The 288,358-nt window shown below is 38.3% G+C and overlaps 1 protein-coding gene and 1 long non-coding RNA gene across 6 annotated transcripts; both read left to right on the top strand.

Moving 5' to 3' along the window:
- The first annotated feature begins 105,209 nt into the window (after positions 1–105,209).
- Positions 105,210–119,127, top strand: LOC116738167. The gene is made up of 3 exons (XR_004343822.1): positions 105,210–105,260; positions 114,432–114,555; positions 118,703–119,127. It is a non-coding gene; the product is annotated as an uncharacterized LOC116738167 (long non-coding RNA).
- A 31,481-nt stretch (positions 119,128–150,608) lies between these two features.
- Positions 150,609–280,561, top strand: ATP2B1 (ATPase plasma membrane Ca2+ transporting 1). 5 transcript variants are annotated; one of them, XM_030323361.1, is made up of 22 exons: positions 150,609–150,717; positions 208,845–209,270; positions 227,249–227,446; positions 233,657–233,911; positions 234,002–234,127; positions 237,980–238,120; positions 240,648–240,686; positions 241,468–241,629; positions 243,436–243,650; positions 245,842–246,084; positions 247,427–247,668; positions 250,235–250,472; positions 255,039–255,218; positions 255,890–255,977; positions 256,587–256,693; positions 263,820–264,011; positions 264,251–264,464; positions 264,905–265,116; positions 269,676–269,783; positions 271,697–271,879; positions 272,265–272,418; positions 277,316–277,395. In XM_030323361.1, exons 2-22 carry the CDS (start codon positions 209,063–209,065, stop codon positions 277,339–277,341), a joined length of 3,531 nt encoding a protein of 1,176 aa, XP_030179221.1. In that variant the 5' UTR covers positions 150,609–150,717; positions 208,845–209,062; the 3' UTR covers positions 277,342–277,395. The 5 variants fall into 5 exon arrangements, with proteins under 5 accessions (XP_030179221.1, XP_030179222.1, XP_030179218.1 ...); XM_030323358.2 differs by having other exon boundaries at positions 150,610–150,717; positions 272,265–272,351; positions 277,316–280,561; XM_030323359.2 differs by lacking the exon at positions 150,609–150,717 and adding an exon at positions 151,060–151,340 and having other exon boundaries at positions 272,265–272,351; positions 277,316–280,561.
- The last annotated feature ends 7,797 nt before the right edge of the window (positions 280,562–288,358 follow it).

The following is a 288,358-nucleotide window of genomic DNA, read 5'->3' as shown; positions in this document are numbered from 1 at the left end:
GCGGGGCATCCAGCTGACCCCATCAGTGAAGCATGCATCTCTTCACTTTCAGGTTGAGTTCAAGCCCCACGTTGGGTGTAGAGATTACTTAATAATAAAATCTTAAAAAAAAAAAAGAGTAATCTGGTAGCTATATATAGTTTAAGTGGGCAAAAGAGTGGTAGCAGGAAGGTCAGTTAGAATTCAACTAGAATAACCCAGGTAAAGGCAATGAAGGTAATAAATAAAGGTAAAGCAAAAAGCACATGTCCTGTATTTCCTATATGAACTGTACTACTGGTAACCAAACAATAAGTGAGGACAGTGGTGATTTTAAAAATTAGAAGATGTACAAGAATAACTATGGAGATTAAAATTAGCAGCAACCACTTCGATTGAAGGGCTGAAGGAGAGACCATGGTCAAAGATGACTGGGAAAGATAGGGACTGTTATAGCATGACAATGTTGAATTTGTAAGGAAATAATGAATTTTAAATATAGGTGGATATAAACATAAGGATATGTTCCAGCAGGCAGTGGAAATATGTGCCTGGAACTTTTAAAAGGGTTAGATATATAAACTTGAGCCATTACCAGTGGGTGATAGTGGAAGCTACAGCAGTAGAGAGAGAAAGAACAGGGAATAGAGAGCTGCCTGGGTGGCTCAGTTGGTTAAGCATTCGATGCTTGATTTCAGCTCAGGTCGTGATCTCATGGTTTGTGAGTTCAAGTCCCACATCAGGCTCCTCACTGACAGTACAGAGCCTGCTTGGGACTCTTTCTCTCTCACTCTCTCTGCCCTTCACCTGCCCATGCTCTCTCTTTCTCAAAATAAATAAACTAAAAAACAAACAAACAAGGAATGGAATGAAGGGTAATGACCATATCTGGAGAGGAGTAGGATCCTGAAAGAGAGTGGGAGAAGAGAGAGTGGGGGATTAAGAAAGAAGTATCACAAAAAAAAAGAAAGGAGGCCAACCCTGGGAAATGTCAGGGAAGATGAAGGCAGAATATATTTGTTGATTTTCACTGTTAGAAAACGGAAAATTATAAAATAACCTTGTTTTCCATCAATTTTCACAGCTGAGGAATCAGAGTCCTAGATGAAATCAAAAGCATTGTTCATTCTATATAATCAAGAACTAAAATAACTCAAAAAATATTATATTTTATCTGGCTAAATTTTCCATGGAGAATATAACTCTGTTCTTATTCCATAATACTCATTCAAATCACCCCTTTACCCTTAATGGCAAAATAAAATATTCTTAAGTCTTTGAACCAGCCAGGGAAGGAATTAGACCTGTCCTCTTGAGTCACTAAAGATTTCATGGGCTTAAAGTATAAATCAGAATAAGCCCACCATATAAAGTAAGCAATCGCGATTTGGGTCAGGCAACCAGACTAGAATTGAACACACAACTGGGGTAAGCAAATACAAGAAGCTAGGTGAGGATTCAGGAGATGTGCACCAATTCACAAGCCATGGTTAGGTACAGGAGGTGATACAGGCTTGAGAAAGAAGCCTGTATCGCAGATGGGAGCATACTAAGTCTAGCACCTGAATGACAGTCATGGCCTTGAGAATATGGCACCCCGGTGCTCTCACTTGATCTACTTCTAGCTGAAAGGCTTATTTACTTCCCTGCAGACTCTTGACCTGAATTGTCCTACATCTCCAGCCACTACAGCTTCCAGGAGCCTTTAAATTTAAGTGCTCAATTTATGAATCATCTTCAAATTACTAATTTTTGTTCCTATTTCATGCTTTTTCAGAGCATCTCATACTGTCATCCAAAACTCATATTATATATACAGTAAAACCTTGGTTTGCGAGCATAATTCATTCCAGAAACATGCTTGTCATCCAAAGCACTTGTATATCAAAAGTGAGTTTCAGGAACCATTGGCTCAGTTGTGATCATGTGCCAGTCAGCAACAGGTACTAGTCGTATTGCAAGACATTACTCATTTATCAAGTTAAAATTTATTAAACATGTTTGCCCATCTCGCAGAACATTCATGGAACAAGTTGCAATCCAAAGTTTTACTGTATATATATATATTTTTTTTTCTTTTCGCACTTTAAAGATTGTGCTATTAACTATTTTCAGAAATCCGATTAAACCTTAAACCCCATATTTGAAGTTTATTTTTTTTTTACTGTCACCATTAAATGGTTTCTTGATATTAAAGTGACCCAGATTTTGAACATAAAATATATTTGTTATCCTGGCTATTTGCAGTTTGGGAAACCATTTTCACTGCTCAGCAACTTATATCATACGGGTGACATTTGTGTTATTTTAAGCACCTACACACATGCCTGTTATGATTACAGTGATTAGAATAAATACACTTTCTAAATGTCTTAAGTAACTTAATAACATTTTTTTTCAGAAAGAACGGTCCAAGCTGCTAGGCCCTGTGTTTACACTCCGTGAAGTGAGCCACACTATACTTAAGAGTTGAATCATGCCATCCATTTAGCTGCATTTTGTACTTGTGGAGTAATCATTACAGATGATCAGTTACTTCATTCTAGTCTCTTCATGCTGAGGTCACTACATTCTCCTTGTCATTCAACATCTTCAAGGAATCAGCACCAGTCGCTTTACACAATTTGTTCCCTCCTTTTAAGGAGGAGTAGGAGGAAAAATTAGATTTTTCCCATGGTATTGTTCTAAAATGAATAGAAAAGTAATTCTGTGTAGATCTGAGAATATGTATCAGAATACTAATCATAAGATTATTCAAATTATTAGGGTGCGTGGGTGACTCAGTCGGTTAAGCAACTAACTTCAGCTCAGGTCATGATCTCACAGTTCGTGGGTTCAAGCCCCACGTCGGGCTCTGTACTGACAGCTCAGAGCCTGGAGCCTGCCTCAGATTCTGTGTCTCCCTCTCTCTCTGTTCCTCCCCTGCTCGTTCTCTGTCTCTCTCTGTCTGTCAAAAATAAATAAACATTAAAAAAAAAATTTAAAACATTATTCACATTTTTGACTGCTTTGGTGATGACCATTTATTGTTTCACTGAACATATTGCTATATTACTGACTTATGTGCCAAACCTTTGTAATTTGAGGCCATCAAGAAAGTTCTTTGGAAAGTTCAAGGAAAGGAATGGAGGAGAGTATGGTATCAGAGTCTGCTCAATGAGTTAAAACTTTAGTTGATCAATTTCCAGGAGTAAAGTCATTCAGAGCAAACAGCAAATCTCTGCTAATTTTCTTCCCTTGCTCACAGATACCTTACACTCTCATCAACACATATTCTACCTTTGAATTTGTGACAAATTCAAGATAGTTCAACTTAATTTTGCAAACATGTATTGAGCTCTTTTTTTAATGTTTATTTATTTGGAGAGACAGCATGAATGGGGGGAGAGGCAGAGATAGAGGGAGAGAGAAAAGAGAGAGAGAGAGAGAGAGAGAGAGAGAGAGAGAGAGAGAGAGAGAATCCAAAGCAGGCTCCACACTGTCAGCGCAAAAACCAAAAAGGGGCTTGACTCCAGGAACTGTGAGATCATGACCTTAGCCTAAACCAATAATTGTACACTTAACTGACTGAGCCATCCAGGCACCCCTGTATTGAATTCTTTCTATCTATTAATTATGCTTTGCACCATGGAAAGGCAGAGACAATTGGTATAACCTCTGCCTTTAAGAAACTTATAATATTACAAAAGCAGGTGGATAGCCAACTGTAAAACCAACTAGAATAAGATAAATTTTAACACAGATCTAGAAATAATTGAGGGAAAAGTGGGTGATGGGCATTGAGGAGGGCACCTGTTGGGATGAGCACTGGGTGTTGTGTGGAATCCAATTTGACAATAAATTTCATATTAAAAAAAAAAGAAACAATATGCTGCCATGAAAGAAAGAAAGAAAGAGAAAAAGAAAGAAAGAAATGGAGACTTTAATTCTTAATGAGAGAAGGAATCAAAGGAAGGCTGTTTAATCTTTGAGGATTACTTACTTTCCTAGTAAGAATCAATAAGAACATTGATTTTTTTCTGTAAGTCACTGGAGATAATCAGAACAACTGAGATTTTACGTATTTCACCTAACATTTCACTGATCTCTGTATTCATTCATTCAGTGAATAAATATTGAGCATCTATTATGGGCCATGTCCCTTGGAAAGGACATGAAAATAAATATGATAAATATTAGAAGTTTTGGGACAGTACAAACCGAGGTAGAAAGGGAACAAAAGAATATAAGAGCCAATATGTTTTCCCAGAGATGCGTGGTTAGGTTAGGTCAGGGCCAATGAGCTGAAGGATATTGGAGACTCAGTTTAAGTCTGAGTTGGCTACCAAACCTTCAAACTAGCAGGACCATGATATGCACAAAACCAAGGGTACAATGAGCAGTGGCTGCTTCTAGTGTATTGCTTGTTCCTTAAGAAGTCCCTAAAAGTCACTGTGTTTGGTAAGAAGAAACTGTAGGGTGAGAGGAGACAGAACCCTAGGTTCTCAGATGTTCAGACTTTTAGGCTGCAGAAGGGACTGTGTCATCACGCATGAGTTCATCCATTTACCATCCAAGAAATGCTTTCTGGACCACAGCTACATACCTCCTAACTGTATCACCAAACGTACATCCGACTTGACTATGACCTACAACAGAGGTCAAAAAGGGGCTGATGGAACATCATAAATTGAGTATATGTATTTATCACCACCCCCACCTAAACTCATCTACAATTACAGTAAAAAAATTGTTTTAAGTTTTTTTATTTTTGACAGAGAGAGATAGAGTGAGCGGGGTGGGGGTGGACAGAGGGAGGTGGGACAAAGAGAGAAGTGGGCTCTATGCTGACAGTAGACAGCCCAATACGGGGCTCAAACCCAAGAACCATGAGATCATAACCTGAGCCAAAGTCAGATGCTGCATCAAGTGAGCCACCCAGGTGCCCCCATAGTAAGGAAATTTTTTAATTAAAAAACAAAAACAAAAACCACACAGATAAAGAAAAAGGGAACAAAGGCTGTAGTTGATGAGGCTTATCAGCAAATTTTGGAAAATGGAAAGAGAATAGATAGGAGTAGCTGACAATGCAGGTCAAAGAAAAGTGGAAATAGAAGCGCATATGGAGGATAATAGCAATGAAGAGGCCAAACCCCAGAAAAGCACAGGAAAAGAAGTGTCAGTTACCGCTCAGGAATCACTGAGCTGAGAGTGAAGATGAGACATTGTACTGAAAACAGGAGAATTCAGGGGATTTCCACATTGGGGATGATATTCCCTAACCCCCTTCCCTTGATCACCTCTCACTTTGCTGGCAGCCAGAATTATACCACCAGAATATCTCCTTTTGTGTTCCAAATATAAAAATGGAGTATTCCTCTCTAGGAAAAATAACTAGACCAAGGGGAAAAAAAACATAAGGACACTGATATCAGGCAGGTCCAATCACCCTACAGAGAAGCTCCTCATTCAACAGACCCAGTCCCCCAACATACACCCACAAACACACAATCACAGAATCTCGAATCAACTTTTTATAGTGTCTCATTCTAAGGAGTATACATTCAAGACACAACAGATACTGGAAAAGCTCCAACATGGAACGGAAAAACCAAAATAGATAGAAAAAAAATGTATCTAAACGAAACACAGTTCATGTTGGAAACATGAGGTAAAACTAAAGTAAACAGAAATAAAACTGTCCTTAATGTTTCCAGTGATATTCCATACATAAATTACAAACAAATGGATTTTTTTAATGAAGCATTAAGAGAATTATATATAGCTCTTGGAAATTAAAAATACAATTTTTAAAATGTTTTATACTCAATAGATATTTAGAAGTTACATTGAAGAAATCTAGAAAATAAATAACAAAGAGCAGGGAAATGGAACAACCTAGAAAAATAAATAGTAAAGAATGGGGAAATGGGAAAATACTAACAAAGATTAGGGTAGCAATTCAGGAGGTCTGGCATCCAAACAGAAGGAGTTTAAGAAAGTATGACTAGAGGGGACATCTGGATGGTGCAGTCAGTTAAGCCTCTGACTGGATCTCAGGTCATGATCTCGAGATTCATGGGTTCAAGCCCCACAACTGGCTCTGCACTGATGGTGTGGAGCCTGCGTGGGATTCAGTCTCTCCCTCTCTCTGTCCCTCCCCTGCTTGTGGCCTAAATAAATAAACAAATAAATAAATAAAGTTAAAATTTAAAAAGAAAAATAAAAATTTTTAAAAAGAAAGCATAACTAGGGAAAATGGAAGGGAAGGAATGATGAAAGAAATCATAAAAGAAAATTCCTTACATCTAAAGGAAATGAGTTTCTTAACTGAAAGAACCCATCATATCTCCAGCAAAGTGAAGGAAAAAAGACCCACACCAGGATATATCACAATGATATTTTGGATCACCAGGGATCCAGAGATAAAGGCCTTAAAAGCTGAGAGAGAGAGAGGGAGAGAGAGAGAGAGAGAGAGCGAGAGCGAGAGCAACAGAGAGAGAGAATGGGAAGGAGAGAGGGTGGGAGAAGAAATCCATTTATATACAAAGAATCAGAAGTCAAAACATCATCAAGCTTCTCAACTGTATCTCTAAAAGAGAGAAGACTTTAGAGCAATGACTTCAAAGTATTGAGGGGAAAAGATGTCCAACTTGGAATCCTATAGCCAGACAGATTATTAATGAAGTGTGATGGGGAATAAAGATATGTAAGAAGACAGGGACTATATTCCAGGCAGAAGAAGCAGTGAGAGCAAATCCCTGCAGCATGACTCATCATCATGGCTTGTTATAGATTTAATACCTGCAGAGGGAAGGCAAAGTCCTATCAGATGAGGCTTTGAGTCATGCCTAAGAGTTGTTCATCTTCCTGCCCAGCCCAGGGGTGTCGCTGAGGACTTCAAGAATAAAAGTGACATAATCTAATTTCTATTTGGAAAGCCTAGTCTTGGTACCGTTGAGGAGACTGGATAAGATTTGGGAAGTGTAGGGAAAAAATATAACTAAATGAGAGTTGGTATGGACCTAACATTAAGGCAATATCAGTGAGGAAGGAGACAAAAGGACTGACTTCCAGGCAGTTATGGAGTTAGAATCACCATGAGGTGTCTGATTGGATGTGGATGTTCATGAAAATGTCTGGGATGATTCCCAGGTTTATACCTTAAGTATATGAATAATAGTGCCTTTCCCTGGAAAGAGGGAAGGATTTAGAGAAAATAAAAGCTCACTTTGGGACATGCTGAGTTTGTATTATCCTATATGCAACTTTCTCTTTCACCCTTCTGCTCTACACTTGTTCTATATTCTACTTAGAATTCCACCTAACCCCTGCCTAAATTATAACAATAAGAAGGGAAAATCATTCACAGCCTCAACCAAATTCACTCTTTACATATTTTGTGTTCTCTTCCAATTCCAGTCTACCTACATAATTTTGCATGGTTATCGCCATAATAGAGATGCAATTTTACACTCTGCTTCTTTCGCTTAAAATATTTTTAAGTATGCTTCTCTGTTTTTCCACAGTCTTTATAATTATCAGTTTTATGGCTGCATCACATTAAACCAGGTAGTACTTTCTTATTTTACTTTTCATTTCCACTGTTGTTGAACATTTAGGCAGTTTCCAATTCTCTCACTATTGTGCTGAATAATGCTACAATGATAATCCTTGTGCACACGTCTCTTATTCCCCTGCCATTTGTCCCTGTGGATATGAGGAAACAGTGATTTTTCATTAGCTCCGATGTAGTTCTACAACTCAAAAATAAAAGAAAGTTGTATGGCTGCATTTTGTTTTGCATAGACTTGGGAACAGTTTTTCATGCCAAATTTATGTTCCTCCTGAGTTTTTCTCTGCTCGCTGCTGGTACCACCACATGATGAATGATAGCACTGCCGTCTACTGGCCCAGGGCCTTACTCCAGGCTCCTCTGCCGACCTCTGCCACTATGCCCTGGTATAGACCTGTATCCTTTGCCCCCTTAGCCCTTCAAACCAATGACACAGCTGAACTGCCTGGCTTTGGTTCTGGTGTTTACCGTTGGGGGAGGTGTGGGGGAGATGATCTACAGATTACCTGGACTGTCAGTTGCATGCAATTTGTCAGAAATCCTAATCTGTGCCCATGGCCAAGATATCCTACCCAACTCAAATCTAGCTACCTGGAACTGTGTTTAAAAGGAGGAAGCAGACATAATGAGTAGAGTAAGACTAAAATTTTAGCACAGTTGATCCTTGAACAACACGAGGGTTAGGGGTGCTGACCCTCCACGCAGCCAAAAATCTGCATATAACTTTTGACTCCCCCAAAACGTAACTATTAATAGCCTACTTTTGACCAGAAGCTCTTACCAATAATTATAAATAGTCGATTAACACACATTTCATATATATATTAGGTATTATATACTGGATTCTTACAATAAAGCAAGCTAGAGAAAAAATATTATTCAGAAAATCATAAGGAAGGGAAAATACATGCATGGTACTACACTGTATTTGTTGAAAAAAAAAATCCATATATAAGTGGACCTGAGCAGTTCAAACCCATGTTGCTTGAGGGTCAACTATACTTCTTCTTTAAAACTGCCCTCCCTGCATTTCCCTCTCTGCAGTGCTTAGAAGCAGCCAAATTTGGGGTGCCTGAGTGGCTCAGTTGGTCTGACTTTGGCTTAGGTCATGATCTCATGGTTCATGGGTTCAAACCCCACGTCAGGCTCTGTGCTGACAGCACAGATTCTGTGTCTCCCTCTCTCTCTGCCCCTCCCCTGCTCATTCTGTCTCTCTCTCTCTCTCTCAAAAATAAATAAATGTTAAAAAAAAAAAAAAGAGCAGCCAGTTTGAAGTTGTATCCCCTGGGATGCCTCAGCTTCCTCATCTCTAAGATAGGGGTAGATGTGTAAGTGCTCAGAATAGTGCCTGGCACATGGGAAGTCTTCATAAGGATCCACTATTATTAATCCCCTCACAACCCTGGGGAAATTAATATAATTGACAAGGCCCTCTAAAAAGGCATGAATCTTATTAGAAAATAATGATAGCTAAATATGTAGAGCATTTGTATGACATTGTCCTAACAATTCTGCATATATTGTTTATTAAAACTTCTCAACATTACCTAAGGCAGGTTCTATGAGCCCCATTTAAAGATGAGTACAGTGAGGTACAAATAGTATTAAGCACCTGCCTGTGATCACACAGCAAGGTCCAGATTCAGGGGTTCAAACCTGGAAATGTGGCTCCCAGGATGTACTCCTAGCCACTAGATATACAGGCTCTCTGAATAAAGCAGCAGAAATTTAGTGGTTCGAGAAGAAGGAGAGAGTGGCTAACAAATTACCTAATCTTTGGCAATGTGATTCCTCTGTTACCGCTCCAAAGGAAAAAGTTGAGTTCCAGGGCACTAAAAACTATTTACAGCCTCTACCTCTCATTTTACTTAGTGCTTTGAACCCAAATCCAAATTGAATTCAACCCTTATGGTTTTCTAATGCCATTGTGAGTTAATGGTTCTTTTAATCTACATCTTATCTCCCAGCTGTAGTCTCTGTGGCTGTTCCTAACTCTTAAGTGTCAGAGCAAGGAATGTGGGACTTCAGTAAATCCTTCAGAGGTTAAGATTAATGAAAAGAGAAAAAGTCTGATGTCAGTTAAATGATAATGTCCTGTAGTTCTGTTTTACATTTCAGGATGCAGAAATTTGTTTCTAAATAAAAAGAAAAAAAAATATTTTGTCTTATGCTCATTATGCAGATGAGAAACAGTAATGATGCATCTGTATAGTTAGAAGATGAGTGGCCAGGAAGGAGCTCTTTGAATAAAAGAATTGATAATAATATTCTCTATAGATATGAGTGTATTGCTGCTGGATCACAACTGGCATGGGCTATGTTGTGAAGTGTTTAATTTCTCATTGTGATAATGTGAAAAAGTAGGAAATGATATCCTGGATAGAGGACAAGATGTGTGAGATAAGTTTTGGAGGTCATGGCTCCTCCTGAAGAGAGCATCTCCGGAGTTCAGGAATATACATTAGAGGGGAAGGAAAGAGGAGAGAGCATGAAGTTGGAAGAAGAGTAAGGAGAGGCCAGATTATAAAAGGTTTGGAAAGCAATCCAAAAAGTTTGGAGAGCACTAAATGGTTTTATGCTGGAGTGACCAGCATTTAAAAAAAATTTTTTTTCTGGTGAAAAATGATCTTTCTGGTTTTCTGTATAGGATGCAGAGAGAAGAAAGGAAGGAGTGAGACTGTATGGCAAAAGAGGGTATGGGGATATTTGCAAATAGTACAATAGACCAAGGAAGCGATGCTGCAGAGGGACCCAGTACTCAAGGAACAGCAATGGAAATGGAAGGGAGAGTGATGAATATGAGAAAGATATGGAAGATAGGAAGGATGAGTTTTTGTGGCAGATTACATTTGTTTTTTAAGGGGTAGCAAAGTGTTTCTCCATTTTTAAGATTTATATATTTATTTTGAGAGAGGAAGAGAGAGAGAGACAGAGAATCCCAAGCAGGCTCCATGCTGTCTGCACAGGGCTCAATCTCATGAACCATAAGATCATGACCTGAGACAAAATCAAGAGTTGGACGCTTAACCAACTAAGCCACCCAGGCGTACCATGTTTCTCCATTTTTCAATCCATGGTCTCTCTTGAATAAATGTAAAAACCTCACATTGCCCCTCCAGTGAAATGTTTAGGTACCCTTGTAAGTGGAACATGTCCTACCACAGCACTCTTAAAATTCATTTCTCTTTAGTTTATCCCTAATGACAGGGAAATATTTTGTGAAACTTTATTTATATAGTTTGCATTACAAAAAAAATAAGGGTTTTTAAACTATGAAATTGCATTTATTTTATTTCTTAATTATATTTTATTGTAAAATATAAATATTCAATCTACAGAAAAATTTAGAGAGACTGAACACCCACTACCTCCACTAGAACCCAGGTACTAGACTGGCTCCTGGGTTTCCACCTTGGGCAGAAAGGTCAATTATGGTCCTTAAATAAAATAGTGAACATGAGAAAAGAGGTTTAGGAAAGCAAACATTGAATTTAAAGTGAATCAAATGATTCACTAAACCAAAGACCACTGGAAATCAGGGACCATTTCTTAGCCCTGAATGACCTAAACAGTGAAAAACAGTGAGTGACTGGCTCATACCTAAAAGAAATAAAACAAACAAACAAAAAAATCAAAATTAAAAATGCATGCTGATCTGATCTGAACTAAAATGCCTGCGGGACATCAGAAAGGAGACAGTAGGAAAGGTGAAGTTAGGGCTGTGGAAAGAGATCTGAAGGGAGATAGTACTTTGTGGTGATAATGGCAAAAGTAATGAAGGGTGTTGAAGGATTTTTAAGGTCATGAAGGATTTTGAAAAACTAATGAAAGCTGTCAATTTTTTCCTGCATACATATATATATAATATGTGCATACAGTTTTGGGGAGGCTCATTAACTTCCTGAAGTCTTACTTGAATTGTTGAAGAGCTCGCTAGAACCCAGATCAGGAATCTCTGTACCAGTAATAGTTGAATCTGGGCTTGGGTCTACTGACTCAAGGACAGGGCAGGGCAGGACGAGAACAAGGCTAAGAACAGAGCCTGGGGGGATGCCAGCATTTAAGAGGCAGAGGGAAGGAGATGGTCTTCCAAAGAAGAATGAATACAGTAATCACAGAGGTAGCAAGGAATGGGCACGAGTGGTGTAATTAAATAAAGATTCTTCCAAAGAGGAGCTGAGGTCACACAAGGTTAGACGATGATTAAAAGACATTATTTGGATTAAGTGGATATTTGCTGTTTGTTTGTACAGTTTTTATTCTTCTGCTTTCTGGGGTGAGAATCCCAAATTTCCTCTGAGAAATCAATCCCCTGTTCAGCCATTCTCAGCCATACGAATTATGTGGGATCGACCCCAGCCCTTAGTTCCCAAGGACAGCACCTTGCTGCCACAGGGCTGGGCACATAGAGGTGGTCTAGGCAAACCATAGGATTTTATTGGAAATTCTGGGACATGGAGGCTCTGGATGTGAACAAGAAAGCAAACGGGCTCAGGAGCTACTGGTGGTCATCCGGAGACAGCCAAAAAGAAGCCAGGTCATTGGTCACTGTGATAGGCCACTCAATCAAGCCTTTGCTAAAACTCATCTAGCTCTGAACGTTTTAATTTCAGGTGCCCATGTAAATCACATCTGCTGATTTCAATATGAAGCATCCAAATTGATACAGCTCTTTGCAGAGGCTGTTTCAGTGCAATGATGGTGACAGACATAAAACTGCTATGGGCTAATAAGTGGCTGGGAGGAGATGTAATGCTTCAGCAACCTGAACTACATGCTTTATTTAGTTCTGCAACAGATTTATTGTGGTCGTTTAAAATACAATGTAAGTGTTTCTGGTTATGTTTTCTTTTAAATTCTTTTCCTTATACGGGCTTTAGGAAACATCAAAGAATAGTGTGACTCCTTTTTTAGGACATAGATGATAGCTACAAATCTTGGAAGAAGAGTTTAAGTGATGCTTCCCCTAATATATTAATATACCTCCGTCAGCCAACATTGCATTTTACCCACCACTTTTCCTCCCCCTTAACATTAAGCTATGCAGTATAACTGTTGCTGTCAGATGTCCTCCTCAAAAAAGCAAACCTAGACATTCTGCTGGAAGCTCCTATCCAAATCTCATCATCTGTTGCCTAGACCATTGAAACTGCTCACTAACATGCCTCTTTGTTTTCATTCTTTAGTACTTTCCATCTAGTCTCTACACAGCAACCAGGAGATCAGACGCACCTGGGTGACACAGTCAGTTGAGTGTAGGACTCTTGATTTTGGCTCAGGTCATGATCTCAGGGTCGTGGGATCAAACCCTGAGTCAGACTCTGTGCTGAGTGTGGAACCTGCTTAAGATTCTCTCTGTCTCTCTGTCTCTGTCTCTGTGTGTGTGTGTGTGTGTGTGTGTGTGTGTGTGTGTCTCTCTCTCTGCCTCTCTCCCCTGCTCATCTCTCTCTCTTTCAAAAAGAAGAGAAAAGATGGGGCGCCTGGGTGGCTCAGTCAGATGAAGTGTCCAACTTTGGCTCCGGTCATGATCTTGCATGAGTTCAAGCCCTGCGTCAGGCTCTGTGCTGACAGCTCAGAACCTGGAGCCTGCTTCAGATTCTGTTTCCCTCTCCTTCTGCCCCTCCCCTGCTCACATTCTGTCTCTCTCTCAAAAATAAACATTTTTTCAAAATTTTTTTAAAAAGATAAGAAAATGTTAAAGTACATATGTGGGTCACATTGTACCTCTATTTCTACTGATCTAGAAAAGGTTTCCCAACTTCTTATGCATCTAACAACATGTTGCCATGGGCTGTGGTGCCAAGAATACCTTAAAAAGAGCTCTTTAGATGGCTTTTCCAACTCTTGTAATAAAGTGGGTAGAGGATTTGTGCTATTACACACTTGTGGGTACCAAGGTTACATTTTCAAGAAGGCTTGTGAAAAATACAGGGGTGGCACTGTGATAGTCAGCTAAGCTTGTCAGCTCACCCCAGGACTATACCCTAACATTGAGTTCATTTGCTCATTAATCAAATGTCTTTATTCCCTTTATCACCCTCCAAAGAATTAACTAGTTTCTCAATTAACCCTGAAGTGGAAATCAAGTCGCTTCTCCATTTTTCTGTTGGACATAGAAGTGAAAATAAGCTTCCTATGAAAGCAATGGAACAATGAGCTACAAGGGAGAAAATCAGTGACTCAGTGGTTTGAGCGGTGGAGGGCAAAATATAAGAACATACTGATGAAAGGTAGGGCCTCATCAGCTGTCCCTGAAATTCCACTGTAGAGGAATTATAATTTTTAATTAAAATGTAAGCAGAGAAGCTTGCCTGCAGAGAAACTAAAGGCATCTCAATGACCAAAGAATGCATGCTGTTAATCACCACTGTCATCTTATTATACCATCATCTGAGTAATCGAGGGAAAGAGAAAAATAAATGTAGTGGAAGACGAAGGTATGTGTTGGGTGTGTTTTGTGTTCATTTAGGTATGTATGTATGACTATCCTCATACCTGGGCCATTTCTTTCATTCACTCACTCAACAAATATTTATTAACATCCCCTACATGCCAAGGGAATATAGCAGAGAACAAAGTCGGTACTCCCAGAGACCTTACATTTTCTGGTAGAAATTCCCTGGAGACAGCTATGTAGCCCATGTGTGTGACCATTTCTCCTATATCATTGCTCCAGCAGCCTGCATTCCCCACCTTCCTATCAGCTCGATATCCACATGAGAGCCATATGAATTAACATATTATACACAGACAATCCATTTTTAGAATGTGGGGAGGGGGGAAAGAGGATGAGGGAGACTCAATTCTGGAATCCCCTTCAAACTGGCAAAGCCATAACTCCTCCTGAATGAAACCCTTGTTCTTTTTTTTATGGCTGATAAGAAAAGGTAGCCCCTTGTTACAGTTGGGTACACCGCAAGCCATCTTGCTCCTTATCTTGGTCCCTCCCCTCTGGTGTTGCCTCTCTGGCAGGGGGTGACAGGTGAACACAGTACTAAAAGATGCAGAATTGGGCTGCAGCAATGTTCAGGGTGGAGAGGGCTTTTACATGTGACTCCATTTCAAGGAGTCAGGTTTTGACCCTTCCATGAAGTAACTGTGTGACGTTGGACAAGTCACTGAACATCCATGGACCTGGGCTAGTTTTCTCTTCTGTAAAGTGCAGGTATTGGAGTAGAGGCTCTCTAAGACTCCTCTCAGTCTTGAGGTATTATGCCTTTAAATAATTTAGGTAGTACAAGAATAGGACCAAGAAATTAGAAATTAGAATAAAGGCTAGGAAGGAATTTATAAATATTTAATATTTACCAATATGGAAGATCAGTAACAAGAGAGAAAACTAGTGTGTCCTCTAAAAAGTGACTTGAATAAGGTCACTAGTGAACAGAGGGACAGAAAAATTTTTCCTACAGTGTCTTGTGACCTTATTTTTCAACAAGTTTCTACTTATTACCCTTGGCAGTTTCTCAAATGGACTTGTCATATCTATATAAATTAGTCTACAGCTGTAGCCAGCTGTTTTGTCAGAAGTAACAGAATGTCTAAACATATTTCCTATCAACAGTAAAAGCTCAATCTGGTATTTTCTAAAAACAGCTTTTTGCCTTTAGACCACAGACCTAAGCTAACATTCCTGCCCTTAAACGTAAAATACACACACACTAAGGGCGTTTACCTTGGAAATTTTGGGGGGTGTTACTACTACATGATGTGCCTTGTGATTAGTGATCCAAAGAGTGGGTAAAAATATAGCAGGAAAAATTTTTTCTACATTTTTTCCTTTTCCTCCATCCCAAAGTTGGAAAATATTCACATGGGGAATCCTTAGAAACCAGAAAAAAAAAAAAAAAAGCCTAATTTTTCCAGTCCTTTACACTTCTAATAATGGTGGGCCTGGCAGTTTCCACTAATGTTTTCCAAACACTACATTGACCACATACCTGATATAAATAGAATTAAGTCTAAACAACTTAGGAAAATAGCACTCCAGGCTCCTGCAGAGGCCATCTGGGAGATAGTCCCTTCCTAATGAGCCTGTGACTTCAGACAGTCCCATATTTACCCATTTTGGTCCATACACTTTTGGAAGACTTGAATAACACTTTTTTTTTTTTTTTTCTGGGGGAGAGGAGCTGAGGAGCTAGCAGAATTAGAGGCAGGGAAAGGGATGAGGACAAGAGAGCGGCCATGGCCAAGAGGAGGCATATGAAATTCCGAAGACTAAACCATGGTCAGCAACAAAGACAGTTTTGTGGTTGAATCCCTCTACTGCTGAAAACATTCAATTCAGTGGTCCCTTCTCCCTGGATTCTCAGTAAATATTTGACATTAAACACGTAGCATTTATTAAAACGTCTCATATTTACTTAACCATCAACTCTGTTTATTAGGTGCATTCCTGACAGAATTTGAGTGGCATTTTCCTTGCCATCACTGTTTATCATATCCAGCCACTAGCTGATCAGAGAATAAATCTAGGAGCCACAGGAAGGTGAGAGAAAAGGGGGAGGGGGGAGTTGCAAGCCCAGGGGTGGTTAGGGTGGAAGAGAAGCCAGGCGAAAGCTGCTTAAATTGGAGGTGTTCTCTTACAGTAGATTTAAATGGCCAAATCAATGGAGTTATTCAAAACTAAAAAGGAAAGCTTGAAACATCTTCACAACGGGATCACTGATTTAACTATCTCATACTTTTTCACCCATTTTGTTACTTTGCAAACCCTGAGAATTTATCATGAACAATCCCATATCAGATTAAGTGTACCTATATTAATTCTCCTGAGAGTGCTTAGCACTTAAGGAATCCTTAAGCAAATGTGTTTAATATCATCTTGTTAAATGTTTATTAAAATTACGTATTTGACTTTAAATGTACTAAGATGGAGAATGCCCATGGACATTTTCATAGGATTTTGAAACTATACACACAGAGACCCATTTATGGTAATACACATTTTAAAAAATCTAAAAATTATAAAACTCTACTAAAACATAGCAAATGGCTAAAGAATCAATGAGATGTACACAATAAACAAGTACTTTGTATTTCTCACTACCTTGAAAAATAGAAAAGAGAGCCACAGAGTTCCTCAGTAAAACCACATCCATAAATGTTAACCATTTAAAACCTGAAGAAAACTATGAATTCTCGGGGGGGGGGGGGGGAGAGGAGGGAACTACGAACAGCACTTCAATATTTTTAAATATTTCCATTTTAATTTTTTTTCAAAATTATAATTATAGGAGAACCTGGGTGGCTCAGTCGATTAAACATCTGAGTCTTAATTTCAGCTCATGTCATGATCTCACAGTTGTGAGATCGAGCCCCAAATTGGGTGCCACGCTGAGGGTGGAGCCTGCTTAGGATTCTCTCTGTCTCCCCTCTGCCCCTGTCCCCCACTCACATGTTCTCTCTCTCTCTCTAAAATAAAATGTAAAATTTTTTTTAATTATAATTATAAAAGTATAATTATATACTTTTTAAAACTGATTATATGGTAATCAGTGGATGTTTATAATTAGGACACCTAGGAGAAACAAAGAGATGAGAATTGCCTGCCCTAACCTCTGTACTAGCAGAGATATGGAAGGGGCCAAGACAAGCCCTGCCATGCTTTCTCAAGGGGTTTTGATAATGTAGTCTCAGTCGAGCATAATTATACTGACTTTTAATAGATGAAGAAGTTCTCAGGGCAAATAAGTTTGAGAAATGCTCAATCCAATGTTCTCTTTGATTCTCATCATACACATTACCAGCATGGGATGCATTCTAGGGAATCCTGCTTCGATAAAATTCTTTAATTTTGATAGATTTGTACATTGCTCTATAAAGTTCAAATATATCTGTCAGTGAACCCTCAAAGCACAGTGCAGAACACTGAGTTATAGAAAAATTAAGTGATTGCCTAAGATCTCTGGTAGTAAATGGCAGAATGATCTGGGACACGATTCTTTTTTTGTTTTTTTAACTGTTTATTTTTGAGAGAAAGAGAAAGAGACAGGGGGAGTGGGGGGAGAGGCAGTAAGAGAGGGAGACACAGAATCTGAAACAGGCTCCAGGATCCTAGCTGTCAGCACAAAGCCTGATGCGGGGCTCAAACTCACAGAACATGAAATCATGACCTGAGCCAAAGTCAGGTTCCTAACCAACTGAGCCATCCAGGCGCCCCTGGAACACAATTCTTTTGACTCTCCCTTGTCTAGAAGAACCCATTGGTCTTACCACCCCACAGCTGTGACTTAGGATGTACCAAAAGAACAATATAAAAAGACAATTATGAATTCCATTGTTCCTAAATTTCTTTTGTAGTTGTTTTTTTTGTTACTTTTTTCTTTTGGAGTATTTCCTTTGAACTGATTTATCTACCACTATGAAGAGAAGGGGAAAGGATAACCGTCTAGAAAAGGTGTTTGTTATAATGGCAGGCAGCTTCCTACCACCAGATGACCCATATTATCTCCCATCTGTCACAAACCTAAATCATAGAGATCAAGAAATAACATGTTTTAGAAGAAAATGATTCTTTATATATGACATTATGTTCTGTTGCATTATTTTATTGATACTGTAATCTATATTTTTCATATCTTAATAATCTAGATAATGTCATATAATAAATATTAATCTCAAAACAATTTTAACGGGTGCCAAATACACAAGTACACAACCCAACACATGCAATACTCCAACTAAATGATAAAGCCTAGTGAAATGAGTACCTTAACATATTTCCTCTTATAGCCAACACTGTGACGGTTATTCAGGCTGGGTATAATTTATTAAATCCACTTGGAAGTGGTAGGAAAGTAACACAAATGGTTACTTTTAAAGGAACCAACTAGTAGCAGCTCTGGTTACCAGGTAGCTAATCAAGTGACTTCAACCAGTTGTTTCTAAACATGTATAATAAATATAGTCTTTTCCGGGTGGGGGGGGGGGGCGGCAAACAAAAAACAATGAAACAACAAAAAACAACTTTCCATTCACATGTATATAATCTCACAACAACTCTGTGGGAATTAAGTATGAGACTCAATGAAATTAAGTGCCTAGAAATAAGTGGCACACCAATATTTAATCCAAGTCCACTGACTTCTGTCTCTACACTCTTTTCTTTCTATAGAAACACAAGATACTGGATTATTTCAACGCAGATCACTTCAGCAAGTTAGTAGAGGAGAAAACATTTGTCCTTTGAAAAGATTTTTTTATTACGTTTCTAACACTTTGCTTCCTGGTAAAATATTTTTGAGCTGTATCTCAATATTCATACATTTAAAAGACGTTAAGCATGGGGCACATAGCTGGCTCAGTCAGAAGAACCTGGGACTCTTGTTATTGGGGTCGTGAGTTCAAGCCCCACGTTGGGTGTAGAGATTACTAAAAAAGTAAATAAATAAACTTTAAAAAATAAAATAAAAGACATTAAGCTTATTTTGCTTTATCCATTACTTTGGAGTTTAAATGACCTGGTATTAAAGAAATCTCCTGTATTATTGCATTCTGTTTTCATCAGATATAATATTCTAAGTATGTTCATGAAAAGGTGTGGTCCTGAAAATTTTGGGAATTTTTGGAAAGTTGGAACATATTACAAAGTGCTCGCAAGTTGTTTGGTGTGAAAAGGAGACTGGAAATGACTCATTTTATAAAGCAACATATCTTGTTGTTGTTGTTGTTGTTGTTGTTGTTGTTAGGAGTTCTGTAAGACTGGCCCAGAAAGACTGACAGCCATGTGGAGATTACCAAGGGTACTACAGAAAGGGATGAAACACAGGGGATCGCATTAAGTTAGGAAGAGAAAAGAAGTCAGATAAGCCAGTGCTCACTCGTTCACTGTGAAACCTAGAACATGGAACTCACAGAGGAGAAAGGAAAAGAAAGAGTGCATCAATAAGATGAAAGATTTAGCGTCTTGTGTTCACCAGGTAATTACTGAGAACATACTATGTGCTGGCCTATAGCTGTGGAACAAACTACCCCTTGTGGAGAAATTGCTGTGCACAAGAGAAACACAGTCCTGCCTTTATGGAAATTACTGACTTCTCCAGCGTTTCTCGTACTTGGGGAACATAAAGGCCTCCTTTTTATGGGCAAAAGCCAAATTCTCCCAGACCCCTAGCATTGACTTACATTAAATGTATTACAGTGTCTCATAAAAATACCTAAACATAAATGAGATATGAATACATTGTGTATCAGTTATAAAAGCATATCAAAATTATGAAATAAATGGAAGCAGACCTCCAACACCAGTGCAATTCAAATTAGCCTCATTAATTGAGTATCCCGAAAGATGTTTTGTTGAAACCAGCAGTGACTCACATGTGATCCAGTTCCATAACAGTGTGTGATTTCTTACATGTGTTCTCTATAGAAGTGCCTATAAACCTTTGTTTATGTGGCACACTGGGACACTATCTGATTTTCACTTAGCATGAATCTCAAATTTACATGTTGAATTCACCTCTAGTCTATTCTCATTTACCCAATTAAAACATTACTCAGCACTAACATAATTTAAAGCAAATAGGTATATTTCTTTAGATTATACTCATATTGAAAATACAAAATTTAATCTTGATTATAACCCGTAGACATCCCCCTCCCCACCCCCCCACCCCTCACACACACACACCCAGGGATACATCAGTTCGGTTCATCCCTCTTACAAGGAGAGGTGGATGAGGAACTTGGTTAGAACACTGGTCTGGTGAGGATGACAGATGGGAAGGGAGCTATTGTAGATGTGAAAAGCTTTACTCAGAAGGACAGTATTATGAGGGCTTTGCAGAGGGAGCACTAGCCCTAGGCCCTTAGGGGTTAGATGCCTCTTGGGAAAAGTAATAGTTAAACTGAGACTTGAGGAAAGACTTGATCTTACCCAGGAAAAGAGTAAGGGGAAAGACAAGAGCTAATTTTCAACCTGTTAACTCTAGGATATCTGTGCGTGACTTCAGATCTATCACCTTATGGGACTGGTTGTTAAGTATTTTTACATTTACCTACTGTCCTAAAGAATCTTCAAATATGAGATGGGGCTGTAATAACAAGCTCACAGCATTCTTGGGAGGATTCAGTGAGTCGCAGTGATGTTGGCACTTGGCACAGTGCCTGGAATGAAGCAGGTACCTTTAATTGGAGTTGCAATAATGGTGGTGATGATTATGAGGATTCTTAGTAATTCAGTCAGAAGTAATGTTGATAAGAGTGATGGTGTATTTGTTGACTATAAAAGCAAAGTTTAATCCACGTCCAGGGCCTATTTTTCTTTCTTCTCCATGGATGAGAAGAGGAAAGTGGGACTGTATTATTTCATTATAACATGCATCCCAGAATACTCCATGCAGCATTTGGGAGGGAAAAGCAAAATACTTCTGGGTTCTCAGAGGACAAGTAACTGTCAAGGTTTATGTGATGTCTTCTGTAGGACGGTATATTTCCTAGTCCGTGTAAAACAATTGCCCTCTGTGTTCCCTGTCTGTCGGGGGGCAACTGTTAGCCAACTCTGACGCATCAGAGTCTCTGTTCTGCAGACATGTGTGCTATGTAGCAAAAGGTGAACAGTTCTTCACCCTCAAACAAATCCCTTAACCCTAAGGGCCAAGAGAAAGAGTTGAGGTCCACACACTCAGTCTGATCCCTCAGTCTTGGTAGACCCCTACCTGTGGCCCACACTCATAGTAGCCCTCCTTTTGGTTCCCCACACCTAATAATCCAGGTCCAGAGTGAAAACAGGAGTTGCTCCCACATTGTTAATGTCAATTACCACAGATAGCTGGCTTTCCAATAGTTTCTTATAGACTGAAGGTTGACAGGCAGCCCAACCATGAAAATAAACTCTGACTCATGAGTTCAAGACTGAAGTAAAAGAAGCACAGCGAGTCACAGCTAAATGTGATCTTAGATATAGGAAAATTCCAATGACAACAAAGGTGAGACTCGGTTTAAATTTTGAATACATAATCTAGAGTCTAGTCATCTCAGAAGCTCATCCATGTGGAACACAGCACATATTCCGGTAGTAAGTGGACACTCAAAGTCAACTGTGGGCACCATACAGCCACTTGATTGTACCATCTGTCATTTTGTCATTTATTTCTTGGTATGAAATGACTTAGCTTCTAAACCAGGTCTGTGTTTCAGGCTTCTTGATTTTTTTATTTTTAATTTTTTTTTAACGTTTATTTATTTTCGAGACAGGGAGAGACAGAGCATGAACAGGGGAGGGTCAGAGAGAGGGAGACACAGAATATGAAGCAGACTCCAGGCTCTGAGCTGTCAGCACAGAGCCCAACGCAGGGCTCGAACTCACGGACTGCAAGATCATGACCTGAGCCGAAGTCGGCCGCCTAACCGACTGAGCCACCCAGGCGCCCCCAGGCTTCTTGATTTTTAATGCAGGATCCTCCTGATGTTTATTATTGCTCTCTCCTTTCCCACACGTTTAACTGCAGACAACATTTTAAAATCTCCCACCATTTGTACCGGTTTGCATCCAGGAATCTTTCTAAGCTCTGCTTCCCAAACCTGAACTCTCTGTTGCCATCCCATTGTGATTGGTTGCATTCTTGCTCTCTGCCTGCTTCCATGGGCTTGCTGCTCCACACCTCCCTTTATTACCTGTCCTTCAGTCACCTAGTACTTTAGCGGCAGTACCTTTGGCTCAGTGGCCTCCACCAAAGACCAGCCCCCATAGCTGAGATCTGGCCTTTCACTCTTACTCCTAAGTGGGCACAGAAATAACCACTTTCTAGAAGAAAGCCAGTTCCTTCTCCAAGAATCTAGCTGCTTTACCATGGGATAAGTAGAGAAGTGACAGCCCTAAAATTCAACACCAGCCTGAATGGTTCTGGTCAAATTCTTGGCTTTGTCCCTGATTCCTGCATCCTACAGTGAACTCTGCTAATTTCCACAAGGGTTTATGCCATGGCTATTGTCTTCTGACCTTGACTCATTTCTGACTCCTGCTACTTCCTTGGCAACTTGTTCTCTCCAGAAGGGACATGGCAATCAAAGGAGCCCAAAAGCAGCTGGCACCTGACCCAGGCTGTTGGCAAATGCATTTTCTACTGGCCCATCAAACTGGTGAGAAACAGAATCATCTCAGGAGGAGAGTGAGGTGGCAATCACAAATGTGAATGTGAGTAATGTGAGCTTGTCAGGCCTTATGTCTAAAAAGCAGATTTTTGTGACAGAATTAGATAAAGTTTTATTTCAAACTTGCATAACTCAGCAGTATGCCATGCAAGCCTTCATGCTTTTAATTTCCTCCTAAATTTCATGGTCCAAAAAAATCAACAGATGCTGGAAAATTATATTTATGTAAAAGAGCTTCTAATTCAATATGAAAATAATAAAAGAATGAAGATTTACTCATGCAGTTCAAAAAAATCTAGGCAGAACTTTGAAGTCCAAGAGCTTCCCCTGGGAGGCACTGGCATGTTACAGTGGCCACATGATACTAATGCAGCCTTCTCCCAACACAGGTATCTCTTCCCCAGCACTAGCCATTGTCTTTACCTTTGGCTTCATGCCTTTTCCAGTGATTTAATGGTTTTGCCACCATAGCCCCAGTCTTGATTTTTTATCCACTCAAAACAGCTACCTTTGAGAAAAAATATTTCAAAAGCATAGATATTCCTCCAGCTAGCTTAACTTTTTTTTTTTAATTTGAGCATATTTGGCTCAATGTTGCCTTAGTTTCAAGTATCCAACATAATGATTCAACTTCTCTATAAGTTATACTATCCCCAGCTAGACATCTTACTACAAATATGTGTCATTAGGCTCAAAACAAACTTGGAGAAAGTATTAATGTCTGTACGGGTTTTGATAGATAACAAACCATCCTAAAACTTAGTGGTTTAGAACAACTACAATCAGGGGTGCCTGGGTGGCTCAGTCGGTTAAGCATCTGACTTCAGCTCAGGTCATGATCTCTTGGTTTATGAGTTCGAACCCTGAGTCAGGCTCTGTGCTGACAGCTCAGGCAGAGCCTGGAGCCTGCTTTGGATTCTGTGTCTCCCTCTCTCTCTGCCCCTCCCCTGTTCATGCTCTGTCTCTCTCTATCTCAAAAATAAATGAAAAACATTTTTTAAAAATTAAAAAAAAAAGGACAACTACAATCACTCTTTTATCCCTGAAGATACTGTGAGTTAATAGGGCCCAGCTAGGCAGTTCTTCTGCTCCCTGTGCTGTCCGCTGGTGCTGCATCCCTCCAGAGGACAGACTGGGCTAGAGCTCAAGATGCTCACTCATACAGTGTTGGACGCTCAGCCAGGGCTGTTGGCTGAAGCACATAGATTCTCCTCCACATCCTTTCTATGCCCCTTGGACTTGTCACAGCGTCCCAAGAGGTATCAATGCACAGCATCATTTGTACCATATTATAACTGCCAAACACATCAAGATCAGCTCAGTTCAAGGGGAAAGGGGAAAGACTCATCCATTACACTCTCCAAATCCATCGTATCTATGGGGGAAAAAAAGGTTTTATTATTGGGCCACTAATCAATCCCATTGTTATTTATAAGGAAACTTCCCTTATTAGACTCAATCCCAACAGGGTCCAGAGCAACTGATTTACTGCCTTTAGATCTTCAGAACAGAGTGAGACTTTCTCAAATTACTTGGAGTCTGAGTTCACAGGGGCCTAGGACCCTTTGGGGCTATTGAAAAGATCAGGGGCTATGTAGGCTTGAAAATTCCCGTGGTTTATAATACTGTTGGGATTTACCTTGAACTATATAAATGGAAAAACAACACAAATAACTTTCCAACAGATTCTGCCAGATGAAAGCATAGTAGGCTATTCAGGTATTATTGATAGGTGGGAGAGGACCACACTAATTTGTCCGTCAAAGGATTAAATTTAAAGATGATTTCTAAAATCACCATTCATTTGCATTGTTCTTCATTTCTATTAGAATCTAAGACTAGAAAGGATAGGATTGTGGATTCAGTTCCCATGAGAGAAGTCACGTTTTGCTTTCTCCACACCAAATTGGCCATGTTGTAAATCTGCACCTTGACTCATCAATGGATCTGAAAGAGAAGGGACAGATCAGTGTTACCCCATCCTTGACACTGAGAACCACCTAGCATTTTCTTGAATACCATTTAACTTTTTCCTATTCTCTTCATCCTAACCTCCCCCGACCCATTAAGAGTCAGGAAAGAAACTGTTATTGAACTCTTAGTAGGTATCACCCACCGTATTCAATTTTTTTTCCTGTTTTTGTTAAACTAATTTTGTGTCATTTAATCATTAACCATAAAGGGTTTTGTGTGCTGTGGGCACTTAATAGTGCTCATGTGACTTGCTGAGATAAACTTTGAGGCAGGTGATCAACCATGGCATTAGCAATGTTTTATTGGATGAAGAAACCTCACATATTTTTGAGGACAGCTTCCTTTGGTTCTGAAGTACAGAAGCTAGATATCCTTGCCAGACAGAGAAATGTATTGCTTTTTGGCTCATATCAGCTCAGTATATGATATTAAACTTGCAAAACATGGTAATAAAACCCTGAAGAAATAGAAGATATTTTGATAGCTGTACTTTAGCCTATATAAGATATTTTGTCGTGGAATATCTGTAGAAAATGCCATTTGACCATGATTTGGAGATGTTGCTTATTGCAAGCATTTTACAAGCTAATTTTGGACGAATCTACCACTTTAGCAAATTTGCAGTTCTCAAAAATAGGAATTCCATCCAGAAGGGAATGGCAGTTTTCCCTCAGGGCATGAATGATCATTCTCATTTCATTGAAATATTTCAATAGGCTGAATTTAATCAGAGTGGTTTTAATTATCCCATTCCTCTGACCCCCGTGTCCACTTCTGCCTTTACCCCTAAATTCCAAATTATCTTTAGCAGAAGTTTAATATCTACACATTTTTCTTTCTACCACATTGTTAATGTAGTCAACACTTGAGCTCCCAAGAAGTTGAGAAAGATTTTCAAAATGAAATAATCATCTCTAGAAATCAAAAGGCATTTTAATGATAGGACAACTTACCTGGCCTTTGGAAAATGAGATCACTCTAAAGAAATCTACTGATCAAGAAGACAGAATGAAAGTGTCCAGAGGGTCTTAATCACCAGTATCAGGGATATAAGTGAAGATAGAATGTGAAGAGAGGAAAGTAAAGGATGAAGCAAGTATCAGAGTATTTAAAGACTTATTAGAGGTTTCCACAAAAACAAGACATATGAATCTAATCTTATCTTGTATAAAATATCAACATTGTTTTCTTGTTTAAATCAAGAATTTCTTCCAAAAGGGTTCCATTGTCTCATTTACTTTTATGGGTAATAGTATCTAGTCGTCTGAATTAAAGCATATATTTCCTATTAATATAGATTTTATTTGATTGGTTTATTGTGTACTATTCCTAGACAATGCTATGCATATGGAGATATTTAATGTATTTCAAGTACACAGATATTTTCTAAACAAAAATGTATATTATGTGTGTATATGTGTGTGTGTGTGTGTGTGTGTGTGTATAAACAGATGGGTACATAGGTAGATAGATGGGTAGTTAGAGAGGAAGATAGATATATGATAGATAGATGATAAATAGATAGATAGATAGATAGATAGATAGATAGATAGATAGAATCTCCTGTTAAAGAGTATGATTGAGTATTGTGTCTCCTTTAAGGAGTTGTAAGCTTTTGATTTGGTATTCTAACTATCCCAGAAAAAGTTATCCAAATACCTTCTATTTCTATCCTGCGTCTACAGAAGGTACTAAATGTCATTGTCTGCAACAAGTTGGAGTCATCAAATATTGTGCTTGGATCTCTGTTCTAAGTTGTTTTGCCTCCCAGAATCTGACTTCTCCTATCATATGCCGACACTGATGCATGACTGTCACCTGACTATTGGTGTTCAGAGTTGATAAAGTTTCCTAGTCCCTTTTAAGAATGGTGCACTTTGTACCCAGCCTATACAAACCATCTATGTAAGCATAGTAAATTCACAATAGTGTATTATGATTCAATACTCTGGAATGATGAAACAAGGTTTAGGGTAGTGCTTTCAGACAAAAATGTTTCCTTTAAGTTGAATCTTGTTTCTGAGAGTTTGCATTCATAATGGAAATCCATCATCTATGAATTACTCGGAGCCTCATAAATGTCTCCAAAATGACCACAGCTCACTCCTTTGGGTCTCCTAAAAATAGGCATTCAGGTGCCAGGAGTTGATTACGTAGGCAGTCTGTGATGACTCTAACCATGCCAAAGAATGCTTACATTTGTCCTAAATCTATTTTTAGAAACCAATTGTTAAAACAGCCCACAATGTGTGGACCTGCTGGTGAATTCCATAAACAGATGTCACTTTATTTTTCTATCTTGAAAAAATACATCAAGTACCGTTTGCTGGCTGCCAAAGAGAAGATTATAAAGGAGCAATAAGTGATAGGTTAACTCACCCTTGGCTTTCGTGTTTAAAATGAATCAGCTTTTCAGGGTGTCCCATTTCCATTCTTCATATCACAATGCCTATACTTCTTTGTGGCACATTTCTTGTCAAGATTTCCAAGTGGCCCTTGAGATGGGATCTATCTGTGAAATATCCAATCTGTGAAAATGAGCCCATTACCATGTTTATGGACAAGTGTTCCCCAATAGCTATCTCTGTAATGTTCAATGGAACCCTGCAGACAGATTTTCTACCCTCTTCCCTCTTGCCTTTGTAAATATGCCATGTAAAAACAGTGTTTCATCTGTATAACAGGCTGCTTGGGAAAGGGTGTATGGTGTTATAAATGACTGCCATGGTTCATCTCTGCAGAGTTATATTCTATGTTAGCCAGCAGAGCAATCCTCTTTTACTGATGGAGTCAAAATAGGCACATCAAAGAGTCAAGATACCTGTGGTACATGGTATTAGGGTTAACTTCGTTTTCAGTCAGCTGCTATATTCCAAGGGGAAGATGGTCTCTGATATAAGCTCGTGGCTCCAGAAAGCTACCCACCCGCTCCATAAAAGGCTCCCAGATGAAGATTTGAAGAATCTTTACGAACAGATCCCCAGGTCCCTAGGAAAACAATGTGAGGTCATCTGTACAAGGTACTGGGTTATAACAACAAAACAGAAGATAGTTTTTTAAGTACATTTCTCCCAATGTTTTCTAGCATCCTTTTAGAAATTGTAAATAGAGGAAGTATTTAAATGACCCCTATTTTGACTGTGAACAGACTTGAATTTCCATATCCTAGAAGAAATGAATCTCTTGGTTATGCTTGTGCGGTGGAAGAGTTAATCCAAAAGACAATGTTTTCCTAAAATCTTATATATCAGTACAGCTCAGATCCGTAGGGCTAAGATCAAATACCCTCTCATTCCTTCTCTTCAATTGTATTCAGAATTGCAAAAAAGTTTCAGCTCCAGATGAAAAGGAATAGATAAGTATTTTGCAACATAAAAATAAACTGCCTGTTAAGTATGATCTCTTAAGTAGTATAAAATTTCTATAAGCTGGGATATGTGTTACATGTGGCTAAAAGACTACCCTTCATTTTCCACCAATCTGGTTTTTAACCTGCTGTTCTGAGGCCATAAACTCTCAGAGGGAAGTCCTCTGTAATTTTATATGGAATTTGATGACTTAGAGGCCCATGGCAGGAATTACAGAGAGGGAGTTTTCTCAACTCCACAGCTCCTATAGAGAGACTAAAGCTCATTATCTGAATCTCAAACTAGTTCATCTTACAGAGCTATGAAATAGCATAAGCTTTGTTAACTCCTTTAATTTCATTCTTTGGGTGAAGTATTCTGTACACCTCCTAGAAATGTGTATTCGATGTCACTTGGATAGAGAGAAAGGAAGGCTGAGTGCGCCCAGAATATTGGAGGACATAGAGTGGGAGATCAGAAGTTAGAAGATTAGCCTAGTTTTTCATGGAGACAGTCCTTCAAGCTTTCCCAGGAAATAAAAGGCTTCTAGCAGGGGGAAACAATAGACCTGAACAGCAGGAGTGTTTGGGACGGGAGCCAGGGAGCAAGAGTCACTAACAGAGAGTGGTAATTTGGAATGAATTGCTGTTTGTGTTGTGAAGCACACAGGACACAGCTGGTGTACTGGCTAACCTGAGGATTTGTAGTGACTGCATTGAAATGGTAATGAAGTTTTTATTTTATGATTGCAGATGTTTGTGGATTATTGTTATTAAGCTTATTAGTGTACCACTACAAATATGAGATTTTTATTTACTTGGGCTCTTATTTATGGGAGCTTTGTTAAAGTCTTTTTAACTCAAGACAAGAAAACAAAAGCCGTGCAATAACCAAAATGTGCTGAGCCATCAGGCAATCCTTACGGAGTGGGCGTGTGCGTGCGTGCGTGCGTGTGCACATGTTCACCAGTGCCCTTAATGTAAGACTCTTCTACATTTGAGATAAATCCAAATGTCCCCCTTGTTGTTGTGCCTTAAGTAACGTTTTCAAGTACTCTTCTCACAGGTGAAACAATCAATCATTCTAGTAACAGTGGTCACTATCACTGGTTCTGACGTTGGATTGCCTTGCCAATTCTGCCATTTATAAACTGTGTAGTATTAGGCACTTAACTTCCCTCTACCTCAGCTTCCAACTCTGTAAAATTGAGGTTAAAGAAATGCTACCTTTTTTCTAAAGTCATTGTGAGGTTTAAATGTGATATCTGGGGATGCCTGGGTGGCTCAGTAGGTTAAGTGTCTGATTTCAGCTCAGGTCATGACCTTGCGGTCCGTGAGTTCAAGCGCCACGTCGGGCCCTGTGCTGACAGCTCAGAGCCTGGAGCCTGCTTCAGATTCTGTGTCTCCCTCTCCCTCTGCCCTTCCCCCACTCACACTCTATCTCTCTCTGCCTCTCAAAAATGAATAAATGTTAAAAAAAATTTTTTTATGTGATATCTGTATAGAGCACTTATCAATTAATGTTAGCTGTTACCTAAAAGGATCTTCATGTAGAAGGACACTTATGCATTTTATTCAAAAGGTTGGGACTAAGAATTCTGTTAGAAACTTTATTATCTTGCAGAGTGATCTCATATCAAACAATTGAAAGAAGGTGCACATATGTCTGTGGACAACTAGTTTTCAAGCAATAAAATAAATAATAACCAGTTATTTTATTGTTAGGCATAGTATGATCTCTTTTAATGATTCAAGACTGCTGAAGAATCTTGAAATCTTTCAAGATATTATCATTAGTGAGTATTAGGTAGCATCATAGAATGGATTGACAAGTGTTTAGGATATCAGTTATAAAAATTCCAAATGATTTTGCTTTCATTATAGTTCACTTCCTAGCTGGCCATAAAGACACAGTAAATATACAGGAAGTGAAATGAGCATCTCCAAGGAATTCAGTTTCTAACATGCTAAAATAATTTCCTTAGGTTAGAAAAATCAAAATCCCCAAAATATGCCATATGTAAAAATAAACTCATTACCATTAAGCATTTCAAAATGAAAATGATTACTAGTTGACCAATTAAAGAGAAGCCTCTTTCATATTGACTATACAGCAATTCCTGCCAGTATCATGATGTGATGTTGATGATTTAAAACCAATTGGGGACGCTAATGAAGAATCCCATGATTCACAGTCAAATATATCTTGGAGTCTAGTCATAAATTTACAATAAAGTTGACATCTGGGGTGCCTGGGTGGCTCAGTTGGTTAAGTATTCAACTCTTGATTTCTGCTCATGTCATGATCTCAGTCATAAGATAGAGCTGCATCTCGGGCTCCATGCTGAGTGTGGAGCCTGCTTAAGATTCTCTTCCTCCCTGTCCCTTTGCCCCTCCCCCGCTGGCACACTCATGCACTCTCTCTCTCAAAAAATAAAAAAAAAAATTAAAAAGTTGACATCTAGTGAGAGTTTCTAAGTGAGTATATCTTCTGCAATTTTCTAACAGAGTTCATCTAAAATAGGTTCATGGTCAGAAATTAAATATGTTCACCTTAATTTGTTGATAGATACGTATTTCCTTAACCAAAGGTGACCCCTCATGACTCTGGAAGCAATAAGAAAACACTGTGTAAATTATAAAGCATTAATTTGGGGTGGGAGAATGTCAGGAAATTGGGAAGCAAACCAAGTTCTCAAATATATTATTACATCTGAGGGATAGCTTTAATTAGGTAGTTTCATGATATCTTAACCCAGTATGCACCCATACCATGGGTTGTGATTAAAAAGACCTTTATATAAAAACAAGGTCTTCAGGAATTACATTTTATATCTCATTATTGTAACTTAATTGCTTATGATTTAAATACTTCTAAATTAAAAAAAAAACCAATTCACTTGTAATAAGTTCTATTCTGTAGTGGAGATTTTTCCAAAGTGAAATTTGTAACTATAAGTATAATGTAAGCCTGGAGATGCCAGAGACCACCACATAGAGAATGAGTTCATGAGAATGAAGCCAACCCAGAGGAAGGTTGAGCCAACAGATGGAGAAAGACAGACACTGGTGACATCATTTGAGGCCTCCAGATTCAGCCATGCCTGGGCTTCATAATTCTGTAAGCCAATAAATTCCTTTTATGGCTTATGCCTGTTGGAGCTCAGTTTCTGTCACTTAAAAACCAGGAGAATCCTTACTAATACAGTAATGAGGGTCACAAGTTTTGGGGAAATGCTTCAAATTATATTTGTCTCTTACAAATTCACAACGTGTACTAACTTGTTAAAAGATCTGAGAAAACCTGCTGTAAAGGAACTTTCTTTCTCTGTGTTAACCCGCTGTTTCCCCAAACTTGGTTGATAGTAGAGTCTCCTTTTATGCAACACCTACGAGCACCCGTTTCACTAAGCACATTTTGGGATGTGATGCTCTTCTAAGGCATGGAGGGAAGAGAGTTGTCAAAAATGACCCCAGCAGGACTTCAAAGACTCACTGAAAAGAAATTCATAAAGTGAAGTAACCTCTGCTAGATGAGTAAGTCTAAGTGGGGAGGGAGCCAAAAGCAGGGTCTTCTCTACACAGTCCCCTCATTTCTCTGTAGCACCATGATGGGAATAGTGGAGACCTCCATCATCTCTTTAAATGACAAATTACTAGGGGCTCACTATCACATGCTGTTCCTTCCTCTGCCATGATCCAATATATTGGTGGTTTTTCCTCCTAACTTTATCACTCTCCATAGAATCTCTACCACCTATAAGATGAAGATATGCCAGGCTATTTGAAGCTTCTTCATTTAAGGTAGCAGGGAACCTCATCTTCTAGGCTCCCATCATATTTCCCGATCCTACACTTACAAGCTTCAGCTTCTGAGATGGGTCTCAGTTCTCTTAAATTCTACCAGTTAATGTCCATCTTTTCTACAACCATTCAAGCCCCAAGGCTTGAGACTCAGGAGAGCCACTGGTGTAAGTTCCAATCTGAGTGCAGACCAGTGTCTCAGTTGAAAACAGAGGAAGCAAATTTTCCCTAACCCTTCTTTTCAGGCCTCCATGGGATTGAATGATGCCCACCCACACTGGGGAGAACAATCCACTTTGCTCATCTATTGATTCAATTGTTAATCTCATCCAGAGACACCCTCACAGACATACCTAGAATAATGTTAAACAAATATCTGGGCACATCTGTGTCCCAGCCAAGTTGACATATAAAATTAATTATCACAGTAACAAAAATCACATATGCTTCTGTTTCATTTATTCCTGAGGATTTGTTCCAGAAGCATGAGCTCTTTAGGAGTTGTGCAGTCCTTTCTTGTCAACATGGTCTTTGACATCACCTTAGTTCAGCAGTTACCAGCCTTGCTTGACATCAAAATGTAGAATATTATGAAAACATGGATTTCTAGGCTTCCATTAATTACAACCTTCTGAATGAGAATCCGAGTTTGAGGCCCATCTTAGATCTGAATATAAGATAGAGGCCCGGGCCCATTTCCAAAGGATTTTTTTGTTGTAGTTTATTTATTTGAGAGAGAGAGAGAGAGAGAGAGAGAGAGAGAGAGAGAGAGAGAGAGGAAGAGAGAGAGAGTCGGGGAGGGGCAGAGAGCAAGAGGGAGAACACAAAATCTGAAACAGGCTCCAGGCTCTGAGCTGTCAGTACAGAGCAGACACGGGGCTCCAGCTCATGAACTGTGAGATCATGACCTCAGCCGAAGTCGGACCCTTAACCAACTGAGCCACCCAGACCCCCCTCCAAAGGATTTTAATAATCAACCTCACTAAGGAATAACTGCTTTTTTTTCATTTTATTATTTTTTTAATTTTAAAAATTTTAATTCCAGTATAGTTAACATACAGTGTTATATCAGTTTCAGGTGTACAATATAGTGATTCAACAATTCTATGCATTACTCAGTGCTCATCAAGATAAGTGTACTCTTAATCCCCTTCACCTATTTCACACACATCCCCCAGCCATCTCCCTTCTGGTAACCATCAGTTGGTTTTCTACAGTTAAGAGTCTGTTTTTTGGTTTGTCTCTTTTTTTTTCTTTGTTTTGTTTCTTAAATTCCACATATGAGTGAAATCATATGGTATTTGTCTTTCTTTGACTCACTTATTTCAGGTAGCATTATACCCTCTAGATCCATCCATGTTGTTGCAAATGGCAAGATTTCATTCTCTCTTTATGGCTGAGTAACATTCCATTGAGTATATGTACCACATCTTCTTTATCCATTCATCTATTGATGGACACTTGGGCTGCTTCCATAATTTGGCTCTTGTAAATAAAGATGCAGAGGGATAACTGCTCAAAGTGCAGAGTCACTGGAGACAGTGACTCCAAACCCACAGCAGGGATTTTAGTAGTGTCCTCCTTCTCACTCCTGTGTTTTCCTCTCCTCCAGACCCCCTTGGCTCATTTAGGGAGGAGCCAGGAGGATAAAGCCATTTGCTAAGTTAGTAGTTTATGGCAGGAATTGGACTATGTATTTTATATGCTTTATTTCATTGTAATCCTCTAGTCAAACTTGTGAGAGAAAAACAGGAGAGGTTCTATTTTATAGATGAGAAAAATAAAGTTTAAAGGAGTTAAGTAATTTTACCAAGAGTTTAATTAGTGAAAGAGCTGGAATTTAAACTACAACCCATTTGTTTTTCTCTACACATCAAACTTTGTGGTTGGTTTAGGAATAATCAGATGACCCCAGACTGGAATGGATTAAAGATTCAGAAAAGAAAATGTTTAAAGCATCTTGTACTTGGTAAGCAATCAGTAACAGGCTCAAGTAGTTGGCTAGGCATGGAAAGAAATAGGGGATTGATGGTCTTCCACTGTATTAGGAAAACCCATAGCACCCTTTGGACAGAAATGTTAAAATGCCACACCTCAGAGAGGCATCAGACACTTTTATGAAATCTTCAATGTCCCGGTCCTACATCTTCATTCAACATAATAGGTACTCAATAAATGACTCTTGAATAAACAAATGATATAAAATTTACATAGTACTTGTATTTTTTTCTAATTTTTTTTTAACGTTTATTTATTTTTGAGACAGAGCATGAATGGGGGAGGGTCAGAGAGAGGGAGACACAGAATCCGAAACAGGCTCCAGGCTCTGAGCTGTCAGCACAGAGCCCGACGCGGGGCTCGAACTCAGGGACCGCGAGATCGTGACCTGAGCTGAAGTCGGCCACTTAACCGACTGAGCCACCCAGGCGCCCCAGTACTTGCATTTTTTTAAGGAGGGGATTCTTCAATAATTTCTTGATTTGTTTGTTTTCACCCTGAGGCCAAGAATAAGAATACAATAAATTTGCATAATTTGCCCTTGAGAAGAGCTCTTTAGTAGTTCCCCATTCAATTTATTTTATCTTTAGATAAAAGGTGAATAGGTGTTAAGTATTCTAATTAGCTGTTTGGAAAGGCATCATAAGCCTCTTTTTCTGAATGACATAAAAAAAATAAGTATTTGGCTGGAATACTATAGTTCTGAAGATTATTCTTATTTAAGAATAAGAATTCTTATTGGGTGTTCAATAAATGCTTCCTGAGTGATTGACTTTGAGGAGTAGAAGGATTCTCTAACTAGTAGGCAATTTTAGAACTGGTTGTCATAGATCCTGTGTTCTGGTCTTATTCCATCTTCAAAACAAAACAAAAAAACTTTCTAGTTGCTAGTATCAGCATTATAAGAAACAGTTCAGGTTTGGAAAGCTATGACTACTTAACATGCACATGAACAAAGTATTACTAAATTGCATATAGTATGAGTAATATATGATAATGAGTCAAAATTAATGTAAATAGGACATAGTAAAAAATTACTATCTCCCCTAGAACCTGGAGAATCTGGAGGATATTGCTACTAATTAATAAATGTATTCTTGTGCTATCAGTCACCTGAATGATTTGGTTCATCCTGCAATTAATGGGTTGTAGTGAAATGTCAAACACTCCCTAGGCTCAAAAATCCTATATGAAGTATCAGTAAGGATACAATTCTTAGTCAGAAGTAGCAATTATCAATGGGCTATCCATATACTCTGGGAAGTTGTTTAACATGTAAACATCTTGGTAGATGTCGCAGTAGTTCTCTGTTTCTAAGCAAGGATTCAGCATTATTGATCCTTGACTTTATTTCTCCTAATCCAAGAACAAATTTACTATTTTCTTTCTTTCTCTCTTCACTCTCTTTTTCTTTCTCTCCTTCCATCCTTCCCTCCCCCTTTTCCTCCACCTTCCCACTACATCTCTCATTCCTTTCTTCTCTTTCCACAGGAATTTCTTGAATCTGTATAATAGGCCCGATCCACACTAAACCCTAAAGATACAATGATGAACAGTATTCCTGAATTTAAGATGCTTACAGAAAAATGAAGGTGGCATAGCATAAAAATAGATGGGATTCTAAGTAAAAGTCAGTGATTACCTAGAGAGATTAAAGGAGGTTATAAAATATTACCAGAGTAGAAAAATTCAGCAAGTTTCAATGTTAGCAAAGCATGAAGAAATTTGTTCTGAATTTGAAGTTACATGTGTTCAATAAACTGAAACTGATGAAAACTTACTGAAATTGCTCAATTTATAAGGCTTAACTACTTTATAATGGGAGAAATCAACAAAGCAGATATTTATGATATCTAGATTCTTGATGTATATTATATTTGATTATGAGAAATACTTTATTGCTTAGAGTATGGCAAAGAATTTTACTGATACTTTGTGTAACCATATTTGAGTATTATTCATTGTATTAAAAACTTTTTCTTGAACCTAAAATGTACACTAAATTATTTTCTGGATTCTGAACTATGCTTTTATTAGATCTGCAAGAAAAAAATTTTCCATAGTGAATTCATTTAGCAAATAGTTATTGAATACCTCCTGTCTCCTAGATACCATGCATTAGAAAACAAAAACAAAACAAAACAAAACAAAAAAACACCAGACATGGTCCCAGCCCTCATAAAACTTATATACTGGTAAACAGTTTCAAATTGTGTAATATAAATCTCTGGCAAAGTAGAGTTTCCTTCAGAAAAAAATGCCCTTTATAACAAACTTGGCTAAAAAAACAATGTCCCAGTAAATAGGGCATGACCGTCTCTCCTATTTTCGAGGCACAGTTCTGAAACCACAAAGCATAGGCTTTAAATGAAATGGAACTCCGTTCAAATTCAGCTCTTCTTGGATCTCTGACTCCATCCATTGAATGAGATTTGTAATTCCAGCTTCACAGGCATATTTGAAAATCAGATGGCCTGTGTACAGAGAATAATTCTGGACCCTAAATTGAAAGGTGCTGTATTCGGAAATATTTGAGCCTTTGATTTTTAGGATGTGTGTATGTCGGTGTATGCATTTGTATGTGTGTAAGTATATGAGTGAGAACATTTCAGTACCTCACTGCCAGGATTATTAACATGAATTAACTGATCAGTAACAAGATGTTGATATAGCAAGTCATATAGTCAAGTTGAAAATGGACTGACTCCCAGGGACATATTCTGATATCCATAATTGCTTTTTGAATGCATAGGAAGTATTCCATGTGTCAACTGATGATGATAAAATCCCTAATTTGACTTTTTCATTAAAAAAATTATACCCAATTACTAATTATGGATCACTGTATTCCAGTTGGGATTTCACACCACTTCTAAATGACACTTGTAACAAATTACTTCTCCCCTTCCCAAATCATTTGACTTGCTTCACCAAATATTTTGATAGTGATAGAAGGATCACTTAAAATAAGTGTTGGAGAGTGAATCATTTACTTGCAAAGAATTATAGTCTTAGAGCATTTAGATTGTGAAATTTATTTGGTAAAATCTAGGAAAGACTAATATGTGGTGGTATTTTCACTATTTTTATGTTACAGAATTTACTGCTTTTTGTGTATATGCTCACACGTTCCTTTCTTTTTATTTAAATAGAATATCTGTTAACTGTAACAAATGTTAACAAATTATAAAATTGATCAAAATAAGATTTCTAAGACGAATCCAGCATTTTCTTCCTATGAACAAGTACTTATAAATCTTTAAAATCACATAGAAGATCCTATTTCCAAACAATAGGATTTCTTTTTCCATTACATATGATGATAACTCCTAGCCAGAGCAGCCACAGGCCAGTGTTGATTCATTTACACAAGATTCACATTTCATAGATGTTCATGGGCCCTTTTATTCTTAAATAAACAGCTTTCTTGATAGGTGTTTTACTTGTAAATGTGTATTATAAAAGATATATTTTCCTCTTTTGACCTGACCTTCTCCTACCCTCACCTCATTAGAAAAAAAAAGTAATTTTTGTCTAATAATCTTTTTCCTTTTATTATTATTATTATTGTTACTTTATTTCAGGACTAGAATTTAGTGACTCATCACTTACATATAACACCCAGTGCTCATCCCAATGAGTGCCCTCCTTAATACCCATCACCCATTTAGTCCATTCCCTGCCCACTTCCCCTTCAGCAACCCTCAGTTTGTTCTCTATATTAAGAGTCTCTTAAGGTTTGCCTCCCTCTTTCTTTTTATCTGATTTTTCTTTCCCTTCCCCTATATTCATTTGTTTCTTAAATTCGACATGCAAGTGAAAAAAATATATTTATCTTTCTCTGACTGACTTATTTCGCTTAGCATAACACACTCTAGTTCCTCCACATTGTTGCCAATGGCGAGATTTCATTCTTTTTGATCACCAAGTAATATTCCACTATATATACATATATGGACATATATATATATATATATATATATATATATATACATATATACACATATATGTATATATGTATATAGACATTTGGGCTGTTTCCATAATTTGGCTATTATTGATAGTGCTGTATTTTTTTTATTTTTTTAATGTTTATTTCTTTATTTTTAATATGAAATTTATTGTCAAATTGGTTTCCATACAACACCCAGTGCTCATCCCAACAGGTGCCCTCCTCAATGCCCATCACTCACTTTCCCCTCCCTCCCACCCCCCAATCAACCCTCAGTTTATTCTCAGTTTTTTAGAGTCTCTTATGGTTTGCCTCCCTCCCTCTCTAACTTTTTTTCCCCCTTCCCCTCCCCTGTGGTCTTCTGTTAAGTTTCTCAGGATCCCCATAAGAGTGAAACCATATGGTATCTGTCTTTCTCTGTATGACTTATTTCACTTAGCATAACACTCTTCAGTTCCATCCACGTTGCTACGAAAGGCCATATTTCATTCTTTCTCATTGCCAAGTAGTATTCCATTGTATATATAAACCACAACTTTTTTATCCATTCATCAGTTGATGGACATTTAGGCTCTTTCCATAATTTGGCTATTGTTGAAAGTGCTGCTATAAACATTGGGAGCAAACATTGGGAGCAAGGATCACAGGAAATAGGAGAGGTGGGAGTGCTGGGGGGGGGGTGGTTGTAATCTTAAAAGAATAAAAGAGCAGTTCATCTGGCAGCTGCCAGCTACTAACCTGGCATATAAGTGACTGATATTCTCTCTTACTGCTATCTAAAATTTATAAAAATTGTAAGTAAGCACTTTCTATGGGGAAGGTGGGTGATTACTATCTCTGAGGAGCTCATAGTGTTTGACAGCGTCTTTATTTTTTACATAGATAATTTTCAAAATATTCCTGCAAAGAAACTACAAGTGAAATATCTCTTTTTTAAAGGCTGGATTAAAAAAGAACGTGAAGAGGCCATGTCAGTGAATACATTCACAGATTAAGCCCTGGAACTAGAATGCTGGTGTGTGTGTGTGTGTGTGTGTGTGTGTGTGTGTGTGTGTGTGTTTGAATGTCTCTTGATTTCTGTCTTTACATCTCTCAATTTTAAGATTTTACTGTTTCTCTGCTTCTCTAACTGGTTTCTCACCTTCAATGACTTCATCAACCAACTGGTGATTGGCAAAGCTAATTTTCCCTTCTCTTGCTGTATACTTCTGAATCGTTCTTTACCAGTGTATCTTATATAAGCCATAGATTTCATTTCCTTCCCTGAATCTTAGGGTTGACTCCGCTAAAATACGGCAGATTTGGGTGAATGCATTTGATCTGATTGTTCAGAATGCTCTGACAAGTATGGCAGTTTGACAGTGACTTCAAAGAGGGTAGTTGCAGGAGAGATGAAGAAGAAAAGTTTGTATATGGGGTAGTGGTTTTTATAAAGAGACTCTTATAAGAAATGTCTAACTTCTGCCATGTCCCAGGCAAAGGGCAAAGGGATGGTAGTGCCCCCTCAACACCTGCACAGTCGACAGACCCTTACTGAACATCATTAAAGCTCCAGATATTGTACTGAACCATACATGGGATGCAGACATAAATGAAGGCATGTTCTACTGTCTTGAATTTTGAAATCTGGTCCAGTAGAAAAGATAGGCAAGTATACATGCCTAACTATAAAGTGGAATGAGTTATAGTAAACTATAAGCTTTTTAAAAAAGCTATGGGGATATGCAGAATAGAATAATCCTATCCATTCATATATGTGATTTATGCCCCCCCATTTGAAAGGCACTTTGGCCCACTGTGTGATGGCTAGTGTTTCTCAAACCTGGAAACTCTCCCTAGCATTTGTTGTGGGTAGACTGGGCCAGCAGTGTTACAGGTACATTCTTCTCTACAAACACTATGATGAAGTTTTCTTGGCCTCTGAACAACAGTGACAGAGATGAAGCACTACCTCTGTGGGTAGCTCTACCTCATGGGCTGGTAGCTCCCATCATTGAGTAGTCATTTAATTGAAAAGATTTTTTTTTATTTATTAGAGGAAAAAGTGACAGGCAAATTGTATCAGAAACATATTAGCATAAAATGTCTATGTGCAAGTGATCACATGAAAAATGGCAGATGATTAATTTCTGACTTGGTCAGTAACACTAGAGTAATTGAGAGTTGGGAGACATTCTGAAATACCCACTGGTGGATGTTACACAATTTAAACATCTCCCAGTGTTCTTGCAGTACTTTCACTGAGATTTGTGCATATGTCAAACCAGTTGGCAATATGCCAAAATCAGAATGGATTTATACCAATAAAGTACAAAGAATGGAGATAGGGTTTCTTAGAGAGCAAAGATACTAATACTGTAATGTTCAACTAGTAAGAGATGAGTTTCAGCCAAAGGAAGGAGAATTTTATCAGCTCTTACAATTATGGTACCAAGATGGATGCTGTATAACTTTGATTTCATTCTTTTTCCAAAGAAGCTACTTTTTCAGATGCAAGTTTTAAGCTTTTTGGATGAGTTTCTAATTCGGAATGTTCAAGAAGGATTAAAAATGTGAAGTATATACAGAAGGACAAAAAAAAAAACTTAAAAGAAGTTTTTCTAGTAAAAGTTTCATAAGTGGTCACTTTGATATCATAAGATGCAATAAAATACCATGGCCTTAAGTTTTCAAACGCTAGATAATTTTCCCCTAATCAATACAAAAATTATTATCATATTACCATATGATCCAGCAATTCCAAACACTACTGGGTGTTTACCCAAAGAAAATGAAAACACTAACCCAAAAGGATATATGCACCTCTGTGTTGATTGCAACATTATTTACAATAGCCAAAATATGGATGCAACCCATGTGCCCATTTGATAGATGAGTGGATAAAGGAGATATATGTATTATGAAATATTATTCAGGCATAAAAAATAATGAAATATTGCCATTTGCAACAGCATGGATGGACCTCAAGGGTATAATGCTAAGTAAAATAAGTCAACCAGAGAAAGACAAATACCATATGATTTCATTCACATGTGGAATTTAAGAAACAAAACAAATGAACAAGTGAAGAATAAAAAGAGACAAACAAAAAAACAGGGGCACCTTGCTGGCTTAGTTAGTAGAACATGAGACCCTTGATCTAGGAACCGTGAGTTCAAACCCCACATCGAGGGTAGAGTCTACTTAAAAAAAATAAAAAACAAACCAGACTCTTAAATACAGAGAACAAATTGGTGGATGCCAGAGGGGAGGTGGGTGAAAGGGATAGGGAAAATAGATAAAGGGGATTAAAGGTATACTTATCTTGATGAGCACTGAGAAATGTATAGAATTGTTGAATCATTACATTGTACACCTGAAACTATTATAACACTGTATGTTAATTATGCTTGAATTTTTAAAATCTAATGAATAATTATTCTATAAATTCCTCCTGAATTCCAGCAGTGTTCATTATGGCAATAGTGAGAAGGCACTCCTTATTTTGACATTAAAATCATCCTAAGAACTATAATCATGTGACACCCTTACCCTATTCTACACGTGGCTGAGAATCACACACTTACATGAAGCTTGTCTCTTCTTTAAGTCATTAGTCCAAATCAGCTGCAAGAAAAAAATTCACAGTATGAATAAAGCAAAACCCACACACACACACACACACACACACACACACACACCTGGTTTGTTGAATTGAAGTTGGTCCTAACAAAAGAAATAACTTTCATACCTTTGAGTCTTTCACTAAAAATTACTTTGAACACCAATCAAAGCCTTGCTAAAATCCATTTGCTGCGTTATAAATGCATGTATGAAGGGCATTATATACTCATTTGATGTAGTTGGATTTTTTTCTTTTTAAAGTTTATCTAATGATCAAAATTCCATAATTCTAATAACTAGATAGCCTGTGCTGTCTTGGTGGTTAGCAATCTATATAAGAGGGTGAAAATTCAGCATAGTGGTGGTTCATTAGGATTCTCCAGAGAAATGGAACCAATAGGATATATATATATATATATATGTATATATTCATATATGTAGCTGAAAATGGATATGGATAGATATAGATACAGATATAGATATCTTGGGACTTCTCAGCCTCCAAAATTCATATATATTGGCTCACATGATTTTGGAGGCTGAGAAGTCCCACAATCTGCCATCTGTAAGCTAGAGAACCAAGAAAGCCTGTGGTGTAATTTGGTCCGAATCCACAGGCCCGAGAACCAGAAGCACAGATGTCTGAGGAGAGGAGAAGATGGATGTCCCAGCTCAAGCAGAGAGCAAATTCTTGCTTCCTTTACCTTTGTGTTCTGTTCAGGCCCTCGACACATGGGAAGACGCCCACTCACACTGGTAAAGGCAACCTTCTTTACCCAGTCCACTGATTCAAATGCTACTCTCTTCTGGAAACATCCTCACAGACATGCCCAGAAATGTTTTGCCAGCTATCCTGGTATTCTTTGGACCAGTCAAGTTGACACAAATCAAAATGACACTCATCATAGCTGGTGTTGTGAGCTTCATTAACAACATCACCTCTGACATTCACTTACAGCCTTTTATGTGCCTGACACTGGGCCAAGCATTTTATTTACATGATCTCAGTTAGTCCTCTCAACATAATGTGACAGGTGATGTATAATAATGATCTCCATTCTCCAGATTAGGAAATTGAAGCTTAGAGAAATTCGGTAACTTGCCCAAGATCATAGACTAAGAGGTAGAGCAGGCATGAAACACACAGTTCTGTATGATACCAAAAGACCAGGCCCAAAGGCCTAATCCTCTAATTACCCATTTCCAACTTGAAAACGGATCCTTGGGTATTTCAAAGCATTCTATGTAAAACAAATATGAAAGTCAAATGATATTAATGTAATTGGTTAAGTAAACAATGTGATTTGTAGACTTCCTTGAACTGAGAGTTTCCATTTATTTACTTTTTATGCATACCCTATTTTGTTTTAGAGATGAAACTGGGATTTAATATGAAAAATAGCTTCATAAAAAGCAGTTGGTCAGAAAAGCAATCTGTCGAAAATAGAAAACGTTTGAACCAGAGTTATACTGGCTGCCGTGAAGGCATGTCACTTTACACCTTCTTTCTTCCTAGGGCCTAATGGGAAAGCATGAAATTGACCTAAACTCCAAGTTTCCCAGGGTTTGGCAGGCCGTCACTTACCGAGGTGTGGTATGACCACACAGCCGTCCAAACAGCTGCTCTGGGACCAGGCCACTCAGGGTGTGGCCATGTGGACTGGTGTGGATGGTAGCAGTGAGCAGACCAGAAGCCTACGTTCCTACAGTAGACTTCTCGGCATCCAGGCCTCAGTACTCCCTTTCACCCCTCTCGTCCACCCCACTTTCTCCAGAAAGGTTGGCTGGATAAAGGGAGGCTTCCACTCCAACTAGGAGAACGGTTGAGAAGGCAGAATCCCACCCAGCCTGGGGGACTGCCCGGCTTCCAAGCAGCCATGTGCTGATTTGCAGGGGCACTTGAGTATGAAACAGGCTTGTCAATACACGTGTCAGCGTTCGTCCCACTGATGTGACTCAGCTGGGAGCTCACTCTGCTGTGGGGGTGGGCCTGTCCTTTTTATTCCTCTAAGGATTTCCTGCGAGTTGAAGGATCACGAGGAGCTGCCAGAGTGAGCATGTGCAGATGGCAGGTGAAGTTGTGCGTCAGCAAAGAACGATCCCTTTTGTTTTTTTCAGGAGTGGCAAGTCAAAATCCAGCTATTAACACAGGAGGTTCACTGGGGAAGTCGGAAAGAAAAGCACATTGGCATTCACATTAGGCAGAAAAGGACCCACGGAGCTGTTAGAGAACCCAGAGGGAAATAGAAGCTAAAGAACTTTTCCTACTTACACACTAATGATGTTTATCTGCACACAGCCTGCTTTTGTGCTAGTACTTTATATACAATTTAGGGGCCATTAAACTTTAATTTAAGATAATTCATTAGAAACGTATTTTGTATTGGAAGTTTCAGAATAGCAACTCAAACATTTCAGAAACCTCTGTTTTTACTTACACTGTGTTTTGCCTCCACCACGGAGCAAACAGCTCAGATATATAACCCGCCCAAAATAATTGACTCCTGCCTCCAACCTTGCTTCTGAATATTCAAACACACAGCTGTGGGAGTGAAGTGAGAGGCAGGGAACCTGACAGCGAAGAATATCTCTCTGTTTTACATAAACTCAGGCACTTTGGAGGTTGGGAGATGTGTTTTCCAGAGTGTTAGACACACTTCTTCGGTCCTAATTGAGAACGTTGTTATCAGCATCCTGTAACTGCAAATGCCAAATTGAAATATCAATTTAAATCAAATAGGGATGAACAAAGAAAAAAATTCAAAACACTCTCATAGAAAAAAATCTTCAATTTCCTAGATTATCAATATCAATTTATATGGCTAGCTATCGAGGTCCCTACCTAGATATTGCATTTTCAATGTGAAATAAAGGAATCAATAGGTACATTAAAGTCATAAAGATTACAGTAAAATCTAGACCGTATCCATTCATATGACATTGGACAAATCACGTATGCACCCTAAGCCTTGAGTCTTCATCTGAAAACAGGATAAATAATATCTACGTAATATATGTGATAGAGAACGTAAATCTCCACCAGTTTGTAAACTTCATGAGAGTAAAGAATCTGAGATTTTGGTGTTTTCCCCTCAATTACATTGTATCTTCAGTACCTAAGACTTGGCACTCCAATACTTGCTGAATGAATGAACATTATACACATTAAAAAAAGATGCCATATGTGAAATGTCTATCACACGATTAATAAAAGTTTGTTCCTTTAATAACCTCTACCTTACTCCATCTTCATTCCTACCATATTAGCTCAAATGTTTAAGGCTGAATTCTTTCAACTCAATTCATACAATAGGTTCATTTTCAGATACCCTCATGTCTATACTAAGAATTATCTTTGAGCCCTTTATTTCTCTTTCCTTATCAAGACTGTTAGCCAGTACCATTAATTCAGCCTCCACAGTATCTTTCAGATCCATTCACTTCTGTCCGCCTCTGCTGTCATCATCTACTCTAAGCCACAGTCCCCTAAATGGACCCTAGCAATAACCTCTTAACTGATATCTCCATCTCACTGTGGTTTCACAATCCATAGCTGGATCTCCTGTCTCATCTGGTACCAGTTTCCTCTCTTGCCCGTGTTCCACCCATCCAGACTCCCTTTCTGTTCCTCACATATCGATCTTTTTCTGTTCTTAAATCTTCATGCTTGTTATTCACTCTGCCTAGTAATGTTTTTACCCTGGCTCTTCTATAGATGGTTCTTGTATGTCTACCAGGTTTCTGCTCAACTACCCTTCTTCAGAGAGGCTTTCCCTCTTTATCATATTTTCTCTACAAATAATCACTTGGAATAAAACTACAAATATAACACTTGGAATAAAATCCAAACACCTTGCCAATAGCCCAAGGCATGATCTAACGACTGCCTGGCTGATGCTTTAAACTCATCTTCTACCGTTCTGTTGCCTGGTGCCTCTACATGCCCAACCCCCTCTGCACCCACCTCACTCTTGCTGTTCCAGTTAGGAGAGAAGAGTTTAGAAATCAATATAAAATTGGAATGATCAAGGGAAACAGACACAGCAAAAATACAGTAAAAGGCATAGAGGTAAGAAAGCAAACAAGATGAAGGAAAATAAAGGATAAAAAAATAGGAGAGAGAAAACAGGAGAAATGGAAGACTGTCAGAGAAGACACAATATTTGCATAGAGGGAGTGCCCAAAAAGAAAAATTAAAAAAATTAACAAAACAAATATTTAAAGTTATAATTTAGGGAAATTTTCTTTATTTTTTTTATTTGTTTAACGTTTATTTATTTTTTGGAGACAGAGATAGAGCATGACTGGGGGAAGGGCAGAGAGAGAGGGAGACATGGAATCTGAAGCAGGCTCCAGGCTCTGAGCTGTCAGTACAGAGCCCCACATGGGGCTCGAACTCACAAACCGCGAGATCGTGACCTGAGCCGAAGTCGGACGCTTAACTGATTGAGGCACCCCCCAAATTTTCTTTAAATATAGATTTGAATCTCTATGTTGCAAGGGCACAGTGTGCTATCACAGAAGAAAATTGATCCACCATAGTTAATGCTCAGTCTTATGTTAGCAAAATTATTAAATACTTCAAATATAGAAAGAATTGGACAGCCAGGCAGAAATATATCAAGTTACTTGCAAAGGAAGGAAATTATGTTGGCTTCAGAAATCTTCACAGCAATTATAAATTCCAGAAACAGTGGAGCAATGCCTGCAAAACACTCCACCAAGAAAGGGTACATCAAGAATTCTATATTCAGCCAGGCTGTCCCTAGAGAATCAAAGTTTCAGACATTTTACATATACAAGACTTCATGGAATAGTGTTCTTATGGACATTTCTCAGGGACGCTCCTAAAGGAAAAACTTCAGTCAACCAAGATATAATGAGGGAAGCTACCAAAAAAAAGACTGGTAGTGACCCCTGAATATATTTAACTGTACAACTGAAATGATTACACAAATTGCAGTTTATGATGAAGGAACATAATGTAAGTTGTATATGCTTCACAATAAAAACTCAACATTTTTTTAAAAAATGAGAGGTCAAAGGGAAAATATGAGTGGAATAGTAAGCTTGTCCATCTACAACAGCCAAGAGGCAAACACTATAATTTAAAATGGACTTACAAACATATATAACTCACAAAAGAGAACACTAGGAAAGAGATTTCAATAAAGTTGGGGAGTAAAAGAGAAAATAACGAAGATAGAATAGTAGACAAGCTACCTTTATCATTGTTTGTAAAGGAAAACTAATAAATTCTATATAATAGTTCTAATAAATAAAGAAGATTAGGACTGATGGCATTATATAAATATATAATTATGAAAATAAAAATGTAAACCTCCCTAAATCCCAGCCAAATTTCACAGAAAAAAAAAATAAGGTCTTGTGGTAACAGATTTTTTTTAAAAAAAGTTATAAAAGAGGGAGCGCCTGGGTGGCGCAGTCGGTTAAGCGTCCGACTTCAGCCAGGTCACGATCTCACGGTCCGTGGGTTCGAGCCCCGCGTCGGGCTCTGGGCTGATGGCCCAGAGCCTGGAGCCTGTTTCCGATTCTGTGTCTCCCTCTCTCTCTGCCCCTCCCCCGTTCATGCTCTGTCTCGCTCTGTCCCAAAAATAAATAAAAAACGTTGAAAAAAGTTATAAAAGAGAAACATGATAGGGGGCTCCTGAGTGGCTCAGTCAGTTAAGGCTCTGAGTCTAGATTTTGGCTCAGGTCATGATTTCCTGGTTAGTGACTTAGAGCCCCACATTAGGCTCCACGCTGACTGTGGAGCCTGCTTGGAATTTTCTCCCTCTCTCTCGCTCTCTCTTTCTGTCTCCCTCTCTATACCCCTCCTTCTCATTTTCTCTCTCTCTTCTGTGTCTCAAACAACTAAACTTTTAAAAAGAGGGACAGAGAAAAACATGATATAAGAGAATAACAAAATTAAGACCAAACATTTTTGCCTTTCAATAAATGTAACTTGTCTTGATTCATCTATTGAAAGGTAAATTTTTACAGATTGAATCACCAAATAAAACCTACTTCATGCCAAATACAAGAAAAAAAAAAAAAAAAGATAAAGGCTTACAAAAAAAGAGTGGTCAAAGACCTACCAAACAAAAATAATATAAAGCAGAAGTCATCATCTTTATATCGAACAAGGTGGAAGTCAGAACAAATGGCTAAATATGACAAAGAAGAAAACCTAATAGTGCCAAAGTGTGCAGTTCCCTATAAAGGTATAACAATTATGTATATACCTGTGCACCAAAATATATCAACACGTGAAGAACAGAAATTACAGGAGTTATAAAAAGGAACAAGAACAAACACGCTAATATTGGGGGACTTCAGTTTGTCTCTCCTTTACGTGACCAATCCGAAGGACAAACCACCTGCAAAACCTAGCCTTGGGAATGGCATCCAGGGACTAAGCAATCCGCGGCCATGTTGAGCACCGTTTGCAAAGGGAGTGGTAACATATACAGTCACTTTTGGTCCAGTTGAAATTCAATCTGAACTTGAGCAGCATCATGCTGACACAACACATTCATAGCAAGAGGGGAGTTTCCTGTTCTTTTTATGAAGCTTTGTAACCTTGGTTTCTGGGACTCCTTGTTTTGGAAAAAAAAAAAAAAAAACAACAAAAACCCACTTCCTGATGATTTCTCTGCTAAAGAAAAATCTGATGAAAAACATAATTAGGCAATGAACATGCTTTAAATAAAGTTAAGCAAGTGATCATTTTTTTTTTTGTTTTTAATTCAACTTAAAATTCGAACACACATTATCTTTCTCTACAAGTATGCATAAGAGAAAAAGTAAAGTCTTACTGCTTGCTGGGTGCTTCTGATAGGTGTTCAGTACCACAAAGACCACACAAACCACATGATTGTGACAATTACTATGGCAACTAACAAAATTTTCACACTGAAGTACCCACTGTCAGCTGCCCACACAGAGCTCTTAGATCTGGCATCCACTTCCACTTTGATGTACAGTGTGCAAATCTGGAAGCCCCCGCCATCTTGTAACCACAGTGAAGAAAACTGCCTACATTAACTCCGCTCCTTTATTTTCAGTTGACTGCTTCATATGTCAGTATTCCATTCAAAACTGGAGGCCAAAGACTTGGATGCCCAGTCTAGAAAACTGCATATAGAGCCTGAAGCAAACATGGTATTAAATTAGCAATCCCATCCATATGTTTTCTCCTCTGTGCACTCAGAGCCATGAAAATAAGTTCATTAAAAATAACTCTTCTATCGCATAGTGGATTTTTTTTTCTTCTCCTGAATCAGATCGTCATTTCAATCTGTGTGATTTAATTTTCTAAAATCAAGTCCCTCATATCCAGAGGGCCTTTCCTCAAACAAATGCCACACAGGAAAGCTGATACATAATAAAATTGTAAATGGTTCTGCTTAAATCTGGTCGGAATGTCCTGTTTTGTTTTCAGAGACAACAGAACTTCAAGAATCTTTCAGCTCATCATTATTCGCTGAGAAGCAAAGGCTCAGTGTCGGGATTTGGCCATTTGGGAAAAGCTGAAAAGATGCGGAAAGTGAAAAAGAACAATCCTCGCCCTAGCAGCACACCGTTCTAATTGGGGGAAAAAGAAGTCACTGGCCAGAATCCTGATGTGTTCAGCAAACGTTCCTCTGTGATTTTCTCTTCCTGCTTCTGCCTCAGAAGAAACAGGAACTTAGGGGGCAAGAAAACCAGAGGAAGTGACCTGCATCTTCTTAGCAGGACAGGCACATGAAAAAGGGAGACTGAGGTCCCTTCTGCTAGGACATATGAAGTTAGGACATACAGATTCACTACTGAGATAGAAATTTTCCTATCTGGCAGCAAAGATACCATCATAACAGTACCAATTAACAACCCAACACTCACTGAATGGTTAGTTAGATGCACCAGGCATTGTTTTTCATAGATAGACTCATTTAATCCTTACTTTCAGTGTACCCCTAATGTCCCCGTTTTACAGATGGAAAAACTGAAGAAGAAACAAGAAGTCTGTTTTCAGTTTTAGATCCTGAAGAGATACTAGGTATCTGGGAAAGTATACAATATTTTCCCTTAGAGTCAGTTGACTTTCAAAGTCTGTACAAAAGGGAAAAAACAAAACATGATTTATCATAGGGATGTTTGATGGGACTAGCATTTAATGAAGGGCTAACTCTACAGTTGGTGGAAAATGTCACCTGTGTATGGTGAGACTGGGGGATCAGCAGAGTTGGGCTCCCGCACCCAGCCTGAGGCAGCACACCTGAATGCCCAGAGCTGCATTTTGAAAGGTGAGTAACCCTAAAGTTGGTAACATGGAAGCACCTGGCAAATGGAGGCAAAACGCAATCAGCTCATGACTATTTGTGATTTATGACTGTGAAACACAGGCCCTTCAAACAGCTAATTTAGCCAGGAAGTTCAGTTTTCTGTCCATGAAAACCTTATGTATTAATTTTCTATTACTGCTGTAACAAATTACCACAAACTTAGTAGCATAAAACAACACAAATTAAGTATGTTTTGGTTCAGTAGGTCGGCGTCTCGTATGGGTCTCACCAGACAGAAGAAAGCAAGTTGTCTACAGGCTGCATTTTTTCCAGAGATTCTAAGGGAGACTTTATCTCTTGCTCATTTGGGTTATAGCAAAGTTTAGTTGTTTATGATGGTAGGACTGAAGTCCTTGTCTTTTTGCTTCTTGTAATGGAGGCCCATTCCCAGCTTCTAGAAGCTACCACATTCCTTGTCTCCTGGCCCCCTTCTTCCATCTTCAAAGCCAGAAACGGCAGTTGAGTCCTTTGAATCTCCCCCCACTTCTGTCTCATCTCTTTGACCCAAGTGGGAAAGCTTCTTTCCTTTAGAGGACTCATGTGAATACATTGGGACAATGTAATTGACTCAAGATAATCTCCTGAACTCAAGACCCATGCATTTGATTACACCTGCAACGTTCCCTCACCATGTAAGGTAAAATATTCACATTCCTGCACAGTTTCACATATCTGTATTTCCAGGTCCATGAGGTAAAGACCTGAACATCTTTGGGGGAGGGGGGGCATTATTCTGCTACCACACTTATGAACTGCACATCTTTAAAATGTATAATTTTATGAGTTTTGGCTTATGCATATCATATAGACCTATAAATCCATCACCACAATCAAGATAATGAGTATATCCATTACCCCTAAAAGTTTCTCCGTGTCCCTTGGTAATCCATCCCTCCCTCCTTCATCTCATCCCCAGGCAATCAATGATCTGCTTTCTGTCATTGTAGATGGTTATTCATTTTCTAGAATTTTATATAAATGAAATTACACAGTAAGTACTTTCTTATTTATTTATTTATTTAGGTCTGGCTTCTTCCATTGAGCATAGTTATTTCAAGATTCATCTGTATTGTGGTGTGAATCAATAATACTCTGTGACTTAGCTATTTCACTCCTAAATGCTGCTTGTAGTGTTTCTGCCTGGGACAATATGTTAGGAAGAGAAAAGAGACTAAGAAAACACAAAGCCCTTCTGACTTCCAGTCCAGCTCAGAGACAAGTACAAATCCCAAGATAACTTAAACATTTGAAATCTTTGACACTGAAACAATATCCTATTTTATCAGTGAGTTTTTGCTGTGTAAGAAACAAACTCCCCCCAAAATTGAGTGGCTTAAAATGATAGTCATTTTTCTGTGGATCGGTGATTTAGGCTGGTCTCTGGAGGGCAGTTTTTCCGCTAGAATTGGCTAGGTTCACTCTGTGGCTAACGTCAGCAGAGGAATTGGCTAGGGGCTGATTCAATGTCTCACTGAATGTCTGGTGGTTGCTGCTGGCTGTCAGTTGCCGCTGGCTGAAGGCGGGGTGACAAAGATGAGTGATCCCAGGTCTCCAGCAAATTTGTCCCAGTTTATATTCAGCTGGTGGCAGACACAGGGTTCCCAAGAGCAGCAAGAGAGACAAGCCCCAGTGTGCAAGAGTTTTTCAGGCTTCTGTTTGCACCGCGTTTGCTAATGTCCCATTGGTCATAGCAAGTCACATAACCAAGCCCAGATTAAAAGGGTGGATACATACACTCAGCTTCTGGATAGGAGTAACTACTGAGAAACACTGCAAAGAGACATACATGCAGGTACAGGAAGATTTTGTAACCACATCTACAGTCGACCACATCTTCCTTCATTACCTCCGCTTCCTCACTCCCCATTCCTGCCTCGAGCCATATTTCAAATTCAGTTTCCTTACCCATCACTCAGCAGGATCTATTCTCTCCGAAGTTACCAATGACCTCCTTGTTTCTTGCTAAACCCAGGGAACCCATTTCACTCATCATCTCACTTGGCATCTTGGCGTCATTTGATATCATCTCCCCTGGCTTCAATGACACTACTCTTTTCCTTACAGTCCTCTTAGCCATTTCTTCCCAGGCTCCTTTATGTAATAAGTGTGTAACATAATGCCTGGCACAAAACATACATTTAAAAATTTGTTTGTTGAATGAATGATTAAATGCATAAATAAGCCAACAAATAAAATGGGATCATGTTCCTCTACCCACCAATTAAATGTTGCAGTTTGCCAAGCTGCAGTTACTACCTATATGCTGATGACTTCCAATTTTACGACTCCAGCCCAAATCTCTTTCCTGTACTGCCGGTACATATATGTAAACTCTGACTGGACTTTTTCCCGCTGGCTCCCCAAACTCAGCCTATCCAAATCTGATCTTCCTGACTTCATTGCCGGACCTGCTTTTTATCCAAATTCTTTCACAATCTGCCCAATCACCCATGCCCAAAATCTCAGTGTCATCCTTGACTCTATCCTACTGGTCACCAAGTCCTGTTACTTCTTCCTTTTGAAATCTGCCCCCTTATCTCCAACCAGGTTGTTTCTAGAACTTGTTTAGGTCTTTATTAGTCCTCACCCAGATGCCTACAACCACCACCTAACTCAGGGTTTACAGAATCTCTCTGAAGACAGGAAGCATATGTTTCACCAGACCTGCCCCAAATCTTCTGAATCAGAATCTCTCAGGAAGGGGCTTGAGAATCTGTATGTTTAAAAAGCATCCCAGATAATTCTTGTTATTGGAAAATTTGGGGAAACGCTGTTTTAATTTGCCTCCTTGACTCCAGAATTGCCTCCCACCCTACAATCCATGTTCCACAGCATTGCCAGGATGATCTGTTTGAAATATGAATCTAATCATGTCTTTGCTTAAAATATTTCCATGTTTCTTCATGGCGTATAGGATAATATTCACATTCTTCAGCAGCGCCTTCATGTCTCTCCGGCCTTATCTTTCAGTCCTCCTCAGTTACAGAGCCTATACCTTGTTCTTCATTGTTTCCTAAGTGCAGTATGCATGCCTTTTCAGGCCACTGTACCAGCTGCACCTGCTACCCAGGCCACGCATCTCCTGACCCCTTTATTCATCACACACTTATCTAAGGCTTAAGTGAGAAAGGCACTCTTCCAAGTTCTTTGGAAATAATCAACTCACATATTCATCCTTACAACCCTGGGATGGGTAAGTGGTGGGTACCATTATTATCACCACTCATGGAGGAAAGTGAAGGACATTTGTCTGGAGTCATGCATAGTTTCTGGTAAAATCAAGACTTGAGCTGAGACAGCCTGACTGTAGATAGAATCTATGCATTTAGCAAGCATGCTGTAGTGCCTCTCCTTCATCTGGTTAAACCCATTCTTAGTCAAAGCTCAGTTCATGCATTAATGCCTTCTGGAAGCCTTCTTAGATCCCCCAGTCTAAATTAGCCTTCTGCGCTTATTTTTGTCGCAGCATTTATAGCGCCATACAGTTAAAGACTCTTTTTTTTTTTTTGTCTTACAAACCAGACTGTAAGTTCCTTAACAGAGGGAGACACACTTTTTTGTATTCCTAAGCCCCAGAACAATGCCCAGCATGAAGTAAGTACTATTAGGATGAATTTTAAAAGAAGAAGAAGAAGAAGAAGAAGAAGAAGAAGAAGAAGAAGAAGAAAAGAAGAAGAAGAAATGAAAGAGTGAATAAATGCATATATTAACTGATAAAGAAGAAGCAAGGAATATCAACAACAGACAATCTGAAAATTCTGCCCCTGAATCATCAAGTCATCTGTACATAATTTCATGGGGCTTTTCAATTTTTGGCATATGAGATGGCCTACCTTGTATCAAAAATAAACTCTGGAGTTTTCTTACAAATTCTACAAATTTTCGTGGGAATTCAAATTAAATGCATGATTGGACACTTATTTGTTTAATCTACTCAGTAGATTTCTTTTATTTCTCTGTGTCAAGCATGAAAGCTAAAACTATTTCTAGACCTTTCATCCTAGCTCAGCTTTCCCCTTAATTTCTTCACTCCAAAATGTTGAACAAAACAGGTCCCTTTTTGTGGTTGGAAAGTTTGGCTTTACATAGAACCTTTCAACACACAACTGTCAGCACCTGATTATGGGTCATTTTTTAGCCTCTGACTTTCACTTCCTTCCTTAAATAGGTCTCTCAGATGAATCATCTTCAGCTACTCTGTGATTATGCAGGGAACGGTATATAAATGAACAGGATGCACTCAGCTCCTAACTACCTTTATATCCTTCTGTGCTCTGATTTTAGGGGCTCATTTTCATTCAGTAAAAGTTGAGTGACTACCGTGTGCTGGGTTTTGTGTGAGGCCATCAGTTCATTAGCACTTCCAACAAGAGTGCGAGGAAGCAGAGCTGAGAAAGCTCACATTCACTGGTTTTCAGCCTTGTAGCGTTTCTAGTTTCAAGAGGAATTTGGTGGGAAAGAACTTAGGCGAGCTGTTATAATATTTGTGCAATTCTTTTTCTATACTGCATGTCATTATTAAAACAATTTTGCGTGTGTGTGCGTGTGTGTGTGTGTGTGTGTGTGATCACTCAAGCAGCAAAGTAGCAGAGCCCCTTGGCTATTCAAAAATGTATCTCTCAGCCTATACTCATGAATACTTCATCAAAGCCATCCCTATAATACACATGCGCATAGTCATAGCTATCTACTTATTGGATCAGTTTTGGTAAATAATCTCTTTAAGGGTGGTTTATGGCTTGATACAACATGTGTACATGTCCGTGAATATTAATGTGAAAGAATCCACCTCTTTTCTGTATGAGAACAAGAAAAGTCAAAGTACCAAGACCTGCAATACTGGAAAATACCGGAATGGATTAAGGAAAGAGGAAATTTACAATAGGAATTCTTGTCTTTTATCTTCCATATGAATGACATCCTAAATATGTATGATCCTGACCTACATTTCTACAGTGGAAGGCTGTTTCCTGAGTGAAACACAGCTGCAGTGTCATGTGCGGCAACAGACATAAGAAGTGCCCAGGCAACGGCGCTCTGGCTGAAGAATTCAATAGGCAACAGATTAAAGCAATCACGTGCAGGACCTCAGATTCCATAGGTTTTAAGGGAGATCTTGTACCTCTGTGAAGGTGCAGGAACTACTCATGTAAGTCTTTCCATCCTGCTAAAGAAGATTCTGGCTTTGTTCAGCTTCTTCCCTCTCCTCTGTGCTGTGAGAAGAGAAGACAAATGTCAAAAGAAAGTAATGCCTTGGGCGTTAGTGTTGGAGAACCATCAGAGAATGGACAGAGGGAGCATCGCCTCTGAGGCAGCAGGAAGAAGGAAGGACTTCACAGAGTCAAATATGATAAAGAGCAGGAGAGGGAGGGCAGAGGAAATGAAGACAGCCCCAACTGGGGGAGAGGAAACGGTTCAGAAGAGAAGCTAGGAGTGAGAATAGCTGTAGGGTGCGAAGGCAGCTTATGGGAAAGAGGAGAGGGGAATTTTGAGGAAATTTTCTGAGAGCTCTTTGCACCCTTCATGGTTTTTGAGAAATACAAGTAAAGTGTGCAGGTATTCATTTCATATTATTGGCAACTGATTTCCTTTGCACACAGTAATGCCCTGATTCATGGCTCACGGCTTTCTATCTTTCAGTGAAATGTTATGAAAATCACTTCACTAGCATCTGGCCAGCAGGGTTGGCTGCACCCAGATGACTTGATAAGAACTCCTTGCAGTCTTGAGACGGACTGTTTCTAACTCAGAACACACTGCCCCTTCTTCCCCCTTCTTCATTTACTGTTACTTCTGCCCTTCTTCATATGCAAATGACGTACCAGATTGTAATGTCCTTGATGCCAGGAAGTGCATCTTTGTTATCTTTGCATTTTGTGTTCTATCAGGCAGGACACCTGGGACATGATTAGATATTCAGTTAGCTAATCAATCAATGCATTCTAGGATACATCTAAAGTTTGGCTACATAAAACGAGTTAAAATGTGTGGAGAGAAAGCCAAGGAGCTATGGTTTTGTTGGGGGTATTTCAATTATTACCGCTTTCTTATTTATATTATCAAATATTCTGATACTGCAATATATGTGGATTCTAAGAACTATCATGTACATGTGTCACTGATGATTTAATTATGACAGCTTTCCTTACTGACCTTACTGAAATGAAAGTATTCTCATTTCAGCACTGTATTTGGAATTCAGTGGTTATTACTACATTTTAATAGCTCAGAAAATATCACTAGCTTAAAACACTCTTCTTCCAGGAAGTAGTTATATAAGTAGCATTAATAACACATGCGTTTCCACCATTCTTGTCTAAAACTTAACTATAAAATAGGCCAATTTTAATTCTCTCAATTTTATGAAGGAACACATGAGATAATAGCTATAGTTCCCACACTACTTGTTTTGGTTTCTGGAAATCTTTGTTGTCTTATTAGTTATTATCCATCTACATAAAACCCTAACATAATGAGATGCGGCAAGCCGTCTCCGGGTTCAAAATAATAGTGTTCTGTGAGCACTATATGCTACTAAGATCTGATGGCTAGGTGGGAGCACCTATTGAAAATTTACATTGAAAGTACTATGTTCCGGGGGTGCCTGTGTGGCTCAGTTGGCTAAGCGTTCAGCTTTTGATTTCAGCTCAGGTCATGATCTCACAGTTCATGCGTTCAAGCCCATCAGGCTCTACGCTGACAGCAAGTAGCCTGCTTGGGATTCTCTGTGTCCTCTCTCTCTGCCCCTCCCCTGCTTGCGCTCTCCCTCTCTGTCTCTCAAAATAAGTAAATAAACATTTTAAAAAATTTTTAGAAAGTACTGTGTTCTGGTAACTGTGGGAAGTTAATAAGGAGTGAAAACCTCTGTCCTCTAACAACAATGAAACTGCATACAACATACACATAATAAGTTGCTGTGATATGAAATGACAAGCATTTTTTTTTAAATGAATGTACACACACATTTCTGTCAGGCATTCCCAAACTTGCATTTCCAATGGCTCGTAAAGAGAAAAATGGGGTAACATGTGGAAGTGCCTAGTAGAGAGTACTGCATAACCACTCATTCTCCTTCCATATTGCACTCTACTTTAACTTCGGACTGATAGTTGACAGTGAAGCCTGCACCTTTTTTGACAGTTCTGCTTCTCAGGCACCAAGATTAAAAAAAAAAAAAAAAAGCAAAGGCATCTTTCACATTACTATATACCAAGCTCTATATATTGTTTACTACAAAAACACGAAGCTATCCACACAAGTAATAAGAAAGGAGCATTAAATGCATTACTGCCCATGGCTGTTCAGATGGACATATAAATGCTTAGCTATTTAAAAGATACAAAGAGCAATGAATCCAGAAGAGAGGAAATTTCTGTAGCATTAGAACATGTAATCTGAAAAGATATTCTAAGTAAGGTCTGATTAAGCAAAAATGTTATAACGTTAATTTTGTATTATGATATAATACACAATTAGAAAATCTGGGAAGCATAGGTATACAGAAAGAAAAATACATAAAACCGCCCATAAACTCATACCAGATATAAACTCTGTAAAACATTTGAGTTTCCTTTCCAATGTTTTTCTTCATATATAATCTGTTTTTACCTATTTGAACTATACTCTCTATATAGCTGTTCATCTTGCTCTTTTCTCTTAGGTTAGGTTGTAAGCATTTTCCATGCTGTTAAACATTTTCTGAAATCATGATTTTTAATGGCTGCCTGTTGTCCATAAGGTACATGTACCATTACTCTGAATGTCACCGCTTACCTATTGTTAATCATTTATACTGATCCAAATTTTTTGCTGATAGCAGAATTTTACTGATGAGAATGATGTATTTTAGTTAAAAATAACATTGTGGCCAACATGACATAAACCTCACAGAATGGACACTGAGGAGAAAGAGACGAAGGGGGAACAGCTCAGAATAGAAAGCCAACATGGAATTCTGTTATCCTTGATATGCTGTCAGAAAATACGACAATTGTACTTGTAAGTAAGTTACAAACATCTGAAGGAAGTCAGAGAGCACTTACGTACACCAAGGAATAGGTAGGAATTAAACAGTGAAAAGGCTATGCTCTTTCCCAAACACTGATGAATGTGAGACTTGAATTGACTTCTGCTGTCACACTTGGTCTCTGAAAAGTGTCCTCTGTAATAACAAGATGCCATATTTAACAAACATCAAATGGCAGAATGACAGCTGGGCAATAAAACAGATAAGGAGCCCATCTCGCGTACAGGTAGAGCTCGAGTGAACTCTGGCATACCCATCAAAGAGTGTAAGGAGGGTAAGCAGGGGGAGAAGGGCAGAAGGGAGGATTTCTTCCATTCAAAACCACAAGATTCCACCTAAGTGAGTCTCTCCTGGTGGTCTTCTTCTCCAGCGTCTCCCTTCACCACAAACTCTACACACCGTAAGCGTGCATACACTGTCAGTTCATGACTCAACTAAGTTATAACAGGACAAGCACACTTCAAAGGACAAATTCAGTATTCAGGATTGTCAACACCTCCATTCCTCTTGTGTGAAACACTGGACAGTCCCTTCTGATATTCCATAGACCCACTTCTTATGCTGCCCAGGAACTTTAGCAACAATGGGCTGTGAAATGAAGGATTATAAACCAAGAAAACCAAGAGAACTAGAGCAAAAAAATGAACTAAGGAAGAAGATGGACCCGGATTATTAGAACCCACTGAACAGATAGCCTGGAGACAAGTAAATAAAAGTCAAAAGAGAAAAGGAAATGTGGAGGCAAAGTCAGACAAAGAATCAGAAAACAGATCATTTTGAACAAAAACAGATGCCCTTGCCATTCTTTCCCAGGGTTAGGAGTGGTGGGAGAGTCTGAGCTGCTCAAACCCTTTTTGCCATTTTCCTGTAGTCGAGGGAGAAGAGGGACAGGAAATTATATGGAGAAGCCAGTGCCCCGGGACATCCAAAAGCACAGAGAAATACCTCTTTCCCCATCAGCCCCAGCAGTGCATTAGCCGTCCCACTCTCCATAGCACTTCTCAGGGGCTCCGAAGCGAAGCTGCTTATTTTCAACTAGCCTTTTCGTTATAACAAAACAGACTTTTGAGCTCTTTCTATTCTCCAGGCATAACTGAAGATTTCCTCCTCATACCATATCTTTGTATTTAAAAGAATTCTCACTTTGTGGATTCACAAAACATGCTTAAATGTGAAAGATCAAGGCAATTGTGGTACATTTACAACTCTTAAGGAGAAGTATTTATGTTTTAGCTTGAATAATAATGGAGTGCATGTTTAATGAGTCCTTAACTAGATGCCAGAAATTCGAAGTGCTTTATATTATAAATCATGTACTTATTACACATTAGATAATGATTTATCCCAATATTTCTGACATATCATAATTCCTTGTAACACCTTACTCCCATTTCACAGAAGAGAAAATTGAGTATCACACATAGCACATAATGGAGTCAGGACACAAGCCCAAACCCATGTGACCCCAACATCCATGCTCTGGCCCAAAGTCTATATGGTTTATTGCTCTGGATAACTCTGGCATTGCTGACTTTGGCATTTACTTATCAGGGAGGGTGACATTTTCTAACATCCTGCCATGAGGACATAGCCACTGCATGGTATGAAAGTCTAGTCACAATAATTTAGCAGCTCTGAAAAGGTTGTTTATCAGCCTGGCTAGGCTGAATTTTCTTGCCAGTCCCCTTTTTAAGTGGGAGTGGAAAGGAGAAACTGTAAAATCATCCCTTGACTGCCATCCTGGGACGTACAATGCCAGTAGTCTTTCGATTGCCTTCAAAGCCTTTGTCTTGGAAGGAAAGGTGCAGGTTCCACCACAAACCTCCATGCAAGGCCAGCTAACATGTAAAATTAAAGCCACGCCCCTTGGCTGGACCTCAGGATGCCCACAAGCTCCCCTTCTGGCGTCCACTGCCTTTCTCCCCAGTTGTGAGTTCTCACTGCTCCTGGGCGCCTGCTGTCCCTCACGCTCGGCCTGTCCGCCTCTGCCCTGGCTGTGTCTCCCAGCTCAAGGACCACTTGGCTCCTCTCCATCACCTCCTCCCCGCCACCCTTCTCTGCCTTCACTCATCACTCTCTTCAGTCATCCTCACTTCCCCAGCGGGCCATTTTGTAAATCCGAAGACCATTTGATTGATTGATTTATCTTTTCTGGTCCGATAGAGGGGTACCATTCCATTATTCCATGACTGAGCAAAACGTCTCTTTTTTTTTTTTTTTTATTTACATTCTAGTTACTTATCAGGGCACCTGGGTGGCTTGGTAGGATGTGCAACCGACTCTTGATGTCGGCTGCGGTGACGATCCCAGGGTGTGAGATCAGGTCCCACCTCAGCTCTGTGCTGAACATGCAGCCTGCTTAAAATGCTCGTTCTCTCTCTCTCTCTCCCTCTCTCTAAAATAAAATAATTAAACATAAAAAAATAAACAATAAATTTTAGTTAGTGATGAAGCCTATTTTAAATTCATGGATTGCAGGTCTCCTCAGCTGGAAAGTCAGATCAATGGGGATAAACATTATAGTCCTTACATAATGCAGGTGTTAACTATATGGAAGCTAGATTCAGGTGAGCAGCTATATTTTATGACTTCCATGCTAATATTGACAGTTCTTATTTTTGGTGCTTTTGTTTCATAAAAATATATACACGTGTAAAATGTATAGAAATAGGACAACTTTGGTACATTGGGCACAGATGAAGACAGGAAGCCAGAGAAGACTAGTTCACTTTAGAACAGTGATTCGCAGCTGGGGACAAATATCTGGGGACATTTTTGGTTCTCACAACTTGGGGGCTGAAGGATCTAGTGGGTAGACACCAGAAGGCTATTAAACATCCTAAAATCCACAAGAGACACCCCCCCCCAAAAGGACATATCCAACTCAAAATGTCAAGAATGCCAAGATTGAGAAACCCCAGTTCAGAAAGAAGACAGTTATCTTAAGTACAGGTTTTTAGCATTGCCTGATTTTCAGGGCAGCTCACTGTCCAATGCAGAGAACATAGATTTTATTTTTAACATTGAGAATGCCACCATTTGCGTATCAGTCATTTTAGCTAAATATGTTGTGATGCAACTTGTTTTTATCTTTATGCCCCAAATTACTATCTCAACTTTTTAAATTATTTTTTATTAGCTTTTCTATTTTTGTACGCAGTATAAATCAGTTTTCCAAATCTTAAATATAATCTTTGTAATAGAAGAGTCCTTAGAAATTATCTGGTTCACTCACCCCTTGTACTTTACACATGGAGAAAATGAAACCCAGGCTGCCCAGGGGACTTTCTCATGGAAGAGGCAGGACTGGATGCTAAGTCCCCTGACCCATATTCCAGTGCTCTTTGCCATATCACAGGATGCAACCGTCATGTAAATGAGGAGTAAATTCTTCTTTGGGAGATTATTTCTTTCTGAGCACAGATTTTAGCCTTTCTGTATCCAACAACTCTGTTCTACTAACTCGATTCACTAATCTTAAGTCAGAAAATAATTGCTAGGGTAATATATGATGAAACATTTGTCCTCAGAAGAAACAAGAGCAAACACTAAAATTCCTTTTTGGAAATGAAAGTTCTAAAACCATCTGGCATTTTTGACTTTTAAACTCATTTAGGTAATACATTTCAGAATATTATCATGTTTGCTTCAAATAATTATGTTTTAAGCCTTGATCTTTGTTAGATATTAGCGAACATTTTCTCGGTAAATAGATTATTATTAAAAACATTTAGATGAGGAAATCTTAATGAAAATATTTCAAGAATAATCTGAAAAATTGTTTGTGTTCTGGGGTAATTAACTCTGGTTTTCACTTCATCGCTAAGGGAATTACTAGAATGGAGAGGTTAATTCACTTATTTATAAGCATGCAGTCTATTAATGGTAAAGAAAGGAATTAAAGTACGCATTTTTTTGTTTTGGCTTGATTTGTTTTGTTTTTGTTTTATTTAGCAAAATAAACGTCCCTTAAATTATGCATTAGCTGGAACTCCCAGTTTGTTGTTCAGCCTTGTCTGAGGGGGTGTGAGCTTCTGAGCTCTGAAAAAAAAATAAAAGACGAATAAAAATTGACCACACTATTTCTTAATATTTATCGAGCTAAGTTAGTTGAAATATGTATGATGTGAAGGTTACAGATCAAGGTATATACCTTTACCCCCTCACCATTCAAATTTCACCTTGAGCCATTTGTCCCAAAGAAGGTTCAGTGGAAATGCACAGAGTGATTACTTTCAGTCAAACACAAAACAAGCCTCCACTAATCAAGGAAAATGTCACTGGTTCCTATTTTGATGCAAAATAAGGAACAGAAAGGAGAGTGAGCAGACTGGAACTTCTTGCAATGACTCGGTTGGGATTTATAACAGAAGGAGGAAGTTACTTTCCAGAAGTTATGTTTGAAGTATAAAGAAATGTGTTGCTGCCATGTGAATATCAGACACACTGACAGCACTATCAGAGGTAGAAATGATATACAGAATAAATAGCCACTAAATGTAGTGACAACTTTGAGTGACAGATGAAGAATAAAAATGAACGATGTTGCCTATAATATGTCAGGAAACAAATGCCTCTTTCTTTCAGAAGAAAAAGATATGCATGGTTGGGAGTTCAGACGGCCTCCCATCTGGTGAACTTTTTTGCCCTTAGAGAGTTATAATTTGGGCCCAAAATGGAGCAATTCCTTTGTAGAAATTGTTACCTCTTCACTTCACTGAAGGTTTACAACAGTTTATTCTGACTGCTTCTGCTCAGTTTTAACAATGTGTTTTATACTAACATTGTCCTGTCTACTGCGTATTAAGAAATTCAAGAACAGGTTAGGCATTTTATTTTCCGGAGACCAAAGGCCATCGTAAGTTCAGATGTACTACTCAGAGCAAATTCGTAGGAGTTTTTGGTACCAAAAATATGTAATTTCTTAGAAGTCAACTGCTTATAAAATAATAAGAGAATAAACCTTTGTATCAATTTAACTTTGTCAAAAATAAGTCAAGGAAATTATATGGAAAAAAATTAGAAATTATATAGTACATGTCTGTATCAGACAATTAATAAAGTCTTGCCTTTGTCAACAAAATGAACTTGAATAAATATTATTTAAACTTCCCCAAGAAATTTCTGGTGTGGATCAAAGAGCAGAAAAGAAAATAATGGGCCTCTACCTCAGGCTACTATATACGTAGGTTCCCTAGGAAACCTGTGGTGACAGCCTCTCATCATGACAGCTGATGTTTTCAGAGATACATTTCTAGAAAGGTCCCTCTGAGCTTAGGAAAGAAAATTTTAATTAGATAGCATGATGTACTGTGATCACTTTTAATTATCCTATGCTGTCTGAGAAAACTTGAGTCTAATACTAGACCAATATTTGGTTTCAGCTAAGGAGAAATGGAATCTATTTGTGTATTGCAAGGATCTGTGAGTCCAAACAGTAAAAGAAAGCTAAGGCCTATTAGGGAGTTATCAGTCCAGTGATGGGAATTCTCTAGCTATACAGAAGACAGTTTTGATAAATATCTCTCAGGGGACCTTTTATATTTTTTTGAAATAATTGATTATGGCCATGTTAACACATACTGTTACTGAGGGGATTCTCACTTCTGCCAAGAAATTCCAAGAAATAAGTTGAAATGTTGCTTTCATATGCTATTAAAGTCCACTATTTCTGCATTGAGGTTTCATATTATGCATCATGGCAATCAATTACTGTTACACTTACTGAAACGATCAGAAATGCACTTTGCCCAAATTTCAGTTTTGATATTGGCACAAGGTCAAAACTTCTCTTTGAGGGAAAAAAAACAAAAAACGTCAATTGATGGTTGTTCTTCTATGTTTAATGTTCGAGTTCAGAGCATGCACTTGACAAGGCAGAGCCCTTGCCAAAAACTCATCTCTTTGTCCTCAGAGATTCCCCTTCCCTTCTCATCTCCTCAACTAGAGTGATTTCTCTTTGATCCTTCCCCAGCTTCCATCTACTCTTGTCTGCTTAGCATTTGGAAGGACAGATTTGTTGCATGACAGTTCGTCCCCTCCCTGACCTTTGGGGCTCATTCACAGAACCTACACTATGATGTCTTCAAGTCTAAAAATCATTGCAGATGTAATTTATTGAGCATTTCCCACATGTGGGCACCATGCCCTCCGTAGCCATCATTTTATTCAAATGTCATCACAACCCTCTGAGACATTGCTCTTCCTTTTGACCTATGAAGAAACTGAAGTTTAGAAAGGAAGGGAACATGCAGGCAGAAATTCAAAGCCCGGATTCAAACCCAGGTCTCATTTTTGAAAGAGAAAGAATGAACTACTGTCTCCCTTCCACAAGGTAGAATCGAAGAAGAACAAAGGACACTGGTTCACAATTGGGTTGAATGTGTGCCAACTATGGGTCTCTCAGGTTTCATTTGTGTGGTGAAGGGAAAATGAGTCAGCAAAATGACCCTTCTCTCAATCTCAGGCAGCATAAAGGGAAAAGAGGGTGGGAAATGAAGAAAGGGGACTAGACTTCACAAAATGTTGAGGATTACTGATCCTGCAGAGGGAGAAACCATTTGAAATTTTAAAAATTGACTCAATAAATACTAATACAGCACAAACTATATAAGACACTGTTCTATGTACTTCATGAATATTTGCTCATTTGCTTATAATAACCTGGAAATGGGCATTATTATTATGCTCACTTCACAGGTGAGAAAACTGAAATGTAAAAATGTTAAATTACTTGCCCCACACATGTGGTTAGTAAGGACAAAATTAAGACTTAAACTCAGGCCGTTTGGCTCTAGGCCAAGTACTTAAGCACTATGGTATACCACCCCTGACAGGAAAATATTTTCTTCGTTTTTATGGGCTTAGACCAGTGTTTCTCAACCTAGGGTCCAAGATTCCCTGGGAAAAGAGGCTCTCAGGTTCTCATCAAAAACTTTAAAATTCTATGTTTAATTCTCTGCTTAAGTGAAGCTTATGCTATAACTGACATGGTTTTTCCATCCCTTGGAAAGGTGGGTTGTTAAGAGCGACCTCATAGTAAGAAGGGCCTCAAATTCAGAATCTGCCAGTCAGAAAGAAAGGAGCAGACAGGATTGGGGTAGGCAACATGGTCTGCTACACTACCCACCTCCAGGTCTCCCTCAGTTGTTGTCCTGTTCAGGAAGACATTCTCCAGTACTTTCGACTGATTTGCTCTCTGACCACCCATTGTCCCGTGTGTATACCTTTTTTGTGGCCCTTCACTCATATGACCAGTGTTATAAATCTCTTCATACTGATCGACCAACTTCTCTACTAGAACTGCTTTCAGAATGCTATACTGACTGCTGGTTGCCCTCAGTATCCACTCTTCCCTTTTATCGTAATAGAACCTTGAATTTTAGCTGGGTATATTGCCCAGAAGCTAAAAGACCACATTCCTTGGTCTTCTACACATATATGAGTGACCTATCTGACCAAGCTCTGGCCAAATGAGAGATAAGCGGAAATGTTGAATGAGGTTTCCAGAAAATTTCCTTTAAAATGAGGGGTCCGTGCTTTTCAACTACGTGGCTGGAACTAGAGTGTATTATGCTAAGCGAAATTAGTCAGTCAGAGAAAGACAAATATCATATGACTTCACTTATATGAGGACTTTAAGATACAAAACAGATGAACATAAGGGAAGGGAAGCAAAAATAACATAAAAACAGGGAGGGGGACAAAACATAAGAGACTCTTAAATATGGAGAACAAACAGAGGGTTACTGGAGGGGTGGTGGGAGGGGGTGATGGGCTAAATGGGGAAGGGGCACTAAGGATTCTATTCCTGCAATCATTGTTGCACTCTATGCTAACTAACTTGGATGTAAATTAAAAAATAAGTAAATTTAAAAAAATGAGGGGCCCGTGGGACATGTTGATAAAGGGGAGTAATGCATGTATAGGGGCAGAATGTATGTGAGGAGTCTCTGTGTCTCCCACTCAATTTTGCTGTGAACTTAAAACTGCTCTTCAGAAGAAATTCTAATAAAAACAAATGTAAGGAGGTGTGCCCATCTCTTCCTCCTTTCCCCTTCCTGCTGCTGACATGGGCTGGCTATGGGCTGAACCCATCTTGGACCATGAGGTGGCCGTGGGAACAGAAGCCACATGCAGCAGAAAAGCAAAGGAGGAGAAGTTGAATGAAGCCTCTCACCAGGCCTGCACTACCTTGCTCCACTGCTCTACTAATGGGTGGGAAATATACTTCGTTCTCATTTAACTTGAGGCTACTTTGGGTTTTTCCTGCGGTGTGCATCTGGACTTGATCTTCAGTGCTGTGGACGTACAGAGATGACATTTTATTGGTGCTTCATTGAAATGTGCGACACAGTCTCAATGGGACGGGTCCAATTGGAAAACATACTTATTGAATCGAACCTCAGAAACCACTCAATTCTCCACTGAGATATGCACCAAAGTTCCCTCTGGCCTTCTTGCTCACACCTAATTAAACACATTCAAAATAAATTTCATAATTGTTTTCAGTCTTTTCTGATGATAGTTTTCATAATAGGAAAATATTTAATTAAAATGCTTTATGAGTATTCTGTATGCTTAAACATAATTTATTAGCTTTAGAATAAAAGGTGTTACCAAAGTACTGTTTTCTGTCTTTTATTGAAAACATAAAACTTTAGTTTGGATTAAATCAGCTTTGGAAAGAAGAACTAAACTGACTAAACAAGCCAACATTTACAATATATTTTATGTAAGAAAATTCAATCCAAGTCTCACTCTGGTGAGTTATAAGGAAACTTTCAGAAGACAACATATTTGCAAATTGGTGGGTAGGGCTACCCATAGACATGTAAACTCTAAAAATCAGCACTATAGTTTTTGGATTTCTGGAACTGTGAAACCTTAGGATATTCTTCAGTCATAACTCATTAATTGTTCTGTTTTCATAACTTTTAATTAGTAAGATTTCATCTTGAACACTGACCATAGTTTTTTCATTCTTAAATAAAAATTTGATTAAACTCTGAGTGAAATCCTGACCATATTTTAGACTTCCATATTATACAGGTAAAAAAAAAATAAAATAAGTCTTTATAGATGTTTAAATATAATGGAATATTTATAAAACTTCTGCGTTCCAATAGAAAATGTGCATTAGGTATGGAAACCAATTTGACAATAAATTTCATAATATAAATAAATAAATAAATAAATAAATAAATAAATAAATTCAAAAAAACCAAGAAAATGTGCATTAGTTCAGTAATGTTTATTTTGCATCCCTTACAGAATGACCTAAAAACATGGTATTTTCAAGTTTTAACCAGTGTCATCTAGTCTAAGCTTTAATCAATAATGATCATTATTCAGAATAATAGTAGTATTCATTGAATATTTACTATGTAGTAGGAACCATTTGAAGAGCTTCACATATTTCACAAAGAGAATACTGAAAGTCAAAAATGATAGCGATATGCTCCAAATGATACAAATAAAAAATAGAAGAACTGTGATTCAAATCCATGTCAGTCTGACTCGGAATCTGGTGTCTTTCCATAAGCGTATACTGAGCTGTGTTCTGTTAATGACAAGGGGACTATAATTCCATTCTTTCTGTCATTACATTTTTTTTCAAGTAGGAGTTAATCATATTAGTGCCAAAAGATTTGCCAGCCAATTTCCCAGAATCATGAGAAATTTGAAGTCTTACTAGCATATGGGTAGTACAGTCAATATGCCCGTGTAAGTGAGCATAATAGCTTGCATGACCCAAATATTGGGTTCTGCCTGATTTGACTACTTTTATATAAATGGGAAAACAAATTCATTCATTATGTAAAGACTGTACCATCACTGTCATTATTTATCTTTGACCTTTCCGAGAACCAGGGCAACTCAAAGCACCAGTGATGGGCTGTATAATTCTTGTATCAAGACTTTGAGGGAAAAAAATGTCTTATATTAAACTCTAAAATAAATGTATTATATTGGATTTATGGAGAAACATAATCAACCATGTCTTAAATATCATTTTCACAGCAAAAAGAAAAGTGATAATTATCTGCCTGGCTTTTGGGTCATGCCTCTACGAAAGCCATCAAGGCAACAGTAAATATGATTCAGCAAGAGTAATTTTTGCGGAGATAACACAGTTAATACCTACAAATATTCTCTAGGAATCAATTTTTTATTCAGCACACAGTTATAGTATATGTATAAATGTTGAAATACCAAGTTAACTCGGTCAAGCCATAAGATAATGTCATCAGCCAGATGTTTTCCATAATGTCTACTGCCCAATTGACTGAGCATTTCCTTGAGTTGTACAGTATTGTATAAAGTTACCCAGGGGCACCTGGGTGGCTCAGTCGGTTGAGTGTCTGACTTCAGCTCAGGTCATGATCTCCCGGTTTGTGAGTTCGAGCCCTGCGTTGGGCTTTGTGTTGACAGCTCAGAGCCTGGAGCCTGCTTCAGATTCTGTATCTCCCTCTCTGTCTCTGCCCTTCCCCTGCTTGTGCTCTCATTCTCAAAAATAAATAACCATTAAAAAACTAAAAAAGAAAGTTACCCAAAGTCTGTGTATTCAATCTTCCCTTTGATCTCAAAAACCTTACCAACTATTTGCACATCTAAGCAAAGCATTCTTTGGCCACCCAGGAACATATTCCTTTCATATAGCAGATACCCCTGAACATGCAGGTACAAAACCATTATGTCTCCATGTCCATTGGCTCTTGCCTGCTCCCAGCTCCTTCCTGGGCCACAATCCCAGAGACAGGCAGCTGTTAAGAAAGTGCAAGGGCAAAGCCACCTGAATTGACCTATTTGTTGAAAGTTCGCCCTCTCCCCACTTGCAGCCGCAGGGCCCTGAGAACACACAGAAACCATCCTCATGTGTGTTTGTGCTAAGAGCTGCCTTTGCCTGAGCATTTGCTTTGTGAATGCGGTCACTTTAACAAACACAATGGAAGTGAAGTGACGAAGATAAGTGGTCATTTTCCTCATTAACTCATCATATAAAACAGAATTCTGTATGGTCCCTCCTGAGGAGACTGAATTAGACATTTATTTTAAATTCATAGTTATCATTGCATATTCAAAGATAATCAACAGCCCCAGCCTTACCTTGGATATATTGAGGCACAAAGGGAAAGCGGAACATAGAAAATCGCTTACCTATTTCACAAAGGTACTGAGAAGCTTAATGCTTCTAAAGCACTTGGACTGAAGACAGAAAGCGTTATCTTCTTACCACGACACTGTTTACAGACGTCCATATGGTCCCATCTTCCATTAATTAGACTTAGATGTTGTATGCATTTGATGATTATGATAACGGGTGATGTGATTATAAGATCCCCCTCCACAGGGCATTTTGTCCACAAATAAAATTGTCCTTATCCTATAGGAGAAAATGTTTCCCAGCTTGAAACCATTTAATTTTGTCATCAGTGGGTTACAAACTGTGCCTTAGGCTTGTGGTGTGCAAAAATGTCTTTGAGTCTAGTGCCTGTCTTAAGAGGTTTCTTTAAAAAAAGAGAATGAAGCCTCCATTTGTACCACATGACACTATCTTATCTATTGTCTAGACTGTGTTACCAGTTCAGATCCTTTACTGTTGGGTGAATTGAGTTTAAAGGCAGATAAAACAAGGCTATAGTTACACTATGTAAGCTGATCTGGAAAAAAAAAAAATTAACAAGCAGTTTACCTACCATGACATTGTACACAGTACTTGTGTTCATTTTACTTAGTTCTAGAAATCTTATATAATTGATACGCAGCATAAATGTGTGAATTTTTAAATTACTCTCTTATTTTTTGGAGAACAACAAAGAATCAAAATTTTATGAAGCTTATTATGTAAGTCTCAGATTATGGAGTAAATAGAAAGGTCAAGTTTTAGTGTTTTGTTTTGTTTTTAACTTGCCAATAAGCAGGGGCGGGGGGAGGGGAATGTATGATACCTTGTGACTTTGTAGTTTTCCTGTTAAATTTTTGTATTAAAATATGAAAACACTGAAGTAAAAAATCTGCATTGCTTACGAATTAATCTCCCTAGAAGAACTCTATGCCATTCAAGCTTTTCATTGCAGCCTACTATTTTCATTAAAATATTTCCGTTTAAACATTGAGTATGTAGCAGCAGTCGGCAGCCATTCTAATGGGAGGTTAAGAGATGAATTTAGGTCTCCCTTTAAACAGAGCAGCTATTGATGCTGTCCCATATATCTCAATGAATAACTGATGTAAAAACCTCCCTGCCTCCTTTTCTCAGCCACTTTTCTTGAAAAGTGGAAGTCAGCCCCTTCAGAAAAGGTGCTCCATTATCTTTGTACTGTAAGCAAAAGACAGATACAGAAACTAACCTGGCTTTCTTTTCACCCATCAAAAGAGAGATGAAAGATCAAGAAGATTGATATCATCTACAGCCTGTTCTATTTTCCTCAAAATGAAAAACACACAGTAGCTCAAAATGAGAAAAGGGTAAATTCCTATTACTTTCTGACAAAAGTAGCACACTACAAAAGGACTGTGAAAGATATTTTCGGAAAAATATCTGCATAAGTCCAATATGATCTTTCCAAAACACTGGGCAAATTTGAAAAACTCACACAAACACAGTCATTAAAAGAGGTAGGACCCAGTGGTGCATGCGTGGCTCAGTCAGTTAAGCATCTGACTCTTGGTTTTGGCTCCAGTCATGATCTCATGGTGTGTGGGTTCGAGCCCTGCATCGGGCTCTGCACTGACAGCACAGAGCCTGCTTGGGATTTCTCTCTCTCCCTCTCTCTCTCTCAAAAAGTAAATAAAACATTAAAAAAAATTTTTTTAATGTAGACCTTGACATATATATGACCATCTGAGGATAGATACTTAGATTTTCTAGTAACAGAATTCTAACTTTGCCTAAACTCTTTTTTTAAACCTCAATCAGTTAAATATTCAGAAAGGAATCACAGTATTGAATTGGAAAGGAAAGATTCAAATTGTGGAGGGCAAAAACCTCATTTCTTTAGAAAAGAAAAAAACCTTAACCTGTGTATGGTTCCATGTGGAATCTATATACTGGTACTGGTCACCATTTATCTCTCCTTGCTTTTCATAACTGTAATATCATTCTAAAAAAATGTTTTTTATAGCTGTGGAATCTCCATCTGTTTTATACCTCCTAGCTACCTCAGCTTTATTATTTACTATGGGTGGGTCCACACCTCATGAAACACTTCATCCTTTATAGTGTTTTCTTTTTTTACCTTTATCTCCTATACCCGACATTATTAAAACTCCATTCGTCTCACCTTGTACTCACACAGATACCCATGGCCTGGCTCACCAACTGATCCTATTGTATCGCTGTAGAAGTTCTAGGAGGTTTTAGAATTTATTAAGTTTCCAAATCATGCAAATGAAGATTGTTATACTTCTGGAAGGATCAATCAGTGCAGTCGTTGTGTGTCATGTTGAAGGAAAGTGAAAGCTCCAATCATTTAAAAATGAATAAACTGAGCTTGGGATCTTAGATTACTTTCTTATCCATGAAAACAGACCACTGTGATCTGCGAATCTAAGAAAACGATTCAAAACAACCGCCTAATAGCAATTTCAGTTTTCTATAGGAATCCCCCATTCATCATTTATTTTCAGGTTTTTCATCTTATACAGTGTGTTCCATGGGGATGTCACACCATTTGTATAGCAAGCGAATAGAGCTATTGTTTTGTCTAATTACTCAATTAATATTAGTAGCACAGATAAAGAACCAATGGTGAAAACGGAGATAAACTTCAGTACCTACTGGTATACTTCTGTTACCTTCACCATCAATTATTTCAGTCTTCATTAATTAGTTATATGAGACACAAACATGTGTTCTTCAAGGAGTTGGCCTCATTATAATTAGATAAGTATGGCTTCATGGGGACCTACTCAGTATATTATATGACACACATACAAGATAGTTTGTAATAAATCCACTCTTTATTATAATTTCACTATACTGTTAAATCAGAATCTCATTAATAAGGAAATGACAGTGGAATAAAGTTTTCTCAGTATTATATGGATCATTTTTGGAACAAAGAAATAAAAGAATCCTGGGAGAAAGTTCAGAATAAAATATCATCAAATGTGGTCATTTTTCATAGGATCTAATGGCTTAGTTATAAATTTAGCTGGACACTAACAAAGCTTTAAACCTGATGGCAGGTAATTTTTATTCAGCCTTTAGTGATAAGCTGGAGTCATTGCTCTTTTTCACTCTATTAAATATACTCCAGATGTAGGTAAATGAGTTTTTCATTTGTCTAAGCAGCCTTTTAGCTTTCAAACAAACAAACAAAAATTTTAGGTCTTGCTCACATTACTATTTAATATTAGAATCATTACATTGTAAGGCAACCAATATTTTTAACGGGGGGGTGCTATCTAAGAAAATAAGACTTGTGTAGATATTTTTCAAGTCACTCTTTAACATCTAGAGTCTACTCATAACGTGTATTTAGAACCCTGTTGTGGTCAAAATCTCAATGGTCCAGGCTGCATCATGAGACCTAACATCTTCCTGCACCAAAGAGAATGAAACTTTATCTAAGAGGCTGGGCTGTAAATGATCTCAGCCTCCCTGACTTCGGATACAGCTCTACGGAATTGTTTTCTTTGTTGAGTGTGACATACACTGAAGGATAAAATTGATGGGTAGCTTAAAGGAAAGAGATATGAATTTCAGATTGCTTAACCAAAACTTCAGAAATTCTCTCTGGAAGTCAAACCCCTTTCATAGTCTCAGCTACCAATGATTAGCTGGAATATTAAGATGTTAATAAGTTGATCCTAGAATACCGATGAAAATGGTATTTATTTTTCCTTTTTTTTCCCCATTAAGCCGAAAGATAAAATGGCTCCTTTAAAAATTATACACATTTAGACTCACTTCCACAGAAAGATTCATTATAATCATTCTCAGTTTATTTTAAATATTTTATGGTTGTACCCAAAGAAATATATATATCATATTTGTAACACATACATATCTGATAAGCCACATAACCATGTTAAAAACACTGTGTCCTATCCCCAAAGAGCAAATGAGAACAACATCCAAACTCTTTAGCAGAGTTTACAACTCCCTGCATCTTTTGGCTTTTGTCTTTGCAGTTTCGTACTTTATTTCATACTTTATTCCTCTTCATCCTATGAAATCCAGCCCATTGCTCTCTTGTTCTTGCAATCATATGTAACTGTCCCTTTGCCATTCTCTCTTTCTGGAATGCTCACCTTTCTTCTCTTTGAAGATGAGTTGGTCACTCATCTTGTGCAGCCACTTAAGTATCACCTTCCCAGTGAGGCCTTTCCTGGTACTTTATCAAAAGTGGGAACCTTTCTTGGTGGTTTTTATTTCGACCTCTTGTTTGTGTTTTTCTTAACATGTCGCTTTTCCATTTATTTGCCCTTCATCCGGTCACATGCTCCATACGAAAGGAATCAAAATGTCTTGTTCTGGGGCGCCTGGGTGGCGCAGTCGGTTAAGCGTCCGACTTCAGCCAGGTCACGATCTCGCGGTCCGTGAGTTCGAGCCCCGCGTCGGGCTCTGGGCTGATGGCTCGGAGCCTGGAGCCTGTTTCCGATTCTGTGTCTCCCTCTCTCTCTGCCCCTCCCCTGTTCATGCTCTGTCTCTCTCTGTCCCAAAAATAAATAAACGTTGAAAAAAAAAATTAAAAAAAAAAAAAAAAGTCTTGTTCTGTACTGTATCATGGAGTATGTATCACTGCACCATGCCTTGGATAATTTTTTTTTTTTTTTGAGAGAGAGAGAGAGAGAATACAAACAGGTGAGGGGCAGAAAGGAGAGACAGAATCCCAAACAGCCTCCACACCATCAGCAGAGCCCGACGCAGGGCTCGAACTCAGGAACCGTGAGATCATGACCTGAGCCAAGATCAAGAGTTGACACTTAACCAACTGAGCCCCCCAGGAGCCCCGGAAAATTCTTAATAAACATTTATTCAATGATGCCTAAAAAAGAGGTCATAAAAACAAAAACAAAAACAAGTCCTTTATCACCAAGGTGATAAAATGAGGTTTGAGTTCCTTCAACTGACATATAAGGCCTCCAGAACCAGTCTCCGCAGCCCTGCCCAATGCTGTGCCCTCCATCCCCTGCTCCCCTCTTCCTGCTCTGACGATGACGGCCAGCTGTGCCAAGCCCTGTGCCTGCGACAGAGTGGGCACTCTGCAAATGAGTCAACTGTGCACAGTTCCCTGCACACACCTGCCTGTTTTGGTGATGTCAGCTGAACTGGAGAGCCAGTCAGAGACCAGATCTAAAAAGATCTCTGTAGGACCGTATGACATGTTAGGGATTAAAGTCTTTAAAGCAATCAGAAGCTACAGAAGGGCTCCCAGCAAGGCAAGAACATAAGAAAGGACTACTCAGAGAAGAGTGTTGTGTGCATCCTTCCTGTGTGGGCATGACTTAGCATGTCTCTGTGTGATCAACTCTGAGGGTGACTTAGCCCACCACGAGGGTCAGGAGCAGACTCTGGAAAATATTTCTAGTTGGCAGTTTCCACTTGAGTTGCATCTTGTACACTTTCGGTTCTGTCTTTTATGGAGCACATAAGTTTTGAGTAACTTCCAAAGCCACCCAAGTAAAAATAAATCAAGAAGGATTGTGTTTTACACTCCACTTCCCGGCATGTCCTTAGGCAGGAAAAAAAAGCCAGCTTGGGGGTCTATATCGTTCCAAGTCATTTGTCTGTGAAGCACCACTGGACTTTCAGTGCTTTTCATTAAGGTATGTTTTCCAAAGTAAAATAAACATAGGAACAAATAAACAAAGATGTCCCCTTTGGGGTACAAGCAGTTGTGAACTTTATGTCGTTGGTTGAAGTATCGTATACTGATAGAGTATTTGCTAATGTTGGTGTTAGCAATGGTTCCATGTATTTGAATAAGAAATGCCAGGGTAAATTTTATTATCCTCCTCAAAGAACTCATGAAAAGACTTTTCTAAGAGTCTTTTGATAACTTCTTGATAATAGATACTAATAGATATGCACTAAATTAATCCTGAGTTGTTTATTTCCTCTGTGGTTAAGGAGTATTACCTGATGTTTGAGCTGCTTTTTTACTAGCTTAGGTATTAAAACTTCTTTGTGACTGAGTGTCAGCTAGAATCAGTTTTACTTATTTGGTAAAAATAATCTCAAGCTAATTTGACAGCATAAACGCAGCCTATAAAAAGAGGAAGCTACGTTGTTCTTTAGAGATATCAGGCCACTACGCCGTGGAGAGACATCACATGTCTTATTTTTTTCTAAAATTAATTCCTTTAACTTCCATAAAATCTGAGTTAAAAATCAGGACTTTCCAAAACTTTATGAAATAATCTGCAGGTGCTGACATGTTGATAGCCGCTGAGCCAAGAAGAACAAAGTTAACATCAAAACAGGTTACGTTTTGGAATATTCTAACATCTGGGCATTAAGTTGGACAGAGTATCGGTGAATCTCAGCTCCGCATTAGAAGAGCTCAGAAGCCGCCCAGCATGAAAAAGAAATAGAGGCAATCAGAAGTTTGCAGGAGCGGGCCAGGCACCATCTGGGCTATGTAGGAGGGCTGGTGGGGAAAAAGGAACATGATGGCATATGCTAGGAAAGTACAGATTGTAAAGAAGGGTAGCACCCTGGTTTTTCAGACAAGTTACTACATTTTTGTTGCAAAACAGCCCTCTAAGATTTGGGAGAAAGAAAACACTGGTTTCAGGTGAGCTGCATGGCAGGACTCTCAACCCTGAAGGGATGGGGATGGGAGGTGGAACGTGCATCTATTATAGCCCAGGAGGTATACATAAGTGTTCATGGGTGTAAATCTCCTAACAGTTGAGTAAAAATCTTGGGGGAGGAACCATGTCTAAAATGTCTCCTGCATTCCCCGCAGAAATGCAATGCGGGGCATGTGAGAATGGCAGAAACACTGTATTTGGGACTCAACATCTGGGTTTAATTACCATCTGTGTTTTTCTAAGAAAGTCAACCTCTCAGCCTGACTTTTCGTCTGCAGCAGAGAAAGGGGGTGAGGGGGGTGGTTCATGCCAGCCCAGCTTGTTTTTTCAGGGCTTTTGTCAGAATGAGTAGATTAATATATGAGAAGATGCTGCATAAACTGCAAAAAGCTGAGGATATGATACCTGGAACACAAGAGGGGCAAATACTTGTTGATATACTGGTTTTTTGATGAGGATTGATGTGTGACTCATCTGTGGAAGGATTCCTTTCCATTTACTTCAGAGTTTCTCTATCTCTGCACTATTGACATTTTGAACCAGATAATTCCTCACTAAGGGGGAACAAGGATGAGAGGGTTGTCTATGCAATCCCCGAAGCTTACAAACGAAATATCCCACTACCTCTACCCATTGGATGCCAGTAACAGCCTCTCCACCCCTCTCCACCCCCGCTGTGAGTTGGGACAACCAAAAATGTCTCCAGACGTGGCCAAATGTCTTTGTGAATAGGAGTGGGAGGGCAAACATTGCCCCCCAGTTTAGAACCATTGATTTAATTTAGAGACAAGAATCTGAGAAAGCCATAGGAGTTTTGTTTGATCTACCCCTGGGCCATAAATGATAGCCAGTGGTAGTTATCTGTGATTACCCCGTAGAAGGCACTCTGTTAAGCTATTTATACCTCTATTAACTCATTTAATCCTAGAACAATGAGGTGGTTCAACCAACCTTCATTTTACAGATGAAGAAATTGAGGCTTAAAGGGTTGAAGTGACTTGCCCAGGTTCCAAGTTAGGATAAAGGAGAGCTTTGTGTCTGGATCCTGCTCTGCAGGATTCCAAAGTCTTTGCTCTTACCCATTCCTGCTGTGCTTCCTCACATGAGATAAGATGATCAAAACAGCCTCGCTCTCTGCTGGACATTTGCCAACACTTGCAGGGGTGAACCTGATTTGAGCCCTCAGTAGGATTAAGCATGCAGCCAGCTAAGGGCTCTAGCTGCTTGGTAAGTATTATTTACATGAGCCGTGGAACTAGGCAAGGCATAAAAACATCAGGCCTGTCTCCTGAAAGGAGATAGGCCGCAAGTCCTAACGTATTCATGCTTGATCATGTAATTCCATAGAAACTAGTTTTTGTGGGAGAAATTGCATTTCTTTGTAAGCGCAATTGTATTTTTTTTACTGTAGTGATATGGAAAGAGGTGACGCTGTCCAAAAGTAGGAGACACAATTGGTAAGGATATGTTGATTAAAGTACATATGACTTGATAGGTATGAGTGCCAAAACCTTTCCATGGGATCAATAAGCTCAGGGCAAATGCTGTTACTCATTAAGCGTCTACGTGGTTATGTTTTGGCAGGTGCTTAACAAAAAGTTAATGACCAATGACTTCATATCTAGAATCCAAGCCCTTTCAAAATACAGAAGCTGCTAGTATTATGTGTACAAGGTAAGCAATATGTGTCAAGTCACAGAAGTCAAGAGAGGGCAAAAGAAAACTTTAATTACAGAATGATGTACATACAACATGGATCATTCCACAGGTACTGTCAATCATTAATGCCGTCTGAAAGAGTACCCTGGGTAGCCAGGGTATTTAGTTTCTTAAGAGATCCGGCCCTGGTGGATGATTCCTTTTCAGCTTCCCGTGTACAAGACTGTAACTGCTAATTTACCACAGGAAGCCTGATTTCATTTCCCTCCAAAGTCTATTCTGCTCCCCCAAACCAACTAGAATTCCAGCTTCTACAATTTGATCCGCATATCTCTTTCCTTAAATAATAATCTTGACTCTTGATAATGGAAGAGCCATTTCTTTCTCTCGATAAGAACACACTTGTGTTCCCACCAGCGGCAGCAGATCTAGAACTTAACCAGTCAGAGGTTTAATTTGAGCACAACCGGGCAGGGCATCATTACAATTTTGCCTTCAGCTTCCACAGTTGGCCTCCCAGTGTCCAGTCAGTCCACACCGCACTGCCACCCTTGCACCCTGCGAGAGTATTTGGGGAAGTTCCTGGCTCTGTGCTCACTCCCCAGAAGATGTTCTATATGTGTTAGTTTTATTGAGCCATGTTGCCACCTTCATCTGATTCAGACCAAGCCTCAGGTGGTAAGTCAGGACTTTTTCCATTACAAAGGACAGAACCCAACTCCAATCTGTGGAGGCAAAACAGAGAAGTTATTATCTGCCCTACATGAAAAACTTTAGGCATCAGCAGAACTATAGGACGTTAGGATTCTGGGACCCTCCCAAACCAACTACACAGTCCTTTTAAGTTATAAAGAGCCCTCTCATGCGTTGGATTGTTTAAAGAAAAACATTTTTTTTTCTTTAAACCCTAAGAGGTAGGCAAGACGGGTGTTATCTTCATTTTCTGGATGCTAATTAAATGATGTCCTCAAGGTCTCTCAGCTGGTAAGTTACACGGCTGATTACTAATTGACCCCAGGTATTCTGAGTCCTAAATACTGTGCATTTCCCAATATAGCATATCTTGAAAGTAAAGTACCAGACAAGATCCTTATCCTCAAGACACTCAATTAACAGTGAAAAAGGACAAAAAGAAACTGACGTCCTTAAAAGCACTTTCTTGTGAAGAATTGTTTTGTGTTTTAATAGTACTACTTCATTTGCATATGAACAATTCTACAGGACTATTTCCTAGAACTTCTAATAAAAGAACACGCAAAAGAGAATTTGACACTTTATTTTGCCACAATCATACTAAACAGACAAATGGACTAAGGACCACATCATTATCACCAGCATGTTACCATCACGTTGCTATCACCAGCAGTAATCACAAGTACCTAGGTAGGTACCCAGATCCAACTAGAAGCCCTGTGTGTCTCAAAAGCAGGTACTGCATTTCACTCACCATCATATCCCTGACGCTACGCATAATTTTGGTTGAATTAATGGAGAACAAATCCTAGTGTGTCATAAAATCTGAAGAATGAGTAGAGAAAAAAATGGAACTCCAAAGACTTTTATGAGGGCCATGACGATAGATATTATTCTTTTTGAAAGTATAATGAAAATTAATCATTTCTTGAAATTCCCATCGGCTATAAATGAAGATTATTAATTGATGAAGGACACATGTAAGTTACCCTATTATTGTGGAGCTATATAACGTTTCAACAGAATTAAAATGGAAAGGTACTGGTCTGGACCCGGTTCCCTGTCCCACATCAGGGACTTTCTGCCACCAAATATCCACTCTTCACTTGTGGGTTTACTCAACAGAAAGTTGTAGTCCCCAGTTCCAGTAATAAAACAATTCTGCCTCCTCCCTGTGTCCCCCCACAACTAACCACAGCTCTCCTTTCTCCCTCTCAGAACCCAAAGTCTAAACTCGTGGTCTCCCAGTTGTTCATCCCTCATTCATTTTTCATACCGACTCTGTTTTCACCACCTCTGTTTTGCTCAACTTGTTCTGATACCATATTCTAATTTCAGATTCCAAAGTATTCTTTCTATTTATCTTACTTGACCTCTCTCTAGCATTTGACATTATAAACTACTCCTTCCTTAAAATTCTCCCCTCCAAAGGCCACATTCTCTGGATTTTCCCTGTTGACTCATTCACATGTTAGATTAGCTCCCTCCCTTCCATTCTCCCTCCTAAATGCTATTAATCCTCAAGGTCCCATTGTCAACAACCTTTTCTGTGGGTATACTCTCTTAGCAAATCTTATCTATACCTATGCCCTCAATTACTGTCAATGATTTAATATCTCCCAAATCTCTGTCTCCATTCCTGATCACTAAATCCACAAACAACTCAGCTGTCCTACAGGCATTACAGTTTCAACAGGTCCCAAACCAGCTGTATTGTATCAAATCCCACCAGCCTTCGCATCACTCACTCCTTGTCCCCATGAATACCAGTATTATCCGCTCCATTGCCCAAGTTGGAAGCTTTAGTCATTCCAGACAATTCTGCCAAATTCTCTCTCAATTCTTTCTAAATGTTTCTTGTTTGTGGCCCCTGTTTCCTGTGCTCACTGACACTCTCAAAATGTTTCTCCTAGTTCTTACAAAAAAACTCCTTATTTGGTCTATGTGCAATCCTACCCGCTCACCTGCCCCTGTTTCCCCATCCCCACCATGCATTCATCTCTTAAATAGCTGTCAAAGTCCATTCTACAAACCAAATCTGATCATGTCATTTCTGTGCCTAAAATGTCTCAGTGGTTTCCCATTGTCTTCAGGATGAAATTTTTTTTTTTTTTTTTTTTTTTATTTTTGGGACAGAGAGAGACAGAGCATGAACGGGGGAGGGGCAGAGAGAGAGGGAGACACAGAATCGGAAACAGGCTCCAGGCTCCGAGCCATCAGCCCAGAGCCCGACGCGGGGCTCGAACTCACGGACCGCGAGATCGTGACCTGGCTGAAGTCGGACGCTTAACCGACTGCGCCACCCAGGCGCCCCCAGGATGAAATTTTAACTCCATGCCACGCTTCTCTTACAAAGCCCTCCATTAGCTGACTCCAGAAAACTCCTGCCTCATCTCACAGACACTTCAGTTTATCTCTGTATTTGGAGCTCTAACACCAAATAGGCCTTTAACAGGCACCTACTGACTGAATGAATGAATGAATGAATGAATTCTGAGAAAGGTGCCCTTAGATTTAAAAAAAAATGTCATATGGCTTCTTTTTATCTCAACAAATAATGTTTTTATATAAAAATTAATTCCAAAGTTCCTTTGTTTTGAAGCTTAACATGTATCATCCAATCAATAAGGTCTTAAATCTGTTCCTCTTTTTAGGAAACACATCATCTAAAGAGAGCATTTAGTAAGATATTTTAGAATACCCCCCACCCCAAATATATGAGGAATTCCTGAACTTCTAAAAGGCTATGTTCCAAAAATTCTTTTATGACTCGGTTCTGTGAAGCTTGGAAATGTATTTTCTCATAGAACCAATGCTTTATGTATTTTATTTAATTTATGCTTAAACTATTTTTAAAATGATTTAAGTACTATATAATAAAATACTCACGTCATAACCTTTTAAAATAATGAAAGAAGGCCTGTAACAATACATATGGCCTATGAAAGTAATTATATTATAAATCCCATAAACTTACACTAACCCAAAACCAAGTAGAAATTTAACTGAGAGTCCTATCAGCTAATACAATTTAAAAGAAAGATAATAATGAGGGCTTTTTCTTCTTTTTTTTTTTTACCTCTTTTTTACATTTTTAGGCCTCTTTTTTGCTTCTCTTCTAATAAAATGGTATATACTAATCCAGCAGGAGACTTTTTTTTTTTGTACTGAACTCTCAGAAGAAATTTGTGACACGGAATCTTCTATAAGGAATGTTTAGTAACCTGGCGGGCAGAGATAGTTTAATAGAAAAGCAAAGATATCATGCATTTGACCCATTCTCAGAGCAACCATTGATGAAACTGATAGCACATTTAATTGTATTCCAAAAAGGGCATTTCTGTAAGTTATTCAAGTAATATATACCTCTCTAATGATCTAACTTGATATGGAATCGACACTAGTCGTAGCCAACACAAATCACTTGAATGTGTGCATATGCATGATCTCATTTAATCTTTACAAAAACTCTATGAGGTCAGTACAATTATTGCCACTCCATTTTACAGATAGGAAAACTGAGGCAAAGAAGCGAATGGCTTATGGAGTTCACACAGCTACATTAGTAACAGTGCCCTTTTCTGGCTCAAATATTAATGATCTAATTTGAGAGCTCAAAGGAAGTTGAATAGGACAAATTTTGAGTTTGAGCTTTCTGTTGACCTTAAAATGGGTTGGTTTACTCTTAACTTTCCAATGTTCTCCTACTCTGTTTTCCTCCGTGCTCACTGGATTTCTTTGGTCTGACCAAATTTGTTCCCCACACTAGGGTTTTACACTTGAAAAAAACCTTTCAACCAAGAAAATATTTTTTCTCTTAACTCTACCTTGAACAAGTTTCCAAAAATCTTTATGTAACTAATGCTTTAATATAAATCAGGTCCCAGCTCAAAAGTCACGTGAGTCCCTCCTTGAGCACCCAATCTAGAGAAGCCTACTAGTATATTCTCTGTCACTAGATTTTATTTTTAAACATTATTAATACTTCATTTATTCTATTTTCCCGACTTCTAGAACTGTGTTGTCTAATAGAAATATGATGTAAATCAAGCCACATATGTAATTTTAAACTTTCCAGTTGCCTCATTACAAAATGTGAAAAGAGGGGTGCCTAGATGGCTCAGTCAGTTAAGTGTCCGACTTCGGCTCAGGTCATGATCTAACAGTTCGTGGGTTCAAGCCCCACATCGGGCTCTGTGCTGATAGCTCGGAGCCTGGAGCCTCTTTCAGATTCTGTGTCTCCCTCTCTCTCTCTCTCTGGCCCTCCCCTGCTCATGCTCTCTCTCTGTCTCAAAACTAAATAAACATGAAAAAAAGTTTTTTTAATGTGAAAAGAAACCCAGCTAACTTTATAAATTGTATTTAACTTGATTGATATATCTAAAATACCACCATATCAGTATGAAAACAATATAAAAACTGAGATATTTTATATTCCTTTTATCCTGTTGAGTATTCAAAATCTTGTGTATATTTATTTTTTATTTGTTTAAGTTTATTTATTCATTTTGAGAGAGAGAGGCAGAGAGAGAAGGAGAGAGAGAATCCCAAGTAGGCTCCACACTGTCAGCATGGAACCTAATGTGGGGCTCAGTCTCACAAACTGAACCGTGAGATCATGACCTGAGCTGAAATTAAGAGTCAGATGTTTAAGCAACTGAGCCACCCAGGCTCCCCTATCTTGCATATATTTTACACTGGCAACATATTGCGTATCAAATGAACACATTTCAGGTATTCAGTAGCTTCATGTGGCTAGTGGCTACCATATTGGACAAGGCAATTTAAAATGTAAACTCTTGTTCACCGGTGGATTTCCAGAACCTAGCATAACAGTGTCTGGCTCTTCATGTATTCCATAAAGTTGTAGAATAGAGGAATATTGAATGTGTGGACTGTAAGTATTCTCTGCCTTAGATTGAAAGAAGATCCATATCCTATTGGTGCCTAATTTGCAGTGACAAAGATAATGTTTTCTTGTATAATTTTAGGTGAATCAGGTCAGATTTACTTGCCACTTGGGTTTATTTTTGACCAAGGAAAAAAATATGTGATACTAGATAACTGGACACTATTTCACAGGTGCATCCCTTACTGTGGTTCTCCAAAAGATATCCATTCCTGAACTGTGAAATTTATAAATGTTACCTTATATGGTAGGGGGAAAAAGGACTTTGCAGATGTAATTAAGTTGTCTTAAGATTTAAATGAAGTCTTATCTTGAGATGGAGAAATTATCCTGAATTACCCAGATGAACTAAACATAATCACATGTATCCTTAAAAGAGGGAGGCAAAGGGAGATCTAACCATAAAAAAAGGAGAAGGTAATGTAACCATGGAAGCAGAGATTGGAGCCACAAACCAAGGAACACCAGTAGCCACCACAAAATGAAAGAGGCAAAAGACTGACTCCCCTGGAGCCTCTAGAAAGAATACAGCTCTGCTGACATGTTGATTCAAACAGGGAAACCGACTTCAAATATCTGACATTCAGAACTGTAAAAAAGTGAGTGTGTGTTGTATTTAAGTTTGTGTAATTTGTTACAGCAGTCATAGGACACAAACATACTTACTGATTTTCAAGCTGCCTCCATATTAGATGTAATTCTCTGATAGCTTGCAAACTAGCCCCAGTCTCCACTCCTCTCTGTACACCTGTCTTTTTGCAACGGGAATTAGCCGCTGCTCTCATTAAGAGGTTATGGTTAGTTTCTCCACCCTATCTGTTGCTTTGACCAAAACAGGATGCCACAGAAGCAACATTCTGCCAGCTCCTAGTCCAGGCCTCAGGACGTCTTGATGCTTTCTCCTCCTTACCTGGAACTCTTTGCCCTTCCATGTGAAGAAGCCTGTTCTAGCCTGCTGGATGCACCCAGGTGCCTCCCATTGCCCAACCTTACAGTGAACCATCTGTTGGACATGTGAATGAGTCATTTCAGGCCAGCCAACTCCCAGGTGACCTGACTGCAGACAAATGAACGATCTTTCTATAAACCAGAGGAACTGCCTAACTGAGCCTAGCCCAAATTGCCAACCTGTGGAATTGTGAGCTTGTTAAATCCTTGTTGTTTAAAGCTACTAACTGTTGAGGTAGCTTGTTATGTGGCAATAATTAACAAATATATTCCCATAAAGCATATTCCTTCTACACGTGTTCAAGTCTGCCATACAAATTCAGAGGAGTTTGTCAAAAAGAGAACTGTTCGTAGTCTCACTGGGGGACAGCAGACTGGGGGACTGTTCGTAGTCTGGGGGACAGCACTGACTACTCCATTTCCTACTGGAACTCTACAGAGCTAAAATTTTCTTACAGAAGTAACATTTCATCCTACTGAATATCTCAGTGAATACTTGTCTAAAGTCAACTGCTCATCATCTATCACAGTAGAAGTAATACAGGCCTAGAATTTCAAGTTAGGTAGAAGCTGATAGCTGACCTAAACATTTATTAAATACCTTGTCTCGGGCGCCTGGGTGGCGCAGTCGGTTAAGCGTCCGACTTCAGCCAGGTCACGATCTCGCGGTCCGGGAGTTCGAGCCCCGCGTCAGGCTCTGGGCTGATGGCTCAGAGCCTGGAGCCTGTTTCCGATTCTGTGTCTCCCTCTCTCTCTGCCCCTCCCCCGTTCATGCTCTGTCTCTCTCTGTCCCAAAAATAAATAAACGTTGAAAAAATAAATAAATAAATAAATACCTTGTCTCCTGCCAAATACAATTTTGAATGACACTAAACCCTTTTTGCCCAGGAAAAGTGAATTCGTTGTAAAATATACCTCTGATAATTTTAAGAACTGACCTGTTGAATAGGTGATTAGTCTCGTCGACCTGAATCCTGGAGAATAGCTATCAAAATCATGATTCTAATTTTGGCATAGTTGATATGAAATTGCATTTTCTGACAATAGTTAACATCATTTCAGTTAGTTCTTATTCTTATTGCTGAATAAGAATAAAACTATGTCACCAGAATAGAGGAGGATGCTAGTATCCCTGTTTGCTAAGGCGGGAAGATATATACTCAGTTTATCGGGATGATATTCAAATTGGAAATTAAGGGATACCAGGACACAACTTGTCTACCAATGTTTAAAATCGAAATCCAGTGAAAAACTGACACTTGACTAGCAGTCCAGGCTGCAGACTGTCCCAATGGCTTGCTAAAATACCTGTGAAAGCAAAAGAAAGACAAAAATTGATGACAACAAAAACTATAACTGACAGTCATCCTACCACAAGAAACAGAAAATTCCATTAACTGAAGGAACTAAGGAGATGAATTGTAAATCATAATCAGCAACCACTTTAAATAGAGAAAGTTGACAACATAAAGAATACAGGATGAGCTTCCTTTCACTGTGTATCATGCAGATCAAAGACTGAGGATCAGTACTTGCCAGAATGCCAGGCAATAGATGCTATTCAGGACTCAGATAACCTTTGGAAGGAGTGAGTGTGCTATACCCCACCCGGCCCTCATCGTTACCTTCCTCTCTTTGCAGAATGAGACACGTGTGTGTGTGTGTGTGTGTGTGTGTGTGTGTGTAGCAGGAGGAGCTCGTGGTGACAATAGATATACTGCATGCTTGGAAACAGCTTCAACAAGTAATGTACTACGGACGGAAGTGAAAATAAGAACAATCTTGTTAGTCAAATATGGGGTTTCTAGTTTTGCTTTTACTCCCTGGATCCAAATAACACGTATCAAACAATAGATACTTTGAGTGGCATAGAATCCATCTCAATCCAGTCAACCTGCAGCACTTAAATCGTCTAGGACTTGTGAACGTTAATTTGCCCCCAAATGGAAATCTAAAAAGTCAGCTATACTGACAACCAATAAGCCATAATCAGATAAGAAGCCACCCAAAGGCCCTATCTATTGGCAAACACCTTGTAACAGGATGAGTAAGCAGGAAACAAACAAACAAACATGAGGGCATATGACATTCTTTAGCACAAGGGAAATTCTCGTCACAATGAAAGAAAAAAAAACTTCTGGGTGTTTTTGATAGGATAACAGAAGATTAAAAAACTTTGAATTAGGATTAAAATTCAAAAGGGGTGATAAAAACAGAATTGGAATAAGGTAATATTTAAATAATACTAGAAATGAAAAGACTGAACTAAAATAAAAGGCTGTAATAAAACTTAATCATTAGCAAAACTGAGACAAAAAAGATACTGAATTAATGACTTGAAAGTCAAAATTTAGAAGGCTTTTTGGAAAATGAAAAGAAAAAAATTTAAAGGTGATAGGAATAAAGTCCAGAGAATAGAAATTCAATAAATGACTACATCAGTATTATTGAAGAACCCTGAATCAAAAGAGCAAAATCAAAGTTGAATATATAATAGAAAAAATTTTTACTGACTGAAATGAAGAGCTGAGTCTTCAAATTTAAAAGATTTGTATTATAAAAATAATGAAAAGGGAGCCATAACAAGATACATTGTAGCCCATTTGTATTACAAAGATGAATAAATCCCTATCATTGTTCACATTGTTGAGTTGCTGAGTTGTGTAAATTCTTTATATATTATATATATGTATATATATATATATACTTATATATATATATTTACATACAAATTTTATATATTTTATATAAATTCTTTATATATTTTGGATATTAACCCTTTATTAGATATGTCATTTGCAAATATCTTCTTCCATTCTTTAGGTTACCTTTTAGTTTTGTTGATTGTTTCCTTCACTGGGCAGAAGCTTTTTATTTCGATGTAGTGCTAATAGTTTATTTTTGCTTTTGTTTCCCTGGCCTCAAGAGACAATTTTTTTTTTCAATACAAATTTTCAAGTTTCTGAGCATGTTAGTCGACTCAGACTACCATAACAAAATACCACAGATGGTGGTTTACACATCAGAAATGTATTTTCTCCCAGTTCTGCAGGCTAGAGATCTAACATCAAGGTGTGACAGGGCTCATTTCTGGTGAGACCACCTTTCCCAGTTTGCCAATGGCCACCCATTCCCTGGCTGTGTCCCCACACGTCCCTTCCTTTGTGTAGGCATGAAGAGAGAGGGACTAGCTGGCGACTCTTCCTCCTCTTACAGGACCACCAATCCTATCAGAGTAGGCCCCACCCTTATGACCTCATATAACCTTAAATACCCCAGCTCCAAATCTAGTCAAAGTCAGTGTCAGGGTTTTAACATATGAATTTGGCAGCGAGGAGAAACACAATTCAGTCCGAAACACTGGGTTTTACTCAAAGTATGATTTTACATAATACTCTTTTCTGCCTTTTCAGTGTGCTTTACCAAACTAAGAGAAGGTTTCGGTAAACCCTGAGCAGCTAGGAATCCTGGCTATGACTTCACAGTACTTACTTAGCAGAGAGTACTCTACCCAGAATTACTGAGTAACATATTACTCCTTTTTGCAGAGAGTGACTCCTTACGAGCTCCTCCTGCCGTCTCAGCTTTCTCAGTCCCAAGATCTCACAATGCCAGTTATGGGTATATTCACATTCAGCAATAGTTCTGTTAAGGAAAGAAAAGTAAACAGAAATGGGACTAATTTTGGAAAAGTTTTCTATACCCCCCAAATGAAGATAATTATAAAGTTCTTTATTAAATAATAATATTGAGCCTGTCAATATGTACCATGGGCCTTAAAATTCATTGATTTTATAATTCTCCTTTTCAGAATTTGTCCTAAGGACGTCGTCAGAAATTTGGCCATAGATGTATGTAAAGCTGTCCATTGGCATTATGTGTTAACAACAAAAATATCAGCAGCTTGCATAAGGGAATGGTTAAGTAAATTGTGATATAGTCTGACCCTTAAGTACTATATATACATTAAATGCAATGATTGCGTGAAAATGTGACATGAGACAAGAATATATTCACGAAACAGTATAAACTAATGTAACATTGTGTGTCAACTACACTTCAATTTTTAAAAAAGTAATTATTACCTTAGAGGAAAAACATTTTTAAATGTGCTAGAAAGGAAACGTGAGCCTTATTTGGTACTTGGTTCGGTTGTAAATAATGTTGACATAGTCATAACAATGTAAACAGAAAAGACTTTTCCTACTAAAAAAAATGATATCTGTAAAAGCAAAGGAGAAAGGAAATGTGTGAAGGTGTTCATTGGTAAGGGACAAATGGAGAAGAGGTAAGCTTTCATCTTTCATAGAAGGAAGTCAGAAGAGAATAAATAAAATGGAAAAACTCAAGAAATAACAACATAGAGATGCTATTTAAAGATGAAAAGTAGACACCAGAAGACATTGCTAAAACATCTGTGAGAAGGGAATATGGGGCTCAGAGAAGTAGACACAGGTAACTGCTGTTTGTGTTATAAGTCTGGTAAAAACAAAAATTTTGACTTTTAAAATTCTATTTATGTATGTAGCATTGGTAAAAATAAACAACTAACATTAAAATTTTAAAATAACGTGAACCAACCCCATGAGCAAATTTAGCAGGCCAGAATCTTTCAATCTACGTGACTCCTCTTAGGATAGAATTTTTTGTAAGTGTGAAGTCTGTTTCTGAACTCAGGGTCAATACTGCCATTTGTACTACTTAGCGTTTTGTAGCATTTTAAGGTCTAGTGAAGATACAGAACCACGTCAGCTCATCTGTCAGAAAAGTGGCGGATACAGAGGAACAGGTACACACAGAGCTGGAAGAGCAAGATCTAGTCTTCGAGTCCAGAGTGATTCCCAGATATAACGATGAGCTGATATGGGAGCTGCTGTTTCTGCCATCAGATCAGAAAATAGGGGAAATGCGATCGTTCATTCCGGAGCACACCCCCCTAGCTGCAATCCACATCAGCAAAAGGGATGCTCTGTGTCCCACCTCTCAACACCCAAGAAGTTAGAAACAGCCTTGCTGCAAAGAACTGAATTCTCTGTGTCGAAGTCTGCCCAAAGCAACAAGAGAAGCACAGCCACCTGACTTCTGACTTCCAAATTTCAAGCGGAGATCTGGGAAAATCTCAGCTGTGAGGGAAGCTGAGAAATGCAGGCTTTGACTTTCCAGGCCCTTTTCTTCAATAAGGCATGACCCAAAGGTCAGAATGGAGTTGAGTGAGCCAAAGAACAGTATTTTTACAAGGCATATATAATCTATACCTGCTAATTAACTAACAGGCCCCAGATGAGATGGGTCACCTGCTCTTGGTCTGGACTAAAGCTAATAAAGTTATTAATTCCTTAATGTGGAACAGTTAGGAGAGGTCCTAAAACTGATCCTCTCAGAAGGGCTAGAATTTGATGAAGAGTCAATGCTTAATGATAGTTAATAACATTATATATTTATATATATTGTCTATCATATTATAACATTATGGCTGATATTCTGGACACTGAAAAACATGATGGGCATTCATGGAGAAAACAGTTTCAGACAAATAACCAATCTGGACAGAAAGATCTGCTGATGAGTTTATGGAGAGAGTGCAGAAAGGCAGATTAACTGGAAAATTTAACCCTGTATACCATTCAGATGATAGATTCAAGCCAACTCAGAATGGCTTTTTGTTTGCGGTAGAATTCAAGAAATCTTCTTTAACTGGATTTTAGTACACTCAACACTCTTTCTTATGTAAAGCGGGGGTTTAGTGCATCAAAAACTGAAGTAAGGGTCCTGTTCATGGGAAGTTTGAGAGTTTAACCCTAATAGTCAAGGAAGCATATGGGGTCATTCTGTGGTTTAGAAAACAAAAAAAAGTCAAAGGAAATACCAGTATCTTAGACCCCGTGGTAGGGATCATCCCAGTCCTAGTCAACTCCTTACTTTCTATGAAAAAGGGAGAGTTTAGAAAAGCCACCATTCCAGACACTAGGAGAATCTTTTTGTGTTTACTTTAAAAGGCGGCTATAGTGTTTAGAATAGTTTGCCCTTTGGCTAAAGGAGACTGTACACACATACAACAAATACACATATCACATACATAAACACACATTTTTAAGGCTGGATTAAAATTCCAATATAAGTAGCGAAAGATTCCAAATGTTATTAGAAATAAAGTGACGTGTATGGATGTTCCTTCAACGAATTTTATCAATAAGAGACTGAATTGTCCCAGAAATAAGAGCAGTGTTGGTCCTTGGCACCTTTGCCCTCACGTTCATTCCTAAGCTTCCCCCTCTTCTGCTCTGCTCTGTATGCAGAAGGTCTGACCAACAGGCTGTTTTTTCCCAGACCCCTTTGTCAACCGCCATCCTATTATATGTAAGCAATGAGAAAGGCTTATCAGAGATGCAGAAAGAAGAGAGAAGGGGCGGTATTTCCCCTTCTCTGCCTTGGGGATCATTTCTAGTGGGAATTCTGTCTCCTCCTTAACTGCAGCGGCAAGTGAAAGACGCCACCCTGGTTCCAGCTTCCCTCTGGGATCCCAGGCCACCCAGCTCTGATAAATACCACCTCCTCCTTCTGTGCCTCCAGCAGTTACTAATCTCATACGTGACAACTTTTGTTTTCTCGGTTGGACTCTGCTAAAATCATTGCAGAAATTCTTTTGTGTTGATCTATAGTTCTCCTTGGAGCAAGATGGTTGATACGTGGCCTGTGAGTCTTCTGAGTAGTTAACTTCAGTAATTTTTTTTTATTTAAGTTTATTAATTTTTCCTAGGGAGATGGGGGGCAAAGAGTTCATTTGAGGTATTTCAAAGAATTTTTTATTGGGATAGTAAAAGGGCCTCTGTAAGTACCTAATCGGGAGATAAAAGCCAGCCACCTTCCTCTGTTGAGAACACTGGTCCTCAACCTGGTTCTCCATCAGCATCATCTGGTGAGTGTCAGAAATCACCCCACCATGGAGATTCTGACGTAAATAGTATAGGATGAACGTGTTTTAGAGCGGTGGTTCCCAGACGAGCAGCATCGGTATTACCTGGGAACTAGTTAGAAATGCAAACTTTGTGGCCTCACCCTAGAACTACTGAATCAGAAACTTGAGATGGGCCCACGACATCTGTGTTTTTAACAAGCCTACTAGATAATCTCGTGTACGCTGAACTTTTAAGAACCGCTATTTCAAAACTACCCAGGTGATTCTAATGTGTGGCCAAGTTTGAGAACCACTAGTTTTGGCACAGGCCATTGATAAAATCATAACTTTAATTAAACGTGTATTTATCAAATACCTAATATGTCTTCAAATTTCCTGTTTCTCAACAAAAGACAAAAGTTGAGATTATTAATAAAATTTGAAACTGTGCAGAAGATGATATATTAAAAGAGAACTACAGTTTAAGAGCCACAAATATTCAACCACACAGAACACAAAAAGAAAAATCAAGAAAGTTCCTCTTTCTGAATTAAAAATATCTAATTAGATAGTAAATGTACTTCAGCAACAAGGCTGAGATCCACTGCAGAATGCCTAGGTCATTTCACACTTCTACAGCTTGCCTTCAGTAACACTACCTATTACCAGTAATAGGACAAAATTTTTATTATTGGAGATGACCTTAGATATCATGTAATCCAGCATTTTGCAATCAACAGTTCATAGACTCTGGGGCTCTCAGAGGTTTTCTGACAATGTAGCAATTAAGATTATTTCATATGTAGCAACAGTAACTCCAACTCAAACTAGCATAAATAATCAAATAGATTTTGTGTTCATGTAAGCCCACAGGTAGTGACAGCTTCAGGTGCAGCTTGAACCTGTGGGCTCCAAATCTGTTTCTCTGTGATTTTTTTTTTTTATTTACTCTCCTGCTTGTATCAACCTTGACTTCAGACTTAATATCTCTCATTAAGAGATGTAGCCAAATGGCTACAGCAATATCAAGCCTCGCATCAGCATTGTGTGCCATTCAGAGAAAATGTCTCTCCAGGTAAATTCTGAGGAAAAAGAGAAAACAAAACACAACAATCTTTTCTTTTTAGAAATCTCAAAAAAGTGTGTCCTCATTTGTGTTTAGGCCAGGCTGGTTTGTGGAACCTGATCCTGGAAGTCAGGAGAATTCACTGGGTTTCAGTCAATCAGGGCCCATCCCTAGAGCTAGGGATAAAGTTGTTTTTTCTTGAATCAAATGAAAAGCTGGGATGCTGTTGCCATGGAGGAGCTCATTGGATGCCAAGAAGCCTAAAATGGCAAATGTCTGCTATGTGTGGGAGAAGAGGAGTGTTTTTAAATTGATAAGTAAAATAATTGTCCAGATGTTTTGCTTTAATTGGAAGCATCTTAGAGCCTCCAAGAGTTTCCTAAATGAACATTCATGGCAGCCAGTGGAGATCAGATGGATATTCTCATGACTCATTCTGTCGGTTTACTATCCAGATCGATACTACTAGTTGAATGTTTTACTTGTTCTTCAGCTTCAAATAATTTGTATTCTTAATCATTTGTTATATAACTTAATACCTGTAGAGGACCACTGATTAGAGACAGAAAGACATACATGTTAACATATGTGGTTCATGTTCACACAGCACCTTCTGAGGATAGCACCATAAGTTATCATGGGAGAGCATCAGTACCTTTATCCTAGTGGGTACAATTTAACTGGGACTGTCAATCAAGGTGCCTCACTCTCCTAGAGCCAAGCAGTGAGCATGTGATCCAGAACAGGCCAATCCAATTCCCTTTTCCTTGGACTTTGAATCTTACCTGAGTGACCAAGGACAGGAGAGAATGGCAGAAGGTAATTCATCTCTGTCATGACACTTTGATAGGACTATTAAGTAGCTACAGCTCACAAAATTGAAGAGATTTACACATTTTTGCTCTTTCCCACACCTGCACCTTGAGCCTCCTTTGATGTTTGAGTCACCCCAGAACACTCCAGTCAATTCTCTTTCTGCTTGAGTTTTTGTGAATAGGTTTCTACTATTTGCAAGGTATAATTGATACTGATACATACTAAGAAGAAGTATTAAAATGATAATTCTGAAGTTTTTCTTCAAGACGGCCAACAATGAATAAATCGCTAGTCTGATCGAACTTTTTAGAGGTACATCAATATACCTCTAGTACTTTAAAAACCATTGTTGAAAGGGAAAATATAATACCATCTTATCCAATGTGAGTTATAATTTGTTAGTTAGTATAAAGACCTTCTAAACTCTCAGCGTGTTGTTTGTGGGTAAGTGCTTGTAAATAGCAGCCTGAAGTATTTTCTTTTATCCCATCATTTAGAAACAAAGACAAAAATCACAAAAATAAACGCTCTTTTTTAAAGCAAAATGTAAGAATTCTCAGCATAGATACAAAAGCAATTTTTGGTTAAGATGTGATGCATAATGAGTAGTTGAATTTTACTATATGTTTCAGTGTCTACTCACTCCCAAATAAAACACAATATAACATTATTTTTAGTTGGTTCATCAATAAACTATGCTTTTTCTCATACAATAGAATTCAGGAAGTTAAAAACTAAGCATTTTCTAACGTCAAAACATATACTTAAATATATAGTGACTAATCCACAATGTTTATAAAAGCAATATTAAAAGAAAAGGAATAGGAATTTATACAGTAATCTTTCAAGACAAATTGATCTGAAAATTTTACATGCTTTTAAAATCATTTATCATATATGACACAAATAATATATATTTTTTAATTCCTAAGGAATTTCGATAGATTATATTTTTAACTGAAGGGTGCTTGAGTAAAAAAAAAAAAAAAAAAAAAAAAAAATGGCTGAGGAACACTGATACACCTCCTTACTTGGTAGAAACCAGAGAGGTCACACAGATAACCGTGACCGACGAGACACAAGCACAGTTCCTTAGACTCTCAATGCCCATCAGATGTGCTTGCTTCCTGCTGCCACAAACGCACTTCGGTATTGCATACAAGTGAATTCTCATCAGCTTCTACCCCATCAGATCCCCAAACCATACATTTCTTGTAATTATTTATATGTACTATTGCTTATGTGCCTCCAGATGAATCTTGTACTGGACACATTTTGTGGCTGAAATTTAGAGCAGTAAACCAGGACCCCCTGCCCTTTGGACATTCTCAATGTTAGATGCTGTTGCTAAATTAGGGTTTCATAGGGCTGAGTTTACAGAGATTGAATTTCTAATATTCAAAAGAGGTGGAGTACTGACTCCCCTCCTCCAACTCTCTGTGAGGAGTTTGCCGTTGCACCAAGGTAGAGAGAATGGCCAGATATGAACTCTCATTGTGCTCCTTTGGTTGTTTTTGTTGCCCCGACTAAAGGCGTTGTAACAATTAATTCTGCTATCTCCAGCTGTCTCTGATGCAACTGATGTGTAAACTTCCAAGAGCTCAGGATCCTATGACACCGAAAGTCTGTAACTAACAAAGAATAATTCAGAGTCCCTGAACAAAATTATCCCCTTTGTTAAATCGACTGCCTGGATACCCAGGGGAGGAATAGCATTAGAAGGTTGGAGAAACTGTACTATCATGCCTTTAAAATACTTTGTAAAAGTTTTATGTTAGTTTGAACTGGGGCCTTATCTGACTCCCATAATATGATAAATGTCATGTGATTAAGAAAATCTCATTCTAGACAAAGAGTTTCCACGTTCCTTTAACCCAAGAAACCTAAGATCTATTCAGCTACAAAAATTAATTAAACAAGCAAGCAAATAAATGGGAAAGAGTTTTAATCACTGTAATACCTGCCGATGTGCTCCATCCAGTTGGTTGGAATACCTGATGTGTGTTATTTCTGAAATTACAGCCAAAGACTCACTTCTCTTGAACAGTCTGAAGCTGGGCCTAGCATTCAAGTGAGCTCCTCCACGCCTGTGTCCTGTCCTGCAATTCAGGATTCAGGCCTAGTGTTCCTCTCTGTCGCCTCCTGTTCTGATCAATATTGACTTTCATTTAAATCCCAGAGCCCTGCAGCAGACGGTTTTTCACCCCTTCAACAATTCTGTCTTTGTTCTTCTGTCAGCACGTAGTTCACAAGAAGCTGCCAACACCCCCCTTTTGTGATTTATCAGTGTCTTACCTGACAGTTCGGTCCTTATGGCATCTCACAAAAATCTGCTTACTGCATAATATCCCTGAACTGTGGTATTAATACCAGCCTACCTCTACCTGGAAACCTCCAGGTAGAAGTGCCAGTCTTATATCTTCTTTGACTACCGTGGAAGCATAAAATTCAAGATCTTTATGAAAGTATGCCTTAGAATCAGGTGTACTCTTGGTTAGAGTCTCACCATTGTGTAAATAAGTAAATCTCCTCTCCTGCTCAATGGTCTGTTTCTTTAAATTCCCTAAGACCACCAAAGAGCCATGACCACGAAAAAGAAGTAGGGAAGGGTATGGTCACCATGATATTTGCCATGATATTTGTTCATTCTTCGGTATTCCCGTCTTGGTGACATAGGCATAAAAGTTGTATATTAATTGAATCCACCTTAATCCGGGGATGCCTCTGCTTACTTTTTCAACTCTAAAGCTCAGCTCTCTGATCTTTGAAATTGCAGTTTTTGTCAGAGAAAGCAACGGGACAGGCTAAGATTACTCATAAATATCGTGGAATGTCTGGAAGGCTGAGTGGAGCATAGGTAATGCAAACGCCATTCTAGAAGTGAAACCACATTTGTGGAAAAGGGAAGCCTGCAGGGAGCAAAATATCACCAGAATCAGACTACAGAAGCTACAGAAAACAGAACTAGAATGTGCTTCAGATGTCTGTGAACAGCAAAGTTGATGTCTGTGTATTGGCAGACATTTACAATTACAGAATAAATACTTGATTCCAGGCTTCTCCTCTGTGTCTAGTTTTTCTTTCTTCCTTTCTTTTTCCTCCTTTTTTATAGTGCAGGATGAGATCATATTTTTTTGACTTTCATCTTTTTAGGGCTGTTTATGTTTCCCTTTCCTTGACTGTATGGGTATCAAATATGGATTGCCTTTCTGATCTCTAAATGGAAACTGCTTTTTACAAATGCAGAAACCTGAACCATATGATTTTGAATACATATATATATATATATACATATTTTCATAGTCACTCATGAAGTCCAAAGTAAATGAGTTGTTTTATTCACCTAAAACCAATTAAAATAATAATCCCATTGAAAAATCTTAACAGATATTTAAAAATTATAATATACCTCTGTACAATGGAATGTAATTTTTTTTTAATGTTCTATTTATTTTTGAGAGAGAGGAGAGAGAGAGAGAGAGAGAGAGCTAGGGAGGGGCACAGAGAGAGGGAGACACAGAATCTGAAGCAGGCTCCAGGCTCTGAGCTGTCGGCACAGAGCCCTACGCGGGACTCGAACTCACGAACAGTGAGATCATGACCTGAGCCGAAGTCGGATGCTGAAATGACTGAGCCACCCAGGCGCCCCTAGATTTACAAAGAGAAAAACAAGATATACCTTGGATACAATTGCTAGCACATTGTTCTGGATACCCTATGTACTCAATCCATTTAGCTGATCGGCAGGCTGGCTGATGGAAGGTCTCTCTCTCTCAGGCAGCCTGAGAGGCACAATGGAAAGGCACCGGACTAGGAGCCAGAAGATCAAATATCAGCTCTGCTGTGTCCCCGGGAAAATCTCTCAGCCTTTATAACTCTCAGTGTTTTCATCTGTAAAATAGGATAAAAATATCTTCTGGCCTGCCCTGCTGGATTATTAGGAGAGTCAGAGAAGACAATGCATGTGCAAGCATTTTATGAATGCAAGGCATTAGTGATATAATTTTACTTAACTAGTAATTGATATTCTCCTGCGTTAAACCCACTTTTTCAGAAACTAAGGCAATTAGTTATGGCAGTTCACATATATCCCAAAGCTAAATTTGACATAAAAGCCTCAAGTTCAAAGGCCTGAACCATGTGTCCTGTCCTTAGGCCTGAAAATCATTCAATGTTTCCTAATGCTGTGGTCAGTCAGTTGGTGCCTCAGGATGGCATCAGCAGCATGCCAGTGATACTCGGCTCTATCTGGGGACAAGTTTTCCCCTGACCTCAGTATAATGGTGTTTCAACTGTCATGTGTTAAAAGCTGGTTGATAAGAAAAATGAGGCAGGGTACAAAGACCCGGGGCTCGATTACTCTAGTCAGGTTAAGTCACTGTTGGGAGCTGGAGAACATTTTCTGCTATGGTTCTCATGTTTATTTAAATGGATTTTTGCCTTAAGGTGAACCATTAACCTACTTTAGGAGCAACCAAGTTAGAGTAGCAATGTAGTTTCTCAATTCAGTTATCAACTTAGCCCACTGTGTACCTAGCGCGTGAGTGAATATGTTGTCACTTTGTCCACTAGGTGTTCAATCTGAGCAGAAGTTATTTTGCAGAAGGTCATAGCATCATCTTATGTTTGTCTCATCTTTGATGGATAAAGGGGCACAGCTCTATGAGAACCTGACTGATAGAATGGAACCTGCTTGAACATTAGCATGGTTAAAATTTCAGCTTTCGGTTTTCAGATAGCAAAACATCAAGAGAGTGTTCTATAAATGAACTGATACTTTTCCCTCCCCTGCCACTTCACAGCCACATTATATCTAGAAGCGAAGATATGGGCACAGGACTTTCAGTGTTTCCATTAGCAGGTTGGTTTGCACCTCTAGATAAAGATGTCTGGGGGAGTCCAAATCTCATTTACCATGAGGCTCCTTTTTATTTTTCCACTTGCCTTCCATATTGTATAACACAACAAAGTTAAATAGCGTAGATTCCCAGGCCGAGGGCTAGCAATAAACTAGACCAAGTCTAAAAGAAGTCAAACAGTGGAGAAGCAGAAATTTTAATAAGACTCAAGAGCAGGGATATGTTTAATTAGTTCTACATCTTTCAGCCTCCTAATATTTGGACAGTTATCCTCTACTTTATTACCAAGAGCTTGTTCAAGTAAAACAATAAAATATTAGACTGCACACCCAACAATTTAAAACATATATCTGCAAGCAGAATTATTACATCTATTTGTTCATCCATTTTTTTTTTAAATAGGATAATATTATTAGCAAATTTAGGCCTAGTGAAGCTGTGACTTGTCCAAGCACTTTCCTAGTTTATAAATCAGAGTTGCATCACTTCTAGGGTCTCTTGAAGCACTAATATTCTATGCTTCTACTTCAAATGCCACATGGAGGCATGCAGCTCTCGAATTAACTGGGGCAAAATTAGTATACCTATTATAACATAACTGATAATACTAAAACCTAATTTTAGCAGTTTATTTCAGGCTCTTCTCCTAAATGTTTTCTCTTGTTCCTACTTAATCTTTGTAACTGGCCACATAGAGAAAAACCCAATAGATGGAATCGACAAAAAGAGATATAGGTCAAAGAGGACAAACTTTCAGTTACAAGAAGAATAAGGTCCGAGGATCTATTGTACAACATGGTGATTATAATTAACAATGCAGTATTATGTACTTGAAAGTTGCTGAGAGTTGATCTTAACCATTCTCATCATCCATAAAAAAAAAGAGTTAACTGTGTGAGGTGAGGGATGTATAAATTATCTTGATGTTGATAATCATTCCTCAATATATATGTACATCAAATCATCACATTATACACTTTAAATATATACAGTTACATTTGTCCATTATTCATCAGTAAAATGGTGAGGGTGGAGGGACAGGCAATACAGCTAACCTCTCAATATTAGAGCAGTGGTCATAATCACAACTCCACACAACTGCTTATGAAATCTACTGAAAATTCAACCTATATTATCTTGACCTTAAGCACATTGGGCCTTAAACCATTCTAAGTGAGATCCTAGATGTTGCTTGCCTTCGAACTAATGAACTTATTTATCTTTTATGAGTGTTGATGGTTTTTTCAATTCACAAAATAGGGGAAACACATCAGACACCGTTTTGGTCCAGTACAATGCGCTGCTGGTTGGCCTCAATCCTGACCTAGACAGAACATCTTCAAAGCAGAAAATTAATTTAGAGTCTATTCCAGGTCAGTCCTTCGCATCTTTGCTGAGAAGACCTATTAATGCCAACCTCAACAGAAATAAACACAAGCCCATTAAGAATTGGACTAAGACCATCAGTCATTTAACATAAGACAAATAGCAAAGCCTATCAAATCATGAACCTACCAAACCAAAACTGAGTACAAATAGCAAATCCAAAATGTCATGGTGGGTCATAATCCATTAAAAGGTATACAGTTTACACATTGCCAACAAACAAGTTAATATACTATTAAAGTAACAGACTAGAAAACTAAAAGCAGTGATTTTATGATCCAATTTGAACCAAAAAATGCTTCAAGGTAACGTATTATAATCTAGGACATTTTACTACAAACTATCCTTTGTACTTGGCACAATTTAAGATACTCATAAAGATACATTTCTGGGTTATGTGAAAATGTTATTATCCTAAAAAACAACAATAGGCTAAAATGTTAAAACATGACTAGTAATCCACTAGCTTAATTTTTTAAACACTTTCAAATATCTTCATAGATGGAGAAATTTATAAGGTTATCAAGTAAGTACAGGATTTTCTTGACAGTAAATCCTAGCAGAATGAAACTCATTTATACTCGTTTTTCCATTTTGAAAACAACCAATTTAAATTAGCAAACTATATTATGGAATCAATGAAAGCATGTCCTTGGTGGATTATAAATAAATATTTTAGCTACATCTTTGCATCCACAGGAGAACTGGACCCCTTTTCTGGGGTCTGTCCTACCATCAGAAGGGACAGGTCCAGACGAAAAGTCTGTCTCATGCTCTTTACAGATAGGGAGATTAGTGTTTTCACTTGGGCAAGTGTTGCTTCTGCTACAAGGCATACTGATATTCAACGTGTGAGCAAATGATAAGGGGAATGAATGAGGCCGGGACTGGGCAGGGGCAAAGCTGGGAGAAACTGACCCAGCTATAGGACGGGTGCCCGAGGAGGTAGTCTGCAGTCAAATGACTAGTCCAAAGGGCACAATGATCCTCGTACTTGGCTGCAGCAGTCTTCAGTATCTGAGATCCACCGAGCAGGTAAAGTCTGGCAAAATGAGGTTTTAGGCACTAGGCGATCTGCTGAGGACAGATGGGCCTGTCACCATAGAGTCTGAATCAGTGAGGGTCCCAGAGGAAAAATCTGTCACACTCAGGTTAGGATGATTAAAGAAGGTTTGATAAAGGGACTATTCTAAAGGTGTAAGACTAAGCCACAAGGGAAAATGCAATACCCCAATACCCAGCTAGGCTGTAACTATCCTAGGCCAGAGGGGTGAGGTGTGGGAGCAGTTCCTGGAATCTGGAAGCAGAGGACCACCTGGAGAAGGTCTCTGACCCTCAGTGGAAGGAGATAAACAGCTAGAGGTAACCCCAGAGGGAAGGAGCTGGTAATATAAATGCCCTGATCTCATCCAGTCACTCCCTGGAATCTCCTACCACAGCTCCCCCATTGGCCAAACCCAGCTAGAAGTTGGAAGACAAGAACTGGTAGGTCTATGTAGGTCAGTATGGAAGTAGGGTGAAGAGGGGTCTGGCAGGGCAAACACAAGAATGAAGGTACACCTGGGAAAGCATTCTATTTCAACAGCATCCCAAAACATATGTGGGAGTCTGAGTATGAGGGTCCAGAATTCTGGAGAAAGGGGCCAACAGAGTGAAACAGGATATTGGAGCCTTATTCAAAAAAAAAAAAAAAAAAAGGAGAGAGAGAGAGAGAGAGAGGTCAGAGGAGGACTCCACCCCCATAGGCAGTCAGGAAGTCAGGATGCTAAGCAGAAAATCAAGGCAGAAGTCTGCAGGCACAAGTTATGCCAGGGATGTGGGAGTAAGAAAAAGTCTCCAGGCATGCTGAAGCACTGGCTACAGAGCAGAAAAGAAAAGCTCTTTCTAGATCGAATTCACTGGTGTCTTTGGTATCAAATGTACATCTGGCCTAGGTCAGGATGGACATAAGGAGAAGTGAAGACTGAGGCTATTGAAGCCCAGCAGAACCTGCACCTGACAGAACACAGGAAAGAAAGGAGGTGACAGTGTAACTGAAGACGTATCATAGGGGTCCTTGTATCATAAGGCACTTTCAAATTGGAAACGGTGAGGAGAGTAAACAAAGATGTGGGAAGAACATAGGAAATATAGAGAAATTGCAAGGGAGGTTTGCTCGACCCCTAGGCTGAGACAAGGGCACAGTTACAGAACCCAGAGTCGCAGCCTGAGAGATGCCTGAGGAACTTCAACTGAGGAACATCACCTGTCCTAAGGGAGGAAACCTATGGGGAGGAAGACAAGGGGATGTGTCCCTAGACCTCAGCGTCCAACCTCTTCAGATTCCCTGCAGGATTCCCCGGTGACCAACCCAGCCAGAAGCCAGAGGACCAGGTTGACACAGTTCACGCAGGTCAATGTTGGAGGCCATAATGCAGGATGGAGAAGGGCAGGACAAGGATATGGCAGCACTAACAGAAGATGTCCAGCACAGACTTCTAATGCAGTCCTGGTGAAAAATGATGAGGGCTTCCCCATGAGATACTTCATCATCACAAAGAGAAGCTAGCAGACTCCACCTTGACAAGGTAATCAGATTGATGATATTAGTGGTAATGGGGCAAAGCGACATCAGGTGCCTTCCTACGCGATTCACCGAAAAGAACACACATCACATTCCTGCATGCCTGCGAGAAGTGCATACCTGAATCTGATCATGAAGAATCATCAGACAAACCCAAAATGAGGGATAATCTACAAAATAATTGGCCTGTCTACTTCAAAAATCTGAATGTCATGAGAGAGAAAGAAAGACTGAGGCATTGTCCTAGGGAAGGTTGACTAGAGAGACATGACGACTGTGTGCCAGACATGATACAGGGTTTTCTTCTGCTATGAGCACATCATAAGACAAACTGGCGAAATCTGAATGAGGTCTGTAAATCAGATAACAGTATTATGTTAATGTTAATGTCCTGATTTTGATTTGTCTACTGTGGGTCTGTAATAAAAAGCCCTTGTTTTTAAAAAATATATCCCATGAGGTATTTGGGGGTAGAGTTGCCTCATGTCTGGTTTCAAACAGTTCAGAAAAAAATACATAGGAAAGAAAAAAATATCATAAAATGTTAACATTTGGGGAATGTGGGTGAAGGGTATGTGGGAGTTCTTTTACTATTTTTGCAATTTTTCTTTAAGTCTGAAGTTATGTCAAAATAAAAGAAGAAAATAAAAATGATGAGAGCTCCAATTGGACCAATAGCAGTGGGGCTAAAGAGAGAGGGCCATACACAAGGGATACGTGGGAGGTAAACTGGATAAGATTTAAGTGGTGAATTATGGGCACTTGGCTGGCTCAGTCGGTTAAGTATCAAACTCTTGATTTCGACTCAGATCATGATCTCACGGTTTGTGAGATCAAGCCCTACATGGGGTTCTGTGGTGACAGCGCAAAGCCTGCTTGGGATTCTCTCCCTCCCTGTCTCTCTACACCCTCCCTTGCTCGTGCTCAGTTTCTCTCTCTCTCTCTCTCTCTCTCTCTCTCTCTCTCTCTCTTTCTCTCTCTCTTTCAAAGATAAATAAATAAACTTTAAAAAATATTTAAAAAAAATAAGTGATGAATTACACGTGCAGGGTCCACAGTGACCATGAGACATATGGCTTTGACGACCAAATAGTACAAATGACACCATCTTGATACTCTTAATGTACCCTGGCCAAAGAATCCAAATATCTATTTCTATAACTCATTTGTTATATTTCTATTGCATTGACATTGGATTGGCACAGTTAATATTAGTAGATCCAAAACAAGATCCTAAATTTCTACCTCATTGATAGTAATAACAGATTAGTCTCTTCCCCAAGAGAAGCAAGCAATTGTAGCTTCACCCAGCACAGAAAGAAAGAATGCCCCTGGCAAACCAGTCTCTCTTCTCCAGTCTTCCCTGGGGTACAGAGTCAGAGATCTTTCAAAATAGCATATGAGCATTTAGAATCCAAATGTAACCCAGACCTATGAGAGAGTGGTTAACTGGAACTGATGGGAGAAGCAGGTTGTGAGAGAGAACATTCCAGAGTTGAAAATCACATCACATGTCTTATAGGCTTCCACCAATCATAACACTCATCAATATAAGAAATTAGCACCATTTCTCCCATCCTCCCACGTGTCCTCTTCCAGCATACAAAGCCCAGTTGTTCAAGGCATGGTCCATTCAACAAACGTGTCCTGAACACTACCATTAGCATCAGGCTTATAATCAGTGTCAGATAACCTGGACTAAAATAACCTCCACAGATAACCTCCATTAAAATGCAAATACGGTTAGGTATGTCGATAATGCAGGGGGAAATCAGTTTATTAAATACTGTTAAGGATGAGGGTAACGTAAGAGTATTCTGGGGTCTGGGAGTGGAAGATTTGGAGATGGAGGAAAGAGCCAAGAATAGGGAAGTGCAAAGTCTTAGAAAAAAGAAAATCTGCCTACTTCACAACTTTCGCTAGGACCAGCCCTGAAACTAAGGTCATGAGTACATGAGTGTGTTTTCTTTAACTTTGTCCGGCCGAGAAATTGTTTTCCAAGGCCACAATCTACATCCCCAAACTTAAAACAAGCACATTGTATCCGAAAGAGAATTGAGGAACAAGAATATAGAGGTTCAAATAATTACTAAAAGATTCAGAGCGCGTGCCCCACGGACATCCTTTAAATGTGGAAAATAGCACCAAAATCATTAAGTAACCCAGGATATTTGCGTGCCTTCCCTATTTGCTTACCTACCGATGACCTGCCGTTTCCAGCGCTCTCTCTACCAAAAACAAAGTTCTTTTCTGACTGCATAAAAGAACATCACTGAAGCCTGCGGCAGTTTGTAAGAATGTCTCCAAGCGTCGGGCTGAATATCTTCAATTAATTTTCAAAGGACGCTCTCTTCCATGGGAATATGTTTGGGATTTCAGAACTCAAAGCACCATACCTTAATCCTCATTTTCAAACTGAGCATTCTTCTCTAATTTCTCTCATCACACAGAGTGTGCATATGACAGCCAGCTCCCTGGGACCTGTGTCTGATCACAGCCCACAGTTCAGCAGGAGGGATCTTTCAAGCCAAGATTCAAAGGTAAACTGCACATTCTCATGAACACCCCTCTGGAAAGTCACTTATATTTAATCACTTCAAGTGCTACATCTCCTTCTCTCGGATAACTTCCATTTTAATTCTCTTCTTCAGTGATCAAAAAATGGCAAAGAAAAACTTGTGATGATTTCTCCTAGTACGTCACCGCTGGAACTACATTTCTAAACTTTTCCCACCTTGACTGTTTCCTGAAAGCAGACAAACCCTCAGAAATATAAATCTTACCCGAAACTAATATGTTATATGCCAGTTATACCTTAATGAAAACCTTTCGAACTATGAAAAATAAAAAAGAGAAATTTAAGTCTTACAAAATTCAACAGGGTCAGTTTCTGGTCAGGTCCCACATGTATAAAATGGAGTAATGCATTCTATCTCATAGGCTCATGGTAATGCATTCTATCTCACAGGTTCATGGTACAGATGAAATTACATCACACACGTGATTGTCTTGTGATTATCTTGCATATTGTAGGTCCTCAGTAAATAGTAGCTATTATTTTCTAAGGCTGGCATTTTTAAAGTTGGCAGTTTGAAATCGGGATAGAGCCTGATGATGCTGAAAACACCAATGATTATCAGCCTGGGAATGCTGCTTTACAATGTACAATGCATTTTTATACACGTGATCACACAACAACCCTGTAGGGTATCTGGAATTGTATTATTGTTGTATTACTTTTCTAATGCTAAATAACAAATTGCCACAAATTTAGTGAATTAACTCAAGTTTACTATCTCACTGTTCTGTAAGGAGGAAATCCTACAAGAGTTTCATCAGGCTAAATCAAGGTGTCAGCAGGGCTGTGTTTCTTTCTGGGGGCTCTCAGGTAGACTCGGTTTCCCTCCTCATTTGGGTTGTTGGCAGAATTTAGTTCTTGCAGCTGCAGGACTCGGGCCCCCATTTCCTTGCTGGCTGCCCTCTGAGAGCCATTTCAGCTTCTACAGGCTTCCCCGGTCCTTGGCTCATGCCTCTTCCCTCCATCAAAGCCAGCAACATTAAGGGGAGTCCTTCTCACATTTACTCCTGCCTTATCTGTCATTTTTCTGATTTCAGACAGGAAAAGTTTTCTGCTTTAAGGGCTTATGTGATTCGATTGGGCCCATTTGAATAACCCAGGATAATCTCCCCCATCTCAAGGAGCATATGTTTAATCACATCTGCAAAGCCCTTTTTATCATATAACGTAACTTATATACAGGTTCCAGGGATTAGGATATGGACATCTTTGGGAGCGGGAGGTGGGGGAGGGGGTTGGTTATTAATTTTCTCTCCACAATGATTACTACTCACATTTTACAGATGAGAAGAATGAGGATGCGGGCGCAAAGCTGGCTCAGTTGGTGGAGCATCTGACTCTTGATCTCGGGTCATGAGTTCAAGCCCCTGCTGGGTGTAGAAATTACTTTGAAACTTTTTTTTAAAAAGGAGAAGAATGAAGGTCAAAGAATTGGACAAGAGATTTGCAAGGACACATAGTAAGTAACAAAGAATGGACTCAAATAGCAAAAGTGTACTCCAAACCCAAGTCAGCGTTCCTCCAGTAGACTATCTTGTTTCTGAAAGGTAGCTCAGCATTTACCATCTTCCATTTTCTCTCCCTTCCTCACCGACATGGAAATCCACACTTCCATTAATTGTACTTAAAGCTGGCATTCTTGAGGAATTAATGCACTTTTCCAAAGCTTCATGGAGAAGCCAAAGTTTAGATGCATTCCTACTCATTTTGTTGTAATTCCTTCCAAGGTTTATACCACATTGAAAGTATTATTTGCCAGCAATTGGACACTTCCATCTACAACTGTAAAGAAAACGTTTCCTGATTGGTTGAATGCTAAAGAAAGTTTACATCATGGTACATGTAGGTTATCTCATAACAATTTTCTCAGAAGATGTACTTAGAAATTTGAAACCAAAATTGGGGCGCCTGGGTGGCGCAGTCGGTTAAGCGTCCGACTTCAGCCAGGTCACGATCTCGCGGTCCGTGAGTTCGAGCCCCGCATCAGGCTCTGGGCTGATAGCTCAGAGCCTGGAGCCTGTTTCCGATTCTGTGTCTCCCTCTCTCTCTGCCCCTCCCCCGTTCATGCTCTGTCTCTCTCTGTCCCAAAAATAAATAAACGTTGAAAAAAAAAAAATTAAAAAAAAAAAAGAAATTTGAAACCAAAATGTTTAATATTCATTTAAGACGGTATTGGTCACTTTGTATTTCCTAGAAAATACTATCTCTAGCCATTTTTTTTTTGTTTGTGGAATTTAAAAGCATGATTTAGATTTATTTTAGTGTGATTTCAGTCAACGAGTGTTTATTAAGCCCATTAAAAAATACAAAATGTAAGTCAGTAAGCAATTCACGGGAATATGTAATTAAATGACAAATTGTGGGGCTCACACTGTACTTTGAGAATAATCATACTCCTGAAATATAAGGAGACTCTTCTGATTAGAAGCAGAGATGCTCATTAAAGAAACATGGACAATAAGTTCAGGTCAGTTGTATGTAGAAATCATAAAGGGCTCTTAAAAGCCTGGCCACAATCACATGTATACAAGAGTAATAATAAAATGAATGTTTGGGGCACCTTGGGTGGCTCAATCGGTTGAGTGTCCAACTTTGGTTCAGGTCATGATCTCACGGTTTGTGGTTCGAACCCCACATCAGGCTCTGTGTTGACAGCTCAGAGCCTGGAGCTTCTTCCAATTCTGTGTTTCCCTCTCTCCCTGCCCCTCCCTTGCTCACACTCTGTCTCTCTGTCTCTCAAAAATAAATAAATGTTAAAAAAAAATTTTGTAAAATAATAATAAAATGTTTTTATCAAAAAAATCCTGAGAAGCAAAAGTCATCAGCTTAATGCGTTTTGAGATAAATTATACATACACATTTATAAATTACAAAATAAAATCAGTAAAATTCATTTTTTAAAAGGACAAGACAGAGGAGTAGATGCAGAAAAAGAGACTTCAAGATTTTGAGGTTTTGAGGAGAAAAGTGAGATTTAAGAAAAATTAGTCTGGGGGCGCCAGGGTGGCTCAGTTGGTTAAGCTGTGCCGACAGCTCAGAGCCTGGAGCCTGCTTCAGATTCTGTGTCTCCCTCTTTCTGTGCCCCTCCCTCGCACTCTGCCTCTATCCAAAATAAATAAACTTTTTTTTTTTTAATTTTAAAAGAAAAAAAGAAAAATTAGTCTGACAATAGTACCTAGTCTGAGCTATAAGGACAGGTAAATAGCCAGGTGCTTCCCATCTAAGTCTGTGATAATGTGATAATGAAGGCATGTAATCTTACAGTTGATGAACTCTGAGAGCAGACAAATGTTGGTTTAAATCCTGGCTCTGCCACTTACCAAATGTTTGCCTTTGGGCAAGACACTAGAGTACTCTAAGACTCCATTTTCTCATCTGTAAAATGGGGATGATAATCCACACCATGGAATTGTCATGAGAATTAAGTGATGTGGTATATAGGAATCACGTAGCATCTGGCACATAGGAAACACTCAGTAACTTTTAACTGGTGTGATCATCATGACGATTAAGAATGGTAGCAGTGTGACACGCCTGGGCGGCTCAGTTGGTTAAATGTCCGACGCTTGATTTCGTCTTGTCATGATCTCACGATTCATGAGTTCGAGCCCCCGCATTGGGCTCTGCACTCTCAGGGCAGAGCCTGCTTTAGATCCTGTGTCTTCCTCTCTCTCTGCACCTCCCTTGCTCGTGCTCTCTCTCTCTCTCTCAAAAATAAATCATAAAACATTAAAAAATAATAATAAAAAGAAAGGTAGCAGTGGAAATGGAAAGAAAAGGGACAAAGGTCATTTTGAGGGCAGTAAAAGACTCCGGACTTTCTAACTGATCATGGAAGCCGAATTATTTAGGAAGTTGGTATAGCCTAAAACCTGGCTTGATCTTGACCTTCATTCCAGATGCATCACTCTGAATCAGTTCTGTCCACATAGGGAAAAATATAGCCAGGACCAGACTCCAAAGACCAGATTTAACAGCATTATCCTATAGAAACTTCCTACAGTGAAAGAAATGGTCTTTATCTGAACTGGAAAGTCTGGCCGGTGCAACTGAGAAAGTGATTTTTTTCATTTTAATTTCATCTTACAACTTAATTCACAAATCTAATTGGAATTCAATTTAAGTAGCCACACGTGACTAGTGGCTACCTTCCTAGACACTAGCACGGCTGCTATCATATCCCAGACAGTCAGTGTTTGGGATGTAAAGGAATCCTGAAGTTCAGGTGCACTGGGTATTGCTGGCTGGTGACTATGAGTACAGAGGATATGTTCGAAGGATCTTTGCAAAAGTAGGAGTAAATCAGAACAAAAGCTGAGTTCATCACCATATTAGGGCCAGAAAGTTCAACTCCTCACTTTGCAATTCGAAGGTAACTATCAAAGACGCTCACATTACCCAATAGTCTACATAAATTGGAAGGAGGGATAGAGAAAAAGAGTCCTCCTTTTTTTTGAGAATTTTTTTTACTTCTTCAAATTTTTATTTAAATTCTAGTGAGTTAACATACAGTGCAATATTAGTTTCAGGAGTATAATTCAGTGATTCCTCACTTACATACAACACTTAGTGCTCATCACAAGTGCCCTACTTAATGCCCATCGCCCATGTAGCCCATCTCCCACTCACCTCCCTCCATCAACCCTCAGTTTGTTCTCTGTCTTTAAAAATCCCTCATGGTTTGTTTCCCCTCTCTCTTTTTCCCCCCTCACATATGTTCATTTGTTTTGTTTCTTAAATTCCACATATGAGTGAAATCATATGGTATTTGTCTTTCTCTGACTTATTTTGCTTAGCGTAATACACTCTAGCTCCATCCGTGTTGTTGCAAATGGCAAGACTTCATTCTTTTTGATGACTTCGTGATATTTCATTGTAGATATGTTCCACATCTTCTTTGTCCATTCATCAGTCGATGGACGTTTGGGCTGGCTCCACTGCTATAAACATTGGGTTGCATGTACCCCCTTCAAATCTGTATTTTTGTATCCTTTGTGTAAATACCTAGTAGTGCAATTGCTGGGTCATAGGATAGTTCTATTTTTAACTTTTTGAGGAACCTCCACACTGTTCTTCAGAGTGGCTGTACCAGATTGCATTCCCACCAACAGTGCAAGAGTTTCCCTTTTTCTGCATCCTCACCAACACCTGTTGTTTCTTGTGTTGTTAATTTTAGCCGTCCTGACAGATGTGAGGTGGTATCTCACTGTAGCTTTGATTTGCGTTTCCCTGATGTTGAGTGATGTTGAGCATCTTTTCATGTGTCTGTTAGCCATCTGGATGTCTCCTTTGGAAAAGCGAAAAGACCACCTTCCAATCAGAAGTTTAGGTCCACCTGCTCTTAGTCTGTGTGTAAATAGAGATTATGGTGAAGGAGGAAAAGGGAAGTAGTTTGATTTCACTTCCTCTTTTTGCCTTCCCTACATATCCCTCTACTTCACTTCCAAATTTAACCCCTTGGCTAATTACTTCCCTCTCCTATCTTCTTCCACAGTAGCGATAGCACAGAAAGGAACAGAGGCATTCTGGGAAGTTTCTTTGTCTTTCATAAGTAAGGTAGAGGAACCAGAAATGGACAAATAGAGAAACTGAACTGAGATTGGCAGTTGTAACAAAAGCTTCAGCTGATCCCTGGGGCAGGGGCGGGGCACTGGAGTTAGAATGTCCCTGAAGAGTTGTCCTGAATTGAGGCAGAGAGGCTGGTCTTTTGAATTCCCCCGGGCCCCAACATCAGTCAGTCACTGAATGCAAGCTGTCCCTAGGGAGGAGTCACAGACTTAGGCAAGGCAGCTCCCTTTGGCAGGGGACGATGCCCGAGAAAGAAGGAATTCCTGGAGAAGACACTGGCTGTTTGTCTCAGCAACCAATATTCCCACCATAGAGAGACAGATTGAGACCCTAAGAGTGGGGTGGTGGGGTCCATCCAGGCTGTGTGCCACAGTAGTCACCGAGGCTCTTTCCCTGGCTTTGCCACCAGCAAGTGAGCATGAATAATCCACTCAGCTTTCTTAAGCTCTCATTTCCTTATCTGGATACAAGGGAAATGGAAGAGCTGAGTTCTAACTGATATATTTGGCACTCTGGCTTTTTATTTTAAGAATTATTATTCTAATTTTCTATTTACAAATTTGCAGTTTTTTAAATAAAATTTTCAAGGAAGAACACAAAGGGGAGATTTATATGGAACTTTTTTTCTGATTTTCATAAAAACAGATGGTTCCTATCAATACCCCGCTTCATTTAAAAAAAAACCTCTAAGTTAAGGGACACCTGGGTGGCTCAGTCGGTTAAACATCCCACTCTTGGTTTCAGTTCAGGTCATGATCTCATGGTTCATGGGCTCAAGCCCTGAGTGGGGCTCCATGCTGACAGTGCAGAGCCTGCTTGGGATTCTCTCTCTCCCTCTCTCTCTGCCCCTCCCCCACCTCAAAATCAATAAATAAACATTAAAAAAAAAAACCCTCAAAGTCAGTACTTAATTTCCATAAACGGAGGATTTCTGACTTTTGTTCATCACGCTACATCTTCACAAGGTATCTAAGTTTTTCTGTGCCACCTAGCTTTGTCACTAGACTATGGAATCTATTGCTTTATGTTGTGATCATGAGTTCATCTATTCACTTTTAAACACAAGTACCTGCATGCATTGCATTTACGCACTCACACACACATACACAAAGACCAACTTTCACTGATGAATCTAAAAAGGATTTAAGAATACAGTCTTATCAACGTCAGTATGATTGAGTGGGACTGCCTTTAAGCCATCCCTTGGGAAAAAGTTTACATCCCATTCTTAAAGGTCTCCAAGAAGCTCTTTAAGATTGTGATATATCCTTTATTCAGTGATCAGCAATCCTCACAGTGAGGAAGTTCTTTTTTGTATCTAACCCAAATCTCTTCCACTGCAATTTCAAACCACTTCCTTTTCCATTCTTACTGAATTAGGAAAGGAGGTGGAATCATTGTCACCTGCTTCTTATAATTTTCGTATGTTTAACTTTTTAGAATTTATTTATACCTAAACATTCTTCCCATATGACATTTTATCCCACTTAACGTCTGTTTTTTAACTCATGAGAAATATCATTCAATCTTTTTAGTATATTTTCTAGCTTCCTTATATATTCCCTAAACTATGGAGACCAAATTTAAAACACCGTGAGTGATGAAGTCTTTGTTATTTGGGGGGTTTGGCATTGTTACAATCTAACATGGGTTAGCTTTCACATTGCCTTACACTATCCCTACATTAAAAATGTATGTCAGATTGTTTAACCTCAAGGAAGAAGCAATTTTCCCACAAGACCTATTTATAAAGTAGGATAGTATCTTCCCTTATATGGGAAGCTAATGTAAACTATTAATGACATGTATCAGGTGCAAAATGTTCTCAGTGCTAACTCTTTCCAAATAACCTTTAAAATAACAAGACTCGTTTTGTCTATTAGAGTTTGGTTTTGAAAGACAAACATTTTAACTATTATTAGTTCAACAATCAATAGTCGGGAAGTAACTGTTTTCTCTAAATGTAAATGCAGTCTTCCGGGCTCCTGGGTGGCTCAGGCTTTTGAGCGTCCAACTCTTTACTCTTGATTTCAGCTCAGGTCATGATCCCAGGGCCATGGAATCCAGCCCCGTGCTCAACATGGAGCCTACTTAAAATTCTCTCTCCTTCTGCCCTTCTCCCCAGCTGGTGTGTGCCTTCTCTCTCTCTAAAAAAAAAAAAAAAAAAAAAAAAAATTTAATGAAGTCTTCATGACCTCATTGGCTACTGTGGATTTCTCAACATTGTTCCTTGCATGTGACAGTGTGTTACATGTAACATCTTTCCTGATGTTTACAGAATTCGAAGGAAAAATGAATGGAGTATATATAAATATAGTAAATATAAAATTAAGATAATTATTAAATTAACATCAAAATATAGTAAATATAAAATTAAAAAAGAATTACCCACACAAAGATGAAACAAATCTCAAATTTTGTATTTTGAAGAACATATGGAGAAAGTATAAAAAATTATCATTAACTTTCTACCTGATATGTCAAAGGTAAAGACATCGTAAAACACTTGCAGTGGTTTCCATATTTTATATAAAGTATAAATGGTATAGTTACACAGAAAATAAGTATATCATATATGCTTGGGTTTTAGGACAGAGCCTCCTTTTATACACCTCTGCTTGGTAACTTTATCATCTCCTTCTGAAAGCTGGCTACCAGCAAATGCATGTCAATATCAGGGTCTTGTGACATTATAATTAGGGTAACCTCTGGTCAGTAGGTTGACAATCACCTTTACCTCTTGGATTCATATCGCCTGACCCTCTCCCAGTTCTGACTGATGAGCACTGGGCTGACCCAGCTGATGCTGCTGTTGTAAGTACCGCACATGTGCCTACACTATATACTGACTGAGAAGGGCAGCTGAGTGGTTGTGTAAAATCCCTTTGCACAAAAACGTAGCTCCCATTTCCAACCAGCTGTACATTCAAACATGTGAAGAAGGCTTAATAGTTTGGTAGTAGGTGTTTATATGCATTAATTTATTTAATTCTATTATAAACTTTTGATGTAAGAATTATTGTCACTCCCCTACAGCTTAGAAAATTAATTTTGGAGAGCCACATATCCAGTAAGGGGCAGACACAGAATTAAAATTTCTGACTCCAGTACACGGGTGTCTCCAATAATTCTCTGAATATGTCCCCACCCCCATGTTTAGGCAGGATAGTTTGGTGGTTCACAGTAAGGACTGTGGAGTTAAACTGTCTGATTTCAAAACCACTTCTCAGTTTATGACCTACTTGACATCTCTAAGCTTCGGTTCATTTATAAAATAAATATAATGATAGTATATAACTCAGAGAGTTGGTGTAAGTATTAAATGCACTGATATGTGTAAAGTGTTTAGAATAATGCTTGCCATGTAGTAAATGCCATTAAGTTAGCTATTATTATTTTCTTTTTATCATGCAGTAAAGAAATTCTACTGAAAAGCAAATGAAATACAGAGAGGAAGAGTGGTAGTAATACACTAATTCAGTAGCCCATCGTAGAGTCTCAAAAACTGGTAACTAATCATTCAGTGGGCCCACCGGGAAATGGAGACAATGAGCAAGTCTGACTGTTGGGCAAGGGAGATGGAGAAGTGCTTCAGGAGAGCATCACTGGGGAACAAAGGGCTCTAAGAATCTAGGGAGGGTTGAATCAACAGGAACAAAGCACACAGATTCTGCTTTAAAATTGTGCTGAAAGTCAGCTCTGATTGTATTTTATATTATGTTGTTCTTGACAGCTTTATAGCATCATTTGGGTCCACCATATTTTAGATATAACAGTTGTTTCATGTTGATTCACTATTCTCCCAGAATGTCTATTTAGTTAGAAAAAAAAAAAAAAGCTCTTTAACTCAGGCACACTAATGGAATTTTGAAACATCACTGTTCATTTGTATTTAACATTAAATAGGTGAGGAGAAATAATTATAAAACTACTTGGAGTTATAAATGGGACCTCTATTAAATCTAGGCCTTAAATATTCACTAGTTCTTAATTTGGGTCAAGATCTGGTGTCTAATAAAGTCCACAGTATGTTCGACAGCATTCCAAATATCCTTTATTCTTCCTGATTCGACTTTCAACTTCTGTATTTAACGTTCTACTTCTTTGTCAGTTAGTGCCTCAGAGGACAGTATTCTGCCTAAGTAACAGATTTCATGGCAGCTTTCAACTCTGTATTGTGCCTAGTACTAAGATCTTAAAACACTCTAATCATCTTGTCACATTTTTAAAATTAAAGTGTTGATGGCATGATCAAAGGCTGAGATTCCATTGAGAACTCTACCCAGGATTTAATCTGCCTCTGACTCTCTGCACATACTAGTGGCAAACATAACAAATTTTGTTAGTTTGCCATTAATCTTTATGCAAAGAATTATATTATGCACAGGAAAGGGTCACGAAAGTCACTAAATCATCGGAGTAAAGAGAAATCCATTTATCCCTTCACTCCTCCACTTGCTGCACAGAGGGATTCAGATTGCCCACTACCAGCCCAAACGACCAACCACGATATTAGAACAGTAGGAAACGAAACGCCTACTTCACAACACAAGACGAGTGAGAGTATACCATATTGTTATAAATGCTTCAGTGAATTTTTAATGGTGTCTAATATTCACTCCTTTGGATCCTTCCAATAAAATAAATCCTATACTGAGGATAGTATACTATAATTGCATGTGTGTTTGTTAGTGTATCAAAGATACAATATTAATTTAATCCAATTTTTTGTTTATAGTAAGCCTCACTCAGTGGTTGCCACTGTGCTGGTACTTTGGTCAATACAAATAAATAAAAACTAAGATATTTCAGGTGTGTATAGTTATCACCGTTTACGAAGCATTTTCAGTGAAAAAGTTTCGTTTGTCCTACATAGTAATCCTGTGTGCTAGTTTGAACACTGTCGATATTATTTGCCTTGTTTTAGAGATTAAAAATCAAAGCCAAAAACCAAGTAAAGAACAATTAAAATAATATGCCTAGGCTCACAGTTAGTAAGTTGCAGAGCTTTGGTCTCTTGACTCAAAAAAATAACATGCTTTCTGCTCTTAACTGGCCTTAGGTTCATGGCTGTGGCAAAAATATTCACAGAAATGCTGCCTTAAAACCTCTTGAAACAAGACAGACAGTAAATACAACACAGTTGCCCAAATGAAGAGAAAAGACAACAGACATTCATCAAGTTGGTAAGTAAGAAAAATCTTGTGGCTTCTTTTGGTGGGAAAGGAAAACTTTCCTTAGACTTGGAATTTCATGGCTTCTAATTCTTCATGTGTTCCTAAAATGTGTAGAGGTAGACAAGGAAAAGCCTGGATTCCATGTGTGGCCAGCACAGATGAAATCACAGCATTATGCATCCCCTCGTGGGTAGGAGATACTGACCAGACTGGCATGCCATGGGGGAGGGAGGTGTGTATTAGAGAGTAACAGGTAGTAGTGGAAGATGAAGCAGAACAGATTAAAAGGTTTTAGAGAGCTTTATGTCAGGCAAGACATTTGATCCAGATCCAGCAAATCACACAAAGTTGGAGTAAAGGAAAAGATAATCCAGCAGCACGATGTCAGATGAATTAGAAGACTCATCAAAATAAGGTAGGCTAAATGGTAAAACTTTACATTAGAGATAACACTGAGTCATTGATAAAGAAACCAAAGACAATTCAGTACATAGTGATCAGTATGTGCTAAATGTAAAAAAAAAAAAAAAGGACAAAGGTTGAACCCAGTGATGACAGTTATCTGTAGGATGATGGTGCCGTTGACTAAATAGGAAAGCTAATTTGTAAAGCTATGTTTCAGTGTATTTGGGAGTAAAGGTGAATGCATTGATAACGTCTGTAAAATGGCTTCCCTTTTACTGAAAACAAGCTATATCCTGTTTTCAAGATAGTTTCTTTAAATTGAAGAGGGAGGAAGGATTGACCATGATTAGTTTGAATCTTTTATAAAACATCATACTATACTATATAGTATAACATACTGCTATATCCTTAAGAGACAACTCTGAGGCACATTTTGAAAGTTTTAACATTTACAAATGACAATGGTTTTAAGAACATAGGGACAAGACCAGGGTGCCTGGGTGGCTCAGTTGGTTAGGCATCCAACTCTTGGTTTCGGCTCAGGTCATGATCTCTAGGTTCATGAGACAGAACCCTGCCCCCGCCTCCATGCTTGTGGCACTGAGACTGCTTGAGATTCTCTCTCTCCCTCTCTCTCTGCCCCTCCCCTGCTTGGGTATGCATGCCTGCGCATGCACTCTTTCTCTTTCTCTCTCTCTCTCGTTAATAAACTTTAAACTTCTTTTTTATTAATTAATTTATTTTTTTAATATGAAATTTATTGTTAAATTGGTTTCCATACAATACCCAGTGCTCATCCCAACAGGTGCCCTCCTCAATGCCCATCACCCACTTTCCCCTCCCTCCCACCCCCCATCAACCCTCAGTTTATTCTCAGTTTTTAAGACTCTCTTATGGTTTGCCTCCCTCCCTCTGTAAAAGAAAGGTACATTCAGTGACATCGCATTGTTTTTAATCTATTATGTGTTGACACAGAATCTAAAAATTATCTCATATTCTGTGATAACATTAGGAGTACTTCCTGCGGTTAAAAAAAAAGATTAGGGGCGCCTGGGTGGCGCAGTCGGTTAAGCGTCCGACTTCAGCCAGGTCACGATCTCGCGGTCCGTGAGTTCGAGCCCCGCGTCGGGCTCTGGGCTGATGGCTCAGAGCCTGGAGCCTGTTTCCGATTCTGTGTCTCCCTCTCTCTCTGCCCCTCCCCCGTTCATGCTCTGTCTCTCTCTGTCCCAAAAATAAATAAACGTTGAAAAAAAAAAAAAAGATTAAAACTTTTTTTCTTTTCCTTCCCCTCCCCCATGGTCTTCTGTTAAGTTTCTCAGGATCCACATAAGAGTGAAAACATATGGTATCTGTCTTTCTCTGTATGACTTATTTCACTTAGCATAACACTCTCCAGTTCCATCCACGTTGCTACAAAAGGCCATATTTTATTCCTTCTCATTGCCACGTAGTATTCCATTGTGTGTATAAACCACAATTTCTTTATGCATTCATCAGTTGATGGACATTTAGGCTCTTTCCATAGTGTTGGCTATTGTTGAAAGTACTGCTATAAACATTGGGGTACGAGTACCCCTATGCATCAGTACTTCTGTATCCCTTGGGTAAATTCCTAGCAGCGCTATTGCTGGGTCATAGGGTAGATCTCTTTTAATTTTTTCAGGAACCACCACACTGTCTTCCAGAGTGGCTGCACCAGTTTGCATTCCCACCAACAGTGCAAGAGGGTTCCCGTTTCTCCACATCCTCTCCAGCATCTATAGTCTCCTGATTTGTTCATTTTAGCCACTCTGACTGGCGTGAGATGATATCTCAGTGTGGTTTTGATTTGTATTTCCCTGATGAGGAGTAAACTTTAAACTTCTAAAAAAAAAAAAAAAAAATGAGAGAAAAAAAAAAAAAAAACAGAAAGAAGACCAAGTACCCAGGTGCTTTGGATGGAACTATATTTCTAAGGGCTTCTCCTTGCAGAAAAAACTCATAGATATTAGGGACCTAATATGCACAGGCATTATGTTTGTGGGGCATCTGCACTTTTCTTCCTTTCCATAGCTCTAGGGAGCTCTTATAATCACCATCAATAAGGATGTTAATGGTGTGGAAAAGGAACATCAAAGAGGCTGAGTAAGGTCACTGTGTGGATGGCAGAGTGTGGATTCAAACCTCAGTCTTCTGCGGGGTTTTTTGTTTTGTTTTGTTTTCTTTTCTTTTTTGTATTTGGAAGAGTATAGTTCTTCCATAAACACATTATGAAAACAGGGAAAGGACCCTGCCATAAAGTGTCCTTATAAAAGAGAAAAGGAGGAAAAGGTATAAGACAGAAAAGGACATCACTGTGTTTAAAGACCAAAAGCATATGTAGAAAATAGGATTAATTTTAAGGTAAAATGATATAAGCTGGATAAATATATGCTAAAAGGATGTAAAAGAAAGGTACATTCAGTGACATCGCATTGTTTTTAATCTATTATGTGTTGACACAGAATCTAAAAATTATCTCATATTCTGTGATAACATTAGGAGTACTTCCTGAGGTTAAAAAATAGATCAAAATAAGTGATAAAACGTTTTAATCTGAAATTTTAATATTTTCCCTATTATTTACAAATTGGGTATGATTTTTTCCATCTATGAGTGTCAGACACTGTATTTTGCCTCTCTACCTCAGTAGACTTGTTGTTCTCCAACATTTACCTCAATACAGGGCCATTATCCACTCACAGCTTAGTCATGAAGTTCAAGAACAGAAACTCAGGCAACTGTCCATATAAATGAACACATTTGACCCGTATAGCACTATAGAAAACAAAATGTTTCTTTCTAATGGATGAATCACAACATAATAGGAACCTTCCCACAAAAGAGCTTGACTCTTTTCTAACTTGCAGTTTCAAAATGATTTCATAAGCACAAAAGATTTTAGTTTGTATTGGATTTAGGAGAAGAAATACCTCATAGTGAAATCTTTTGCTAGAATTTGACTCTATTTCAGTGGCCCTCAACCTTGGCCATGCATCAGAGTCACCTGTGAAGCCTTATAAAAATGCTTGCTGAATCAGAAACTCCAAAGGTATAACCTGGGCTTCTTTGCCTCAAAAAAAAAAAAAAAAAAAAAAAAAAGCTCCACCATTGATTCTAACGCACAGCAAGATTGAGAATTCTGATATAAGTGATACGTAAATAGTTCTTTGGTGAGCTTTCTCTGAAAGGAATTTGTTAGGATATTGCCATATAAACTTAAAAAAAGGAAATGCGCCCCCCCCCCCCCAGAAGGAGAATTTGACCACTAGGAAGAGTTACCTTGGTTTCAGGACTCCACGAAACAGCTGTTGCTCTACAATCTGCAAACCTCCAGGCTATCTTACTTCCAGCAGCTGCAGTAAATTCCAAGCATATTTCCAATGAACACCAACCCAACCTTTGAATCTAAATCCCTCCAAGTCTCTCCTAAAGTTTAACTGTAAATGTTCACTTTGGTTCAACTTTCCATTTGCCTTCTATTAGTCAGCCGTCATGGTTTAAACATTTATAGATAGAAAAGCTCAGATACGATCCATATTTTATTGTAATCAGATGTTAACTGGGTTGCTGATGCTATCAAGTATTTGACAACCATGGACACGTGAATCTTGGCTTTTTTTTTTTTTTTTAAAGTGTCAATGGAACATGTTCAGTATTTATTGGGACTGCACTGTTGCTGTTGTGGCATGTACCGGGCAGACAGTAACGCCCTTTGCTCATATTCTAATAGGAAAGCATTCATTTGACAAATGTTTATCGAGTGGGAACAAAGGACGTAATCTCTGCCTTCTGGGACACCAAAAGTCTACAAGAAGAAGCAGACGTAAACAAAAACTTTCCCTTCAATTTGTTAAGTATCATGATAGAAGTAGTTACAAAGGGCCATGTGATCACAAAGGAAAAGCAATCTGTATGGGGAAAGCTGGTACAGGTCTGCAGGAGAAAGTCACATCTTAACTGGAAGAATGTATGGAATTTTCCAAGAAGGAGAAGAGGAGAAAGAGTATTCCAAACAGAAATAGCACGTGCAAGCCTCAGAAACAACAAAATCATGGCACGTTCAGGGAAGAAAGAGAACTGCAGGGAATATTTAGCACAAGCCTCACTGACTGGTTCTCTGTCACCATCCTTATCATCACTTTTGATAACTTCACCAGACTGGTAAGTAGCTATCTGTCCAACCACCTAGCCTCTAGGTGGTTCACTTCCAATCACCATACAAAAAGGCAGAGTGAGAAAGCACTGCTGATCTTGGGACTTAGGCTCCATAACTGTGTAAGCCAGTTTCTTATAATAAATGTATATGCACATGTATACACATGTGTGTATATCCTATTGATTCTATTTCTCTACAAGAGCCAGAGTAATACAGTAAGTGATCAACAAATAAAATGGGTGACTTAAAAATACTTTGTCTAGCTAAAATACGGCAGGGGAATTAGAATATGAAACTAAAGAGAGATCAGTACTAATAACAAGAGTTAAATATACTACACCTTAATTATATGCAACATGGTCTGTCAGACACTGTAAATGGACCATCTCATTTAATCCTCATAACCCTGTGAGATGAGTACTTTTATTATCTTCATTCTACAGAGAAAGCCACTGAAGCCCAAAAACATTAGATAACTTTCTAAAGTCACATTATAAATGCTTTGTCTCAATTTATTTCCCAAACAGAAGTATCTTTTTTCATTATTTCTGTTCTTTCAAATCAATCAATGAATCAATTAAGCAGCAAGAGTATACTGAGCTGGCTACTATGTGCCATAGGTGATTTCCTCTGAGAAAATGAGGCCCCTCATGGTGAGCCCAGGCATCTTCCTGGCTTCAAGGAACATTAGGTCAAAAACATTCCAAACACATGATGCCTTTGGACAATCCTTCCATTCCTCAGTTCTGTAACTAGTTATTTGCAATAGAAAAAAGTAATTATAAAAGCAACATAACTACTAATTACAAGCAACTGTAAATAAGAAAAACTGAGTTCAATGAAGCATTTAATACCATGTGTTCCAGTTCAGAAATGTGGAGTTCAGGTCCTTAGTAATGTGGGAATTATGTTTTACTCCAAAAACTAAAAATCTGTGCCTGGTAGACTTAATTAAAAAAATATATTTCCCTCCCTCCCACAGGCATCTAGATTAGCAGCTGACAAACTCTTCCTATAAAAAGACAGGTAGCAAATAGGTCAGGTTTTGTGGGTTATATGGTCTCTGTCACAACCATCCAGGCCTGTTGCTGTGGCATGAAAACAGTCATAGATGATAAATAAATGAATGAATGTACTGTGACCCAATAAAACTGTGTTTTCAAAAACAGATGGTAGGCTAGATTTGGCCTGAGGGCTGCAGTTGCCCAATCCCTGATCCAGAATCTTAGATATCATATTCCCAGATTAGAAAACATAAGCACAGAAAGACCATCTACTCACTCTGATGCAAATTACTTTTTGATGAAGTCTAACCTGGTGAATGCTAGTGCTTATAAAGATGAACAGGTTGAGAATGGTAGACAGTAGCGGTAGTTACAAGGTTGTGTCTTTACCGAAATCAATCAGAAATAAACAACTGCAGAAGAACTAATGGCATTATAGAATCAGAGCACTTACCACTTTAAGACAGGAATCCGCCATTTTGCTTATCATCATCCTTCTCCAGCAGGCTCTTAACCATTATAGTTTCCCTCACATAAATTCCATGTTAGGGGTACCTGGGTGGCTCAGTTGGTTAAGTGTCCCACCATGGGTTTCAGTTCAGGCCATGATCTCATGGTTCATGAGTTTGAGCCCCACGTCAGGCTCTGCACTGACAGTCCAGAGCCTACTTGGGATTCTCTCTCTCCCTCTTTCTCTCTGCTCTTCCCCAGCTTGAACTCTCTCCCCCTCTCTCTCTCCCTGTCTCAAAAAACGAAAAAATAAAAAATAAATTTTTAATTCCATTTTGCTACAGATATCTTACAAAGCAGATATGTTACTTCCACGACAATTATGGTGACTTGTACGATGAGGTATAGATACCATTATATAAAACTATTTGCTAATTACTTTTTAGGTTATTTCTAATCATCCACCCAATTCCTAACAAAAATAATTCATTCAATGAAAAAATTTCACAGCCAAAAATTTCAAGTTTATTGATCCAAATTGAGTTCCAAATCATAATAAATTGCTTTGGGGGATCTACAGTACAAATCTATGCGACTGTCTTCCCAGTACCAGTTTCTGAGAATCAACCTCCACCCACCTGCATCATTCCCATGGTGCTGCATAACCCCACCCCAAGCCACCATTGAATGGTTGTGCATTAGCTTGCCAGGGCTGCTGTGACAAAGTTTCACAAAATAGATGGCTTAAACAACAGAAACATATTGTCTCATAGTTCTGGAGGCTACAAGTTTAAGATAAAGGTGTCAGCAGGGTTGGTGCTTCCTGAGGCTGTGAGGGAGAATCTGTTTCATGCCTCTCCCTTTTGGTGGTTTGCTGGCAATCTCTGTCATTCCTTGGTTTATAAATATATCACTCCATCTCTGCTTTCATGTTCATATGGTGCTCTCCCTATATGCTCATTTTTCTCTGTGTCCAAATTTCCCCTTTTTGTAAGGACACTAGTCCTGTTGGATTAGAATCCATCCTGATGACCTCATCTTAACTAGATTATCTGCAAAGACCTTATTTCCAAATAAAGTCACATTCACAGGTGCTGGGGATAAGGACTTCAATATCTTTTATGGGGACACAATTCAACCCATAACAGGTCCTAAGGTTTCCCAAGCTGAGCCAACAAGAATCCTTTCTGGAGATCCTTAGAAATAAAATTTAAACAGTCCAGAGGGCTGAAGGGGTCATTTGTAAAACTCAAGAGCTATTAGCAAGCATGTTTTCTACCACACAGAAAAATCTCAGCAGGAGGAAGAGATAAACTAACATGCACAAGAAATGAAAAACATGGAATTGTGATGGCATTTGAATCTCTAGTGCCAGCTGCATCTATGGCTCAACCTCAAACCCATCTATATGTCTATATCTACATATCTATATGTCTATATATCTATATCTGGTTCTGGGTGTGAAAATTCTTGTTCTCAAATTGGAACTATCATATTTCATGTGACAATATATTTTAATAGAGTTCCAGGCTTGAGTAGAAGGTAGCTTCATCCTAGGATTTAGGTGTATCTGGACGTACCTACAGAACTTGTGGGACATGAATTCTAGAGGATTATTTATTTGAGAAGTGAGAAGCCTTCGGGAAAAGAATTCATCTCAAGGGCAGAGAAAATCCAAGACTAATCAGATAAAAGTGCTCACTAACACTTTTCATCCAGGTCAGCCCCATAGAGTCCTGAATATGGTGAAGGATACAAACTAAAAAAAGGCATTTCATTAACTAAACTCTCCATGGGTCATTGAGAGTACTGATCAACCTCATTATCACTGTTGGTGGCTTTGGGCACCAGCAGGACAATGCAGCCATCAGCTACCCACGTTGAACAACAACAACATTGAGCAGCCAAACTATGATGACAAGATTTGAACACCAGTGTCTTTATGAATAGGTATGACATTTTTGCCACCTGTAGTGTCACCATCACAGTGAGCCCAGGAGAGAGGAAAGGGAATACTCCCCGTGGTAGTCAGGAGAACTAGTTCTAAACATTTCCAAGGGATGCCCAGGACTGTTGGGAGAAATGTATGAGGACTGGAATTCTACCAAGAAGAAAGGAAAAAAAAAAAAAACAAAACAAAAACGGAGAAGTACTGTTTTATGGCTATTACTGTCATCTTACTTTTGTCCCTGGGTTCGTTTAATGCAGGCAACAAGAGTTGATGGGGGAAAATATACATATTTTTCTAAGAAATAGTGAGATAATTTTTTTAACATTTTCAACTAATCTAGAGCACTTATGCCCTTACTAGTTTCTTATATATTCTCATTGTATTGTAAAATAATTTTAGCATCTAATTATACAAAAAAACAAAGTCACAATGGTATTTATTAAGGTTTCATTTGAATGTACCATAGGTTTCAAAGGTAAGATCTAAATCAGAAAATCTGCAATGGCACATTTTGACCTTCTGTTTGTTTTTGTTACAAAAGACTACAAAAGAATTCTTTTAAAAATTATAACCAAAATATAAGTCATAAGCCCAATATTTAGGTTATAATAAAATATTGTCTTTCAATGTAAAACCATACAGTAAAATGTCATATAACTAAAATTCATCATTTTAATTCTCCTCAAAATTGCACTTACATTAGTAAGCAACACATTTATTTTCTTACTTTAAACATTCTTTTTTTTTTGAGAGAGAGAGAGAGTGCAAGCAGGGGAATGGGGAGAGGGAGAGGGAGGGAGGGAGGGAGGGAGAGAGAGAGAGAGAGAGAGAGAGAGAGAGAGAGAGAGAGAATCCTAAGCAGGCCGCATGCCCAGCACAGACCCCATCGTTGGGCTAGATCTCACAGCCGTGAGATCATGACTTGAGCTGAAGTCAAGAGTCAGGCACTTAACTGACTGAGCCACCCAACACTCTCATTTTTTATACATTTATAAAATCTATAGTATTTTAATAACACTTCAGGTTGAATATGAGATCTTGTTGACACATCATACTGGAATTTTATTATTATAAGAATTGAAGGAACCGTCAAAAGTTATCTGGTTTAGGACTTAACCTCCAATATAGAGTCATTAAATTTCAACTCCCCAGTGTATCTGCAGAATACGAGAGCCGCCATTTTTTTTAAAAACACATGTTTTGTGTTGTTTTGATTTATTCAGTAATTTCCAGGGTCAAGAAAATTTGGAAAAGTCTTGGTTAATCTTCAACAGTCTTCAAAGCTGATCTTCAGATAATCTATTCTTCGGAAATATAAATTATTCTATTTGCCCAAATTTCTAGCCACGGAAGGTTCATGTAGGGAATGGACTAACGTTTGGCAGGGAATAGCATTCCTTGTCTGGAAAAACCACATGACAGGTGCAGGGCCAAGGATGTCCTTGTAAGGCAGAGCAGACATCCCCCTCAGCTCGTTCCTTCCAGACTACTGAAAGAGATGGGCAAGTAGGTATTGCCAGTACAGAAGGCCTTCTCCCATTCCTGTGCACAAGCCTCACCTTTAACTTTGTTTCACAGAGTTGAATATAAAATCGTATCAATCAATAAAATTGTGGTTATCAACTTAAAACTACACCATACACTCTAGCAATAGTATTGTTTTGTATTGTAAATTATTCAGAAGAGAATTTCTGGAAACTGTGGATTTAAAAATAATAATAATAAAGTACACTGAGGCAAAAAAAATCGAAATCTTTATTTAAATTACAAAGTGGATCATGACCATACTCTTCAAACAAACAAAGGGCTGTTTGTGGGACAGTTAAGTGCATTAGAGAAAAATCTATTTGTGTTTCTTGCCATAGGAACTTGATGTTTTGAAAGTTGAATAGACATTTTCTCAAATGTTTCACTTATTTCCATACCTCATAAGCATGACTCCTGTACAGAACAACACTTGTCAATTGATTATCAACAACTGATAACATGAAACCACTGTGTAAAAATGTGGTTAGAAGCTATCAAGAAAACATGAAAAATAATCTTCCTATTTTTCAGTTTTATATAAGAAGAAAGCATGTGATTAACAAAATAATGTATTTTAAAATAACCAGAGTATTGGGGCACCTGGGTGGCTCAGTCGGTTAAATGGCTGACTTTGGCTTAGGTCATGATCTCGCAGTCCGTGGGTTCAAGCCCCACATCGGGCTCTGTGCTGACAGCTCAGAGCCTGGAGGCTGCTTCGGATTCTGTGTCTCCCTCTCTTTCTGCCTCTCTCCCACTCATGCTCTGTCTCTCTTACTCTCAAAAATAAATAAACATAAAAAAAGAAAATTAAAAAAAATAACCATAATATTGTTGAGACAACTGAGTCCATCAGTGGTTGTTTAAGAATATAGTATAAGATTTTTTTAAATGAGGATCTTCTAAAATCAGGTATTTTATTATATGAAGAGTTGAACCTACAGAATCTTATGTCATAATTTAAAATCGCCTTCTAATTTCTGAAGCCCTCTCTCTACCTAGAAGAGTAGGAGCGATAGATCAACTAGAAGGATCAATTGGAAGAGGCCCAGTGAGAAAATAGAAAATTCAGAGAGAAATTTTAAGCAGATTTTTAAAAATAAGGAAGGCTTCTAGAGAGAAGAGAATAGAAAACAAAGAGGAAGAAAAAGAAAGAGGATAGAGTACAATAGTAAAGATTAAAAATAGAGTTTTATCCAAATACATGTTGTCTTAATTCTTTTTCCTTCTGAAGAAGGAGGAGGAGGAGGAGGAGAAGAAGAAAGAAAAAGAAACTATTTTGAATAAAAAGTTGGCCACATTATGTAAAACACAAACTATAACCACTCAAGAATTACAGAACTGAAACTTTTCTGTCACCAAAGTAACCCTTCTGCTTCACAGTAATATGCCCTGTGAGGCATTTCTGGAACACAGTGAACACCCTATCTGCTATCTGATCTGCTATGTGATCCCATGGCTCACTTCCTGCTCCTTCCATCGTTTCATGGCCCATGTCTACAGGGGAATATACTAGACGCTCCTGGGTCTAGTACTGGAAGTAAAGCTTCCAGAGTAGACTATTCCTGGTCTACAGGTACCATAGGGAGAAAAGGGGAGTTCTGTACTCATCAGAGTGTAGTGAGTAATGTAGGCAAGTGTCAGTGATGGAGGCTAAAGCCTTGGTCTCAAAGAAATATCCCCAGATAACCTACTAATTAAAAAAGAGGAAGTTTATCCTTACAATGGAGAAATCTGGTAGTCACCGTCTTAATTGAGTAATCAAACTAAGCCTCACTACCAGTGAAGCACCCTGACATTCACCTCTGTACTGTTCCTGCCAAAAATATTTTAGCCTAAATCTAGTTGTGAGGAAACAATTAAACAAATAGGGAATTTGGGACACTGTTCATGACAAGTGACCTGACTTTCAAAAAAGATAGCACCACGAAAAACAAAAACTAGGGAGACTGTTCTGTGACAAGAGATGAAGGACACAATATTCAAGTGTTATGCATGATCCCTAAATTGGTTCCTAGATAGAAAAAAAAATAGAGCTATAAAAATATTGGGGGGCAGATATGGAAATATAAATATAGATGTTATATGATATTATTTCTTAGGTGTGAAAGATTTGTTATGTGAGAGAATGTTCTCATTGTTAAGAAATGGAGGTTAAATACATTCGGAGGTGACAGGATGTCTGCAATTTATGTTTCGAAACAGGTCACCAAAAACTCTGTGTGTGTGTGTGTGTGTGTGTGTGTGTGTGTGTGTGTTTAAGGCATAAATCACATGGGGCAAAAATGACAATTGGATAAAGGAGGTAAAGGGTATACAAGTGTCCATTGCACTATCCTAAAATTTTTGTAGGTTTAAAAATGTTCTAAGTAAAAAGTTGGACAGCAGGGAAATTGTTGGCCTTGAAATCAGAGAACCTAGAATCTCAAACTGTGTTTTCACCTTTGGCAAGCCATTCTGAGCATGAGAAGGATAAACTCACTGATCTACCCTATAAGATAGTTGTGAGGATGAACAATGTTCACAAAGGGTTATTTGTAAACTACAAAGCACTTCAGGGTTCTTACCCTTGCATCTAAGGATAGAAGCAGGGTTCCATGAATTTGGAATGCAGAAAAATAACTACACCTTTACTTTCTATAGACTCTAACTGAACTGTAACATTTCCTCCGATTTATACACATAAGCATGAGTTAACATGTCACGTGTCTACTGCATGGTAAGAACTCGACACACATTAGCTCTGTTATCATTAGGTTAATTCTTTTAAGTTGCACCATTGAAGGTCATGAGAAGTATGAGTCAGTCATGGAGCTCTTACAATCATTTATCCGCTATTTCCTTCCACATCCAAAAAAGACACACCTACTCTGAGCCAATACTATGGGACAGATGCTGTATCACTGACTCATGCTTTCCATGGCTCTCATTTGTGCAACTTAAAAAAAACAAATTGTAGTGATAACAGAGTTAACTCAGTGTATCCAAAACGGAACTCCTGGTCTCCCCACCGGGACTAAAAAAAGATCTGTTCACTCAAAGCCTCTCCCATAATGGTGTTCCGTCTGTCCAGGTGCTCGGGTCAAACACGCTGGGGTCATCCTTGACTCCTCTTTTTTCCACTCCACCTCTGCTTCTGCAGGAAATTCTGTTGACTCTCACTTTATGTTATTTATTTATTTATTTATTTTATTTTTATTTTATTTTTATTTTTATTTTTAGAGACAGAGAGAGTATGTGATGGGGGGACAGGGGCAGAGGGAGTGAAAGAGAGACTCTTAAGCAGGCTCCTCACTCAGCACAGAGCCCGACATGGGGCTCGATGCCATGACCCTGGGTTCATGACCCGTGGCTCTCACTTTAAAACACATCTAAAAGGGGCACCTGGGTGGCTCAGTTGGTTAAGCACGGGACTCTTGGTTTCCGCTCAGGTCATGATCTCTTGGTTCGTGGGATGGAGCCCTGTGTCGGGCTCTGAGCTGACAACACGGAGCCTGCTTACGATTCTGTCTCTCTCCTCTCTCTCTGCCCCTTCCCCACTCATGTGCCCTCATTAATTAATTAACTTTTAAAAATTAAAAAAAAAAATAGATCTAAAAATCTAGCCACGTCCCACCACTTCCACCACTACTGCTCTGGCCAAAGCCATCGTCACCTCTCCCCAAGACACTAATGCAATGGCCTCCTAACAGGTCCCCTCGCACCCTTGCATCTGTTCTCCCTCTGTAGCATTATCCTTTCAAATATGTTACATCATGTCATTCCTCTCCTTAAAATCTTGTCTTGGTTTCAATTTTCCTCAGAGTAAAAACCAAAGTCTTCCAAATGGTCTCCCTCACTTCTGTGACCTTGACTCCTAACACTCTCCCACCACCCCTACTCAGTCACTCACACTGTCCTAGATACACTGGCTTCCTCCTGGTCCCTTCAACCAGGCATGCTCCCACCTTGGGACTTCTGTACTGGCTGTTCCCACTGCCTTGGAATGCTTTATTCCCAGATATTCATGTGGCTAGTTCCATCACCTCCATGTCTCTGTTCAAGTCACCTCCTTAGTAAAGTCTACTCTGATGATCCTACTTAAAATAGCAACCTACCTCATGTTGCCTCATGGCCCTCTTCTGTTGTTTGTGCCTATGGTACTTATCACCTTCTAGCATATGGATAATTTAATTGTATGTGATCCATCTCTCCCTGCTGGATTATAAGCTCCATAGAGACAAAGATTTTTTTTTGTTTGTTTACTCATACATTTCTTAAAGTTATATATGCATTTATTTATTTTTATTGGGTCTTTTCAATTTTTACTGTGGTAAATCCACGTAACACACAATTTATTGTTGTAACCATTTTTAAATGTACAGTTCAGTCCTACTAAACACCTTCATGTTGTTACACAGTCATTGCTAACCTCAAATAAAAGAAGGTCAAAAGGTTTAGAATCCATCCTTGGATACCTGTTAATAGTAGTGAGGAAGAAAACTGTTTAGAAAGACATAGGATTATGTCACTCAAATTTACTTCCTCCCTGCCTCTAGGAAATTGTCCAGATTCTTTGGCAGAAATTCTCATAAGCTAAGCGTCAGGCTATACTGAGGTTCAGCACAGAGCTATGACCAGTAGTGAGGAGGGACCCCTCCACATCTCTGTGAGAACAGAGGCCTCGCAGCGGGGTGAGGGCAGAGGTAGAAGGACCAGGGCCAGCTGGGAATGAGATCTGCCATGGGAGCAAATCCCAAACAGCCACTGTCGAGAAGGCATGAGCCAAGACAGGTGGGAAGATTGAGAGGTCTGAGAGCTTACATAAGTGGACTTATAAGTTAAACCCTGGAAACCCCTTAAGTATCCCTCCTACTCTCCAGCGGCCATTATTCCAAGGAAAGAGGAGGCACAGTTAGATCAATTCGATGAATTGTCTCTATTTTGAATTAAAGTTGCAGTCGCAAAATGTGTCCTGGAAGGTCTACGTGTCCTAACTCACAGATATTCTGTATTCCAAAATTTCACACTGGTTGAATCTTTCATCAAACTGTGGGTTAAGTCTCTCCATATGATTAGATCTGAAAAGTTAAAACTGACTTCCGATGGCTTTTGAACAAAGTGATACAGTCTCCTTCATGTCCCAGACCCTTGTTCCTTGTCCAGTGCCTCTATTTTTAAAAGCTTCTCTTGTGACTCCTAGATGAAAAGCTGTAGGATTTTAGAGGGTAAAGGAGTAGATTACGTGGTGATAGAAAAATGTTTCTGCTCTCATAGGCTCTTTCAACTGGCCACAGCCCAATCTCAAGCAGTGCACAAAGGTTCAGAACCTGAACACCATGGAGCCCAGGAAATTCATCCAGCATCTCCTTCTTTCAACTGCTTCAAACCTTCTGAAAGATCGATGCCTCTTCTTACTTAGAATTTGGTGTATCTTCTAACTGCTTACCGATTATCTCTGGAAGACACTTATCTCTAGAGTTTCTCCTTTATCTTTGAGGACAGCGGCCTATACCCCGCAATTATGTAGCTAAGTAGGTTTTAGGCTTTGCAAAAAATCAGGAAACTTCTCTAAGATTTAACATTTAATTTGTAAAATGAGGAAATTCAACTAGATCAGCGTTTACCGTATTGTATCCTAAGGACACAGCGGTTTTGTGAGATGATTAACACAGATATGTCACAGAACAAGGTTACCACAGTAAACGAAACTCAGTGTATATTTTACACTTACAGCACATCAGTTTGGACCAGGCTCGGCGGTAGCCTAGTGTTCAGTAAATAGCTCCTTCCCATATTGCGTCGTGCAACCCTAAAGCAATCACAGTCTATCCCCCGGCGCACATTGCCACCCCAATCAAACCAGTTTCTGTTAATAAGGGAGAAAGGAGGTTGGAGTGGGTGTAAATAGAGGCAACCAGCAACGACTGATATTGCTGACATTATTATTGATTATCTTGAATTGTCAACTAAAAGTGAAATTAGGTGGTGTCTGTTTAAGAATGCAGGGAAGCCCACAAACTATTTTAAAAGTATGCTGTACAAACTAAAGAGTGTTTTGTGTTCTTCAGAACACCCAGCATAACAGATGGACTCATGTCCCCAGACTGTACTCATTTAATAAATGTTCACTGACAGCCTTACAGTATGTTTTCAATTCCTTCAATGGCCTTTCTCTGTGACCTCTGGGTCTTTGCACATGCTATCTCCTCTGAATGGAATAATGTCCCCTCTAGTCCCACCTTCCCATCCCTAAGTGTGGCCAACTCTAATTCATCTTTCAAGTTTAATATTAAATGTTATTGCCTCAGGAAAACCTTTTTCTAACCCTGTATAATTATATTATATATTTTCATGGCTGCCTGTCATCCACCTATCATTATCCTCATTGTACATTACTATAATTATTTCTTTTATTATCCATCTCCCTCACTATATTGTATGCCCCACAAGGTCTAAGATCATGTCTGTCTTACTCTTCCCGTAAGCGGCCTGAGGTGATCTCTGAAAATGGTTCACTATTCCCTTGACCCAGAAAACCCTACAAAGTCATGCAAATCAAGAGGTCAAATCTTCACGTTCACTTTAAGAACACACATGAAACTGCCCAGGCCATCAAGGGTATGCATATGGGAAAAGCCACCAAGTATCTGAAAGATGTCACTTTGCAGAAGCCACACGTGCCATTCTGTCACTACAATGGTGGAAGTTGGCAGGTGTTCCCCGGCCCAACAGTGGGCCTGGACACAGGGTCGGTGGCCCATAGAGAGTACTGAATTTTTGCTGCACATGCTTAAACATGCAGAGAGTAGAGCTGAACTTAAGGGTTTAAGCATGATTTTCTGGTCATAGAGCACATCCAGGTGAACAAAGCCCCCAGTATGCATCATAGAACTTACAGGCCTTGGGGTGCCTGGGTGACTCAGTTTGTTAAGCATCCAACTTTGGCTCAGGTCATGATCTCACAGTTGATGGGTTCGAGCCCCATGTCACACTCTGTGCTGGAGCCTGCTTCACATTCTGTGTCTCCCTCTCTCTCTGCCCCTCCCCTGCTTTCTCTCTCTCTCTCTCTCTCGCTCTCTCTCTCAAAAATAAATAAACATTAAAAAATGTTTTAAGTAAAAAAAAAGAACTTACAGGGCTCATGGTTAACCCCTACATGAGCCTTCCCTGCCACATTAAGATGATCCTTATTGAAAAAGAGAAGATTGTTCCTAAACCAGAAGAGGAGATTGCACAAAAGAAAAAGATATCCCAGAAGAAACTGAAGAAACAAAAACTTAGGGCCCAGGAGGAAATTCTGCATAAAATAAATGCAAATAAAAGTAAAAAAAAATCATGTCTGTTTTTGTACAGTAGGGTGTAGCAAACTGCATGTCCAATGTTAAATATATGCATTCAAATGGATAAATGAAAATACTGTGTAAACTGTGAAAAAAGAAAGTTGAAGACAGGCCTAACATAACTAATAGTACAATGTGGCTAAGGATACTACAGAAACATGAACAAGATGCCAAAGAATACAAAAAAAAGTGAGTTTAGCCTGAGTTTAAAAAATGTGTTCACCAGGTAGTCAAGATGGGCAAGAGCATTTCAAACAGAAGGGGCAATAATCTCTGGCAAAACAAAACAAAACAAAGCCCTAATAAAATCCTGAATCAAGGCAATTGTAGTAAAGAGAGTGATTGGAAATTCAATATGTACTTTTAAAGTAGAATCAACAAGATTCGTTGAGAGATTGGTTGTGCATGTTGAGGACACAGAAGGTGTTCAAGATGACTTCTACATTTGTACCTTAGGTGACTAGGTTGGTAATAATACCATTTGTTAAGTAGAGGTTAAACTAGAAGTAAATGTTTCCGCAGACTACAAAGTTAGCTAAGCTTAGTAGACACAGTTTTAGGATTGGGAAAACTTTGGGGAATAGGTGATAAGAAACCAGAAGTTTTAAGGAGAAGATATATTTGGCAGAATCTATTAAACATAGAAGATAGTTGAAAACATGGGCACAGATGACATCAGGCTCCACTTAATGAACATCTGCAAAAATGTGGCATGACTATAACGTAATACAATTGCTTCTTTGGAAAAAAAAAAAAAAACAGTATTGCTTAAACATCCAAATGAATGATGCTTCTTTCAAATGAGTCACCTCGGGAGGCCCTGCACTCGTGCTGGCTTTGCTTCTACTATTGCTAAAAATATTTTCAACTTTCCTTTTTTGGGCCATCCTTTAAAAAGTGAACAAGATATTCTTTTGAATATCCTCAGTATTGGCAAGTCTTCATTGTTTCAGGATAAATTGGATGGGGAGGGAGCAACAAAAATTCAGGGCCAAGTCTGATGAATAAGGGGAATGAATGATCATATTATATAAAATCATTTTGGCTCAAAAGAGAGGAGCAGCAAGGTGCAAGGAAGATTCTTCTTTGACTAATAACTGCACCTTAAAACAATTTTAATTCAACAAATATTTCCTGCAGTGTCTGTGGGCCAGGCCCTGTGCTCCTACTTGCACAATAGCAAAAAGGAAGCTCCTGCTGTGTTTTGAGCAAGAACACATTTGAATAAGCATCATTTGAATAAGTATCCAGTTTCCACAGTTGACTCCTTTGAAAAACATACTACTTAAAGAAGTATTCTATCTTCCTGACTTCTATATGGAAGCCTCTTGCTTGTGCCTCCAAAGCTTCAGATGCATATCTTTTTGACAGCGTATTCGTATGATGATGTTATTAGCTCTACATATCTGCGTGCCTCACGAGACATTACAGTTAGCTCATTCAACACTAAGCACAGTGCCTGACACAATGCCTGGCTCATAATTGCCTCTTCGTTGAATGGGTGGATGGATTAATGAGTGAGTGCATAATTTTAAAACTTCAAATTTCTGCTCAAATGAACTGTCCTCAGAGAGTCTCTTCCTAATTAACCTACCTAAATATCTAAACACACCTATCCCTGTCAGTCTCTGTCTTGTTATTCTATGTTTTCTCCAGAGTATTTATATATATCTGAAATTGTATACGCACTTATCTGTTCATGTTTTGTGCGTTGCCCTCAGTAGAATGTGACCTTTGTGAGAATAGTAGCCTCGCCTAGGTTGTTCACAGACACGCCCCACCATGCCCAGAACAGTTGCTGGTATGATAGTTTCTTTTTAAATAAATAAATGCATGCTTCAGGTATACATTACGATGTAATAAATTACCCCAAAACTTAGTGGCTTAAAACAACAATCATTTTATTATGATTTTGTGTGTCGGGAATTAGGGCAGGGCTCAGCTAGGAGATTCTTCTGGCAACTGAGGACCTTTGGTGATAGTTAGCTGGTGGATGGGTTGGCCTGGGGCATCAAAGACCGCTTTACTTACTCTTCTGACTCTTGGCAGCAATGACTGGAAGATTGGGCTCATATGAGGTATGATGACTGGAGTCCCTACACATGACCTCTCCTACGTGGAGGTGCCAAGTCAGTCAGGCTTCTTACTTGGTAGTTGAGAGTTTCCAAAGTGAGCATTCAAAGAGATACAGCAGAAGATGCAAGACTTCCTATCACGTAGCTTTGAAAGTCCCATTCTATCATATTCTATTCATCAATTATACTGCTAAGCCTCACCTCTGTTCAAGAGAAGGAGAACTAGACTCCATCTCTCAAAGAGAGACATAGCAAGGAATTTATGGCCATGTTTTCATCTTCTATATTGCATGAGGGAAAGAAATTGATATGTAAAATTGGGTAGGGATCTAAAACAAAACACTGATTGCTAAATGAACAACACATAAGTAGCCAAGAAGAGATTACAACCCAGAATTCTTTTCTCTACTTATAACAAGACTGATTCTTATAGAAAGATCAAACTCCTGGAAAACAGCATCTGTTAAACTTTGCTATGTATTGACGACTCTGCTGAGGAATTTATATGCATTCTTATTTAGTCCTCACACACCACACTACTGAGTGGATATTATTGTAATCACCTCATTTTTGCAGATGAAAAAACTGAGACATCAAGTAATTGGTCAAGATTATACAGTTAGGGGCGCTGGGTGGTTCAGTTGGTTGAGCATCTGACTCTCGATTTTGGCTCAGGTCACGATCCCAGGGTGGTGGGATTGAGCCCCATGTTGGGCTCTTTGTGAAGGGCAGAGCCTGTATAAAATGCTCTCTCCCTCTCTCTCTGCCCCTCTCCCCTATTCGTGCACCCTCTCTGTCTAAAATAAAAAAATAAAATTTTAATTAAAAAAAAAGAATACACAATTGGTGAGTGACAGGAACCCAAGTAGTTCGACCCCAGAGTCCATATTCTTATCCCTGAAACTATGGGGCTCTTGAAGTAGGAATCATAATGTATTGCAAGACTGATATTTCTCCCTAAGAATGAGCAGGAGGGTACTATTTTAAGAAAGTGAAAAGAATGTGAACTTTAGAATCAGCCATGTCATAACCCTACCTCTTCTCAACAATAACTGTGCAACTCTGGACAAGTTATTTAACCCTAATCACTCATCTATAAAATAGGGCTGATGAGATCTAGCTTGTAGGATACAGTGAAGATGAAAGTGAATATTTTAAAGTACCTAGAATAGAGCCATCACTTAGAAAGACTTTAAAAGTGTTAGTTCCTTTCTCAGCTACATAAGGAGTGCCCTACTTCTAGGGAGAATCAATTCCATCGTGTGTTGCAATTTTTCAGAATTTCTCTTGGCATAATTAAATATTTATACTGAGAGGAAAAAAAAAAAGAGAGACTCCAGCAATTGAGATTTATCTATTTCCCTTAGCCAGTGCAGTTTCTGCCCTATCTAGTGTGGACAGTAGAATCAATTCCAGCAGAAGCAAGGTTACCACTGACAAAGTAGTAGGGAGATGTCAACACAATTTTTCATTGGTAATAGAAATAGTTTTGAAAAGGCTTACTTTTTAGTTAAAATTAGAATTAGAATGGCCTATAAAATAATATTGGAAAGAAAAAATGCTCTAGATTTAGTATCTAGTTCCAGGTTCTACTAAGTCTCACAGGGGGAGAAATGGTGATATTAAAGGCATCAACAATTCCAACTTTTGCAGTCTCACCATGATGGTTAGCACAACTATATTTTATTACTAATGGTAGACAGCCGCAGTTTTGTAAGAAAATTTTCTTCTCTGCAGCTAAAAGCACAAGATTGGCACTCAGCCACTTAACAATTATTATATATAATAATTTACACTGCTATTTTAAGGCTTACCTTAGCTACTTGCTTGATGACAAAGAATATCAATCACATTTACCATGCTCAAATTCTGTAGTCTCTGAAAAACTTTGGGAAGTAAGCTTGAGGGCAAGCACACAGCCCAAGTACACAGAATGTAAGTGCACCATTAGAGTACAGAAGAAAAAGGGCAGCTTGTGGTAACCTATGTAAAAAGCTTGTAACTGTTAGAAAAATCAGGAGGGAAAGTAGCTGGAGGTCAAGTGCAGAATAGTTCATCATAGAAGCCTGGACAAATACATAGCAAATACAAAAGATGAAAACATTCTCAAACTCTAATAATGCTATATTGACAAGTACCTCGTTTGAAGACCAGAGCTGTTTATTAGCGTATGTTTTATAATGGCCTAAATTATAAAAATTGACTTTTGAATCTTGGAGTAGGAAGATTACTCGAAAGCGGTAGGCTATGATAATTGTAGAAGTAAGAGAAATGGGTGGGAAAAGAAGCCTGATTATTCCAATCTTCTTGAAAATTATGAAACTCTTTTTTACAAATGACTAGCAGAAGCATCGAGATCTTAAAAAGAATGGATTTCAGAGATAACCTAAAGAGAAACACAGAAGATCAAGGACGCTGCTTAGACTCTGAGAAAACAGTCTCTGAAGGTGAAACTGTGCCATTGACACAGCAATAGATTGGGTGAGGGCAATTATGAAACAAAGCCTTTTATGGCCAATGACTTCCGAAGGAGGCACAGATATCTGTTAATTATACAATAAGTGCATTTCTAAAAGCCTCCTATAAATTAACCAGTGGAGACCAATTAAAGGGATAATGGTTTACTCTTTGCCCATTAAGTCACTATCTGTAAGTTTGGCAGCCAAACAGGAGAATAAAAAACAAAAGAAAGTGGACTTTTTATCATAGATGGTATTCACATGCTGTAAAACTCTATGACACTTCACAGTCATGGAAAATTTTACAAATCATTGCGCTTAGCATTTTTTGTGATTAGCACACACACTAAATGAGATACAGTGGAAAAGTGACAGGGGGGAAAGTCTGAAAGTCACACACACACACACACACACACGTATCCAGGCCCTGAGTCATCATTGTGGCAAAATGGGAACCAGCGGATTGCTACACATCCTGCTGGGTTTTTTTTTGTTGTTGTTGTTGTTGCTTTTCTTCTTTTTATGGGGCAAGGAGAGTGACACATATTTGCACAAGGGCAAATAATGAATGGCAACTCAGGTGTAGTATTGTACTAGGCAGTTTAGAAAGGAAAGTGTTATTATGCATGTAAATGTAGGCAGCTCCTCTCGTGCTCTATGATTTGTGACCCACCCAAAGGGGTAACTGTTCTCTGACCAAAACTGTCTCCTATTTATTGAGGTGTGTGAGGTTCACACTTACCACGTTGGGTTTCCAGATGGGAAGGAAGACCCTAGGTCTGTTGGTAAATGAAGCCAGGGTGGGGCACCAGGAAGAAGGAGCCTGGACAGCGCATAAGTGCTTTGAATGCAAAAGATGATTCAGAAAGGCACCCAAAATAGTTCTTCCTAATATTGTCCAAGAATTTGGTCCAAAGGGAGTAAGACTTTGATTTTTGTCTTTCTTTCTTTCTTTTTTTTTTTTTGAGGTAGATTTATTTGATTAGATGTGATTTGATTATTTTTTCATATCTCAAGAATTTGGTATTTTCTTTTTATCTTACTCACTGAATTGGCCATTTTGGCCTCAATTATTTTTACTGCTTACTGAACTGGTTTTTTTGTGTATTTATTATGAAGGCTTTGTTTCTTTTTGCAGTCTGGCTCCTTTCCAGATCAATTGTTTCTAATCACCATTAATGACTATTGACTGTGACAACTTTTAGCTTTAGACAGAGTAAATGCCTTAATCTGCAGAGATTTATATCAAATCCACAATATAGTTTTATCTAAATCTTTGGAGTTTGGTTCACATAGAGTGATTACTAGAAACATATGCCTATACTATAGAAACTTACCCATGTAGAACTTTCAAATTATATATATATATATATATATATATATATGTATATGATGTGAGATAGAAAAAAGAGACAAAGACATGCATATGTACATTTAAAAATATAATTTAACATCTTAAGACACTTAACCTGCCTAGGTTACCACTCATGTGTAGATGAGAAATTATATCTACATGACTTGAAAAATCCCCATGGGCCTGTATAATTTACTGAAGAATATGGGAAACCTATAGATTTCATTTTAGAGAAATTATTCATGTAACATGATCCTCTGATAGTTTATCTTTCTAGTAATACAAATGTAAATGGGACTTTTCTTAGAGTTATAAGGGTCCTTAGAGATCATGGAATCCAAGTAGCCATTCAGTGCAAAAGCCTCTGACATAATCACGCAGATTTTGCTTGAACAGTTCTCATTTCCAGAGGTAAAGAACTCACCATTTGTAAGCATAGCGTTGCTAGCCTAGCTAGGAATGAGTTTGAATCCTTCCTGTTTGTTCTTTTCTCCCCCCTCCAATTCAACTGATCTCAGAGTCCTACAGAGTCCAACTCTGTATATTTCCCCTCATCTTCATCCCCATCACTCCTGGTTTATGTCCTCATCGCTTCTGCTTGTGTTCCTGAAATGGCCCAGCCTTCTTGGAGACTTGTCCCCACCCTGCAACCATCAATCATAATGCTGTCAGAGTACCTTGTATTTATTTATTTTTTATTTTTAAAAAAAATTTTTTACATTTATTTATTTTTGAGAGACAGAGCACAAGTGGAGAGGGGCAGAGAGAGAAGGAGACAGAATCCGAAGCAGGCTCCAGGCTCCGAGCTGTCAGCACAGAGCCCAACGTGGGGCTCAAACCCACAGACCATGAGATCATGACCTGAGCCGAAGTTGGACGTTCAACCGACTGAGCCACCCAGGCACCCCTAGAGTAACTTTTTAAAATAAATCGGATCCAGTCACCCGCTGCTTGAAACCAGACTTCTTGGCATCATATTAAAGACTTTGGTCCCAGCCAACCTCATTCTCCCTACCCTCATTACTTATCCAACTTTCAGTTATATTCTATACTCCAGCCATTGTGAATAACCTGTAGTTTTACATTTACTCACACTTCCCTATCTTTGTGTGTGTCATTCTTTCTCCCCCAAAAGCCCTCTCCTCTTGCCTTCTCTGGCCAAGCTAATTTTCCAAAATTCAACCTGGGCATCATTTTTCTGTGAAGCTCCCACAGCATGCATTCATACCTAACACATATCACACTGAATTAGAATTGTTTTTCTTTGTTTTTCCCAATAGACTATGAGACTTATACTCCTGGTACCCACATTACTGGTATAGTGCCTGAAATATAGTTCATTCAAATATGTTGAATGAGGGGCGCCTGGGTGGCTCAGTCGGTTGAGGTGAGCTTCCAATTTCAGCTCAGGTCATGATCTCACAGTTTAAGCCCCACATCGGGCTCTGTGCTGACAACTCAGAGCCTGGAGCCTGCTTTGGATGCTGTGTTTCCCTCTCTCTCTGCCCCTCTCCTGCTTGCGCTCTGTACCTCTCTTTCTCTCTCTCTAAGTAAATACATTTTTAAAAAATACAGGTTTCCTTTTTAAAAATATGCTGAATGAACATGAGAGCTGCTTCTATTAAGCAAAAACAACTAAAACAAAAACAAAAAAGCACACGTAGGTGTGGGTCTCCTACCATTTACAGATAATAGCCCTAATATTTGAAGATACTTATTATATGTATCTTCTTATTCTCAACCACTCTAGTAATCCACATCCTGATCATGTTTGCCTTGGTGACCACACACTCTTTTTTGAACAGATTTCCTATCTAACCTCATCTTGCTTTCTGACCTTCCACTTGCAAAAATTCTTAACATACCATCGAAAATCTATCGAATTCATTTCTTCAGAGTAAAACTAGACATCTTCTGAACAACTCCCTCCCTCAGTCATGTCTTACTCCTAAAGCTACACCCTCCAAGAAAAAAATGCTGGTATCCCATGTTATCAAGTCATTGAATCTTTGCCTCAGAGCCTTCTTCCAAGCTACATCCTCAATGTGGCAAGACATTTAGGCTAACCGGCTCCAGCAGTGGTAGAGGGACAAGGGGAAGAGCTGACCATGGTCTTCTCTAGGGAGCGTCTGGCTTGGATGAGCTACAGAAGGTATTTGTAAAATTCTGGGTCTTAACTCAAAAAGTTAAGATTGCTGGAAAATCTCCCAGGCTAATACACTCTTTCTTTGTTTTCATTTAATTAGCTTTTCTTGCAAATTACTAGTTCTTGCGGAGGTCTTTCATTCCTACTTAGAATTATTTAGGAAGGTGTTGAGAGGATCTAGAGAGGAAATCAACTATTTGACCAAAGGATGGCCCTCCTATACGAGAGATGAACTTGTTCTTCCAGCTAGGAAGTCACCTTCTGGTAAAACCTGTATGGAACAATAAGATCATATACATATGCCTGCCTTTTTAAAAAGTCAGATGAGTCGACCCTGTTAACAAGGTTGCCTGCCGTCAGATTTTCTTCGCCTCCGCAGGTTAAAAGTAGATATGGCACCTAGGTATCCGTGATACTATTTTCTATACTTATCTCTACATTTAAAACTTTCATAATTCAACATGAACACCAAAAATAACTTGGAAAAGATATGTACAAAATTTCCCTGACATTGCCCCAAGGCTTTACTTAATTCATTATGCACCTATTAAATTTATAAATAGGAGCACATATCGTAGAGAGGTTTATTTGTTCGTTGGGATGAAGTGTCTACCCAAGCTCCTGTTGGTTGTTTTAGAATGCGTTTTGCCTGTTACGTCATAAATACCCAAACTGTTCAGCTTCTCCAAAGCTGTCATTTGCTACAGCACTGAAAGGAATGTAAGGTAAGTGTCACTGTCTCCTTTTTAGACGTGAGTGCAAGTGCATAGGGTTGTAATGAATTCGCTGACTTGCTCCATGTCTTGAGTCACGACAATAAGGTGCCTGAAATGATGTAATGTGTTTTGTGGCCTCCAAGAAGTTTCCAGTCATTAAATGTCTCCATACCTTACTTTTGCTCTTACAGCCCACATGTAATCACTTAAATAATGACAGCTTTCAGAACTCACTGATAAAGTAGTACTTTTGTTTAGTATTTAGGTTTCCAGATAGAAATTTTAAAGCCCAGTTATTAAGATTAATTAGAAGGAAAGTATTAGACTTTAGAGGAAATATTTAAATAAAATGTTCTTTCCTTACAAATTCCAATTATTACTGATTTATTTCTGTGTTAATGCAGTACAGGATTGCTGCGTATTTTAGATATATATCTAGCTATCATCTTCTAGTGTGTTAGTGATCTTCAATATGTCGTTTAGGATCTTAGAAATCATTGTATGGAATATAAATTTATTTTTGAAATTGCTCTCAGGATATCTACAGTGCTATTTTGGATTTAATGTCAAGTGCAATAGCCTCATTATTTTGCTTAGAAATCTGTGGCTTAGTTTTTGCGTCTATATGAAGGATCTCATAGGCTCCATCTACAATAAAGCGGCTTATCCGGTATGTTAATTTTTTAAATGCTGCTCAAAAAAAAAGAGGCTGCCTTCTTCTGATAAACCCCAGACTTTAATAACATGTCCTCTGAATTAATTCTGTAAATGCAGTACTAAAGTTCAGCACAGCGGCCTGGGCTTTTTAATTAGCTCGCAGCTGCATTGCTGGGATAACATTTCTTGTTGAGGAGGTAGCTTGGTATTCATTATTTGGGCTCTGGTTCAGAGTTCAGTGGTCACTTTAAGCTTTCTTAAAGAATTGCTTGTCTTTGTTTTCAGGGAAAGACCGTATGTCTTTGCTTAATCATTACCCAGAAACATCTACCAGTGTTCTTGCCATGACTGTACAGCCATTGATTTGGCCTTAACTTAACAAATGGTGGCAATCTTCTAGACATAGAGGGATTCTGTATAATCCAAAAAATCATCTGAGTTATTTGTTTAACTGGTATATAAGTCAAACAAGTAAAACTTAAATCACAACTTCTTTACCACTTCAAACTTCTTTACATTTCTAAAAGCTCCTTTTTAATGATGAATATGGATTATAAAATTTACAAATTCCTTTTGAAGCTATATTAATTTTAACTATATTTTCTACATTTTCCATAAATTGTCTTATTTTTGTATACACTAGAGAATATGGAGACTTAATAGAAGGCGTAGCAGATCATATGAGAAAATGAAGAATATTAAACACCTATTCATGAGTGAATTCTATGAAAATCCGCATTATCTAAGTTCATCCTCATAGCAACACTAAAAGATTGTCCCCATTTTACCTAGGGGAAAACTAAAGAATCAGAGAACAGTTAAAGAACTTGCCCAAGATCACAAAGCTGGTAAAATTCAGAAACAGGATTGAATCCAGGCCTGCGTACATCCAAGCTTGGGCATTTTCTAAATATTACATTACCTCCTCCTCAAATCCAAGTTTAAGATTCATCTTTCCTATAATAATCTTTCCAATGAATTTTAATTCCCTTGGCATGAATTTATGCAGTGTGTACTATACCGTCACATGTTTATATATTTCCTTTGGAATTAGTTTTCTTGCTATTTCATGACTTGTCAAGGCTACTAAATGTCTATATTCCCTAAGTCCAGACACTATATTCTCTACTTCCTGTTATGCCCCCACAGCAAGAACTACTCTGGGCAGATGATACACATTTTTACACTGGTTATGTCAGGAGTGATTACACAGATCTTTCGCTTTTTATACCATACTTGTCCATATCGTTTGAATTAGAAAGAAACACACACACATACATACAGGTAGATAATTATCTATAACTAGTATTAGAAAAATCCAATGGTAGGGCACCTGGGTGTCTCAGTCGTCAAGCATCTAACTTCTGCTCAGATCATTATCTCACGAGTTCGTGAGTTCATGTCCCACATCAGGTGAATCCGTGCCCTGCTTCAGGTGAGCTCCCTTCTCTCTCACGCACACTCTCTCTCTCTCTCCATCTTTCTCTCTCTGCTATTCGTGGGATTCTCTCTCTTTGCCCCTTGCTCACTTGTGCCCTCTCTCTCTAAAAAAAAAAAAAAAAAAAAAAAAAAAAAAAAAAAAAAAAAAACAGAAAGGAAAGAAAAGAAAAGAAAAATCTAACGGTAAATGTCCAATGTGGAAGATATTAGGCAAAAAAAATATATAGAATATGACACTGTATCTGGTTTTCTGTCTGAATTCTTGCAGATTAGAAAGAGTTAAATAGGAGAGGTAGCTTAATTATGTTTGTTTATAATAGTAGTGGATAAAGTTCCAAAAATCTGGGAAAAGATGACTAAGGCACAGAAACAGGAAGAATATGAAGGTATTAAGTATCTAGCATTTTATTATTTAAGACGAAGAGGAATTATAAAGGACAGTGACAATATGTATCACTAAAAGGGATAGCAAAAGAACAAAATGTATGGAAAACAGGCATTAACATGACGATAGGAAACAAAGACATACCATGTTTAAGAAAGGCGAGGAAGTAAAAATGTTAACAATCTTTAGTCAGACTAGAACTACCCCCAAAAATATTATCATGAATATAAGTAATATATGCATGCTATTTGATCGATATAATGGTAGCTCAAAGAGAATTTGACATTACTAAATCAAAATGATTAAATCTTCATCCTTTTTTGGCAGATTATTTAGCATAGACATGTGCTTGTAGTCCTATAAACAAGGTACTATTACTTGGGAAAAACAACTTTGCTCTGATAAACTCTTTGTTCAATGGTCAAGTGAATTGATACAGCTTACACTGAAACAAGGCATTTGAGAAATGTAAAAGAAAAATAAGTGAATAAGAAACAAAATGATAGGAGACAAACACAGTGACTCTAAATGCCGGGATTGTGTGTGATAGAAGCCGAGTGATAAAGGGGTTAGCATTTGGAACCGGGAAAGCCAAAAATGCAGAGGAGTTGAGAATCTTGACAAGGAAGGAATCAGCCATCAGGACTTTTTTCTTTTCTCTCAGAAACAGGCATAGTTCAAGTTTAAGATGAGCCAGTGAGGTCAGAAACTAGCAACAAGCAAGCAGAAGTGAGTATAAATAGATGTGAGAAGTAAGTCTAACCTTCGGGTCAGAAATTGGATAGGCAGCAGATTAAGAGGACACAGTTACTAGAGATCAGGGCAAAGAGTGAGACCCTAGAGAACCTACGTTCCAAAAGAGAAAGGCAAAGCAAATAATCTGCACATGGCTGGTAGTCCAGAACCGCACAACTCACAATAACCAAGCAAGCAGAGTAGGAAGAACGGTTTGATTCTGTGACAAGTTGTCTCCAGAAGTTTCTCCATCATGACCATGAGATTTCATAGAGACTGACGTATTTCTAGGTCTCAATAGTAGAAATAGGAAGCCGCATCTGACCAGAAGTAGCTTATTGCCAGGTTTTCATGGAGATAATGATTTAGCAGATTTAGGCACAAAATTTCCAACTTGGTACTCCCTCCCTGTCTCTACCCCAAGGGAACTCCTCACCTGTCACCTCAGCCCTATATACTGAAGACTACCTAAGCTGTTTTTCATGTAACTGTGATTTACAATTGCTTTACCTCTTTCACCTCCCTCACTTGATTATTTCCATTCTAATGACATTTGCCCACCTACTAAATTATGGCCTCAACTCCTCTCAATGAGGTATTTTTCTTGGAACTAATTTCAACCGTGATCTAATGAATCCCTCATACCTATTCTTTAATAAGATCTAAAGTAGATGTTAAAAACTTTTGGGGGCCTTTCAACTATAAAAACTTAGTCCCCATGACCATTACAGACTTGAATCTCTTTCTGACTCAAAGATATTTTCCCCTCCCCTGACTCTATGCATTTTTACTCCCCTCTTGCCTCCCTTCTCCAAGCATCAGTTCTTTTGGTGTTGAGGTCAAGGAGGATGGAGAAGGAAAGGGCAAAATCTATTTTCTTGGCTAGACTCCACCGTAAGTCTCTTTGGCAGTTGATGCCTTTGGCATGGCAGGTATGCAAATACTGATTCTCTTATAGGTACATGTGGGAGTTCTGGGGAAAGCCCAGCAAAGCCAATAGTAGGAACTGGTACTAGCATACCACTGGCTAGAAGGAAAGATTTTGGCTTCATACAGGATTCAATTCCAGTTTCTGGCCTCACTCAAGTGTAGCCGCATCTCCTATCTTAAAACTCCACACTAACATTTATGACTTATTTCCAGGTTGAGTAATCCCCATGGGCTGGTATCTGCTTATTGCATACTGGCTGTTCTACCTTTTAGTTCTCTGTTCCCAGCACTACAGATTTCTTCTTTTTTTTTTTTTTTTTGTACTTTTTGGTATTCCTTTATTTTTCTTTACTCTTTTTTTGTACTGCATATTAACATTGTTAGCTATATTTCCCCCAGCATTTGTTGGCTATATCCACTCCCCACCACACACACACACACACACACACACACACACACAAATGCACATACACACAAATGCACACACAATATTTGAGAAGTGGAGTTGTATAACACAGGAAATCTGATCCAGTAGATCTGAGGAAGGACTCTGATATGTAAATTCTGAAAAATGCTCACCAGATGAGTTTATGTTGTGAATTGTATCGTCTCCTAATTCACTCACTGAATACCTATCCCGTAATGTGATTGGAATTGGAAAGGGCATTTAGGGAGGTAATTAAGGCTAAAGGCTAAAGGTATTATGGGTAGGGCCCAAATCCCATAGGGCTAGAATCACTATTAGGAAAGGATTAAAACACCAAAGATCTTTTTCTCCACATATACACATAGAGGAAAGGCTATGTAAAAAACATAGCAAGAAGGTGGCTCTCTCCAAGTCAGCAAGAGAGGCCTCACCAGAAACCAATCCTTAGAGCACCTTGATCTTGGACTTTTAGCCTTTAGAACTGTGAGAAAATAAATTTTGTTATTTAAGTCACCCAGTCTGTGTTATTTGTTATGGTAGCACTGGTAGGCTGATCCAGTGTGGTTTTCAGTGCCCATGACTATCCTACTGAGAAGCTCTGTGCCAGACTCCTTCACAACGGTAACTGCAATGGGAAACTCCAACTCTGAGTCACCAGCAAATATCATGAAAACCTATATTGGTCTAAATTTGCTTGGGCCTTGGAAAGCATTTTCTTTATTTTTTAGTTTCTTTAATCTGTTGCATCCAGTCTTTAGCCTTACTCAATTCTGGCTGATCATCATAAGCACCTGTTATATAAGGAATATTAAGATGCCACGTATATGCCTATGTCATCCTTACTCTAAGCTTCAAATTTTATCTTTCCTTCACACTTCTTTTGTGTGTCTTCTTCTACATCAGAGAAAGAGAGGTTCTTTTTATTTTCAAGGTGAATCCTCTTTATTTGCTTTAGATCCTGCCTACTCCCCAGCATTTTTCTCTGACTCCCCAGCATTTTTCTCTGACTTCCCTTGCCCTCCTTCTTCTCTGCCATGAAAAATACATAGTCAAAAAATTGACTTTCAGTGACTTGTTTTTTGATGACTGGTAAATTGGCTTCTTTCCAATATTTCTATTGGTAAGAAAGAAAAATTGACATGGAAAGAAGTTCCCTTGGGTCATCAGAAAAAAAGAGCAAGGCAATGGGTATAAATTTAGAATTCCTCTTTGGAGAGGTGATAGTTCACTTGTTCATTCATTCATGTCAATCTATTTTTGTTTTAAGCACTTATTAAGTGCCAGAACTGTCACCTTGATGCTAATGCCTTCTAAATAGACGTCTTTGTTTTCCTACCTTAGTCAGTGGAGAGGACATTTGTCAGGATCAACAATTGGTTAATGTTAAATGAATGAGTGACATTATTCTTGTCCTCAAGGTGCTGAATCATGAAAGTAGGTGAACTTTATAGACGTTAACACACAGAAAAATGCTCAGGTATAGGAATTTAGTATTGGAACTAGCCAGGGAAAGAGAAAGAAGAACCAATGAAAGAGCACGAAAGACACACGAAAGAACATTATAACAATGGAGGGAAAGAGATAGTAAGGTGCTTCAAAAATCACCTAAAGGAACTGTCCAAAATGTGTATTCACTGGCTCCACTCTGAACAAATTCAATCAAAGCTCCGTGAGTATGGCCCCAGGAATCTGCATTGGTAAGTGCACACAGGTGACTCAGCTGCACCTTCTAATGGCATAAAAAACAAGAGATTCAAAGAAAAGGTGTGCGACAATAAAAATTATAGAAATATAAGCACTAAAAAATCCAAAAAATGTGAGATTCTCCAAATGTGGAAAAAAAAATTCAGCTGATTTTCCTTGTCTTAGCATAAAGAGATCGTGAAGTAAGCATTCACCAGAGATGGTGGAGCAGAAAGCTACGAGCCTGGATACTTGACGGCTGTGTTCAGCAGCTGAATCAATCATACCATCACCTATCTTTGGACTTGTCAAGTGAGAATAATAAACCCCCATTCGCTAAAATGAAGTAAGTAAAGTAAAAATACACGTTTTAATTTGTAGTACATTTATTTGGTAGTAAGGGATAAAGAATGGTGCTGATGAATAATAGTAACATTTATTGAGCATTGACTACACCTAAACATTGTTAAGAGCTTTCTATAAATATCTGACCAAACCCTCACAACAACTCTATGATACACCATAACTCAGCACTGTTTATGGAAAAATAAATGAGTTCCTTGTATGGAGGCAAAGAATATCAAAGGTAGTAAACATATGTTTCATGGCTAATGAAAAGATAGGAAAATGGATGTGGTGAACTTGTTAATACCCTGGTACTTTTCCAAGCATTTCTCCTGCCCATCTTCTTTTGCATTAATTTAAATCCTATATATCTTTTGTGGCACCAGTCAAATCTAAATCCTCTTTTAGGAAAACTTCCTCAATAACATTTGAGTATGAGCTTTTCCTCTTTTGATTTTCTGGAATTTAAATTTAGGACCATACTCCATGACCTAGATTATATAATATTTGGGTTAGAAAAAAGTGCCTTATACCTAGAAGAGTACAGGGTGTTAAATAATTCCTGTCAAAAGATGACAACTAACCGTTTTGCATTTTTCACCTATAAAAATTTTCCATTATGTGACTTGAAAATTCCTGTTTTAGACTTACGCAAAACCATACTTCATTGAATTCAGCAAATGTAATTAATGTGTTACTAATAGACAACAGTTCCCTGTGATTTTCAGTTAAGTAATGTTTCTCTTGACATCTCTCTCCGGTGATCCAGGTTAATGGAATTTGAGAATACATACAACTATTTTTTATGAAGCATTGAATATTTCTCCTCTCATGCTTCTCTCCACGTGTCAATTCTCTTTAGCACTCTGTAAAAATCAGAACTTGTATATTCGCATATCTAATTTGGGAAATGATATGGTTTAAATATATGCTGCTGTTGATATGTCTTATTTTGTCCTATTGCTAGATGCATGTGACAGAATCCTTGGGGGTAAAGATCTTAATGTTTCCCTTTATACTTAATTACATCGAAGATTTTAGAAAACTGTCTATGAGTTATACATGATTAGTTCATGTTGAATTGATCAACTTATTAGAAAATAATCAATAGTTTTGATTTGCCTCACCAAATGTCATGTACTTTAATAGTTTTGCAGAGTATTGTTATTTTGAACACATGGCCTATCTTCAAATAATGTTAATACACCAAATAGTAACTTGCCATAGGATTTAAATACCTTTATAAATTTTGCGTTGTAACTAAAAAAAGATAGTCATATATTCAAACTGCATTAAAAGAACTTTGTAAAATAGGTATTTCAACAAAAAAACCCACATTATTTTATTATTCTTCATATGCACTGATAGATCTCTAGGTCAGTTAAATCCATGGGATACATGAGGTCTTAAATGGGAGAATATGGTTTTATCTTACACAGTGGCATCTTTGAATTCAAGGAGTTCCATTTTTAGGAAGTGCTAATTAAGCAATGAAATATTTTCTTGATTTTTACATTGGGAATTGTCATTAAGGTGGCTTCAGTAATAAACCTGTTAGAGAAAAAAATGAATTTCCTTATGTAATGTGTACAGTTATTTCTATATTGCTTTCAGCCTGTATTTGCTATTTGAAGAATCAAAATATAAAAACCAAACTACACAGTACAATCATCTTGACTATGACAGTGAAAGTATATCAGTGTGTGTGACTCATATTTCATTAAAATGCATACAAATATGTTCTAGGATATATATGTATATAATCTCCATAAATGAAAACTCTATTGAAATCATGTCTTAAAATGAAGATGCTGAGTAATTTTTCATGACCACAATAACTTAAGAGTATACATTTTATTATTTGGAATTGTAACAAACACAAAGTGCACAGATTCTAATTTAATCTATTATCCATTTTTGCTAGTGTAGTGTAGCAATGATTCCTATATTACTTTAATGTTAAATTCTTGATTAAAGTAGAATACATAATTCAATTTTCTATTGCGACTTACTTGGAGGAAAAGCTGGACCAAAGCCAATGATTCTTAAATTTCTCTAAGTCGTTTTGAAAAGATAATCTGTTTCTTCTGTAAAGCAGTCTTGAAATAGTGTCAGGAAGGGCTATTGTACCACACCAACCAATTCCTTAACAGTGATTAAAGAGAGGAAGAGAGGGGTAAGAGGAAGAGAGGAAAACTATCATTTTGCCCAAGTGGTAATTTTTCACGTCAAGGGCACACAGCTCAAAAGGTAATGTCTACCTGGTAAGATACATAAATTGATAAAAAAAAAAATATTAGCAGGGTCAACTGGACGTTTTTTGCTTTTTAAACTTTTTACGTATTTTGTTTCTAAGCCTTTAAAATATTTTAAAGAAATGCTACCAGAGAGTGAACATACATAATAAAGTCTTGCATCGCTTGTATGCTTTTAAGAAGACGTTACAAATATTCATTTTTCCAGTCCTGGAGTTAAGAGAAGGGAGGAGACTCCGCAGAACTTATCTTTTTGTTCTGATTAAGTGGTATTGAAAACAACACTGCTAAGGTCTCTGGACGAGCGGCGACGGTTAGTTCAAATAGAAGCAATTGGAGGAAGATGGAACACGGTGTCTTAGGTAAGACAAATCTTTACATACAAGTGTGCATGTGTTGGAGGAAGGAAAAACAGTTTTATTTTTAAAGTAGATGTCTCTACGAGTGGTTTCTTTTTTTTTTATTAACTTGCAAAATCTCTTGAAATTTGGATCAAAGCAGGTTACTTCTTAGCCTCTAAATCCCGCAGGTTACCCGATGTTTGTTTGTGTGGGGTTTTTTTTCCATTTTTTTTTTTTCACCCACACGAAAGAAGGGTGTTGGGTCGAGATGCTACAAAGTGAACTAAAAGAGCCAATGGCTGGGTATAGGTAGGAAAAGCAAACCCAAAACGAAAACATGGGGATTTTAAGCGCGGATCCCGAGACATGCCTGGGTTAACCCTTTGGGCGCTGCAGCGGGGATCCCCGGTGTCTGGGGCCCGACCGACTGGAACGGAGACGAGGCGCCCCGCCCCCGTCGCGGGACTGGGCTCTCCTCAAGGAGCGAGCGAGCTGAGAGGCACTTTTGGTGTCCGGCGCGTGCGTCACGGCCCGGGACGGGCAGCGAGTCCGGTACGAAGTGGAGCAGAGACGCGGCGAGGAGCCGCTCAAATGTCCGCTGGCGCGGGGTCAGCCTTAACCTGTCCTCGCCAGGAGCGCTCGCCCTCGCCCACCCGCCGGCCCAGCTCCCGGCTTCTAGAGGGGCGCAGGCCTGAGGGTGGTTCGGGCGGGGCCCGGGGCCCCAGGTGAAGACTGCCCGCGCCCGCCTGCGGCAGTCCTCGCCGTCCTGCCTCCACACTCGCGGCAGCCTACCGGCCCCGCGCCCAAACGGCAGCTGTGAGTGACTGACGGAGTCACCGCCCCTTGCGCTCCAGCCACCCCCTCCTCCCCCGCCGCCCCTCCCCCGCCTCGATACGTCATGGAAACACGGACGTCAGAGCTTCTCAGCCAATCGCAGGCAGCAGCAAGAGGAAAGGCGAGAGCGGGAGGGGGCGGGGGCAGCGGCCGACCGAGGTTCTCGGGGAAGGAAGAGAGGGAGGGGCGTGTGGAGGCGCTTGTCCCCCGCCCCTCACTCCGGACACCCTTTCCCGACCGCGCGGCAAGTTCTAATCGTCGGGCGCGCGCTCGCCTGTCGGGGACGCGCTCGCTGGGTCCTCCCCTTAAACGCCCTCTCCACGCCGCTCGGCTCCTAGTCCCCGTTCGAGCCGCGCTACTTCGGCGCGCGCGCGCTTGCCCGCCCCCAGGCTCCCCGCGGGCTGCGTCACGTGACCGCGCCCAGCCGAGGCGGCAGCAGCGGCGGCGCGAGCTTCGGCGGCGGCGGCGGCGGCAGTGGCAGCGGGAGCAGCTGCGCCGCCAGCGTGGAGCGGGAGGCGTGTGGGTGTGGAAAGAAGGGAGCGCCAGACCGGAACGGGTGAGCGTTCACCTCCCCCTGCCTACCCCGGCAATCTTGCGGGCCACCCGGTGCAAACGGGGCCCCTGCCCGAAGCTTTGCGCATCCCCCTCGTGCTTGGCCGTCCGCTCTCCGGTGGCCACGACCCCGCCTGGAGCGGACTGGGCTGCGGTGCTCACGAAGGGGGCTGCACCCCGCCCGCCCCTACTGTTGCGGACGGCGGCGTGAGGCTGGCGGAGCTGCCCGTGCTGAGCGCGGCGCGCCCTGTGTGCGGCTCTGCGGAGCCGAGGAGGCGGGTCCTGCAGGGACGCGGGCGGCCACTCGGCGGCTGCCGGGCTCTGGGCGGGGGCCGGGCTGGGCGCCGCCTCCTCCTCCGCCGCCGCCTCCTCGCAGTGCAGCGTGAGTAGGGAGCCCCGGCTGGTGGACGCCGAGCCTCTGGGCTCCGCGGCCGCCTCATCCTCGAGGTGCAGCCGCACCTCCGCGTGGCGCCCCAAGCCCTGCGAGTCGGCTGCGGACGAGCGGAGGACCGAGCCTCACTCTCCGTGCTTCCCGCTGCCCCTCACCGCTCTCACCCCCACCCCCCGACCCTCCTGCAGCCTCCCCTTCCTTCCCCCCTCGGAAAATGGTTCCTGTTGCCGGGCGAGGTGAGTGGCGGCTGCCGCCCGCCCGCGGCGGTGGCGGCGGGTCAGGTCACCTGCGGGGGAGGCCGGGCGGAACGTCGAGGTCGGGGCGTCGCGGCTGGGGTCTTGACAGCTGGGTGTTCAGTGGACTGCGGCGCAATCGGGACAAGTTGGCGGGGGCGTTCGGGACGCCCCTCGCAGGTTGTCTCCTGCCGCGCTCGCCCCGGGAGATCATAAAGGTGAGCGGGTTCCTCGGCGTGCGCCTCAGCGCCGGGACCGGCCGGGAGTCCCCGCCCAGAGCTCGAGGGACGGGGCTCGGTGGGGCTTCGTGTCTACACCCGCAGCTCTTTGGCTTTTCTCAGCCGCCTCGGCCGCGCCATAGCCCATCTTGCTGCCGGCCGCCCCCGCCCCGGCGTGTGGTGACCTTGAGGGCAGCGGTGCCCTGCACTCTTTCCCCGAGCACCAGGAGGGTCACCCTCTAATCCCCAGCTTCGGCCCCACTGGCGCTCCGCGAGCTGAGAGCGGGGTCCCCTACTCGTCCCCCGGCCGGGGCTGGTTGATTGATGCGTTGTCACACCGGACGGTGATTCCGCGGGGAGCTAAGGAGCAGCCTCGCTTTTCTCCCGGCGTCTTCTGGCCCCCCCAGGATGTTGACGGTTGCTTCCGATTCGGTTTTTTGGACTTAGTTTAAAAGGAAAAACAAACACCAACCCACAAGCCCTGCGTCCTCCACTCCCCCTTTGGAAAGGGTCAGTAAGAAAGAACCGCATTCCAGTTGCGGGGGTGGGGGTGTGCTCCCTTTATCCCATCCTGCAGGAGAATCTTTGGCTAAGCTAGTTAGCGACCCCTGGTTCTGCGCCGCGGTCACTGGCCAGGTTGGTGTCCGTGCGGATTTCATTCACCAGTTTTCTGCGGGACTCGCAGCGCTGGGAGAGCTCGCATCCTGTGCGGTGCAACGGTGCTTGGTGCCGAGCTGGGGGTGGGAGGGCCGTGCTAAGGGAAGTCAAAGAGGGTCTCTAAATCTGGGGAGGGCTGGACCCTATACCACACGCAAATTTTTACCTTTCCCTGGGGTTAGAGCACAGCAGTCACCTTTGGCTGTTATGCATGCTACTTTTCTGGGTTTATTAATAATCTAATGGCTCCTGTTAGTATCGATTGCTGTTCACGATGAATTAGTTATATGGATTTTTTCCCCATATGTGTGTAAGTATATGCATATATCTGGATTGTCTTTCAACATGGAAGCCTTTGTTGTGTTTAACCTCCCCCACCTGAGGACAGTCTTATTTTAAAATAAAGCTCTTGCTCAACGTGGGTGTATTTTATAATAAGAAGTACTTTTAAGGATCTGCTTTGTATGAGGCTGTCCTCAAGCAGAGGGTGTGTAACCCTTTGGATGGTGGCCCACGTGAGTCAATAAAGGGCCTTCACCGCTTGCCCTGCCGCTAGCCTTCCTCCGACTCCCTGTCCTTGCGTGTGGCGGAGGCGGATTGGGGGTATTAGAGGGATTGGAGGAGAATCTGCTTTTTACTGGTGCGTTTCATTTGGGTCCCCCGCCCCCACCTTTTTCTTTTCCACCCTGGTGAGTTCAAATTTGAAGTAGATAGAAACGTTTTTCTTAAAGGGAATCTTTGAAAACTAGTACATGAAATGGGCTCACTTAGCTATGATTTCAGGGGGACGTTTTAGTTTCTACCTTGCTTTGGACGAGACAGTTAAATTGCTGTAATTAAGGGTGGATCTCTGTCCTGATTTTGGTTTGGGTGTAACTGCAAAGATCTTTGAAAAGTAACTGTTATTTCCTACCATATAGTCTGCAAAAGTGAGTCACAATGGGTGAGTTGAGGACAGAGCGCCACCTTTAATTTAAAATTTCGTGCTTTTTTTTTTTATTAAAATGGTGAAAATTCAGAGTACGCCTTCTTGGTTTTTGTTGCGGCTATCATTATGACATCTCCATTTAGATGTTAAGGTGAAATTGTCTTTAATTTTTTGTGTGTTAATGGGGGTTCCTGCCATTCTATGGGAAATACTGCTTTTTAATTGACGCTTGTGACTTAATATAGGATTCTGAGATAGAGGTGAGAAACTAGTTTTGATTTGTGCTTGTGATAATAGGAGTAATGATAGTCTGGACCTACTTAGGAAAAGAAATAAGGAAATAGCTGCATTGTAAATAGATCTTTAAAATGAGCTATTGCCACCAAATAAAGGTACCTACCGTTATGATAGTGGTTTTGCAAGTGTTTTGTTTTTTTTTTTAATACGGCGTATATTCTATTAACAGATTTTACAGTAAAGATGCAAAAAATCTGTAAATTTATTAACCTTGAGTAAAGTTAGTAATTCTTCTTTGTTTTTCATCTTGCAACAGCTTGCCTTTTATGGTTTTACTGCAAGTTTTACAGTTACTTGTTTTTAAATGATATAAATGAGGACTTCCAGCAGGAGTTCTTACATTCAAAGTTATTAAAGACCATGTTGGGAAAAGTGGTTTCTATATATGGCTCCTTTCAAATGCATCTCATACAAAAATAAATGGAGTTTTTAATGCTCAGAAAATAAATGATGTAGTGACAGTTGAATTGGTGAGATTCCCTTCCCTGCCCACTTGCTCCCCCCTGTCCCCCCCCTCCCCCCCGCCGGATCAAAAATTGAAGGTACACTGTCTCTTTAGGCACAGGATACTTTTTGATAATTATTACTACAGATGTAATATGAAGAAATAAAGATTTAGCTCATGTAATGAATGACTGAGTGTGTGGATATTACCAAATGGTTTTCATCATCAACCACAAGATATTATTGCCCTTCTATCTGTATTTAAGGTTTAATTTGAACACTTGCAGTTTCTTCATAGACTACTGTAAACCATAAGCTGTTCAGCTACAGATGTTTCATTAAGTTAAAATTGAACACAAAATTTGAGATGAAGAGTGGCTTATGCTTTTTCAGTCTGTGGAACATGGCCTCATGTTAAGGACATTAGTTGAGCAATTAGGTTGATATATGTAATTATACATTGTTATGCATAATTTGATAGAATCTTCAATTTGGGGGTTAAATTTACCAAATTCCTTGTCTGACAGACATGTTAACTTAATTTGGATGAAACAGTCTCTTACCTTGTGAACTGAGTTGTATAGGTCAACAGGTTTTAAGACGAATGGCGAGTTACAATTGTCACTCTTTTATGTACTAACAACAACAAAAAGAGTATTTGCCCCTTTCTTTCTTACTTTTTTGCATTTACATGCAGCTGAAATTGGTTTGTTTTCATTTTTTAATTCCTGAATTTTGTAACAAATGAGCAAAAACATAAAGGAGTAAAGATCAGGGAGCAAAAACCTAAGAATTAAATTTTTGCAGCTTGGGTAAGATTTTACTTGCCCAGTTGGAGGGGAATGTTATTATCTAGTCGGTGTCATGGTATATAAAAGGGTAATGTGAGTAGCTTGTTTTGGAATATATAGAATCTGTGGTAATGTCAAAAGCAAATGATACAGAGTAGTTATGGGAAAAATATTTGGAAAGAGAACTTTTAAAAGATTTCTTTTTTAGCTTTTACAAGTGTTTTACATAACACGCATGTACGTTGTTGCTTTGTTAAAAAAGTTTTATTATGGAAATTGCCAGTCATGAGAAAGTACAGAGAATGATATACTCAGTGACCAATACTGACAATTATCGATTGGTGGCCCATCTAATTTCATTTCTATCTTTACACATGAAATAGATCTGTTATAAATGGGGACACAGGTAACTGAAGTGAATTTATGTGAATTTTACTGGTAATTTACAGAATACACAATTAATGTCCAATATCTAATTGAACCTGAAAGGTAATTTTTATGTTCTTCATTGTTTTACAGCAAGCTCCTAAAGATAGTATCTCTCAGATTTTGCTCTCAGTAATAATGCTTTTGGTCTGTAAAGTGCTTTACAGTATTTCAGAATATAACATGTACTACCTCATTTGAGTCCACAATAAATAATCCTGTGAGATGAGTAAAATCGGTAGTCCCTCCCCCCCACCCCAGTTAGGTAAACTGATTTGTCTAGGCCCCACAGTCACATAGCTGACAGCTAGATTAGCCAGAACTGGACTCTAGGTGGCTTCTTGGTTTTGCTCCATTGCTCTTTCCATTATACATGTTTTTATGTAAGTTTGTGAAAGTTATGTAAGTTTATGAAAAATCAGTTTCTGATCAGAATAAATTTAATAGTGTAATATAAATAGATTTGTTTGGGTTTAACATTATACATATACTCTATTGCTTATATTTGGTATAATGTAAACAGTTCATACTCTGATTTACTTAACAGCTCAGTAAAATGTATTTGAACATATTTGAAATACTATATTTTTAATAGTGGATTGGATCATTCTTAAGTAAGGAATTTTGTTTTCAAAGACCTGCTGGTCTTTGAAATAATTAAGGGTGTCTTGTATCTTGTGTTAAAATGGCCTATGCTACAAGTTTCTTTTAATTTCTGCTGTAATTTTTTAATGCACTTGTTTTTCTGCCAAACATATATATTACCTGAGTCTTTTTGAAATATTAATTTGTAATGTCATTTAGTTTTACAAAGGTCCCAAACAAGGAGATTTTAGTTCCTCAAATACAAAAGCTTTTTATAAATCTCACAAGGCAAGTAAGTAGTGGTTCTCCAGCATTAGTGTGCATGAAGATTACCTGGGGGAGTTATTCAAAGTGCAGATTCCCTGGCGTTGCCCCTGCAGTTCTGATTCAGCACATTTGGGGTGGGGCCCAGTAGTCTGTATTTTGAGAAACATGTTAAATTTATAACTAGGTTAAAATTATATGATGCAGTAGGAATGCCTTTATAAATTAGAAGGGCATCATTGATTTGTTTGACTTGGAACATAGCAGAGTTGGTGCTTTCAAACAATTTTGACTCTTGTAGCCAAGTTTGATTTGTGGACTTGGTGGGTTTTGTAACAGTTGTAAACCTGGTAAATTGAAAATATTCTTGTTATCTTTGTTCACTGTCTTCTTTCAGAAGATCCATCTGTGATTATTTATTAAGTTACCTATTATTAAATGTAAACTCCTAGACAAAGGACATTCTTTTTGTTTTCATGCCCCAGTGTCTGCCATTTCCAAATGACTTGAACATGGGGACTTATTTTTGTGAAAATAATGCATATTATGTCAGGACAGTACTGTGTATTATGCTAGTCTAGCTCTTATTTTTGGTAGAAAGAAAAATTTTGTATGTTCCTTAAAAGGACGTACATTGGTGGATAAGTAGTGGTCCTTAGAATTTCAGTTAACAAGCAGCTGTTACTTCAAAAGCAGCAGGTTAGTGCCTAATGATTTTTCAAGAATATGAATAAGACTAATTGATAATTTACTATTCTGTGCATTAAAGCAAGTTACTGCTCTTTTTACTTAAATGTTAAATAAAAATTTGTACAGCAGTTTGTTTAGCCCTCTACTATAAGGTCCAGTCGATGTAAACTGATTTGACTTTTTAAACTATTTTATCTAATATTATATACCACATATGGATTACTTTCTATTTAAAACCAGTCTTAAAATACAGTTGTTTTTGCTTTGTTATAACAGGATGGTAAATAGCTTATATATCTGTATTTAAAATACGTTTTATAATAAAATTAATTGAAAAGTAAATCCATTTCAAGACTGTGTTGAGCATTTTGTTGTTGTTCCAAAAAGTTAGACTTACTGGCTGTGCTTTAGGATATATTTAGGAATTATGGGTTATAATTTACAAATGACTGTAGAAATTGAAACTAATGAAGAGTTTTGGCAGAGAGATCCAGATAAACTATGGGTAAACTGTTAACCATATTCTTTTGAAGCTATTTCTTATTAAAATTTTCCTAGGATAGTGTTAACTATTTTAAACAGTATGCAGTGTTTTAGTTAACTCTTTGCTAAAAACATTATTTGGTATTTTAAGGTACAATAACTTACAACAATATGGTATCTCAAAATCTGGGATATCTGCTTTGTATTAATATTACTGTCACCTGGGCCTCTGGGGGAAAGAATAAGGATAGTTTTGAATGGACCGGTGCTTGCTTACATTGTGAAATCTGAGATTATACTGCCTAACTGTAAACTGGTATGACTACTGTAAAAACCTGGTAACTTTAGGAGAAAAGTTGTATTTTCTGAAAAATAGATCTTAAAAAGGATTTGCTTGTTTAAAAGATGCTTTTTAAATAACTTCGTTATTAACTGTGGATTTATTGTTCACTGTACTAATTCAGTGAGTTTGCTCCCAGAAGGATATTAAACAATTTTTTTACTCTCAAAATACTCAGATCTGCTGCTTTAATCTACCCTTCATATTTGTGCCAGAACTTTTTTGTTGTTTTTAAAAAGCTTTCCTGCTGTCATTTCGTCACTAAAACTTTTAACGGTTCCTCATTTTTCTCTTTATCAACACGCACCTTGACTTTGAAGGCCTTTTGTAAAGTAGCTCAGTATTTTCCAAAGTGTCTGTTAGAATGCTGGTTCTAAGAAATATTAATAGGGGTTTTATAAGGGTAGAGGGGCAAAACCAACATCCAAGATTGCTGGTTTATGCAGTTTTCCCTTTGGTTCTTCTCCTGTCCTTTGCTGTGCTCGCATGGACTGAATCTGTGTAAATGTGTTTACTGAATCTCTGTAAATGTGTTTACTGTTTTGCTCCTGTTTCACAGAATCCCTTTTAGTGGATCATCCCACCTGTTACTTTTCTATATTACCTAAAAGGATCCCCACTTTTCTATACTACCTAATGGAATCACCACTTTGTACACCTCCGGTGGGTGCCATTCGCGTAGGTCACACTAGGAATCACGTTTCCTGCAGCTGAGAACAGTGCTGCAGTAACTTAGCGCTGTCCACTGCCCACTCTGTGACAGTCACAGTCTGGCAGTCTTCCATATACACCCTTCTCATTACCTTTGCTGTCATTATGTTTTTTCCTCTCACCTGATAGGAGCCTCGATCTTCTTGTCTAAGTGTTCCATCCTTCAGAACTCAGCATTAGTCTACCTTTCTCAATCATCACTCATTAATTTTCTTGTCTGAATTTCTCTGCATTTGTAGCCTGGGTCATACACTTCCATTTATTATGAATCCTTTTTGTCTTAGTCATTATTTCATTTGGAAATAATATAGAGGAGTTGAGATAAGAACATGGGTTCTTGAGGATATATAAAACTTTAGCAAATGTCCAATCAGTATTTTTTGGCATATTGATTAAGGACTTAGATATTGTGTAGCTTGCATTAAGGGAAGGCAGATAAGGTTAAGGAATTTTTCTTGGTAAATTTCTAAAAAGGCTTTTTACCCCTGTAGTTTTTATTTATTTAAAAAAAATTTTTTTAATGTTTATTATTTTTGAGAGAGAGCTCTAGACAGACTGACAGAGCATGAGCGGGGGAGGGGCAGAGAGAGAGGGAGACACAAAATCCAAAGCAGGCTCCAAACTCTGAGCTGTCAGCACAGAGCCCCACACAGGGCTCGGACCCATGAACCATGAGTTCATGACCTGAGCTGAAGTCAGATGCTTAACCGACTGCACCACCCAGACGACCCTTCCCTTTGTAGTTTTAACTTAGATGGACTTGTAGGACAACCTGTTTTACTTCTGGAAAACAACCATATTCCACAGAATGTTGCTGGGACAATAGAATTTATCTTCTATATTGGAAGTCCTCCATTTCTTAATTTCAGTTTAGTAATTAGTCTTTTAGGTTTTATTCTGATTGTAATGAATCATTACATTAGCAAAAATTTATATTGTAAAATGACCAATTTCACCTTTCCATTATTTCTGTGACTTCTTTCATCACGATGGGTGTTCTTCAGATGTGTTTGTTGGATCTGTAGTCCATTAGCATATTTATTGCATGATGTAAAATGCAATAATTTGAAGCCCATATTATGGTTTAAAGTATAAACCGTGATACCCTTGTTGTTGCTCTTTATTGATAGAAATACTGTTGGAGCTAAGTTTTTAACATTTTTTTTTTTAATGTTTATTTTTGAGAGAGAGAGCATGAGCAGGGGAGGGGCAGAGATAGATGGAGACACAGAATCTGAAACAGTCTCCAGGCTCGGAGCTGTCAGAGCCCAACACAGGGCTCAAACCCACAAACCATGAGATCATTACCTGAGCCAAAGTTGGACTCTTAATCCGCTGAGCCACCCAAGCGCCCCTGTTGGAGCCAAGTTTTTAAATGTATGTTTACTGCAGGTTCTAATTTTTTCAAGAGAGTTCTTTTCCATGAACTGAGAGGGAACTGTTAGCTCATGAGCTGGTGCAGGATCATTGTAGGCATCAGGAAGAAGTATAGGTATAGGTCTGTGTTAAAGTTTAAAGCATAGTGTAATTATACTAACTGCCTTCCTTAGGTCAAGAAAGGAAAGCCTCTAATTGACTTTATCATTTCTGTTAAATGTTCATGGAATACATAAACTTATAATGTCAAACATTTAAGCAATTTAATATAGATTTATATAGAGTTATTATGTAAGCTGTTATATTACAAAAAAACACTTGAGAAAATTTTCTCTCCAGAGCTCATTCATTTTCCAGTGATTGTTCTTCCAGCCCTTTTAAATTGTATAGACCTAATTATTGGTAAGGTATTATTGAAGGAATTCTGAGACTTGCTCCTGCTTTAACATGGCAATAATAATCATACTAAAATTGCTGATCTAAAGAGTGTAGAATGATTTTGATAGTGAAAAAAAAAATAAAAAGAATCTGTGAAGGCAGAAATCAGTGAAGCTAGCAAAAGTGGAATGGGTTAGGGCATGATCTTTTCCTCCTGGGACACACATGGATGACATTTGCACATTACTCCATGCTGCCTGTCTAGAACCTAGAGTTATGTGAGATTTTCAGTTTTTTGCTATAATTCTTTCTCCCTTACTTATGCCTAAAATGAAGTAAAAGATGCTTTAAGTAGTCTTTGTTTAAAAGGTGAATCACAGGCGTGCCTGGGTGGCTCAGTTGGTTAAGCATCTGACTCTTGATTTTGGCTCCGGTCATGATCTCATGGTTCGTGGGTTCAAGCCCTGTGTCAGGCTCCTTGCTGACATTGTGGAGCCTGCTTGGGATTCTCTCTCTGTCTCCTTCACTCTCTGCCCTGCCCCCCCAAAATAAATAAACTTAAAAAAAAAAAAAAAAAGTAAATCACAAGCCAGGGTCTTTGGACAATCCTGACACTAGTACCGTGGTGGAGAACTTTTGAGTTAAAGGGCAATAATGCAAAGAGAGGACTGAAAACAAGGAAGGTCAGTCTGTGACATGGGAAAGAGGTGATGGCAGAGTCTAGGAAAAGGAGATAACCTAGCATCAGATCCTCTGAATGTCTGGTATCAGAAGAACAAACATCTATCAGGCAATCCTTCCCTGAACACAGAGTGGATTTAGAGTAAAGTTTCAATTCACCTGCATTTGAGCTTATTAAACTCAGCTCTTTTTGTATATGTAATTGAATGCTGGAACTTACCTGATCTACTTTTGCCTCTGGACCTCTTGCCACATCATTCCTTTTGCTAGGAATACCCACCTTTCTCAGACTATTCCTGTGTCTTTATGGTATGGGTGACTGGACCTAAAACTTCTGATTTCGGTTTTTACTCTGTGATGTTATGTTAAGATCGCTCCAGATTTAAATTTGAATTTTATCTTCACCAGTAAAAAGCCAAGTGACCTTGGGTAAATCACTGGGTTTCTTTGTTACCTCCAAAAAAGTAAAAAATATAAGGTCAAGGAGTTTTTTGTTTGTTTGTTTTTTTGTTTTTCTTGGAAGTGTTGACTTAAAGTTTTTTTAATGGCCGTTGTAGATCTTCTCTCCCCACTCTGCCCCAGATTTTCAACCATTTAATTCTTTATTCTTTTAGGTTTGCCTTCTAATTTTGTCTTGTAACTAGTTTATCATCATTTGATGTTTCGTCTGTGATAGGCAGTTTCATTCATGAAAATGATCTAGCTTTTTGATAAATGTATTTATCTAAGACTTCCAGTTAAAGAAGTGGAATATAACTGGCATTTAACTCTGCTCCCTACCAAAGATATACTGGAATGTGAGAATGTGTGAGTTTACATATTATGTTAAGATCTGCAGCCTTCTTCCCTCACTTAGCTTTCAGGCTGCTGGCTAGACTTATAGTTGCCTTCTCTGAGGACTCTGACCAGCTCTGGAGAAAGGACCTAAAGATTCTGGCATTGGCTCTGTGCTTGTGTGAGGGTTTGTCAAAAAAAAAAAAAAAAATCTCCACGCACCCTACAGTGAACTCCATAGTCAGAAAGTCCCACGTGTGAATCCAGAACTCGTATTTAGTTTGTGTTCTATTTTGTTCTTTCAGAATTAAAAAAAAAAAAAAAATTGTTACAGCTCCATTAAGGAATGATTGATGTACAGTACACTGCACATATTTAAAATGGCAAACTTGATGGTATATGTATATTGCAGTGGAAATATCACCATGGTCAAGTTAATGAGCACAGCCACTCCCCTAAAATTTTTCTTGTGCTTTTTTTGTAATCTTCCCTCTCTTCCCTTTTCTGTCTCCTTCTTTCCTCAGGCAACCACCTATCTGCTTTCTGTCATTATAGATTAACTTGAATTTTCTAGAATTTTCTTGTACATGGAATCATACAGTATGTGCTCTTTTTTGCTCTGGCTTTCCTTCAGCATAGTTATTTGAAATTCACCCATGCTACATATATTCATAGTTCAATTTTTGGTATTGCTAATAAAGATTTGCTTTTATGAGTATACCACAACGTGCTTGTCCATTTATCTGTTGATGGACATTTTCAGTTCGAGTAACCTGTATTATCCATTCGTATCTTCTGTTCACTTTTTAATTAGGTTGTCTGCCTTTTTTTTAATTGAGTTGTAGTTTCTTTATATACTCCAGATAAAAGTTCTTCAGGAAACATTTATGTTTGTGTTGGGAGTGGGAGGAAGAATTGTGTATAGCCATTAATAACACCTGAATGTGAAAAAGCAAGCTGGAGCACTTCAACATTATTTGTAGAGATGGGCTTACGTACTAAAATGAATGGCACCTATTTCTCATGACCTCTGAGTGGAGAATGGAGTAAGGGGACAAAAGAGATGCTAGTATTTTACGAAAATAAAAAATAAAAATAAAAAATAATCCTTGTAGATCAGTTTCTCTAAATGAATGTTACGCACATATAAGTTTTCAAAAATGAATACATATATGGACTGAGTTGATACGTGTAGATAGCCCAGGTATCCATCTGTAATTCACTTCTTGTGTCTGTACATTCTTGGGCAACTTAGATTCAGAATTCAGTATTACTTTGGGTAAAAGAATAAATTTTTACAAAAATGTAAGTGAGCAGTGTGGACGTGACTAAAAATAAAACAGTCCACCACAACACAAGAGCCTTGATTTCTCTTGAAAGTTTTCTACTTTGCAAGTTCAAATTCATCATTCCTTTGTTAGGTAGAACAGCTGGTTGCCATCTTTGGTTTCTTGAGTTTCTCTGGGATGTTCCACACCACCACCACTCCTTCCCCCACACCCCAAGCAGCTCATAAAAACCTGTAAAGACATTTTTTCCCCCAAATAATTACATATAGTGCTCTTCCCTAATAAGAGTCTGGTATGTGATTTCTCCATTTCTTCATCTGGATAAGTATATGCTCTTAGTCTTAAAAGAGTTTAATCCCATGAAGTGTTGACTTGTGAGAGACTCTTTAATAAATCTGTTAAGGAGTACGCTTTTGTAGGTGTGTCTTAAGAATTAGCCATATTTCAGAATTCTACCCCCTTCATTAATTTCTTATCTTCCCTTTGAGGAACTTGATATTTGACTAAATGTCTTCCTTGTTGCTCTTTTTGTGAAGGAAGTGGAACCTCAGGGGGAGATAGCAGTTGACTCTTAAGAGATGTTAGAATTCAAAAAGGAAAAAAAAACCCAAAAGCTGCTGTTCTTTTACCAAAGTGCCATGAAAAATAGACCAGCTGGCTCTAAAACACAGTACTGACTTTGACTTAGATAAAGGGAATTTAAAATTATTGGAAAAGGGGCGCCTGGGTGGCTCAGTTGGTTAAACATCCAACTTTAGCTCTGGTCACACATGATCTCACGCTTCCTTAGTTTGAGTCCTGCATCAGGCTGTCTGCTATCAGCACAGAGCCCGCTTCAGATCTTCTGTTCCCTCTATCTCTCTGCACCTCCCCCAGCTCATTCCATATGAAAAAATAATTAATTTAAAATTAATTAATTAATTAATTAATTAAAAAAATAATAGAATAATTGAATAAAGTGAACACCACTGTATTGCTTTCTACCTGCCAGGTATTGTTCTATACCTTTATAAACATTAATCTGTTTAAAGCATGGGTTCTGTGGAATTTTGGGGTGAAAGATACTACTGAAAATGGAAAGAGTTATTAATGGATTTAAGGGAAAATCCTAAAATACAGTGACTTACATAACTTTTTTTTTTTTTTTTTTTTTTTTTTTTACCAATTTAAGATGTAACAACACTGGTGGTATAATGTTTGGGGAATATAGACCAATGTAAAAATGAAACACACTCATGATCCTGCTTGTGTTTATTTTTGATCCTTTAAAAAATCTGTACACTTACTAACATGCTTGAGGTAGTGTAGGTATAATTGTGTGCCTTTAAAAGCTATAATATTTTCTCATGTCATTAAATTTTTTTCATTAACATCATTTTAAACACTGTAGTATTCCATCCTATGGCAAATTTCCTTGTTACTGGATATTTGGGTTTTGAGATTTTCTCTTATGTTAAATAATCCTTCAACAAACACCTTTATTTATAGTTTATTTTCATCTCTGATTATTTCCTTTGTAATTACTGGATTTAAAGGGTTTTGGTAGTTATCTCTTCATTAAGATTTTTCTTCTGGTTAGGTATTTGGGATTCTGTCTTTTCTTGCTATGTGTACAGTTTATGCCATTCATTCTGGGTCCTTGCTTTGCTTTATCAAATCCTCACAGCATTTTTAAAGACTCCTATTTTGTTGTTGTTTACATGTTTGTGATACTCAGTTTGATAGCAGGTCTGTTCATCTTACTGTTGCTCACCCCTGGCACAATGCCTTCTACCTGTAAGGTTTTTAATGACTCTTGAATGAGCATCTTGGGTCTTGTCTTGGGCATGAATCCACTGACATTGGACTCCAGTAAAATGCTTGTTCTGTCTCTCCTTAGAAACCATAATATGCTTGTGGTGAGAATTTATCACAAGGCACTATTTCTTTTAAGTTCTGCTAAATAATATGTCAGCTGAATGACACTGTTGAAGATGAGAAATACTTTGTTATAACTATGCTGTATAAAATTAATCCTTTCTGAAACAGTTCCACCATCCCTGCTTTTAGAGGGTAGGATAGATAGACTTTACTAAGTAGAATAGAATACTAAGAAGCCCATAGAAATGTGTGTTACTCTTATTTCAAAATGCCAGTGATACATAAAGTTTTTCTAAAATGTTTCTTTACAGATTAATATATCTTTTCTTTAATAGAGGAGAAGACTACAAAAATCTAACGTTAAACTTTTAAGTGCAAATGTATGTTGAGTTAATCCTCATTAGTAGAGGTTCTGTACTGTTTATAAAATAAAAGTTCAGAGTTTTAGGATAGTGTCCTAGCAGGCTCTAGTTATGACATCGTATCTGGCTTTTCTTTTTTTTAATCCTCAGATTTTGAATGGAAAATTTAAGATTTTGGATAGATACGTTCCTTCAAAAAATATTTATGTGATCACTGTGCTAGACAGTAACAACTGCGACCTGCCAAGAAGAGACACTGTTAAGCAGAGCTTTAAGTTTGCCTCTCGCAGTGTCCAGTGTTCCTTCTCAGTTTCTTTTTTTATGCGGTGATTCATCAGGTGCCGTGTGCTTCCAGGGAACCGATGTTAAGTGTGTGCACATGTCTCCTTCCTGGTCTTTGATCTCTTCCTGTAATGAATGGGGATATATTGTTTCCAACTCTTCTTCTACAAAGAAGAAAGGCATTTTGGACTCTGCTGTCAAGTTTCCAAACCTCAATAGTTTTGCTACCATCGTTTGCTATTTTTAGAACTCTTGATAGTGATCGCTGTCCTTCCGTCACTATTACTTTTGGAGGTTTTTTGAGTTGTGTGGAGCTCTCCTTTATTTGCACATGGAGTCAAGGTACAGAGCCAGGCTATCAGTTCTGAGTTGTGTCATCATCTTGGACTTGCCCTCACGGTCTCCATTCTTGTTATCTGTATCTGTAGATTCAGATATCTGAAGTATCTGTAGATTCAAATTGAATGTTTCACGAAGGGAGGCTGTATTGGTGAAGATCTTGGTCCCAAAGGGATGGAAAACTTTTTTTGAAGAGATTCTTTGGCCATGCCTCTCCACTGTATTCAATACCAGGTAGCTCCATGAGGCAGATGCCCCAAGGAGTTGAAAAGGAAGAAATTTTGAGTGATTGGGGGGGGGGGGGTCTAAACAGATCACTGTTTAGCTGAAAGCTGCAAATGTACACTAAGAATTTTCTCAAAAGTTGCTGGGTTATGGTGGTGTTGAGAACTTTAAGGTGACAGCTACAGAAGTGGGATGTGGTAAAGGAAGGAGAATAGGACAGGTATGTAGTTGACTGTAACTTTTTAACATTTAGTAGCTATACATCAATATGTATGTGTTTAAATACTAAAACCAGGTGTTGTTTTTTTCTCTTAAGTGCTACCTCTTAGTTACTTGGAGAAGTTATAGGTGTAAAAGGATAAAATGTACCAAAATAACTCTATCATGGCATTCTGCGGTGTTGAGGTCAGTGAATAATGGTCTTGTTGTGGAATGCAGATCACTGAACTAATTGCTATCTAGAATGCCTCTGATTGGGAAGGAATGAAGGAGGAAGGAGACTAGAAGAATAGGGAGAAGGAGTAGGGTAATTTCCCTCCTAGCCCAAAGGCTATTATTTATCTGTCTTCCTGAACCATGTAAAACAAGTGGAGAACCAGGAAATTGGCAGGAAAGTCCTCTCAGAAGCCAGAAGTCCATGCATAAGAACTCTCAGTGCCTCACTTCAACTTTAGGTGTTAACTAGGTGTGTTCTCTAGCATCTTGAGAATATTCCTGTAACATTTTGATGACTGATTTCCCGGCATACTGCAGATAAAACCAAAACTGGAGAAACTGCAAAGGTTGTTCAGAGGCAGGTGCAAGTATTACAGGAAAGAATTGAAAATTGACATTTGACAGTGGAAAAGGAGGTTTTTAAAACCAAAAATAAAAATTCACAAAACCTATTAAAAAACAGTCATGGAAAATTTTATTCAAAAACAATAGCTCTGTGCTGCTCTTCCCATCTGGACCAGTCATCTTTTGGGACTCCTTATGGAACTCCTTTGTGAAGATGAAGCCTTCCCAGCTCATCTAGAAAATTAGAAGCTTCCTTCTGGCACTTACTGGATTCATGTGTGTCCAGTTAGACTCTGAGCCACCTGTGCTGCCCCATCTCTGCCATGACAATGATCACCTTCAGTCATACCAGCCTGTTCATTATTCTGTGACACACTTTGCACATCACATTCCCCTTGCCTGAATTCCTCACATTACAAAATACTGCTCTTCCTTCGGGAAGCACTGAGTCAGTTCTTTGATGAAGCATTCTCCCAGCTTCCCTAGGCAAGGTCACTTCCATGTCTGTGTGGCCATTACTTCGTACTGTGTGTTTCCTCTGGGTGTTTGGGTGTCTCCTTTGGTTAAGCGTCCAGCTTTGTCTCAGGTCATGATCTCGCGGTTCGTGGGTTCGAGCCCCGTGTCGGGCTCTGCGCTGACAGCTCAGAGTTTGGAGCCTGCTTCAGATTTTGTGTCTCCCTTTCTCTCTGCCCCTCCCCACTCACACTCTGTCTCTCTCTGTCTCTCTCAAACATAAAAAAAAAATTTCTAAAGCGTGTTTCCTTGATTCTGAAACATCATTTAGAAAATAAACTGATCTAATAGTAGTTGTAGGGAGTAAAATGAAAAATACACATGCAGAAACACTTTTACTAACTAACGGAAGCATATCATAGGCGTATTCCACTGTCTTCAATACAGAAAAATCCGAGTCCAAGCCTTTTCTGAGTTACAGGTCATGTAAATCATTTTAGCAATTGATGAAGAGTAGCATGGTAACATGTTGCTTTTTATAACCTGCGTTCTATGATCTTAGGCTCCTTAATGTCTTTGTAATTGACCCATAACTTTGAAACTTAGTGAAGTATATAGGTTTTGTTTGTATTTCCTATTGATTAAACCCAATGTTACTTTTTTTTTTAACGTTTATTTATTTTGAGAGCACGAGTGGGGGGTGGCAGAGAGAGAGAGAGGGAGAGAGAGAATCCCAAGCAGTCTCCACAGCGTGGAGCCTGACACAGGGCTCGATCTCATTGAATCCTGAGATCATGACCTGAGCTGAAATCGAGTGAGATGTTTGAGCCACCCAGGCACCCCAAACTCAAACTTTTGTTTTTAAAAAAAATTTTTTTTAATGCTTATTTATTTCTTGAGAGAGAGACAGAGACAGTATGAGTGGGGGAGGAGCAGAGAGAGAGGGAGGCACAGAAGCTGAACCTGACTCCAGGCTCTGACCTGTCAGCACAGAGCCTGACACGGGGCTCCAACTCTTGGAGCCCGAGATCATGACCTGAGGAGAAGTTCGATGCTTAACCAGCTGAGCCACCCAGGTGCCCCTCAAGGTTATTTTTAATGGTCTTTATGTTTTTTATGTCTTTTTTGTCCTTAATGTAATCGTAACTTGGAGTGCTAATTCATAAAAGAGAAACACTACCCTTAGTTTGATAATTGTGTGATTATCTGACGGGTGGCAAATTCTGTTCCTTTTAAAAAAAACTGCTTTGCCTGATGTGTGACAAGCAGTCTGTGTAAAAACTAGATTTTGGTTTCAGTGTTACTTTTTAATTGTAGATTTTTGAAAGATATTTTAAAAAAGGAAAAATTAAGGATTCAAATTCCCACCAATTCAACATGGAAAAAAGGGTAAAGGATCTATTTCATGGGCTAAAAATGCTGGGAAGTGGAAAGAATGATTCCTGAAATATATTTGAGCCAGGAAAATATGGTATTTCTAAAATATAATTTATTATCAGTGTCTGTTTGTAAGTCCATAGGTAGAGTTTTCAAGGGAATGAGGTTGGTTTATTCCTCAGGACCAGCAAAGTACCTGGCACATTGTAGGTCTTTAAAAAATGAGTGGTATTCTTCAGTGATTACTTGCCAGTTTAATTATGTTTGACTTTTGAAAGTTGTCCACCATAATTCTGTGGTATGTTGTTGGAAGATTTTATGTAAAATATTAAATTTTTTAAGGCTAAGTTTCAGCTTAGGACAAATATCTCATAACCTGATTCTGCTGAATAAATAAGTGCTTTTGACATGACGAGTGTGAGCCCCTAGTAACAGTCACAGACTTGAGACCCCACTGTGTTCGTTAAAGAAAATGGATTTGGCTTAACTGGCTTTGTATTTGAGGTCATGAGAATAAAGCATTTGATTTTCCTTTATAGTAACGAGGAAGGATTGTGTAAGAAATGTGTTGCATATAGCAGTTGATATCATTTATTCTGTATAGCAGCCCTGTAAGTAAGGTGATGGCTCCTTTCCCTGTAGGTAGAGACCTGGGTCAGTTTACCCTCCCACATATTGATGGCAGAGAAGGCATGTGATGGGCCCACTGTAACTCCCTAGACACCTGCTGCTTTGGCTTTAATACGCTTTTGGGCCGCTGACATGTTACCAGAGGTTTAAATTGATGTCGAAAGGTACATTTTTTCTTCTTGGAATTAAAATGGTCTTGCGTGAATCTTGTTGAAGGAAGTACTTATCTATTCACCTAAGGCTTGATGAAAAATATACAAGAGGCTAGGGATTTGGTTTATTCTTACTCTAAATATTGACTGCGAAAAGCCAAATTTAAATTTAGTTCTGCTTAGGTTGTGGGAAGATTGTGTCACACATTTAAAGTGACAAACAATGAAGACTTGATATTATCCTGATGTGTTTTTCTTTTTTTTAATGTTGCATTCATTTTTTGAGAGAGAGAGAGGGAGAGAGAGGGGGAGACACAGAATCCGAAGTAGGCTCCAGGCTCTGAGCTGTCAGCAGAGAGCCCGACATGGGACTCAAGCTCATGAATGAGGAGATCATGACTTGAGCTGAAGTCAGATGCTTAACCAACTGAGTCACCCAGGTGCCCCTGATATTATACTGATCTTAATGGGAGAACTTATGCTACCAGCAATATTAGGAGGAAATAGTAATTGTCAATGAATTGTGATATTTCTCATGCTATCTAGGCAAAAAAGTTAAGGTCTGTAGTAGAAAAACATTACATGCAAGACCCAAGAAAGCACAGAGGTCAAAAGTAATAAGTGATAATAAATGGTAAAACACGTTTATTAATTTTTTAAAAAGCATGATTCGGTTGAATTTATCTCAAAAATTTGAACAAGTCATTTGGGCTTAGGATGTTGACATTCTGAATCCACAGTGGAAGTTCCATGTTACAAAATTATCTTTCATGGACACTTGCCTTGGATAAACAAGTTTCTGTGATGCAATTATTTAGCCAGTGTCCCTATAACATATAGTGTGAGCCATCCACCTTTCTTTAAAGTTTTTTTTATGTATTTTGAGAGAGAGAGTGCATGAGCAGGGAAGGGGCAGAGAGAGAGAGGGAGAGAGAGAATCCCAAGCAAGCTCCTCACTGTCAGCATGGAGCCTGATGCAGGGCTTGAACTTATGAACTGTGAGATCATGACTAGAGCTGAAACCAAGAGTCAGATGCTTGCCGACTAAGCCACCCAGGCACCTTATTAATGAAACTTATTTACAAAATTATTCTTGACGATAGATCTTTAAAAACATGAAGATTTGCTGCCATTGAGGATATTTTTTAAGTTTATTTATTTTGAGAGAGCGCATGCTCCAGTGGGGGACGGGCAGAAAAAATCTCAAGCAGGCTCTCTGCTGTCAGCACAGAACCTGATGCGGGGCTCAATCCCGTGAACCATGAGATCCTGACATGAGTTGAAACCAAGAGTGTGACACTTAAATGACTGAGACACACAAGTGCCCTAAGGATATTTTCTTGAAGAAGTGACCTTAGTGAAATTTCTAAAGGAAATTTCAAAATAAGTGTGCTTGAAATGTTTTTAGCATTGGCAGCCTTATTAGGATGAAATAAAGCTATTAATTTTTGGTACAAAAATAAATTTAGGCTGTATGTTTTCTGATATGTATTTTGATATGTTGATCATTATAGGTATGTTGAATAGTAAACAGCATCTAGATCAGAGTTTGGATTTATTAGATGCACAGTAAATGCTTACGAGAGTGAATCCAAGTATCCAGAAAGTTCATAGCTGGAATTTCTATCCAATTTATGCTTCAACTATAGAAACTCAAGCAGTCGATAGGAATTTAATTCAAAAAGTGAATTTCAGGTTTGTCATAGGATCAGTGTGGATTCAGTGCAGACTATCACAGCTCCTGTATTTGTACTATTCTACAATGACATTTAATATTAGAAAACACTTGCTTAACTTCTGTATACATAACACTGTGTGCACTGTACATAGAGAAAGGATAGGAGATGAAGGGGATGATCCAAAGAAGTATCTCCTTAACGTGTATGAAAAGCTAGGTGAGGTGGACGAATTGAAGTACTAATATAGCAGAGTAAAGAATAGGTGAGGGTTAAAGTTACGTTGTGCTAAGCATAGTTTCAAGTGCTGCACTGGATGCTTGAGTCAGTATTGGTTAAGGCAGATAGTCTCCGTTGTGTTTAAATGGAAATTTATTGTCTTTCCATTTATGTATTGTAAATAGTGATGCTAAATGAGTAAGACTTGGGATTAAGTGCTTTCATGAATGTGAGTAGTCCAGAGTTCGACCTCTGACTTTTAATTTTTGTAGGTCCCTTCTCTGATCTGCAGTTTGTAGTAGTTGTGCAAAAACTCATGTCGGTCTCCAGATATTTTATAAGCTAAAAGATTTATGCAACTGATAGGCTTTAACTGTTCTTTTGTAGCTAATTCAGTTACGGAATAACATAAAATGGGTCCTCAGTGGTTGAATGAAAGAAAGTGCTAGAAGTCCATCATCTGATAGAATAAGCAGACAAAAATGACCTTGACTTAAGGCTTCATCTCTTTTAGTTAGATGCTTGCCAAAGATTTTGATCTGGAATGATGTCTAAATTGATAAGGTAGGTTTCTTTGGGTGCCTGCATAGGATCTTCTTAATTGGTCAGCAGGATGGTCCTTGTAGGAGTGTTCTTGTATGTTCTTGAACTTTTTTTTTTTTTAAACATCTGCCTTACTATTCTGCATGCGACCAAATTGATGGAAAGAATGATCTTGAATGCACTGTATGAGTTTTGCCTCATTTTGACATCTTTCAGTGGCTTCCTGTTATGTGAAATATGTTTGGTTTTGTTTAAACATTGTAAAAGCAAATATTATTGTAAGTTGTAAAATCTAGCAACTGAAATTGCTGGGTAACATTTATTTCAATGCCTTGTTGAACTTACCCCCAAATATTAGTATTTTTCTGTCTTAGCAAATGGAGTGTATGGGATAAAACTTAACTTTTTTTTATTTGGGTGCCCCAGTTTTATAATTTTTACTATCAACTCTTCATCAGATCATGTATGTTAAGAGGGAAAATGAGTAAATTTATGCTTTTCCAAGAACATTTGGAATGTATTTGTAATTAAATATTCACGTTAAGTTCTAATTAATGAGAATTTTATACTTTTTTTAAAATGATGTTTTGTGTAGTAGTGTCTTTAGGAAAATGACATTGTCAGTGTTATTTAGGTGAGGAAGGGACTAGGTGATTAGACTGACCACTGTCTTGACCTCACTGCCTAATATGTTCAAAGAGGCTAATTTGTATTTCTAGAAAACATAAGTAACCCCAAACGATGTAATGTTAAAGTAATTATGGATATATGGTAGAGACAGGATTATACTTTTATTTGTATACCCAGTTGTTTTCTCAGTATATGTGCTGCCACTGTAGGTGGCACTTACTACCAGTTTAGCTAATGTAAATTTGCTACATGCATCTGTGCACTCAAACACACGTCACATACTTGAAACACGAAACCCTTCCCAGTCATGTAGTTTTCACACTGGGATTGAGCACAGATATGCTGTGTACCAATGTAGGCATAATAAAGCATGTGGAAATGGCCTGTATCTAGCTAGAGAGTGTTCTCAGGCTGATTAGGTGGTTTATGAATGTGATCGGTTGGCTAAGGTTCATTTTTACATGTCAATAGTTCTTAATAAAGATTGTACTTAAGGGGCGCCTGGGTGGCTCAGTCAGTTAAGCGCCCGACTTTGGCTCAGGTCATGATTTCTCAGTTCATGAGTTCGAGCCCCGCTTCAGGCTCTGTGCTGACAGCTCAGAGCCTGGAGCCTGCTTCGGATTCTGCTCCTTCTCTCTCTGCAACTCCCCCGCTCTCTCTCTCTCTTTCTCTGTCTCTCAAGAATAAATAAACATTAAAAAATTCTTAAATAAAAAAAGAATGTACTTAATGTAGTACCATTTTTTGAGATTATTTGGAAGGTCTTACTATGTGCTTCATTACACTGGATACAAAAGGGAAATACAGTTTACAATTTTTATATCCTTAACTGCAGACTAAAATAAGAGTGTGCTCTAAAGCATATTAGTTATTCTTTTAGAAGGGGAGACCAGAGTTGGAGAAAGGGGTCTAGTAAAGAGTAGACCAAAGTCAAAGTGGGATGAATTGTAGATAATGGAAGCAACACCATTTTGTACTCGGAAGTAGACTTCTAACAGTTTAAGCTGGATATGCTTCTGGTTTATCTTCTCAGGGGAGTTAGGGTATAAAATAATCCTTCTTATCATCTAAAAAGGGTGAAAGATTGACTTGAAAAACGAGTTTCACAGATGCTTAAGGGAATTTCAGAGAGGTTTTTTTTTTTTTTTTTTTAACAGTGACCAGTGTTTTCAGTTCATACCTAGAGAGAAAAAGCATTAAAATTAAATATTGCTTGAGGTAAAAGGGAATATATTAGTCTTCTAGGATTGCTATAACAAAATGCCACAGGCCAGAAGAGTTAAAAACCAGACATTTTTTTTCCTCACAGTTCTGGATGCTAGAAGTCCAGGATGAAGGTGTTGGCAGGTCAGGTTTTCTCCCGAGGCCTCTGTTCTTGGTTTGTAGATGGTGGACTTGCTGTGTCCTCGTGTTGCTTTTTCTCTGTGCTCACATCCCTGATGTCTGTTCCTCTTATAAGGTCACCAGTCCTATTGGAATAGCTTCCCACCTTTATGACCTCATTTAGCCTTAATTATGTCTTTAAAAACCCTGTCTCCAAAGACTGTCACACTGGGGGGTTTAGTGATTCAACCTAATGAATTTTGAGGAGACACAATTCAGTCCACAACAGGGAACACAAATAAACTTACAGTACAGTGTTATTTTAGTCAAATAGCACGTAGTTGTCAGACTTTAGCATGCACAGGAGTCACCTGGAAAGCTTGTTAAAACACATTGCTGGGCCCCACCCCCAAGGTTTCTGATTTAATAGGTCTGGAATGGGTCTGAGAATTTGCATCTCTTTTTTTTTTTTTAATGTTTATTTTGAGAAAGGGAGTACACACACGAGCATGAGCAGAGGAGGGGCAGAGAAAGAGAATCCCAAGCAGGCTCTGCGCTGTCAGCTTGAACCCACGAACTACGAGATCCTGACCTGAGCTGAAATCAAGAGTTGGACGCTTAACCCACTGGATCACCTAGCGCCCCTACCCATTCCGTTTTTTTCATCTCTGTTTCCACAATGAGAACTGCAGCTTCCAACGTGAACACTTTGCTCGGTCCTACAATACGCATGATACAGTTTGAGAACTTGTAGATTCTTGTCACTGTCATAAGCAAAGGTGCTAAGAGAAGTTTAGGATTTATTTATACTCTCTTTTCCCTCCAGGCACCAAGGCTGTATAGTAAAAATGAAACTGTCAAGAAGTTATTTGTACTGGATTCTCCCCCTTCCCCTTCAGTGTGGCCGTCTTTTTCATTTGAGATGCAGTTGGGTTCTCCTTTACTTCTGTGGTATTCAGTTTTAGCTCCTCCCCCCAACCTTTTTGTTTCAGTTTTGTATCTTGAATATGGAGAACGTTAGCGTGCTTCCAAAAGTCAAAACTGCACATAAAAGATGTACACTCAGAATTGTCCATCCTTTCCTTTCAACCCACCCACTCCTGCTTTTTTTGCAGGTAACCAATTTTCTTGTTTTTTGGTTTATTCTTAGTGTTTCTTTTCCCCCAAATATACAGACTTAGGTACTTTTTTTTTTTTTAATGTTTATTTTGAGAGAGAGTCTGTGTGTGAGTAGGTAGGGGCAGAGAGAGAGGGAGAGAGAGAATATTAAGCAGGCTCCACACCCAGAATAGAACCTTCCACAGGCTTATCCCTTGACTGTGAGATGATGACCTGAGCCGAAATCAAGAGTTGGACACTTACCCAGCTGAGCCACCCAGCCACCCCATATGTGTGTTTTCTTACTTCTTTCTAAAAACGTGGTGTAGGTTTTGCACTCTGCTTTTTTTTCCTACTTGGAATATCCTGCAGATGCCTCCACACTGGCTTGCAGAAATCATCATTCCTTTTTTATAGCTGTATGGTATTCTGTTGTATGTGCTGTTCTTTATGCAACCACTCTCCTGTGTTTGAACATTTAGGTAGTTTCCAGCATCTTGAAGTTATAAATAATGCTGCAGTGAATAGTTTTGTGCATGTTTATTTTCATATTGTTAAGATATATCTTCAAAGTAAATTCTTGGAAGCAAGATTGCTAAGATGGAGGGTAAATTTATTAGCTATTACCAGATTTCCTTCCATAGGGATATGCCGTGTTCTGGTTATTTGTTACTGTTTGACCTGCACCAAACTTAATTGTATAGAACAGTCCTTTTATTGTACTCCTAGATTCTAGATGAGACATTTGGGTAGGGGAGAGCAGGGTATCTTGTCTCTGCCCCATGGTGTCTGGAGCTTCCACTGGGAGATCTCACATCGCTGGGAGATAGGGACTACAATTATGTGGCAGCTCCGTCACTCAGCCAGCACTGAGACAGCTGAGGCTGGGCTTGTTCAGACTGTCAACCAGAATGTGTACCTATGGTCTCTCAGTGCAGCTTCAGCTTCTTCACAGAATTGACAGCCTGAATTCTGAGAGGGCATATCGGGAGAGTGAGCGTTCCCAGACAGCCACAGGATACACAACCTTTTACGACTTGGCTTTTAGTTTGATGATGTTGCTTTGGTGGTAGTCTGTTGGGGGAAGCACTCCCGAAGTCTGACCTGTTCAAGGGTAGGGAACATAGACCTCATCTCTCCATGGGACTAGTGTCAAAATTTTGCAGTTATGTTTTACAACTGCCACGTGATGTTTTGAATGCATTGCTCGTGAATTCATTGTTTCCCTAAAGCCTGAATTAAATAGCATACTTTTCAGCTTTTAAATTTTTGTTAATATGTTTGGTAAGAGATGGTATTTCACTATAGTTTTATTTTGCATTTCTAAGTGACATTTTCTTGTCTTTAAAGGGCTGTTTTTTTTTTATTTTTTATGAAATTTTAAATGAATTTTTTATGATTTTTTTATTTTTGTGAATTCTCTGTGACTTTTCCTTATTTATTTATTTTTTTTAAATAGGCCTCATGCCCAGCAGGTAGCCCAGTGTGGGGCTTGAACTCAGGTCCGTGAGATCAAGACCTGAGCTGAGATCAAGACTTGGACGCTTTATATATGTCTAAATAACTATCCAATTGTCCCAACTCAATTTATGAAAACGCTCATCTTGGCTTCTCCTCCCTGTCAAGTAATTTGAGTTACCACTGTTATTATATACTAATTCAGTATATAGTTAGGCCTTATTTCTGGACTTTCTATTCTAGCCCTTTGGGCTTTTCATGTGTCAGTACCACACTGTTTTATTCATAGAAGCTCTGCAGTACGTCTTAATATCAAGTAGAGCTAATCTCCCCATCATAGTTCTTCCTTTGTTGTGGTTTCCTGCTATTCTTTTGTGTTTATTTTTCCATATAAACTTCAGCATTAGCTTGTCTGGTTCCAGAAAAAAGCTTGCTATTTTTATTTGGATTGCATTACATTTACAAATTGATGTCATGAAAACTGGCATCCTGATGATGTTGAGATGTCCTAATCATGAATAAGGGATTTCTCTCCAGTTCGGGTCTACACTGTTGTCTTTCAGGACTGTTGTGCAGGAATTTTTTTTTTTTTTAATGTAGATTTTGAAAATTTCTTAAGTTTATTCAGAAGTATTTTTGAGGTTTTTTTTTTTTTGGTTGCTATTGTAATGGGGTTTTCATTACATCTTCTAATTGGTTATTAGTTGTGTATATGGAGGGCACTTACTCGTTTCCTTGTATAGTTAGTTTTCATTGGTTCTCTTAGTTCTGGAGTCTAGGGTCTTACAGATATATTACCACGTCATCTATACAGATTGTTTTGTTTTTCTTTTGCAGTACTTCGGTTGTTTTGTCTAATTCATTGGCTAATACCTTCAGAGTAATGTTAAATAGTAATGGATGTAGTGGGCATTTATTTTTGACCTTATATTTAATGCCTCTATTTCTTTTGAAATTTTTTCTGCACAAAGTTGTTTCCTTTTTGGTCACTTTATTTAGTATATTTGTGCTGTCTTTCTACTTTGTCAGCATGTATAACATGTACATTCTATTATTTTAACCATGTTATCACTTTTGTCTTTGTTCTAGAGTTAGTGAAGTCATTGAATGCTCACCATTAGTCCTTTTGCTTAAAGCTCCCCCAGTTAGCTCTTGGATGAAGTTCATCTTGCAGTAAATTCTTCAGTAAGGGCTTATGTATATAGTATTCCTGAGTCCTTTTACATTAAAAATTGTTTTTTTTTTCTTTCTGTAGACTAATTTTTGAAGGAAAGCTTGGCTCCCACATTGTTAAGTTTCTTGAAAATACTTCTTCACAGTTATCTTTATTTTTTGTACATTGTTTTTGAAGTCTGGTTTTATTACTTCTTAAAGTAATTTGATTTTTACCCCCTCTGAGGATTTTTTAAGTTTTTTTATTTTGAGAGAGAGTGCATGTGCTCAAGAGCAGAGTAGGAGCAGGGGGAGGGAATCCCAGGCAGGCTCTGCACCGTCAGCATGGAGCCTGACGCAGAGCTCGATCCCACTGTGAGAGATCATGACCTGAGCCGAAAGTAAGAGTTGGACGTTTAATCGAGTGAACCACCCAGGCGCCCCTAAACTAAGTATTTTGACCAGGACATGACTTGAAGTAGGTTATTCTGGGTCAAATTTCTCAGGTATACTTTGAACCCTTTGTATATGCAAATTTACATTTTTTTTTAATTTCTGGCAAGTTTTTTTTATTTTAATTTCAAATATTCTTCATTGGTTTCTTAAATGACTCCAGTTATACAATGTTGGGTCTCTTGCATGTGTTACATATTTCAGACACTTTCTTTTGACCCTTTTTACTCCTTCATCTCATTTTTGTTCTCTTATTTTCCTGCCTTTATTCAATGTCTCTTACTAGATTTTCATTCAAATCCATCCTTTCTTGAACATTTGTAATTTGTTCTTAATTTCAGAAATTTGTCTTTTTTTCTCTTATTTCTTCTCTGAGATTGATCAGTTTTCATTGCATTTCTTACTGAAGTTTTGTTCCATTTCTGTTTCTAGTGTTTGGATTTTTGCTTCTGGGTAATATTTGTTTTTAATATCTCCAAATACTTGCTTGAGGATGTTTAACTCAGTTTGAGGTATTGCTTTACAATTTGCTAATGCTTCATAGTTTTTTGTTGTATGTTGTCATTGTAGTTTTATGGGGAGTATGTTTGTCAGCTGAAATGTTGTGATTTGCATTTTCTATTTTCCTTCTCCAGTAGTTTTATATGGAATTGGTTTGATTCCACCCTCCCCCCATTCCTAAGCATTTTGTGCACAAGGTTCTTAGTTCATAAATACCTTCAGTCAAAATAGTGAAGTACTTTTTTTTTTTTTTTTTTAATGGATAATGGCAGTAATGAGATCAGGTGGGCATTTGTATGTCTTTTTCTCTGGTTTCTGGAGGATGCTTAATTTTTCCTTTTCCTTCACTGCCTTATGTCCATGAGGTACCTCCCTTCTCTGTTAATCTGCTTCTTCCCCAGAAGCACTGCTTGCTTGAGCCTACATTTCCATTGCTGGTCTCATTCAGTCTCCTCCTGTGTAGCTGAAGGTATTAACTACCAAATTCCAGGGGCGCCTGGCTGGCGCAGTCGGTTAAGCATCCGACTTCAGCCAGGTCACGATCTCGCGGTCCGTGAGTTCGAGCCCCACGTCGGGCTCTGGGCTGATGGCTCGGAGCCTGGAGCCTGTTTCCGATTCTGTGTCTCCCTCTCTCTCTGCCCCTCGCCCATTCATGCTCTGTCTCTCTCTGTCCCAAAAATAAATAAACGTTGAAAAAAAAATTAAAAAAAAAACAAACAAAAAACTACCAAATTCCAGTGTTGAGTTTTTTGTCACTTGGTTTTGGATTTTGTTTTTCTTTGGGTGACTTTTTCTGTGCTTCATCTGTGTCCTCTGTTCCCTTCTCTTTTCCATGGAGACTCTTAAGCTTCTTCTCTCCCATGCATTGTAGCCATAGGTTTGCAAGGCAGTGGGAGCACTGTTGGATTTGGCGTTTATTTCTTTACTTTGTAAACTATTCTGTCTCCTTGTAATGTTGGAGGTCATGTGTGGTTTTATTTGCAGTCTGTGATTTTGTATTTTGGGGGGGGGGGGCCTGGATTCAGGCTGCTACCATTATCCTCCTGACTCAGAAGTTCTAGAGGAGCTTTTTAAAATTAAAATTCTTGGATCCTAGGGGGCGCCTGGGTGGCGCAGTCGGTTAAGCGTCCGACTTCAGCCAGGTCACGATCTCGCGGTCCGTGAGTTCGAGCCCCGCGTCGGGCTCTGGGCTCATGGCTCAGAGCCTGGAGCCTGTTTCCGATTCTGTGTCTCCCTCTCTCTCTGCCCCTCCCCTGTTCATGCTCTGTCTCTCTCTGTCCCAAAAATAAATAAACGTTGAAAAAAAAAATTAAAAAAAAATTCTTGGATCCTTAGTCCTGGAGACTCTAATTCTCTTCATGTGGTATGAGGCCTAGGACTCTGTATTTATTTTGAAGCTCTTTAGATTATTTGGATACACAGCTAGTTTGGGGAGCTGCTTGCCTGAGATCAGCAAATGTGTTTTATAAAGGGTTGGATGTTAAATATTTTAGACTTTTGAGGACATGACCAGTCTTTATGGCATATTCTTTTTTTTTTTTAAACCCTTTAAAACTATTTTTAAAAATATCATTCTTAGCCTTAGGCCTTGCAAAAACAGGCTATGGGCAATTTAGGCCAACCCCAGTTTAAGAACATCTTCAAATGCCTTTTTCTGAACTTGGCTTGAAAGTTAGTGTAATATTTACTTATTTTGGAGAGTCTGAAACAAGGAGTGTCTTTCATGTTGTAAGCAGCATTGGATCTACTCAGGAGTGTAAAACCAAGATAGGTGTTGAGGGTGCAAGCTTTCATGTGGAAGTAGCAATATGAACCGGGAAATGTAAATGTAGGTGTCACTGGTTAGCTGCTTCAACAACAAGATAACTTTATGTAATTCCTGCAAAACACCTGATTTGACAAAATACTGCCTTTTCATAGGTGCTTAGTGTATTGACCACCACAGAGTGTGTAAATATGGGAATGAGAGGTCTTGGAAGAATATGTAAATTGCAGATATTCTTCCAGAGTTATTTAAATTTTAAAAATTTATACCAAAGTTATTTTGACTTTTTGCACAGCTGATGCTGAGCTTTTCTGGCAGTATACAGGTTCAGTTGCTTCTTAAGGCAATTCTTGATTTGTGTTAGTGAGACAGACGCAAAACAGCTTCCTGTTTCCCATGACCAGAGGGCACATTCTTAGTCTTAAAGCTGTTACCATATTGTCTAAATGTGTTGGAGAAGGCACATGAAATCTTACCGTATTGGTGGTCATCTTTACCACTTCTGATTCCCCAGCAGTACTTTTAAACAGGTTTTATAGTGTAAGACTCACTTAAGGAGGAAAGATGTCATTCTGGAAAGGTAAATAAATAACATGAATAACAGCATAGAGGTAAGGAGGAGCAGGGCTTAATTAGCAGGCTCATTACTTGTTGAGCCATTTCTGAAAGTCATTCACTGACAGGTTCTTTTTCTGCTCACTAGAAGAAAACATGAAATGGAGGTCAAATGGCCATTTTAAAAAAAAATGGCTTTTTTAAACCTTGAGTCACATCATTTAATTCTTCTGCATTCCATGAAAGGGTTGATTTCCATTGTAGAATCACTTTGGTTTGAAATATGTGGTTTAAAAAAAAAAAAAGACACTCTGTTGGTCACCTTTATTTTTGGTCACAAGTCACCCTATTTATCTACATTATTATACATCAGTGTCTAAAAGTCTCTCACAAACTCTCACTTTGTGCAGGAGGGCGGGGCAATTAGATTAGTAATTTTGCCTGTGGAATGTCCTTGACTCCTCCACTGTTTTTTGTTTTTTAATTTATTCATTTATTTTGAGAGAGAGGGGGCGGGGGAGGGAGTGGCAGGGAAAGGGAGAAAGAATCCCAAGCAGGCTGCATACTGTCAGCGCAGAGCCCTACGCGGGCTCAAACTCATGAACTGTGAGATCATGACTTGAGCCGAAATCACGAGTCGGATGCTCAACCGACTGAGCCAGCCAGGCATCACAACTCCTCCATGTTATATAGCCACCCAGGCATGGACTCCACCATGTTATAATTTTCATTTCTTTACCTAACAAGAAAAATGGACAGAAGTAATTTTGTTTCTTCTCCCTGCACCGGAGCCCATTTTAGGTAGGTGGAAAGAGTAATCTCAAAACACAAATCAGACACATTGTAATTAGTAATCAAAGTCTTTGTCATGGCCTGCAGAGCCCTCCCTCAGTATCGGGCCCTTTTCAATTCTCCCAATTTACCTGCCAGGTTCTCTGCTTCATACTGTGTGCAGAAGCTGCATTGAGCTTCTCTCTAGCTCTATTTGGACATTTCAACCTTGTTTCAACCTGTCCCTTCCTGTTCCCTACACCAGTGATGTTCTTCCCCACATTGAATTGAAGCTGCTTCCTTGTCATTGTTGAGGACACTGTAAAATACTGTTTGTTTGTTATCCATGCTAAAATAATGCCCCTATCTTGCACACTGTCCTTCTTTCAGGTATTTATCATTTTTATAAAGCAAAGGAGACAGATAATTACTAAAATTCAAGGTTCATTAGGGCAGGAAATGATCATGTTCACGACCGAGTTCTGGGTTCCTAAAATACTGCTTGGCACATAGTAAACACTCATTTTGAGGAATGAATAAAAATTTGTGCCAGTCCCTATGATTTTTATTTCCATTATAATGTCTTTCATTAGTGATGTGAACAATGGTATAACTCCCCCACCCCACTCTGCTTCTCTCAGTGTTAGTTGAGGGCTAGTTGAGCTGAGCTGAACAGGCTGATGGTTCGTGCGCTTTCCTGTAAGAGTGTCTGAATTTAGATTTCTGCAGAAGTGACTTGACCCTTGACTGTGAAGTTGCCTTGACCATTGACCCACACAAAGAGGGAGCTCTTCAGATACTGCTTTTAGTCTTGCACTGAACACCTCAAACAGCATGAGTATATAATCAGGTGTTCTAAGACTGGCTATTTCCTCAGTCTCAAAGACTTGTTCAGGCAAATAATGCTTTTCCTTAATTCGTTTCTTCAGGAAACTTGGAAGGTCCACTGCTGCCTTCCCTTTTTATTTAATGTAATGGTAGCCAGGCAGGGTTAGGTTAGATTTGTAGTGATTTTTTTTTTTTTTTAAGATTTCTCTATTCTGTAATTATATATGGATTTTCCCCCCCTTAAGAAATCTTAATACACAATTACACCTTGTTTCCCTTTTTTGTCTCACCTATCAAACGCGTAGTCTGCCATCTAATATAGGAGGTCTCCTTTAGTTGTGGCATTTGAAAATTGTGTCTTTTATGTTTTCATTTTGGTTTTTGATGGAAGAACACTAAACAGGATGAACATATAATTTAATTGGTAGTCTTCTGCTGGTGAAATTATGAATAGCCACATCTGATTTTCTGATACTGTAGAGACTAAGAAATGAACACTGGTGCAATTGGGTACCAGGAGAAATAAGCAAGTACAGAAAGAATTGAAGGAACCACTTCATGTATTTTCAAGGAAGTGTAAGTAGTATTCCTTCCAGTACAGTTTTCCTTTGAAGAGAGTAGAGGAAGTACATTTGTTCTGTGGCATTTTCAGTCTTAAAATGAGTAAAGCGTAAGTTTCATTATTGGCTTGGTCCTGTGTTCTTTCATTTCAAGTATGGTGAATCAGATATTGCCATTAGTGAGTTAGGAGGAGAATATTTGAAGGACAAATTAATCTCAGTTGGAAACTATTTCTTAAAATGTTCATTAGTGTGTTAGAAAGATTTGGGGAGGGTATAATCACTGCCTCCCACTTCCTAACACACAATTGAAATTAAACTCCTGTGGATAAATCACTCAAAACAGCTGGGCTCTGCATAGGAGTACCTCAAAAGCTGGGCCCTGAATCCATGAAAAATACAAGGTGTTTAATATCCTGCAGGGTCTGTATTCAGTATCATTTGGCAGTGATAAAGCAGGCTTCTATCTGCTGGTTCCTGTATTGCTTTCTTGGCACTATTGGTATATGAAGTAGTTGTTACTGTTGAAAATTGTGAAATACTTTTCAGACTAGTGCTGTGATTGGGGTGTGTGTGTGTGTGTGTGTGTGTGTGTGTGTGTGTGTGTGGTAGTGGTGGTGGTTTTTGGCTTTCAGAAGGTTACTTCTGAATATTTTTTTGATCCATAATGGATACTAGTTCCCACGGAGTTTTGTTCTAAGGAGAGAACATTATTCAAAACTGTAAAAAAACAAAAACAAAATCTTGCTTTTGTTTGTGTTCTCTAACAACAACAACAATAATAATAATAATTAAAAATGACTGCTTTGTAAATCTGGGAATTACAATTGTTTTAAAAATGTGAATTTAGAAGGATAATTACCTTAAGGATGTGGGAGCCAGAAAATTGTATGTGAATGTGGCAACAGGTATAAAATAAGCTGCATCTATTTGCCACTTTGATACCTTTGGTTAAGTAAAAGTGGTGTCTTGGAGAAGACTATGTATTCCCCACATTTGCATACCACTTTGTCATTCTTTTAACTTGAATAATGTCTACAAAAACAGCAATAGTAGAAACACTATTCTCACTTAAAAATTATAGTAAATGCTTATTTTTTTTAGCTCTTTTCTAGGAGAACATTGTAATTGTTAAATGAGTGTCCCAAGTTACATGCAGTTATGTCTGATGCTGACACACACGGTCTAAAATCTGTCACTAGTAATTCTGTATAAACCATGTCTATAATTCTTTCACAGTGCTTTTTGTGGTTCTGTGCATCCAAGGTGAATTCAGGAACTATTTATTGTTGAGAATAAATGGAAGCCTTTGGTTTTAGCCTTTAATCTGTACTTTCTAGAGCCTCCTAAGAGCTCCTGCACTGAGAGAGGAGATTTGTAGATTCTCCATCCCTGTACATCTCTCCCCATCCCCAGTGCCCACCCCCAGCTTGGATTTTGTGTTTTACATGCTAAACACCCACAATCAGTGGGTTAGCTGCCTTAAAAGTTAACTCCTGTTAATTAACCCCCTTTCTGCAGTGAAGAAACATTTTGATGACAGTAAATCTCTGAGGTTGTAAAAATAATTCTTCTGGCCTAAATAGATTTAAATACTCTTTAAGTAACATTACTTTCTGAGAACCTCTTTTATCATTTGTTTTTGAAGTAATTATACCTAAAAATGAGTCCTGGCTAGTTAGGGCTCTGGGGTAAAAGCAGCATCCTCCCCCAGAACATAGATAGCCACTTGTAATGGAGTCTGGGCAACAAGAAAGGACCCTTTTCTTACCTGCTTATAATATTGGTAACTAATGGTTGGATCATGTGAAGGATTTTGATGATCATGAACTTGAGTTGTGATGGCCACTTTTCTGGAATGTAGTAAAAGTACTTCATTGCTTTAGTTTAAATTATGTAATGGCAGTTGCAGAGAGTATAAATTTTATATTTGCATACTTTTTCTAGCATTATAGTAAAATAGTATTCTCTTCATTTAGTAAACACTTAATTGCCCACTTTGTGCCAGACTACATGCTCCACTCAAGGTAAAAGCAGCTTGAACATCTTAGGCGATTCATTGTGAATATAGCAGCAACACAACTATTCTCAAAGTTCAAAATAACAGTTCCTAGTAATGCTGCTTTCAGAATAGAAGTATACCATCCTTCAGAATAGATGGGTTTAATATTTTAGCTCTGAAAGAGATAAATTGGCATTTATATGATAGGGCTCCCTGTATACTATTATATATATCTCTTAATTGTAAAAAGTGAGAGTGTAAGCCTAATTGCTACAACACATTGAGGTTTTCTAGTCTATTTTGAAGAATTTTCTTCTTGGTACCTAAGCCAGACATTATCTTTTTTTAGTCTGTTTTTTAATATCGTAATATAGTACAATGCTTTTCACATAATGAGCTTCAGTAAATATTGATAATAATGAAAATTCCTGATCTTTTAAACATAGGATCCTTCAGAATTCAAAATTCTAAGAGAATTTTAGTGACAGATAATTGTATGTGCTGAATTTCTGAATAGGTGAACATGCCTCCATGAATATATATGCAAAAGTAGGGCAGAGTGGTGAGAAGCAAACTACGCTGCCTGGGTGTGAATTCCAGCTTTGTCCTTAATAGCTTTGTGACCTTGTACAAATTACTTAACCTGCTTCGGTTTAGTTTACTCACCTATAAAATGGAAAGTAATAGTACCAATCTCATAGGGCCACATAGTAAACTAAAACACTATGAAAATGTTAGTTGTTATTTTACCATCCCTTGATAATCCTTCAACTTTATGTAAAATTGATAGCACGGTGTTCTCTGTATTGTAAGCATTCAAAATGGGGTGGTTTTTCTTTTTTACATTTGGCATCAAGCCACAGAGGTAGTACTTGTGATTTTGCTGTCGGGTACAATTTCAAAGAATGTACTTACTTATTCCTACCTTGTGGCCAGAGATCTCCCCGACACCCAGCCTTGGCCTTCCTTGTCTTCCCCCAAATAACCTAATGTTCATTTTGCATTTTCCTGGCCAATTCTGAAATGTTCTAATGGTTCATGCAGTTTGGAACCCTGTATGAGCTTAATGCCCATGTTTTTTTCTCCTTGCTACCAAATTATGAATAACCAAAGGTTAAAAAAGAATCAACTGATGCATACTTACCACAATTGTAATTAAATAATTGTACAATTATAGTTTCATATATATTTCCTCCAGAAGAATGTGTTCTAGGGAGACAGGGATGATTCTGTCTTGTTCTCTTCTGCATCCTCAACACCTATTCCTTAGGTACACCTTGAATGAGGAAACCTTGTATGAATGCCTGTTATTTTCGTGCTAATTTCGGCAAGGGATTACAAATATAAACATACTTGAATAATGTTCTTCACCTTTCTGAAACGTGGGCTCCATGAGGAGGTATGCAGTTTATAGGTACAGAATTAGAAAAACCCAACTTTGGGGCGCCTGGGTGGCGCAGTCGGTTAAGCGTCCGACATCAGCCAGGTCACGATCTCGCGGTCCGTGAGTTCGAGCCCCGCGTCGGGCTCTGGGCTGATGGCTCGGAGCCTGGAGCCTGTTTCCGATTCTGTGTCTCCCTCTCTCTCTGCCCCTCCCCCGTTCATGCTCTGTCTCTCTCTGTCCCAAAAATAAATAAAAAACGTTGAAAAAAAAAAAACCCAACTTTACATGCTTGAATAACTGAGAAAGGTATAAGCTGTTACCTATGTACTTCCTGGTTATATTTTGAAGGGGATGGTGACTCAGTGCTAGCTAGGTATGTGTCACTATCGTTACTCATGCTATATTCATATTATTTGCATTTCTTACTTACCTCATTTGAAAGTTCCTGGTCGTTTATGCTAAGTGAAATAAGTCAGAGAAAGACAAATACTGTATGATTTCACTCATATGTGGAACTTAAGCAACAAACAAGCAAATGGAAAAAAAAAAAGAGGCAAACCAAGAAACAGACTCTTAACTATAGAAAATAATGTGACGGTTACCGGAGGGGAGGTGGGGGGGATGGGTGAAATAGATGATGGGGATTTAGGAGTGAACTTGCAATTAGCACCAGGTGTTGTATAGAGCTGTTGAATCACTGTATTATACACCTGAAACTAATATTACACTGTATATTAACTGGAATTTAAATGAAAACTTAAAAAAAATTTTTTTTATGTTTACTTATTTTTGAGAGAAAGAGAGACAGAATGTGAGTGGGGGAGGGGCAGAGAGAGAGCGGGCGACACAGAATCCGAAGCAGGCTTCAGGCTCTGAGCTGTCAGCACAGAGCCCAGACACGGGGCTCGAACTCACGAGCTGTGAGATCATGACCTGAGTAGAGGTCGGACGCTCTACCGACTGAGCCACCCAGGCGCCCCTTAAATGAAAACTTTTTAAGAAAAGTTCCCAATCATGGCTAATACATATAAGGCCAGCTCTGCCCTTATCATGGAGATGGCTTTCCTTAAGCTTTGAATTAAACTTTACAATAGTAAAGAACAAATACCAACTAACTTTTAGGGAGAAATATTGGATGCTTATGAAAGACACGTTATGCAAGAAGTTATTACATTCATTCCTTTTTTAATCCTCATGGCAGCCTTAAGGGATTGATAGCAACATTATCTAATATTTATTTTATAGACATGGTATATAACATATGTGACAGAGTCTGAAATTCAGTTTCGCAGAGGGAATAGAAAGGATAAATATGATAACATTAGGAAAGAAAAGGTGTTTAGCTACTAATTGGATATTGAGGAGAGAGTGAGAAATCAAAGGTGTTTTTGAGCTTATGTGGTTGACAGTTTGAAACAGGAAAGAGCAGAACAGTGTTTCCCAAAGTATTCTGTGAAACACTGGTTCCAGGAGATATTAATAGGTGCTCCATGGAAAAAAAAAAAAAAGAGTAGTTAAAAATAAGTTCAGGAAATGCTACATATAATATTTCCCTCTTGTAAATTCACAAATGTGCAAGGCTATGAAAAGTCTGAAGAAACCTATGTACTGTGCTGACCTTTTCACATCATAGCTATTAACATACTATAAATTAGCTTTCTCTAAGACACCAGTTTGGAAAAGTCTGGTTTAGAGGAATTTGGCGTTTGGTAATAGGGATGGAGTTTTGAGGTTTAAACTTGAGGTTATAACTAAAAATTAAATTACCATCAAGGTTTTGGAGATGAGAGAGAAATGAGGCTTGCAAGTATAGTTTTGTAGGCACACTGAGTGGAAACAGGAGACAAACTTGGAAAAGAAAATACTAATAACCAGTTGTAATCCTGACCCTAAGACTGTTGAATTGCATGTGGGTCTTTCAGATAAAGGCACAGCTTTTCAGTACCCCAAGTATATATAAACATCATATGGGATTCTGTATAATCCACAGTAGCCAGATAATGAGGATACAAGTCATGTTTGTAAATACAAATCTGAAGTCATAACTGTGAGATAAGAGTAGGGGACCCCTGACTTTGCTGGGATGAGTATAGAGGCAGAAAGTAGATGACAGAGCCAGTCAGAGACCAAAGGAATGCTCAGAGCTAGAGATCTAAGACTAGGAATTTTACATGGAAGGCAAGAGAACAGTGTTTCATGGGATAGGCAGCCATAGATATTAGGTAAGAAAGGAATAAGATCTTAACTCCTCTATTTATACATAAGAAAAAGGAGACTGAGGAATGAGAGAAGTGATTTGCTCTGTATTAAATGTGCTTAGAGTGGAGGCAGGAATAGACTCTTGTCCCTTCGTTCTTTGTACTCTAGAGATTCCAAAAAGGAAGAGACTGCTATTGATGATGTTGAGGTATCTCCTGTCTTGGGAGAATGAGGATTGGCTGTCCCCCAAAGGGCCCTCCCAGGATGGGGATTGCATCCCTTAGTAGATGGCAAGAGTAAGATTTTCAGGGTTTGAAACCTGGTTCATCGGAACTCTTTTATAATTGATTTTGGGGTCAGGCTTGTATTATTAAAGTTCATGAGATTGATACAAAAATCACAATGTCAATTTCTTTAACTTACAGTAAAGCAAAACAAAATCTGCCTTGGGACACAGACTCTTAAGTCCTGGCTAGCACATTCCCTTCTCTGACACAGATTTGCCACATAGGAAACCATATAGGTAGAACCAGGGGGTGTAGCATGTTTGGAATGTATAATGGAGTCAGACTTTCTTAACCTTTCAACCAATTACTTCATCTGGCAGTTGGGGGTAGTAATAGTACCTTGTTTAGAAGATGTTGGGAGGATTAGGTAGAGTATATTGTAAATTTCTTAGCTCGGTACCTGGCACTGCCGTTCTCCTCTTTACCTCTGATAACTAATATCAGTATTAAAATTCTTCACAGTATACAAACAATATTGGCTTAGAATACCGTCTCTCCTAAACTGTGCTTAATGAGCAAAGCCAAGTTTTCTTTTTCTGTTCTAATGATTGTCCTTTTCCTGTGCTTTCCTGGTTGACCAGTCCATTTCTGACTGTTTTGTGTTTGTTTGTATTCTTCCTCCATTAGGTTAAATTGACTCATTCTGTCTAGCTTATGTCAGATCTTGAGTCTTGGGTTCCATTTTGCTCTTTGTAGGATGCTTGCTATAGATTCTCAGCTCAATCAATTATATTAGGATGAACCATATGAAACTGCTGATACTCTGCTGGTTTTCATCTATAAAAATAGCAGTCTCATATGGCTTAATCTAATATACTAGTTTTAAAATTTAATTCCTCCCAGATGGTTCCAACAGTTCCTATTATGAGAGGCTAAGTCTGTTGACAAGTGCTGAAGCATTTCCTTTAAATGCAAAGGGCTGAACCATTATGCCCCCTTTCTTGTGATCAAGTTCAGAGAAAGTTCTTATATTATTGCATGTATGCTTTTGTGTAGTGTGTCATTTTTCCTCTTCTCTTTACATTTAGTTTCATTTTTTTTTTTTTTTCTTTGCCCAGGTCAACATTGAAGGTGTGCATGATCATTTGTACTTCCTTGATTGATAGTTACATAGTGAATTTTTATTTACTTTTATTTATTTTATTTTAGAGAGAGCATGTGTGCAGACAAGCAGGGGAGGGACAGAGAGAGGGAGAGAGAGAATTTCAAGTAGGTTCCATGTTGAGTGTGAAAAGTGGAAAGTGACAGTCTGTATGTACAGCTGCTTGGGTTTTCTTGTCTTCTGTCAGTTTGTGTTCTGAGTTTCTCCTCTCCTGCTTCATGTGAAACTGCAGGATTTGGAGAAGCATTTGGAGCCCACGTGTGCAGTGCTGAGCTGGAGACAGCCTTTCCCACCAGGGTTGGGTCTGCCTGGTGTCCTGGGATGGGATGAGCGGGTCTGAGGAGCCTCCATAGCTGCAAGACAGGGGACTTGGATTTCCCTGTCTCTCTCTCTGACGGGCTTTGCGTGGGAATCATAGACTGACGTGGGGCTCAATCCCACAACCTTGGGATCGCAACCTGAGCTGAAATCAAGAGTTGGACACTCGTGGTGCCTGGGTGGCTCAGTCGGTTGAACCACTCACTTTGGCTCAGGTCATGATCTCACCGTTTGTGAATTCAAGCCCCACATCAGGCTCTGTGCTGACAGCTCAGAGCCTGGAGCCTGCTTCGGATTCTGTGTCTCCCACTCTCTTTGCCCCTCCCTCACTCGTGCTCTGTCTCTCTCTGTCTCAGAAATAAATAAACATTAAAAAAATTTATTTAAAAAAGAGTTGGACACTCAACCAACTGAACCACCCAGGAGCCCCTACATAGTTCATTCTTAAAGTTATTAAGATTATTAAACCAACGTTTGCTGCTTAGTGTACTTCTGTACATGATACTCTAGATCATAGCCATTAACTTTAAAAAGTTGGTGTGGATATTATGGGTCAAAACCATAGTTGGTAAATTCTTTCGTTGCACTGGAACTTCAATATAATGCTGACAGATCAAAGTCAGAATGCCTAACAAACAGTTGAAGGGAAATTCTTCAGTTTTATATTCTTAAATAACAGCCAAATCATTTAGGAAAGAAAATAATCTGACAAATTAGCTCATTTTCCCTCTTATTTTCTGGTTCGTGTCTATTTATAGTATGTGAATTCTAAGTGGTTATAATAATTGGATAGATGTATTTATGTGTTTTCCCCATGAAGCTTGTGTCAAAAAGAGTTTTTCCAGGTTGGTGTTTAGTTTTCTTAACTGTTATTTTTAAGTTTTTAAGAATCTTCAATAGTTAATCATCTAATTTTAATTTTAAGAAGAAAACCATTTTCTCTCTAGAGTGTCACTCCCCTGTTCTTTTTTAAAGTCAACCAATCTGGTTTGTAGATCAGCTGTTACAAAATTCTGGCTGTGTGATACAGCCCTCTTGGTTTTTAATTCTTAAATACTGTTAGGTGTCTTTATATATAAGGACATCACATTGAAATACTGAATTAAAGGTTTTCATTTATTTAACAAATATGTATTATGTGTCTTCTTGTCGGTAGGCTAACATAAGTATTATATAATGTGTGCTAAATATGACAGTTTATTGGAAACTAATTTAAAATCTCTTATTGCTAATTATAACAATTAAATAGTTATAGTCTATTGAATGTTTACTATTAAATGCCAGGCACTAAGAAACGGGGATGATTTTTTTTTTTTTATTTTTTTTTTCAACGTTTATTTATTTTTGGGACAGAGAGAGACAGAGCATGAACGGGGGAGGGGCAGAGAGAGAGGGAGACACATAATCGGAAACAGGCTCCAGGCTCCGAGCCATCGGCCCAGAGCCCGACGCGGGGCTCGAACTCACAGACCGCGAGATTGTGACCTGGCTGAAGTCGGACGCTTAACCGACTGCGCCACCCAGGCGCCCCTTTAAATAATTAATATTATTAACTCATTGAAATCTCTACACCAATTAGGAGATAGATATATATTATCCCCATTTTACAAACGAGGAAGCTGAAACATGGAGTAAATTATCCAGAGTCACTCAGCCAGTGCAGGAAAGTGCTGGGATGAAAAGCTTAGATGTTATGGACCTGCTGAGTACGTACTGTATGGTGGTGAGCTGGGCATCCTCTTGATGGCAGAGTCTCTGCTTCTCTAGAATTGAGGTTCTCGTTTGCTGGCACCCACGATGGGCCTTACTAAAGGACCACTGTCTTCAGTGCATTGTGTTGTGTGCTCCAGTTCAATTCAGTTATCCTGTAGGGGTACTTTCCACGGCAAGGTGCTGTTGCTTTAGTGGTCATCAGGAGATACAGAAATGGGCAAGACCATCCTGCCCTCAGAGCTTACAGTTCAGTCAAGCTGAATCGACTGTATGCACAAGTCGACTGTATGCACATTCGAAAGCTGTGCATACAAATAATTGTAGTAGTACATACTGAATGTTATAGTGTCTCAAAAAGACTACAGATGTAGATAGAAACACACAGACTAATTTCATGTAATGGGATCAGGATAGAGAGGACATGTTAACTGTTCCTTGAAGGAGAAGTTCATAGAAAGGCAAAGGGAAGAGGCCAGCTTTTATTAGGGAAAATTCATTAGGGAAAACGGCAGTAAGAGACTGCTATTTGAAACTTGTCCAAAGAAAAAGGAGGTGGGGAGTGTGAGAGCAGTACTCAAACAAACGGAAGAGAGGAAGTTTGCAGATTTGGTAAAGACAGCCATGCTGAAGCTGTCCCCATCCACGCGTCCTCTGTTGAAGAGCTCTGCAGAAGGAAGATGCTCACAGGCTGCAAGGTGCCCGGGATCTGTCACTGCCTTGAAAGTACTTCCTTCTGATCTCTCCCTCCCTCGTCCCTTCGTTTTATTTGCCGTGATTGCTACAAAAGGAAATCAAACGTGTTCTGACCTACTCAAAAGATGATGCATATCTCTCATTAGTTTTATGAGGTGATTTAAATCATGTGTATTCAAAAGTTATCAGAAAGAATTAGGAAGTCAGGACCTTCTGAAAACTGTGTTTTCCCCCTCTCAGTGCTATATTAACCTGAAGTTTCAGTTATTTTCTTTTTATGTGTGTGCCTGTTGACTTTATTTCAGTTTTGTGTTAGAGGAACTTGAGGACTTTAATTACATTTATCTTTTCACAATGTCAGCTTTACTCTTATCCATTTTTATTCAAGTGAACTGTTAAGTAATTTATTACTCACTTCTGTAAGAGCTATAAAAAGAGCAGAGATTGTGGCTCCTGTCCTCAAGAAGCTTACATTGTATTTGAGGAAAGAAGATTGAATTTCAAGAAGCCCTCCAGAGGTACAAAATAGATTTTTTTTAATATATGTCTATTTATTTTTGAGGTGGGGGGAGCAGAGGATCCGAAGTGGGTTCTGCACTGATAGCAGTGAGTCCTGTGGAGGGCTTGAACTCATGAACCGTGAATCATGACCTGATTCAAAGTCAGCCAAAGTCAGACGCTCAACGAACTGAGCCACCCAGGCGCCCTGATACTGTTTTCTTAATCACAGTATCAGCACTCACTTTTGCTGCCTCCTTGTTGTCCTGTGCTCACTTATATCAGCTATCAGACACGTCTCTGTGTTTTGATCTCCTTCCCACTCAGGCCCCAATCTGCCTCAGTTTAGATGTGTCCTAGACAGTGAGGCCTTTCTTGAAGCCACATATTCATTTAACACTTTATCCTTTGTTTGTGCGTTCACCACTTTTTTTTATGATGAGCTCTCTAACACTTAATTGGACTTGCTTGTATACTTGTCTTTATCCCTCATTTAGTCTGTAAACTCCTTGAAGAAGGAGCCTTGGAAATAGGGCTTACTGACATATTTGGGACTGATAGGAACTTCAGAGAAGAACAACAGGTTTAGGAGTGACTGTGATAAGTTTAATATTGATGGTTGAGTTTGTGCTGTAAGATATTCAAATGGAGTTGTGTGTTAACAGTTGAAAACATGGCCCTGGAGCTTGATCAAGGCCTTAGATGTGGGTCATGCTGTGGTATCAGCTGCCACGAGGGAAAAGAGGTCTGCACATGGATCCCTGCATGATAACCTCACTTAGAGTGTAGTAGTGATTAAAAAAGCCAAGGAGGGATACCTGGGAATAGGACCTTAGTGTCAGAGCAATGGGCTGACACTGGCACAGGACCCCCCAGCTTAGTGGGGAGCCTAGCCCCTGACCCCACCAGGAGAGCCCGGGGAGTCTCTGCCCATGCTGCACCCACAGTCAGAAAACTCCCCCTGAAAAGTGAGAGAATCTGGTCTTTGGTCACGTGCAGCTCCTCCCCTAACCACCCAAGGTAGGTGTGGGCCCCCAGCTGACCTTCACTCCAGAATCCAGAAGGACCAGAGCACTCCCATTTCAGCGGAGAGAAAGATCAAGGCACAACAAGAAGGAATAAAAAGAGAGGACAGGAAACTGAGGCACAGAGAGGTGATGTACAGCACCCCCCCCCCCCAGCAAGTCACAGCAAGACAAGCCCCTAAAAGTGAGCCCAGTCCTGTACTGAGGCTCAGGAGACACTGTTGAGAACACAGCAAGAAAACAGCTGTCCCCAGCCAGGAAGAGGGTTGGTTCTCCACCAGCAACCAAATTGCTGGCACCTTGATCTTGGACTTCGTAGGCTCTAGAACTGCGAGAAATCAATTTCTGGGGATGCCTGATTGGCTCAGTCCAAAGGAGTGTGACTCTTGATCTTGGGGTTGTGAGTTCGAGTCCCACATGGGGTGTAGAGATTACTTAAATAAATATTAAAGAAAAAAAATAAATTTCTGTTGCTTAAGCCAGCCAGTCTGTGGTATTTGGTTATGGCAGCAAGAACAGCCCTTTTCTTCCTTCTCAACATCTCAACTAACTACAGTCTCTGAGAATTTCACACCCAACTTTGGTGTAGTTCTGGTCTACAGTCACTCACTGGGTGTGTTGTCCATGCCAGGCTCTGTTTGGGGCACTGAACATCCCAAAGTAAAAAGTCCTCACCCAGTTCCTGCCACGAGGAGTCCCCTCCTGGTGAGACAACAGGCAGGTTAATAAGTGAGGATGTCACAGGCGGTGGGCTAGATGAACCTCTGTGGCACAGTGAGTGCCCTGCCCTTGGCCTTGTCATATAAGACAGGTCCCAGGGAGGAGTTGTCTCTTCCAAATTGCCATGGCTTGAGCCTCCTGCATCCTAAGACATCAGCCCACCATTGTGGCCCCATCTGATAGCACTGGCCTAATGGCCAGACTTGAGCCAGGAGCAGATGAGATCTGCCCTAAATTTTCTGCCCAAGAAAGACCAGTCTTCCATCTAGCCATCTTAGGAAAACAAAAACAAAGCCAAGGAATGTGGGCTGAGGAGGATTTCTGAAGTGCCGGGAAGAACAAAGTAAGCAACAGAATGGATAAGAGGGAAGAGTACTGTCAAATGACACAAAGGTGTATAGGAAGATAAAGACTGAGAGAAAGCCAGAGATCAAATCTTACCACAGGCAGCCAGCTCAGGAATGTGAGGATGGACCCAGTTTGCCAGGGTTCATGGTGAGAAGGATAAGGATAGATCTTATCAAGAGGTGTGGTAAGAAGGTGGAGTGGGGAAGGACAACTTGTTTGATTAACAGAATCCAGGAGAGGCTTATTTGGGGATAGGGGGTGGGGGGCGAGGAGGGAACAGTCTTCCGTGTGGTAGAATGCATCTGAATATTGGTTAAGCTAAGTGAAGGAATCTGTGTGAAGTGGTGGCAGTGGCTTACAATGACAATCAAGGAAGTAAAGTGTTGGAGTAGACTTCTCGTAGCCTACATAGAGACAAGAGCTGGAGTGATTTAGGAGACTTGGAATAGAAAGAGGAACATGCTAGGGAAACATATGTGCCAGTGGATCATATACAACGGAGAAAAATACGTCTCCAGTGGACCTGAGAACTCAGTTTTAAAAGTCGTAACCAGCATTGCTCAGCCAGATGGTATATCTATTCAGGGGTAGCTAATGAGCCGGATGGGTGTAGCGGGAGAATACAAGAGCAAGTGAGACATGAGAGTAACACTGGAGTCCCTGACTATTGGGAAGTTGACTTTTTTAGGGAAGCCGGTATGATCAGAAGAGGTCTTGACTGCCTTTGAGCATGGAGGAGGTTCCATGTAAATGAGGAGAGTAGAGATCAGTTGTTTCGGAGAAGTCCTGAAAATAAAACCGTCCACATGAAGATGACTTTTCATGTGTGGCTCTACCCTTGAATAGCAGAGTACAAATCAAAGCCTTGGAATGAAGGTCAGGAAGTGTGAAACCAGTTTGAAGGATCATCGGCAAGGTAGGATGGAGTGGTTATGATTCAACACATCCCCTGCTTTCCATTATTCTTTACACTTTGGTGAATTAACTCTAAGACAGATTCTTGCCTAACATCCTCTTAAAATACCACTTACCTTATTTTTCAGCCAGAGTCTTTGAATGTGTTGCAAAAGTGGGTATTGATTTACTGTGCTGTTCTTTAGTAACTACAGCTGGAAATTGCAAAAAACCACCAGCCGTCAAACCGTGTAAATAAAGAAAAAGAAGATAAAGAAATGGGAAAGTGTTGTCTCTCCTTATTTCTGCATTCAGTTGTTTAAATATTGGGATAAAAACTCCTTGAAATTTACAGTTTTTAATTAAGAAAACAGAAAGCTCATGTTAAATTTACAGATAAGAGTTCTGCCTCCCTAAATATTGCCAACTTTATTTTTGTGAGCTTGTTCGTGACATAATGAGCATCCTGTTTCCTTAAGCATTTAAGTGTAGGTTCTTGTGAACTGACAGGATAGAAGCTCGTAAGGACTGAGTAGGCTGATGGAGCAGCTGGTGTGACATTCAAGTGTTCATATTGCCTTCTTGCTCCTGAACAGAAGGGGGAAAAACAGTGTTTTAATTTAGAAATCTCTTCCTTGACTATAGTTCAAATTCTCAAAACCAGTGAAACTAGAAAATGATAGAACATTTCGTTCTCATGTATAACTAGAGATATAATATGTTCTTACATTTGGTGGTAAGCTGTACAGGATTATATAAAATTAACTTTCCTTAATTTTGAGCTTTTCGAAGGCTTACCTTTTACTAGCAAACTGTTCCTCTTAGGATGAGAGTTCCTGAAATGCCTAGATAGAACAATAGAATAGGACAAAACAAAGTCTAGTTTATTTGGGGGAACAGCAGGAGAAGGTAGGTATCAAAATTATAGTTCTCTGTTAAATTCCTTAAAATTTAATACTTCTAGGTGTTTAAAGTCCTTTTACATTTGTTCAAATGAAACAGTATGAGTCTCTATTTCTTTGAATGAAAAATTATTTTCAGTGTTTGTATATCAATATACTTGGTATTAAAAATCAAGGCAATTTAAAATAACAGCTCACAGAATATTTTTAGAAATGATCTCCTTTCAATTATTCATGCAAATTGAGAATCGCATAATGAGGAACCATGAGTAATTTGCTTATATTATCGTGAGGGAATTTTGGACTAAAGTGATAATCCAACAGTCGAAGTTCAGGGCACAGTGATCTACAATAGTGCCTCTCCAGAGATCAGTAGCAGGCAGCATCGGCATCACCTTCGCCTGAGAAGCTGTTAGAAATGTAAATTCTTGCTCCTTACCCCAGATCTACTAGTGAATTGAAACTGTGCAGGTGGGGTCCAGCGATCCTCTTTTAAGGAGCCCGTCATGTGATTATGATGCATGCTGAAGTTTGAGAATGACTGATCTGAAATATGTAGAATTAGTATATAAATGCTTTTAATAATCCAGTGTGTGACCAAGCTGTGGTACATTCAGAAGGATTGTGTTTTTTGACTATATCAAGTACAACTTTGCAAAATTAGAACAGCCTTTTAAGATATATGGGTATCATCAGTATTGCAAATTAGAACAACTTTTTTAAGAGATAGGGGGTATGTCATCAGTGTTTGGAATAAGAGGATTCCAGCTGACTTGACCATAAAGCAAAAATACCTATAGTGATCTTCAAGATATCTGTGTTTGGGATCATTCACATTAAAATTTTATCACATACTCTGCTTAATTAAGTACTTTGTTGGCATAAACAATCTGTGCCATCAAAAGCAAGAGTAGTTGTCTTACAGCCCTGGGGAGGGGGGATGAATCATCAATTTATAGAATCTCTTCTTTGGGCTGACATATTTCTTTATAAACTAAAGGCTGTGGGGAATAGGGGCTGTGTTTCAGGCTAGGAAAAGGAAACGAGGTGATTTCATTCACACTTTGAGCCAGAAGGTTACAGTGTGGTTTTATCATTTTAATTGAATTGTGAGGTTCCAAATATGAGAGAGACAGAAAAAAAATAAACCTTGTAAATGCACATGCAAATAAATTTTAACTATTATCTATAAACTGATCTCATGCTCTCACTAAAAACAGATGAAAGCAATTATGGTCAGGCTTACAGTGCCACCCAACCCCTCCCCACTGACTCCCTTGACAATTGTTCAAGAATAGGAACAAGCAGCGGAAAACGAAAACAAGCAGCCAGAGATGGCAGTGTGGTGGGAACAGAAATGGAGCATCAGAGAAATTAAGGCAACGGAACATTTCAGGAGTGAGGGAGTGGTTAGCAGTGGCAAAGGTTGTCAGTAGGTCAGATAAGAAGGACTAAATATGCCCTTTAGATTTAGAACAAGAGAGTCAGTGGTCACCTCGAAGAGTAGTTTTGATGTAGCACAGAAGCAGCTAGCCTGGAATGGGTTGATCTGTGCATTGGAGATGAAGTAGAAATAGCAAATTTCAGAAAAGATGACGTTAGGTATGGAGTTCAGGATTTTGTTATCCATTGGCCCCAACTGGGTGAGATTTTTATGTATTATTTAGAACTAGTTGCTAACCTTACTACCATATTGATTTGGTATAATTTTAATTTAGTATGGGTAATCCTAACAAATGATTTCTCAAGTAAATGTATCAGTTACTCCAGGGTTTATGAAATATTGAAACTCAGCGTTTTTACTTTTCATAGCCTCAAGGATATAGGACCCTGGTTAAAAACCATTGTTATGTAGCAGTCACTGTATAGTTCATTTGAAAATCTTAAGTACTTTTTAATATTATGTGAAAGGATTTAAAGGAAAGTTAAGCTTGTGTATCTTATATATCAAGGTGGCGTGAATATTCCTTGAATACTATGACCTACTCTTAACTCCCTATGTGCCTAGCATATTATTTTAAACACAGGGTTATGAGGTTTTCTTTTGCTCTATTTAAAATGTCTTTGTTTACAGTTGTAAAGCCAGTTTTCCAAATTGATTTTTAGCTTAAGTTTCAAACAGGAACATTTCTATTCAATAAATATGGAGCATCTGTAGTATTCCAGACAGTGCTGGGGGTTAAAATTAAATGCCACAAATCCTGCCTTGAGTTCCCAGTTCATTGGGGAAGACAGAGAGGTAAACAAATCATTGCAGCTGTGCAATAAAAGCTATAAGAGAAGAACAAATTAGTGCCTCCTCTATTCTAATCTACTTGTTGCCCACCCTGAGAGATTTGCGAAAGTGGTCCTGCTGAATTTATCACTGACAGCAGCTGTAACTTGCCCTTCAAAGTATTGTACTTAGTCTCTGCCTCTGGAAGAGTCTAGTAGATGATAAGTAATTTACTGAGGGGAGTGAGACTAATTTTAGTCAACTCAGACACAGTGATGGTATTTATGAATCCTGTGAGACCAATAAATCAGACATTGTAGACAATGTTTATTTTCTGCTTTTATCAGTTCTATAAAACTGAAATCATGTTTGGTAAATTTAATCTTGTTTATATGTATCATACTTTACTCACCTGATATAAATTACTTTTCTAAACAAGCTTTATAGTCTTTATGTTCCTTCATGCAGTGTGTGTGCTTTCTTTTGAGCCTCTTAAAAAATGAAAAGTGTGAGTTCAGAGAATATTAAAATTGAGTTATCCCTTGGTTCTTACAGTTGGTCCTTGGTCCCTACAGTTTTGTTATGCTCATGTTATTTCATTAAAACACTCTGAGCATAACAAAACTGTAAAAGAAACATGACCATTCTTGATCTGGAAGTTTCTGCTCTTTGATATGCATCTTATGGATAAAGCATCTTCTTTCTACCATTAATCTGATATTACACATTATTTCAGTTTACAGCACATTTTTATCATTTCTTCTTAAAAATTGTTTTAATTGTTGGAAGACTTTACATTTGTAGGATGTGAATCAGGCATAAGGTTTTCTTTTGTTTTTTGTTTTTTCCCCTGCAAAGTGACTATATTTTGAATGGTCATAGGTACCTCTTGGTAAGATATGGGAGATTAAAGATGAAAAAGGCAGGGTTTTTGCCTTTATATAAATTTAAGTATAATGGGCCTAAATTTACACTTAGTTATATAGTAGTCCTACTATCCAGCCTTCCAGAGGGGCATTCAAAGTGGCAAGTTTTAGGTTGTCCCTAGGACAGAAGATCACTCCTATTATCTAATGGAGCGGTGCGGGCCAGGCTGGATTTCTTCAGTGGTGAGCTAGCACTGACAAGAAAGCACCAATAGCAGCCACAGTGAGAAACAGCTATCAAACCTGGTTATCCCTCTTCTCACCAACTACTTGTCTACAAAGGAGGATGGATTAATTTTTATGTTAAAAGAAAAAAAGAAACTTAAGAAAATGAAGATTCGTGAGTATTCTTTTTGAAAGACTGCAGTCAAAAGCAATTTTTTAGCTTTTTGTCAGTCAAATGTTGTGTCTAACAGCTAGGGTGTCAGTATCCACTTTGAAGCACAATAAATGCCAGCTATTTCCATGGAGTAGCCTCTTTACAACCTGTACATTGTTATGATCTATCCTGTGATTTAATTTTGGTCATTCACTCTTTTTTTTTTTCTTTAAATGATTTTGTGAGTATTCAATGCTTGCTTTCTTTTATTATAAGCATTTTCTTTTTGGAAGTAGAAGATTATGGGTGTGTTTGGTTTCTACGGGTATAAAATGAGCAACTGGATTTGATCAACATCCCTTTCAGCTGTTAAATTCTATGATTCCTTTGTAACCATTTTTTTTTTTTTTAACAGAATGATGGCCTTTTAAAATTTGTTTGTGGTTAGTATTTTATTTTGACTTAGAAACTTTTAAACAATTATTCTCTTATTAAATGAGTGAAAATCTATCTTTAGCTTCAACTTTTAAACCATTTTTATTTATTTTAAATGTTTATTTTAAGAGTGAGAGAATGAGAGAGAGGCAGAGAGGGAGAGAGAGAATCCCAAGCAGGCTACACTCTGTCAGCACAAAGCCCTACTGGGGCTGGATCCCACAACTGTGCGATCATGACCTTAAGTGAAATCATCAGTCGGTGCTTAACTGACTAAGCTACCCAGGCACCCCCAGCTTTTTTTTTTTTTAAGCCTCAGATCCATAATTTGTGTTCCTATAAAGCCAGTCATAGATTAAAAACCTTTGTGGATACTAATTTTGTACTTTTAAAAATTTAATGAGACATATATTAGAGCTAGAGCTAGGAAATAGAAATTTGACTTAAACCCTTAAGTTATTTCAGCATATCCCAAAGACATTTATTGAGCTGTTTCAGTGTAGATACCTTAAGAAAACTGAATATTTTGGGGAAAGAGTATATGAAATCAAAAGTAACTTCATGTGCTGAATAGTTACAAAATCTACAAGTATTAGAAAATTGAAGAGTAAGATTGAGGAGTACAAATTTTTATGTTTTGAAATTTCATTCTGAATTTGGGGTGATATAAAAAAATCAAGATTACTTGAGAATCTGTAGTTGATTCAGTGGACATTTAAAGAGACTAATGAGGGGCGCCTGGGTGGCGCAGTCGGTTAAGCGTCCGACTTCAGCCAGGTCACGATCTCGCGGTCCTAGAGTTCGAGCCCCGCATCGGGCTCTGGGCTGATGGCTCAGAGCCTGGAGCCTGTTTCCGATTCTGTGTCTCCCTCTCTCTCTGTCCCTCCCCCGTTCATGCTCTGTCTCTCTCTGTCCCAAAAATAAATAAACGTTGAAAAAAAAAATTAAAAAAAAAAAAATAAATAAAAAGACTAATGAAAGTTTAAACAAAAGGATTGGCTTCTAACAAATTACTTTTGATTTATAACCAATTTGTTTAAATTTGGAATTGAAATTAATCAAATGACTTTTCTAAGCTTATGACCACAATTAGCAGATATTCAAATTAGATATTCAAATCTAATTTGGATGTATGTACATGATCTTTCATACATCATGTACAAGAAAGAATACTTTTTCTGTCTGGGGTCTGTTGTCTTTGAAGTAATCTTGCATAAATGGAGTCTTGATTTTTAAAAGCTGAACAGAGTCAGTGGAGAATGGGATGCTGACAGGAAGTCAGTTGTGTATGTGTATAGAACATGCTCAGTGCGTTAGACCAGTGGAGTTACCTTTTAAAATAGGAATGGCGTTTCAGGGGCACCTGGGTGGCTCATTCTGTTAAACGTCCAACTCTTGATTTCTGCTCGAGTCATGATCTCACGGTTCAAGCCCCGTGTAGGGCTCTGTGCTGACAGTGCAAAGTCTGCTTGAGATTCTCTCTCTCCCTCTTTCTTTCTGCTCCTCCCCTGCTTGTGCATACGTGTGTGTGTGTGTGTGTGTGTGTGTGTGTGTGTGCGCTTTCTCTTCAAAACATTTTTAAAAATTAAAATAGGATTGGAATTTTAAAGATTAGAGTTGTCACAAAAAGGGCATGGGCTGTCTTTAGGTATTGAGCACTCTAACCATACATTCTTTTAGTAGCTTGCTTGATCAACGCCAGGCCTCTGAGAGAGTTCTCACTGACCTAGGGGCCCTTTACTAGGGTCCTCCAGAGAAACAAAACCAATTGGAAATATATACGTAGAGTGATTTATTATGAGGAATTTTCTCAGGCATTTAGGGAGGCTGAGAAGTCCCACAATCTGCCTTCTTCAAACCAAAGACCCTGGAAAGCCAGTGGTGTAATTTTCTGTCTGAGGGTGGGAGATGGATGTCTCAGCCAGAGCACGAAGGCTGAGAGGTGTTCCGAAGTCCCTCTTCAAGTTGTGTTCTATTTCAGGCCCTGTATGAATTGGGATGCCCACCCACCCTGGGGAGGGCAGTCTGCTTTATTTAGTCTGCCTATTCAAATGCTAATCTCATTCAGAAACACCCTCGTAGGTACACACAGAAGTAATGTTTAACCAGATATCGGAGCGCCCTGTGATCCAGTCAAGTTGCCGTAAAATTAACTGTTATAGACCTATTCCAATTTTGGATAACTTGTTACAAGAGTTCTGCCTTATGTAGCCAAAAACTACTCGTCTGTAGCTTACTCTGTTTTACATTCTAGTTTTGTCCTCCAGTACTCCACAACATCTATCTAGTCACTTTCTACACTATAAAATTTCAAATGTTTGAAGTTTGCCATCAGAGGTCATTCGTCCCCTAGACTAAGTTTCCTCCATTTCTTAAATGCACTAGTTTCTTGACTCTACAGTGTTCTCTTTATTATTAAAGATTGTTTATGATTATTATTATTGTTCATACCATACCAGTGCAAAGTCTAGTGGGCCTGTTATGTATAATACAAATAGAAGTTGGTGCCTCTCTTTCTGTCATTCATCAGTCTTTTTGATACATTGAGTCACCATATGTTTTATCTGTATAACAGAGTTTCTTTTATATTGGACTATCATCAGAATCCTCTTTTCCTGGGGCTCCTTGGTGACTCAGTTGGTTAAGTGTCCAACTTTGGCTCAGGTCATGATCTCACGGTTCGTGGGTTCGAGTCCCGCATCAGGCTCTGTGCTGATAGCTCGGAGCCTGAAGCCTGCTTCGGATTCTGTGTCTCCCTCTCTCTGCCCCTCCCTCTCTCACACTGTCTCTGTCTCTCAAAAATGAATAAATGTTAAAAAAAAATTTTTTTAATTAAAAAAATAGAATCTTTTCCTTTAGGTTTAGAAATCTTATTCCTTCAAACATTCCTCATCTGAAATGGCTCAGCGGCCCTTCTCATTTGAGGAGAGCGGGGATATTCTCTGTAGAATATATCTGCAAACATTCTTAATAAAAGTAGCTAACGTGTTTACCATTAACTGTGTTCTAGGCTAAGTTCAAATAGTTTTCCATATATTAACACATTTAAAGAGATGGGTACTGTTTTTGTATCTATATTTTATAGATGAGCCAGTAATATTATTGGTGTGTATGTCCAAGGCAAAGCAGAATAGGTCTGTTTCCTAACTTTATTGATGTTAGAGTCCTGTCCTTGCTGCCTAAGAACATACTCGCTTTGGGGCCCAGTGGAAGCACTTACCTCGTGTTAACTAACATCAAGTTAGTGCATTTTGTAACAATTAAATATATCTTCTCATTCCTACCTGTCTTTCTGGATCCTGATTCTGTCATCAAACATTTGCTGGCTCACCTAGCTTCAAGCCATCTATAGACTGGAGAAACAGAAATACTGTGTTTGTAAATCACCAACAATAGTTTAGAAGTCAGGAATGAGGAACCCGGTAATGTCTTCCAGGTTGTCCGTCTTTGTTCTAATACACTTCAGGAGCACATATTTTATACTTGGTCTGCAAGAATTTCATGTTACTATGTAATAATATAATAATAATAATAATAATAATAATAATCCTTTTTAGAGCTCTGAAATGAAGCTCCAGCTTCGTATTTCATCCCACAATTTACTTAACTGTTTGCCTGTTTTTCTTTGAGTTTTTCTGATATGCAGTCTTTGTGGTTTTCATTGTTGAGTCTAGATAACGTCCATACAACCATTTCATGATCTCTGTAAGTTAAGTGTTCTTGTGAAAGAAGGAATTGAAATTGCAATTAGTGATTAATTATGAGCTCCACTCATAACTAGGACCTCAAGTCATGTTTTGGTCTTTTGAGGGCCCTGCTCATTCATAGTAAAGCTCATGTGTCAGTTGGATTCCATCTTATCCTGCTTTTTGAAGACTGTAACTGTTTTTGCCTAACTCCAGTCTTAAACTACCTCTGTCTTTTTTCATAATCCTTCAAAGACTACCAGTAGTCATTTGGCTAGAGAGGTCATCTGGGGATAAGGGATAAGTTATGGAGGCCAGTAGGCCCCCATAGAGTAGCTGTGTGTTTTCTTTAAAAATCCCCCTTGTTAGGGCCTCGGCTTCCACATAACAGGATTTCTTCATAAATTTTTCAAATGGAAGATCAAAATCTTTTAGACAACACAGAAAAGCAAAACAGATCTACTTTCTGTTGTATCACGATCTCAAATAGTGTGCCCCCCTCTTGTCATTTTGTAGTGAATAAACAACAAAACTTTATTGTTCTAAGCACCTTTGTCCGCTAGTTCAGTGAATGGAGGAATGAAAGTGGATAGAAAGGAAAATAGTGGAGAAGGCTATAGTAGATCCCGAAATACACAACATCCTGATGATATAACTTGTAGGTAGTTACAAATTGCCCTCTTTTGGAAAGTGGCTCATTTTGCATTTGGTGCTTTTGCCTGGACTTCTTTAAACAGTAGGGGGACTGGATATAATTGGTAATCATGTATTTAACAAAGCTATGTGGTTTGTAGAGTGATAGAAAATTCAACCTCGGTAGGGAACTTACTGACAAATTACTAAAAAAATCCAGGGATAGAACAGATTTGAGACATGGATTGACCAAGGGGCTCAAGTGATCCAGCACTGACAGGCACATTCCTTTCCTCTCTCCTTTCCTCCCTCTCTGTCTTTCCTTCCCTTTTGGATCCAGTCACAGAGGTTTTTGCCATGTCAGATTTAAGTTCAGTAAGAAGAGACAAGTCTCTGCCCCAGAGTCACAGCAGAAGCCTCCTTGCCCTCTTGGCCTTTGTTGGGTCATATGAGCATTCCTGAACCAGTTATTATGGCCAGGGGAATGTTTGGATGTGGGATGGAACCTCATGAGACTACACTGAGAGTCGGGGAAGGGCAGATCCCTAAACAAAAGTGGGACTATTGCTGAAAAGTGGGGGAAAGGATGCTGAGTTGGCAAATAACAAATACCCACTGTAGTGTCTTGAATTCTGATTTTATTATATAAACTGGTACATTTGGCTGTTTTTTGACCTATGACAATTTCTATTTGAATCTAATAAATGTGAAGACCTAAAGTAGAGGCAGTGTAGGGAAGGGAGCATGGCTTTTGAGTCACAAACAGAAATTCAGATCCTAGCTCTGATATGTCCCCTTATTGTTGAGAAATGGAACAGAACCCTTTAACACTCATTTCTCCCATTTTTGCATTCTGTCAAGAGCAAAGGCAACAACTGACACATAGGAGTAAAAATATTAGTTTTAATATTGACGGAAGCTGAAATGGAGGATTTGTTTTTTGTGTGACAACAGGGAAGCTCTAATGTTGAACCCCAAACTACAGGCATAGTTATTTACCCCACCCCAGCAACTTTGAACGGTAGTAGTTTTTTTTTTTTTAACCGGGGGGGTCTGTCCCTACCCTACTAACTCAGACCGATGTGTATGAGTTCTGCAGACATCTGGCTTCCAAAAGAAGGCAGAAAGGTGAAGAAACCACATCTGCCTAGTTACTTTTGGAAAATCTGTCAGGCAGCTTGTTTTACCTCAGTGGTAATTAATGGGGTAGGAAGCCACTGTTGAGGAAAATTCCTCTTTGTGGAGGAAACCAGAGGACTGATGGCATAGATGCCTCCGACACAGAGACTTCGTTAGGAATTTATCTCTTGAACAAATAATAATTTATTTAGGATTAGCATAATAATTCAGATGCCAGCAAATTTGGGTTGGAAACTCAGGGATATTATCAAATAACCACCCTCTCTAGATTTTGGAGTTGAGTTATTATAATAATTGATGTGTGACTAGGAGGGAACCACTTTTCCTAGGAGATGAGTAAAATTGGTAATAATTGGGCAAACAGGGAGGATTTGTGAAGTGGGAGGAAGCAGGCAATGAAAGAAATTGTCTTATAGAATCTATAGCTATCACATCCTTGCACATTTAACCCAAGGCAAGGAAATTTTCCTCAACCAGCTGGTATGAATTTCAAAGTTTTTAACCCATTCTCCTGTCCACTGGTTCTCACAGTGTGCTGCATGGACTGACAGCATCTGTATCACCTAGGAATTGTTAGAAAGGCAAATGTTGAAGGGACACCTGTGTGGCTCAGTCAGTTAAGCATCCGACCCTTGATTTCGGCTCAGGTCATGATCTCACAGTTCCTGAGTTCAAGCTCTGCCTGGGATTCTCTGTCTCTGACTCTCTGTCTCTCTCTCAAAATAAATACAATAAACTTTAAAAAATATTAAAAAAAAAAAAAAAGGGCAAATGATGGAGCCTACCCTAATCCTACTGAATCTAAACTGTGGAGTTGAGGCCCAGGCATCTGGATGCATATTGAACTATGAGAATCACATACCATTACAAACATTCTCATAACAGCTTAATAAATGAAGATTAATTGTGCTTGCCAGTAATCTTTTCTAGTTCCCAATCACTGAACATCTTATTTATTAAATATTGAAGAGTGGGTACTTGGGGAGGGAGAGAGACTGAATAGATAAAATAAAGCTTAGGTTTGAGTGCCAAACAGGCATAAGCAGTAGAGCTGTATTTTCACCCTGTAAGTTTAGATATAATGGCATGAAAACTGTTTCAAAAACTAACTGTAGCAGTTGGGGCACCTGGGTGGCTTAGTTATGTGTCCGACTCTTGATCTCAGCTCAGGTCTTGATCTCACAGTTGTGAGTTCAAGCCCTGCATTGGGCTTCTCATTGGGCTCTGCACTGGGTATGAAGCCTACTTAAAAAAAAAAAAAAAAAAAAAGGTGGCAGCAAAGAGCATGCCGTTGGATAAAAGGAATATTAGAATGAGAGAGAACATACGGGGTAGTGATTATAATTTGTGGAGGAGGGACTTGATGATGAGAAAGAAAAAGGTTATGTAAAACGGGATTTTCAAAGGAAGAATTAACTCAGTGACTGATTGAAGCTGAAGTGAATGGAATCAAAGATGACTTAGGATTCCAAGCCCAGGTGATTAGAATAATGGTGACTGAGGAAGGGAGTTACCTATTTAGGGAATAAGATGAATCCATTGTTGGTCATGTTAAGGTTGAGGTGATTAAAGGACATGGATGGAGATAAAAGTTGAACACTCATCTTTGGGTAGTTTAGAGTACAAGGAGAACTTGAAATTATTATTCAGAAAATTTAAGTAATGCATCCATTTATTTTTTAAGTTTTTTTAATGTTTATTTTTGAGAGAGAGAGCATGAGTTGGAGAGGAACAGAGAGAGAGGAAGACACAGAATCTGAAGCAGGGTCCAGGCTCTGAGCTGTCAGCACACAGCCCAACACAGGGCCCGAACTCACGAACTATGAAATCATGACCTGAGCTAAAGTGAGACACTTAACCAGCTGAGCCACCCAGGTGCCCCATAATGCATCCATTTATTGCTTAAACACTTACTGAATGTCTGCCATGTGCCTGGCACTGTTCTCGATTCCCAGGATGTACTAATGGGCAAACCTGACAAGTAAACACGGTAATTTTAGATAATACTAAAGGCCAGCAAAAAAACCCCAGAGTAGTAATAAAGAGTGACTCATGGGTAGAGAATTTCTTTGGATGGCGGGTCAAGGGAAGAATGGAGATGGTGACATGTGACAAATCATGGTGGAAGATAGTTTTAGGAAGACAAAAGATGGTGGTGTCACAGAGTGGCCAAGGAAAATTGCAGGAAAGCACATTGGGGTGTTTGTTGTGCTTTGTGCCCTTTCAAGGTCTATTTTGTATGAAAGGTTTGGAGAGAATGGTCCACGTATTAGAAGGAACATGGGTTGGAGACATCACAGCTCATCTGTTTTAGGCATTTGTTAGGTGTGCAGAAACTCCTCAAATTCTCTGAGGCTTACTCTTCTCAGTAGAATAAGGAGTTAATAACACCTCGTGGAATTACATTGTGATGATTAAATGGAATGAACTTAAAGAAATAGTGCTTGGAATGTAAGTGCTTAATAATAACTATTAATAACCATAATACTGAATGGAAACATAAAATTCAGTCATGTGAAACGCAGTTTCATTTAATAACGATGGGATCTAATATCTTGAAATACAATTTTATTTAGTGGTTATACTTTGATCTTTTGTCATGCAAAAACTTTACACACATGAGACTACAGTTAAAAATATTTTTATGTTTTTCATTAGTTACCTGATGACATTTAGAAAATATGCTTATATGCATAATGCTGTAAAAGATGGATTTTATTAACTTTTAAATATTTTCTTACAGATATGTACATCTCATGATTGATATGAAGAAACTAGTCATGGGCCAAAGGTCAAGATACTTCTCTGGGAAATGCTGCTGATGCTGCTCTAGAAAGTCCTACAATGAGTGTTTGGTTTAAGAAAGATTTTCATATTTAAAAAATTTTCAACTTGGAAATACATCAAGTGAAAATTAGAGTCTTTTGGGAAACATTTTCCTCCTAATAAATAATACTTGTAATGGGCGACATGGCAAACAACTCAGTTGCATATAGTGGAGTAAAAAACTCTTTGAAGGAAGCTAATCATGATGGAGACTTTGGAATTACGCTCGCGGAGCTGCGGGCTCTCATGGAGCTCAGGTCTACAGATGCATTACGAAAAATACAGGAAAGCTATGGAGATGTCTATGGAATTTGCAGCAGGTTGAAAACATCTCCCAATGAAGGTGAGTTGTGTTATGTTTGTTTTTAGTTCTTTGTACGAAGAGTACTGTAGATTTGTAAACATGTTTATATTGTCTTGGTTATTGTATGATTATATCATAATTTTAGTGACATTAAGATGAGTCAGTTATCAGATTGTGCAATTAACAGAACTTTAGATCAAGAAATAATGTTGCAAATTAATTTATATATATATATATTTTTTTTAACGTTTATTCATTTTTGAGAAACAGAGACAGAACACGAGTGGGGGAGGGGCAGAGAGAGAGGGGGAGACAGTTTCTGAGTTAGGCTCCAGGCTCTGAGCTGTCAGCACAGAGCCCAACGTGGGGCTCGAACTCACGAACTGTGAGATCATGACCTGAGCTGAAGTCTGACGCTTAACCAACTAAGCCACCTAGGCGCACCTAATTTATATATTTTAGGTTGGTGGGAGGAAATACTTGTACTAGTGTGCATGTTATTGCTGCTTGTTTACAATAACAAGTTTGCCTTTCTGCTGGAATTATAGAGGATGGAATCCTCCCCCACCCACCCACCCAGGGGATTCAGTGAAAATAAATCCTCACTTATCCTTCATTTTATAAGGTGGCTTAAAATAGTTGTCACTGCCAGTAGCTGACCAATTTGTTTTTACCCTAAACTTTAGTAATTAGTTCAGAAGATCCTAAAGATTAGATGCCAATTTTTTACGTAGCAGACCTTTTCTTTAATGAAAACTAATTTTCAGTCTTAGAATTATGTTCAGTTTGCCTGTTTCAAGGAAGTCTTTGCTTTCATAATTCTCAATTTGTAGTAAGTTTCTTCTTGAGAATCAAGAAAGGAAAAGTTATGACTTTATTGCATTATGGTCTTTGAAACGGTTTGAGATAGATGACCTTTTATACGTTCATCATGTTGAAGAGAAAATTAAGGTTTAGAAAGTTTCAGAAAGGCATTTCCTGTTTACAAACGAAGGAGAGAGATATGCTGAATGTTTGATGATTGTACTTTATTTTAGTAGGGATGGGCAGTTATTAATGTAAAAGTTGAAGTAGACTAGTACACATTCCAAAGCCAGTTCCAGGGAAATTATGCAAAAATGTTTTTCTTTCTTTAAGTTCATTTATTTATTTTTAAGTAATCTCTACACCCAACATGGGGCTTGAACTCAGAACCCTGAGATCAGGAGTCTCATGCTCTTGCAACTGAGCCAGCCAGGTGCCCCCAGAAATGTTTTTCTTGAATATTTTTTTTTGAAACATCTTATGTCATGCCATACTGTCACAAAATTAAAAGTAATAGCAAAAAGTTACTTCCAAAATTGTTTTAAAAATTTTTTTGATTTTAAATTTCATTAAAAATTTCTTTAACCCTATATATCTATAAAATATATATATACACATTTGAATTGCTATTTAAATTCCTAATTGTTTTAAAGAAGTGGTAGGTAATTAATTTTTCTGAAGTAGCATGATCTTGACGAATCCAGTATCAGCATTTACACATCATTCACACATGTCTGGAAAGGGCTTCCTTGATCACTTGGAGTATGTTCTTTTTTCTGTAAGACCTGTTAAGCCTTTGTATCTTCTGGATCTTTTCCTTAAGTCAGAACTACTTAGAAACATGAGCTTCTTAGTTATACCTTAATATGCTATACCATTTTAAGGTAGCTGGGATCCCTGTTGTTGATGTAAATTCTAGGATTCAGGAACAAACCCATGGACTGTAACAGATAGTAAGTTAACAAAATTTGTAGCTTGTTCGTTATTCAAACCCATTTTGAAATATTAGCTAACTTTATATCCTGTTTAGAGAATTGTATATTGATGTGCTGTTCTCAGTATATTCATTAATTCAACTATATGTACTTTATCCATTTAACCTAAAACCTAATTGTTGGATGTTTCATAATCACCAAATTAATAGGAAACATTATAAAAAATCCTCAATATAATTACATAGTTTGTCCATAAAAGGTGATAATGAACTTCAGTTTTATCACCTAACTACACATCCTTCAACCATGTCTTTGTATTCCTCTGCTATTAGTTAATCAAAATTCTTGTCTTCTAATAACTTAACACCCCAACATGGTCTGTTCTCATTTTTAATAGACGTGATTCTCATTAGTTTGTATTGCACTTTCTTTTGTTTATTTTTTGTATTCTTTTTTGTTATTTTGGGCTGTACTCCTTACATTGATTTTAGTTTAATTAGTGAAGTTTATTAAGTTAACTGAAAAATTTTGCATTTAGTACAATAGTTTTGAAATTTGGGGAGGAGATGGTTATGTATCTTTCTTACAATATGATGGGAGCTGTAGGTAATTACTAGAAATAATTCACTTAAACACTCAAAATTTGATGTTCATTGTTGCTGCTTTGTGCTATGAAATAAATATATGAAATCTATTTCCCTCTTTTATTCTTAGAAAATTCTTGCTCATCTTCTTCCTAGTATTGTGAATTTTTGTTAAAATTTGTACAAACTTTTGTCTTTACTGGTTGTATATAAACAGTTTGTCATTTTGAAAGATTCTTTTAAAGAATATGAACAAACCATTTTAAGCATTATATTTGTGTTTACATTTGTAAGATTAAATAAAAACAGCACCAGCCTTCATAAGAATATTGTTTCCAGAGGAACAGTTTTAGTTTAATTTAGAAATAATTTATTAAGAAAGCTAATGAACATTTTGTCACTGATCAACTAGGCAAATGATAGTAAATAAATCATCATCAGGGGTAATCAGCCAGGGGTTTGCCCAAGAAAATGATCCAGACAATAAGTACTCTTTTGTTAATATAAGCTGCTTATCGTGAGGGAAAGTGAGATTAAAATAATTTTTTAAAGAACATGAAGTTTGGTTAGGAAAACTGAAGTTTCTTTAATTCTTTCATTCATTAATTTATTCATTGATACATATAGTCTTTCATCAGATCTAGGTTGTTAATTGCCATATGGTGTTTATTCCCTCTAAAGAAAGAATTAGTGTTGGCAGTTTTAATCGTAAGATAATTATAAGTGTGTAATTAAGTTACATCCCAATCTCATCAGTGTTAACACAGTGTAAGAATATGTGCACCTTAGAATTGCTGGGATATTCTGCCTGCTCTGTGGTAGGTACTTTTCTTGGCTGGGTAGATATATTCGTCAATAAAACAATCCCTGACTTATTTCTACAAGGGGGAGACAAATTTACAAGACAGCTAGATGAAATGCATAGTGTATTATTGATGTCTGCTTAAGAGAAAATTGAGTGGAAAAGGAAAATCGGAAATATTGGGGATGTGGCTATTAGATTGCTATAAAATCTGGAGGAGGAACAGCTTAAGACATTTCTTAAGAGCAGTTACAACAAAAATAATACATAGGTAATGCTTTTTTGTTCCCAGTAGGTTGTTGTTAGCACTTACAAATATTAATTCACTTTATCCTCACAACAGCCTTACCTTTTTTTACAGCCAAAGAATCCACAACACAAAAAGGTTAATCGGCTTACTCAAAGTCTCACAGCTCTTAAGGTGCCAGAGCAGGGATTCAAACCTTGACATTCTAGCTACATGCTTTTAACCACTATATTATATCGCCTGTTATGAAAGTTCAGCTCATACAACTTACAAAAGAGTTGACAATATTAAGAAAGAGGTACCTGTGTTCTGTCTTCTCAAATAGTATTTTTGGTTGGCAGGAGTTTTATAGTGAAAACCATTTTGAGTTTAATAAAGGTTCTGTTGCTCAGTCAGTCTTTTTAAAATATGCCCTGTTCAGGAAGTTGTATCTGTGTGCTTCCTCATTTGGCCTGCTAATTTACTGCTCGTCTTCCAGCAGAGTACTCCTTTAACTGGATTTGAGACATTCTTAATGTGTACTGATGAATAGGAAGTGTTTTGAGCCAGATGTGATTTCCATATTAAAAATGTAGCCATCTCTACTCTTAAAAGAATTGGAAGTATAAATTTCAAGGTTAACTGAAATAAAGACTTGTCACCTCATATTTCTGCTTTATTAGAGAAAGCACCTCTCTTAAGAGTCGTCAGAATCTAAGAATATACTTTTATGACAGAATTACCTTCTTACAACATCCTAACTACATGCAATTATCCCTGTAGTTTTTTTCATTATCTTTATTGTTTTCCTGTATTGATTTTCTTATTCCTGTTGTAAATCCTATTTATTGATCCTTTTACTTTTAACCTAGCTTTCGGTATCCTTTCCATTTTAATGTGTTCCTATGTTATCTATGTTATATTTTATATTGGATGGTAGAGGAGACTGTCTAATAAAGAGATTTCTGGAACGCAGGTCTCTAGCCCTGATAGCATGTTTATCATTCAGTAGTACCACTTTAAATAAGGGGTAACAATGAATGTATACAGATTAAAGACAGGTACTGAGTGGTATTTTGTAAGAGACATGGATGGCTCCATAGCGTTGTAAAGAGGCAAGAAAGCAAATGAGACACTAAGTTTCTGAAGTAGTAGTTGCTAAAATTAGGTATAAGAGAGAAAAAAAGCAAAGGGAATAAGAAAAGGAAACAGTGGTAGAAAGAAACAAAAGAGGTGTGTGGTAGAAAGCAAGGTAAAGTCAACAGTAATCGTCTCTGGCTGACTAATGTCTCCATAATGCTGGCAGTTTATGTTCACACTCCTAGAGGTAAGACTGTTAGTAATGGTGTGCTTTTGACCAGGTCTTCATGATGTAATACAAGAAAACTAACATTCACACATGGAAATATATTTTAACTCTAAAAAAAAAATCATCCGCTGCCCAGCATGAATCATTGTTGACTTATAGGCTACTGCAAGAATCCTCTGATGCTCTGATGGATGTGCTTGGTTATACAGGTTGGCACAGCTCTTTCAGGCACTCAGGAAGGATTCCCATCGCCATGGTATGCCAGCCACGCATATTTTAATACTTGTACAGAGTTACCAACAAGGGTTTGATATTGATAATCCTGCATGACCTTGTCCTGGAAATTTATTGCTGCTGTAATAGAGAATTATGCATTTAATTGAATACCTGCTCAGCTCACTAGTTTTCATTGCTTATGAATTTTTTGAAGGTAATTGTAACACTACTTCTCTAACTTTGTTGCATATATATTATTTCTTAAAGTTGTACTTGATAGAGCCTGAAGTAGTATAATATCAGAGTTGTTTTAAGTTCACTTTTCTGAGTGCGATACACTTCCTTTTTATTTTATTTTTTTATTTTTTATTTTTTTAGTAATCTCTACACCCAACATGGGACTCAAACTCACTACCCCAACATCAAGAGTTGCATGTTGTTCTTTTTTTTTTTTAAGGTTTATTTATTTGAGAGAATGAGCAGGGGAGGGACAGAGAAGGAGGGAGAGAGAATCCCAAGCAGGCTGTACGCTGTCATTGCAGAGCCCCACACGGGGCTTGATCTCATGACTATGAGTTCATGACCTGAGCTAAAATCAAGAGTCAGATGTTTATTAACCTACTGAGCCACCCAGGCACCCCAAGAGTTGCATGCTCTTCTAACTGAGCTAACCAAGCACCTTTATATTTCCTTTTCAAACCATTCTGTTCTGGTTTTCTTAATATTAGATTCTTAGCGTTTTCTTTCTTCCTATTTGGCCGATCATGTATCAGCCTTCTGTGTTTTCCTTTAGATGTTGGTGGGCCTCAGGTTTCCATTTATCTGTGCACACTCCTCTTTGTATACTCTCCTTGGATGATGCCATGCACATCTAAGACTTCACATGTCATCCGGATTCTGGTGTTTCTTGTAGCTCCAGTCCACGTTTTTACCCCAAGCCTTCAGCCTAGAAGCCTGATTCGTTTTAGGCATCTTATTTTCTCAACCTTTCCAGGCTTTACTTTCTGAAAGCATACTCTCTTTTTCCCTTTTCTAACAAAATCATTATATATATCTTTTTTTTTCCTCCTAAAATGTTTGTTTATTTTTGAGAGAGAGAGGAGAAGAGAGAGAATCCCAAGCAAGCAGAGCATGACGCAGAGCTCAAACCCATGAACTTTGAGATCATGACCTGAGCCAAAATCTAGAGTCAGACGCTTAACCAACTGAACCACCCAGGCATTCCAATTACATATGTCTTTTAAGTGGCCTGGACTTTGACAGGAAACTTTCACCCACTCACACTCAGTTGCTAAGACCTAGGGAAAAAAAAACCCAAAAGAACATAATTCTGAGATTGTTAACCTTAAATAAAACAAGTGGTAATTTAATTAAACAAAGATGAGTTTATTCAGGAATAGCAGGGGAATTGTAATTCAGGACAAGCAAATTATGGCAAACTGTAGATAAGTCTGAGGAAGACAGTACGAGGCTCTGGGAGGAAATTAAAGAGGGTTGTTCTGAACATAATTGTATTAGAGAAGAAGAGTTTAAGACTGTGGTGGTTTCTCACTGGCTGCAAGTGGTGAGCAGTTTGCTATTACTGAGGCATGTGGAAACCTTCCTCCTTCCTGCTGCTCATGTAAGCTGAGATGAGCACTGTGTGCATGGGAACTCTCCCTTCATGGCTTCCCAACTGCATTTTAAATCAGATTTCCTTGATTTGTTTTCACTTTCCCCCTTTTGATTAAGATGTTTCTCAGAAAGCATCACTGATCAAGCATCAGATCATTAATTTTGATTGAAATATTTTTCTCTATTTGTCAATTGGTGCTTGGAAGGACCTTTCCCAGGAGTCATGTCTCACATGGGGGTTTTGGTGGGGGGAGGAGGAATGGGTAGAAAGTGGAAACCATGGATGCCACTTTTGAGTAACAGGGCAAATAGCAGGAGGAGCTGTCAGGCATTTCCCATGCATAAATTTATATCTTATTAAGCTTAGAAACCTTGGAGATCATCTCAAGGCATTGGGCTAACATTCTGTTTGCTGTATTATTTTCATGGCCTTCGGAAGCAGCAGGAAAGACTAAACTCAAAAAAGGGTTTGCAGGTACCACGCCTGTATTTCTCTTTGTCCCCAGAGCTGTTGGAAATCTCCTTTGGTCCTGCTGCCGCCACCAAATCTCCTAGTGCTGACTAGGAAATTCCAGGTTGGCTGGTCAACTTCCTTTTTAAGCCAAGTGGGTTGCTCAATGATCTTACGTAACTGAGTTTTAACTTCCCCAGAAGTGTTAATCCAGGTGCAGCAGGTGGTGTTGGCCACAGTGCAGACACCTCCTTGCTCAGCTAAAAGCTAGTCAAGGACTGACCTATTATCAACTTTGGTCAAAGAGTCTAAGGCTCTTTTTTGGGCAGGTGTTGTCTTGGCACTGATTCTGCAGTATCTCTAAGAGTTAAGGAGAGATTTCTCGCTATATTCCTGTTCACATTTACTCCTAACCAGGGAAGTATGGCCCTGCTAACAGAAGTGAACCCTGAATCATAAAACCTCCTGGTAGGTCCTTTCTGATTTGACAGTGCAGGGGATTCAACTAAGGAAGGTGCTTGAGTTGGTTTGTGAAAAGTTAGGGGTAGCTTAAGAGACCTTGCTTTGCTATATGCTAGCTATATAGGCCCAAGGTGAATGAATGATAACCACCCCAGATAAACATAAATCCTGTTGGGGTATGAATCACTCTCACTAAGGTGGCACTGTTAATAGATAGATAAGAGTTTTAAATGACAAATCCGACAGTCTGAAAGGCAAAAGTTACCCCTCCTTAACAAAGGCCTGGGAGAAACAGATGAAGATGTTATCTTTCCAGGCCAGTGCCAGAGTTGAAAAAATAAAGGGAAAGACAAAAGTTTCATGTTTGAGATGAAGTCTTGATTAAGCATCAGGGAGAGTAAGTAGTCATCCTCTATGTCAGCTACTTCTTTTTCTAGTCAGTTTGATTCAGAGGTCTCTATCTGTGTAGGGCCAAATGTCAGGTGGAGCCTTTTTCATCTGTGAGATACATATTCAAGGTTTAAGTCCCTGAAGTCTGGCTGCCATCTGGGTGGTGAGGAGGACCTGGTATAGTCCTTTCCAACTAGATTCTTGGGGCAGTCTTTGTTCAAACTGATTCCAAATCAAAAGGGTGGGAGAAAATTGGAAATGTTACTTTGGAGAGTTGTAGCTAGATTTTTGAGGAAGCTGGAATTCAGGATCCAGTTCAATTTACAAGTAAATAACAGAAACTCAAGGACAGTTAAATAGGATTAGAATCTGATATAGACAAAGAGGTAAACATAATTTGTTCTCTCTTCAAGTACCCTCATTTTTTATAGTAAAAATAATTTCTTTGCATGAAACATTGCTTGATTATTTGCATTAGTGCAGCAAGAAAAGTGATTAACCATCTAAGCTCTTTTTAAGACTGCTTTCCTGGAATTTTGTAAGCAAGGTACCAAGTTGATTTTTCCTTCAAAGGGCTTTATTTATTGGCTCTGTAAAGTCAAACTGTGTTCTTTAAAACTCTCTGGTTGTATCTGAATCTATGCACATTTCTTAAATACGATATTCCAGTCAAAGCTTTGGTAATACAACCAGTGTTTCTCTGTCCTGATATAAAGAGAAAAGATTCTTACTGAATTTATGCAAATTATTATCATAAAAATAAGAATACTCACAAAGAGTTTGCAAATTCTGGAGGGATCACATAGAGAGAAAAAGTAAATGTTTTGTCTTTATTCACAAAGGTGTATCTTACCAAATTATTGATAGCTTAAGAGAGAAGAGTGTTTCCTAAAACCTGGGAAAGCAAAATATTACAGAATCAGTAATGTTTTAAACAAGAAGCTATAAAAATTATAACAATCCTCTCAGTTCATTTAGTCCCATGTTTTTAATTGTTGTTCTGCTTGCATTCAGTTTTGCCACTAGTTCTGGAAATTCTTACCAAGTTTAGTTCTATTGTCTTAAAGTTATCAGAAAACCATCCTTTCCTGAAGCTTCTTGAAGATGAAGTACTTTTGCAGAAACACTTGTATAAGCATCAGAGTAAAACGGTAACTGTCTGTAAATGGCCAAAACACTTAAAAGTGGCCATGGTTAAAAACCCGATGGGAGCTCATTATAATGCAGTTGACAAGGAAATTTGGTAATTTTGTGACTTACCATTTATGATAGTAACCAGAATTACAAATGTTAACGTGATAAAAAGGCATATAAGATCTTTAGAAATTTCATGCTATTATTGGGACACATTAATAACATTTCCATGCAAATTTATTCTAAGAAGGTTTAGCATCACCTGTTTTTAACAATACTTCCCAGGTAATTTAACATATCAAATAAGTCTAATTAGTTTAACATATCCTTCTTTATAAGGAGAACAAGTCCTTTGATATGTTCTAGGGGCCCTCTGTAAAAACCTAAAGTTAGTTCAAGATCAAAATACTTCCTTTTGAATTTGATTTTTTGGGAAGTTTGTCAAAAATATCAAAAGATTTCAGGGCACCTGGGTGGTTCAGTCAGTTAAGTGCCCAACTTTGGCTCAGGTCATGATCTTGCCTTTCATGAGTTCGAGCCTGTACTAGGCTCTGTGCTGCCAGCTCAGAGACTGGAACCTGCTTTGGATTAATTCTATGTCTTCCTCTCTCTCTTTCTCTGCCCCTCCCCCACTTTTGCTCTGTCTCTCCAAAATAAACAGACACTTTTTTTTTAAATATCAAACGATTTGGACCTTTGGTCAAAGAAGATCATATGTCACCGTGAAACAATACTTTAGGTATCCATTTAATCAAAGTGACAAAGACTTTGCAGAAAAATACAGAAAGTTAAATAGTTGTAAAAAGCCTTAGCTTCTTTAATATTGAAAAGACTCAGCTTTTTTTTTTTTTTAAGTAACCAAAGACTTGATGAAAGCAAAACACACAATCTTTGTTTTTCTAGGAAGATTACATTAAAAGTAAAGGAAAACCTTTGTTTACAATTTGTTCTTAAGAGCAGATCAATAATGTAAGAAAACATTGTTCTTTTTTTTTTAAGTTTATTTATTTATTTTGAGAGAGAGACAGCTTGAGCGGGGGAAGGGCAGAGAGAGAGAGAGGGAGAGAGAATCCCAAGCAGACTTCACGCTGCAGAGCCTGACACAGGGCTCAAACCCACAAAACTGTGAAATCATGACCTTAGGTGAAACCAAGAGTCAGACACTTAACCTACTGAGCCACCCAGGGGCCCTGAAAACATTGTTCTTTTGACAGGAAAAAGAACAAATTCGAATTTTGTACCACTGTACTTTTGAAATTAAAACTCATTTTTAAATAAATTTATTTTAATCTTAACTAGCTTGAGTGTACATTAAAATGCTCAAAGATTCCTTTTCCACAAACCTACAACTTTCGTTTTACATTCAGATTTTATCCTCTTTTCTCTTTTTAAATAACTAGCCTCACTAGGACAAATTTTCCCTCTAAAAAGTGCATTTATATTCCTTATACCTTCTTTTACCAAAAGCCCATGTCATAATTTTTTTGCATATAGAGGTGTTTCCCTTATTATTTCTAGTAGCTTTAAGCACACATATTAATTAGAATTCTTAACCCTTAGCAACTTTAATTAAGAAGTAAACAATTAAGAACTGGCCTTTACATTAGCATTCTGTGAATTGGCAGATTTATAAATTCTTTTTATGATTTCTGAAAACATGCTTTTTTCATAGAAAATTTTTAAGCATGGCTAAAACATGTTTACTGTTAGACTCAAATATCTTTAGTTCCTCTGTAAAAGGAAGCAAAAAAACCTATGTTCAGTAATCTGTGTTGCAATATTTTATCTTACTTGGAAATGATCTGGATATTTAATGAATTTAACTCATATTTAATGCAGCAAAACTTTAAGGTTCCCCAAAAAGACTTGGGTAAATTATTTGAAAAGTTCACCTAAAACCTTTTTATCCTACTTATTTCTATTTAGTTTACTTGCTCTTAACAATTATGTTTAGGGGCGCCTGGGTGGCTTGGTTGGTTAAGCGTCCGACATCAGCTCAGGTCATGATCTCACGGTCCGTGAGTTCAAGCCCCGCGTCGCGCTCTGTGCTGACAGCTCAGAGCCTGGAGCCTGTTTCAGATTCTGTGTCTCCCTCTCTCTCTGCCTCTCCCCTGTTCATTCTTTGTCTCTCTCTGTCTCAAAAATAAATAAATGTTAAAAAAAAAAACACAATTCTGTTTAGATCCCACAAAAACTTCATGAGACATTAGACAAAATCAACCATCTTCCCAAGCTGTTATTCTTGTTGACAGATTTTGTAACAGAGATAACGTGAACTTACTTGACTACTAAAACCGGGTAGAATAAAAGTTGTATGTTTACATTATATTTAATCCTGGTAACTCTGAAGACATGCCTATTTTAATTAAACCAAACTTAAGGCCAGCTTTTGTTTGCCAAACTCAGGGGAACCTGAAAAACATTTAGGTTACTTTCTATTACATTTTTGAGAATTTCTATGAATACTTAATTCACATTTGAGTCAGTTAAATAGAAGTCTTTTACAAATTGATTGTAGTAATACTATTGGAGGTAGACAGTACTACATATATACAACACACATGCGTAGGCACACTTAAACATACAGACAGGCATAAACAGAGGCTTCCATTTCACTCATGATAAAAGTTGGATCTAACTTTTCTGGTAGATGGAATTAGTTAAGGCTACCTGCCCAGATAGCTAAAGCTAAGTTTTGAAGGACCTTTCCCCCTTTTGTTTTTCTTCTGGTAAGAATTACTTCCCTGAAGTTTGCACTTTAGCATTTACATCTCAGAGGCACAAGGAAGAATGCAAGTTACAAACCTTTAAAGATTAGTAGGGGAGGTTTGGGTATTGGCAAAAAAGAAATGGATAAACTTTGAATTGTCTCTAGAGTTGCATTTCTAGTTTCACAAGGATTTGCAAGATAAGGTTTGTTGTTCTCAAATCCTCAACGAATTGAGTTGCAACTTAAGTGACATTATAGCTTGTTCCACTGATCCAACTACATTATCCACAATGAGCAGAGGGAAGAGTGCCTTAACAAAATTTTCTGTCAGGCTCCGACTAGTGCCTCTCATCTTATTTTCTGCCTTTTTATGTTTCCAGTAATCTCTGGAGTTAATCCAGTTATTAAAACTGTTAGAGAATTTTCTCTTGAGTTCAAGAAATTAGTTAACTATAGCCCTAACTTCATTTGGCCTTTAGCGTGGCCTTTGACCAAGGAGTGGAAAGTAACTGAAGAGAATCACCTGTAGTCTCAGGCGGTGTTATTTTAAAAGGTAATTTAATAGTCTCTTCAGAGTGTAAAGGCAATTCAGACAGAGGATTGCTAGAATGAGTACTCAGAGGAAGAAAGAGGGGAGCAGTAGGAGTATTCTGTCACAGTAAGAGTATTATGTCAGTCTTAAAGCCTTTTGTTTTTGGTACCTCTCTATCTGTACTTTTTCATTAGCCTTTTACAACAAATCTTTCAATGAAGCTATTTTGGAATTTTGAAGTTTGGAAACTTCTGCATACCAGTAAAAATAGGTGCCCCATTCTGTTTTATTTGGGACTCCTTTGCTTTCAAATGCACTTCTTAAATGATCCTATCTAACTGGAACATTTCTCATAATGGCCATTGTGATTTTAGATTGTCTTTAGTAAGATTTTGCCATTTTTGTAGATATTTTACAACTTCTGAAACCATAGTTTTTAGACATAAAAAAGATAGGTATGCCAGAAGGTGACCTGCTTAACTCTTTGGATTTTACGGATCCCATTACTCAAAGTAGAAGTACAGAAAACAAAAGAGAACTCACCAAGAAGGGTAATGCATTCACAAAAGCAGATAGTCAGGGAGCTGAACCAAAGAGACTAAATTCGAATCCAAGAGGAAACCCACTGAACCAAAAGGAAAAAGACGGCTCACAGAAATGGAGAGGACAAGGGGCTCAAGTGGGACCCACAAACAGTCATTAGTTCCCCAGGGGTTCTGCACCTTCTGATCCCACTTCATGACACCATGTAATCAACCTTAAGTGAAACAAATGGTAATTTAATTAAATAAAGATGAGTTTATTCAGGAATAACAGTGGCGTTGCCATTCAGGACAAGCAGACTGTGGCAAACCATAGGCAAGTCTGAAGAGACAGAGGGGAGGTTAGCTTTTATGAGGTGCTGGGAGGACATGGAGTGAGTCATTTTGAAAATAACTTCATTGGAGAAGAACAAGAGCTCCAGGTTGTGGTGGTTTCTCACTGGCTGCAGGTGGTGAGAAGTTTGCTGTTACTGAGGCATGTGGAAACCTTCCTCCTTCCTGCTGCTCATGTAAGCTGAGAGGAGTGCTACATGCCCAAGAACTGTCTCCTCATGGCTTCCGAACTCCATTTTAAATCGGTTTCCTTGATTCATTTTCACAGCTGCTTTGATGGTTTTTTTAAATATATTGTCTCTTTGTGAAGCTAATTGGGGCATAAGGAGATCAGATGCCACACATGCCCTTGGCCTCATTGCCACTATTCTACAGTCAACTGAGCCAATGGGACCAGGCAGAAGAGTTGTCAGTATATTTATTCATAAGTTACACTTAATGATTTCATGTCATATCTACTCTATTTTCAAAACTAAGACCATGTAGTCTCATTACCAGTTTTACCAGCTTGGCTATTTCCCTTCCCTCAAGAACTTTGCTTTCTCTCTCCTAACAATGGAAGCCTCTTCCTGCCCTTAGAGGAGGCTAACACCTACACCCTGGATTCCATTCCCCTTGCCTCTTCAGAGGCTTTACTCCAGTGTTAGCCTGTGTCTCTTGTATCATCAGTGTTGTCTTCTCTACTTGATTATTTCCGCTGGTAAATTACTTGCCTTGATATCTATCACTCATCTTTAAAAAAGCAATAATGGGTTTATTTATCCACTTTAATTCACCTTTACTGCTTTATTTTTCTCTGCTGCATCATACTCGTGGAAAAAGTTGTATAATCATAGTTTCCATCCATTTTCTCATTCTTATTCTATCTTCAGTTCTTTCTAATCAGACTTGCTTCACAGCATTCCACTGGAAAATTTCTTCTCAAGGGCATGGGCCTCCAGCTAACCAAAGCCAGTCTTATTTTCTGGCTTCATCTTACTCATTTGATGTCATCATCCACATCATCTTCATCTTTTTTAAAAAACGCTCCTTTTGTAGGCTTCCATAATTTTACACGAGCCTGTTTTTGAGCCAGCCACCTCCCCCTGCCCGTTTCTTTGGGTTGCCTTTTCTTCCCCTATCTGATCATTAAATGTTGGAGACTATTCCAAGTTTCTAGCCTTAACCCTTCTCTCTTGTCTGCCTTCTGGGAGCTCTCTTTGGGTCCATGACTCCAGAATCATCTGTGCATTGATGATTTTCTGGCGCAGACCTCTTCTGAGTTCCGAATATGGCTAGCCAGCTGTCTACAGACCTCTCCACTTGTTTATTTATTAAATAGGCATCTCAGGGGCACCTGGGTGGCCCAGTCAGTTAAGCGTCCAACTTCGGCTCAGGTCTTGATCTTACAGCTCGTGAGTTCGAGCCCAGTGTCAGGCTCTGTGCTGACAGCTCATGCTCTGTCTCTCTCTGTCTCAAAAATAAATAAACATTAAAAAACAAATGGGCATCTCAGGTGTAAATCTGTAAAACGAAACTGTTAACTCTTTCCTTTCTTTTTCCACTTAATTCTGCAATTCCCAAAGGCCTGCTGTATCTTGGTGAATGTCTTTACTATCCAATCATTTAAGTGTATAGACAAAAAAAAAAAAACAAAACAAAACTTAGATATCATTCTTTATTCTTTTTCTTTCATCCACATCCAGTCATTTAGCAAGTCCTGTCTGATCTTTTTATAGGATAATTGGCAGATTCAGTTAAAAACCTCAGATACTAGCCACGATCACCTCTTACTTTCTACTTACTGGTCTTTTCCCTCCACTCTTGCTCTCTTCAATTTATACTTCACACAACAATTTAAATGAGATCAATTATTACTACCATACTCTATGGTGCTTTAAATCCCTTCTGTTTAAAAAAAATAAATAAATAAATAAATCCCTTCTGTTTTAGAAAGGTTTCTGTTGCACTTAGAATAGTACTAGTCTTCTCGCTGTGTTACTTTAATAATCTCTTTGTTTCCCTCCAGTATAAGATTGCTGAATATATAGCGTGTTTATACTGACTCCTCAGGATGTAGAATAGTCCCTGCAAGTAGTAGATGTTAAGTAAATATAGGGTGGGGAACAGACTATTGTTACAAAACTCTTAACTTCATTATATTTAGATTATGTGAGTTTATTATTCTGCGTTTATGGAAATTAATTTCCCCCAAAGTGGAATTAAAACCTGTAATGTCCAGTTTATAACTTGTCATCCCCTTACTGAGCTCAATCACTGTTACTCTGTAGTATATGCTTTGATCCATTGTACCTTCTTAGGCCCTTCCAAACAAGTTTGTAAGATACACCAACAAATATTAATGCCTCTACCCCAACTGCCACAGACATTAAGTGACATGCGTAAAATTTCAGTAGGTGAACTGGAATCTAGGTCTTCTAGTTTGTAACCCAGATGACTTTATTGATGTAGTGTCTTAGGTGAGTGCTTGTATGTGTGGTAGTGGTTTAGAAGAATTACAGTAACCTTTAGGACCGGCTGCTTTTTTAATTCCCAGATTCCCTCCAGATACATTTTTTTTAGAGTTTATTTTGAGGTGGAGGCAGAGAGAGAGGAAGAGAGAATCCCAAGCAGGCTCTGCACTGATGCTCCTGGATGCAGGGCTTGAGCCCACCAACCAGGAGATCATGACCTGAGCCCAAATCAACAGTTGGACATTTACCTGACTGAGCCACCCAGGCACCCTTTCGGATAGGCTTTTAAGCTCTCTTTAGCTCTGTGGCTCTTTTTATCAGCATTAACATAAAATGTTGGCCTCCATTATAATTAATGTAGGTTTGGGTCAATTATTTTTATAGTTATAGTGGTGCTACTTAAAACTACGAAGTGTTATATACTTGTAATTAATAGTAGGTTCTATTAAGTGTGAGTTAAACTGATAAAACCAATATCTTCAGATTTCATAGAAAAAAAGATTGGAGACTGACAGCTAGGGAAGGTTGTCTTTTATTTTTTCTAGTAAGGTCATTGAAATACAAGATATAACAAACTTACTATCTTTTTATAAGAGAAAGGGCACTTAAATTTAAAAAGCGGCAAGCACATAATCTCAGAACATCTCAAAGTTTAGTCCTTTAAAACAAATTTTGTTTTGTGGAAAACCTTACTGCATTGATTCCTCTGTCCCTCAATTAAACCATGGACCAGTGTTAACTGGTTTCAGCCAGGTGTGATTGGGGAGCATTGCTCTAGTCTGAAGAAACTATGGATTCTAAATTACAGTTTGCAAGTTTCTTCTCTCATATTCTCTTTCCCTCAGTCATGATTACTACAATCCTTTCATTCCTTTCTTTCTGTTGAACTGTCTCAAAGCCTGGAGCTCTGTGGAAGCTTTCAGATGATGACTTTTGTCATCAGAAATCTCAAATCTTTCTGCCCAGTATGGACGGACCTTGTTACAGTTGCTAATGAAAACATTCTCTGGAATCTTATTGGTACCTTTAACCAAATAAATAATGACTTTAAAATGTCTGTGTTCATTTCTTATTGTTTATTCTAAAAGCGTACTTTCTTTGTTCTCTCTCTTCTACTCTCTGCCTGCCTCCACACTGAGATTACTAGTCGAAACACCTAAAACCAAGAGCCTCCCAGTAATCTGCTGTTTTCCTGTCTCGCTCCTTTGCTGTTCTCTTGGGATGAGCTCTTGCCAAAAAAAGAGTTTATGTTAACTAAATTAATTATGAATTTAAATTTATGATGATAAATTGAAAGTTGTATCATTCTGATAGCTTTGCCTTCTTTGATATTTTTAAGCAGACTCAGAAACATGTCATTTGTCACTCCTGCCTGTTTTCATACCTCCCACAAAAATATAAATGTGTATGTACTTCACTTTAGCTATTTGGGATATATCTAGGTTTGATTGGATCAGCACGGTTAAGTTTGAGGAGGACCTGCTTGATGGGGTAAGGGAAAGGCAAAATTCATGTCATCCAACTCTCTCTTAACCTCTTTCCTCATAACCTTCCAATTCCACATTCCAGGCAATAAATATTATGTCCTATCATGCACCTTTTCCCTTACAGTGACAGTGGGCGCTATCAGTCAATAGAAGTACCTGTTTCTCAAGCTAGAAATCCTAAACATAAAATTCAAAAGAAAGGTCATCCCATAATTTCCTTTTTTTTTTTTTTGTGACTTGCAAATCATTTATCAGTCCATGTATAACAGACATTTTAATGGAGAAATTTTAGAGCTTGTGATAAATGTTTCATTGTTCTTTAGTAAATAAGAGTGAAAATCAAAGACTTTCTCTGATTAGGGTGACCAAGATGCTGTAAGTAAATCAAATAAATACATAATTCCCCATTTTGGGAGGGAAAACATCATAAGTAAAGGTCAGGGAAATTTTTAATTCCAATATAAAACCCATCCAACTGTCATATCACTCTGGTCTCTGGCAGCCTACAAGATGGTATAAGGTAATATGATCAAAAATGAACATTTTGGAAAAGTGAAAATTTTTAATCCAGTCTTGACCTGTCTACGTGAATTGTTCTTTTAAAGCACTGTGCATGTTTTTCAGTGATTTAAATTCTGTTCATTTGATATAATGTGTAAAAGTCAGTTTGATTGGGTCTTATGAATTGAATCTGAAGTGCAATGAATGAAGGGGCACTGGGTGGCTCAGTCGGTAGAGCATCCAACTTCAGCTCGGGTCATGATCTCACGGTCTGTGGGTTCGAGCCCTACATTGGGCTCTGTGCTGACAGCTCAGAGCCTGGAGCCTGCTTGGGATTCTCTTTCTCCCTCTCTCCCTGCCCCTCCCCTGCTCATGCTTTGTCTCTCTCTCTCTCTCTCTCTCTCTCAAAAATAAGTAAACATTAAAAAAATTTTTTTTAAATAAAGTGTAATGAATTAATGTTTTGAGTAAAATAGGTATTTCCTTTTGTAAGTAGTGAAACTTTTCACTGAAATTTGTTTCTTTTCACTAGGTTTGAGCGGAAACCCTGCAGATATAGAGAGAAGAGAAGCAGTGTTTGGAAAGAATTTTATACCTCCTAAAAAGCCAAAAACCTTTCTTCAATTAGTATGGGAAGCATTACAAGATGTCACTTTAATTATATTAGAAATTGCAGCCATAGTATCATTGGGCCTTTCTTTTTATCAACCTCCAGAAGGGGATAATGCACGTAAGTAAATTGGGGAGGGGGAAAAAAAAAAAAGACTTTCATGTGTGATGTTAATAAATTCAATTCATTTGCTTAATTAAAATATAATAATAGGTTGGCATTTGGGAGGGAAAACATAAGTAAAGGTCAGGGAAGTGTGCTAGATAGCATTCTAGCAGTGTTTTTAATTGTTCTTTAAATATACCATCTCAGATAATTTTACAATAACCCTATGAGCTAGTGTCACTTCCATGTTTGATACAGAGGTTAAATAACCTGCCAATGTGTGTATGCCACGTGTTGGCAAAGAGCTAAGTCACATATACAGTGTGGTTTGTGCCATCATGGTTTTTAAGGTCTTTGAACATTAAATTGAAATAATTACAGTTTTTAATTTTGGGGTTTTTTTTTTTAATCTTTTGGAAATCATTATGAAAGCAAAATTCTGTTCTCTTCCCTGATTCATTATTTTTCAAGTTCTTAAATTGTTATTATAGGCATGATTCGGGTATTGCCTTGCCATTCTAGAAATGTTTATACTACAACTTATCTTGACCAAAGGAAAAGTACATCATACAGTGGTAGATCTGCTTTAACTTGTAGCTACAATGGTTTTGTCTTTCTCCTGCCTATGTTCTTCATTTCTCTTTTAAAATGTCTTACTCTCTTTTTAATCAATTTATTTAAAATAGATAGTCCTTGACAGTACATTCTATAACTGCTAAGAAACCTCGCTTGGGTTTTGGTCACTATATTTAAATAGCTATAGAGTGAACCAGTAGTATTTTATATATCAGGAGAGTGATATACCAATATTTTTCTTTGTAAAAACTTTATTCTTATGCCTTTCAAGTTATGAAGAGTTAAATAAACATTAGCTAACTCTAAAAGTTGGGTTAAGTAAAAATTTAAAGTAATGCCATTAAAGGTATGCCTGGAGCTCATGTGAGAGTTGTGTTTTTTGTTTGTTTATTTTAGAAAGTAGGTCACTGAAGAAGTCAGTTTATCGGAGAGCAGGGTTTTTCAGCAACAGCTTTGTTTACATTTTACACCAGAGCATTCTTTGTCACCCTGCACTGTACTACCCTCCAGTTGAGGCCACCAGAACTTTTCCATACATTGCCAGGTTTCTGATAGGGGGCAAAATTGTCTATGGTTGAGAATCACTTGTCTAAATAAGAAAAAATTTAGGCAATATTCTTGTCAACATTGAGCCAAATTATTTTTTAAACTTTTGTTTTTATTAAATAAATAATACATATTTTGCTGTAGAAATATTAGGAGGGAAAAATGACAATTCATAGGAAATAGTATTCACTGAAAATCTCACTTCTTAGAGATTACTGCTATACCATTTTCATATTCTCCCAGATTTTAAAATATGTTTTGTATGTCTGTGGGTACTCACGTATGTGTATGTGTGCATATGTGGGTAGGCATGAGGGCGTGTAACTGTGTGTATATGAAATGTTTTATATGAAAAGGGAAGGTCATACCACGTTCATCAACATATAGGTAAATTCTGTAGCGTTCAATTTACCCAACTATCATTATAGAATATTGGGAATTGGTATTCTAGAATTCAGCGAGTTCGCAGATTTTGAAATGTTTCTTTACTTTTAACATTTTTTTCCCTAAGATTATAAGAAGACTAAAGAAAAATATTTTCAACAGGAATGGATTTTGTTACTAACAAGGACAAATCTTTTTGGAATTTGGACTGCTTCATTTGTAGGATGTAGTGACAAGCCCTTTCCCAAATTTGCTTAAGGAGAATACTGGCATTAGATCCAACTGGGAAGATACTCTAAAATTGTCAGTGTCATAAGACACTTTAAAAACAGTCAAAATCTGCTAGAAGGTGTTAGTAAAACATACAAAGATATTTTTGTTCCACGGTGAAATGTTAGTATTTGCATTTTTTTAACATTTATTAGTGTACTTCATGTGTCTTTTCATCATGTATATTTTAACACTAAGTAGTAAATCTGTAGTCATAGACTATATTATCAAAATTTCTTACTAGTACTGATGGTATAAAAATAAGCATTATAACCCATACAATAAACACATCTTTAGTTACTAGTATAATGCCAAGGTTTTCAAACCTTTTGGTCTGAGGGCCCCTTTATACTCAAAATGCTAAGGACTCCACAAACAGATTTTGATTATATGAGCTATATCTGTAGATATTTACTGTATTCTTAATTAAAGTTGAGAAATTTAAAAATACTGTATCAGTGCATTTAAGTTGTATCTAAGTGTTGTATTATAATAAATATAATTGCTATAATTATTAATGAAATCTTAAGTGAAATTATGAAGAGAGAATTAGCAGTATTCTTCATTTCCTTGTATCTCTTTAAGGTCTGGCATAATTGAAGATAATCTGCTTCTGCATTTAGTGTCTTGTGTTAGCACATGTAGTGTAGTCTTTGGAAAATTCCACTACACATTCCTGAAATAGAATGCAAATTACATCTTGGTATTATTACATAGTTTTGACCTTGGGGGATCCTCCTGGGGTTCCTAGACAACACTTTTTGAGAACTGATTCTTTATACTGTTAATGTACATACTTGATGCACCATCCAAGAAATAGCCCAAATGGAGAATTTTAAGAATGGAATATTTGCCTTATGGTAGAGCACAGACTGAATTTAGATTGTGCATCTCTCTCAGGTGAATATGTTTACAGGGGAACACCTTTGGTTAAATAGATTTTTATTGTATTTATACTCCGACTTTACTGAAAGCATAGGACAGTCCTTTTGTAACTTTGATTTTTGCAATTATTTTTTCACTGCAGGTACTCTAAAAATTTGTAACGATCAGCAGCAGGAAAAGGATTTAATTTTTGGAAGTATTTTACTACCATCTGTTTCAAAATCATTCTAAATTTATCTGTAATTTAAGGTAGAACTATATATGAAATGAAATATGGCATCAACTTGTTTCATGTTCTCTTTTGAAATATTTAGTCATGTAGTTCTAAATATGCATGTGAGATTTAAAGCTGAAAATGATATAATTGTCTCATAATTCTTTTCCCCTTAATCTGTTGTATTGATCTTTAAACTTTTTTTGGTTGTATACCTTATCAGGAAGAAATATGAGCATATATTCAAAGGATGCATTTATGAATTATATATATGTAAAGCTATCTACATAATGTATGTATAATGTTTATACTTTATAATATGTATAGTTTTAAACATATGCAAAAATATAAACTGAAATGTTAAAAAGATGAAATGAGGTTTAAAATTTTGATGTTTAGTAACCATAAAATATCATTATTGATAGCCTGATTGAATATACATTATTTTATAATTTTGATTTAACCTTGATTTCCCTTGATTTGGGTCTGAGTTTGCTTTATTTCAGAACTTGGTTTTGTTTTTGTTTTTTTTTAATTTTTTTTTTAACGTTTTTCTTTAATTTATTTTTGAGACAGAGAGACAGAGCATGAACGAGGGAGGGGTAGAGAGAGAGGGAGACACAGAATCGGAAGCAGGCTCCAGGCTCTGAGCCATCAGCCCAGAGCCCGACGTGGGGCTCGAACTCACGGACCGCGAGATCGTGACCTGAGCTGAAGTCGGACGCTTAACCGACTGGGCCACCCAGGCGCCCCTAGAACTTGGTTTTAATGTTTCTCACAGCTGAAAAGAAACTTACAACATTTTGTAAATCCACATGTAAGAAGTGTACTCACTAATGATATCTTCACTCCCATCCACCAGTTACACAAAATTTTTTTGACATATGACTGGTAAATTCCATCTTCTTTTTAAAAATTGTTTTTTGATGTTTATTTTTGAGAGAGAGAGAGAGAGACAGTACAAGTGGGGGAAGGGCAGAGAGAGAAAAGAGAGACAGACAGACAGAATTGGAAGCAGGCTCCAGGCTTTGAGTTGTCAGCACAGAGACGAACATGGGGCTTGAACTCATGAACAGTGAGATCATAACCTGAGCCGAAGTCAGACACTTAACTGACTGAGCCACCCAGGTGCCCCCCGTCCATCTTCTGCTTTCAATGTATTGTTCTTACATACTGTTAGAAAGTATTGCATTTTTACATTTTTAACCAATGAGATCAAACCCATTGAAATGCTTCATTGGGAAGATAATATTTTAGCTATATTTCAAGTTGGTGAAAGTGGTCAACATGGCATTTCAACTCTCATCCTGACTTGGTCTACCTGGAGTACATCTCGAGTCTTCTGGGCAGGTGGAAGGGGAAGGAGAAACTGTCCTACCACTTCTGTTTCGAACATTGTAAACCATAAATTCATTTAACTGGTTATTGTGTACAATGGTACGTGGTCATTTCTTCGGCCTGAATATAATTCAAAGAGAGGTTTTAATATTTGGATGGAGAAGCCAGCACTCTCGATGGATTGTCCAGCCATCTCCTTTGGAGAACATACTCTTGTACCTATTGATGGCTGAATCCTGCTGATGGTCCTCAGGATTTTGTTTTGTTTTAATCTCATCATTCCTTCCATTTCACCACCACCAGTTGATTTTATTCTAGTCTCTGTCTTCTCTGACCTCATCTGTCCCACATACTTCTCCTGGATTAGTCTTTATTCAGCATCTTTATACTTCACATCATTTCTTTGGCTCATGCACTGTATTCTGGAACATGCTTTAATCGTTTCTAGTATCATTCATTTACTCATTCTTTTCTTCTGAATAATTTTTTTCCTGCTTTACATGTCCTAAGAGAACCACTGATTTTTCAGACTTTTCAGCTCAACCCTCAGTAAGAAAGAACTTTAAAGAAGAGTGCAGAGCGGGGCGCCTGGGTGGCGCAGTCGGTTAAGCGTCCGACTTCAGCCAGGTCACGATCTCGCGGTCCGTGAGTTCGAGCCCCGCATCAGGCTCTGTGCTGATGGCTCAGAGCCTGGAGCCTGTTTCCGATTCTGTGTCTCCCTCTCTCTCTGCCCCTCCCCCATTCATGCTCTGTCTCTCTCTGTCCCAAAAATAAATAAACGTTGAAAAAAAAAATTTAAAAAAAAAAAAAAAAAAGAGGAGTGCAGAACCTATTCATTCATGTGAATTTGTAAATACCCAATGGAAACTTTCAAGAAAAAAATGCTTACCTTTATTATACGTATATCCTTTTTATTTTGTTCTGTTTCGTTTTTCAAAATGCTAGTCATGAGCCACTGAATTGATTTTAGACTCCAAACAGATTATAACCTGCAGTCAAAACAGCACTATTTCACTGTTCTTTCTTCAACATTTTTTACCTTAAATTTTGAGTTTTGGGGGGTTCTTCCCCCCTCCATTCTTCTGTAAACTTTTTTGTGCCATAAAGCCTTTTTACTGATTTTAATCTTTCCCTGGAATACTCTTTAATCTTTCCCTGGAATGCTCTTCCTGGAATGCTTTAAAGCGATTATATGGCTAGTTCCTTTTTATCACTTGGCTCCTAGCTCAAACATCATGGACACCTCAGAGGGACCTTCTGTGTTCACACAACCAGTTACTTCCTTTCTTCATTTGATAGCATATCACCGCCCTTTGTTTTCTTTATGGCATTTACCATATCTGAAATTATTTGTTTTATTACGTGAATTCTTCATACACTGTCTGCACTTACCAATCTAAGTATGGGTTTTGTGAGGAGAGGGAGCTGGGGTCTTGTTTACTGCCATGTCCTCAGATCCTAAAATTATGCCTGGCATCTAGAGTAGATGCCCAAATAGTTGGATTGAGTAGCACTTTGCTTACCTTTTCATGTTATGGAAACCAAGTTTTGCTTGTACTCCTGTAAAATTTATACAATAAGTAAGCATGATTCATGGGTTTTCATGTATATCTTGTCTAACATATGTAATAATTAATAGCATTAACCATTTTTCTCAGTCACTGGTCTACCTGCTTTCCAAATGTTCTCTCGTTTAATCCTCAGGACTCTGGGGTAGGTGGTGTAGACAGATTAAGAACTTGCCTTGAGGCTGAGGTTTAATCTTCCTCAGTGTCCTTATGCTTATCTTAGTGCCCTAGATTGCCTCCCTGTCCTGAGGGTGAGAATCTTCATATGCAGGGAACTTGAAATTGACGTAGTTTGCATTCTTGCCATTATGGAATGCTTTGAGTTCAGTAAGGTACTTAGAGTAAAATTAGCAAGGTATGTAAACATCATAATTAACTCACTGCTTGTCTTTGCCATCAATTCAGAATCTTTTTTTGATAAGCATTTTCTTTCTTTTCATATAGTTTGTGGAGAAGTTTCTGTTGGAGAGGAAGAAGGTGAAGGTGAAACTGGTTGGATTGAAGGAGCTGCAATCCTCTTATCAGTAGTGTGTGTGGTGTTAGTAACAGCTTTCAATGACTGGAGTAAGGAAAAACAGTTTAGAGGTTTGCAGAGTCGAATTGAACAAGAACAGAAGTTCACAGTCATCAGGGGTGGTCAGGTCATTCAGATACCTGTAGCTGACATTACTGTTGGAGATATTGCTCAGGTGAAATACGGTAAGTGAAAAAGAGCAACCCCTTTTAGGTTAGAGGTAAAGTCATTGTAATCTTGTTTACAGTGTGCATTACAGTTGCTCTTTGTTTTAGGTGATCTTCTTCCTGCTGATGGCATATTAATTCAAGGCAATGATCTTAAAATTGATGAAAGTTCATTGACTGGTGAATCTGATCATGTCAAGAAGTCTTTAGATAAGGATCCCTTACTTCTATCAGGTATGAATTGCTTTTGTATCTTTGAACTTTTTTCTCTTCCACTGTCAGCAAACAGTTTTGCCTAAGAGCCTACATGGTGAAGGATTCTGTATTTTATGTTAGCTTCTACCCTTATAATCCTTAGGGAGTTGTTTTGGGGTTTTTTTCCCTCTAAATTGCCAGAGATATTATTATCTTATTGCCAGAGATATTAGAGGTCTTTGAATCCAGAGTCATATTTTACAAATGAGGAACATGAAAAAAAAAAAAATCAAGAGATTTTGAGAGTCAGTGATGTTAGTGGTAAAACTAAAATATAAGCCTGATGACTTCTGTTGTGTTTTCCTGTATTACGTTTATTCTTAAGGCCTGTTGATGTGTAAAGTTAAAGAATGATTATTTTTCATTGTTTATTTTTGGTAATGTTTATTTTTGAGAGAGAAAGAGAGAGACAGAGCACGAGCCGGGGAGAAGCAGAGAAAAAAGGAGACACAGAATCTAAACAGGCTCCAGGCTCTGAGGTGTCAGCACAGAGCCTGATGTGGGGCTCAAACTCGTGAACAGCGAGATCAGGACCTGAGCCGAAGTCAGACACTCAACCGACTGAGCCACCCAGTCGCCCAGAATGATTGTATTTTTAAAGCAAATTAATGAACTGTCTATGGTGATCTATAAAGGATAGGGTTTTGTTGTGTTTTTTTTTTTTTTTAAGGAACCGATAAAATCCTTAAAATTTGTCTAATCCGACTCCCGCATTTAACTGTCAAGGAATAAATCTGAGATAAACTATTTATTGAAGATCACATGGCTAATCAACAGTAGGCCCAGAAGTAGCACCACATGTACTAGGGAGGATTGAATTTGCACACTAGTAGGACATGTTCTGAGAATGAAGAGGATTGGTACAGGTGAGGGCACTATTTGAAATGGGGAGCTGGGTGTCAACTTGGGAGGCTCTTGTAACAGTAACTGTGATAGCCTGACCTGAGGTTAATGAGAAATGAAACGGAAGGGATGATGGGAAGATTCACAGGCGGCCTTCTAAAATGTCACGTGAGAGGAAGCAAGAGTACCACAGCTTGCCTCCAAAAGTATGCCAGTTCTTTTACGTTGGATTTCCAGGTTTTTATTCTTAATTTTCTAGTATTCTTTATAGAATTTACAAAATTGCCTGTAGGACAGTTGTTTACATGTGTTTATTAGATCGAATTATACCAGAATTTGGAACAAGCAGAAGGTTGCCTATTTGTCTTCTATTATCATTTACAGATGTTAGTGGAGGGCTAACATTTTATACAGTGTAAGGAGATTTCTGCTGATTTAACTGTAATAACTTGGCAGCTATAATTTCTCAGTTCTTTGTGAATTTTATATTTTGATTGATTGAACATGGCTTCACTGAAACCAGAGTCACTGTGACAAGAATCAGCTAAGTGAGAATCACAACTTCCAGGTGTATATTTAAATTTAACTATTACCTTTTGAAGATTGGCAAACATGTGCCTAAAAAGCTTATTGCAAAACATCCTACCACTAAAAATCAGAGTAATTACATATGTATGCATTTATAAACACCATTATAAAAGGGTAGCGTTCCCAATTACAACAGACTTAACTTCTTCAGAAATATCTTGGGATTTTGTACGTACACCTTCAAAATCCTGCTCTACCAAGAACATTCTGTTTAGCCTTTTCTTTACATGGGTGTAGTTGTAATTCATTTCAAATAGACGGAAATATTCTTGGATATGTAAGTATGGTGTATTTAAGTATAACATATACTCATTTTACTTATTCCTTGCTATACCTCTAAGAAACTATAATTATTAACCAAATAAAAATCTGTAGTTTTTCCAAGGAAGGGAAGCAATCAAATCATACCTTAACCACCGTAGACTGTCTGGACCATGATATTTGGCAACCTGAGATGGTATTCTTGCCATTTTGCCATATATACTGCATGGACTTTTATGTACATCCAGCTCATTTACAAAGTGCTTATTAGCTCTTCAGGTTGATGTTCTTTAACTGAACGTTGGTCCTTTTCTATTTTAACAGAGATTGCTAGTAAGCTTTATGTCGACTCAGGTCCCTAACACACCAAGTGTACCACAAAAACTCTGTAAATTTTCCATGGTTAAGAAAAGACTGAAATAACTTTGCAGAGTCCCTTATCGTAATGTGGGTGGGAAAGTTTTTCTGCATTTATTTCCCTATTCCAAAAATGTAATAAAAAACATAAAATGCATTTATTTTTAAATTTATTCTCATGATGCCATCTCTCACTGCTGTTCTTGGCTTTTTAAATTTAGATTTTTAAAGGCAGTTATTCAGTTAGCCATGGGGATATGACCAGAACAAAAACTGTTTACTTTGCCTGAGCACATTAACTGCCATCATCTGATTACCTGTGGTAAGGAGGAACAGAACATAAAAAATTGAAATCTGCCAAAAGCCTGAATTGTCAGAAGAAAGAAATTGTCTTTTACATGTAGAAGTTCCTCATTAAATACTATTTCACTATCTTGAACTTCATTTCTTGTTTCCCTTGCCTTTTCATTGGCAGAGAAGCTAATAATTAGTGAAATATTCAGAATAGAGATTTTTTTTTAAAAAGCAAGAAAACCAAAGGCCTAAAAAATTCACATTGGAGAAGTTCCCCAGTAATTAATAGACAAATATAAGTTTATAACTTCTGGAATAAGTACATATGCTTTATGACTTTATTTAACAAATAACCTCAGTGTATTGACTTGGCCTATTAGACGGTGATAGGGGCTATGGAACCTGTACTCCACATGGTTGTAAACTAGGAGATCAAGGAAATATGTGATAAGTATAAAGAAGACTGTTGAGAGTTCAGAAAAAAGAGTTGGTTTTGAAAGCTACTTAAAATTCACAAAAATACTGCAGTAGAGAGATGAGAAGTCTTTTAATTAGTAAGGAAAGATGCAGGGATGTGGATGTACAAGTTGGAGAACAGTACCCTTTGGAGAGGGTTGGAGAATATGCCCTTTGTCTCCAGACACGACTGGATTGAATCTTTGTCTTGCCACTTAATAGTTGTGTAACTTTGGGAAAATAGGAATAATAATGCCTAACATCTTGCAAGATTGTTGTAAGGGATTGTCAGAATACAGTCAGTGTTCCCATCTTTGTTCTCAGGCTTTCTATAATGGAATTTTATGTTAGAGTAGTGGATGAAAGTTTGAAAGGTTGGTTGGTCTCAAGGTGAAGACCTTGGACTTAATCCAGTAGGCAGTGCAGAATCAAAGGTTTTTGAGCCATGAGACAATTATGATAACATTCACATTTTAGGAAGATTAAAACTGATTTCAGGATGAACTGGAAAGACAGAGACTAGCTGGGAGGCTGTTGCAGTAATGTAGACTGGCTGGGATGAAAGCTGGCTTTAGGTACAGGTTTGGGGTTGGGTGTGGTAAATGGGACATTTGTTTTTCTCAGAGAAATGTCAATAATGATCACTGTAATAATTTTATAACTAAAAATAATGTGCATTCCTTGAACCCCCATGAATTCCAGGCAGTGTGCAAAGCACTTTACATTTATTTGTAGGCTTATTTGACTCTCATTGTTTTTATCAACTGCAGGTACTATTATCCTCTTTTTATGGGTGAGGAATTGAGGTATTATAATTTGCCCAATATCACATGGCGATAAATGAGTGGTGGAGTGAGCTTTGAATTCATATAACATGGATTACAGAGTTTAAACCTTAAACATAAGAATTTAGGCTTTATTTAATATCTTATTGAATTTATCTTGTTACATACTAGATATTAAAGACAGTATGACTAAAATTTGAACTATGAAAGTGGGAGGAAAAAATCCATAACGAATTTTCTGTCATAGGTACTCATGTAATGGAAGGCTCTGGAAGAATGGTAGTTACTGCTGTAGGTGTTAATTCTCAGACTGGAATTATCTTTACCTTACTTGGAGCTGGAGGTGAAGAGGAAGAGAAGAAAGATGAAAAGAAAAAGGAAAAGAAAAGTAAGATAAGCAATTTTCTTTGAGAATCGGTATTTGGAAATAAGGGAACTGGTTATAAGGACTGGTACAAAAATTTCACTTCTCTTAAGAAGTTCTGATATGAAAAGTTGTACAAAAAGTTAATTACACACTGTAGTGCTTTCGAGTGGAGTGGAGTCCTCTCCATTTCTCAGTTTTTCTTGTTGACTTTACAGTCGATCAGGGGCCTTTAGTGACTATGTCAGTCCCCTTTACCATAGCCAGACAAATTCACCATCTCCTTGAACACTTTCATTGGCTTTGTTCTGTTTATTCTTTAGTTTTAGCATCTTTCTATTATCTGACCAGCAAAATGAATTAAACTCTAACTTCCTATTTGGTTATATTTTCTGCAAATTCATTGATAGCTTTTGGCCTCAGTGAGCTTTTAATCTATTTCAGGTTTTCTACTCTTCACATTTCCCAGTCCATACTTAAGTAGCTGGTTTTTGGATATAAGGTGAAGACTTTACTTTGACACCTGTTATGTCTATTTTGTTACATTTAGTCCAAAGTGTTAGATAGGAAGTTTTTAGAAATTTGATCTTGACCCATTGTATCTGCTGGCTATCCCTACAAGTGATCTATCCTCAGCAAAAATTGATAACCATAGTTTATGCACAAGGATCTCACAAGTAATAACTCCGTCATATGTAAGGAGACAGCTCAGAATTACTTAGCTGGGGGGGCATGTCACTTTTTTGAAAAAGCCCTCCCCAGCCTGCTTCTAAGTATCTGCTGTACTACCCTTTTCTCCCACTCCAGATTGCTCCTCTACAGGTTTTTCTCTTCAGGTTGACAGCAGTTTACTGTGGCTTAACCACTTGGATTTGTTTAATTTTACCTAGGATAGTAAGCCCATATTTCTCTCTTTCACACAAGCGCTTTGAGTTCTTCTAAAATAAAAACCTTGCTAAAACCTTGGCTTGCTGTAACTAAAACCATGTTTTTGATATTTGGATGTTTTGTTCTTTGGGTTTTGTCTTCAGTTTTGAAATTTTTCGTTCAAACAAAAGTGTATCTGAAAAGTGGTGACTGCAAATGAACGTAACGAGACCCTCCTCGTAAGTTCTCCTGTCCCCAGTCCTCATGGCAGCCCTCGCTGTACCTCCCTAGGTTTAAGGTAGAGTGGAAGGCAGCTTAAATGTTGCCATTTACTGAATGCTATGTGCATTATCTCCTTAATACTCCCAGCCATATGACAGAAAGATATTATTCTTTTTATTGATGAGTAACCTGAGGCTTAAAGAGGTTAAGTACTTACTCCAGGTCAAAGATCTAGTAAGTGGCAGATCAGACCTGCTTATTTGGCTCAAGAGTCTGTGCTCTTAACCATACACTGTGCTGCATCCTAATTTATAGAGTCTGAGGTCAGTGGACCCTGTTTGAAAAGGAAGGGAAGTTTGTATCATGACTTTGTTTAATTCACCCCACAGTGTCTTTTCCAATAAATGCTATTTTTTCTGAGATCTTTTACCTCTGTTTTTTTGTTAATCCAATCAAAAATATTCCCAGGAATGAACATCTAACTCATTGTGTATCATTTTTTATTCTTTTGTTTTCTTCATTTGTGTTACTCATTTGTTTTCTTCACAGAACAGGACATTTTTCTATCTGTGGACTTCAGCCCTTCTTCCATTCCCTTGACGGCTTTGGCCGTTACTCAAAAGCGGTTCAGGGTAATCTGTCTGTGTTTCCTTCCTAGTCTGGAATGTAGCCGTCTGGTATCTCTCCAGATTCAGAGCTCGTTGAAAGTAGCTAGATATTCTCTTACTGTCTCCTCATCTATCTTGAGCATCTGTTCCTTTCTGTTTGTTCCACGTTTCCCAGTTTCAAGATCACTCTTCTAGATAGAAAAGTTGGAAGAAAAATTAGCCGAATGGCTCTGCCTCCTCTTTGCCATTTTCAGTATTCCACTGCCTGCTCCGAACAGTAGACTCATTCCTTTCTTGATGATTTTCTTGCTGCAGACATCATCATCTTTCTGTTCTGTCCAAATTTAAGCTAACTTGGGGAATCCCCGTCACTGGTGGCCTCACTGGCCTATTCTTTACATGCACATTCCGGGTTTACTTACTTGCATCTCCTCTGTCTTGTATACCTGGTGTTTGCTGTCCTCTTCCTCACAGCTCTCTCGTGTGCCTGTTGTCTTGATGGCATTGCTCCCTCCCCCTCTACCCCTGCTGTTTTCTACTTTCTGAGAATTATATGTGTGTTTAGTTTGAAACCTCTTGTACTATTTCTGGGTTCATTAGAGCATATAAAGGAGTAAAGTCTTACAGAGAATCCAAACAAGAATAGGTGCCCCAAAATGTATTGGGGTACTTCCGGTTGAGCCTGGGGAGTGATTGACCCAGCGGGTCATTACAGGCCAAATGCTTTCTAATCTGTACCAGCACACACCGTGGTGTAACAGTTCCGTTACACAGATGTGAACTGCCTTCGCATAATTTAGCATGGCTGCCTTTATTTCTTTTGGAAAGCTTTAATTCCCATTTTGTTCCTACAGATAAGAAACAAGATGGAGCTATTGAGAATCGCAACAAAGGTGAGTTCGCAAGGATTAAAAGTACAGTTAGCTTGTTTTCATTGTATCCAAAAATGTATCTACCGTGGACTGTATTTATCCAAAAGTAGGAGACGGGTAGCAAGGGCAATCAGTTTATGTTAACTTGGGTTATTAACGCCTCTTCCTGCCAGTGCCTTAGTCATGCTGCCTTTACAATGGTAATAAGATTTTAACTGTGATTTGTGGTAGTAAACTTAGAAAAATCCAGATGTGAGGTAACTCTCAGCTTAAGCACGTCAAGTATTTTAGCATTGGTTACTATATTATTGCCAGGAAAACTGTAAGAAACAAAGTATACAACTTAAATGGTTTTTTGCATTTATTTAGATTTGTAAACACACGTACGTTTCTCTCTGTGGTTATACATAACATTCTCCATTATGGTCACACGTGGGTGGGTTTTATAGTGTTTGGGATAAGTCTTATCAAACACAACACAGGGGAAGAGAAATGGTTTGGTGTTTAGTTCTCGGTTTAAGGACTATGTTTCTTCTTATGCCTCATCCCTGTTACCGGCACAACATTCTCAAGTCTGGTATGAAGATTCGCAACCTAGTGTCACTATTGTCTTATTTTCTCTGGCGTACATTTGTCTGTATGCCAGAGAAAGTAAGACATACAACCCTGCATACACAAAGCTGAATGTTTAAATCTTTTCTAGTTCCTATATGAAACTGATTTGTTTCAAAATTGTTTCAAAATATTAGTAGTTATGGGTGCCTTTAAAATGTAGTGAGGTTATATTTGCTCTTAAATGTAGCAAAAGCCCAGGATGGTGCAGCCATGGAAATGCAGCCTTTGAAGAGTGAAGAAGGTGGAGATGGTGATGAAAAAGACAAAAAGAAAGCAAATTTGCCAAAAAAGGAAAAATCTGTCTTACAAGGGAAGCTTACAAAGCTGGCTGTTCAGATTGGCAAAGCAGGTATGATAAACAAGAAAATATGGTGTTTTGCTTTTAAAATATACTGGCTTTATGCTTGAAAATCGTCTTTTGACCCACTTAAGGCTACAAATCATTGCTTTTGTGAGTGGAAGGGGAGCTAAAAAGTATTTTCACTTTTATCCGCAATATACCAGGTCTTTTGAGTTCTTGCAGATCCTCACAATATCATGGCAGCTTGGGGGGCTCTTACCCCATCTCACGTGGAAGGAGGTGTCCTCTGTCAACCAGCTAATATGTGGTCGGGTTAGGATTAGTACCCGAGTCTGCCCAGTTTATTCAGAAGCCCATGCTCTCATCTCTGAATTTCTCAGGATTTCTGGAAGCAATAGAGAGAGGGCTGTTAAGATACTCAGTACAGGTACCCAGCTACATTTTAATAAAAAGAAATTTCACCACCCATTTTCTCATCTTTTTACTGACTATGAAAAAAAGTTAGGTATAGATTTTTCTAAAACTTACAGCTTAGTTAAATTGAATGGATAGTTGGAGCACCATCCTGCTGAAGCTGAAATTTACTAAATTACTATCTTCACTAGAAAACACCTGTTACGATTTTATTTTTTTAATTTTTTTAATGTTTATTTTTGAGAGGAAGAGAGAGACAGAGAGACAGAGTGTGAGCAGGGGAAGGTACAGAGAGAGAGGGAGACACGGAATCCAAAGCAGGCTCCAGGCTGTGAGCTGTCAGCACAGAGCCTGATGTGGGGCTCGAAGCCACAAGCTGTGAGATCATGACCTGAGCTGAAGTCGGGCGCTTAACCGACTGAGCCACCCAGGCGCCCCTAGAAAACACCTGTTACACTCTTTAGGGGGAGAAAAAGCGGAAGCAGAGCTTTTAGCTAAAAACAGAGCATGCCCTCCAACAGTATCATCTGTATGAAAGATCACATGTGGATAAATCAGCATATATTAAAATCACTTAAATTCTATAATTCTGCTTCTTAGGAGTATGTCGGAAAAAGTGAGGTTTTTGCTTCTGTTCTCAGTAAGTTTGTTTTCCAATAGCAAATATTTGCTTTCTGTAACATATAGCCGTATGGTAATACTGACTCCATGCTGGGGAAAAGGGTGGATTTTAGATGCTGGTGATATAGGTAGCAGACACTGGGCTGGATTATCAGATGCAGATATGTGGATTTGTCTTATCTTTTAATATTCATTTGTAAAAGGCTACATAGTCCACAAAATAGGGAAATGGTTTGTAAAACATGATTAACTCTTGGTTTTTTAACTTAATGAAGCACTAAGGATAGATGAAAAAAATAATTCAGAGAATGTATTTTTTTAATAAAAAATAGGGTTGAATGTTTAATTCCAAGTCTCCCCATTGATCAGACTTTTACCAGCTTCTCTTTCAGCATTAAGCAGTTGGCAACATGTAAACTGCCCGCTTATTCTAAGCTTTTGGTGTTTCCTTGTCATTGCCTGTTATTTTGTCTTAGCTTTAGTAGAAGGCTGAAGATACAATTAAGTCTAGGAAAGAATCATAAATGCTTTTCTACCAGTTCTCCCGGGGACAGGGCTAGACTTGGAAGCAGAAATTAAATCTGACAATGCTGAATGATGAGTTAGGTATAAGAAAAAACAAAACGAAAAGGTAATAGTTTATCAAAGAACTTAAAGTAAGTATTATCTAACCCATGGTAGTTCTTCCAGTGGCTAATATGTAATTGGCAATGGGTAGTGTCTGGAATTGGCAATGGGTAGTGTCTGGACTACTGAAATAATCACAACTTTTCTTTTCTTTTCTTTTCTTTTTTTTTTTTTTTTTTTTTATACTGAAAGGTTTGTTGATGTCTGCCATCACAGTTATCATTCTAGTGTTATATTTTGTAATTGATACGTTCTGGGTTCAGAAGAGACCATGGCTTGCCGAGTGCACGCCAATTTATATACAATATTTTGTGAAGTTCTTCATTATTGGAGTTACAGTTTTAGTGGTCGCTGTGCCAGAAGGCCTTCCACTTGCAGTCACCATCTCCCTGGCTTATTCTGTCAAGGTAAGCAGAAAAGAGCTAAGTACACTTACTAAGTTTAAAGCCTTAGTTGGTGGAGAAAATTCACATCTGGTTACTCTTTTTCCTGGTTCTGAAAGTAGGAGCTTTCCATAAATTTAGTTTCCTTTAGAAATGTTGTCACAGGTTTCCTCCTCCCCTCGCGCCCCTCCCCCCCCCTTCCTTTCCCACCCCCCACTCCCCAAGGTGAAGGTCTCTGTTCATCAAGACTTCTGTATTTCCTCCCAGGGCAGCCTGGACACGACACCCAGTGCAACCCTGCTAGGCAAAGTTCTAGTTTAATTTTCACTGTATGATAGTTATGTTGCAAGTCACATTGCCTCCTTTTTCCCATCTGTAAAATTAAAGGGTTTGTCATTCACCTGTGGGACAAGAGCCAAGAGGCTTCTCTCCAAGTCCAAGCTTCTGAGGCCTCCTTGTTTCCACTCTTCTGCCCTCATCACAACACAGCCAAGCTTCCACACAGTAGGCAGACTCCTTTTAAAATATAATCCACCCATGTTATTTCCTTGCGTAAAACTCCAGTGGCTTCTCGTCACACTTAGAAAAATCCAAGCTCACCGTAGCCTGCAGGCCCCAGGCGGTGTGGCCCTGCTGACCCCTCGGTGCTCATCTTGTACCTCTGTCCCTCTGGTCCAGCGTCACCAGCCCCCCTGTAGTTTGTCACATACTTCAGGGCCCAGTCGTTCTTCCCGTGGATCATCTGCTCTTACTTTATTCAGGTGTCTCCTGGTGTCACCTCTGGAAGCTCGATTCTTGTTTTCCAGGTAGAATTCTAAACCTGAGCTTTGACACCTTTGCCAACTACTGTTAACTAAAGTCATCATCTGGTTGACAACTATTAATTTATTTTTATTAGTTTTATATCTTAAATGGAAATGGTGGATTGGATTTTTAGAAAGGTTTAGTTTGGATAATTTTGATCTTTCAAAATGACTTTGCAGGTAAAATTATACTTAATGGAAGAATGCTTCTGTTGTCAATTTTCTGATGTTAATTAGCTCTTCTCCTTAAGCAGTAGTGATGGTGATGAGCAACAGAAGAAACAGTTTCAGCTTTAGCGCTCTGATCTTCAGTATTCCAGCATTTCTTTAATAGAAAATGAGTAAGAGCATTGTAACTACTGTTCTTTAGGCTTTTATTAACGGTTTAGCCCAAATGTTACCAATTACTGCTCTTTTTCACGGAGCTGTGTCGTATTTATGGATGCTTTGTTAGTACTTTGCAAAGTGAAACAACTTTTTTTCACTGTAGAACTTAGTTTTTTTAGTATTAATATTTGCATCAGTATTAATGCAAATCGTAAGTAATTTCAGAGGGTACACCTTTTTCTTCCCCATTTTTATTTCTTCCAGGAACCAGTTCTTGCAGTATCTAGCATGTTAGCAGTCACAGAACATACTTGGTAAAACAGCTCTGTGTGGTTTTTAACCCATTCTTCATTTTTGAGAATGAAATATCAAGCATTTTAATTCGAATGCCTTTTGGGGCTACTGTGAAAACTCTTGGTTGTTTAGAAAGTGTGTGTTTTTGTTCGTGTAAATTAGAGGAGGAAATTATCCTAAGATGAGAATACCAGGTGTCTAGTATATGGAAAGGATAAAAAAGACCCACTCTGGTTTTGATCTGTTATGTCAATCTATCAGAGTCAAAAGAAGGGAAAAAAAAAAAATGAGACAACTGCATGCCCACAGGCTCTGTATTTTAACTGATAAAGCTACTTTTTCCTTGGTGATTTGTTTTCCACTTTGTAAGGAGACTTAATCCTTAAATGTAATATATTTTTTACAAGGTTGTAAGTACCTTTGTACTTGGGAATACAAATTGTCAATGCTCTTATAATGTGAAGACACTTACAGAGGCTGTTGGGGGCATATAGTCAACATGATTTGCATATGAGTACAGGTATCTGTATTCATTTACCAGATTATGTTATATAGTGGTAAAAAAAAAAAAAAAAGATTGAAACCACAGAAAACTGGTATGCTCTTTAGCTTTATTTGAATAGGTCAAATATACTAAAATTCTTCCAGTTGGTGCTTTATACTGTGTATTTGTATGTAGCTGGGAGTTTTTGTTCTTATTTTAAAGCATTTTACAATTTTGTGTAATGAGGTGATTAGTTTTGTATGTAGCTTAACTAGGTTTTTGTTTTTGTTCTTTTTTGTCACCATAGAAAATGATGAAAGACAATAACTTAGTAAGGCATCTGGATGCTTGTGAAACCATGGGAAACGCTACAGCTATTTGTTCAGATAAAACAGGGACATTGACAATGAACAGGATGACAGTTGTTCAAGCTTACATAAATGAAAAACATTATAAAAAGATTCCTGAACCAGAAGCTATTCCACCAAATATTTTGTCCTATCTTGTAACAGGGATTTCTGTGAATTGTGCTTATACATCAAAAATATTGGTAAGGTTTCTTTAATAATTAATTTATATATGAAAATTAATTTTTAAATGTGTAATGATTAGACTATATGTAGCTCTTCAGACCTACCCTTATTATATATAAATTGAAGAACTGAATTATGTTATGTTTTTAAAAGTCATGTGTTCAGTTAATATAAGTTTCTTTGATACAATTTGTATTATGAGTAAGATCTGCTGATGGATTTATATCTTCTATTTACTTGTATTTTCCTCCTATGTTTTGAATGTCCCATGTTTAGAAACTGTCAAGACTTATAACCAGAGCAAGTTATTAATTTTAAATTCTTACTAAGCCTATTTTGTGAAAGTCCAGATTATCTTACTGTAGAATTTGCTAGAGAAAATTTTGAAGCCAGATTTCAACTGAGTATGTTTTTATATATGCTTGCCATATGCTCTCTTTGCTTTCTCAGTAGATCCTACCCCTGAGGTCATCCTTAGACCTTTTGAAACTAACTCAGTAAAGTAATTCTAGACTTTGTGCTGCCTTAAAATAAAATATTTTTAACTTTGCAAGTTAAAAGTCTTATTTACAACATGAAGTATGAAATTGCTTGAGTTGGTATGTGTTCTATTGATTTATGGAGGAAGACCATGAACAAAATTGATATTGCAAGTTGTCTAGTGAAGATATGCATGAATTAGATTATTGGACTGAAAAGTTATGGGATCTTGGTTCTAGATCTAGCTTTGCCTTTTACTAGCTAAAAGTCCGAGCTTCACTTTCTTCAATTGTTAAGTAAAGACTATCACATCTGCCCTTACTAGTGCAGTGGCAATTATATAAGGTGGTATTTGGGAAGATACTATGAAGAAGTAAAGCTTTTATGTATGTTTAAGGCAACAGTGCTCTATTTTAATGCATTACTTTTATTCTAAGTTAAAAAACTTGTAAAGTAGACGGATTTTGAGTTAATGTAAATGTTCAGTGAAAACAGGAAGAGAAAAGGAAAGGAATTAAAATTTATGAAATCCCACTATGTGTCAAGAACCAACTGTAAGCTTTACATGCCTTATCTCACTTAATTCTTGGGTCATAAGTGCACCTGTTTTCCAGATGCTGAAGCCAAGGACCACAGCAGTGGGGTAACTTGCCAAAAATTCACATAGCTAGTAACTGGCAGGGCTGAGATTGGAATTCATGTCATTCTTGCCCCAGAGATCCTTTCTACTGTACCTTTTTGTGTCCCTCTTTGAAATGCTGCTATTAGAAGTTTCCTATATAATTTTGTTTTAGAATGTCGCATTCTATTTTACATTATAAATTAAACTGTCATAGAGAAACAAGATGATACTAGCTTCTAAACCTTTTTCTCTTATAGCCACCAGAGAAAGAGGGTGGATTACCTCGTCATGTTGGTAATAAAACTGAATGTGCCTTGTTGGGACTTCTTTTGGATTTAAAACGAGATTATCAGGATGTTAGAAATGAAATCCCAGAAGAAGCACTGTACAAAGTCTACACCTTCAATTCTGTTAGGAAGTCCATGAGTACTGTCCTGAAAAATTCAGATGGAAGTTATCGAATATTCAGCAAGGGTGCATCTGAGATAATTCTGAAAAAGTAAGAGTAAAATGCTTAGATGAATAAATTGCTCACTATAGTTGCTTTATGGAATACCTACTATGTTGCTATTGTTGCTATTTCATTTTTTTGTGAACATCAGGCATTTGATAGGACCTCAGAGCTTTCCAGTATATTTTAACGGTATCTAGATACTTGCCCATGGTGTTCTGCCATTTTCATACTTCAGCTTCTTTTATTTCATAGTATTTTTCTATAGGGAAACTCTGCCCATTACTTTCAATCTGGTGGACTTTATAAAGTAAACCTTGCTCTTTGTTTTTAGACATGTTGATTCCGTGGTTATAGAGGATCATGAAAAATAAAAGCCTCCTGGGAAGAAAAACTCAAGTTTACATCTTCAACGCAGCATTGTAGATAGTGAACTCGAAAAATGTGATGGATGAATTATAGATTAGTTTTTAGAACAGCAAAGCATTAAAACTAGTAGATCTTGAGAATTCTCCAATCAGGTTTCGTATTTATGCTGCTGCATTGTCATATTTAAATATCTCCTGTCATTTTGAGTCATTATCTTTCTTTTTTATTGTCCTTTTACAGAGCAGTAGTTTCAGTTTTGACATTACACATTTATGTATAATTTCTCTGGTGTTTATATGTTATTACAGGTGTTGAAATTATTTTGGTTTCCTTTATTCCAGAGAGAAGTAGAGAATTTAAAACCAATTTAAAAGCAGCTTTGGAAAATTAAAGCTCATTTGAAATTATAACATTTAAAAAATTTTTACTTTTAATTTGCTTATGTGTAGATTATAATCCAGCATTAACCTTAATGAATACTTGACAGATTGTACTCTAACACGTTTAAGAGACAGGTCTGTAAATAAATCACTGAAAAGGCAGCATATGACAGATAGGTACAGTTTTAGGATGAGTTCATACTCTTAAGAAGGATGTGACACTTCGTTATTTTTTTAAGAAATCTCAGAAGTAAGATTAACTTTAAGAGTCTTGTATTCCAAACATGTGGCACTTTAGAAAGGTTTTGGCATAAAGTAAGAGCACGAAGGGAAAGGAAGCCGCATCAAAGGGAAGGAGGTGGGAATATGCTGGCCATATTGGGGAGGTATCTAGGTGCACAGTTCAGCTGGGTAATAATGGGTTTTGTGACACACACGCCACGTAGAGCTTTCTTCCCTTAACTGTACACTTGGTTATCTGATTTCAGTATGAAAGTTTAGAAATCTGTCTCATCCATGGCTTGCTGAATACCAGATAGGTGGTACAGGGAGGTTTTTGAATCAAAACCGATCAGGCTTTTTGACCACCAACTCTGCAACGGTGAAATAAAATGATGCATGTGAACCATCTAGCTAGGAGTCTGATAGATAATAAGTATACAGTAACTAGTCCTACAGTGATATTTACATTTTGTCATGGGGCTCTTACACCTTAGGCTGAGCAGTAAAAAGGAAGTGGGCCAGATGATGTAACTGGAGTGTTTTCCATCATCAGGGAGTAAGGTGGGTTGGGGGGGAAAGAAAGGATGGACTGGAGACATATTAATTAAAAAGCTATTACAATAGCTGTAGCTCAAAGTAAGAGCCTGAAGAAGGCAGTAGCAGGGGGAACAGAAAGAAGAGGCACCATTCAGGAGGTACCATTCAGGAGACTGTTACAAGGGCAAACAGAGGAGACTCAGGAGCTGATCATATATAAGTGGCGAGGAAAAAGGAAGTGTTCAGGTGAGATTTAAGATTTACATTGAAATTACTGGGCTGACGTTGATGTTAATATTGAAAAGGCAGCGTTTAGACTTGCATGCAGTAGATTTAGGTGTTGGTACAGCATCTGAATGGAGTTCCCGAGCAGTGATGGAGAGCTTTGGAAAACCATCAAAACAGAAGATGTGGATTTGACAGTCACCTGCCTAGAACAGGAGGAGGTCGCATCACCAAGGGAGAGGAGCAGAGAAAGGAGTCATGAAAAATAAACTTTAAATAGGGAAGTACATAGTGTGACCTTTATTTACTACATAATTAAAAGTTTGTAGTTAGTGTCACTGAAATTGAAACTATTTTGGCATTATCTCTCTCCTTCCAATAGAATGCTTATTTTAACAACAAGTTATTTTTTTTCTTTCATGGTTAAAACAATATAGGTGATGAAACAACATCTCAGGTAAGGGGTTGATTGAACTTGGCTTTTTACTTTAAAAGAAGAATATTTGTGAATTTTTTTGTTAAAGTTAATGCCTCATTCTGTACCAGAATGGACAGGTGTATCGTGTATTCTCTTCTGCCACTAGGGGTTCTTTGCAAAAATGTAAAAGCCTTGCGTTTCCAAAAGAGAAGGTTTAGAGAATATCTAGAGTAACTGATAAAGTGGAGAACTATCAAATGAGAACCATAAAAGTTTAGAACTGTTTTTGTAAAGGGGAGGGTGAAAAGTGAATGTAATTTAAGTCTGTAGAAATGCAGCATACATAATTTCTCTAAATTCCAGTTGTCAGATCCCATGATTTCTAGCCCTTCCCATTCACTTAAGTGGCATTAACCATTATTTTTGTTAATTATTGATGTTTGGATTCAACATTTCCTTTTAGGTGTTTCAAAATCTTGAGTGCTAATGGTGAGGCAAAAGTGTTCAGACCAAGGGACCGTGATGATATTGTAAAAACAGTGATTGAACCGATGGCTTCAGAAGGCTTGAGAACCATATGTCTTGCGTTCAGAGATTTCCCAGCAGGAGAACCAGAACCCGAGTGGGATAATGAAAATGATATTGTCACCGGCCTTACGTGCATTGCTGTTGTGGGGATTGAAGACCCTGTGAGACCCGAGGTGGTGAACCGTTCCGTGCTCTGCATGTGCAGAATCTCTCAACCCCAGGGCATCTAGGCACTGACTACAGCCACTTTTCTAGTAACCTTCTTGGTGTTTGTGATTTAATTTTTTTTTCTGTGTCAGTCCAAAAGGTGAAGAAAATACAGTGCTTGTGATGCATATGCTACCTATGTATAGTTTTTTTCTTTTTAAGTTTATTTATTTTGAGTGAGAGAGAGAGAGAGAGAGAGAGATGGCAGGGATGGGCAGAGAGAGAAAGAGAGAGAGAGGATCCCAAGCAGAGGATCCCTCTGCTGACAGCCCAGTGCCTGATGAGGGGCTTGACCTTACACACCACGAGATCATGACCTGAGCTGAAATCAAGAGTCGGATGCTTAACCGACTGAGCCACCCAGGCGCCACCCCCCACCCCCATGTACAGTTTTTAATTAGACCGCTTCCCTTGAGGATCTTACATACTGATAGCACCATAACCTAACACAGTACCTTGAACTCAGTAGGTTTTTCCAATCATATTTATGTTGAATAATAGATGCATTAAATTATGTGCTTTCATAGTTTGTAGACCACCACTGCTCAATAGAACTTTCTTGTGATGATAGAAGTTTTCTAGATATTGTTCAACACAGTAGCCACTCACCACATGGGACTTACGAGTTTTTGAAGTAGGGCTAGTACAACTGAAAAACAGAATTTTTAAGCTTTATTTAATTTGAATGGAAACATCTTGTTACCATACTGGACAGCATGCATCTCTAGACTTTGTTTCTCTTCTTTTTATTTTAAAGTTTATTGAGCAACTGCTGTGTGCCAGTCACTATGCTAGGGTACTATAGACATAAAGATTTTTGAGATTTGTTCCCCGGACTCAAAGAAGTCACTCTTGGGTGGGAATGAGCAAACACGTAAACAACATGAGCCCCAACTTTGTCTAAAGCAATAGCATCTTTTTATTGAATTTTTACTGTGTGCCAGATACTATGCCACCTGCTTTACGTGCATTATTTCATGTTCACCTCTATTAATTATTACTCTAATTTGACAGATGAAAAAAAGTCAAGGCGTGTAGAGGTTAGCTCTAGACCATAGAACTAATATGTTCAAATTTTGACTTTGTCTAAAACACATGTTCTTAAAAGACCACTATGCCATATATATATATTCTTTAATATTGAAAATGTTTCTTTTTTTAAATTTTATTTATTTTGAGAAGGGGGGGGAGAGAGAGAGAGAGAGAGAGAGAGAGAGAAAACATGAGCAGGGGAAGGGCAGAGAACGAGGGGGAGAGAGAGAATCCCAAGCAGGCTCCTCACTGTCAGCAGCACCCAATGTGTAGAACCAAGTACTTCTTTAGGAACTAGAAATACTGCAGTAAACAAAATTGTCATGAAGTTTATATTCTAGAGAAGTAAGGAGGCCAAACAGACAAAATAACAGGTACTTAGTATGCCAAGAGAAAATACATACTGTGAGGAATAAGGCTTGGTCCCCACCCTCAAAGGCTTTATATTCTGACTGGCATGTGGGGGTAGTTGGGAGGGTGATATCAGATAAGACAATTACAAGTGTGAAAAGAGCTACAAGGGATAGGCACAGGGTTATGAAATAGGTAACTGAGAGAGACCACATTAAGAATGTCTGAAGATAAGAATATTCCAGGCAAACGGAACCAAAAATACAGAGAGGCCTGATGGTGAGAAAGTCTTAGCCATTTCAAAGATAGAAAGGAGGCCAGTATGGCCAGAAGTATGGACAAGAAGGGGCAGGTAGGATTATCTTTGGTCTTATAAAGACAATAAGGGTTCTGAATTGTATTCTGAAAGTCAGTGGGAAGTAATTCAGGCTGGGAAGTGACATGATTTGTGTTGTTAAGAGACTATCTTGGGTACTGTGTAAGAAACAGAGGAGGTGAAGCAGGGAAGCCGGAAGATTATTGCAGTGATCGCAGGCAAGAGATGGTCATGCTTAGCACTTCACATAGTGTGGCAGGGCAGATGAAAAGAAAAGGATGATTTCAAAGTAAATGGAGGTAGAACCAATAGGAATGAATCTGTTGGGTTGGGATATACTGTTTTTGACATTGTTGAGGTGTCTGAAACATCCAAATGTATGTCATGTGGGCATTTGGACCTAGTAGCCTGAAAGTGGCCTAGGCTGGGATATCCACATGAGGGGTTCCCAGAGATCTCCTGGGGAAAGTATAGCTCTACAATTAGATGCCCTATAGAGGACAGTCTGCTTGCATAACTGGGTGATGGTACTACCGGTGGAATAAGAGAATCAGAAACAGCCTATATAGACATCAAGGTAAATTCCATTTGGGGTTTTAGGGTTTCAAATGCTTATGAAATATACAGGTGGGTAATGTTTCCCAACCTTTGGTCAAAGGGAAACCAAAGTTTTATACATGGATTTATGCTTTAAATCTTACCTAAATGTAGTATTAAATCAGGTGTCTACAACTTTTGTCCTTTGGAAAATATATGGCTTTTATCATGCTCTTGGCATTGAGGTTGATGGGAGAGTTTCATCTTTTTTTAAACATGTAAGTGGCACTTTTTTAGTATCACCAAATGAGATGGGTACTTTCAGACTAAAGTGAGACAACGTGATATACAACAGCTTTCTCTTGGTGGGTATTCTGGACTGTGCATTTCTGATACAGAGACTTTTGATAAATTAGGTATCTAGAATAAATCCAGCTTTATTGCATTTGCATAGGTTCTTGAACGTGGTAATTGGCTTCTCTTCAGTTTCCTATCTCTAAAAGTGGAGGTAGTTTGTCAGCTTTGAGTGGAAGTATTTGGTGTGGTTAGTGGGCCATCAATAAATGTTAGTTTGTCCTTGTTAAATATTATTTGCCACATCTTTTTAACCTGAGAGCAGCTTCTTCCTCTTATTCATTGTCTCCCTATTTCAAATGATCTTGGGATAGTACCCAATCAGTGAGTTCTTGGGTAGACAATCTTGAGTTATTTTTTTATCTCCAATAAGATATCCAAATATATATTACATTTATACAGCAAACCAATGTTTTCAAAATCAAATTTTGATTTCTTTTTTAAATAGAGGTATGCACTACACAAAGACACAATTTTGTGTAGATAGAGGTATGCACTATACAAAGACACAATTTTGTGTAGATAGGCCATGAAAGCTGCTTCCAGAGACATTACATTTAAACTGTATTTATAAAAGAAATCATGAACTGTCGGCCTGCAGACCAAATTTAGCCTTCAGTCAAATTTTCCTTGGACCGTGTGTGTGTGTGTATGTGTGTGTATGTTTAAAGAGTTATGTATTGAGAGAGCATACACAAATCGAGGTTTCTGTTTTCTCTTGAAGTTGTAGGTTCTATCAATATTAGATGCTTACTCCACCATAGTGAAAACAGGCTGGAGCAGAATCTCTCTCTCATGAGGCATTAGTTTGGGGTTTGTAACTGTGAGAGTGTTTTCCTCATTTATGTTACCCACATGGCTCTGTAGGCATTTGCATTTGCATCTGCATCCTCTGCTCTAGAGGGATCAGTATGGATTTCCTGTTAGAGAAGAGTAGGGAAGGATTTTGTAGGCAAAAGGAATTGCCAGAAGCAGAGACACAGAAACAACATATAGATTACTCATCCATCAAGTTTTGTAGTAGAGGAGAATTGTAGATAAACTGGAAAACTATTCTGAGGCTCAAGTGTGATACTTTATTATACTAAGAACTTTGTGGTTTATTGTATAATAGTAGAGGAATCGTCACATAATTTTAAGAAAATCTATTAGAAGAATAATTCTGTCAAGTCTATCAGATGTTTTACAGGAGGAACAAACGTAGACAAGGATACCAGGTAGAGGGAACAAGGTGCAGGGAAGGTTTGAGGTAGAATCCACAAGATTCCCTGTCCTTTAAAGATGGATAGGATAAAGGAGACGGAAGATGTCATGATGATGGCCCTTAGGTTTCTGTTAGATACATAGGTTTAAGAAACATCGTCCCCTTTTTTGGACACCCAAATTCCAATGTCCACTTCTCTGATGGAATTATGAACCCAGCACTCACAATGAGGTGGGAGAAAAATGTAAATTTGAAAGTTATTAGCACATACATGACAGTTGAAGTTACAAGAGTAGGTAAAGTCATCCTTAGAAGATAAGGAGTGGGGGGAGCGGGGGGCGGGAAGTGAGCCACCCATACTATACTCTCAAGAATACCTCAGCATTTTACTGTGGTGTGGTCTGGGCAGTAAACCCAGAAAGGTAGAAAGCCAACCAGAAAAGAACTGCATAATGGTTGGGGAAGGGGAGCATTTTAAGAAGGCTTTGGTAAATAAATAATGCAAACCTAAAATAGAATCACAACTGAAAATGAAGCCTGAACTAGGACTGTGGCAGTAGAAGAGGAAAGAAGAGATTATTGGGAACAATTGAAGAAATACTGAATATATTGAGATGAAATTTAAATTTTCATTATCTGTGGGACGATGCAGTAATGCATTATGCAGTGGGTTCCCCCCCCCCGGAAATACTAATTTTCTTTCATAATATGATTTTTCTTTTTTTCTGTGTAAACCAGGTACCAGAAGCAATAAGGAAGTGTCAGAGGGCTGGAATTACTGTGCGGATGGTCACTGGTGATAATATTAATACCGCTCGGGCTATTGCTACCAAATGTGGTATTTTACATCCTGGGGAAGATTTTCTATGCTTAGAAGGTAAAGATTTCAACAGAAGAATACGAAATGAAAAAGGAGAGGTAAGGATTGTTTTTTGTTTTTTGGTTTTTTTTATGTTGATAAATTTTTCATACATTAGGAATTTCATTCAACAAATAACATACTGAATATGCACCATGTGTTAGGTATCACCATGAATAAATGCAGCCTGCACCTGAAGCACAAAAACACTAAAATTTTAGGATTTCATGATCTGGAGATTTGTCCTAAAGGGACAAAAAAGAGCACTTCTTTTTTTCAGTCTAGGCCAATTTCAGAAGTGTATGTGTACAGTGAATGTGGGAGGAGGAATTTGAAAAGGTTGATAATGGAGCATATTTTAGGGCACCTCAAACTCTTCTGAGCTTTTTATACTGTGCTAAGGAGTTTTCATTTTCATAGACAGTAGGAAGATTTTCTAATTTTGATCATATACAGTAGCGGTTCTCAACCTTGAGTATGCATCACAGTGACCTGGAGAGTTTTTTAAAAACCTTGACTGCTAGGCCCCAACCCAGAGTTGTTATTTGATAAGATGATAGGCTTGGTGCCTTGTTCAAAAATTTGCATTTCTGACAAGTTCCCCGGAGTTGCTGATGGTTCTGGTCTGTTAACCATACTTTTGAGAACTGCTGATACATATGCCCGATTGCTAATTGGGGAATTATAAAACTAGATTTGGGTGCATTTTAACTGTCATAAACATTTATAGATTGAGCAAGAGAGGATAGACAAGATTTGGCCAAAGCTTCGAGTACTTGCAAGATCATCTCCTACTGACAAACATACACTGGTTAAAGGTGAGTAGGTTTTACAGTTATTTCACAATTTCTTAATAACAGAAATGTGTTCTCCTTCTGAAAATAATACTAGATACTGAATAATAGATTTATTGACTCTAGGATGTTGTCTTTTCCAATAAAGTCTAAATACATTTCCTTTTTATTTTTTTATTTCTTTTAATGTTTGTTTATTTTTGAGAGAGAGAAATAGAGCATGATTGAGGGAGGAACAGAGAGAGAGGGAGACACAATCCAAAGCAGACTCCAGGCTCTGAACTGTCAGCACATAGCCTGTTGTGAGGCTTGAACTCACGAACCAGGAGATCATGACCTGAGCCGAAGTTAGACACTTAACCCACTGAGCCACCAGGCACCCTATGAATATATTTCCTATTCACACCTTTGGTTAATTGTGTTTATCTTCAGTAAAACAGAATATTGCTCCTAATGTAACCTTAGTTTCTGGACTTGGTCCTTGCCCAGCGTCTCAGCAGTTTTCATTTCTCTATGTGTGTTTGTTTCTTTTTAACTTCAGGTCTGTAAAACTGGCTGGTCAGGGTACTCTGCAGAATCATCTTATTAATTAAAGGGGATGTTTTTACAGCAAAAATACTACTTTTGTTTCAGGTATAATTGACAGCACTGTCTCAGAACAACGCCAGGTTGTAGCTGTAACTGGTGATGGTACAAATGATGGCCCAGCACTAAAGAAAGCCGATGTTGGATTTGCAATGGTAGGAACTTACCTGTTTAAGTATTCAGATATAATTTACTGGCTGAGTTGTTTGTTACTAAATTGCTATTGATACTAAACTCTGTACCTCAAGATTTGAGTCAAAAGTATGTCTCTAAATTGATATATAAGTCTGAGTAGTTTGTAACTACATTTATTTGATGCAGTGAAATCTGGCTAGAAGGTGACTCGAACACTTATAACATCATGCATTTACCTTATACTCTGCAAAATGTATATATGTATCTGTCATCTGATCTGAACCTTTCAGCAATCCTCTTGAGAGACAGGCTTTGAACAGATGAGAGAGGGAGTGTGCGTGTGTGTGTGTGTGTGTGTGTGTGTGTCTAAGTTAAAAATATGATTTGAGAATCTTCCACTCAACTGAAAATGTCTGTTAAAGAGTCACTGAATCATCATTTCATATATAATAGCTATAATCCTCTTTCAATTGGAAAAAATGTACTTTCCTCCCCCACAAGTCTTGGATTTAGATTTGATTATTTAAAGTGCTAGAAAATCTCAGCATTTCATTATTATTTTCTTTTACTCTAGCCATAATACTGATAGTGTACTGATTAAGTATTTACTATAAAATTGCTATCATGAAATATATGTATTACATAAATGTTTAATGATTGATAGTAGGTTTTTCATATCTTTGAATCAATTTCTTCCTATGAACCTTCATAGCCATTGTATAGGTATTAAAGTTTTTGGGGGGCACTTGCCCCCTCCGGGGGAATTTGTGATGGGAATTATGTGCCTCATCATCTTTCTAAAATATGGGAGACTTGAATCGTGAAGCATAGTCTGGCCCTACATGTTTCAGATACAAGATTATATATGTGTACCAATGTTTATTTGTGTAATTCGTCCCCCTGATATTTTGCTGCTAAAATAGGGGTTTAGCAGAACCATCACCATGGTGACAGCCTTTCAACTGGCATGAGAGAGATGGAAAGAGGATTTCTGTGGGTGAAGTGCTCTCAGCCGAAAGCTGTGAACCCCAAGAGCCCCACCCTACCCTGTTCCAAACTCAGTAGGGTTGGCAGCAAGTTTGTCTGAACTTCTGAAGACTTGTGAAAGGTAGATGAAGGGAGAAGGAATATTGAAGTGCCTTTCCTTTGGCTGTGGGCAGATAGGATCATTGTTCACTTTAGGAACACGGGATCACACTCTGCTGCTCTTGAGCATTTACCAGGACTCTGACTGTTACTTTCATCTGGACAACCAGCCAGGAAGGCTTTTGCAGTGCATTTTAAAAACTAAAAAGCTTTCTTCCCAAAACTTCAGTGTTTAAGGCAGATGCTAAGAGGTTTCAAAACATACAGGTAAATATAGTATTACAGATAGAACAGTACAGTGGCTGCTTTGTTTAAGCCCGGAAGGTTTTAGGCCCATTGTACCACTTATTCTTTTTAAGTTAGCACATCAGAATCTATTTTAAAAAGACAGAGGAAGAATGACTTGAACTTGAAAGCACTTTTGTTCAGTCAAGCTTAAGTTTACTTTGTGTATTTATTCAGTTTTTCAATCTTATATTTTAAAACTGAAAGACAAAATTATTTGGCTTGAGTTTTTAATAGATACCCGCAAGAAATGACTATTGATTAGTCCTTTTTAAATTTGTCTCTTACTTTGCAGGCAGAAATAGCCATTTTAGAATACTATCTGTGTATTCTCCCTCTCTGTCTCTCTCTCTATATATGTGCATATATATGTATGTATATCTATATATATACACGTATATATGTATATATATGTGTATGTATGCGTATTTATATATATATATATGTATATATAATGTGTATATACACACACACACACACACTATACATACTGATATTTAGAAAATTCAACATTTAAAAAAAATGTCAACATAAAAGTGACATTTACAAAAGGACTCTAAGTACATTATTAGCTTGCGGGGCACCTGGGTGACTCAGTCGGTTAAGCGTCCGACTTCAGCTCAGGCCATGATCTCATGGTTTGTGAGTTGGAGCCCCACGCCAGGCTCTGTGCTAATAGCTCAGAGCCTGGAGCTTGCTTCGGATTCTTTGTCTCATTCTCTCTTTGCCCCTCCCCCGTTTGTGCTCTAGTGCTCTATCTCTCTTTGTTTCTCAAAAATAAATACAGTATGTACTTAAAAAAAAAAAAAAGTACATTATTAGCTTGCAAAGAAGTCCGACTTTTTCCTCTATTTAGCCATGCCCCATAGATTCCTTAAGATTGCAAGCCTCCGTGGTACATTTAAAATATGATTATATTATTTTATTATATTACATTATTCTTACCAAAATTCACTTTACCATAACATACCGATATTTCTGTCCTCAGAGTCTGAGTACCATGATGTATTTCTATAACCAAATACATCTTTGGCAGTAAAATCTTCCCTAAGGTAATTAAGATCCTGTCATTTTAAACTTTGGATTAATAAAGGATTTGTTTGTTTATTCTCCAAACATTAAGAAGCCATTTTCAGTATTCTGGTCCAGAAACATTAGAGATGAGTAGCTGCCTCCTGAAGGTTCAGCAGGCAGAGAAATAAATAATCAGAGCATGGTGGCACCAAGTGAAGGCCCAGACACAACACGCGGAGTGCTGCAAGGAGGAAGACTCTGCCTGGAGCGACTGGGAAAGGGTTTCTGAAAGAAGCGCCAATTGGAGTTGAGGGAGAGAGAAGAGGAGGTGCGGAAGTACAGCCCAGAGACCCTCAGTGGGGCTGCAGGAAGTTTAACTTGACTAGAAGAGGGTGTGTGCTCTTGGGAGGTAATGGACTATGAGGCCAGGCTGATTGGGGACCCGAAAAGGGCCTTAAATGCTGAGAAAAGAGAGTTCGTTCTTTCATCCGGTAGACCAGCCCTTTCCCGAGCAGACTTCCAGCGGAGTAAAGGAAGCTTGGAGACTCACAACACAGGGTGGTGCACGGCTCAGAGAAGCTCACAAAAAAGCTGTTTAACTTTTTCTGATGGAAGTTTCCCAAACTTACTTGACTATGGAACTCATTTTTATTTGGACACAAATTAACATCTCAAAATTACTCTTTAAAGTTTGAAGGATTCTGAACAAGGGTATGGTGAGGTTTGCATTTGTACAAGACGGGGGGTGCCGAGAAACAGGGAAACCTATAGGGCTCGGATGTTTTAGATACGGTTCACGTTCCAAGTCAAATATTCCAATTAGAAGCTAGAGACTCAAATTTTAAATTAAGATTGTTTCCCCTTGAATATTTTTGAGAAAAGCTTATTTATCAAACAATATATGCATTTAAAAAGTCAGATCACTTCGTAAGATTTACTACTTAGGTCCCCAGTGATAAGTATTATTCCAGCTCATTTTTTTGATGAAAGGAAACCGACTAGTTTAGCTGTTTGTTTCTCTTAGTTGTTTGCGTCCACATATCTAAATGACATGATGGTGCTTTTTTGTTTTCTTAAGCACTGGCTATTGACTTTTCGCTAAGGAAGGTGCAGATGTAGCACTTCTATGGGCTCACCAGGCACACGCCACGGTCACTTCCATAACTGCATACATGCACACTACCTATCCTATCACTCTTCCCCCAGAGTTAGAGCATGATTTCAGATAGATCAGCATATTGATCAGCATTGTGATCGTAAATGCTGATCCAAGCTGAGCCGTGTGGCCTACTGATAAGTCTTACTTGCTTGCACAACTTTTTGTATTCCCTATAAATTATCTTTTTCATTGACTTTCTTTTTAAATCTTTTTTTTTTAATTTGTTCACTCTTGCTTTTCTGTGTACTCCAACACGAATTCATCATCAAATTCTCCTTTCTTTACTTCGGAATCATCTGGCACTTTTACATTTTTACCTTCTTAGAGCCTCCTCTCCCAGACCTTCTGACATGCTTCAATGTGGACTGTTGGCTAGGCCTGCGACCCAGCTGTCTTGTTTTCTCCATACCTGAGGATTTCCTTTTCCTCTCTCATGTCGGCTCTTGTATTTCCTGGACTCGATGTCATCATCTGTTTTGGTGTACTCCCTCATATAGTAATGCCGTCTTCTCCAATAACTTCCTGACAAAAAACAATTCAGGAGAGGTAAACTCTTTTATAACTTTTATGACTGAAGTCTCCACCCTTTCCTCACTCTTGATTCTTAATCTGACTTGGTATAAATATAAAGGTCTAGTTTGAAAATCATTTTTTCCACTCAGAATTTTGAATTCATTCCGCTGTTGTTACGAACCGTTTTGAATTTTGAACCTCTTGTGTTGTTTTCTTTTTTTGTTTTCCTTTCTGGAAGTATATACGTCTTAGTTTCCAGTCTCCTGAAATATAATGATTTTTTGTCATGGAACGACTTTCTGTTATGAAATAAACTCATTTTCTTCAATTTTGTGAAATTTTTTTGTAATAGTCATTTCATCGCCACTGTTTGTTCTTTTGGAATACCCACCCTCCTTCCCACCCTGTGCCTGGTGAGCCCGTAAAAGTGCTACGTCCTTCCCAGTTTTTGAACTGCTTGGACTTACTATCTGGTCTCCTTTTTTCATATTTACCATACCTTTGTCATCTTGCTTTATTTTCAGGGTTATTTCCTCGGTTTCTGTTTTGTTTTAGTTTTGGGTTTGTTTTTGTTTTTGTTTTTTTCATTTCTGTGATCATATATTGTAATTTCCAAGAGTTGTTTTTGGATCTCTAAGTTTTTTGTTCTTGTTTTAGCATCCTATTCATGTTTCACTGATGTACCTTTCTAAGGATTTGACTTTTTAAAATAAATTTTTGTCTCTGCAGAGTCTGTGTGTCCATTTGCCTTTTGGTTTAGTCTCTTTCAGATTAGTCTTTCCTCAGATGTCAGGTGATTCTCAGTTGTCTCTGAGTGTCTACCAGTGGAAAGCTGGAAAGCCTTGGACCTGTAGGTGGAATTTGTCAAACAGAAGCCTCTCAGTAAAGTGTTCTGGCTTGGCCATTTCACTTCCTTAGGGTACATTGAATTGTATTTTTAGGTCTTTTCTCTCTTTTTTTTTTTTTTTTTTTTTTATATATGAAATTTATTGACAAATTGGTTTCCATACAACACCCAGTGCTCATCCCAAAAGGTGCCCTCCTCAATACCCATCACCCACCCTCCCCTCCCTCCCACCCCCCATCAACCCTCAGTTTGTTCTCAGTTTTTAACAGTCTCTTATGCTTTGGCTCTCTCCCACTCTAACCTCTTTTTTTTTTTTTTTCCTTCCCCTCCCCCATGGGTTCCTGTTAAGTTTCTCAGGATCCACATAAGAGTGAAACCATATGGTATCTGTCTTTCTCTGTATGGCTTATTTCACTTTAGGTCTTTTCTCTTAAGATTTCTCAGAAAATAATTGTCAAATCTGCACCTTAATACTGGTACAGTACTGGGCAACAAGTAGAGAAAAAAGGGTCATGGTCTCAGCACTCAATAAACAGAGTTACTCTTAGCTTCTTTTTTTTTTTTTTCAGGGTAGCACCCCTATATTCAGCAGTGCTTGGTACCCTTCAGTCTGGACCTTCTTTGTCATACCCTCTCTGATAAATTAGCAGGCAGTCTTCGTCCAGGTCAGAGGGCTCACCAAATTGTCACTTGGTTGCATGGACTTGGGAAGAGGCCTTGAGGATCTAGGTGCCTTTTCTTTTAATTTTATTATTAACGTGTAACACACATACGGAAAAGTGCCTAAGTCATAAATGCACAACTGAGGGGCGCCTGGGTGGTTCAGTTGGTTAAGTGTCCAATTTCAGCTCAGGTCATGGTCTCACAGTTCATGAGTTCGAGCCCCACATCTGGCTCTGCTGTCAGCACAGAACTGGCTTTGGATCCTCTGTCCCCCTCTGTCTCTGCCCACCCCCCACTCATTCTCTCTCTCTCGAAATAAATAAACTTTAAAAATTAAAAAAATACATAAATAAATGTACAACTGAATGGATTATCACAAATGAACAGACCTGTTCTACTATGCAAGGCGAGAAATAGATTATTACCTATTCCCATAGGTGTGTCAGTCACACCGTCTTCTAATCGTCGCCCTGTTTCTCTGCAAAGATAACTAGTAGTCTGAAGATTACTTTTGCCTATTACCGAACTTTGAACATAAGAAAATTGTGTTACGTGTTATTTTGAGTCCAGCTTGAACCTGTGAACCGCGAGATCATGATCTGAGCCAAAGTCAGACATTTAAACAACCGGCTGATCTACCCGGGTGTCCCGTGAGTCCAGTATTCTTGATCCATCATTATGCTTATGAGATTCATCTGTGTTGTTTTGATTAATCCACAGTTTATTAATGCATCCCATTCTACTCTTGACGGACGTGGTTCTTAGTTTGGACCTTCTTGGTACTTCTTCAGTGTCTTTGATCGACTTACAAGAAATCCTTCTCTTTTCATTCGTACCTTCACCCCTCCTTCCAGTGCTACCTGGTGCTGCCAAGTACTGGGCCTTGTATAGGAGCATTCTGTAGTGCAAAGAAAGTTAATTTTCTGCTTTCCCTACTCTTGGCTTAGGATTCCATTCTCTAGGGTCTGCCAGCTTACAGTTTGGTTATCTCCTTTCTAGCCTTTTAGGATTTCTTTGCACTGTCTCCTTTCTCACTAACGTTGTTGTGAGTTGTTATTGTTGAATGTATCTTTTTGTGTGACAGTTGGGAGGAACTTGGGTGATGCCTGTGTTCATTCCTCATTGTTTTTAAGCCAAGTTTGAACTTTCTTTTCTCCTTTTTAACTTTTAATAATTATTTTATTTAAACCAGTGAATCCAAAATATCCCTTAAAAGTGTAACCAATGAAAAAATAATTAGTGAGCTGTTGAGCTTTCTTTTTTCTTTTTTGTATTAAGTCTTCAGAACCAGTGCATATTTTATACTTACAGCATATCTCAATTACAACACTAGGTTTTCATTGGAAATATTTGGTTTGTACTTATATTTCATGCAATATCTTATTCTTTGATTTTTGCTTTAGATGGAATATCTTCCTGACAGGTATCTCAGAATAAGTATATTACCTTCTTTTACAGTAAATTTAAGTCCTTAGTTACTAAGTATGGAGGTAACAATTTTTGTTATTTACTACCCTTTCGGATATTTAAAGGTTATACTTTAAACATTGAGTCTAATTCACAGAATTTTTTTTAATAGGGTATCGCTGGAACTGACGTAGCTAAAGAAGCATCTGATATTATTCTCACAGATGACAACTTTACGAGCATTGTTAAGGCAGTTATGTGGGGACGAAATGTCTATGACAGCATCTCCAAATTTCTTCAGTTCCAGCTCACAGTTAATGTAGTAGCAGTGATTGTTGCTTTCACGGGCGCCTGTATTACTCAAGTAGGTTCACAGTTTTTTTTTTATCAAAACATGGTTGTTTTAAAGCAAAACTGTGTGTATAATCTGCTGCGTTAAAGTACTTAAATAGTTGAATAAACTGAACCTTAATATTATAGGTTAATTAATATAAAAATGTAATCCTGTTCTGTTCTGTAAGTTCTTAAATACAAAAGGCTTCCTGAGAATTTCTGAGTCCCTGAATAGTTATGAATGTCTATTAGGAAACCTGTCTTTTCTAGGATTCACCACTTAAGGCTGTACAGATGCTGTGGGTGAACCTCATAATGGATACGCTCGCTTCCCTGGCTCTGGCGACTGAACCCCCCACTGAGTCTCTCTTGCTCCGGAAGCCTTATGGTAGAAATAAGCCTCTCATCTCACGCACGATGATGAAGAATATTTTGGGTCATGCGTTCTATCAACTTGTAGTAGTCTTTACACTCTTATTTGCTGGTAAGAATTCAATGCCTGATAAAGCTTTGGTTGTTTTTATTCCAAGCTAATGTAATCCCAGGTGTTTTAATGTTACAACTTCTTCAAGAACAGAAGTTGTTCTGTTTCTGACCCCCATTTATCTTTACTTTCTCCTCTTTGTCAGTGGATGATGCTTATTAGGAAGGCACTACAATAGATAGTGGGAGGAATTAAAAAGAATCCTCGTTTCTTGTCCTGGTTCTGCCACTAACTTCGAAATCATAATTTGGGGGGTTCCATGTCCTCGTCTATAAAACAAGGGAGTTGTATTAGATAACCCCAGGTTCCTTCCAACTTTTCCTGTGCTGTCATTGGAGATCAAATAAAGGTCTGGCTAGGTTTTATTACTGCATACTTTTCTTGAAATGTTAAATTATTTTGTATGATAATTACAAAATCGTAATTTTTCATTCTTTCAGGAGAAAAGTTTTTTGATATTGATAGTGGAAGAAATGCTCCTTTGCATGCTCCTCCTTCCGAACATTATACTATTGTTTTTAATACCTTTGTGCTGATGCAACTTTTCAACGAAATAAATGCCCGGAAAATTCATGGTGAAAGAAATGTATTCGAAGGAATCTTTAATAATGCCATCTTCTGCACGATTGTTTTAGGCACTTTTGTGGTACAGGTGGGTAATTGGAAAAGATAGTTTCACATTTGATTGTTATGTAGGAGATACTCAACAGGTAGCTTGTTCCAGGAGTTACTTGACTGCTACATGTGTGGGGCTTCTATGTATTGCCTTAATGACACCTAAAAAAAGTTTTAAATATCATACCTCCAGTGAAAATATGATCATTTCTATCCTGAAATCCTGAAGATCATATTAAGCTAATACTATTTTAATTGCACTACCAATTCTGTGGTTGTGATACTTTTTACTTCATCTGATACTGATTCTTCATTCTATATCATGATCAAACTATTGTAATTTTAATGTTACTTAAGATAAATCTTAGTTAACCAGTTTCTAGTCTAGCTACAGGGATCGCTTAATTGCATCCCACAGTTGATAGTAATCCTTTGTCTACAGTTGAGTCTGTTATTAAATAATAATATCTGAAATGAATATTCTAAAATTCATGTGATTCTGAATGCTGCTCTCTGAGTTGGTACATGCCAGTTTTTCATTTGGCCCTTGAACAACATGGGATAGGGGCACCAGCCCACACCCTTTCCTCACCCCAGCTCACCCCTGCACAGTTGAAAATCTGAATATAACTTTTGAACTCTCCCAGAACTCAACTACTAATAGCTTACTATTGACCAGAAGCCTTACCAATAACTTAGTCAATTAACACATAGTTTTGAATGTTATATAAATACTAAATATTGTGTTCTTACAATAATGTAAGGTAGAGAAAAAATGTTGAAAAAAATGTTGCTAAGAAATCATAAGGAGAAAATACGTTTACAGTACTGTACTGTGTTTACTGAAAAAGATCCATGTATAAGTGGACCCACAGAGTTTAAACCCGTGTTGTTCATGGGTTACCTGTACTGTCAAACAAGATTTAAAATTAAATAGTGAGCTTTTTCAACAAAGGAACCAGGCAGTGATAGTGCTTGTTTTGAAATGAAGATTGAAGAATTTTAAACAGTTTATTCAGCCATAGCTTGTGTACTCTAGGTACCAAAACCCCAGACTTCATTGTTTCTGTTTTAGCTTTCAATTTCCATAAACTTTAGGAGAAATGTTGCTTACTTATCAAGTATTTTCTGGAAGTATTTTGTTTATGTTTGTTAAAAAATCATTGTTCATGACATGCTAAAGTTTTAGCTTTTACTTGCTATAAAATTGAGGTTATCTTTGAAATATGTGGGAGTTGCAAAAAATTTAACTGCCTGTCAGGCAAATCTGGTAATTTGGTTCCCAGCAAAGATTGATATACCCAAAACAGTTAATGTGAGATACCATTCTTCAATACCTTATAAATAAGCCAGTACTGTTCAAAGTGTGGTCCGTGGACCAGCTACTGGTCCATTTATTACAGGTCCACAGTGAGATAAGGACCATGTGTCAGAATGTAAATTAACAAGTTTCATTAATCGCACTGTATTTCAACTGAGAGTTTTTTATATGTTGCTGGAGGTTTCTGTGGTTTTTTTTCTTTTTGCATGTAGTAGCAGCTGCAGTGGTAACGCTGTGCAAACAGTGCATTGATTTGTACTTTGGTGCCTGTTCCTTATCTTCTTATCATGGATCAGCACTTTGATTAGCATTTTTGTGGACAGTTTCAGCTGGGTGGGAAAACATGGCCGTTGATTTACACAGATAGGCTAGCCAAAATCTTGATTGTAGAGCTGAGGTACTTGAAGAGTTCACCTTATAAATTGTATTAAATTTAATTTGTCTCTTTTTATTTACTAGCTGATTTTTCTTCTCTTTTTTTTTTTTTTGGACAGGTCATGAAGTATAGAATAATCCTTAGTTCTTTGTAAATATTTTGTCTCTCTTCTACTTTGTAGCAATTAAAACAATCAGTGTTTTCAAAATATGTCTCATGAAACATTGGTTCCTTTAGTTCCTCTTACACCCTTAGAGAAGTTAAGGAAATATTGCCTATTTACCTCTTGGAGTTTCTTTTTTCTTTTTCTTTTTTTTTTTTTAAGGTTATTTATTTATTTATTTATTTTGAGAGACCGCACACAAAAGCTGCGGAAGGGCAGAGAGGGAGGGAGAGAAAGAAACCCAAGTAGGTGTCACACTGTCAGCGCAGAGCCCAACACAGGGCCCAAACTCAGGAATCGTGAGATCATGACCTGAGCTGAAGTCAAGAATAGGATGCTCAGCCAACTGAGCCACCCAGGCGCCCCCTTGGAGTTTCTTCAAACAATAGAACACAGTAGTTACAAGTACAAACTTGGGAGTCACTTAGTGGTGGAGTCAGGTCATTGCCTCTTAGTAATTGTGTGACCTTGACAAGCTGCAGTTGCTTCATCTCTGAAATGGGGAGGATCATAATTGGGTCACATCACAGAATTACTGAATCATTAAGAGAGACCATGCATGTGAAGAAGCTCTGAGCTTAGTGCTTGGAAGGGAAAATTACCCAAATGTCCGCAGCATTTTTTTTTCCTTTTTTTTTTTTTTAATTAACAGTTCAAAGTCTTTGGGAAATCCTACAGTTAAGGAACTTGTTGAACTCTGTTTAATCCAGCTACTTCTAGTGTTGCCTGGGTGGGTCAGTTGGTTGAGCATCCAACTTCAGCTCAGGTCATGATCTCACGGTTCTTGGTTTGAGCCCCAAGTCACGCTCTGTGCTGACAACTCAGAGCCTGGCACCTGCTTCAAATTCTGTGTCTCCCTCTCTCTTTCTCTGCCCCTCTCTCTCTCAAATATAGATAAAAAAAGTTTTAAAAAATAATCCAGGGGCCCCTGGATGGCTCAGTCACTTAAGTGTCCGACTTCAGCTCAGGTCATGATCTCACAGTTTGTGGGTTCCAGCCCCATGTCAGGCAATGTGCTGACAGCTCAGAGCCTGGAGCCTGCTTTGGATTTTGTGTCTCCCTTTTTTCCTGCCCCTCCCCCACTCAGGTTTTGTCTCTGTCTCTGTCTCTCTCAAAAATAAACATTAAAAAAAAATATTTTTAAACCAGCTACTTCTAAATTTAGATAACACCTAATTCAAGGCTCCCTCAGCACACATTTAGAAAATGCTTCAGCGCACAATTACACAGTTCTGTAGTATTTTGTTGATCTAAGTAAGGCATATATTGAGGAATATGTGGAAACTTAGTCTCTTGCTCTTAGAAGTAAATGCTACAACTATTCAGTTTTATTCCTTACAACTCGGAAATGAAAGATTATTTCTCACAAAATGAAATCAGTCCAGGGCACCTGGGTGGCTCAGTCAGTTAAGCATCCAACTTAGCTCAGGTCATGATCTCACAGTCTGTGAGTTCGAGCCCTGCATCGGGCTCTGTGCTGACAGCTCAGAGCCTGGAGCTTGCTTTGGATTCTTTGTCTCCCTCTCTCCCTGCCCCTCCCCTGTTTACGCTCTGTCTCTCTTTCTTTCTCAAAAAATAAATTAAAATTTAAAAAATCTGAAACTACAAAATTAAATCAGTCCAATCATATTAATTGTTGATTGTTTGCCCAACATCTTAATATGTTTTTCACATCCTTATTATACCAAAAGATAAAGTTCAAATTTTTAAAAAAATAGAAAACCCACAAATAAATATTGAGCTTTCAGTTTATGAAAGAAAATTATTTTAGTTAGATATCTCTATTAAAATCCAAGCAAGATTGCCAGGTCAGTTATAATTGACTGGTTGGGCTGCTGGGAAAAAAAAAAAAAAAAAGAAATCTATTTTTAAAGTATACAAATAGTCTTGATTTTGAAGAACAGTGGAATTGACAAACACATATCACTTGAATTTGGGATCAAGTACAGCTATAAAGAATGGAATGCATAACTTGAAACATTTAAAAATGTTAATACCAAATTGATTCCTTTTCATTTCAATATTTGGTAGCTACTAACTGCCATATGAAAGAGAAGCCTGTCAGACTCACGAGAAGGTGAATATTGATATTTAATTCTTAATATTCCTTTAAAATAAGAGCAGCATAAGCACTGGATTAAGGATTTTATTCATGCAGATCATGAGACTTCTCTCCCTTTATAAGGGAGACCAAATTTCTGAGGATTCACCACCTAAATAAGCATGTATTTTCATGGAACTTTGCAAGTTGCTTGTCCTCTCTTACTATTCATGTTTGTCCTGACATCTAAATGTGAACAAAGAATGAACAGCTGTGGAGGAGGAAAACAAGATTGGATATTATGTTCGCTTTTCATAGTTTGTGGTCTTTTCCACAAAAATACACTAAAATTACGCAAAGAATTATACTAAATACAAGGGCACATAGTTACTTCGATCATACCAGAAATAGTGTAAAGTTATCTTTCCTGGTTAGGAGTTTTTTGGGTTTTTTTTAGTTTTTACTGAACATAATTTAAACATGAAATATACATGCATTTAAAATTTTCAGCAGAGAGATTTTAATTTCTTTTCATTTGTCTTATTTTCAGCTGTGAATATGATAATGCCTGTCACCATCAGAATAATCGTTACTCAGCTTGAGTTTTAAAGGATACAAATTTGGGTAATTTTTGAAGTATATGAAATGTAAAGTTTAAAAGATTTAAATAAATTTACTCTTGATTATTCCTCCAGATAATAATTGTGCAGTTTGGTGGAAAACCTTTCAGTTGTTCAGAACTTTCAATAGAACAGTGGCTATGGTCAATATTCCTAGGAATGGGAACGTTACTCTGGGGCCAGGTAAAAAGCTCATCATTTTATGTTGAAACCTGAAGTGATTTTTTTTTTTTTTAATTTCCAGTATGTATTTTCTTTAATCAGTTCTGTTACTTAATTCTAAGTAGTTGCCATTCTAGATCATGAAAGGGCATTTGGGGGCATGAGGGTTTTTTAAATGTAATATTTGTTCTCATATGTTATTATTGTTTGTTATGGTTATGCCAATATAATAAAACTTTAAATTTCTTACCTATTTTTTTTAATTTGTTCATTAGAGCAAGGTTTATAACCATTATTAGGATGATGTATTTATAACTGGTTTAGATGCTAATATCTCTATCTTTTGCTCTACGACCTATTTTTGCATTGTCGGAGTAAATATTTTTACTGGACTTTTCATCATTTTGTTATGTAATTTAATCCAAAATACAGTTAAGGAAAAAGCTTGATTTCAGTTCATTTAGAGGATACTTCTGTAAAAATAATGGTACCTGGATAAATGGGCCACAAAATGACATTTTCAGTTATTTGGATTGATTGGCTTTGACAATATACATATAAAATACAATACCTGAAAAATGAGATCTGTTTCATCCTTGGTATAAGCAGCTTACAAATGCCTGTCATTTTTTTAAAAACGATAAGTGGCAGTGGTGTGTGTTCCCTGTTCATTTTAAGTCCGTTACCATTACTGTAAAAGTAACTGATAGTCTGTACTAACATTTCCATAAACGATTAGGCTGTGGTGTGTAACTTGTGTGACCTAATTTATTGTTCTGCAAGTCAGTCTAAGTAAATATCCAGGTTTTACTGAAACTTAACTCAATCTTCATGTGCCTTTATCTCACCTTTTTCTTAATTATGTTTCTAGGTTCTGGGGTTTCTCTTCTTACTCCTATTGCATTACTCATTAATAGAGATCTTCTTATAAGTAGGATCCATAGCTGGGCCTCCTTTCTTTTTTGATTACCTTTTTAGTTATTTCATAATGTTCCTCATAGGCAAAACAGAACCCCACAACCTCCCAAAACATCTGGCTCATTTCAGGAAGAGGAAGTTCAGTACAGCCGACATACCCAACAGGGACCGGTTGCTGGCTTTGGTTGATGTCGTCTATTGATTTTACGTGTGCCGCCGTAGAAAGAGCACTGCTTTTGGTTGTCAGGAGACCTTAGGTCTTATGTGTCTGAGTCTGTTCCGCACCTCTGTGAAATGAGGTAGTTGGACTAGAAGCTCTTCAAGCAGCTCTGATTTTGGCCGCATGCTTGTTTCCCCCCGATAATCCAGACTTCCTTAAGCACTTAGTGGCTATTAATACTTACAAGTTAATACATCCTTATTACTGTTTTTTATGCTCTTTGTGTTTCCTGGGGCATCTGTTCCTGTTGGTGTCATGATAAATCAGTATTAATCCAATCTTAAAGAGCTTCATTTTGTAAAAATAGATGCATTTAATAAACAGAAAAACTACTTTCAGTTTAACCTTGAAGATTTTTTGATTTGGGTATGTTTCTTTTCATTGAACTCTTCCCTGCACTAATGAAACATGAACTTGTTTTGCATCCAGTAAGACTACTTGCCATTTTTCTTTTATTTGAAATCAATATAATTAATATGAACTTAATATATATAGGTCAGGGCGTGTCTGTGTATTTTACTGTCTTGAATGTCTTTCTTAAAATAAGAAAGCTATAATCAGGTTATTTCCACTCAGGAAAACTTTTTACTTTTCAAACTTAAATCTTCTGTGGAGCTAAGGAAAGAGCATTTTATTGTGGTTCTGAGAAACAAAGCCTGATGGACAGGATCTCATTGCTCCGTTGGTGACAATAGTTGGCCACACTCGCAACTTTTCGTGCCTTTTGTATTACAGTTGATTGGTTTAATTTTACTCGGTTTTGATTTATTTCTAAGTTCTTTCCCCTGTGTTGTAGCTTATTTCAACAATTCCAACTAGCCGCTTAAAATTCCTAAAAGAAGCTGGTCATGGAACACAAAAGGAAGAAATACCTGAGGAGGAGCTAGCAGAGGACGTGGAAGAGATTGACCATGCTGAAAGGGAGTTGCGGCGCGGCCAGATCTTGTGGTTTAGAGGTCTGAACAGAATCCAGACGCAGGTATGGGCCTGGTAGAGAGGTAGGAGCAGTGATGGGAGTGGGGGCCAAGGGCTTTTAGACCTGGGGAGGAGGTTTGAATGCCCTCCTTAACTTCCTTTCTAGCCTTCCCAACCCACAAAACTTATTCTTTTGAAAAATAATACTGGTGCCTGGAATGAGTGAAAGTTTTAACTCATCGTGAAGGAATGTGTCTATATGCCCCTCAGCTCCTTTTTTCCTAGCTTTTTTCCCCCCTTCATCTCAAAATGCTACTCTTGCCTATTTATCTGCTCTGTAAAAAGTGCCTTTTTCTTTACTTTTTATATGTTGATAGATGGAATGGTCCTTTCTCTTGTTCTCTCTCTCTCTTGCTGAGCAAGCTGTCACAATCTCTGATTCCTTGCAGATGGATGTAGTGAATGCTTTCCAGAGTGGAAGTTCCATTCAGGGGGCTCTAAGGCGGCAACCCTCCATCGCCAGCCAGCATCATGATGTAACAAATATTTCTACCCCTACACATGTAGTGTTTTCCTCTTCTACTGCTTCTACTACTGTGGGGTGTGAGTGTGTGTTCCTAAGTGCATGAAATTAACATTTCCTACTTCACACACCTAACGTTTCTCATTTTCTCCTTAATGTTTAAATTCATTGTTCAGGCTTTTCATAAAGCTTTCTTTTCGTAAAGTGGATTGAGACCTCAAAGTGTTGTCGTTGTTGTTGTTTTATTTCTTAGAGGGCTAGCTAACAGGTGGAACAGTTGCAACCAAAGATTAGATATGAAATCTGTGAGCTTGTCTCTGTGCTAACTCTGATAGTTAATATGGGGAATAAAATTGTAGCTTAGAATTTGTGAAACTACTATAAATTTTTGAGTATATGCCTTTAAACATGTTCATACTGCATGGTTCCCAAAAGCATGTGATTTGAAACTGCTCTAACAGAACCAAGAATTTACATTTTTAAAGCTAAATATTAATCTAACATTTTGACTTTTATCTTGTTCGGTTTGCAAAGTTAAGTTAGTACCCTGAAGAAAAGATCTCAGTATACAGCCAGTTGTTTACCTTCTTAGTCCTGACTTTGTGGCATTGCTTTGAATTTATTTATTTACTTGTTTGTTTATTTTTGAGAAGGGATCCCTGTATAAGCTTCAAAGTTTTGTGGCATTTATGGGTATTTTTTTTTCATTTATATAATCAGTTTAATGAAAATTTTATCCTGGGTAAGAAATGTTCCGTTAAGTTTTCCAAGGAAGTAGGAAGGTGTACCATTGATCAATTCTTGAACCATTACATGTCATGATTTCCATTAATTGACTAGAATAATGCATTTTCTTTCAGGTTTTTAATAAATGGCAAATTCCCCAAAAGCCTTTTAACCTCTATCATCTTTACTATGCATTAGAGTCTTGATTTCATGGTGAATTCTAAGAATATTGGAGGCACTAAAGATACAAAGCTCACCCCACCATTCAACCCATCCCCAAAATCAGCTGAAAATAACTTCTGCTTAATCTCGTATTTGGGCAGAGACCTATCTTTTCCATTTGGTCCTCCACCAGTTAAAGACTAGGAAGAACGAGAAAGCTAGACAGGCGATGAGCTGAAGAAGAAAAGAGTGCTATTTTAAGGAGGACGGTTTACACAGTGCCTATTTGTTCAGTTTGCTTAAGTAATTTTCATTTGTCACTTTCGGCAGTGTTGGAAAACAGGAAGAACAGGAACTATCCCCATTTTGCAGATGTGAAAACTGACTTGAGGTTTAAGTGGCTTGTCCAAGTACTCCAAGGACAGACCACCCTGTAAAGTTAGACAGGATGTTAAATTTACATACATCCACAGATAGGACTCGCTTTTAAAAATTACCCCAGGTCTGCACCTACCTAAATGAAATGGTGTACGTAAATTGCCTGGCGTTATGCCTAGGACAGCTAGTGTTGGTTGCATCCCTCCTTCCCTGTATTTATGGATTTCACATCATCCTGGCTTTTGAGGGCTTATTACCACTCGCCCTTTCATCCCCTACTGTTAATTCATGTTTCTTTAGTTGTGATCTGTAAACACTTGTGGAAGGCCTACCATATGCCAGGGCTGTGTGCTAGAACCACCAGACTTTGCAATCTAGTATAGGAAACAAATGTGTTTCCACATGGCAACGAAACATGGACTATTACAACCGGGTCCTTAACCCACCCTGGGAAGTCAGGAAAAATTACCTGAAAGAAATTCTCCCAAGCTGACCCTTAATAGAAATTTGCCAGTTGAGGAAAGTGGGCCTCAGGGATAGGTGCTAAGATGACACTGGAATGGAAGGTAGGGGTTAGGGTCTGTGTATATGTTGTAAGAAGGATGCAAAATGAGACTTTATCCTGAAGGACCTCCACCCCTCAAAATTTTATATTTGAAAACCTTCAAACTGACAGATAATTGGAAAGATTAATACATGAATACCCATCACCTGAATTTACTACTCTTAATACTTTATAATGTCTGCTTTATCTGTCTATACATTAGTAGTATAAATCTGTCTACATATTGGTATATACATTTTTTGTGAACCATTTGAAAGTAAGTGGCAGATATCCTGACATGTCATCTCGTAATACTTTAGCATATACCTCCTAAAAATAAGTGTGCTATGTAATCTTACTGTATTATCACATCCAGGAACTTTAACATTGATGGCCATTGTGTCATGTACAGTCCTATTCGGATTTCTCCAGTTGTCCCTGCAATGTCCTATAGTATATAGCATTTTTGATCCATTTTGTCTCTCCTTTTTTTTTTCTTTTTTTTTTTTATGACCTTGACCTTTTGGAAGAAACAAGGCCAATTGCCTTATCCTACATTCTGGATTTGTCTAATTGTTTCTGCATGATTAACTTCATGTTAAACTTCCTAGACAAATTCATCTTCCGGGTGGTATATATTCATTTTTATCCAGCAAAATTTTGAATAACTGGCTCTTCATTCGGAGGGTGTCATATGACCTTAGATGTGCTATCTTTACCATATTTCTGTAGAGTTGTGTTGCAGACTTTACATTAAATATCAGATCCACTGAGAGCCCCTCCTGAATCAGAATCTGCATTTTAACAAGACCCGCAGGTGCTTTGCATGCACATTAAAGTTTGAAAAGCCCTGATATGACATTGCTACTTGTGAGCTAACACTGTTCTGAATTTGTTCATGTATTAACTAACTAATCTCCCATAATAACTCTGTAAGGTAGGTGCCATTATTATTTCCCATTTTATAGTTGAGGAAATAGGTTTGTCCAGCATCCCTCAGCTAGGAGGTGGCCCAGCTGGAATTCACACCCAGACCTTTCACCTCTGTATTCTTCACTTTACCATGCTATCTTCTTTCTGTGTATAAAAGCTAAATGAACAAGAGGTAAAGCAGCCTCCAGCAGACAGGGCTTGGTAAATGAGAGAAGACAACTGGGAGGAGAGATGATGTTTTAATCAGAACTTAGCATATGTAGTTACAAATGACAGAATTCCCTTTTCAAGGCTGAATAATATTTCCTTATATGTATATGCCACATTCTCTTTATCTGTTCAACTGTCAGTGGACATTTAGGTTGCTTCCGTATCTTGCCTATTGTAAATAATGCTGCAATATAGGAATGCAGGTATCTCTTCAAGATCCTGATTTTAATCCTCTGGATAAATTCCTGGAAATGGGAGTCTAAAATAGTCAAACGCATAGAAATGGAGAGTAGAATGGCAGTTACGGGTAGGGAGAGATACGGAACTGTTTATCAAGGGGTACAAAGTTTCAGTTATGTAAGACCAGTAAGTTTTGGAGATGTAATGTATAGCATGGTGACCGTAGGTAACAATACTTCTATACCTGAAATGTGCTAAGAGGATAGACACACACACACACACACACACACACACACACACACACACAAATGATAAGAGTGTGTAGGGATGTATTATGTTAATTAGCTTGACTGTCCATCATGATTATTTCACAGTGTATATATGTATATCAAATCACCAATTTGTACATCTTAGATATATACAATTAAAAAAAGAAGTGGACATAAATCTGTTACTTTTTTTTTTAATGGTTATTTATATTTGAGAGAGAGAGAGAGACAGAGCATGAGTGGGAGAGGGACAGAGAGAGAGACACACAGAATCTGAAGCAGGCTTCAGTCTCTGAGGTGTCAGCACAGAGCCTGACTCAGGGCTCGAATTCACGAGCTGTGAGATCATGACCTGAACTGAAGTTGGGCACTTAACCAACTGAGCCACCCAGGCACCCCTGTTCCCTGTTCTAAAAATACATTCAAATGCTCATTTGAAGAAATTCATTAATTTTTTTCATTATCATTGTCATCTGAGATGATTCTGATGAAGGTTGATGTTAGTGATTTCTCTTAACATTTGAGTAAATGATGTCTTCATTACTAAACAGGATTCATTAGAATCAATGCAAAAGTAAACACTGTATTTGGATTGATGTTTAGTAGATAGATGCTCAACTGTTTGGATTTTGTCCCTTTTTTTGTTTTGAAAATCTGTATGACGTGGGTTAATGAGACCTAATGTCAGTGTGTGCAACAGTGTTTTTAAGTTAATTACCCATTAACCTCTTTTCACGTATACAGCAGACTTCTAAGGAGGGTGAATTGTTGGGCTGTTTGTTTAGGGGCAAAAATACCAAAAAGTTTTGTGTCTTACTGCGGAGTTATTTATAGAAGAATGCCAGAGGGTTTTGGTTTTGTTTTCAATCTATTTCCAGTGAACTGTAGTATATAAAGTGATTTATGTTTTAATCTATTATAGAGAAAAATACTAATGCTTTATAGACAAATGGCATATACTCAAATATTTATAGCTGTTTAATGGCATTTTATAGATATTTATTTGGGTTTTGTCTTTATTTTTATTTTTTAATTAATGGACTAGTGGGGTAGATGTGAGTTCATTGTGGCATTCAGCTTATATTTGCTTGGCTTTTTCATAGTCGGTGACCCCCTAATTCCTAGCATGATAAATAGTAACCCTCTGTGCTTGACTTTGTTTAACTTACTTGAATTGTTTTCAAAAATTACATTTTTTTTTTTAATTTTAAAACTCAGCTAAAGCTTGTGTATGATTAAGTTTTTGTTTGTTTTGTTTGTTTGTGTTTGTTTTCTTAAGGAAAAAAAGTCCTATAAAATGGCTATTAAATTTTTAGCCAGTGACCATGAGATTTTCTCAGTCAGTATTACTTTGAATTCTGTAACTCTTAATTCTTAGCGTATGTGGTTTTGTTGTTCTGTAGTGTCCTACTAAAATATTCATTTTTTTTACAGTGTATTGCAAGTCCCACTGCATTACATGCAAATATGATTCACTCATACCTAGCTGTTTGTGGATTCAAACTCATAAATGAACCATTTTTAAATTAAGCAAATAGCATACTGACATCTTTCTATGTTTTCTGATATTTACAGATTCGAGTGGTGAATGCATTTCGTAGTTCTTTATACGAAGGGTTAGAAAAACCGGAATCAAGAAGTTCGATTCACAACTTTATGACACATCCTGAGTTTAGGATAGAAGATTCAGAGCCTCATATCCCCCTTATTGATGACACTGATGCTGAAGATGATGCTCCTACAAAACGTAACTCCAGTCCTCCACCCTCTCCCAACAAAAATAACAATGCTGTTGACAGCGGGATTCACCTTACAATAGAAATGAACAAGTCTGCTACCTCTTCATCCCCAGGAAGCCCACTACATAGTTTGGAAACATCACTCTGATTGTAAGCTGAATGTTAACACACTAGCTGCATTGTAAAGAAACAAATTGAAACTGGGTCTTTTCACATATTGTGATGGACAAGATCGTATTCTTGTCTTTGGACTTCAACAGAAGACACACTTGTACGAATGTAGATTTATTTTTTTAAAAAAAAAAAAGCAAAGCTTTCTGCCAGACTGAGGGTGCTTTTTGGGGGGTGGGAGAAACGAACTGACAGATAAACAGTAAACTCAGCATATGCTGACCTGTGGATCATCAGTAGTACCTAAGAATGGTCCTGAACAGTGTATTAGCAGAGCGTTAGTTTATCTCAGTCCTTGATGGGAGAGGGGGAGGGTACAGCGAGCAAAACCCTGGATCATTGAATTGATACTTTAATTTCTGCTGTTGGCTGTTAATAATTTGGATTATTTATGTTTATAAATGATACAGATCTGTTTACAAGGTTTGTAGATACTTTTTTTGTTCCTGTTCATAGATGGGAAGCTTCCTTATAACTGATGCAGAGAAAAATTAGTCCTTCAAATACTGCTGTATTTTCAGGAAAACAAAAAGGGGTGTTTCTATTGAAACTGTACTAAATTTTTGCCTACAATTTACCTTGTTAAATATTGTAGATAAATTGCTAATACTAATAGCCAAATAGATAACACTAATGCTTTGTTTAAAAAAAAAAACAAAAAAACAAAACAAAACAAAACAAAAAAACATGAGCAGTGGTGTTTAATGAAGTTATGGCATCTGTCCTAATTAGTTTCTTAAATACATTTACTACTTAATGGTTTTGAAACAACTGTTTAATTTTTAAAATTTTTGAAAACTTGCTAATAACCTTTGTTCAGAATTTAGTAGATTGTTTAATGTGGGACATCAACTACATAATGAAAGATGCTTGAAATGCTTTTGTTATTTCAGGCAAATCAAATTAAATCAAACTATCAAACTACAAGAGAACCTTAGTCCTTTTTGTTTTTGTCTAAACATGTTAGTTCAGTGATGTCTTGGTGAACTGTGAGTGAACTGTATTGATTTTTCTAATAAATCCTTAGAAACCTTCATACAGCATGAGGGCTGTTGGCATTTTGAAAAAGGTTAACAGGTGGAAGCATACGTGTTTTTCCTTTTGTTTTTGAAACTTGTTTGTAAACATAAATATGCCCTTTTATTAAATAAATACACGGCAATGTTTTTTTAAAAAGAAATTGCAGCTTCTTTACTTAATTCTGCATATATGGTGCATCAGTCTGTTCTCTTTAACCACAATTGGAATGAATTTCAAGATGGTAACAGCCCCATGAAATACCGCTTGTGGTATAGATCCCCAGTGGTAATCTAATAGAATCACCATTTGACATATTCTTCATAGAATTTAGTTTGTCTAAAATAGTCTCACAGTCTAAGAAAATAATAATTATCACCATTATCTTTGATACATTCATTTTAATTTGTAAGTGGCCAAATAACAAATTAGGTAAAATGAGATTTATATGAAAAGGTGGAAAAAGGTCCTAAAACATACATACTTAGATATACCAGTAAACCATATACTGGAATGAATGCCTATCTCTAAGCCAATTGGGTTCTTTCAGTCTTTGTTTCTTTTGTCTACCTTCTCCCCTTTTTTGCCTCTGTCTTTACCTTTTAGGAACTGGCGTTGTGTTAGGGCCCAGATTTCACCAGGTATACAATCCTCAGGCTGACATAAAGTTTACGAGGACTATGACATCTGAGCATGCTGACCTAGCAAAGAAACGTTTAGTTTGACGGTGCTTGATATTTTTGGTGGGTGGAGGAAAATCTTTTTCTCTCCATCAATCCTTTGCAGTAATCCTCTGCAAGTCTTAGAAACACATTGGCTCTGTCAGCATTTGTAACTGTACATTTATTCATCAGGTATTTATAGTGAATCATACTGTAAAAAGAGGTAGCATGATATGCTGGAAAGCATACGAGGCTAGGAGTCACAGCCTGGTTTCTAGTCTTGGTTTTGCCATTAACGTGCTGCATGACCTTGGGAAAATCATTTACCCTAAATGAGGGTGGTGGACTAGACTATCTCGAAGAACCCTTTCAACTCTAAAAATTGACCCTAGCAACTGGAGAGCCTACAAGGCATAGGGAATAGAGAAAAGGGAAATGTTTTTAGTTTTCTTTTTTATTTTGGTTATGCTTAAATATGAATGTAATTACCAAAAGATTTAGACGTGCATGTGCTTTGGAGGATTTGTATTGAGCTCTTACAGTATTCATTTTTCAACTCAAGGCAATGGCTTTTTACACCAACTCTAATCCATAAACGGGTCTTATGACATCCATGAATTAGTAGCAAGACATGCTTAGTGTGTATTTCTCTCTTTGAGACACTGTAATTTCTACCAGAAATTTCCAGAGCATTATGTAAGTAGAAAAAAATGCAAGCAAGCTGTTCAAGATCTTGGATCCCATTATATAGTATGTATAGCTGAAATCAGCATCTGTAATTCAATCACTTTTTCTCTTTTATCCTCTAACCAAAAAATTGTTTAATTTTGCATCCCAAATGTTTTTAATCTTTGTATATTTTTTAAAACTCCTTTTCTCCTCATCATTGCCTTTTTTGTGGTTGTAAATAGACTTACTTGCACTTTGAAGATGAGTTACTCCTTGTCATCTTACAAATATGTGATATGGTAATTTTCATAACAGATGTCAGTTTTGAACCAAGAAATGATGATTTGTTTATAAGAAAAAAAAAACTGGCTTCATTTCTGTGAAATTGCTCTTTGAAAATTTCTTTTTACACGTGTAAGCCAACTGAGATACCGTGATGGTGTTGATTTCTTTCAATGATGCTTACCATCTATTTTAGCCACTGAGCCTTTTATTATTTGTCTATTTGTAAAGTTTATTTGTCTTAACTCATTTAATAAATATACTGTTTATCTGTTTCTGAATGGGGACTGAACTTTTTGAATATTGGAACTGATCAGAACATCGTATTTTGGAATTACTTTTTTCTACTTGAAATTTTGAAAATCTGGTTAATGAAAATGCTCTAATGTACTTGAAATGTTGTGGTTGTGTTACAACGGAATCGATATTCTAATACACATGACCTTGCCCCTAGACCGAAAGTGGGTATCTTGTCCTTAACTCTTCTACCCATGGTCTTCAATCCTTGCAGCAACATTAGATCATTTCTACAGTCTATGAGCGTGTAATGTTTTGGTTTTAGAAAAGATTAGTTTTTCACAATAACTGTTAGAGCTCCTTTTTTTCATTAAATGATCCAAATTGTCAATAGCAATTATCTGAACTCTGTGGTAACAAAATTAATCAAATTGCCCTTAGTTGATTTTTATAATAAATTATTCACATAACTCGGCAACTTTGTTGAAATACTGAACTTTAAGTGATTATTTTTCCATTAGTAAAAATTATTAGTAAATTATTGAGTATTTGTAAGTACCACATTTATGACATGATCTGAGATGTTTTCCATTTTGTCAAGTTAGATTTTATATATGTGTCATGTATTAGGATTAAGTTCCCTTTGTAAAATTAAGTAAGAAAGGGGAGTTTCTGTAAGTCTTTGTTGATATTTTTGCTTCCCTGTGTCTTTAGATAACTGTCCTATTGCAGCTGCGATGTTCTTCTAACCTCTGCTACCCTTCAGATTCTGTGTCCAAATGCCATCCCAACCTTTGTTTTTAAATTACGATGTTGCACTCATTTGTAGGCCAAAAATATATGTGTGTATGTGTGTATACACATATGTATATACACTTATATACATGTATGTGTATATACATATGTGTGTGTATATATACTTTTATTAGCATAATTAGTACCATCTAACTAAAAACTAATCTTTGTAAGATTCTTGAAAAATAATCTTTCTTTTAGAATAAGCACTATAATAATACCGTAAAGAGCATTTCATGCAGGAAGAAGTTGTGACTGTATTCCTGTACTTCTCTCATGACTAGATTTCAAAAAAGGAATTGTCTTTATCCTTATAATGTAGTTTCCTTTTCAACAGACCAATAATTTCGTCCCTGAAACTCTCAATTGGGAGTTTACTTTTATGCTTTTCAGCTTAACTACTTCTTTAACATTTTCCCTCTTTTAGAAAAACGCTTCAGCCTCCAGATATTCTGCTAAACGTAGACACGTCTAATCTGTGTTCTCTGAATCCAAAGTATCACTGTTGAACTATGTAATATTAATTGTTCCGAAGTAGGCAATTAAAATAAGAAATGTGCCTATGTGCTTATACAGCATCCATCTTTGGCACAGCTTTCTTCACCAGCACCATATCCTAGGAAAACTGTTTCCAGAATCTGTATTAACCCAAGTCCAGCTGTGGGTTCAATGCAGGAAGACCCTGAGATTCTTAATTTAAGGCAGGGTTACAAGGACCGCATAATTTCCAAATTGCTTTTCAGATCATGAAGTGTAAGCACTGATAACTTTCCTTAGGTATTAAAAGGAATATCATCACACATAAACTAATAATTTATTATTAAATATGCTAAGCACTTTGTGTAGATTATGTAAATAGCCGTGTATGACTACTGCCATCTTACATACAGGGAAACAGGCTTAAGGAGTTTAAGGTCACATGGCACACCAGGGATTCACACTTAACGCAGACCTTCTCAAGAGCCCAGGCTGGTGGGTCTTTTCTGCCGTACTAGCACGTTGCTAACCTGAGTCAGGGCCCAGCGCCTAAAATTCTGGGCTTAACTTTAAAGTCCTCCAGTGTTGTACTTTTCTGATACCAAATGCTCCAGAGATAGTCTTCAAGAACATCCTGGAGGATCACTCAAGAGACTGAGGTAAAGGGTCCCCAATTAAGATGCATAACCCATGCCTTCCTTACTCAGACTTCCTGTAACTGAAGAGTCAAAATTAAACTCAGTAGAATGGCGCTTTTACTAGCATACTTCCATTAGAGACTTTTGTGATTCTTTACTTTTAAGATAGATATGTTAGAATACACCTATATTCTAAGTTCCATAAATAACCTATTAACAGGTCACTGCTCTATTTCCCAAATAACTTGGAATGAAAGTAAGTTTATCACATTGATGATATACTGTGCATTTTTCTTGAAATTTGTGAAACAGGACCTACCTACTTTTGCATTTTTTGAAAAATTATTTTGCCCTTTTTAAATGTGCAATTCTTAAAATAAAAATTGCAGCCATTATTTCACTACTGTTTTTTAAATGTTTTTGTTTCTTTTTGAGAGACCAAGCACGAACGGGGGAGGGGCAGAGAGAGACAGAGAGACACAGAATCTGAAGCAGGCTCCAGGCTAGCACAGAGCTTGTGGGCTCGAACCCACAAGCCACGAGATCATGACCTGAGTCGAAGTCAGACACTTAACCGACTGAGCCACCCAGGCACCCCTTCACTACTATTTTAATACCATTTTACATTGATGTTGTTTATGGTTTATGAATAATCAACTGGCCACCCTTGTAGTCTAAAAATGAGATGCTTACTAATTTATATAGTCTTTAAGGTAACATTTATCTTAGTGAATCAAGATAAAATAAATGAAAGCAGGTTTTTTCTGTTAGGCTCCTTTGAGGTCATAAATAGTCTAAGTCATACCTTCACGAATAGCTCGCGAATGAGTGTAAAAAAGTAAGAATGAGACCCTAGGGAGACTGATGATATCTGAGATTAGCAATTGAAATGAGGGTGTTTCTCATGTATCTGGTATTCTAATTCATAAGCTTGCTCTTTCATTTAGCTTCAGACCCTCTGAGGAGGGTGTGTAGTAGCTAGAATTGTTCATCTTTCGCTTTCTCACTGCTGGAGACGTGAGCTTGGTCTCAACGTGTGAGGTGTGATGGGGGAGAGGAGAAATTGTAACAAGTGAAGCCATACCAAGTCTCCTGAGTCTGGGACTCCTACAAACACTACTGACTGTCCCCCATTTCCTGTCACCCAAAATTCTCTTAACTGCCACCCGCTTTCATGCTTTTTATCTCCCATTTCCTGTTTGCCATTCATTCGTTCATTCAACACATACTTGGTACCTGGCCTGGGGGATTCAAACAGTTCTAGACTTGGGGGAACCAAGTCAGGCCCTTCCCCTCAGAGTTTATGTTATAGTAAGAGACCTCTGTCACCTGGTAGGGAACAGTGCTGTGTTCTAGAGTAGGGTCAGAGACATTGTCTTAGATAAGGTGACGTTTCAGCAGAAACCTGAAGGAAGGGAAGGAGCCAGTTGGTTGTCTGGAAGAGACTCCCAGAGAGAGGTTCCGGTAAATAATGCTTGGCAAGTGTGAGAGGACACAAGGAGGCCATTGTAGCTTGAGAGCAGTGAGCCAGTTGGGAAAGTGGTAGGAGGCAAGCTTGGGCACGTAATGGGAGGCTAGGCCTAATCTTACAGTTCTAAGCCTTGGCAAGAACTCTGGCTTTTAGGCTGAGTTGGGAAACCAGTGGATGATTTTGAGCAGAGCAGCAACATAATCTGACCTCTGAAAGGATCACTGACTGCTCTGGAGAGAGAGACTGGAGGTTAGGAAACCAGTTAGGAAGCTAACCTTTTTAGACTCATTTCATTCCAATTTAGCTTTTTCTGCCTTTTTGTAGCCCCCTTCTAAAGAGCCTGTAGACTCCTTTACCTTTTCTAACTTCGTGCTTGTCCTGCTTTCTGAGATGACACAAGACTACCATCATTTTGACAGTCAACCCTGGAGAACCTACGTATTTTCCTCATTTGCTTTAGGCTAGCTGCAGTTTCCCGCATGGATCACAGTAGCCTTTGCTTTTGCTCTGTTATTCAGCAGCATGGTCACAGATAGAAGATGGCCATCTCTCAGCTGTTTGGTCTCTAGGATTATATTTGGCACCTTAAATTTTCCTTGCTTTTAAAAGTTCTTTAGGAACACCTTAGTGGCTTAGTTTGTTAAGCGTCTGACTTTGGCTCAGGTCCTGATCTCATGGTTCATGGGTTCAAGCCCCGCGTCGGGCTCTGTGCTGACAGCTCAGCCTGGAGCCTGCTTCGGATTCTGTGTCTCCCTCTCTTTCTGGCCCTCCCCTGCTTCACTCTGTCTCTCTCTCTCTCTCTCTCTCAAAAATAAATAAACATTAAAAAAAAAAATTTTAAGCTCTTTACACCTACTAACTTACCCTGTATACTAATAGGGATGATTGCTAGTCTTTTCATTTCTTGCAGCGTCTTCCAGTCTTTGTTAGCCTACTAACCTTCACGGATTCCATCCTGACCAACGCACTTGAGTTGGCTACCTCACTCCCGCTCTCTCATTGACCTAGATGGCTTTGCCTCCTTGACATTTCACTATCTTGGTACCTAAATCTGAAGCACCTTTAACTTTGTATCTGTCCTCAGCTTCAGAGTGTGCTCACAAACTCGCTGGTGACCAAAAAATTCACACTCATTTCCTGGTTTTCATCACTGATGTTCAAACCAACCTTTAATTGGTCTCTCATTCTTTTTAGGGTCATTCTTCCTTCATTGCATTTATTCCAAACCTTTGCATTTTTCTCAGAACCTGTCCATTTCCTGTCACCCAAAAGGAGTCAAGGCATGGCCTGACTCTAGAACATGCCTTTTCCATTCTACCTCTCATGGTCAATCAGTCCTGTGGTGTGTTTGTTTGTTTGTTTGTTTGTTTTTCACACATTTTAGCAGCCTCTCCTTGTGCTTTTGTTACTGGTTTGGCATCCCCACAAACGAGTTTATGTCTATATTAAACTATTGTTTTAGTCAGCCCTTATTACTTTGACTAATAATTTTATCATCTAGTTTTTTCTCAACTCTTCTCAGCTTTAATGTTGCCCAAGACAGTGATTTGTGTTCCTTCTACCCCTTTATGGAAACCACTTATTTCACAACAAAACTGAAAGACATGTCTGCCAACCACCCTTTGCCTTACTTTGCACTTTACCTATAATGCAGAATTATTAATGTACACTTAATCCAGTCATTCAACCAATTAGGAATCACTAATTACCTGGCTGATTCAGTCGGTAGAGCACGTGATTCTTGATCTCAGGGTGGGAAGCTCAAGCCCCACGTTGGGCATGGAGCCTACTTGGAAAAAAAAAAATGTTTTTTACACAAAAATGGCCATCAGATCCAGAAATGGATGATGTCTTGAAATGCTATCTACTACCTTTCCTATTTTGCTCCTAATAGTTCTTTCTTAGCTTCAGGTGCTCTTTTTTTAATGTTTATTTATTTTGAGAGAGAAAGAGTGCACTAGGGGCAGAGAGAGAATTCCAAGCAGACTCTATGCTGTCAGCACAGAGCCCTACGTGCGGCTTGACCTCATGAACCATCATTTCGTGATCTGAGCTGAAACCAAGAATCAGATGCTTAACCGACTGAGCCACCCACGTGCCCCTCAGGTGCTCTTTGGACAGTCTTTATTTTCACTCTTACTACCCTAGTCTGTTCACTCTTCACCTCAGACGCATTCACTTAGGTTTCTCAACGGTTCTCTCTATATCCCTACCTTCCACCTCTCCCATCACCAATCTATCCGTCACATAATCCAAACCTTCCTAAATGACCCCTTAGCCCACATCACCCCTCCCCTCCTCAAAAAATAGATGATTAAACAATAAGCTTTTGAATGGCTCTTTATTTGCTCCTTCACAAGTCTTTGGCCTCATCGTTGTCACCTGCCCCTCTCTCCTCTGCTATGAGCTCATCCTCTGTGTTCTTCCCTCTCCTGTAAATTCCTCCTTGAAACTCTCGCCCTGTTCCCGGCCCCTCTTGCACTTCCTACCTCTTCACAGCACATGCACCAGCCAGTCAACACAACTGACATGTAAGCGAGAAATGGTGAAGAGTGCTATTTTCAGAGGAAAATCTCCTCTCCAGGACAGTGCTGAAGCTCAAACAGTGGGTCTCTCTTCAGGCAGAGGCAGTATTATGTCCAAAGAGCATTTGCCTGTGAGTCAGCAGACCTGGGTTCTGGTCCCAACTCCGTCTTGTACCAGTTTTTAATATTTTGAAACTTTGTTTTCCTCAACAGGATTGTATTACAATTCCTGCCTCGCTTTTGGATATTCAGGTGAACTTGGAAACATGAAAGCACTTTCACAATTATAAGGGCAATGCAAGATGGCGCTATTCACTCAATAGCAACAGAAACAATTCTGTGAAAACCTGTTCCTGCCTCTCCCAATAAATTGGTTTAAGTAGAAGATTCTGAGTTGAAAGGACCCTTAAGCCCCAACTGGTTCATAAACACCTAAGGCCTGTGAAGATTACCCTGAAGATTCACCTCATTATACGTGTTTGCTTCCGTTTCCTTTTTTCCCTCTGTTTTTAGTCAGTAGAAACATTTTCCCTTTTAAAAAGAAGCAGCTTGCTGGCCTCTTGCACATCTAGGAGGGAGAGGCCAGATGAGTGTACTAGTGACCTAGTCATTTAGGTTTTGTTAACTTTGTTTTCATTCAGCGGAACACCACTAGATGTTCGGAGCGTGGGACCATTACCTAGTTGGAATTGCTTTTTTGGTTCCTGGTCATATTTGTATCCCCATACTGGACTATGGGATAAATGCATTATTTCCCAAACTGCTGCACATTGAAGTCACCTGAGGAGTTTTAAAACACCCTGGTACCAGACTCCAGTCCCAGGCAGTGTGGACAAAGATGTGGCCTGGCTATGAGGGTTGTTTTTTTTTTTTTTTTAATTTCCCACATGATTCTAATATGCAGCCAAAGTCTGGGAAGTACTGGTTAAGTAGAAGGAAACATTGAGAACTACGATGCTGAAATGCAAGTAGCTAATCAAAAAACATGATAATTTTGTATAAATTTGCCCAGTAAGATGATGTTCAGTACCAGAGTCTACTTGCTTGGACAAAATGCTTTCAAATATCAGGTTGTTTCCAGTTCTTTAAAAATCAATGTTAAGAAGAGAGTGTGTATAGATTATATTCAATTTAGTTTTTTTTAATTTACTTTAAAAACTAACCTGAAATGTATTTTTTTGAAATGTGCTTACTAATAAGCTAAAACCTCTTTATCACATGGCATGAAAAATTCTAGCCAATTCTAAAATAAACTCGTTGGTTTTATAAAAGCAAAATGAAATGATGTCAAATATCAGGTCTTATTGCTTACTTGGTTTTGAAATTTCTAGTCTCTATTTATAGATACAGTCTCAAACTCAAGCAATATGCCATTAAAAAAAAAATGTATTTCTGGGGCACCTGGGTGGCTCAGTCGGTTAAGCGTCTGACTCTTGATTTCAGCTCAGGTCATGATCTCATGGTTAGAGAGTTCAAGCCCCGCTGATATCAGGCTGTCATCACGGAGCCTGCTTGGGATTCTGTCTCTTCCTCTCTCTCTGCCTCTCCTGTGTGCTCTCTAAATAAATAAATACATAAATAAACACATAACTTTAAAAAATGTATTTCTAGCACATTATGCTTTTTTTACGTAGTTGAAAGTAAATGGCATCTATCACTTGATGTGTTAATGAATGTCATTTATGATGAGTATTAAATTATAATACAATATTTAAAAGTACACCTCTTTAAGATTTTACATAAAATCACCTTATTTCATATCTGGAAAAAATTACTAACTGATTTTTTTCTATTTCTAAGAACAATTTCTAAGTTAAATTATCCAAAAAAGATAACATGAGCCAACTGGTGGTCTGTCCCTATGCTTGAATATTTCCAGCATTAGTTACAATGCATACACTAACATTTATTGAGGCCCCCTCGGGGGTCACTCGC

This window comes from Lynx canadensis, chromosome B4 (assembly GCF_007474595.2).
Source record: "Lynx canadensis isolate LIC74 chromosome B4, mLynCan4.pri.v2, whole genome shotgun sequence".
NCBI classification, from domain to species: domain Eukaryota; kingdom Metazoa; phylum Chordata; class Mammalia; order Carnivora; family Felidae; genus Lynx; species Lynx canadensis.
The sequence above is the reverse complement of the archived record's forward strand: the minus strand, read 5'-3'. Positions and strand labels throughout refer to the sequence as shown.

Coding starts and splice junctions, on each gene's coding strand:
- ATP2B1 (XM_030323358.2), top strand. CDS start 209,063: ATGGGCGACATGGCAAACAACTCAGTTGCATATAGTGGAGTAAAAAAC. Junction 241,630..243,435: donor TGTTCAGATTGGCAAAGCAG/GTATGATAAACA, acceptor TTATACTGAAAG/GTTTGTTGATGTCTGCCATC. Junction 255,978..256,586: donor CAAACATACACTGGTTAAAG/GTGAGTAGGTTT, acceptor CTTTTGTTTCAG/GTATAATTGACAGCACTGTC.